At 51.2% G+C, this 288,358-nt stretch overlaps 1 protein-coding gene, 1 non-coding gene and 1 pseudogene across 5 annotated transcripts; 2 read left to right on the top strand and 1 right to left on the bottom strand.

Moving 5' to 3' along the window:
• Positions 1–86,235: 86,235 nt before the first annotated feature.
• Positions 86,236–271,934, bottom strand: Rxra (retinoid X receptor alpha). Of its 4 annotated transcripts, XM_075985562.1 has the most exons (11): positions 271,874–271,927; positions 197,473–197,554; positions 112,791–113,056; positions 109,025–109,175; positions 108,303–108,482; positions 100,542–100,711; positions 96,753–96,882; positions 94,895–95,027; positions 92,939–93,030; positions 91,458–91,563; positions 86,236–89,670 (listed from the first exon to the last, which is right to left on the bottom strand). In XM_075985562.1, exons 1-11 carry the CDS (start codon positions 271,910–271,912, stop codon positions 89,523–89,525), a joined length of 1,497 nt encoding a protein of 498 aa, XP_075841677.1. In that variant the 5' UTR covers positions 271,913–271,927; the 3' UTR covers positions 86,236–89,522. The 4 variants fall into 4 exon arrangements, with proteins under 4 accessions (XP_075841677.1, XP_075841680.1, XP_075841679.1 ...); XM_075985565.1 differs by lacking the exon at positions 197,473–197,554 and having other exon boundaries at positions 271,874–271,934; XM_075985564.1 differs by lacking the exons at positions 197,473–197,554; positions 271,874–271,927 and adding an exon at positions 174,098–174,282.
• On the top strand, positions 187,278–187,384 carry LOC142858080 (U6 spliceosomal RNA). The gene has a single exon (XR_012911961.1). It is a non-coding gene; the product is annotated as a U6 spliceosomal RNA (small nuclear RNA).
• Positions 271,935–277,689: 5,755 nt separating the features above from the next.
• Positions 277,690–278,541, top strand: LOC142856799 (large ribosomal subunit protein eL8 pseudogene; annotated as a pseudogene).
• The last annotated feature ends 9,817 nt before the right edge of the window (positions 278,542–288,358 follow it).

The raw sequence follows: 288,358 nt of genomic DNA, 5'->3' as shown, positions 1-288,358 counted from the left end.
TACTTGTCAGTGTGTACTGTGTGGACTGGTGTACTTGTCAGTGTACTGTGTGGACTGGTGTACTTGTCAGTGTGTGCTGTGTGAACTGGTGTACTTGTCAGTGTACTGTGTGGACTGGTGTACTTGTCAGTGTGTACTGTGTGAACTGGTGTACTTGTCAGTGTGTACTGTGTGAACTGGTGTACTTGTCAGTGTACTGTGTGGACTGGTGTACTTGTCAGTGTGTGCTGTGTGAACTGGTGTACTTGTCAGTGTGTGCTGTGTGAACTGTTGTACTTGTCAGTGTACTATGTGGACTGGTGTACTTGTCAGTGTGTACTGTGTGGACTGGTGTACTTGTCAGTGTGTACTGTGTGGACTGTTGTACTTGTCAGTGTGTACTGTGTGGACTGGTGTACTTGTCAGTGTGTACTGTGTGGACTGGTGTACTTGTCAGTGTGTGCTGTGTGAACTGGTGTACTTGTCAGTGTGTGCTGTGTGAACTGTTGTACTTGTCAGTGTACTATGTGGACTGGTGTACTTGTCAGTGTGTACTGTGTGAACTGGTGTACTTGTCAGTGTGTACTGTGTGGACTGGTGTACTTGTCAGTGTGTACTGTGTGGACTGTTGTACTTGTCAGTGTGTACTGTGTGGACTGGTGTACTTGTCAGTGTGTCCTGGTGTTACTGGTGTCAGTGTGAACTGGTGTACCACAGAGAGGGCACTGGATCCCTGACTCCAAACATAAAATATGAGCATTTTACTCTCATTCCACACAATATAAGCAAACATTCTGCAAACACCTCAGCTCAGATTTAAGGCTATTATATATAGGAAACCTGCATGAATTCCAGTGAGTTTTTAAAAAGTTGTTTATTTATTGTGTGTGGGGGAGTGTACATGCACATGTCAAGTTGTACATGTGGTCAGTGAACGTCTCCACAGATCATTTCTCTCCTTCCACCATGTGGGATCCAGGGATGAAACCCAGGTTATTGGGCAAAGTTTTCTGTTCTTATGGAAATGCGATGGCTCCGTCGCAGAATACAAAGACCTCTCGGATTGACTGTCCCTCACTGTGAGTACCAGTTTAGAACATCTGCAGATTCTAACGTGGTAGAATGTCTGATTCCAAATGTTCCTATCTGAATTGCTAACTTGAGTTTCATTTCTTTAAAAAAGAATAATTGAAATGAATTTTGGCATGGGATAAGAACAGAATTGCCAACAATCTCCTAAATGGCTGTAAACACACTTCTGCCATTTTTTTTTACTATAATGTTATGTGAAACAGCATTCTCAGCCTTGACGGTTGTAAAATCAAAATAATCAATCGAGTCTGCAAAGCACTGAAGATGCTCAGTCCTGTCAACTATTCAGCCAGGATTTAATCTTTATACAAAAATACAAGCATATTCACCTCGTTAGTATGCAAATTTGCTTTTGCCTTTAATAAATGGTAAAATTGTAAAACAATCCAAGGATTCTTTAATATAAATTTATGAATATTTATTATCAGTAAATATTTTGTCTTTATACTTATACAGACCTTGGGGAAAGGGTGATCATAAGTGATGCACACCTTTAATCCCAGCACTCAGAAGCAGGTGGATCTCTGTGAGTTCCAGGACAGCCTGATCTACAAAGTGAACTCCAGGAAAGCCAGGGCTACGCAGAAAGAAAAAAAAAACCCTGTCTGAAAATTTTAAAAAAAGAAAGAAACTTCCTCTACAGCATGGGTACTCTCAACCGAGTCCTCTCTGCCACAGAGGGGAGGAGCCTATGGTGGTGGCTTGAATGGGATTCATTCCCCCGTAGGCTTCTGTATTCGAACCCTCGGACCCGGTTGGTGCTGTCGTTTGGGGAGATTATGGAACCTTTCAGGTGTGGAGCCTTGCTGGAGGAAGTATGATTGGCTGTGGGCTGTGAAGGCTTTACTACTCATAGCCTGGCTCCGCTTCCAGTTTGTTCCGCTTTCCACCTGTGGTTGGACACGTGATGTCTCAGTGTCCTGCCCCAGCCACCTGCTGCCATATTTCCCTGCCATTATGGACTTCTCTTCTGGAACCATAAGGCAAAATAAATCCTTCCTTCTACAAGCTATTTTTTTTTAATTTGGTCACAGTGTTCTATCCGGGAACTAAAAGTAACTAGTAACGTATTATTACGCATGAAAGAACCACATGAGGCCAGTCCAAGAGTGGTCATGTGTGCTCCACCCAAAGGCCGCACCCCAAACAAATGTACAGTAATCAGCCACTTCATGAAGATGCAGTGAGCCAACACAGACCCTCTGAGACGCTGAGAGGCAATAGCTAAGTCTGTTGACAAGAAATGTGTGAGGTCTGCATGGAATAGACATTAAGACTTTACTAAGTCGTACAAAACAAGAACAGAAAAGAAGGAAATTCCTCATGGGAAAATACATTAAATATAAACCTGTCCTTTCTCTTATCTAAATTTAGCCCAATTTACTAAAATCCTGCTACCATTCTTCACGGTAGTAGGCACAGGCAGAACACACCATGTATGGGGGCGTGTGTGCGTGCCCTGTGCATGCGTGTGTGCGTGCCCGTGTGCATGCGTGTGTGCATGCCTGTGTGCGTGCGTGTGTGCGTGCCTGTGTGCACGCATGTGTGCATGTGTGTTTTGGGTTTTTTTGAGACGGAGTTTTTCTGTGTAGCTTTGGTGCCTGTCCTGGAACTTGCTCTGAATACCAGGCTGGCCTCGAACTCACAGAGATCCACCTGCCTCTCTCTTCTGAGTGCTGGGATTAAAGGCGTGCACCACCACCAGTCGTCCATGCCCAGCTTTTTATATGGGTCCTGGGACTCACACTCAGGTCTTCATGCCATGTGGCAAACTCTTTACACACTAGGCTATCTCCCAGGTCTGTTTAATACATGGAACTTGAAGGTTCTATACAGCTTGTATTTACAAAATCCACAGAGGGTGTGTGTGTCTATCATGGCTATCTTTAATCGTCAATGTGACACAGTATAGAATCACCTAAGAACAGTCTCAAAGGAGTCATCTAGATTAGGTTGGCTTATAGGCATGTCTGTGGAGGAGTGTCTTGATTGCACTGGGGTGAGAAGATCTAGCTCACTACGGGTGGCACTAGTCCCTGGGTTTGGATCCTAGACTGCATGAGAATGTAAAAGGTGGGCTGGGCACTGAGCTGGCATGCAGTCATTCCGCTCTTGACTGTGGATGTCCTAAGGGCATGCCACCTTGACTTGCTTGCTGTGATCGGCTATAGCCTGGAATTGTGCCCTAAAATAAACCCTTTCTCCTCTAAGTGTTTTTGGTCAAGATGCTTTATCACAGCAACAGAAATGAGACTAAGTGTAGCTTCTGCTACAAGTGTGCATCAATGTGTGTGGATCCACACCCATGCATACACATACCCAGCACTCAAGTCAGGTGGCTCACAGCTACTTATAACTCTAGCTCCAGGGGTTCCAATACCTATGGCCTCTAAGGGCTCCTGGTAAGGATGAAGTCCAACCTACAGGGAAAACAAGGCAGAAACCTGAAATCAGGAGCTGATGCAGAAGCCCTGGAAAAACACTGCTTACCCACTTGCTTCTCTTGCCTTGCTTAGCCCGTTTTCGTGTATCATCCAGGAGCAAGCTGCCCTCGCCAGGTGGGACAACACTCAGTGAGCTGTGCCCTCCCACCTCAATCATCAATCAAGAAAATGTCCTGAAGACTAGCTTACAGGCCAAACTGGTCGAGGCATTTTCTCAATTAAGGTGGTTCTTTCATCCAAAATAGTTTGTGTCCTGTTGACATAAAACTAGCCCAGAAACAAATAACTACAAATGTATGAAGAGATGAGAAACCAAAGTCTAGAGTCACCCTGGTGTAGCCAGAGCATGTGTGTGGGTCCTACTGCTGCGGATTATTTTTCCTCTTTGACTCTTTGGGAACCTGCCATCCAGCCCACAAATAAATACACGCAGAGCCTTATTCTTTTTTATGAATGCCCAGTCTTAGCTTGGCTTACTTCTAGCCAGCTTTCTTAAATTATCCTGCCTTATTTTTGCCTCTCGGCTTTTGCCGTTCTCTATTTCTGTATATCTTTCTTTACTCCTTACTCCGAGGCCTGCTGTGTACCTGGGTAGCTGGCTCCTGATGTCCTCCTCCTTTTTATGTTCCTCAAGATTTCTCTCCCCAGTTTCTCCTTCTATTTGGTCTCTCTGCCTTCCAGCTCCACCTACCCTTTCTCCTGCAATGCCATTGGTCATTCAGCTCTTTATTAGACCAATCAGGTATTTTAGACAGGCAAAGTAACACAGCTTTACAGACTTAAACAAATGTAACATAAAAGAATATTACATATCTTTGCATCATTAAATAAACAATTGTTTGTTTATTTTTGCAGCATAAACAAATGTAACACATCTTTTTATAGGATTTTTTGTTTATTTTTTAAAAAGAAACAAACTATCTTTTTTTTCATTATACATACCAATCCAAGTCCCCACTCCCTCCCTTCCTCCCATTCCCACCACATACCCTCCCATCCCACCCCCATCCAGTTCTCAGAGAGGGTAAGGCACATTGCTTTGGGGAAGGTCCTAGGCCCTCCCTACTATATCTAGGCTAAACAAAGTATACATCCAAAGAGAACAGGTTCCCAAAAAGCCAGTACATGCAGTAGGGATAAATCCTGGTGTCACTGCCAGTGGCCCCTCAGTCTGCCCCAGCCATGCAACTGTCAACCACAATCAACGGGACTAGTTTGGTCCTACGCTTGTTCCTTTCCAGTCCAGCTGGAGTTTGTGAGCTCCCATTAACTCAGGTAGACTGTTTCAGTGGGTGTACCAATCATGGTCTTGACCTCTTTGCTCATATTCTCACTCCTCCCACGCTTCAGCTGGACTTTGGGAGCTCAGCCCAGTGCTCCGATGCTGATTTCTGCCTTTGTTTCCATCAGTTGCTGAGTGAAGGTTCTATGGTGACATTTAAGATATTCATCAGTCTGAGTACAGGGCAAGTCAAGATCAGGCCCCCTCTCCTCTATTGCTTAGGGTCTTAGCTGGGGTCATCCTTGTGAATTCCTGGGAATTTCCCTAGAGCCAGGTGTTTTGCTAACTCCATAATGGCTCCCTCAATCAGGATATCTCTTGCCCTCATCCCTGTCCTACCTCCTTCTTGACTATCCCATTCCCTCAAGTTCTCCTCAACCCTCCTCTTTTCCCCTCCTCTTCCCCTTCTTCCCTCCCTTCTCCCCCCACCCCCATGCTCCTAATTTTGTCAGGCAATCTTGTCTGTTACAACTTTCCAAGTGGATCTAAATATGTTTTTCTTAAGGTTCACCTTATTACTTAGCTTCTATAGGCTCAATGTCCTTTGTTTATAGCTAGTATCCACTTATGAATGAGTACATACCATATTCATCTTTTTGGGCCTGGGTTACCTCACTCAGGATAGTATTTTCTAATTCCATCCATTTGCATGCAAAATTTAAGATGTCATTGTTTTTTACTGCCGAGTAGTACTCTAATGTGTAAATATGTCACATTTTCTTTATCTATTCTTCGGCTGAGGGGCATCTAGGTCGTTTCCTGGTTATGGCTATTACAAATAATACTGCTATGAACATAGTTGAACAAATGCCTTTGTAGTATGGTTGAACATCTTTTGGGTATATGCCCAAGAGTGGTATTGCTGGATCCTGTGGTAGGTTGATTTCCAATTTTCTGAGAAACCGCCATACTGATTTCCAAAGTGGTTGTACAAGTTTGCATTCCCACCAGCAATGGATGAGTGTTCCCCTGACTCCACATCCTCTCCAGCATAAACTATCATTGGTGTTTTTGATCTTAGCAATTCTGATGGGTGTAAGATGGTATCTCAGTGTTGTTTTGATTTGCATTTCCCTGATGGCTAAGTATGTTGAAAATTTCCTTAAGTATCTTTAGGCCATTTGAGATTCTTCTGTTGAAAATTCTGTTTAGTTCTCTACCACACTTTTAAATTGGGTTATTTAGAATTTTGATCTCTAATTTCTTGAGTTCTTTATATTTTAGAGACCAGTCCTTTGCCTGATGTGGGGCTGGTGAAGATTTTCCTATTCAGTAGGCTGCCTTTTTGTCTTATTGACTGTGTCCTTTGCTTTACAGAAGCTTCTCAGTTTCAGGTAGTCCCATTTATTTATTGTTGTTTTCAGTGTCTGCGCTACTGGGGTTGTATTTAGAAAGTGGTTTCCTGTGCCCATGCATTGAAGACTACTTCCCACTTTCTCTTCTGTCAGGTTCAGTGTAGTCAGATTTATATTGAGGTCTTTAATCCATTTGGACTTGAGTTTTGTGCATGATAATAGGTATGGATCTATTTTCATTCTTCTACAAGTTGACACCCAGTTATGCCAGCACCATTTGTTGAAGATACTTTCTTTTTTTCATTGCATAATTTTAGCTTCTTTGTCAAAAATCAGGTGTTCATAGGTGTGTGAATTAATATCCGGGTCTTCAATTGGATTCCACTGGCCAACCTCTCTGTTTTTATGCCACTACCAAGCTGTTTTCATTACTGTAGCTCTGTAATAGATCTTGATGTCAGGGATGGTGATCCCTCTGGAAGTTTCTTTATTGTACAGAATTGTTTGGGCTATCCTAAGTTTTGTTTTTCCATATGAAGTTGATTATTGTTCTTTCAAAGTCTTTGAAGAACTGTGTTGGGATTTTGATGGAGATTGCATTGAATCTATAGATTGCTTTTGATAGGATTGCCATTTTTACTATTTTGATCCTACCTATCCAAGAGCATGGGAGATCTTTCCATTTTCTGGTATCTTCTTCAATTTCTTTCTTCAAAGAGTTAAAGTTCTTGTCAAATAAGTCTTTCACTTATTTGGTTAGTATTATCCCAAGATATTTTATGTTATTTGTGGCTACTGTGAAAGGTGATGTTTCTCTGATTTCCCTCTCTGCATATAGGAGGGCTACTGCTTGTTTTGAGTTGATCTTGTGTCCTGCCATATCACCAAAGGTATTTATCGGTTGTAGAAGTTCTCTGGTAGAGTTTTTGGGGTCACTTATATATACTATTATATCATCTGCAAATAATGAAAGTTGACTTCTTCCTTTCCAATTTGAATACCCTTGATTTCTTTTTGATATCTTATTGCTATAGTCAGAACTTCAAGAACTATTTTGAATAGATACAGACAGAGTGGACAGCCTTGTCTTGTTCCTGATTTTAGTGGAGTCATTTTGAGTTTCTCTCCATTTAATTTGATGTTGGCTATCAGCTTGTTTATATTGCTTTTATCATGTTTATATATGTTCCTTGTATCCCTAATCTCTCCAATATCTTCATCATGAAGAAGTGTTGAATTTTGTTGAAAGCTTTTTCAGCATCTAATGAAATGATCAGATGGGTTTTTTCCCTTTTAGTTTATTTATATGATGGATTACTTTGATAGATTTTCATATGTTGAACCAGCCCTGCATCTCTGAGATGAAGCCAACTTGATCATGGTGAATAATTTTTTTGATGTATTCTTGGATTTAGTTTGCTAATCTTTTACTGAGCATTTTTGCATCTATGTTCATGAATAAGATTGATCTGTAGTTCTCTTTCTTGTTTGAGTCTTTGTGTGGTTTGGTATTAGATAACTTAAAAAGAGTTTGGCAATGTTCCTTCTGTTTCTATTATGTGAAACACTATGAGGAGTATAGATATTAGCACTTCTTGGAATTTCTGGAAGAATTCTTCACTAAAACCATTTGGCCCTGAGCTGTTTTGGGTTAGGAGGTTTTTGATGACAGCTTCTATTTCCTTGCAGTTTGTAGGTCTATTTAAATGGCTCACCTGGTCTTGATTTAATTTTGGTATATGGTATCTATCTAGAAAATTGTCCTTTTCTTTTTACAGTTTCCAATTTTGTGAAGTACAGGTTTTGTAGTATGACCTGATGATTCTCTAAATTTCCTCAGTATCTGTTGTTATGTCCTCTTTTCATTTCTGATTTTGCTAATTTGAGTGTTCTCTCTCTGCCTTTTGATTAGTTTGAATAAGGGTTTGTCTATCTTGTTGATTTTCTCAAAGAACCAGCTCTCTGTTTCATTGATTCTTTGTATTGTTTTCTTTGTTTCTATTTCAGCCATCAATTTGATTATTTCCTGTCTCCTACACCTCCTGGATGAGTCTGCTTCTTTTTGTTCTAGAGCTTTCAGGTGTGCTGTTAAGTCACTGATGTGAGATTTCTCTATTTTCTTATGTGGGCACTTAGTGCTATGAACTTTCCTCTTAGCACTGCTTTCATAGTGTTCCATAGATTTGGATACGTTTGTCTTCATTTTCATTGAATTCTAGGAAGTTTTTAAATTTTTTTCTTTATTTTTTCCTTGACCCAGAGTGGTTCAGTAGTTCACCGTTCAATTTCCATGATTTTGAAGGCTTTCTGAGAGTAGTAGTGTTAAATTCTAACTTTAATCATGGTGATCTGATAAAACACAAGGGGTTACTCCAATTTTTTGTATCTGTGGAGGTTTTCTTTGTTAGTGAGTATGTGATCAATTTTAGAGAAGGTTCCATGAGGTGCTGAGAAGAACATACCTTCTCAGCACCTCATGGAGTTTGGGTGGAATGTCCTATAAATGTCTGTTAAGTCCATTTGATTCATGACATCTGTTAGTTCTCTTATTTCTCTGTTAAGTTTCTGTCTGGTTGACCAGTCCATTGGCGAGAGTAGAGTGTTGAAGTCTCCTACTATTAGTGTGTAGAGTTTCATGTGCAATTTGAGTTTTAGTAATGCTTCTTTTACGTATGTGGGTGCTCTTGTATTAGGGGCATAGATGTTCAGGATTGAGACTACATCTTGATGGATTGTTCCTGTTTTGAGTATAAAGTGTTTTTATCCATCTCTTCTGATTGATTTTAGCTTAAAATCTATTTTCTTAGATATTAGGATAGCTACAGCCACTTGTTTCTTAGGTCCATTTGATTAGAAGACCTTTTCCCAACCCTTTACTATGAGGGAGTGTTTGTTTTTGAGGTTAAGGTATGTTTCTTGTATACAGCAGAAAGCAAGATCCTGTTTTTGTACCCATTCTCTTATCCTGTGTCTTTTTATAGGTGAATTGAGCACTGATATTAAGAGATCCTAATGACCAGTGGTTGTCAATTCTTGTTATTTTTCAGTAGTGGTGTTTGTATATTTCCCTTCTTTGGGTTTTACTGGTGAGGCATTATCTGTTGCCTGTTTTTGTGGGTGCCATTAGCTTCCTTGGGTTGGGATTTTTCCTTCTTGTACTTTTTATGTAGGACTGAGTTTTGTGTATGCATATTGTTTAAAACTGGTTTTTTTCATGGAATATCTTGTTTTCTACATTGATGGTGATTGAAGGTTTTGCTGAGTATAGTAGTCTGGGCTTGCATCCATGTGTTCTAGTGTCTGCAGCCCATCAGCCCCAGACCTTCTGGCTTTCATGGTTTCCATTGAAAAGTTGGGTGTAATTCTGATAGGTTTACCTTTATATGTTACTTGACCTTTTTCCTTTGCAGCTCTTAATATTTCTTTCTTTCATCTGTATGTTTTGTGTTTTGATTATTATATGTCAAGGGGACTTTTTTTGATCCAATTTATTTGGTGCTCTGTAAGCTTCTTGTATTTTCATATGTATATCCTTCTTTGGGTTGGGAAAGTTTTCTTCTATGATTTTGGTAAATATATTGTTAGTGCCTTTGAGCTGGAGTTCTCCTTCTTCTACCCCTATTATTCTTAGATTTGGTCTTTTCATGGTGACCCAGATTTCCTGGATGTTTTGTGATAAGGATTTGTTGGATGTGATGCTTTCTTTGATTGATGAGTCTATTTCTTCTACAGTATCTTCAACACCTGAGATTCTTTCTTCTATCTCTTGTATTTTGTTGGTCATATTTGTCTCTGTAGCTCCTGTTTGTTTGCCCAGATTTTCCATATCCAGAATTCCCTTGTTGTGTTTTCTTTATTACCTCTATTTTAAAAATATTACCTTTATTACTTCTATATCAAGTATTGAACTGTTGGTTTCACCTGTTTGATTGTTTTTTTTTGTTTTCTTGGGTTTCTTTGAGAGATTTATTAATTTCATCCAATTTTTTGTCTTTTCTTCTACTTCTTTAAGGGAGTTTTTCATTTCCTCTTCATAATTTACATTTAAATTCACTTTCTTCTGCTTCTTCTGGAATAGGATTATCAAGTCTTCCCATTGTGTGGCTCTGATGTAACCACGTTACTTTTTAGGTTGTTAGATGAATTCTTGCATTGGCACCTACCCATCTCTTCCTTCAAATGAAGCCAGTAGTGTCTTTGCGTCTTAGTTAAATCCTTGCAATGGATGTCTGAGTGTTTGGAAATTTTTCTTGGTCTGCTATGTACTATCAATGTCTGTGTCTCAAGAAGCCTCTGAGATCTCTCTAAGCCTGCTCTCTTGGTGCCCTCAGTGTTGTAGCAAAGTATGTTTCAGAGTTCCACCTGGGTTTCAGGAGAATAGGCAAGTTTGGAGATGGGTGGGACTAGAAGCTTGGAGGGTTGGGTGAATGGGGTTGGGTGTTGGGGAAAACTACCTGCAGGAAACCCTCCTGCTGACTGGCTAGAAAAGCCAAGGGAGTTGGAGGAAGGAGCATGGGGTTTTGTCCCACTGTGGAGGTCCTAGAGAGTGGGGTGTCCCACCGTGTGGTTGTTTACTCATCTCTTATATCTCTTCAGTAATGGAGCAAGCTGTATTTCAGAGTTTCACCGAGTTTGCAGGAGACACATCTTCAACTAATATTCTACAGCAATATTCGCAAAGTCCAAGACAGAGAGAAGAAGTAGGGTAGACATCCCAGTTCAGTCACACAACACAAGTGACCTCAGAGAGTACCTTTTTGTTTGGTTTTCCAACTGAGGGGTCAGCTGAATCAAAATTCATTCATCAGGATCTTCTGGACTATTCCGGGTGTCTGTGGACATCTCTGTGGGATACTATGGCACTGTTTACTACAGGGCCATCAGGAGATGGTAAGGTAACCAAGACTGCAGCCTGTTAGAGGGAGGAGACAGGTACCATGGAGTAGATGGGTTGGGCTAGGAGGGTGGAGTAGGGGAATGTCACAAGACTAGCAGAACGTTCAAGGGACAGACGTGCAGTGGGACCCAAATACACAAGCACTGAAAAGTAGAAAAGGAGGCGAGGGTAGTGCAGGCCACCCCTAGAAAACAGCGCATTTAAGCCTGAAATTGGGATCACTCCTGGCCACCAGTTCAGATCCCTGTGCAGTGGCCACAGAACCTCAGGGCTCCCCTCTTCTCTTCCCTCCCCCTCCCCTCTCCAACTGGAACTTTGTGTCTAATGGTAAGTGTGATGTTTCTACTACAGTAACATGGTGGGGATCCCCGAGGGCAACTAGCCAGTGTCTCCCCTCACTGGGTGCCAGTAAGCCGAGGGTATGTTCCCTGCGTCTGCTCCTAGGGGTCCTTCACTAAGGGGTGATGTCAGCTCATAGGGAAGCAGCAGTCTACACCGGGCCTTATTGCAACCCAGTCTGTCCCTGCACTGTCACACCCCTCTGAGACTCCCACACCACTGTGGTCAGTTGACGGTGCCACTGGACCACCTTAGGAGTTTCTTGTTCTCTCTGATCCTTGGTTTCGCTTTATGTAAACACAGGAGAAGCATTCAACAAATGGTTGCAAGCTCTGAAGGGAAAAAAAAACAGCCAAAGATGAAATGCTTCCACCCACTGCCGAGGCTGATGCGGTAGCTGCTATTACAATAGGAGAGCCTTGGACATTGAGCTAGCCCTCTGTGGCTGGCACATCTGGGTGACTCCCAGTCCTGTGCTCCCTCTGTCTGTCAAAAGCAGAAGAGCCTTTACAGGTTATCTCCTCAAAGGAGGTCAAGTGACTTGGGTCTGTCACCCTGCCTGCTTGAATCAAGGCCTGCAGACTCCACGGCCGGGGCTGATCCAACTTTTCTCTGGACCCTCTGGCTCCTTTAAAAGTTTACACCCAAGAACAGCTGCCTCGTAAAGGCGTTTTTCATTAGCTTTTTGGAAGACGATATTCTAATTTCCACACGTTCGGGCCTTGGAAGCGCCAGCACCCTTTTGCTGATGGTTCCCACACTCTCCTTACAGCCCCAAGCTTTGTGGGGATTCCTGCCCCTACAAAGGACAGCCAGAGCCCTGGAAGGGTGGAAGTCAGGGTGATTTCTAGAAAGGATGGGTCTTGGGATATGACTGAAACATTCATTGCAAGGGATGAGGGTGCTGCAGCCCATTAACCTGAATCTTGAACCTGAAGAATCTTGGCCATGCTGTTTGTGCAATCGGCTGTGTTAGTAGATTTGTGCTCTCCTCTCATGTCCACAAGACTCTTATAAATGCTGGGATCGTCCGGTCACTCGCAGGGTGTGGACAGGGTGTGGAGAGGATGAAGTAATAGGGCCTGGGCTGCTGGACACAAAGTTAGCTGCCCTGGGCAGCTCCCACCTGATCGGACCATGGCCATTGAGCCTAGCACTGGGAAGGGTGAGGGCTACAGTCTGGCCTTCATCTTAAGACCTCTGCTCCCGGGCAGGTGTCCACACATGACAGCATGTGGGAAGCAGACTGTGGCTGCTGTAAGGTTCGCAGCCCTGAGTTAACCCTCCCACCGCCGATCACGTGACCTCAGAAAGGCCTCTCCCTTCTGCCTCAGTTTCCTCATCTGTGAAGTGAATGTCACATGTGAAGTGTTTCCCATGGGGTTGTCATATGGCCTCAAAGATCACAACTTGGCACATGAGTGTTAAAGCCAGCAGCAGGACACAGGTTCCCCAGAAGCACTGGTTCAGTTAAGAAAACACTCAGAGAGGCAGGCTAGGGGTGGGGTTGGCCCTGCAGCAGCCAGAAGGACACGCTGACTTCATAGAGAAGGAATTCCAGACCCCGGGCCCCTCAGCCCACTGGGTTGCCAGCCTGGACCATACATCTCTGCAGAAGGGATGCAAGGCAATCCCCTGTCCCCAGCATGAAACTATTGGAAGCAGGAGGCAGGCATGGCCCCACAGCAGATTCACACTGCCTCCCAGTATCCCTGGCTTCTGCACAGAGCTGGGCCAGCTTCTGTACAGCTCTTGGGATGGCCTTTGGACTTGGTTCCAAAAAAGCTCAGAGCAGTATGTGTGCTGGCCCCACCCAGGCCAGCCTCAGCCACGTCCCCAGACTGCCCAGCTAAGGGGCTGAGCCCCACTTTTGGACCTCTGAACCTGTTCCTTGGACCAGTTCCCCCAGCATCCAGCCAGCTGGCCTTGCCTGCTCTATCCAAGGGTTCCAAACTTGTATGGCTTTCCTGTCGTTGGTTTTGGGGATCTTTGAGACATTTCTTTTAGTAGAAAGTGTTCCTATTACAGACATAAATAGTGAACAGCAGTACCTGGGGAAACAGCTCAGCAATTATGAGTACTTGCTGTTCTTGAAGAAGTACTGGGTTCAATTCCAGCATCTGGATACAGGGAAATTCACAACCATTGTAATTCCAATTCCAGGGGATCCAGTGCCCTCTTCTGGCTTCTGTTGGCACTGCACACACATGGTGTACATACATACATACATACATTCTGGCAAATACCCATATCCATAAATAAAAATAAATAAATCTTTAAAACAATAGAGAGAAGTACCACTGCCTTCCGGGACGTTTTTGAGATGTTTTATGTCCTCCACGTCTAGTTCCACAGTTACAGGTCACGTGAGGCTCTGGACAGTGTACAGCCCTGCCTCTGAAGCTCTGTCTGTTTAATAGCTGGTGTGGATGAGGTGCCTCTGTGTTGTAAAGCACCAGGTCATGGGGCAATGCTTAGACTTCATGATCTCAGCATCGCTCAGGCTTCTGTGACAGCCCTGTCTCTGGTGGATGGAGAGGATGATGACAGGAGCAGAGGGTAGCTGGTTAGCAGTGTGTATGCAGGGCTGAGTGGCAGCTCTATCTGGAGAACCTGATGCTGCACATCAGGCCTTGAGCTCCATCCCCAGCACCAAAAAGGGGGATGGTTGGAGAGATGCCCAGAGGTTAAGAATGTGAACTATTCTTACAAAGGGCTCAATTCCCAGCATCTATGACATCAGGCAACTCATAACTGCCTGCAGCTCCAGCTTCAGGGGATCCAATGCCTCTGCCCTCTTCGAGTACCCACACACTCACACACACATACATACACACAATCACACATTCACACACACTCACACTCACACATACTCACACATACACACAATCACACATTCACACACTCACACACACACGCACACATACACAAAATCACACATTCACACACTCACACACACATACTCACACACACACACACTCACTCACACACACACTAACATCCACATACATATCATTTTAAAAACAAAACCTTTTTAAAGGGGGAGGGAACAACCTCACCCAGGTGTGTCTCCGATGTACTAAAGACAAAGACTAGACAACCCCGCGTGACCAATCCTCACAGAGCACAATTCTCAGTAGCCAAAAGGTGAGACCAGTCCCGGTGCTCACCCCAGCCGAGTGGCTTAGGAGACGGTGCTGGCTCTTGGGAAATAGAGCTCAGTAAAGAAAGAAGAAAATCTGTCAGAAGTGCCATACACGAAAGGCCAGCCCTGTTAGATGTCATCTTCACGAAGGGACCAAAATCAGGAAAACGTAGAGATGGGGAGCAGAGGAGCGGTTGCCAGGGACTGGGGCTGTGGCTGGTGGGGACGCTGGCAGAGAGCAGGTGTGGGGTGTCCTCACTTCATTTCTGTTGCTGTGACTAGAACTTCGGAGTAAAAACAGCTTAGGAGAGAAGGGGTTTATAGTTCCCGGTTACAAACCATCATTGCCGAGAAATCAAGGCAGGAACCTGCGGGAGCTGGTCGCATCCACAGCCAAGAGCAGAGAGAGAAATAAACACATGTATGCTTAGTGCTTGGCTAACCACCTCTATTCTCTTTTTTTAAAAAAAAAAAAAATTGGAATTTTTGTTTGTGATTGTGTGTGCACGTGGGGGTGGAGCTTGTGCATGGGAGTGGCCCACAGAGGCCAGACGAGGACATCAGAGCCCCTGGAACTGGAGTTACATGGTTGTGTGCCACCTGGTCTGGGTTCTGGGAATCAAACTCGGGTCCTCTGCAAGAGGGATACGCACTCTTAATCACCGAGCCATCTCTCCAGACCCATCACCTACCCTACTCCTAACCGGTCCAGGACCCATTGCCTAGGAACCAGTGCCCCCCACAGTGGACTGAGTCTTCCCACATCCTTTAACACAGTCGAGGCAACCACACACACACACCCACAGAGACAGAGACATGCCCACTGGCCAACCTACACAGTCTCTCATAGAGTCTTTTCCCTGGTGACTGTGCCAAGTTGAAAATTGGAACTAACTGGTACCTACGGGTTTTATTTGGCTTGATGAAAATGGGAATCAGAGAGTGGTAGGGCCTGCAGAACACTGTGGGTTGTTCACTGTCATGGGGATGGTTCAGTTCTTTGCTTGTTTGTTTGTTTGTCTGTTTGAAAGAGATTTCTCTATGAATCCCAGGTTGGCTTGGAATTTGCTATGTAGCTGAGGCCGACTTCAAACTTGCAGCCCTTCCGCCTGAGCCTTCCTAGTGCTGGGTTTACAGGTGTGTGCCACCTCACCCAGCCTCCAGCATTGTTTTGAGTTTTAATTACTGTGCCTATGAGAACCATTAAACAAAAAAGTCTCTAACCTGTAAGTCCCTCCCCCAAGGACAGAGACTTCCTGAGATGCTGGAGGCTGTTGTTCATGTAACAAGCCACATGTTTTCACTCCCCTAAACAAGTTTGGTTGACCCAACTGCACCTGATATGCTTGATCACACGTAGGAGCGAGAAGTATATCAGGATGTACGCTTGCCCCTGATTGGAAGGTGGAAAGTACATAGCCTTGTGGATTTACCTTTATAAACACCTGGCCAATGTAGATCATGGCCATTTTCCGGGAAAGCCAGAAGGGACCTAACCAGAGTCCATCATTCTGGACAGTATTTAATTGAAACTTGCTTCAAATTTGGCTCAAAATTGTGGTAATGGTCTTATTCTTACCCAGTGGGATTAACAGTTAACATTATGCTATATGAAGAAGACTTCAAATTAGACAGTAGGGAGAGGGAGGGGGAAGGGAGAGCAGAGAAAAGAGGAAGAGAGTGAGAGAGGAAAGATGAGGGAGGCGGGGGAAGGGGCAGTTACCACAGGGGTGTAGACTCCCCAAGGGATGTTGAGGTGTAGAGGAAAGGGGCAGAGGTTCCTCCCCAGAGCAGAGCCAGGAGCTGAGATATTTGCAGGCTGTGGTGGTTTGAATCTGCAATGTCATGTCCATCGCTGCCCCAACCCCTACACACACACACACACACACACACACACACACACACACACACACACCAATGTATTTGAACACCTGTTTCCCAGCTGTTGGCACTGTCCCGGGAGGTCCCGAAGCTGTTTGAAGGAGAGGGCTGGCTGACAGAGGAGGTCACTAAGGTTGGACTTCTAAGGGTGCATAGCCCCATCCTGCTTCCGGCTCCCTTCTCTGCTTCCTGGTCCAGCTTGCGAGCAGCAGCGACTGCTCGCTTCTGCCCCAGAGCGGCCAGCCTTCCCCTCAGAGCCACAGCCAAAAATAAGCCTCGCTTCGCTCAAGCTGTTTCTGCCACAGTGACAAGGTGGGTAACTAATACACACTGGTACACCAATGTGACAGCAAGGTGTGAAGGGGACAGGGATTCTGTGGTGAAGGAACAGACACACATCTCTACCCTGTCACCCTCAACAGCCTGGGGATTTGTCCTAATCTAGCAGGGACTGTGACTTTGACACTGAAAAGAATCTCAGGACTAGCAAATCTATTGAAACACAGATGGAGGTTTTATTAGCAGTATTTTTGTTTCTAGATAGGATCTCACTATGTAGAGCTGGTTGGTGTTGAACTCACAGAGATCAACCTGCCTCTGCCTTCAGAGTGCTAGGATTAAAGGCATATGGCACCATGCCTAGGTCATTGAGGATTTTTTTCTTTTTTATTTTTGTGGGGGGATGACTGGTTGTTTTTGTTGCTGTTTTGGGAGTGGAGGGTTTCTCTGTGTAACAGCCTTGGCTGTCCTGGAACTCACTTTGTAGACCAGGCTGGCCTTGAACTAACAGAGATCTGCCTGCCTCTGCCTCCTGAGTGCTGGGATTAAAGGCAAAGATATTTTAACATAGTCTTATGCACCAGGGTTAAAAGAAAGTGAAGCACTCAGAAGAAAGCAAGACACACCCAAAGCATGGATGTGGGCTTCGCAGGGAAGAGTCACAGAGGATGGTGTTTGCTCTGGTGGAGAGTACGAGTCACTGGCTTGGCCTCAGCTGTAAATACCATTGGTGGCTCTCAAGGCTTCATCTCAAAAGGTTGCTTTGAAACCCTTTTTTCTTTCTTGTTTCTTTTGATAGGTGACATTATAGAGAGGCCCTGGATATGCCTTAGATGGAATTATAATATGATAAAACAAAACAAGAAGTCACTAGAGTTGCAAGGTTGAGTACACGTCCTTTGCCTGTAAATGGGGTTTCTGGGGGGGATTCCTAGACACTTGTAGGTTTATGTAAGCAGCTCTTAATTGTCCTGGAATTTTTGTGTCTGCTCATGGGAGGTTTCAACCAGCTTCCTGGGTGAAGGGCTCCTCTGCCATTCTTATGTCCCCCAAATTTCCCCTATATTTCTGTCTCACTTCAGAGGGGGACACTGAAGGAAACTGGGGACTGCTGTTCTTGCTTTTGAAAGAACAGTAAGATCGAAGCATCCCTGATCAGCCACTCAATCCCCTCACCTCAGGTCTCCCCAAAACCATATTTATCATGCATTCAGGTGACAGGTGTCATGATAGCTCCCAGAGATGTCCTAACCCTGGGAGCCCTTGGACATATCACATTTTGCAGCAAAGAAAATCCTAAGGATGTGTATTTATGAGCTCCAAATTAATTTGGTACTTGTTTGTTGTTTGTTTGTTTGTTTGTTTGAAGACAGGGTCTTATTGTGTAGCCCCAACTATCCTGGAACTCGCTGTGTCCAGGCTGTCCTTAAACTCACAGAAAATCTGCCTGCCTCTCTCTCAAGTGCTGGGATTAAAGAGGAGCCCACTAAACCAGGCTTCTTTAACCTGATACTCTTTAATCCAGCCAAGTGCAAATTCGCAGGACAAGAACAGACTGTAGCCAAATTCTTTGCTAGAAAGTATCAAAAACAGCCCCAGTTCTCAGTTCCTGAGGACTCCTTCTTCACCACCACCCTGCCTCACAAGCAGGGCCCCCACCGTCCACACTTCTCCTGGCATTCTGCTCTTCCAAGATCCCACCCAAATGGCCCACTGCCTCTTCTTGGCAGCGGCCTGCAGCTTGCAACTTTTCCACATTGTTCCCACAAACCAGTTCCAACAACCTCAAAAACATCTGGTCAGGTTTATCACAGCAGGTACTGGTTTTCTGAATTAGTTACTTTTCCTGCTGCTGGAATAAAACACCCGACAGGGGAGCTTAGGGGAGACAGGGTTTGTTTCGGCTCAGGATTCATCTTGCTGGGGAAAGCCAGGCAGCAGGAGCTTGTGGATGGCATCCACAGTCAGGAAGCAGAGAGAGGGGGATGCTGATGCTCAGCTCACCTTCTCTTTTGTATTCAGTTCAGGATCCCAGCACAACAGGCTGTCCACAGTTGGGGAGCCTTCCATCCTTCATCAACCTAATCTAGAACCCCTCCCCCAAACATGTCCAGAGCTTTGTCTGCTAGGTAATTCTGCATCCTGTCACCTTGGCAAGCAGAATCAACCCGCACCCCATTGTATAGCTGTGGTATGAATATGGTGTGGGGAACAGCACACAGTAGGGCTCCATCCACACAGTCAGCTAGCACACAGTGGGACTTCATCCACACAGTCAGCTAGCACACAGTGGGGTTCCATCCACACAGTCAGCTAGCACACAGTGGGGCTCCATCCACACAGTCAGCTAGCACACAGGGGGGCTCCATCCACACAGTCAGCTAGCACGCAGTGGGGCTCCATTCACATAGTCAGCTAGCACACAGTGGGGCTCCATCCACATAGTCAACCAGACACAGTGGGGCTCCATCCACATAGTCAGCTAGCACACAGTGGGGCTCATCCACATAGTCAACCAGACACAGTGGGGCTCCATCCACATAGTCAGCTAGCACACAGTGGGGCTCATCCACATAGTCAGCTAGCACACAGTGGGGCTCCATCCACATTGTCAGCACACAGTGGGGTTCCATCCACATAGTCAGCTAGCACACAGTGGGGCTCCATCCACACAGTCAGCTAGCATGCAGTGGGGCTCCATTCACATAATCAGCTAGCACACAGTGGGGCTCATCCACATAGTCAACCAGACACAGTGGGGCTCCATCTACATAGTCAGCTAGCACACAGTGGGGCACATCCACATAGTCAGCTAGCACACAGTGGGGTTCCATCCACACAGTCAGCTAGCACACAGTGGGGCTCCATCCACATAGTCAGCTAGCACACAGTGGGGCTCCATCCACACAGTCAGCTAGCACACAGGGGGGCTCCATCCACACAGTCAGCTAGCACACAGGGGGGCTCCATCCACACAGTCAGCTAGCACGCAGGGGGGCTCCATTCACATAATCAGCTAGCACACAGTGGGGCTCATCCACATAGTCAACCAGACACAGTGGGGCTCCATCCACATAGTCAGCTAGCACACAGTGGGGCTCATCCACATAGTCAGCTAGCACACAGTGGGGTTCCATCCACATAGTCAGCTAGCACACAGTGGGGCTCATCCACATAGTCAGCTAGCACACAGTGGGGCTCTATCTACATGGTCAGCAAGAGGCTGCTGAGTTTTCTCTTCCCCTTGATGCTACAGTGGACTTAGCAAACCACTGGTCTTTGTACCAGATTGGGGCCTCAGGCACTGCTCCCTCTCTCCTGTTTGATTGTTGTACTGGGGATTGAATCTAGGGTCCCATATGTACTAAGCAAGTGCCCAGCTACTGTAATACATCACCATCTCTCTTTTTGCTTTTTATTGGAGACAGGGTCCCACCAAGTTCCCACCTGAGCCCTTGAACTCACTATGGAGTTGTTCAAGGTTGGCCTTGAACTTCAAATTCTTCTGCCTCAGTTTCCCCAGTGCTGGGATGATAGGCCTGTACCCCAAAACCTGGCTTCTCTCCTCTCTTTATTCCCTACTCAAGTTTTTAGTCTCTCTGGCCCTGAGTTGCTTATTTTGTTGTTTCTTTTCTTTAAAAACAAAACAAAACACTTTATACTATTGTAGTAAAAAAGATGTATAAAAAAATCCACCCTCCTAACCACTCCAGAGCGTGTGACTCCAGGGTGTTAACAAATCCACATGTGTGTGACCATCAGCACCATCTACGCCCACAGCATCAGGTCCCCACTCCCACACTTGACTGTACCAGCCCTGGTCCCCTGGGAGTGACGGAGATGGATACCTGAGTTTAAATGATCTGATCTAAATTTAGACGATCAAATCTGAGCTGTTTCAGACACTTAACACTCCTATGCGCGGTGGAGTGTGGAGGCCCCTTGGCAAGCTCAAGGCTTCCTTCTCTCTCATTCTTGGCAGACAGGCATCTCTTTCCATAGATGCTGGGAACCTTCGCTCCTAGTCTCAGGGCCCCCTGTGGCAGCCATGACTATGGATCCTGGTTTCCCTGGGTTACACATAGAAGTGTTGTCCCCCTGGCCGTGCGGATCAGCTCTGTGTAACATGAAGGACGAGCTCCAGACGAGCCTGCCAGGGACATGTGTGTGCGCCAGCTTTGTGGAGAGGCCCGAGGATTGCCGTGAACCCACAGGCATGTTGCAGGCCGGGGTGGCCAGAGGGGACCTTCAGTAGAGTCCTCTTGAGGGCAGCTGCTCTGCCCTTTCCCCTCTGCTCCCAGGCAGCCTCCTGTCTCCTCTGCCCTTACCTTCCTGGTGCAGCCTCTGCCAGAAGCTGAATGGAAACATCTGAGCAGCTCTGGCTGCCTCTCCAGGCTGAGATTCAAACACGACAATTTCATCCTTGACCCAGATTCAGGTTGCCATTTGCCTCTGTGCCTTGGGCTATTGTTCCGAGCAGTTCTATGGTAAAAGGCCCTGAATGAAAGGCAGATCCATTCCAATCTAAACCAACAACCCATAGCAACTCAAGGTAGTTCTTGAGGAGGAGGAAGAGGAGGAGCACACGGGAAATAGACCCCCCACCCTCTGGACCCACCGCTGATGCTATCTTTTAGCTGTGACCAGTTATTACAGCACACCAAGGGGAGGCACCACCTACTGTAACTTTCACCAGAGCGGGCCACTCAGAGCTTGGGAACTGCATGGAGGAGGAGGGAGGTCTCTTACAGACCAGTGCTGGTGGACAGGGCAATGCAGCAGGTCTGGACTGCACTGGCCTCCTGCATCTCGGCAGCGCTATAGCAAGGTGACTCCAGGTTTCAATCCTCTGCTGGCCCCAGACTCAGTGTTTGGACGAACCTTGGCTCCTCTCTAGGGTTATGTGACAAAGACATGCCTGACATTTTAGGGACTTCCCTCAGGCCCCACAGCCTGAGAAGGCCCCTTCCCTCAGCTGAGGGCTGGTGGCTCCGTGACAGCTATCCCATATCCACACCTGGCTCCTCAGCCTACACCACATGTCTGTCTTCCTTGGGAGCAGGCCTGGGGGGCTGGATTTGAACCTGGTGCAACTTCGGAAATGAGAAGCAGGGGACAGAGGAACAAGGGAAAAGACATCAAGATAACAGCCCATCCTCCATCCTCCGCCCTTGGCGATCCTCAGAAAGGCCAGAGCTGTGGGTAAAGGGAAAGTGGGCAGCGGCTGGAGGAAAAGAAACCCAGCTAATACAAAATACGCCCTGTCCCAGGTGACCCACCAGAAGCCATGGTTCAGGCAACTCAGGACATCCAAACATGGGCTATGCATCACCACTGTGAGGAGGTAGGGGCCTGAGGGTGCAATTAGAAAGGGGGTTGCACCTTTTTTAGGGGGGGAAGAAAAAGGAAGTTCGAAGAAGGAGGAAGGAGAAGCACACAGAACACCAAAGGGAGGAGTAGGTGAGAAAAGAAGGGGAGGAGGGGACATGCAGACATCAGAGCCTCCAGGCCAAGGCTGCAGTCTGACTGGGCAGCTACAGAAGTCAAGTAAAGGTTCTTCTACACTTAGTATAGACAAGGGAAGTAGGCCTATAGGAAGGAGTTAGCACCGTTAGAGTATTCCTCAGGCTCAAATCTGAAGGGGAGGGGGAGGCCACCTCTAGATGCTGAGAACAGCTATGTGTATAAGGTCCCTCTAGAGTCACTGAGCTTCCTCTGCCTAGGTGCCACCTACTTGGGCACCTGGCCACTGCATGAAGAGAACCCTAAGAAACTCTTGCATCCTGACCTTATGCTAGGTTACAAAGCAAACCTCAACAGATACAAAAAGATTAGAATAACCCCATGTATCTTATCAGATCACCATGGCTTAAAATTAGAATTCAACTAATTTCAGAAAGCCCACAAACACATGGAAATTGAGCAATGCTCATTTGAATCATCAATGGGCCAAGGAAGAAATAAAGGAAGAAATTAAAGACTTCCTAAAATTCAATAAAAATGACCACACAACATACCCAAATTTATGGGACACAATGAAAGCAGTGCTAAGAGGAAAGTTTATAGCACTAAAGGCCTACATAAAGAAGCTAGAAAAAATCCCACACTAGCAAATTAACAGAACATCTGAAAACTTATAACAAAAAGAAGGAAACTCACCCAGGAGAACTAGATGGCTGGAAATACTCAAATTGAGAGCTGAAATCAACAAAACAGAAACAAAGAAAACAATACAAAGAATCAATGAGACAGTTGGTTCTTCAAGAAAATCAACAAAATAGACAAATCTTTATCCAAATTAACAAAATCAGAAACAAAAAAACATAAAAGACACAGAGGAAATCCAGAGAATCATTAGATCATATTTTGAAAACCTGTACTTCACAAAATTGAAAAACTTAAAGGAAATGGACAACTTTCTGGATAAATATCACATACCAAAATTAAATCAAGACCAAATAAGCAAATTAAATAGACCTATAACTACTAAAGAAAAAGAAACAGTAATCAAAAGTCTTCCAATGGGGGGGGGGCCAGAACCAAATGGGTTCAGCACAGAATTCTACAAAATTTTCAAAGAACTAATACCAATACTTCTCAAATTGGTCCACATAATAGAAACAGAAGGAACATTGCCAAACTCCTTTTAAGAGGCTACAATTACCCTGATATCCAAACCACACAAAGACATTACTAAGAAAGAGAATTACAGACCAATCTCACTCATGAATATTGATGCAAAAATACTCAATAAAATACTGGCAAACCAAATCCAAGAACACATCAAAAACATCATCCACCATGATCCCAGAGATACAGGGACGATTCAACATACAAAAATTTGTCAAAGTAATCCACCATATAAACAAACTGAAAAAATAAAACACATGATCATCTTATTAGATGCTGAAAAATCCTTCAACAAAATATAACATCTCTTTATAATAAAGGTCTTGGAGAGATCAAGGATACAAGGAACACACCTAAACATAATAAAGGCAATGTACAGCAAGCCAACAGCCAACATTAAATTAAATGGAGAGAAACTCAAAGCAATCCCACTGAAATCAGGAACAAGACAAGGTTGTCCACTCTCTCCATATCTATTCAATACAGTACTTGAAGTTCTAGTCAGAGCAATAAGACAACAAAAGGAGATCAAAGGGATACAAATCGGAAAAGACAAAGTCAAACTCCCACTATTTGCTGATGATATGATAGTTCATATAAGCGACCCCAAAAATTCTACCAAGGAACTTCTACAACTCATAAACACCTTCAGTAATGTAGAAGGATACAATTTAACTCAAAATGCTCAGTAGCCCTCCTGGACACAGATGTTAAAATGGTCTGAGAAAGAAATCAGAGAAACATCACCCTTCACAATAGTCACAAATAACAGAAAACATCTCAGAGTAACTCTAACCAAACAAGTTGAAGACCTGTATGACAAGAACTTTAAATTTTTGAAGAAAGAAATTGAAGAAGACACCAGAAAGTGGAAATATCTCCCATGTTCTTGGGTAGGTAGAATTAACAGAGTAAAAATGGCAATCTTACCAAAGGCAATCTACAGATTCAATGCAATGCCCATCAAAATCCCAGCAAAATTCTTCATAGACCTCAAAAGAACAACACTCAACTTTATATGGAAAAGCAAAAAACCCAGAATAGTCTAAACAATCCTGTACAGTAAAGGAACGTCTGGAGGCATCAAAATCCCTGACTTCAAACTCTACTATAAAGCTACAGTACTGAAAACAGCCTGGTATTGGCATAAGAACAGCCAGAAGGACCAATGGAACCAAATAGAAGACCCAGACATCAATCCACACATCTTCAAACATCTGATTTTCGACAAAAAAGCAAAAAATATCAAATGAAAAAAATAAAGCATATTTAACAAGTGGTGTTCGCATAACTGGATATCAACATGTAGAAAAATGAAAACAGACCCATGGCCGGGCGGTGGTGGCGCACGCCTTTAATCCCAGCACTCGGGAGGCAGAGGCAGGCGGATCTCTGTGAGTTTGAGACCAGCCTGGTCTACAAGAGCTAGTTCCAGGACAGGCTCCAAAACCACAGAGAAACCCTGTCTCAAAAAACCAAAGGAAAAAAAAAAGAAAACAGACCCATATCTATCACCATGCACAAAACTCAAGTCCAAATGGGTCAAAGAACTCAACATAAAGCCAGTCACACTGAACCACATAGAAGAGAAAGTGGGAAGTACACTTTAAAAACATTGGCACAAAGCCGGGCGGTGGTGGCGCATGCCTTTAATCCCAGCACTTGGGAGGCAGAGGCAGGCGGATCTCTGTGAGTTCGAGACCAGCCTGGTCTACAAGAGCTAGTTCTAGGACAGGCTCCAAAACCACAGAGAAACCCTGTCTCAAAAAACAAAACAAAACAAAACAAAAAAAAAACATTGGCACAGGAGACTACTTCCTAAATATAATCTCAGTAGCACAGATACTGAAAGAAACAATTAATAAATGGGACCTCCTGAAACTGAGAAGCTTTTGTAAAGCCAAGGATGTGGTCAACAAGACAAAACAGCAGCCTACAGATGGGGAAAGTTCTTCACCAACCCCACATCAGACAGAGATTTGATCTTCAAAATATAAAAAGAACTCAAGAAACCAGTCACCAAAATAATAAAGAATCAAATTAAAAAATGGGGTACAGACCTAAACAGAGAACTCTCAACAGAGGAATCTAAAATGGTTGAAAGACACTTAAGGAAATGTTCAACATCCTTAGCTATCAGAGAAATGCAACTCAAAATAACTCTGAGATTCCATCTTACACCTGTAAGAATGGCCAAGATAAAAAACACTGATGACAACTTATGTTGGAGAGGTTGTGGGGAAAAGGGAACACTCCTGCATTGCTGGTGGGAGTGCAAGCTGGTACAGCCCCTTTGGACATCAGTGTGGCAATTTCTCAGAAAATTAGGAAACAGCCTACCTCAAGACCCAGCAATACCATAAATAAAGGACATTGAGCTTATAATTCATGTTCCTAGAGAAGCTAAATAAGAAGGTGAATCCAAAGACAAACACACAGGCATCCTCCTGAATATTAACCTTCATCAGGCGATGAAAGGAGACAGAGACAGAGACCCACATTGGAGCACCGGACAGAAATCTCAAGGTCCAAATCAGGAGCAGAAGGAGACGAAGCACGAGCAAGGAACTCAGGACCGCGAGGAGTGCACCCACACACTGAGACAATGGGGATGTTCTATTGGGAACTCACCAAGGCAGCTGGCCCGGGTCTGAAAAAGCATGGGATAAATTTGGACTAGCTGAACATAGCGGACAATGAGGAAGAATGGAAACTCAAGAACAATCGCAGTGGGTTTTTGATCCTACTGCACGTACTGGCTTTGGGGGAGCCTAGGCAGTTTGGATGCTCACCTTACTAGACCTGGATAGAGGTGGGCGGTCCTTGGGCTTCCTACAGGTCAGGGAACCCTGATTGCTCTTCGAGCAGATGAGGGAGGGTGACTTGATCGGGGGAGGGGGAGGGAAATGGGAGGCGGTGGCGGGGAGGAGGAGGCAGAAATCCTTAATAAATAAATAAATTTAAAAAAAAAGACCCAGCAATACCACTTTTGGGCATATATATCCAAAGGATGCTCAATCATACCACAAGGACATGTGCTCAACTATGTTCATAGCAGCTTTGTTTGTCATAGTCAGAACCTGGAAACAACCTAAATGCCCCTTGACTATAGAATGGTTAAGGAAAATGTGGTATATTTACACAATGGAGTACTACATAGCAGAAAAAATAATGACATCTTGAAATTTGCAGGCAAATAAATGGATCTAGAAAACATCATGTTGAGTGAGGTAATCCAGACCCAGAAAGACAAATATCATATTTACTCCCTCATAAGTGGCTTTTAGACATAAAGCAAAGAAAAACCAGCCTACAATCACAATCACAGAGAACCTAGACAACAATGAGGACCCTAAGAGAGATATACATTGATCTAATCTACATGGGAAGTAGAAAAAGACAAGATCTCCTGAGTAAATTAGAAGCATGGGGACCATGGGAGAGGGCAGAAGGGGAGGGGAGAGGTTGGGAGTGGAGTACAGAAAATACTCAAGAAAACAATAAAAAGAAAAAAAGAAACTCTTTCATTCTCTGTCAAATCCAGGTCATAGTCATGCAAGAGAACCAGGCCCTGAGGATTTTAATTTTGATTTAGGATATCTGGTATTTGAAAGCTTTCTTCATAAAAAAATTGGATTTAGATCTGCTGGTTCAGAACAGCCATCACAGCTACTCAGGAATCTGAGGCAGAAGGTTGCAAGTTCAAGGGCATCCTGGGTACAGAGTGAATTCAGCCTGGCTAGCCTGGACAACCTAGAAAGACTTGTCTCAAAATTCACACAAGGAAAAGGGGACTGGAGGTATAGAATACAGTGGTAGAGTACATATTTAATGGTGGCAAGACCTTGGGTTCAGTCCTAGTACCACAAATAAATAAAAAATAAACAAACAGAAGAAGGAATGAGGAGGAAGCTTAGGAAGAAGTTTCGGGGAAAATGAACTCAGAGTCCAAGTGCCTGAGTCCCAGGAATCTATGGCTTCTGCTGGGCCTGGCCAAGCACACAGATCCCAGAGGCCCAGGCCCAGAGCTTGGGAGCCCTCCAAAGGCAGGGCCAGCAGAACTAAAATGTGAATAAAGGAGATTTTGGGGGTGGGGGGGAGAAGAAAGCATTTGGGGCAATTTCAAGCTATATTAACCATGTTGCCACTTGTTTTATGGTTTGGATCTATTTTTATTTGGAATTGCATGGGTGTGAGAGGCTCACATCTTCAGGCACAAATATGAAGCAAAAAGAGCAAAGAAGAAATGGCATGAGACTGTGAAATCTCAGAGCCTACCCCATGACTGACTTCCTCCCACAAGGCTATTCCTCTTAAACCCCACAAACATCACCACCAACTGGAGACTAAGGGCCCATACATGAGCCTGCTAGGAACATTCCTCATTGAACCACCACACCTGAACTTCCCTGTAGTAAAGGGCACCTGGGGTCACAATCTCAACTCCATCAAGAAGAGTACCTCACACTGGGCAGCACATTCACAGACCAGGAGAAAGACCAGGCAAATCAAGAAAACTAGACCAATAAAAGGGACGTTCTCTCCATCTCAAGGAAAATAAAACAAAAGTATTTCTTATTAATAAATAAAACACAAAGAAGACACTTTGAACACAGCCAGGCAGATCAGGGAGCCAGGACACACTCATGGTGTGGACAAGGGGAGAGCATTTGGAGCTCATGTCCCGAGCCAGGCAGCTAAGCAACGATGGTAATGGATCCACTCTGCTGTCAACGCAAGGCCCCCGTGGCACACTGAAGAGCATATGGAGGTGTGTGTCCCTCAGACTCTAAGGTCAGGAAACCTAGCATACAAAGAGGTGATTCACTGTGCTATTTGGAGAGAGAAAATTCAAAGTATATAAACATTCAGAGGGAGAGAGCCATCTGCCTGGGGCAGAACATCCCAGACACGGAGAAGGATGAGATCTGAGCCGTCTGTATCACCAAAGGGCCGCCTGAGAAAATAACACGAACTGAATGGCAGGTAGTGGTGTGTGCAGCAGCTTTAATAAACAAGACGTGACACCCACAGAAACAAGCCAAACACCTCAAAGGTGACACCTCCCCATCAGAGCTGTTCCGTCTACACTGAGATACACTCTTCAGAACATCCTGCAGGAATCCACATGCACCAGAGAGAGACTTCGCCGGTGTTTGTCACCAACCAGGGGACAGGTGGCTGATGCTCTATAACTGTCTGGGAAAGGGAGGACTCTGGCGACACGGGGTTGACCTCACCTTTATGCCACACTAGACTGTGGTTCCAGCAATGTTCCCAGATGGCTCCCTGGACCCAGTGCTCACTAAAGAGACAGTGTGACCCATGGGGACTTCATCTTACACCTGCTCACCCCCCAGCATCTCTTCAGAAGAGGAGACATTGACCTGGGAATATTCACCCCTCAGAGATTCATGGTACAGAAAAGGTGAGAGCCTGGGATCCCTGCCTCAGCTTGTCATCCTGAATTATAAAGCAAAATCAAGTGTCTGGCAACTCAAACCTGATCCCAGGTTAGTTGAACATGAGTTTCTGTGCCTCAGTTTCTTCATCTGTAAAGGGCCACTGTGGAGATGAAATACAGTAGCCCGTATGCATGAGTTTCCTAAAGTCCAATAGAGGCTGCCTCATAGCCCACCCGAATGTCTCCGGGTTTTGACATATATGTACACACTTCTTCCTGAGGCCTCGGGCTCCACATCATGGCTTCTACTGTTTGCCCTTGTGGGCCTAAGCTTCAGCACAGGACATAACCAGCCACAACCTGAAACCTCTCAGCAGCTGTGTGTGCCCAGCACCAGATAAGAGCTTCATCCACTCCCAGCAGGCAGCAGGAGAGTGGCTCCATGGCAGGGAGAGGATTTTCTTCTGTGGCTCCTGCTTAGCAACACCCAGCAGCGCATCCTGGAGGCAGCCAGAATCCCTAGCACGGTTGTGCACTGATGAGCTACTCGTTCCAGGCACAAGATTCTCCCAGCACAGCAGCCAAGCCCACCCTCCCACTGATCCTGCCCTCTGCCTGCACATCAGCCCCAGATTCTCCAGCTGAGGCCCCATTCTGGGCTTAGCAATGGCATTTCCATGCTGGCCAGAGCAGCCAGGGCCCCCTCCTCATTAGCTAAGGGTTCCCAGTTGAGCTGTCACTGGCAGCCAACCGCCAGCTCCCCCCAGGCCTGAGCTTCGATGACATCATCCTGGCCCTTGAAACAGTTAAGTAGAAGCAGATGTCGGCCTCTGTCCTGGGCCAGGGCACCCTAGGAAACTTATAAGAACAGCTCACGGTGATCAGCCATCCTCCACGGAGTGGACCCAGAAGTGATCAGAGGTACCAGGACGGCTGTCCCCAAAATGAAGCTTAGAGCCTGCTAGGTGCTTAGAAGTGCCTAATGAGAGGCCACTGTGCTGTCCTGGAACATGCTCTCCCCCAAGTTTTTGTCTACTTAGAACTCAGAATGAGGCCCTGCTTATAGAGAGGCCTTGCAGATGAGACAGTGAAGGACTAGGGTAAGCTCGTGCTGGACCTGCCTGAGAGGCCCTGGACCCAAGGACAACTGTTGACAGGGGAGAGGAAGACCAGAGACTCTGAAGCCTGGAGAAGATGGAAGTGGCATTTGGGGTGATGATCTACAACCCAGGCATTCCTGGGGCCCCAGAAGGGGGAGGGGCAGGACGGGAGTTTCCTCCCCAGTCCCGAGACTCTGTGAAGAGTTCAAGGCGGAGAATGAGGAGAAGGCTAGGGCACTTGATGTTAGATCTCTCCGGAACTTGAAGAAAACGCTCGGTTGTGTTATGTCAACTGATCCACCGGCATAAATCACAACCCTGGGAAGCCCACACAGTAAGCTGAAGGTGTATGTCATTACTGCTCAATGAGCCCCCAAAGGACCTAGCGATGGGGGCTGGCGTCTGCTGCCAAGCCTGAGGACCTGAGTTCAATCCCTGGGACCCACATGGTGGAAAGAGATAACCAATCCATCAAGGTAATCCTGATTTCTACATACTTGCTGTGGCAAGCTTGCATGTGTGCATATCAAATGCATACACACAGGTACCTACAAATAATTAATAAATAAATAAATGCTTAAAAATAAAATTACCTGCACTGGGTCATAACTGAGTATAAACTAATAAGATAGGAAATTTTGTTTAATGTAAAAATACATAAGTATGACCGGGCGGCGGAACGCGGCCGGGACACCGGGCGGCGGAACGCGGCCGGGACACCGGGCGGCGGAACGCGGCCGGGACACCGGGCGGCGGAACGCGGCCGGGACACCGGGCGGCGGAACGCGGCCGGGACACCGGGCGGCGGAACGCGGCCGGGACACCGGGCGGCGGAACGCGGCCGGGACACCGGGCGGCGGAACGCGGCCGGGACACCGGGCGGCGGAACGCGGCCGGGACACCGGGCGGCGGAACGCGGCCGGGACACCGGGCGGCGGAACGCGGCCGGAGGACGCCCAGCGCAGCCGGCGGGGACCCACTGGGACCAGAGCGGCAGCAGAGGTCACAGGCTGCTGGCGGCGGGAACCGTCCCAGCAGGAGAAGCAGGCTGCAGGGACCACGCGCGCAACACCAAGAACAGATCGCCCCACTACAATTAAACCAAAGAGGTAGGCCTTCGGTTGGGGAGGTCCCTGGCAAAGGAGGAGCCGGGTCCTATTCCTGAAGACCGTTCTGAGGGGTGAGAGGGATCTTGGCCCCCGGCAGGAACCAGGAAACAGAGCAAGGGCATTTTGTAAGAGGAGCCCCTGGCCAGCAGGGGAACCTGAACCAGTTTTAAAAGACCCCTTAGATAGCATCGATAGGAGGAGATGGGCAGGCGCCAAGGAAAGAATTCACCCAATAATCTGAAAAACAACATGAAAACACCAGAACCCAACGATCTTACAACAGAAGGTCTCCAACACCATAACACAGAAGAAGTGGAAAAAATTGACTTTATGAAAGCTGTAGAGTCCCTTAAACAACATGTGAAAAATGCCCTTATAGAAATGGATGAGAAGTATAACCAAAAATTTGAAGAAATGAGTAAATACGTACATAATACCCTGGGAAACCAAGAAAGAACGATCAAACAGGTAATGGAAACAGTTCAAGAATTGAAAACTGAAATGGAAGCAAGGAAGAAAACACAAACTGAGGCCCAGCTGGATATGGAAAATCTAGGTCAACGAGCAGAGCCTACAGAAACAAGCATAATCAATAGAATACAAGAAATAGAAGAGAGAATCTCAGATTCTGAGGACAACATAGAGAAAATAAACGCTCTGATCAAAGAAAACTGCAAAGCCAACAAATTCTCATCACAAAACATTCAGGAAATATGGGACACAATAAAAAGACCAAATCTAAGAATAATAGGAATAGAAGAAGGAGAAGAGTCACAGCTCAAAGGCCCAGAAAATATTTTGAACAAAATTATGGAAGAAAACTTTCCCAACATAAAGAAAGATATTCCTTTGAATATTCAAGAAGCATATAGAACACCAAACAGACTGGATCAAAGGAAAACATCCCCTCGCCATATAATAATCAAAACACAAAATATACAGGTTAAAGAAAGAATACTAAGAGCTGCAAAGGAAAAAGGCCAAGTAACTTATAAAGGTAAACCGATCAGACTTACACCTGATTTCTCTATGGAAACAATGAAAGCCAGAAGGTCCTGGATAGAAGTACTGCAGAAGCTAAGAGACCATGGATGCAAGCCCAGACTACTATACCCAGCCAAGCTTTCGTTCACTATAAATGGAGAAATCAAGACATTCCAGGATAAAAACAAATTTAAACAATACGTAGCCACGAATCCAGCCCTACAGAAAGTTATAGAAGGAAAATCGCAACCCAAGGAATCCAACATTGCCAACACTGCTTACAATAACTCAGGCATCTAGCGACCCTTCACTAGCACAACTCAAAGAAGGGAGACACACAAATTCTACTTCCAAAAACAATAAGAATATCTGGCGTAAACAACCACTGGTCATTAATATCACTTAATATTAATGGTCTCAATTCACCTATAAAAAGGCACAGGCTAAGAGATTGGATACGAAAACAGGATCCAACATTCTGCTGTTTGCAAGAAACACATCTCAACCACAAAGACAGGCATCTACTCAGAGTAAAGGGCTGGGAAAAGATCTTTCAAGCAAATGGTCCTAAGAAAAAAGCAGGTGTGGCCATATTAATTTCTAACAAAACTGACTTCAAACTAAAATCAATCCAAAGAGATCGAGATGGACACTTTATACTCATAACTGGAACAATTTGTCAGGATGAAGTCTCAATCCTGAATATTTACGCCCCTAATATAAAAGCACCCACGTATGTAAAAGAAATATTACTAAAACTCAAGGCAGACATCAAACCACACACACTAGTAGTAGGAGACTTCAATACACCTCTCTCAGCAATGGACAGGTCAATCAGACAGAAACCTAATAGAGAAGTAAGAGAACTACTGGAGGTAATGAAGCAAATGGACTTAACAGACATCTATAGAACATTCCACCCAAATAGGAAAGAATATACCTTCTTCTCTGCAGCCCATGGAACCTTCTCGAAAATTGACCACATACTCGGAAACAAAGGAAACCTCCACAGATACAAAAAAATATCAGTGTCCACCTGTGTCTTATCAGATCACCACGGATTAAAGTTAGAATTCAACAACAATCCTACCTCCAGAAAGCCGACAAACTCATGGAAACTGAACAGTCAACTACTGAACCACACCTGGGTCAAGGAAGAAATCAAGAAAGAAATTAAAGTCTTCCTTGAATTTAATGAAAATAAAGGGACAACATACTCAAACCTATGGGACACCATGAAAGCAGTGCTAAGAGGAAAGTTCATAGCACTAAGTGCCCACTTAAAGAAAACAGAGAAAGCATACATCGGAGACTTAACAGCACACCTGAAAGCTTTAGAAGAAAAAGAAGCAGATGCGCCCAGGAGGAGTAGAAGACTGGAAATAATCAAACTGAGGGCGGAAATCAACAAAATAGAAACGCAGAAAACAGTCCAAAGAATCAATGAAACAAAAAGTTGGTTCTTGGAGAAAATCAACAAGATCGACAAACCCCTATCCAAACTAATTAAACGACAGAGAGAGAACACGCAAATAAATAAGATCAGAAATGAAAAGGGGGACATAACCACAGACACAGAGGAAATTCAGAGACTCATTAGATCTTACTACAAAAGCCTGTATGCCACAAAACTAGAAAATACAAAAGAAATGGACATTTTTTTAGATAAGTACCACATACCAAAGCTAAACCAAGACCAGGTGAACGATCTAAATAGACCTGTTAGTCGCGAAGAGCTAGAAACCGTTATCAAAAATCTACCTTCCAAAAAAAGCCCAGGACCAGATGGTTTCAATGCAGAATTCTACCAGAACTTCCAAGAAGAGCTAATACCTATACTCCTTAATGTATTTCACAATATAGAAACAGAAGAGTCATTGCCAAATTCCTTTTATGAAGCTACAGTTACCCTGATACCAAAACCACACAAAGACCCAACCAAGAAAGAAAATTACAGGCCGATCTCACTCATGAATATCGATGCAAAAATTCTCAATAAAATACTGGCAAACCGAATCCAAGAACACATTAGAAAAATTATCCATTATGATCAAGTAGGCTTCATCCCAGAGATGCAGGGCTGGTTCAACATACGCAAATCTATCAATGTAATCCACCATATAAATAAACTGAAAGAAAAAAACCATATGATCATTTCATTAGATGCTGAAAAAGCATTTGACAAAATTCAACACCCCTTTATGATAAAAGTCTTGGAGAGATTAGGGATACAAGGATCATACCTAAATATAATAAAAGCTATTTACAGCAAGCCGTCAGCTAACATTAAATTAAATGGAGAAAAACTCAAAGCCATCCCACTAAAATCAGGAACACGACAAGGCTGTCCACTCTCTCCATACCTCTTCAATATAGTGCTTGAAGTTCTAGCAATAGCAATAAGACAACATAAAGGGATCAAGGGGATTCGTATCGGAAAAGAAGAAGTTAAGCTCTCGTTATTTGCAGATGATATGATAGTATACATAAGCAACCCCAAAAACTCTACCAAAGAACTCCTACAGCTGATAAACACCTTTAGTAATGTGGCAGGATACAAGATCAACTCCAAAAAATCAGTGGCCTTCCTATACACTAAGGATAAGGAAACAGAGAGGGAAATTAGAGAAGCATCACCTTTCACGATAGTCACAAATAGCATAAAATATCTTGGGGTAACTCTGACCAAGGATGTGAAAGATCTATTTGACAAGAACTTTAAGTCTTTGAAGAAAGAAATTGAAGAGGACACCAGAAAATGGAAAGATCTTCCTTGCTCCTGGATTGGGAGGATCAACATAGTAAAAATGGCAATTCTACCAAAAGCAATCTATAGATTCAATGCAATCCCCATCAAAATCCCATCAAAATTCTTCACAGATCTGGAGAAGACAATAATCAACTTTATATGGAAAAACAAAAAACCCAGGATAGCCAAAACAATCTTATACAACAAAGGATCATCTGGAGGCATTACCATCCCTGACTTCAAACTCTACTACAGAGCTACAGTATTGAAAACAGCTTGGTATTGGCATAAAAACAGAGAAGTCGACCAATGGAATCGAATAGAAGACCCTGACATTAACCCACAAACCTATGAACACCTGATTTTCGATAAAGGAGCTAAAAGTATACAATGGAAAAAAGAGAGCATCTTCAACAAATTGTGCTGGCAAAACTGGATGTCAACCTGTAGAAGAATGAAAATAGATCCATATCTATCACCATGCACAAAACTCAAGTCCAAATGGATTAAAGACCTCAATATCAGTATGAACACAGTAAACCTGATAGAAGAGAAAGTGGGAAGTACTCTACAACACATGGGCACAGGAGACCACTTCTTACGTATAACCCCAGCAGCACAGACATTAAGGACCTCATTGAATAAATGGGACCTCCTGAGATTGAGAAGCTTCTGTAAAGCAAAGGACACTGTCACTAAGACACAAAGGCAACCCACCAACTGGGAGAAGATCTTCACCAACCCCGCAACTGACAAAGGTCTGATCTCCAAAATATATAAAGAACTCAGGAAACTAGACCGTAAAAGGCTAATCAACCCAATTATAAAATGGGGCATTGAGCTGAACAGAGAATTCTCAACAGAAGAACTTCAAATGGCCAAAAGACACTTAAGGTCATGCTCAACTTCCTTAGCGATCAGGGAAATGCAAATCAAGACAACTTTAAGATACCATCTTACACCTGTCAGAATGGCTAAAATCAAAAATACCAATGATAGCCTTTGTTGGAGAGGTTGTGGAGAAAGGGGTACACTCACCCATTGCTGGTGGGAATGCAAACTTGTGCAACCACTTTGGAAGGCAGTATGGCGGTTTCTCAGGAAATTCGGGATCAACTTACCCCTGGACCCAGCAATACCACTCTTGGGAATATACCCAAGAGAGGCCTTATCATACAACAAAAGTATATGCTCTACAATGTTCATAGCAGCATTGTTTGTGATAGCCAGAACCTGGAAACAACCTAGATGCCCTTCAATGGAAGAATGGATGAAGAAAGTATGGAATTTATACATATTAGAGTACTACTCAGCAATAAAAAACAAGGACTTCATGAATTTTGCATACAAATGGATGGAAATAGAAAACACTATCCTGAGTGAGGTAAGCCAGACCCAAAAAGAGGAACATGGGATGTACTCACTCATATTTGGTTTCTAGCCATAAACCAAGGACATTGAGCTTATAATTAGTGATCCTAGAGAAGCTAAATAAGGAGAACCCAAAGAAAAACATATAGGCATCCTCCTGAATATTAACCTTCAGCAAGCGATGAAAGGAGACAGAGACAGAGACCTAAATTGGAGCACAGGACTGAAATCTCAAGGTCCAAATCAGGAGCAGAAAGAGAGAGAGCACGAGCATGGAACTCAGGACCGCGAGGGGTGCACCCACACATTGAGACAATGGGGATGTTCTATTGGGAACTCACCAAGGCCAGCTGGCCTGGGTCTGGAAAAGCCTGGGATAAAACCGGACTCTCTGAACATAGCGGACAATGAGGACTACTGAGAACTCAAGAACAATGGCAATGGGTTTCTGATCCTACTGCACGCACTGGCTTTGTGGGAGCCTAGGCAGTTTGGATGCTCAACTTACTAGACCTGGATGGAGGTGGGGGTTCCTTGGACTTCCCACAGGACAGGGAACCCTGATTGCTTTTCGGGCTGGGGGGGAGACTTAATTGGGGGAGGGGGAGGGAAATGGGAGGCGGTGGCGGGGAAGAGACAGAAATCTTTAATAAATAAATAAATTAAAAAAAAAAAGAAATGAAAAAAAAATACATAAGTATTGAAGAAAAAGAAAACCGATCTGCTAAATAGCAGATAAAATGTAGTGGTTATGACCCCTGATGTCTATGTGACTGTATTAAATTTAAAGAATAAATTCAGGCTGACAGATGTGGGGCAGGAGGGACTCATATGTCAGTTTTTACAGGAAGCACCCAAAACAGAAGGGTTGCAGACAGGAGTAGATAGGGGATTCTAAACGGAAAAGAGAGCAAAGCTAGGCACTGGGTCTCATGCCTGGAATTCCAGTGCTTGGGATGCTGTCTTGATTACTTTGTTGTTGTGAGAAAATATCCTGACAAAGGTGACTTATGGGAGAAATGGGTTTTTTGGCTCACGGTCCACGGTCAAGGGAAAGGCCCAGCGGCAGGAACAGAGACAGCTGGCCGTGTTGCATTACCGTCAACAGTGACGAGTACTTGCGTTCAGCTCCCTTTCTCCTGTCTTACAGGCTAGGAAGCCAGCCTAGGGAATGGCGCCACCCACAGTGTGCTGGGTGGCTCTTCCCACTTCAGCTAACCTAATCAACATAAGCCCCTCCGTGGCAGCCACATAGACATTGGGATTGATTATCCCAGAGGCTGAGGCAGGAAGGTGATGAGATCCAGGGCAGCCTGGGATGCCTGTAAGAGCCTAACTTTAAAGCCAAACAAAAAAGCACCATGTAAAAAGGATATCAAACAAAATATGTCTGAAGACAAAATGCAAACATACTGTGTCCTCCATGCTAAGGAGACCAAGTCACCCAGAAAAGAAATCTGTGTTAACTCCAGGCAGCCTTGAAATCAAATGTAAAAACGCAAACCCTCTATGTCTGCATTCCCAGGAGAGATCATGGAGCAGACTACGGGACAAGAAGTCTGCAGGAAATCGGGAACAGGCAGACGTCGGTGACTCTGTGGCTGTGGTTCTATCTAGTATGACCCCCAGTGGCTGTTGTTCTCAGTGACTATGGCCTCCAGTAGCTGTGGCCCTGATGGTTGTGATCTTTGGTGGCTGCAAGCTGCTTGGCTCTCTGACGTTCAAGTGGAAACTTTAGAGAAACTCTGTCCCAAGATAGAAGCAAACTCAACACATCTCACGGAACCCAAAAGAACTAGGGTGTGCTTTCTGACCACAGCTCAAGGTGAAGAGGAGGTCCCTGTACTTGGAGTTCACAAACACTGTGGGGCAGCTTGTTTTCCAGAAAACCACAGTGGGAATTCAAGCACTGTCTACTGAGGACTATGCCCAAGGATATTTGGCATGTAAAACACTTCACATCAAACCACAGGCATGACATTCTGCTGCGTCTCAGAATGCTACAGGGGAATGCAACAGATAAAAGAGAGCCCAGATCTCAAGAAGTGAGAGAAGCCCCACGGGGCAGGGGTGGGAGAGGCAGGGGGTGCAGTGCTGTATTTCCAATGCTCAGGAGGCTGAGGCAGGAGCTTCTCAACTTTAGACCTTGTCCCAAAACATGGGGTGGGCAGAAGTTGAAGAGACGGCTCAGCAGTTAAGAGCAGGTACTGCTCTTGCAGAGGGTCAGAGTTCAACCCACATGAAGTGGCTCAGATCACCTGCCATTCAAGGGCATCTAACACCTCTGGCTTCCATGGGCACCGGCACTCAGATGGTGCACACACTCACACACACAGGGGGTAAACACACACACATTCATTAAATAAATATATTTTAAAAGAAAATAAAAAGCAAAGTTAGAAGATGTAAGTATCCAAATGATCCACCTCTGACAGGACTAACGAGAAGAGAAATGATGGTGTCTATAAACCACGGAAGCCATGAAGAAGAAAAGAGAAAATCACTGTGCATGTTTTATAAGGTGACATCATGGAATGTGTGCTCATAAATTTAAATTTGCAACAAAATGGACTCATTCCTAGACTGACTCAAGAAGGAAAGATCTAGATGGTTCTATAATCGCTCGAGAAACTGAATCATCCGTCAAAAATCCTCCCAGAATTGAAACCTCAAGATGAGAAGAATCTGCGATCAACACTCATTTTTCACAAACAATCAGAAAAGAGGAACCTCGATCCACATCCCACAAGTGCAACAAGAACAAGGTGAGGGCCATTACACCTCAGGTTCACCACGGACCATAAGTGCAGATGGAATCTAATCCACTAAGACCAACCGCCTACGGGGTTAATGCACCATGACCAAGGTGGGATTAACTAAGGAATGCAGAGCTAGCTGATTTAACTTTCAGAAGAAGGCTGCTATCTGCTATGCTGACAGCCAGAGATAAGAAACCCAGGCCTGGTCCTGGGGGTCGCTCAGTGGGGAAAGCGCTTGTGCAAACACAAGGACCTGGGTTCAGTTCCCCAGCATCCATGGAAAAGCCAGGAGTGACAGCACCTGCTACCCAAGCCCCAGAGAAACCTTCTGTCCAGGTGAATAGGTGAAACCAGGTTTAGTGAGATACCTTATCCCAATCAATCAATCAATCAATCAATCAATAAAGGAGAGTGATAAAGAAATTTGATTTTGACCTCTGTGCCCCCTAATGTGAAAGCATCACATGCTTACACACACATGTACAGACCCCCTCACATACACAGAAGGGAGGGATCTTTTCTCTGTGTGAAGAGAACTATTTGGATTTAACATATATATAATGTGATTTTTTTATTTTTAGCAGTCAGTGAGGTTCTCAGCAGGTGACTTGAGCTCAATCCCCAGAACCCACAAAAAGGCAGATGGAAAGAAATTTTACAAAGCTATCCTCTGACTGGCACATGCATGCCATGGTACATGAGCGGCCCACACACATAGAATAAAAAATAAATATTTTTAAATAAAAGGTCTCTTCAATAACATACACACTCACAAGAACAGAAGGAGCTGGGCAGTGATGGTGCACACCTTTAATCCCAGTACTTGGGAGGCAGAGGCAGGTGGCTCTCTGTAAGTTCGAGGCCAGGCTGATCTACAGAGTAAATTCTAGGATAGCCAAGGCTACACAGAGACACCCTGTGGGGAGGGGGACAAAAGGAGAGCTCTTTAACCAGACAGAGGGTGCTTATCAAACCTCTTCTATTAGAACCTGCTTACTAATATATCTTCGAAACAGTCACTGAAAAGAAAAAAAAATCAAGCTATCACCAAACACGGACAACATGACACATAGATCTATGGCTGTTTAAGGAAAACAAGAAGCTTAGTAAGTAAGCAAAGTGGTCAGCTCTGCCAAATTTAACACACAATTTAACTACATTTCTGTATAATAGCAACACATATCTACGAATGAAATAAGAAAAAAGATGCTACTCATTTTAGCATCAAAAAATAGTGTATGAATGCATTGGCCAAAGATACTAGGAAGAAAATTCCTTAGGAAGAAGCTTGGACACTAAGATAAGCCTCTGAGCTGTAGCACAGGACATGTAAATATATTATATGACAAGCAAATGGCTTGGCAGACTCCATATTGCCAGCATGTCAACTGTCACCCAAAGAGGTGAATAGATGGGGAGAATGGTCCCCTGTGGAACTGGCAGATGCTCTGGTTTCATTTCTGTCGCTGTGATAAAACATGCCGACAGAAAGCAACTTGGGGCAGACACAGTTTATTTCAGCTGGTAGTGTAAGCAAAGACTGCTCCTTTGTTTCCCAGCTGCCCAGACCCAAATAATCACACAGAGACTATATTAATTACAATACTGTTTGCCCTGTTAGCTCAGGTTTCTTATTAACTAACTCTTACACCTTAAATTAACCCATTGCTATTAATCTGTGTATCGCCACGAGCCTGTGGCTTACTGGTAAGATTCTAACATGTCCTTCTCCTTTGACAGCTACATGGAGTCTCTTTGACTCCGCCTACTCTCTCTCTATCTCTTCCAGCCTGGCTATAGTCTTCCCTGGCATAGGCCGAAGCAACTTCTTTATTAACCAATGGTAATAAGACATTGTCATAACATACAGAGGGGAAACCCACATCAGGTATTTCCAGTTATAGTTGTTAGTGTAGGGAGGTCAAGGCAGGAACATCAGCGGCTTAGCCATCACACCCACAGTCAAGAGCAGAGATAAATGAATCCTACATTCTCTTGCTTGCTTGTGCTCATCTGGATTCTATCACTCTTACATAGTTCAGGAAACTGCCTAGGGAATGGTGCCACCGACAGTGGACTGGGTCTTCCCACATCAATTAAGGCAATCAAGACTTCCCCAGCAATGTGCCTGAAGGCCAACATGAGGAAAACAACCCCTTATGAAGTCCTTCCTCCCAGGTTTTATCAAGTTGGCATAACTAATCATTACAATATATTACAATATATACATAACTAATCATTACAATCACAGGTGATTGTAAGGTCAGATGTCATGCTAACGTTCCTTGAAGACATGGAAGATAAAAGGACTGCCTATGCTTCCTGGGTGCTAAGATTAAAGCTCTAACAACCACGGAGGTGTGAAACCAGAGCAAGAACAGATAGGAGACAAAATAGAGAGCTCAAAAAGAAAGACAATATTCCCCAGGCACAGCACTTGGGCCCACCAGGAAAGAGACACATCAAAACAACCCTGTTAATAACCAGCCTGTACCAGGAGGGAAAATGAAACTGGTACCCTATCTGGCACAGGATATGAAAATCTGTCCCAGGCGAGCCTGGTATTAAGATGATGACTTAGAAAATGACCTGCTTTTCTCAAGCGAGAAACTGAAACTGCTAACCATAGGACAGGGATGTCTCTATGAGTCAAAAGAACCACGAGGAAAATGAAGACATGGGCCAGGGACTGAGGGAGCTGTAGACACAGTTAGCTGAAGGCATGGCTCTAGGATCTACAGAGAGCCATCATTTTATTTTCTTGTGTGACTGTATTCACTTATTATGTATTTTTAAAGATGTATTTTATCCTTACTCATGCATATGTAGGGAGCATGGAGATGATCAATGACCACAGTGGCCCAAAGAGGAGGCTGGATCCCTGGAACCAGAGTTATAGGCCTTTGTGAGTGTTGGTGACCTGCCTATGGACCCAAACTCAGGTCCTCTAGAAGAGCAGCAAATGCTCTTAAACACTGAGCCATCATCTACCTTCTATATGTATATATATTGAGATGGGATCTCTCATGTCTCCCAGGCTGCCTTCAGACTTGCTATATAGCTGAAGCTGGCCTTGAACTCCCGTTCCTCCCACATCTGCCTCCCAAATTGCTGGGGTTACAAACCTGTGACACTATACCTGGCTTATGTGGTGCTTGGGATCGAATCCGGGGTTTTGTGCAGCTAGGCAAGGGCTCCTACCAACTAACTATTATCTCAAGCCCAAGCCAATACTTTTAAAACAAAGGAGTAGCAATATAAAAAGGAGCAAGAAATTTAACAATGACCTTGTCAAACAGAACTCTACATGACAAAACAAAACAAACAAACAAAAAAAACACTTGAGATAGGACTGTCACAATGAGTTAAGAAACCTCAAGTTAGTTCAAACTACAGGATTCTAATACCTACCACTAGGTTGGTAAAAATAAATAAATATTAGTTTGAGTTAAGATTTCAGAGCAGGGGCTGGAGAGATGGCTCAGTGGTTAAGAGCATTGCCTGTTCTTCCAAAGGTCCTGAGTTCAATTCCCGGCAACCACATGGTGGCTCACAACCATCTGTAATGAGATCTGGTGCCCTCTTCTGACCTGCAGGCATACACGGAGGCAGAATATTGTGTACATAATAAATAAATATTTAAAAAAAAGATTTCAGAGGAGTAGTAAGTCTCATTGATGGTATGAGCATAAATTTCTAAACTCACCATGGAAACAATCAGAGGTGGTCTCTCATGTTGAACATGTGGCTGTCTTACAGTCTCTCAAACCCTGGAGACACCATCCTACATCTGTAGCTGTAACTTGTATAGAGATGTCTAGGCTACGCCCAGCACTCAGGAGGCAGAGGCAGCAGTCTTTGGGGTCAGTGCAGACTGGTCTACAGAGTGAGTTCCAGGACAGCCAGGACTACACAGAGAAGTCCTGTGAAGCCAGATGAAGCCAAGGACAATCACAGAACGCACACTGCCTAGCAGAGAAAAGTAATGTGCCAGAGAGCATGAGACTGCGTGGTTGAATCCCACCAAAAATTGCCAGACAACCCTAGCGAGCACCAGGCCCCAGATGAGATGCCTCCAGGGATAAAGGAGCCTGCTGCCAAGCTTGACGATAGGAGTTTGGTCCCCAGGACTTACACGATGGAAGGAGAGACCCGGCTCCTGAAAGTTACCTTCTGACCTCCCTCCACACATCCTGTGGTATTTACACACATGTTCACACACATAATTAATTAATTAATTAAAAGCTGAACCAAGGAAGCAATAAGGGACTGGGAAAGTGGTTCACTGGGTAAAGTTCTTACCATTCAGGCATAAAGGGCTGAGTTCAGATTGCCAGAACGCACACATAAGCCAGGTCCAATAACCTGTTTGTGTCTATGACTCTGGCACTGTGGCAGAAGAGTCAGGGGACCCCAGGGTGTGCTGTACAGCCAGCCTAGCCAAAACAGTGAACTCCAGGTTCAGTGAGAGACCCTTTCTCAAAGAAGGAGGAGGAGAGTGATTGAGGAGGATGCCTGGAGCCGAACTCTAACTCTGCATGCATTCGCATGACCATCCATGTGCACATACATCTGATCACAAACATGCTCACACATGCACACACGTGCACACATATGCACCGCATATGCCACACACATTTTCTAAAAGAAGCAGTAATACACCAAAAGTTTTAGAGTCCTATTGCATACGTCCATTACCTGAATACTGGTCACGTGAAATTGTTTATGAATAAAAACCCAAAGAGAAACAAACTACAGTCTCCTCTCAAGGCAAGTCTTCAGCTGCGCTAGGCAATGACAAGGCTGTGTGTTGGGAGAGGCGGGTACACTCTGGGACAAGCAGAGCATCTCTTGGCATCTTTCTCCATCCTTTGGCTGCTGTGACTTTTTCACTTTGCAAGCCCAGGTGGTCCTCAGTTTACAACAGCGTTCCTGCAGAGCCAGAGGGGAGCTCGCATCATTTTAAGTAGAAAGCGTGTTGGTTACTCGCCGTCTCTCACACGTTGTAGCTTAGGAGCAGTGTGCTGTAGACGATAAGTCATTCTCTCCAGCAATGGTGGGGTGTCCTGCAGCTGTGGCCAGATGCTGCCACCTTGCACCCAGAGGGGCTGCACTGCAAACCGCTTTAAAGGAGGGTTCCTATGGAACTGAAAGAGGGGTCTGAGCCATGGTATAGTTGAAAGTCTAAGTCAAGCCATCACGAGTTGGAGGTCACCTGTACTTTAAATTGCGTGCATTTGTACAGTCTATTCTAAGTGTGACATGCATTGAAATTAGAATGTATTTGTCACCAATGAATTTCTTTTCTAAAAGATGAGAGTTAGGTTTGGGATGAGGTCTAAGTGGATGAAGCATTTGCTGTACACAAGCATAGTAACCTGAGTTTGGATCCCCAGAACCATACACAAGCCAGAGGTGGTGGCACATGTCTATAACTGAGCTCTGGGGTGGGAGGAGACAAGCAGGTCCCTAGAGCTGGAACTGGTGAACTCCAGATGCAGTGAGAGACTCATCAGTAAAGCATGTCTACAGCTCTTGCAAAGGACCCAGGTTCGGTTCCCAGCACTGCATCAGGCAACTCACAACTGCCTGCAACTCTAACTCCAGAGCATTCCATGGGCACACACACACATGTGATACATAAACTCAGAGAAGCACACACACACATGCATAAATAATAATAAATAAATCTTAAAAAGCAAAGGTGAAGAGCAATGGAGAAGCTCACCCGGCATCAACCTCTGCCTTCTACGCATATGCTCACACACTGGCAAGTAAACCCAAACACAGATGTGCACACACATGATCACACCACACACACACACACACGCACACACACACACGCATGCACGCACTGGCCCTCAATGATACAAAGAGAAAAATCTTCAAGGTTCCAGTTTCTTCTATCCCAGCCAGGTGTGATAGCACACACCTTTAATCTTAACAATTGGGAGGCAGAGACAGCAGGATCTCTGTGAGTTTGAGGCCAGCCTGGTCTACATAGCAAGCTCCAGGACAGATGAGACTACATGGATCTTTTCTTTAAAATACACACACACACACACACACACACACACACACACACACACACACACACACACACCAGATTCTTCTATCCCATTAGCCATTTGAGACAGCTCAGAAAAGAGTCCATCTCTACATCCCTGGCTCTCAGCTCTGCCTGGCTACCCACTGGTGGCGGCTACCCACTGACGCAGGAAATGAGTAAGAAATCGAATAGCATCTAGTCACCCACAAGCCCAGGAAGGGTAAAAAGTGACTCAGACCTTTGGCTGCTGATTAGCTGCTTGGTAACTTAAGCTATTGAGAATGGGACAGACACAGCATGGGAGGGGGGGACATGCCCTTCGGGGTCCTTTAGACACCCACTGGAGAGGTCACCCTGGACTCAAAGGTCAGGAGTTTAAGAGTTCAGGGAGATTTAAATCTGGAAGTGGCTCAGCCAGGGTCAGGCAGGAAACAGTATTCACCCCCAAGGTTCAAATCCCAGACATTCACTACCAGACTGCTTAAAGGAGAAAAGTAGTAAGGGCTAAGGAAATGGAGAAGCAAGCTTTGGAATTCCAGAGACCACAATGGTCGCCGCTGTCTCCAGCCTAGAGCTAGCAAGCCCTCCCCTACAGAAGTCAGCTCGAAGCAGATGTGGTGGATACTTGGTCTTCTGGCCTAGCAGCATGGCTTCCCACATCATAGAGAGGACACTCAGAAATCCCCAAGGCCAGTCCCACAGGTATTCTGAAGCACTGCCCAATAGCCTGGTGGGGACACATATGGGCCCATAGATTAGTTGTGGCGACGAGAGCTTGTCCAGGGATCCACTATCTGGGGATGTCAGGCAATCTCCTCTCTTTTCTGGTCCTCAGTTTCCTGGCTTGGAAGTGGGAAGCCTAATAATTTGCCTCTGCAGAGCTCTCTGAAGGTGATTCAGTAAAGATGGGATACGCCTGGTATGTCACCCGTAGGTGAACAATAGGAGCTCCCAGAATCCTTGCTATTTGATGTGGAATTGGCAGGGCAAGAATTTAAACCTGGTACTGTCTGGTTCTGTAGCCCTTGCTCCTGACAAGAGGAACAGAAGGACCCCCACCCTGTTGTCCAGAGGAAGTGTCCAGAGCAGAGAAAGTGAGACCAGTCAAGGTGGGACTGTCCTGAAGGGCCCCATGATAATGGAATAGTTATGGAAGGGAACCCACCTCTGAGGTGGGGAAAAGCAAGTTCGCAGCATTGGGGGGTGACTGGTATCTCTCTGTCACTCGCGGGGGTGAGGAAACTGAGGCAGGGAAGATCATGGAAGATTCCTTGGCATGAATTGACCAGAGAGTTTACTGCCTGCCGGACAGAGGAAAGCTATCTGAGGAAAGAAATGTGGCTAGGTGAATTTTGATTTAGAAGTGGACTTCCAGAACATGAGTCTGAGCGGCTGTCCTTCACAGGAAGCAGGAGGTTCTCGAAGCTCTGAGATGGAAGTACCCTGCATGCCTTCTAACCCAGTTGTCATAACACAATGTCCTCCAGCCCCTGTTCCATGGAAAAGACTGCCAGGACATGACCAGAATGTTCCTGCTGGCAAAAAGAAGCACTTATGGGGTGCTCCCATTGCTGCCACGATCCTCAGTTTCCCCACTCCAGGCTGTTGTAGTGGGGGAGGTGGTGATGGCCCTCCGCTGGGGGACAGCTATTATGGTTTTCCCAAGACTTTTCAATTTGTTTTAAAAAGCCCTCGGTCCTGGGAAGCCCCTCAGGCCTGGGCTGAGAGGGCAGTGGCCACCCTAGAATAGACAGTGAAGGCTGGACAGAGGTTGCCAGACTGGAGGCCCCCCGCTGTGACCTGAGGCCCTTTTTCTCCCACCCTCCCACTCTGCAATAACACAGCACCTCCCTGAAGCTCTGCAGACAGCTGCGCCCTTCTGCTCTGAGCTCTGCTAGTGATGAGTCAGCCAGCTGGGCCTCCCACAGGCTGGCCAGTCAGAGTACACATGCCACGTCCTCATCTCCAGCCCGAGGCTGCCTGAGGACCACCCCCACACACACCCATCCAAAGATGGCCTCCGCAATGGAGCCCAATCCTCAGTAGCAGCAGGAGCCAAGGAGGCTCCTGAGAGGCCAAGCCAGGACCTGAGAGGCAAGAAAGAGGTCGGTTGGGTCCCAGAGGCATGCAGCCACATCTGCGTATGCACATCTGTCCAACCCCTCTAAGGACTTGTCCACAGACATACCCACACGGAACAGTCGGCTATATGGGGGAGGCAGCCTTACTCCGAGGCAGCCCACGAAGACCTCCTGGGGTGCAGCTAACCTGCTGAGCCACTCAGAGCAGCCTGCCCCAGAGTGAGAAGACACATGTTCATGGTGGGACACACAGCTGGCCGGAGGGACTGGCTACCCCAACCCAAGGCTCCGCCCTCCACAGCCCCTCCAGGTTCTGAGTACAGAGAAGGACCTTGGCTCCTTCCCGTGCTCCCAGTGGGATGAAAGAGCATGCAGAGCTGAAGTCGGGTCATGCTGAGCAGAAGAGGCCCAGGTAGTGCCTTGTGTAGGGAGGACAGAGGTCCACGCTCTGATAAGGGCCCTTGATGTGTACTAGCTCCGTGGTGGCTTTTGTTTATTTGTAAACCGTGGATGGAATTATTTATTTACTTTATTTAGTTGGAGGAGGAGGCCATGTGTCACAGCACACATATGGGAGCCAAACAGCAACAGCTGGCGACCACTCCTATTTCATCATGCGGGTCCTGGGTATCGAACTCAAGCTGTTCTTGAACTTAGGCTTGACAGCAAGAGCCTTTACCTACTGGTTCATCTCTCCAGCACCCGTAGTAACTTAAAAACCCTGCTTCGCCTGGGGCCTTGGCAGAGCCTTTAGTTCAGTTCAGTTTAGTTTAGGTCTTTCTGGGTAGTCCCTTCAGGAGACGCCAGACAGGATGTGCTAATGAGAACTCAAGGTGTGAGACAGTCTTAACCTATACACTGCCCCCCAGCCCAGAGCTTGAACAGGTGAGATGAGAAACAGGCATGCCTCCCATCCAAGGAGCCCTAGGCTCTCTCCCCAGACCCCTTCCTGCACACTTGGGGAAAGCAGAGGCAGGAGGATAGGGGTATGAGACAGCCTTCCTTCATCCCAACTCGGGGGTCTCTAGCCAAATTCTTGTCCTACCCTGTCAGCCCTTGGTAGGTAAAAGAGAAAGAGGACATGGCGGCTCCCAGGTATGGTTGAAGAGAAGGCTTTTATTATAGATATGAGGCACAGTCAAAGGTAACTGGACAGAATATGACGAGGGGCAAGGGAGGAAGAAAAGAGGGGAGAGAGAGGGAGAGAGAGAGAGAGAGAGAGAGAGAGAGAGAGAGAGAGAGAGAGAGAGAATGGCTGAGTTGTATAGGAAAGAGAAGCTGGGGAAGGGAAGGGAAGGGAAGGGAAGCTCGGGCCTTGAGAGGTTTAGGGTAGGAGACAGGTGTGAGAAGTGAGGGGAGGAGCCAGGACTATGTAACCAGTTAGGGGTGCTGGGAGACTGGCAGCCACAGTCCCATTTGATATGTTAATAGGTATCTCAGCTATTTGAGACTTAACAGTGGGGAAAGACAGATAAAGATGGAGGCGAGAGACAGAGGTTTGAGTTTGATTAGATCAGACTCTTAAAATGCCTCAGCAAGCCTTGTCTGATGCCCTCCAAAGAGTTCCTAGATCCACAGACCCTTTCCAAGTTGCCCCTTGGGAGCAGGGGCCGGAAGCAGAATAACGAAGTGGCGTGGGGAACATGGCCTGTCTCCATGTATTCATTGTGTTCATTTGAATAGCTAGCTGTCTCAGTTTGATGCCACTCAGCTTCTGACTATAAATGTATCCATGTCACATACAAATGTCAATGGAGGAGCTGGAGAGATGGCTCAGACTGTGAAGGGCTTGCCACACAAGAATCGGGAACTGAGTCCAGATCTCCGGCTCCCACGCCAAAGGAAAGGCACAGTGGTGAGCTTCTGTCACCCCAGCGCTGGGGAGGCAGGGACAGGGGGATCCTTGGGATTTGGTGGCCAACCAGCCTAACCTGAAGAGCAAGCTCCACACTCAGCGAGAGAGCCTGTCACAAAGAAAGTAAAGTCGCAGGCTGCAGAGATGGCTCCACAGATGGGGCACATGGTTTCCTTGAAGAGGACCCGAGTGGCTTAGAAGGAAGGTCATGGACCTGGGCTGTAATGTTGGAAAGTTGGAGGTGGGAGGTTTGGGGATAGATGCTAATGAACTGAGAGGTTCGGTCCCCGGTGCCAGCCTTTGCCCAGGGACTCTGGTTGGGTGCTGACAGGACCACAGTCAAGAAGCAGGGGGCATAGCAGGTTGGGATCAGCTGGCTCCCTCCCACCTTCCTGAACCTGAACAGCGCTGCCCACAGCAGAGGGGACTCCCCAGGCTCTTCCCACCCAGTGCCAGCCAACTGGTTAAGTAGAGCCTCCCAGAAAGTCTCTTCCCTCAACAAGACCAAGGGCATCTTTAGAAACTTGAGGTTATTACATCCTTGCCGCTGGCAGGCATTTGGGCCCTCTGGGGTTGGTCAGTCTGTGTTTGTCATTACTGTCACACACTGGCTTTCCCTGATTCGGGAGAGTGTTTGCAGAGTACCCAATTGCAATCGAAGGGCCCTGCACAATGCTGCCATGACCTAGCTCCCCGTCTTACTCCTCATCACACAGAGCCTGCAGGCCGGAGAAATGACTGAAAGGCTCCTAAAGACTGAGATGTCTCAGTGGTTAAGAGGACTGGCTGTTCTTCCACAGTCGTGAGTTCAATTCCCAGCAACCACATGGTGGGTCACAACCATCTGTAATGAGATCTGGCACCCTCTTCTGGTGTGTCAGCATACATGGAGGCAGAATGTTGTATACATATGTATTACATAATAAATAAATATTTTTTAAAAAAAGATTTGCCAAAGCCTCGAGGTGAAAAGAGATCAAATATCCAGCATTTGAAGGTGATTATATAAAATAAGGTTCATCTAAGCAATGGCATGTTGGTAAACAAGGATGAGGGTGAGATTCTGACATCCGCTGCTGCAGGGTAGCATGCACATGAGTGCATGAGTGTGTGCGTGCGTGCGTGTGTGTGTGTGCGTGCGTGCGTGTGTGTGTGTGTGTGTGTGTGTGTGTGTCTGTGTAAGCCCTCCCTCCTGGTGCCCAAATAGAATCTGGCCCAGTGACCTGGCTAAACAGTCCTGAACACCCACGGTGAGCATGTTGCATGCTGGGCATGTGTGTGTTGTGTCCCTGGTCCCTGGGCTGCTGCTTTCCAGGAGTCACCCCCTTTCACTTGGGTTTTGTTTGATTTTTTTTTCTCACCGCTGTTTGCCTGTAGTGCACATTTGCCCAGTAGGAAGGGAGAGTGGATCCCTGTAGGCCTGGAGTATGGATGAAGGCACAAATAGAATCCAGCCTTTGCTGATCTGGTCCCTCCGCCAGCTTCCTGCCCAAGTATGGTGAGCAGCAAACAGAAGCAGGAAGCGTGGTTCTGCTGTGACTTTGCCTCCGAAATACCACGTTAACACAAGGAATTCTGCTGCAGACCCCAGGTGCTCTGCTTATCAGAAGAGACTACACAGACCCCTAGGAAGTACCTTCATCCTGACTCAGAGTTCTTGAGCCCTGGGGATGCTGGGCAACTGTGCTTGACACTGCTCCAGTAGCAAATGCCTTGCAGGACATCAGCCAAGAGCAAGTTAAAGCTCAGGGAAACTCTCCAGAGGCAGCTCTGGGCGCACTGGCTGCTCAGCCCACAGCTGGGGGCCTTCTTCTCTCATGGAGCCAGGAGTTCCCTTGGAGTCATTTCCCCTTTATCAACTAGCCCTCATAGCAAGGATACCAGGAAGTGGTTCAAATGTGAGCCAGAACCTTCTACGACACCCTTAGCCTTGGCCCTTTCTCCTAACTCAGAACTCACAGGAGTTTATCCAAGTAGATCATGAGTTACTCTCAACTGGAGCCTTCCGCAGGCTTGCTATGCTTATTTCACCACCAAGGGAGAGCACGGAAGGCAAGATAGTGGAGGAAGAGACTTTACTGTCACAGAGAGTGCTCATTGTGTGTGTATATGTGTGTTTGTCTGACTGTCTGTGTATCACTGTGACCAAAATCCATGACCAAAGATAGATAGATAGATAGATAGATAGATAGATAGATAGATAGGCAGATAGATAGGCAGATAGATAGGCAGATAGATAGGCAGATAGTCAGATAGATGGAAAGATTTATTTTGGTTCCTGGTTTTAAAGAGTTTGGGCCATGGTTGATTGACTTCATGGACTTGGGCAGAACATCATAGTGGTAGGGGCATAGGGGGAAGAGGATGCTCACTTTTTGGTAGACAGGAAACAAGAGAAGAGCACACAGGAAGAGAGAGGGGTAAGACACAGCCCAGGATGGGTAAAGTGCTTGCCACACAAACCTGAGGACCTGAATTCAGACTCCCAGAACTATCTACAGGCATACCACCCTGCACACATCCAATCGTGTCAGATTCCCTAAACCTGTGAAAAGAGCCATGCAGGTATGGCAGCCCTCTGTAATCTCAGGGCTCAGGAAGTAGAGGCAAGGATTCCTAAGGCAAGTGGGATAGCTGAACCAGCTGTGGTGGCTTGCAAGAAAATGGCTCCCATAGGGAGGGTGTATGGCCTTGTTGAAGGTGTGGCCTTGTTGGAGGAACTGTGTCACTGTGGGGTTGGGCTTTGAAGTCTCCTATGCTCAAACTACACCCAGTGTGGAATACTGTTTACTTCCTGTTGCCTGTGGATCAAAACATAGAACTTTCAGTTTCTTCTCTAGCGCCATGTCTGCCTGCATGATGCCATGCTTCCTGCCATATTGATAATGAACTAAATCTCTGGACTGTAAGCCAGCCCCAGGAAAATGTTCTTCTTTATAAGGGTTGCCGTGGTCGTGGTGTCTCTTCACAGCAAGAGAAATTCAAACTAAGACACTAGCCAAATTGGTGAGCTCCAAGTTCAACGAGAAAGCCTGCCTGGATAAATAAACTAGAGAGCAATCAAGGGAGACACCTGATATCAAACTCTAGTCTGCGCATGCACAGACAGACAGACATGCACACACACAGACACACATACACATGCGTACATGAAAATATGCATCCTCATACCCCACATGCACATGAAAAAAAATTAACATATAGCCTCAACGTACACCATTCAATGCCTACCAAAATTCCTATTCTGAGTTGATGTAAGCAACATCTTCCCAAACTCTTAAGGTCACAACAACCGAGACAGATTCAACCAAAGTCTACGCTGGTGCACCAATGAGTTTATTGAGCTAAGTTACAAAACATAGGTGCAGGGTTACTTACTGAGTATGGATGTTCCTCCCCCAAAAGGCTGCATAGAAAAGTCTTTACCCAGCAGGGATGAGGGCTTTCCTACAGCCACATAAATAGACTCCCTCTACTAGTCTCTGCAGGAGATATATATATATATATATATATATATATACATATATATATATATATATATATATATATATCCCTTCTGATGTGGGATTCCCCTCTATATGCTGTGAATATGTTTTATTACCATTGCTTATATAGAAGCTGCGTTGGGCCTACAGCAGCTAGGAGGATAAAATTAAACTGAATGCTGGGAGAAAGTAGACTGAGTCAGGGAGACACCATGTAGTCGCTGTAGGAGACAGATGCCAGAACTTTACCAGTAGACCACAACTTCGTGGTAAAATATAAAATAATTAGAAATGGGTTAATTGAAGATGTAAGAGCTAGTTAGAAATATGCATAAGCTAATAGGGAAAACAATATTGCAAATAATATAGTTTTCTGTGTGATTATTTTGGATCTGGGTGGCCAGGAAACAACCAAGTGGCCTCTGCCAATACCCCTCCCCAAACCCATGCAAATTTAGGATGAGATTGCATACAATGGGTGGTACGGAGTGGCTGGGTGCTCAGATGAGGACCCTGTGACCCTCCAGACCCTCTGAGGGGGGAATATAAGGAGCTGAAAAACCCAGTCAGGATGATCTTCTTCAAGAGGGCACAGCTGAACACTCAAAGATGATGATTGTTTGGCTTGGAGGACAATCCTGTTTGCCACCTAAAGAGGGGAAGTGGGATATTCACTTACTTACAGAGGGAGGCAAGAAGACAGCTCAGCTCTCCAGAATTTCCCACCCTGCACTGGGATGAGAGAGAAGAGGTGGGTGGGAGGTTCTCAAATTCAGGTCATCTGGCCAGGAAGCCAACATAAGGTAAATAAGGCAGGTAGCTGGCACCTCCTGGAGGAAGGGCTGTCACGCTGGAATGCCAAGAGCTGAACTTGTACTGGTAGTCAGTCCATGGTGAAGCCATTGTAAGACACAGCTGCCAAATAGGGAGATTTCCCAGCACACTGTAGGTGGGTGGGACTAGGGAAGTGTTGTCGAGTGCTTCCAAATCAAAGTGCTTCTGTGAGTCATGGTGCCTTGTACCCTCCCTTCAAAAATGACTTGGGGAAGCCCTGGGGGTGGAGCCTGCAGACAAAGGGAGCCCTGTTCACAGGAATAGATGGAAGAGGAACTGTCTGAAAAGGGCATCTGCCCTGAGTCCCATGGGAGGCTAGAGCTTTTTTAGAAAAGGGAACCTCAATAGGGAAAATGCCTCCTTAAGGTTGTCCTGCGGGCAAGAACAAGCATTTTCCTGGTTCATGATTGATTTTGGAGGGTCCAGTCCACTGTGGATGATAGCACCTCTGGGCCAGGAATCCTGGGTATGTACAAAAGCAGACCCAGCAAGCCATTGAGAAGCATCCTTCATGCCCTTTCCCCCATTCCTACCTCAATGATCAGCTGTGATGTGGGAGTCTAAGACAAACACACCCTTCTTCTCTAAGCTGCTGTGGCCATGGTATTTATCTCAGCCACAGAAAGCATGCTCGTAAATAGGAGACCAGCTACCCTAAGTACAGTCCTGATTCTCACAGAGGAAGAGGTCTTCAAGAGAAAGGGAGCCTGTAAGGACCAGTGTGCCTGTATCTGGTTCGGCTTTGGTTCTGAGGCAGATGGGATAGATCCACATCTCCCCGGAGCACTGAGAAGATGTTGCACACTATTTAATAGCGCTGTTAAAATCACTATTTGTTTTAATGCTGTGTTCTTTGTATTCTTGCTGTAAACACCCTCTTTTCCTGTAAGAAGCAGCGATGTTGGGGCTATGACGATTGAACTCCACAGTTGGTAACTCTTTGGCTCCTTTACTTCCCTGGTTGACTTGAAGAAAAGTTACCAGGCTTCTTGAGAAGATACACAGTTGCAGCCCCTGTTTCCATAGGTGCAGCCTCAACCAGGGCTTTTTCCACAGCTCTTCCAAGACGTTTTGATTAACACCAACCTCGGCCAGCTCTACAAGACCTGTGTATTAGTTACTTTTCTGCTGCTGCTATAAAACACCCCAAACAAAGGCAGCCTGGGGAAAAGAGCATGTATTTTAGCCTGTAGTCACGGAGGGAGGAGTCCGCCCTGGTGCAGAGGCATGGCAAAAGGCAATTCACACGGTGGCAAGAGTAGAACACTGAGAACTGCCGTCCTCAACAAAGACAAAGCTGAGAGAGCGAGCTGGAAGTAAGATGAGGCTGTGAGCTCTCAAAGCCCACTCCAAGTGAGCCACACCGTATCCTTAAACCGCCACCACCTGGGAACCAAGGGTTCAAACACGCTGAGCCTATAGGGGCCTTCTCTTTCAAGTCACCATGCCCTGCAACCATTCTCACCTAAGCCAGACCGGGAGCACTTCCCGATAGCCAGCCAAATAACTGCTATGATTGGTCCAAACACAAGCCTTAATTTTTATGCGGGTATGCTGTGATTGACCCAAACATCCCTTCCGTAGCTATGTAAGCAGGTTGTTTAAGCTCAGTTAGTGAGTCTGATGTGTGAGAATTTTTTTTCTATCAAAGGTGGCTAACCAGACAAGGGCCAATATTCCCTAAACCTCCCCCATCTTGTGATGTGCCTGTTTACCCAGCCCCTAGACGTTTCCAAGATCTGCCATCCCCTTCCCTTGCACAACCATCAGCCAATTACAACAGAGTGTGAGGACAAACTCCCACCAATGGGATGGGACCCAGCTTTCACCTCCTGCATTAGGGATAAAAGACAGAGACCACTTTGGCTACAAGTTTTGCTTGCTAGTCCAGTTTGGGTTCTGGTCCACCCTTTTTGAAAAATAAAAATTTCCTTGCCAGGTCCCTTTTTCTTTGTGCATATTTCTTTGTAGGACACTGAGGTGATTCTTTTCCAGCAAAGGAAACACTGTAGCGCTGGCTCGCCTTGTGTTGCAGCATTAGGTGCTATAAAAAGGCTCTCTCGAGGGGTCTGCCTTGCCTGCCTTCAATCGTTTGAGCTGAGCTGGTACTATGAAGAAAGCAGCAGAGAGCGGATCAGCAGCGGTAACGGAGTTGAGCAGTCAATAGAGGCCTCGCCACAAGAGCAGCAAGGCAGCCAGCTGCGTGACAGCTGATGAAACAGCTGAACAGCTGGAGAGAGATCTGAGCAGGAAGAAGAAAGAAGCAAAAGCTGAGGTGTTGGTTGTATAAGAGGGAGAGAAAGGAGATCGTGAAAACCCAAAGAAGAGAAATTTCACACCTGAGAAGATTGTCCAATCTTCCAAAGACCCTCAGGGACCTGTGGAGTTTTTAGGGCCAAGTATCTCGGACACCCAGACCAAGAACTCCAGCACTGACCGGAGTTGGGGCTAAAGAATCCCTGTTTCCTTAGACCTACATAAGAGCTGCTAAGGCTTGCAAAGCTTAGAGTTTGCATACTCAAGGCCTGCAGGAGAGCTACGCGAACACTAGAGGGCACCACTTGCTATGCACCTGCTACTGCCACCTTTCACTCCTGTCAAACACAGAGATCCAGAAGTTCCCAAACAAACACTTGCAAGCTTCTCTCTGCCCACCCACAACATCCACCCAGGTGGAGCAAGAGGACCCCAGATGGCTGACCAGTAACAGTTTCATCCGTCCAATGGAGGGAGCAGCAGGACAGCAGCGGAGCCACCATCTCAGGCTCCTAGCCTTGGAGATGCTCTACCATCCAGGGACTCCCGGAATATAAAGCAGAGCCCAGATTGGCATGCTTGAGACGCATGGCAGAGAGGACAGGGGAGGTGGCCAAGCCTGGAAAGTACATTAGACCCAGCTTCCAACTCTCCCTCTACAGAGTGGGAAAGCAGACCAGAGACCTCACCTACTCCAACTTGTCACACACAAACACACACACACACACACACACACACACACACACACAAGCACTCACCACCACTCCTATCAGTTGGAAAGAGGACCTAGGAACAGAGTGGAGATCTCCCCCACCTTAGATGGCAGACAGGGTCACCGAACCCCAAGAGCTCATGCACACCAACAGGCATGATTTGGGGCCACGTTTCATTTTGTTCCAGCTGCATGGATTGTCTACAACGAACACACCTGCTTCTGTAGACAACCTGCTATTCCAATGAGCTGGAAGGGGGTGACATTGGAAGGTGTCACCTACAAGATGCTAAAGGAAATTTGGCTCCAGCGGGGAGCCCTCCAAGGTGGTCTTTGTACTGAACACTCAGATTCAGCACCTCCCCCCAACACACACACACACATCCCAGGCCACCCAATCACACAGATGCCATCAGCCCTTTCCTGTCCATTCTGCCTCACACAAAGGGCCAGGCAAGCCTACTGCTGTGGTGAATGAGTCTCCATTCTACCTGAAAGTGACTAGAAAATGTGGGTGTAGGGTGTGCCATCCCCTCCCTGTGGCCCTCTCTGTATCTGTCCTATAAGAAGATAGTGGTGAGCCCTCTGAGGTCTCACCCAGCCCCAGGAATCTTATGATTTCATGAGCCATGGTCATTATCCCTGGATAAACTCTGTGGCTCCCAACACTGTGGACCAAGAAGTGAGTTCCAAAACCAAGAAGCCCCATGGAGACGTGATGCACACACCCACAGCGCCAGCCAGCCAGGCCTGGCATGGTGCTGTGACTGCCTGGCCTTACATGGAAAATCCACGTCTGAATACCTCCTCTGGTCATCTGGGATGGATTAGGCTCTGGCCCTGGGTCTGGGCAGAGTCTAATGAAGGCCAAAGCCAGGGAGTTTATTCCTGAAGTGATAATAAGTCTCCCAGCTTAGAGGACCAAAGCCTTGGCCAGCCAGGAGGAGATCTCTATCACTAAGAGACCAGACACTCCTTGTCACTGCCCCACCCCAGGACCAGCAGCCGAGTGTGAGGAATGAGGACCATGGACCTACAGCTGAACAGGGCTGGAATCAGAGTCTGCCTCTCACCTGTGCAGCCCTGGCTCCCTCCTAACAGCCCAGAAGTTGGGTGAATAGCTGTCCTGTCCCTTATCGCTAGCTGTCCCCAAAGCCTAAAACAGATTTTTTTTTCCTGGACTTGACTCAGCTGCCACAGAGAAGGTCAGAAGAATCAGGCAGCCAGTATTTCAGAAGCATCCTTGGTCCAGCAAGGGAAACTCATGAAGGGTAAATATCCCAGATTCCTCTGCCCATTGGATGGGATCCCAGGGAGCATTTGAATCACCATTATAATGGCCTCATATGTGCCCTGTGGGGCCTCCCATCCTCTTTCCATATCTGAGCTTCCTGGGGGGCATGGGTACACCCAAACTATGCATGTTTGCCTTCTGGACGGGAACCTAGTCTAAATTAGCCAACCCACTGCTACCGGCTTCTTCCTACCCAGTCAGAGAAGCGCAGGGAACTGCGTGCCCAGAACTACCAGAAATGCATTTCTTGGAAACCAGCTGTTTCTGGTGGCACAGACCTGTGGTCCTCGCTACTGAAGAGGCTGGAGCATGGTAATGTCAAGCTCAAGACCTGTCTGAGCTGCTGAGTGAGTTCAGGGCCAGCCTGGGCAACTGGATGAGACACTGTCTCAAGATGAAAAGTAGAAAGAGGGCTAGTGATGTCGCTCACCAGTGATGTGCTTGCCTGGGGTGTGTAAGACCTTGGGTTTGAGCCCCCACTCCATGACAGAGGGAGGTGAAGGAAGAAGGGAGGAGGAGAGGAGAAAAGCAAAGAGAAGAGTATGGGAAAGAGGAAAGGGGAAAAAGAGAACTTGAGGAAGAGAGAGGGAGAAGGAGGGAGGGGGAGAGAGAGAATATGAAAGCGATTCTAAGCTAATTTCACACACCACACTGAAACTGACCAGATATGATCCGCATACAGTTTACCCGTCCTGCCCTATACAAAGCAAAGTCTGGGTGGCTTAAGAAAGAAAATCTACCTTGGGTCATGACAAAGCCAGGGAACCTGGAGGTGGGTGGTCCAGGAATCCAGGACACAGGTCTTACTGTCTTCCCTGTGGGTCCTCTAAGGTCACCTCTAAGGTCACTGCTCACTCAGCAGACAGCGGAAAGGGGGAGGCAAGTATGGTCGTGGGCATTAGGAGTGAGGAGCATGGTGTTGTGTGCGCTTCTGTCGTGGTCCATGCAGTGGCTTAGTCTTCATTCAGCACAAGGTTTGGGGAAGGCTGTCAGCACCGGTTCCCTGCAGTGACCTCTGTCTTCTCTAAAGGTTTTCCTGAGTTATTCTGGCAGCCTTGAAAAGCTAGACTCAGCCATCTATTCTTAATAAGCCAACTGAAAAGGCCAACTTAACAGTGAAAATCAGAAAGGGGAGGTTTATTTAATGTAGCCACACTGGGAAAGGGGACAGAGTAATTCAGTGAACATACTCATATACACCCAGTCCATGTTCAGGGTCCTAGTGTGATGTTTAGGTTAAAATAGAGGGCCCAGGTTATGCATAGCTAGGTAGTCCCAGTCAAGATGTGGCCCCATTCATCCCTGACCCATCAATGTCTCGGCTCTAGTCTCTCCAGCATGGTGGTCTGATGAGATGCAAATCTCTTTCCAGGAGAGCTATTCCTCTGGGCTTCCTCCTTTTTTTTCCTCCCCAGACATGATATTCTGAGGACATGTCAATTTCTTAGTAAACATTATTTGAACTATCTAATAGGCAAAGGGAAAAATGCATGCGTCTCTTTAGAACATTCTCATTTCTGCAAGGATGGCCACAAGGGGAAGGAGAGGTTCTAACCAGAAATCAGACCCTGTGGTTGTATCTCATCAGCTCTCTCTAGATTGCCCTAGGAGTGTTCTCCCCTGAGAACTGAGGACTTCCAATAGCCATTGGAAGTTCATGTGAACGGCAGCATCTTTCTGTGTTCCTCCATGATTTGGCACATTGGTTGAATTCACGTGTATTTGTTCCTAAAGATCTCCTCCTGATGCTGTTTCGTCTCTATGAATACATCCATCTTCCTGTGGGTGCACAGCTGGGCTGTAGGTGTGAGCTGCCTTGAATATCATCCTGTGGACACATCTGTGCACAGCCCATGGGCATGAGTGTGTCTCCCTGGGAGAAGACTGCCAGGTGGCAGCAGGCGACACATTCAGTCCCAACCCCAACCCTGAACACGGTTCACTGTGCCACGGCTGTCCTACAGCTCACATCCTGCACAGAATCGATCGGCACAAAGCTGATTCACACCGCAGTACGCATGCTCCCCACCTCGCAGGTTGGAGCAGCACCCCAGCTGACCCTCATCACCCCAGGATCCCACTTGTGATGGTTACTTTTCTAGGTGCTGGGATGAAATCCTACTTTGCTCTCTGTTGTGACCCAAACCAACTTGGGGAGCAGAGCTCAAGCAGGCACTGAAGCAGAGGCCATGGAGGAAAGCTGCTTTCTTGGCATGCTCCCAGTGGCATGCTAGTCTGTCTTCTGATTCCACCCGGGAGGGCTTGCCCAGCAGTGGCCCCACCCACAGGGAGCTGGGCTTTCCCACATTGTTGACCCATGGTCATTAATCAAGGAAATGCTTCAGAGGCTTGCCTGCAGGCCACACTGATGGAGGCGTTTCTCAACTGCAGTTTCCTCTTCCCAGATGACTCGAGCTTGTGTCAAGTCCTGGGATGGGGAAGGGGGCACAAAAACAGCACAATGCCTAACAAAAGCAGCTTAAGGAAGGAAGGGTTGGTTGTGGGCCACAGTTGGAGGGTGCAGTCTATCATGATGGGGGAGACACGGCAGTAGGGGCCTGAAACAGCCAGTCGCATCACACACACATTTAAATGGTGTAAGATTTTTAAAAAGGGAGGGGACTAGAAAGACGCCTCGGTGGTAAAGAGTATCTGTTGTTCTTCCTGAGGAACAAAGCTTGGTTCCCAGCACCCGCATTGGGTGTTGGCTCACAACTATACAGAGTTCAGTTCCAGAGAACTGGACAGCCTCTTCTGACCTCCATAGGCATCTGCACAGAACACACGTGTGCGCACGCGTGCACGCACACACACACACACACACTAATGGTGATTTTCAAAAGTGTCTTGAAATCCAGCTACAAATGTACAGAAAACACTAGATCACTGTTAACGCCTGCTAGACTAACTACCACCCCACCCAAACTCCAACTATCGACACACACACACCTAAACTAAATGTTCAGATATAAAGTCACTGACAACAAACTTGCCTAAGGACCTGAAGACATGACAAGGTCACATGCCTGGCCAGCTTTAAATTAAAGAGGATGCAAAATGTAGGCGTAGAGGAATCCATGCATGGTCTTTGGGTTTTGTATTGTTTTGTTTAATATTTTTATTTTATGTCTATGGGATGTGCCTGTGTGTATGTATGTGCACCCCTTGCATGCCTGGTGTCCAAAAGGTCAGAAGAGGGCATTGGATCCCCTGAAGCTGAAGTTACAGGTACTTATGCGCTGCCATGTGGGTGCTGGGAATTGAACCCAGGTCCTCTGAAAGGGCAGCCTGCGCTCTTAACTGCTGAGCCATCTCTCCAGCCCCTGCAATGATCTCTCTTTGTTAAGAAACAAACATGACTAGCATGGGGAAAGGTAAGAGCCGGATGATACGTAAGATGTGCTTTCCTGACTACTCAGGTAATGAGGAAAAGGAGGAAGGACCTGCTGCATTCAGGGTTCAAAACTTTTCTCTACGGTCAGCCAGCACCTTCTGCTCTGGGGTGACACCAGGCTTTGCCAAGCCAGGAAACAAGCTGCCTCACTTTCCCTACTCTGGGTCTCCAGGGCTCTGACGACAGAAGGGAGTCCTTGTTTCTCACAGGCAAGAAGCAGAGAGATGAACGCTGGCACTCAGCTCCCCAGCTCCTTTTCCATGCCGTCCGGGACCCCAGCACTGAATGGTGCTGTCCACATTTAAGGTGGGCATTCCCTATCTCAACTAACCTAGATAATCCTTTGCAGACATACCTGCAAGGGGGGGTGGCTGTCTTCTCGGCAAGTCTCGATCTAGTCAAGTTGACAGTCAATATTAACCCTCACAACACTTGGAAATGAAGAACTAGGCATCTCTGTCCGACCTGTTAGCAGTCAGTTCAAAATGAAGTTGTGCCAAACCCAGCCAGACCAGCACAATCTCGTGCTTCCCTGGGGAATGTGGCAGGATCCTGTAAGATTTCCCTACATCTCCTAAGACCCAGAGTCTGACTCTCCACTCGGCCTCATACAAAGAACAACACCCAGGGCAACGAGCAAGCAGGAACAGCAGTTCTACCCCACTTACTGGTAGGTCACAGGAGTGTGGTCCTTGTCCCTCCCCTTCTGGATCAACCACAGACTCGTCACAACTCTGCCAGGGATATCCAGCCTGAGGTCTGCAAGCCAAGTGACCTTTGCTGCCCCCATCCTCTCTTAGTAGTTCCTCCCATGAGAGGAAAAAGAATGGGCCTCTGGAATCTCGAAAAGTTTTATTTGCTTCTCGGTGCATCTATTTAAGATACAGACATCAGAAATCTGGCAGGTAGAGGCTCCCAGGACAAAACCAGCACTTAGAGGGTCGCATTGGCTAGATCCAGGGACAATCTAGGATCCAGATCTAGTCAGGAGCCCCTGGACCCTCACACAGAGGGGATTGTTCTTTAGGGCCCTTAGAGTGATGTGACTGCCCATCCCTGAGACAGATCACCAGATCCCAGGACCCTGAAGCCTCCCTTTTCTAAAAGACACCTGTTGCTACCTCTTGCCCATGATTTAGGCTAAATCACACCATGGCTGGTGAGAAAATGGTAGCTGAACCCCAAAACAATAGAGGGACCTACATGACAGGGATTATAGGCAATGCAGAACTGGAACCACGGGGCTGGTCCTAACATTGTGCAGGATGAGCATGGCTTAAGTCCATAGTCCTAGGCCACGGGATTTGTGCCTGTCCAGAGAAGCATCCAAGGCCTCCTGACCCTGTGGGACTGCCACCTGCAGCAAGGGTCATATGACTGAATGAAACAGCTCTGAAAAATAAGAGCCTGGCTAAGGGACTCCAGGCACCAAGGTCAGGGTCAGACGCTCCTTGCCACAATCTCTCATATGTGTAGTACCTCCTAGTTCCTGCGTGGAGGTGGAGTGAAGAGGGCACAGGACAAGGCAGCTGCATGAGAAGATGCTCACCCTTCTGCCTTACTGAAACCCACCCTGGGGTTCAGTGGGGGCCCTCTCTCTGATGGACAAGGCCCCTTCAAGCTAGGTACTTTATGGCTGGGCTCGTCTGCAGGAAGAGTTAAAAACAAGCAGCAAGTGCCCTCTGGGTGTCATAGGGGAGGCCTTGATTGACACCCCCAGAAAAGTGGGTGCTAACCCTTGTACCCTGAACCTCAGAAGAGGGGATTTAGGTTCCATCTCCTCCCCGATTTCTTTCAGTGAAGCTCAGGGAAGAGCCCAGAACTCTCCCAGACCTTGTCCCAGGGCCCCACCTTCAACTTTTCCTTAAGCTCTGTTGCCAAGGACGGTGTTTGGCTTCTCTGAAAAGGAGCCTGCAGAACTGCATTCAAAGCATTTTTAATGCATGCAGCAACCACCATAAAACCTACACGCAGCTAATTTTGTCTGCCTGGTTTATGTATTTCCTAAATAAATCTTCACAGAGACCGAGAATTTTTTTCCCCCATTCCTAAGTGAGCTACAGAGCACATTTACCAGGGCGGAACTAGTCAGACAGTGCCAGAGGGTGGAGGGGACGAGAGACACAGAACAAGAACATGTGTCTGCCTCCAAGAGGAGGGACCAGCCTGAAGCGCAAGCTATTTCATCAGCTGCTCCTGCCCCAGATTCTGGGCTCCAGGACACCCAGACAACGCCAGGAGTGGGCGCGGTGGTTCTTCAGGCCCCAGCAGAGAAAACTGTCCAGCTACCTTCCCCCAAATGAGTCAGAGACATCCAGGCCACAGCTAGCCCTCTTGATGGCCAGGCTGGCAAGCATAACTTATCTCAGAGTGACACCAAGAAGGAAGCTTGGGTAGCAGGGGGATGTGAGGAGACATCCTTATCCATCTCCCCCCATCCCCTGCTTCAAGGAGTTCATGAGATAAGTCCTCTGTTTGACATCATATTCTTCCTGCGGGATCCTTCTAAAGGGCACCAGGGTGGACAAGAGAATAGCCACCAGCCCTTGAACAGCTAGCACAGGAAAGGCAGGAGATTCCCTCTGAATCTCAAGCACCAAGAAAGAGCATTTTCCTAAGGCTGGGAGCCAGGCCTTTGTATGTCACCCACCAAGGTCTGTGCCCTGCCTTCACCTCCAATCAGGCATCTCAGGACCGTCTCACTTACCACAGACAGACATTAGGGCTGTCCAAGCACCCCGACTGGTCCTGCTCTTGCATGAGTGGGCCAAGTACTCTGTACCCCATATGCTTCCCCAAGGCACCCCAGTCCCAAGCCATAGCAAAGACACCACAGTGTGGTTGGGGGACAGCAGAGTAAGAGAACTGCCTAGCAAGGCTGGAGTCCAGTGGAGGACCAGAGGAAAAGATGAAATGGGGAGCAGACCCCCTGCAGAGCGATTTCCCACCAGTGGGCTATTCGCACAGTCACAACCTCCCCAGGGAATGCCCAGAAAGAACGAGGCTCACCCAAGAAGAAGGAGAAGGCTCCTTCCAGACAGCAGTTTCCGGACATCCCTTCGCCTTCTGCCCAACGGTGGTCCTAAGTAGATGGGCAAGACCCTCTTTGTCTAACCTCTCACTCTACTTCCCTTCCTGCCATATTGGATATCTGCCCTGACTCCTGAAATAGAAAATTGGTGTATTCGTGACAAGAGAGGCTAGCTCCTCAGGCTAGCTCCCTGAGCCACAAAAACCTGTTGTCCTCATAGACAAGAGTCTCTCTCCCCATTAACAATGACATATGGGCTTGGTCCTATCCCATCACCTGACCACTAGGGACAAGTCCACCAGGTACAGGGCAAGGCCAGGAGGTCTCCTGGACAAACTGGTCTACTATAGGATGTGGCCCTAGTCTTCATCCATATCTTGTTAAAACCATAAAAAAAAAGATATCTAAAAGTAGCTATCATCCTGAGAGCGTCCATTTCAGACTGATAAAATGCTTTCTCTTCCCTGTCAGCGGCAGCCTGACTCTCCCAAATCAGCATCCCCTTTCCCCAAAACACATTTTGCCAGTTAAAACTACCTGAGTTGGCTTTGTAGCTCATTCAAATGACCGAGGTAGGGAGATCATGAATTGGAACCTAGCCTGGGATACAGAGTGGGTTCCAGGCTTCTGCCTGAGGGTCCACTCTCAGTTTTCATCTCTATAATCAAGGTGCGTTCCATCTCATCCCATATAATGTTTTTGAGGGGAAGGGCAGGGACCTGGTAGCATGAGAATTAAGAGTATTTGTGGGGTACCATCAGAGAAGGGCCCACCAAATGTGGTAAGGGTAAGGGTGAAGGTCTGGAGTGCACTCCCAACGGAGGGTCTCCCTGAGTCCCAGTACAAGGAACGAGGCCAGAATAATACAGTCCCCATCCAGGGCCCTGACCCCTGGGCTCTTCCTTCTGCCACCTCGCTTGTGAGAATCAAGACAGTTTAGAGCTCATACAGGGCATCCGAGTGCCAGGGTAGAATGTCCTTCTGGCTGTGTGTCCTCTAAGTATCCCAGTTGGAAGGCCTGGTTCAACAGGCTAACAGTCTTCGTGGGGACAAATGAACCTGCCAAAGCCTCCTCCAGGGGAGGAGGATAAGGGGAAAGGATAAGAGATCACCAGACTCTCCAGGGCAGACGCAGGGCCCTCCCCACCGAGGCCACATCTTCAGCCTCTTGGGTTGTTGCCAGAGCTCTGAAAGATACTCAATGTAATGGCTAACCAACGTTATCAACTTAGCGGGATGTAGAATCGCCCTGGAAACATCTTCAGGTGTGTCTAAGAGGACAGAAAAGTTTAGCTGAAGGAGAATATCCACATTGAATATGGGCAGTTGCCATCTCATGGGCTGGTGCCCCAGACCGAATGAAAAGGAGGCCAGGCACTGAGCACCAGCATCTGCCTCCCTTTGCCTCCTGATAGCTGACCAACCCATTTCCCGCCATGAACACTGCTCTGCCGTGGTGGGCGTGTACTTCTGAACTGTCAATCAGCCCCACCTTCCTGAAATTGCTTTTGTCAAGTATTTTGTCTCATCAATGAGACTATGCGACCTCAGTAAAGTGCTCTGCATGTCACAGAATGTGTCTCTGCCCTGTCTGGCTTCTTATGTTGTTGTTGTTGTTGTTTATTTTTCGAGACAGGGTTTCTCTGTAGCTTTGGAGCCTGTTCTGGAACTCGCTCTGTAGACCAGGCTGGTCTCAAACTCACAGAGATCTGCCTGCCTCTGCCTCCTAAGTGCCACCACCACCTGGCCCTGTCTGGCTTCTCTGCAGCAGTTGACATTCTTGCACTCTAAGGTGAGGGACATTCTGGGAAGCCACATGGTAGAAACCAAGAGTCTGCCCTCCAGGAACACTGGAGCATCTGCCTGGGGCCCTCAGCCCCACAGTTCTGCAGATGCCTCCATGCAAGGCTAGTGGTTAGACTCAGCTAGGGACTGTGCATGCAGGATGCTGTGGTTTGAATGGGGAATGCTCTCTATAGTCTCCTGTGTTTGAATACCTGGCCCTCAGCTGTGGGCTCTGTCTGGCAGGCTGTGAGTTCTCAGAGGCGGAGCCTCCCTGGAGGAAGTGGGTTGCTGGAGGTGGGCTTTCAGGATTTATAACCCGAATGTGCTTCCTGTCTCCTCTCTGCTATCTAATACCAAATGCAATGTGACCAGCTGCCTCCTGCTCCTGCCACCATGTCTGCCCTGCCATGATGGACTACCGTGCCCTCTCAAACCATGAGCCAAAACAGGTCCTTCCTCCTGCAAATTGCTTTAGTCTTGTATTTTGTTACAGCAACAAGGAAAGGAACTCAGGCACAGGGCCAATGGCAGTCCACGGAGTCGGCAGCTGCAAAGGAGGTGTCCCCTGCATCCCTGAGGACAGTGAGGACCTACAGTGGTCACCTCAGGATAAACCATGCCAAAGACAGCAGCAAGTCTCACTGGGTCCCTGGTTCTCCTCCCGCAAGCTCTGTTGTCACACTGGCCTCGCCTGCTCATTGCCCAAAATAAATACAAACACAGTGGCTTCATTCAAGGATTGGCTTAGGCACCCATCGTCCTATGGGTGTGAAGTCACGTTTCCAGAAAGAAAGATGCTCGTACCTGCAGGACCCCGCCTCTCCCTCCCATCCAGGTGTGAGTATGGCTGACCCTCACACCTCCATTCTGCCCTGCAGTCAGAGTGAGCCCTGTGGGCCCCTGTGCCTCCAAGAGGAAGTCCACTCCACAGCCACCAGTTCCGTATCCCATAGCTCCTACAGGACAGAGTGCGTAGGCAGAGGTCAGGGCATCAGTTGTGGCCACTGTCGGGGCAGGCTTATTGGAACAGGTGCAGATGCACCTCCCACCAGGAAAGGAGAATGGATCTAAGAGGAGGAACGTCTACTGCACTGTGTCTGTGGCACACTGCCCAGCCTGCTCGGCCTTTCCACTGCCCTACCAGCTTACTTGTGCTGCCCACCCAGTGGCTTCCCTGGCTAGGACAATGGAGAGAGCAGTCCAGGGACCCACAGACTCCACCAAGCAGCACCAAGACGAGACGGTTGTACAACCAGAGCCCTCGGGACTCAAGGCATGCAGTACTCCCAGGTAAAAATACACTCAGTTCTAGATCTAACTGACATGAAGTTGGACCTTCTAACCAGGCAGACTGATCAGCAGCAGCAGCCCATGAAACTGCATCAGCCAACAGGAGCTTAGACTGGGGAGACTCAGGGCACACAGAAGCAAGAGCCCTAAGGACATGAGGGCCTAGTGCCACCTCCACCATGGCCATTAGAACCTCCACAGTCTGTTTCCCTCCTGGTTTTCTTGTTCACCACACAACCTCTCGGGAGGAACGTGAAAGTCAGAGACCCCACCCAAATAGCCCCTTCCTAGGCCACCAAGGGCGGGACCTGACTTCAGGGGCCATACCCAGAGTGGGTAGCTTATCTCAGCCAAGTGGAATGAATGACAAACACAGCGCAAACATGTGACTCGGGTCCTATGAGTACACAGTGGGCATCAATACACAGGGCCAACATGCCACTTGGGTCCTTTGAGCATACATTAGGCATCAATACAACAGGGCCAACATGCGACTGGAGTCCTGTGAGTACACAGTAGGCATCAATACACAGGGCCAACATGCCACTTGGGTCCTTTGAGCATACATTGGGCATCAATACAACAGGGACAACATGCGACTGGAGTCCTGTGAGTACACAGTAGGCATCAATACACAAGGCCAACATGCCACTCAGGTCCTGTGAGTACACAGTGGGCATCAATCACTGTTGAAATGGGCCTAAAAAATCACAGCCAGGGTCCCGAATCAGTTCACACTCTTAACCAGTGAAGTTCAAAGGCCTATGGCCACTCCTGTTTATAAGAAAGGCCAAAAAGATGTGGGGCACAGAGGGAAAGACCAGGCCCCAACAACTGAGACTCCAGCTGCAGATGCTGGATGTGTTTTTATTTATTCTGTGTTGAGTCCCTGAGCGATAGGCACGTATCCTCCTCGAGCTGTGGATGATTGTTTGGTATCAGCCATTAGTGGACGGAGCACCCATGAGCTGCGGATGATTGATTGTTTGGTAGCAGCCATTAGTGGAGCACCCATGAACTGTGGATGATTGTTCAGTCATAATCACAGCAGTTAGTCAAACATTGGAACAGGTTTGCCCAGGATACCTCAGTCCAAACAAGTTCCAGGGTGGACTCACCATGGCTCAATCTAGACTAACTCCTTCCCCAGGGACAGGCAGGCAGAAGAGAATCCAGGAAAACACACACACACACACAGAGAGAGAGAGAGAGAGAGAGAGAGAGAGAGAGAGAGAGAGAGAGAGAGAGAGAGAGAGAGACTGAGAGCTGGGCATTAGCATAACCTTGGGGCTCACTGACAGCCCCCACAGCATCCAAGGCCATGTACAGGAGTGTGGTCTCAGAGTAAATGCAGGAGCAGCTGAAACCCCAGTCTGTGATTGTCACTGAGCCCTAAGTGCTGTTTAGAAGGTCTGTGCCAAAAGGCCCAGGTTCCAGGCTCTGAGTGCCTTTTCAGTGTTCTTGGTGAATTTTCCTTGGATTTGTGCCCTATACCTTAACTTTTTGCTGGGTTTACCAAATTCTTTCGTGGGTCCAGCACCCACTCTGGAAATGAGAACTAGCTACTCTCTGTCTAACTGTATAAAGTTAGACAGTCTAACTTTAACTGTCTATCTAGGAAGTGGAATGGGGCTCTGTTCCCAGGATGCTAAGGGTAAAGTGAGGTCAGAAGGAGACAAAACCATGCTCCCAAGTCCTGGAAAGGTGATAGGGCCCAGGAAGAGGCACAGAAGACAGGACAGGTTCACAACGGATCCTAGGCCTCCTTGGGGCCTCTTCCTTTTCCTCCCATCCCGATCCTCCCAGATCCTCACCTCCCCCAACAAGCCAGAACTGGGCCTGAATCCCATGGAAAATAGCACCACACATTTTCTGAGATGTTTTAAACCTTGTTTTGGCAACGCTGCCTCTGCTCTGTGGCTCAAGCCGCCTTGACACAGGACAAGACTGACCCAGAGTCTTGGTCCCCAGCCTGCGGGCCGGCCAGCAGCCAGAGCCTCACCCCACCTACTAGCCAGCCCGTTCCCCCAACTGCCGCCCACTCATAACCTCCCAGACTCGCTGTCCCCCAGATTCAGAACACAGAGGCAGACAGGCGAGACCAGTCACCCCTGCCAGTGGCTTTTGGAGCCTTCACAGATGCTGGGCACCATCATGTCATCACAACATGACAAGACACCCAGGTTGATGACTTCACTCTCCACTCATGTCGTGAGTCAGGAGTAAAGAGTTTTCATCATGGTGGGGACAGAGAGAACTTGCAGGGTCAAGAAGTGACCAGCTTCCTAACCACGACTCCAGCAAGCAGGTCATACTTGGCTGGGGCAGCACCAGCCTGGCACCAAGAACCCATGTCACCCTGCTTTGTCTCTTTGTGTTAAATCCATGCTGAGAAGGCAATATCACCTCGTTTCACAGAGTAGACGCTGAGGCTTGAGGAGTTCCAGGTAGTGCTAGGATTCCATGGCATTGGTGTTAGGGACGACCAGGGTGGACTTGGTAGGCAATCCCAGCAACTAATAGGCAGGCAGATGCAGACAGTTAGGGCCCAAGATGAGTATGGGCAGCCTGGCCTCGGATCCTAATAGGTAACTTGTTTTACTCCCTGGAGCCTTACCTGCCTGACCCACAAATGAGAATATCAAACATTAACTTCACTTTCTGGCCCAGGACCCCAAATCCCGGGCAGCCACAAAAGGTAGCATGCTCTGAAAATGAGACAGTGAGCGGCCATGAAGGACCTGGGGGAGCAGGGATACGTCAGGCTGACCTGCCAGAGGTAGGGACCCAAGCCCCTGGAATACAAGGAGGGAGGCCCCATCCGAGCAGGAAATGACACGGCTGGAGGACAGGCTACAGCCACTCTGGTCTTCACTCAGGGCTCTCAGCAGTGGCCTATCCCCGCAGACTAGCCTGGGAAGGAGGGTGAATGACAGAGGGAATGGTGGCCAGAAGGGGAACAGGGACCCCGCTGCCACCATTGCTACTTGCAGCTGCCTAGTGACTTCGGGGGAGGTGATCTTTAGGACAGACAGGAGAAGTCTCAGGCAGTCCTGTATATCCTAACTCCTCACTGGTACAGGAGGCTCCTGTCCGAGGTCACAGGGCTTTGTCCTGAAGTCCAAGCTGAGCCTTCTTGCTTTCCTTTAAGTTTTTTGTTGTTGCTTTGTTTTTAATCTCAGTGAAAAGAAGCCTTGAGTAGCAGGGTGTGTGACTCGCTGCTATGGAGAGGCCAGGAGCAGGGACATGTAGTCTACACTAACACAGCCCCCTCTGGAGGGTGTGGTCTGCCACCAGGTGGCCCTCGGTGACCACGCCATCTCTGTGGCCTCCTGACGATGGACACCACTCTGTTGGCTTGCGTTTTATGGTTAAGTAGCTATAAAGGTTTATTTTTACCCCACTCCAACCAAATTGATGTCCCAGCTCTCTCAAGCCATCATCTGTCTTCAGGCAGAAAAAAAAAATGACACAGCATAGAGGCAGATGACTATATAAGGGGACAGGAGGAAGGGGACAGAAGCGGCAGAGGGTCCATCAGCTCCTCTGCCCTGCTCCCTCCCCCCTGGTACTAACCAACTGCGCAAGGACACACTCTCCAAAGGCTGATGGGTCACAGTCTGGCCACTGGGATTATAAGAAACACACTGCTGGTGTTCTTGGCTAGATGTCCTTCTGATAACACACAGCTCCTGACATCCATGGCAACTTCTGTCACCCTGCCCAGCTGACAGATGAGGGGGCTGGGGACACTCAGCCAGGCTTGGGATATGCACCCCTCTTGTTGGACATTCCTCTCAAGCCGCAAGACATTCTGCAAAGGACCTTCAGGCCCATCTAGCTCTATGGGCCTGGGTGGAAGACACACGGGAAGCCTGGGCTTCAGGCCAACTCAAACACACCTGGCTCTTCCTGCCAAAGAGGGGATCCAGGCTCTCATTACATGGACCACAGCCACAAAGGCCACCTTGGAGAATGCCACTGTGTGGCTTTGCTGAGCTCAGAAAGATAATCTGAGGGGTCAGGTGACCAGCAGAACCCTTTGGGGTGACAGTGTATGACTTTCAGGGCTGACTCTTTAATTATCAGGTAGATCTGCCTTGGACAGATGGAAGCCGTGAGCCAGGAAGGATAACACCATATTGTGGGGGCACATAAGCTGCTCCATGTCGCTGTGTGAGAAGGAAGTGGCTCCCAGTTACACGGTGACCACTTGGAATTGTCCTGGTTGGCCTTCAGCTGGTGCAGGCCTTGTGGCATCTGGCTATAGCCTTCTGGAAAGTCAGATGCCAGGCCCACCTGCCAACCACACTGCTCCTGAAATGTAGCGTATGGAAGGGGCAGCTGTAAGAGGATACGAGAAAGCATCAGAGCCCTTTTGGGACTCTGAGTAGGTGTCACGTGTAGGATGAGTACTGGAACATTCTAGAAGTATTGAACATAAAGCTGCAGAAAGGATGGTTGTGAAGGACTCAGTTCCAGGTGGCCCCTTCTACACACACACACACACACACACACACACACACACACACACACTCAAATATGGTTTGTACTAATTCTACCTGGCTAAGAATCCAGAGGGAGGTCTGTCTGGGTTTGAGTCACGACTCTACCACTAACCCTCACCACTAACCACTAACCACTAACCCTCAGCTGGCACCCCCTTCCCTGGCCTCTGCACCTCACATGTTACTCAGCGGGTCTCTCAGACAGGACCCTGGGAGGTGCAGCATGCATCCTCTTCTACTCTGGGAGCCACAGCTAACACTTCTGAGATAGAGCTCATGACCTTCATGAAGGGCCAATTGGATCAGAAAAGCCGGGCATGGACAGACAAGGTCTCCTTGCTCCTAAGGGCCAAGATTAGACCCCAGCTCTGAGTTCAGACTTGATTCTGATCTATGTCCCACTTTCTGGAGGATGTCCTCTGCAGTGAGGTGAGTGGCGAGCCTGAAACCACTGCCAGAGACCCACAGTGATGGTCGTCACTGCAAGTCCACGGTGCACCTGGAGGGTGGTGCCAGGCAGAGCTTTGAAGAGTGGTGAGCTTGTGTTAACAGGACACAGATGTCACACCCTGAGGCCCACAGGCTAAATTCGGCAGTTGGGCCTGACAGGGACAGCCTGTGTGGGCTTCCTGAAGGAAGGGGTAGCCTTGGCAATAGCTGCAGAGGCCAGTTCCCCTTAAAGTTTTCCTCTCCTGTGACCATGGCTTCCATGGAGTACCTGAAGCCTGGAGCAAACTCTTAGCTCATCCTCCCCTACCAGCCTAGGAGTCACAAGGGGGTGGGAATGTCTCTCAGGCCTCCTGCTGACACCTGGTTTTTGCAGGTCCCTGCCATGGACTCGGGATCACCCGAAGTGCATGGGGGGGGGGGGGCTGGGATGCACATTGGGCTCTGGGGACCACTACTGCCTTCCAGCACACCTTGGAGACTTTTAGTGACCACTCATGGCTCCCAGCAGAGAATTGGTGGGGACACAAGACAGACAGGTGCCTCCCACAACAACGAGCAAAGGCTCTATTGGAAATTTTTCAGAGAGACTACTCCCCCCGTCCAGTAGGATCAGGCAGCAAACATCACTTCCCAGCCTCAGGAGAACAAACACAGCTGCCTAAGGCCTATCGGCCCTCCTCTCCTTGAGCAGGCGACAAGGGACACCTTCAGTCAGACTAATTCTCTTATAGGCCTGTCTAAGATGGCCGCTGCTGCCTACCCCGGAGCCTACATCAGACAGGGACCAAAAAAGGCTCCAAGAAGAGGTCCTTGCTGAGGTATGACTAGGCCCAAGTCCATCTATCTGCCACCCACTTGGTGTTCTGGCTTCAACTCAGGCTAACTAAAAGTCCAACAAAGGTGATTAGCCCCCCGTCGCCCCCCCTAATGGTGGGGAGCAGCAGAGCTCAACACCAGCCCCGCCCCTGCCCCCCAAGGCTGTGGGAGGGGCCAAGAGCTCAGGAGCCCACAGCTCTTTCCACAGGAAAAAATGCCTTCAGGCCTCCCAGGGGCTCTGTCCCAGCTGTGACTCAGGGATCTCGACTGCCAGATGGCTTCTCGTCAGACTGTTTGGGCCCTGGCTCCTGTCACAGTGAGGGCTGCTCCAAGCAGCGCCCTAAGGTCAGCTCCATAGCTTCTAAGGGCCTAAGCCCTTCATACTGGCAGAGGCCAGAGTCAGTGGGGCCCAGCCAGTTTAAGGCTAGTGACAAAGGACTTGTCCACAGGGACTTCAGCTTCCCACCTGTAAAATGCACCATCAAGCTGCAGAGTGGCTTGCAGGACCCTAGAGATCCACAATCAAGCTCAGCCCAGTGGGCCAGAACCCTGCAGGGCTGGGTCCCCAGGCATGGCCCTTGGCAGATACTCACCGTATTATCTGTGCACTGGGCATCTCCATCAGATTTAATTTTAGGCCACATTTTCAAGACCAAGGTGGGGAAGATGAGGCTGTATATTAGAACTATGTCTGCACCACGCACGAGATGTGGCAGCTGTGTCTCACACCTCCTCACAAGAGGCAGGCCTTTCTACCTGTCAGAGCCTGACTCTAACAGCAGAAGTTGACCAGGCCTACAGGGGAGGCTGTGGGCCCCCACTCCTGGAGTGCTGGGTCCTGTTGGATGTCCCGGTGTCCCTGGAAAGCCCTGGAAGTTTAGATCATGATACCTCCTCATACACTGAGGATCACACCGGCAAGGCACCCAGCTTGGAATTGTTCTGGAACAGGAGTCTCATCCCTCCCCATAGTACACAATGGCCAGGATCTGAGGACATCCTGAGAGGCACTGACACTCAGCCCCGTGAAGCCACAGGACAACTCTAAAGAGTTGCTGGAGATGAAAGAAAGCAAAAGTGGGCCATCCCGGGGCCCGCGTGCCGTGCCAGGTCCTCAGGAGGATGGAGGGATGATGGAGCTTGTGGGATAAAAGACAGGATGCTTCCATCCCCGGAACTAGCAGTGTGAGGATGGGGATGAACTCATACGCTCAGCCTCCTGTCGCATGGAAGGCGTGGATGAGAGAATCCAGGTCTCTAGAGACAGGCCCCGGGCTCTCCACTTCCGGGAAACCCATCAGCCACCCGACTCTAAGCAAGGCTAGGAGAGAGCTTGGGGTGTATTTCATGTTGTGTGTCACCAAACCATGGCGAGCTTCATATTTTCCCACTGACGTCAGCGGCGTGGTCTGAAGCGGCTGCAAAAGCCTCGGCGGCATAATTGCAGCTGTCTCCGCAAAGCGAAGTCAGATGGTTTTTCCGACCTCCAGCCCCCACTCCTCCCCCAGGCCTCCTCTCCTTTTTTATTATGTTCCTTGGGCCCTATCCAGATGTTCCCTGCAACAACAACCCTCCAAAAATTTACAAAAAGGGAGCGAGTGTGCGCAGCTTCCTGCCGGCTAGGGTGGAAGTGGCGACGTGGCAGGGTGGGGGCAGCCACGTCTGCAGGCCTGGCGGGGGGAGCGGCCACATTCAAAGAATCAGGCACATCAGACACCCTTTAAAGTCCATGTCTCATTCCACCCCATGCCTTGGGTCCATAGGACATGGCCGAGGGGCCTCTGGATTTACAGACAGCCTCTGGCCCAGATGGGGAGGGCCTGGTCAGGCTATGGCTGAGCAGAAACCAGGACACTGGTCAAGACCAGGCCCAAGGTTCAGACTGACCTGGCACCATGCCAGCTACATATGTACATAAGGTCTCCATGCTATGGAGGTGGTAGCTGGAGCTTTAATTAAGATCTGTCTTCCTCCAGAGCAGGCAAGCACAGTCCCTGACCAGGTGCTAGAGTGGAACGAAGGGGGTGAACTCTACAGCTCCGGGGGACAGCACCTGAGCCTCCGAGGCAGGTTCAGGCCACATGGATGCAGGTGGAAGCAGGCCCTTCTGTGCAGAAGAGGAAGCTGTCCCCAAGGCTCAGGGCTGTACCTGGAACTGCTAGGCCACAGGCAGAGCTGTCCGCAGGGCCACAATCTATGTCCCACCATTCTTGGATGCCAATGAAGCCTTGCTGGGTGCAGTGGCCAATCTCTATTGTCCCCCCAAAACAGAGAGCCCCCATGCTATCTTAGGGGATTCCGGCCCTATTCAAGTACAACCTGTCCCAGAGTGCTGACCCAGAAGGCAGAGTGGAGAGATCCAGATGAGGCCAGAGAGGGGTCAGCAAATTGTCAAAGGGTTTGGAAACTGTAATACAGGGTCTGTGAAACCCAGGCTACGACAGACGATCCCTGTGACACTGTCTCCTGCCTTCTGACCAGTCACTGAAACACGAGCCCTGGAGCTTGGAGTCTCCAAGATTACCTCAGACCCAGGGACATGCCAAGGGCCTTGGACCACCCGGAAGTTCCCATAATTCTTGGGGCTTACTTAGGGACAGGATACATACTGCACCAGCAGAGGGACAGCTCAGAGCCCAGGGAGATCTCTCATGTGCTCCCCTCCAGAGGAGGCATGTTAACTGCACTGTCTTCTGCATGTGTGGGAGAAAGGCCTATGTAGCATCCATGCCGGGGTTCTGATTGAAAGCGGCCACACTAACATACCTGACCACCTTACAGAACAGCAGTCTCAACCCTACTGAGATCAAGTGGCATAGCATGGCTCCAGGCCCCACCATAAATCACGCCGTCAGTATGGACCACTGAGGCGACCCGAGACCACCAGGCAAACACAGACACTCTATCAGGCCAGACTCTCCAAGTGGGTTGAGGTCAGAGGTCACCTACCAGGAATTGGATCAGAGTCATGCCTTTGGGGACTGTGCAGGGTGTGGCCAAACCAAGCCTTCCAAGTTAACCCTTGACTAGATAGTGACAGTGATCCCAAGGCAAGGCGGGCAGGGAGGCCATCAGCTCACCTCCTATGAGGCCTGTGGGGGCATCAGGAGAGGAAGATGGTAGAGCCTAGAGAAAATCTGCAGAGATATAGGAGGCAGGTGGGATTGCCATGGTAGAGGTCATGACATGTCCAGGGTCCAAGACCACCTATGGCAGAATCTAGATCTAACTGATCTCCCACTGCACACTCCTCCCACCCCCAGCAGCCTCTGGAGCAGGGAGCAGCCACCCAGTATGGCTGCAGGAGGTGTGGCCCCTCAAGGGAAGGATCTCAACTTCTTTCCTTCACTTAAGGTGGCCTTTGGACTTGAATATTAGTGCTACCGCACCCATAGGGTGCCACTCATTCCCTCCCAGGGCCCCCAGGCAGATGGAGATGGGCCAGATGACAGAGTAAGTGACCTAGTTAGAAGAACTCAAGACTCCTTCCAACACCCAGAAAGGAAGGGCTATATCTGCCCCATCAACCACATTGGGCGACTCTGCAGAGTCTCAAGAGCACCACCTACAGGAGAAAGAAGAGTGAGTCTCTGCTCCACCCAGATGTCAGGGGCATGGGCAGAGCCAGTCAGGACAGGCCATCGGGTCTCCCAGCACCAACCAGGAGAGGTGGTTAAACAGGGTCTTCTGACTCCGTGCCCCACAGTGTGGGCATGGAGCTTAGCCAGGACAGGAGGACTGCCCTTCATGGCTCCTTCACAGCATGGGTCCTTCTGCTGGTGGAAAGGTCACTGAACACCCCTGATTCCTTCAGGCTCTTGGTGATCTTGAGACCTAACCAGAAACGGCATTGGAAGGTTTTCTTTTTCCGTTTTGTCCTTGAAGAACATCTATTCATCCTTCAGTGCCAACCACAAATGCCATCTCCTTACCCACTCAGTTAGTGCCTTTTTCCAGAATTCAGACCGTGAGAGCACTCCAGACCCTCGTCAGACAATCGTGTGGTCTTGAGAGCTTGAGCTATGGCAGGACCAAATGGAGACACGCTGGCATGGTAAAGTATACACCAGGTCACGAGGACCTAACACCAAAATGTGGGTCTCATACTGAGTGCATGTGGAAATGGGAAATGTTTCCTATATTGGGTTAAAGAAAATACAAAGTTCATTTCACCTGGTTTTAATGTGACTAGCAGGAAGTTTTCCATTTTTAATTGCATATTCGGTTCATATGAGTTTTCTGCTGAACAAAAACACTACTCTCTCCTGGAATCACGCACATGGCCTGGCCACATGGCCCCAACAGTGTTTGCTCAGTGAATAAATGGATGGGTGGATGAGCAAATGGAGGATGGATTGGACGAATGGATGGGATGGATTGGTGGGATGGATGGGATGGATGGATGGATGAACGGACGGACGGACGGACGGACGGATGAAGGATAAGTGGATATGGGAATGGGTGGGTGGGTGGATGGACTATGGATGGGTGCTACATGGATAGATGGGGGATTGGGTACAGGGTGAGTGGATGGACAGATGGTTGAGTATCTGGATGAGTGGATGGGCAGATGGGCAGGTGGATGCTTGAGTGGGTGGGTGGGCGGATGGAGGTGTGCGTGGATGCATGGGTGGACGAACAGATGGATATACAGACAAATGGTGCCTGGGGCCAAATGTCTCCCATTGCCTGAGGCCCTGACCTGACCAACTGTAACTCAACTATACCCTGGCCAAGAAGAGACATCTAGTCAAGCCCACTGGGACAGCAAGGGGCCATTAGTATTTGTAAGCACATTTCCAACCATGCTGACGGACAGTGCTCTAGGGCACAGGGAAAGGTCTGCTAATGCCACCCAGCCCTGCACCCCTGCCTCTCTCACCCTTCACCCTGCATACCACCAAGGGGCAGGCAGGGGCTCTGCTGGCCTCCAATGCCATTCCCAGGCAGGGCCTTGCCCCCATCCCACCCTCGAGCCTGGGGCAGCATAGGTGAACTCAGCTGGGCCTTGAAAGCAGGAGGCTTTGGGGGTGGCTACTAGAAGACACAGGCTATGATTGATCCGCACTTAGTAAGGTGATGCTGCCCTCTGGTGGTCGGTAAGGGTGCCAACAGCTGGTATACAGGTACCTCAGGTTACTATTCTTTAGTTCCCAAGTGCACTAAAAAAAAAAAAAAAAAAAAAAAAACCCAGCTCACAAGGAACTCTTTGGGACAGAAGCTGAACAGAACAGGGTTGTGGCGAGTTTAGGAAGTATTCTGCCCATAGTGACATCAGGGGAAACAAAAGCTGGTTGCAGGATATAAAGAATCTGTGAAGTTCCTCTTCAATTCAAAACAATTTCATTAAGTGCAATAATCCACAGAAATCTTCCCTTAATAGCAGTCTGAAGTCCAGCTTGAAGTGAAAGACAGCACAACCTGCTGTTGACTCCAAGAATTGCACCCCAGCTTGACAGGCCATTAAAATTCTACAGACAGAAGAGCCAGTCTCTGCCCTGGAAAGGGGCAGGGTAAGGACTTGTGGATTTCTACAGCTTCCCAATGGGCTGATATGATCAACAGGAAGCAGCCACCTGAGGCAGAGTTGTGGAAGAGTCAGATCTGAAGCCCGGAGTGCCTAGGCGCTGCTGTCGGCTCCCCTCATATCGGCACTCAGCCCTTCACAGGCAGCTGCTGGTTGTACTCTATGGACGGCCAGGCACACCCTCCACACTCCTGAAGCTGCAGCAGAACCAGTCATCTGCCTTCCATCTCCTGGGTGCGGGCAGGGTCTCTGATGGTCCTTCCCAACATGGCAGCACTGCGGCTGACTGAAGTAGCGGCAACTCAAGAGTAGCCTTTCCCCACAGTGTATTTGCCCATCACTTGCTTGCTGCAAGAGGTCTTCTCTTGCGAGTTAGGAAACCATGTGTGCTTTTATTCAGAGCTCACCTGATCTGCATTTACTGTCAGACCCTTCGTCCTTTCCCACTGATTTGTCCCTACCCAGAGTCCCTGGAAGATCCCAGTCCTCCACTACATCCTGACCAGCAACCCTCTAAGAAGTCACCACCTGCTCAACCCAGGACCCTTGAACCTCAGAGAGCCAATTCCCACTCCATCTCCCCCCCTGTCCTGCTCTGCTCTGCAGTCCTGTATGCCCCACACCACGGACACCTCCTGGCCCCTTGCCACAGCACTTTGATTCTCAACACTCTCAGGTCCATAATGGGCTCTGCATGTGCCAACTATGTACCCAGAAAAAGGACCGAGTTATCAGGTGGTGGGACAGCCCCCATGGCCACCTGCAAGCCACCCAATCACTTAATAAATCAGCTGCTGTTCCAGTACACCTGAGCAAAGGAGTCATTTAGACCCTAAGCTGAGAAGGGGAGACAGAGCAGAAGAGAAAGGAGAGAAGATATTAGCTATCCCAGGAAACTCACTCCTATCCAACACCACAGGGTGTTATGTTCTACTCCCTTCCTCCCTCATCTCCCTCTTGGATAGGAACAAAGCCACAGGTACTTTTAGAAAAGCCATGTCCTCACTTCCAGTAGGCAGGGTATCTCACAGGTGGCCTCCTGTCAACAGGCTGCTCTTCACAAGGAAGTCTGCAGGCAGCGATTTCTCTGGAACTCACCATGTAGACCAGGCTGGCCCCAACACATAGATCTCTGCCTGTCTGTCTCTTGAGTTCTGGAATTAAAAGTGTGTGCCACCACACCTGGCTGTAACCCATTTTTATATAGATTTAATATTTGCTAATAAAACCATTAAATAAAAACCATCTGGCCTGGCATGCGCCCTAGTTTCTCTGTGGCTCCAACAGGGCATGCAGGTGTTGTGTAATGACCACACCCCATAAGGCATTTTAAACTTTAGGATGATTTTAAGTTTGTTGAGGTTACAGGCAGCAAAGATTCCGCAGCTCCATAGTTTCCTCTGCCTTCCCTCCCTCCCTTCCTCCTCTCTCCATCCCTCCTTTCCTCTTCTAGTCTCTTCCTTCTCCTCCATCTTCATCACATGCCTTAGCTGAGATGATACTGATAGCTCATGATTGTGTCACTGAGCTGCATTTAGTCACCGTATCTCCTTGGGCTTCTCATGACCTCCTTTTTGATGGCCTTAAGGTGTCTGGATTGCATGTGGGGTTCATCTGGTGTACTCCTCTTGGTCAGTTTCTGCTATGCTGGAAGCATGTTGTTTCCTTTCGGATTCTACAGGGGCCCATACTGAGGGAGCCTTGAGCTGAATCCTTTTTAAGGGTTGTTGATGTGGGAGTCCCCTCTGTATGTTGCTTGTATTGGTTAATGAATAAAGAAACTGCCTTGGCCTGATAGGGCAGAACTTAGGTAAGCAGAGAAGACAGAACTGAATTCTGGGAGGAAGAAAGCAGAGTCAGAGAGATGCCATGGATCCACGGGAGATAGAGGCTGGGAATTTTACCTGGTAAGCCACTGCCATGTGGTGATACACAGATTGATAGAAATGGGTTAAATTAAGATGTAAGAATTAGCCAATAAGAAGGTAGAGCTAATGAGCCAAGCAGTGATTTGATGAATACAGTTTCTGTGTGATTATTTCTGGTGTAAGCTAGCCGGGTGGCCGGGAAAAACAAGCAGCATCCTCCTTGCAAAAGGTCATGGTATATACAGCTCAGCCTGGCCTCAAAATCGTGATGCTCCTGCCTCAGCCTCCTGAGTGTTAGAATTACAGGAGTATTCCACCATGCCCAGCTTGGAATTTGACTTTTGAGCAATGCTGGACCTCTTCAGACTTCCAAGACTGGTAGAGATGGACTTACATGAGCCTTTGAGTGGAATGCCTTAGCTTATATATAAAGTATATCCCCCAAAGGCTCCTATGTTAAAGGTTTGGTTCTCCACTAGTGACACTGCCAAGGGGTGGATTGATGCTGAGGCCACTAACTTTGTGAATGGATTGACTCACTAGATGGGCAGTCAAGAGCTGGTAACCAGCTGGAGCAAATAGCTCACAGGGGACCTGAGTTGAAGGGCATGGCTTGCACTGGACCCTTCCTCTCTACCTGCTTCCTACCTGCCATGAGCTATGCGGCTCTGCTACACAGCATCTTCTGCCCCCCTCCCCACGTCCACCCCTGTGATGTGTTACCCTGAGAGGGCCCAGAAACAGCACAGCCAAGGGATGATTGCAAATGGCCAAAGTGAGCCCAAGTGATTCTTCCCTTTCTATGTGCTTCTCTCAGGCATTGGTCACGTGAGAAAGGCTAATACACAGGTAATTGGAGATGTGATTCCACAGTGTGGCCCTCGGTGACAACGTCACTTTCCTCTCCCTTGCACTCCAGGCACTCCAGGGAAATCACTGGGCTGAGCCCACACTCAGGCGCCAACGGAAGCTTCCACTCCATATCTGCTGTGGGCGGCAAAGTTTGTTTGGAATTCCCCTTCCTCTTCCCCACTCTTGGTTTATTTATTCAATCATTTATTTACATGAGCACAGCCTTGTGGATTTCAAACTTTTAGCTACAATCCAATTACTGCATTATTCATGCTGTCCCAATGGGCACTGCTTCTGCTCTGGACACCGGGGACTCTTGGTGGGCTCCTGTATCCCTTTGATATGGACTGGGGTTTTTTTTGGGGGGGTCATCTTTTAGCCTTTAATGTCTTTAATGCTTTTTTACTTTTATCTGCCATCCCTGTAAAATATTCCAGGCTCAGTTTGCGCAGTCTCTGCTTCACCCCAAGACCCAGCTATTTCTCCCAGGACCCCCAAACCTGAAGAACAAAAATAACACCAGACGTCTGGGTGCTTGGACCCATTGCTCCCGGGACATTCGCTACGGGTGTCTCTCAGCTGAAAGTGAGAATGTGGGGTGTCACCTACCCTGTGTGTGCACAAATCTAATCCCCACACGTAAGTCATGTGAGTGCCCAGTCACATCTCCGCTGAGCCAGCACTGCATCCTTGGCTCCACCTCCCCTTGTTTGTCCCTCCATGATGCGGTTTCAGTGGGAACTGTCCCCGACAAGCCCATGGGTTTTAACACATGGTCTCCAGTTGATGGTGCTGTCTGGGGCAAGGGTAGAATATTCAGGTTGTGGGGGATGATTATGGAGACAGATTGCTGGGGGCGGAACTTGAAAGGTATACCCTTCCTGCTCCAGCCACCATGGAGCCACGGTGGAGCCGCTCCAGCATGGCCCCACTGCCCTCTACTGGTTCAGCATCCACAGCTCTGTGCTGCCCTTCTATGACACAGCCTAACCCTGCACACTGGGAGTCCCTGAAGTCCTGTGGACAGTAAGATTGCTCACGATGTAGAATGTTCTGAAGTTTGCCAAGTGTCCTCTGACCCTGGATGGCCCAGAATAACTTTACTACCCTATAAAAGACTCCTTAGTTTCACCAACTCTGCCTTCCTCCCAGCAGAGCCCCAAGCACACGAATGGAGTTCCTCGATCGGGGCTTCTCCTTGATTTTACCATCACGATGCATTTAGGACGTTTCCACGTGTGTCCAGGGCTAGGCAGCCCCACCCCCGCCCGCTTATTACTGAGCAGCAGGCCGTGGTATGAGTGCATAATCAAAGGACATCTTGGTCACTTCCAGAGTGGAGTGATTAGGGAAAGGTGTTATTAATGTTCCCTGGCGGGGTTTGGGGTGGATTCAAGTTTTCAGACCTGTAGGGCGCATACCTTGGATGGTGACTGTTGGGTGATAGGTCTGATACTGTGAGCCCTATGAGACCCACACTATAAAGTCAACTCCCGACGTCCCAGGTGCTGAGAGATGAGGGAGCTTTGTCCTCTGGGTCAGCTGCCTGGAGCATCACCTTCTGTCTTCCTGTTGTCAGCAGCTGTCAGTGTGTGGTCCAGCTTGTCTTGGGGGCAGTGGGTCTGGAAGTCAGGTGTGGGGCTCGAGTCTATCTCAGGGAAAGCAGGCAATGCTCTTTCCTGGCTTCAGCTTCCCATGTGTGAGCAGTGTTAGGACTGCCACAGTTACTGTGTTCTAAAGGCTCAGGAGGGCCACACAGCGTGAACTCTGACCAAAGAGTAGGGGAGCATCCTCACAAGGATGGTTAGCCCACAGTTCAGGCTAGAAATTAATTGTCCAGGGGAGAAGGTCACTACTCTGGGTCAGCTGAGCAGGCCTCGGCTCCCAGGTAGGTGCTCTGGGGTGAGAGCAGGCTCAGGCCTGCCATAGAGGACCTCACAGCTGTGGGGGTGGAGCTACACAATCAGGGCCTGCAGCCTCAAGCTGACTCTGCTCAGAGAAAAACCTGGAAGGAGAGCCAGCTGAGAGGCCCTTGGGTGGGCCTCACCTTCCTTCTGTTGCTACAGGCCTGGTGTGTGTGTGGGGTACACGCTCCAGATTCCCAAGATGCACCTGGAGCCTCACCTTCCTTCAGTTGCTGCAGGCCTGGTGTGTGTGTGTGTGTGTGTGTGTGTGTGTGCGCGCGCGCGCGTATTACACACTCTAGATTCCCAAGATGCATCTGAGGGTTCAGAAAGAAGAGAGGCTGCTGCATCCATCCAGAGGTTTCCCATAGTCCCACTTGCTGCAGCTATCAGCAAGCAGGTTTTGAAAAGGCTTAGATAGAAAGACTAAAGTGCCCCCAGAACAGGCCCTGGGCCTATGAAATGTCAGATGGATGGCCAATAGCTGGGGAGATGGAAAGATGGATGGACAGATGTGTGGATGGGTGAGTGGACATATGGGAGAGTAGAAGGATAAATGGGCAGAAGGTGAGTAAGCGGCTGTACAGACAGGAGGACAGACACACGGGAAGGTAGAGGGAAGGATGCATGAAATGAATGAGAGAAAGAAGAGATCGGGGAAGAGATGTGAGGGGAGGATGAGGAGGGAAAGGTGAGTGAAAGCTAGAGGGAGAGATAGAAGGGGAAGAAAAGGGAGGGAAAGGGGAAGGAAGGGATGGGTAGAGAGGGGAGCTGTCAAGCTTCTCCACAGTCCCCAAGTTTTCCCTCACTTGACCACCCCAGGCAGCTCTTAGATTTCCAAGACTCGCTGTTTACCTTTGAGGGTGCCATGGCGCCTCATCTTCAGGATCCTTCTCCCAGCAGGAGAGCAATGGTGTCCTCTCCTGAGACCTGGCCCACAGCCCTAATCTTCTCCAAGATCTCAAGACTGGTATCTGAGTCCAATCTGCCCCAACTCCAGTGCCAGCTTCAGAGCCTTCTCTAGCAGGAGAGCAAGTTGTAGCTGAAGACCATCTCCCAGGTGACCAGGACCCAGGGCATGGGGACCCTGTCCATATCAGAGCTAAGGAAATAGGTCCAAGATGGGCCATGCTGCCAATCAAGCACTGATCCACGGTGAGCACACAGCCCGCTCGCCAGCATCCTGTTGAACACTGCAGATGCTACAAGCCTGCCAAACCCTGCTCTTGTCTGTATGGTGAACTGTCTGCCTCAGGACCAGCTAGCGCCCAGAGAATTCTCATAATGGGGGGGTGGGGGTAGAGTGCATTGCATAGCACAAGGCCCTAGGAGGACCAGAGGGCCCTGGAGGGAGTCAGCCTTATCCAGACATTTCCAGCAGGGGGCAGTGCTGCCTCACATTTGTGAACTAGTCACGAAGCTGTCAGTCCTAGGCCACCCAGCATATCCTCAGCAAACTCCGGCTTTTAATCCACCTTGGCATAGCCTCCAGGCAGCCTCTTTGCCCTCGGGGGTTCTTCAGGAACTGGCAGACTAAGTCCTCAGCTGTGCCTCTCAGAGCCTCTCCTGGCGTTTCTCTAGGGCTCTCCATTAAATAACCACCCACTCCTTCACTCTCTAAACTGAGGGGACTGTCACCAGGACACACTCCCCTCTGGGAATCTCCACAGTCCTCTGGCTCCCTCGCTGCTCTGATCCCTGCCTGCCCAGCTTTTCCAATACCTTAGCGCTGCTGAAGTCCTCAGGCCTGGAGACAAGGCTAGCCCCATTTGCTCTAAGATGTGTCACCACTACCACCACTCTTTTTGCCACTATTGCTTGCTGATGGGAAAGTCTGTTCTTTCCTGTCCCTTGGCTCCTGGTACCATGCACAGAAGCAGAGAAAGAATAGGGGCTTGGTGATAGCCCAACCAAACATCATGTGTCCCCAGACCTGAGGCCCTGCCCCCACCCTGGCCTCTCATGTTACACAGGCCTAGAGGCTGGCTCAGCTTGCCACTGCCTGATTCTGCTGCTGATAAACTTATCAAGCCAGGCATCTCTGGTCCAGAGGGACTGCCCTGAGCAGGCATTGCCATGGCAACCAGAGGCAGGAAGGAGGCCTTACACCAGGTTGCCAAGTGATGCCGGCAGGCAGCCTGGGTCTGTTCAGGTGGCAGTCCATTCTTCAGTACTGTCCCTGAAGGTGGTCAGTCCCGTGTACCACCCCAGGGAGACCCGAGCTAGGGCCAATCCTGCACTACCTGGACTCATCCGCCTCATCCCGCCACCCACTGGTCACCAAGGGTCCCGAGAACTGTCCCTCCTGCAGGTGTGTTGCCTTTACCAGCTGTCACCTTGCTCCCTGCCCCAACCTGAAGCCTCTTGCAGGGTCCCTTGTCCTTTCTGAGGACAGACTTCTGGGGAAAGGTATGGCCAACAGAGACTGACCCCACTTCTAATCCATCGTGAGGTCAGTAAAGAGAGAGCATGAAGCTAAGACAAGTTCCCACTTCTCAGAGGCGACCCTCTTTCCAGACCAAAGAACGGGCCAGCATGAGCCTTGGGCACATGAATTTATCAGAGGACAGGAGTGGGCTGGCAGAAGGGTTGTATTGGCCCTAGGCATCGTATGGGCAGCTCAGTGGTTCAGGGACCCTCCAGGTCCCCTACCTCTAGACTGCCAAAGGTTCTTGTTGCTCCTGGGGATGGCACTGGCTCTACCACGGGGAAGACCTGGCTCAGGACAAAGTCTCTCTAGCCAGCAGCACCTCCCAGTCAAGAGGAAAATGCATCTTGCAAAGTCTTGCTGACTCATTAGGGACCTGGGGGAGGCTACCTCTGGGGACAGCAGCTTTTGTTCGCATGCCTGAGGAAGTGGGAACGGCACTGTGAAGGTCTTGAATCCCAGCATGCTGGGCCCAGCTTCCCACTGCCCTCCATAGTCAAGTGGGAAATAGTTGGGGTGTTGAAGCACGAGTATGTGAAAGGGTACACTTGATGGTGTGCTTCTAGGCGGCGACTTCGAGGAGCCTGGTTCTGCAGCCTGCTAGCCAGCAGCTAGAGACAGGTGTCCAATTCCTCAAGGTCCCTTAGGTCCCGCTCCCAGCCTATAGGTACGCAGGGCCTCCCAGGAGTAAACTCATTCAGAGAGAGGGGCATTGGGAGATGACAGGACAGTGTCACCAAACTTGGGGGCAGATGCAGTCCAAGCTGCAGACAGCATGGAGACAAAGGGCATTTATCACATTAGATGGCACAGATGGGGTATTGCTAACCTGTAATTAATGGGGCAGTTAGATGACAGCATGTACCTGGGCCCTCCGTGTGAACCTCTTGCCCACCCCAGCCAGCACAGAAAGGTGCACGAGGGCCAGGCTGGGCAGATAGCAGCACACGGTCCTTGCGAGTGTCCACAAGCCGGTGCCCATTGGAGAGGGGTCCCAGGGGAGTGAGTGCATCACAGCACCACAGGCCCTCCCACTCCCATCACCCCACATGCCTGCAACTCCCAAGACAGGACAGATGAGAACCGAATGGAGATATATTTTGAAACGCTCATATTTGTCTCTCCTCTCACGTTTTTCTGTGTTTCTTTTCTACAATCCTGAGACTGCTGTTCATCAACCCCCAGCGTCTGCGCCACAATGTCCCGGAGAGCAGTTACGCAGGGAAGTCATTTCACAGTCAGACGGGTGGCGGCCAGGCCGGCAGGCAGGCAGGCACCGAGGACAGAGCAAGGCTGTTCAAATCACCAAGAAGGGGAAGGAAACCCTGCCGGTTGCGGCCCTCCCTCCCATCAAAGGAAGTGTCTCTCTGTGCTGTTCTCACGAGTCTTCAGCCTCCTCGGAAGGGCCCTCCTCTGCCATCTCAGCGTCCTGGTGTCCCCACGCTTCTCAACACTCCAAAGCAGAGACAAAACAGGTGCCCCGCCATGCCATCCAGTTTACATGAGGGATAAAATTACATTTGTACAAAAATAGATTCATTTACCCTTCCCGGTGCGTTAAACATTCCTCTATCTTTACTCCCTGCGGCCGCGGCATCCTCCCCACAGTGGCCGCGCATTCCAGCTAAGGCATGGCTAGAGATCAGGGCACTCCAGCCCTGCAGCATCTGAAAATAGATGCATCCCCTGCCTCCAGAGTCACCAGAGCCTGACTTCCCCACAGAAGGGGACCTCAGGTCCTTGCTCACAAGAAGCAAATGTACAGGAAAATGGGAAAGTCTTGATTAAAAAGAACACAAAACATTGGGAACTGTGCCGCATCTCCTGCCACTGCGGCCTCTGCAGTCTCTGGACAGCACATACGTGTTCACAACACACAGACACCTGTGTGTACGGGGACCAGGTCACACACCCTGATTCTGTGATGGGGACAGCAAATGATTCACCATTGGTTGCCTGCTCCAGCCAGGTCTTCTGGAATCCCAGGGGAGGGGGCGCAGGCGTCCCTTGGCACCGTCAAACTGCCTAGTATCCACAGGGATGCGGTCATTTGGAAAACTGAGGGTGTGGGGCCAAATTCCCTCAGTGACTGTGGTTTCAGGGTGATATGGGCCAGAAGTTGCCACAGGCTCTGTGGTCATCATCACTTCTCAGCCATAGGAGCCCCAAGTGAATCTCCAAGCAGGGAGGTGACACAGATGAAGAATATGGCCCAGAAGCAGCAGTGTGGATGTCACATGACCATCGGTGGCAGTCATCCAACAAGGCTGAGGTTGGGATGGGTGCAGGGTGGCTAATGAGCTGGCATTAGTGCTATCTTTAGAAAATTAAAGATTGTCCCACCAAAATAATAATAACAATAATAATTACAATCACCTTAATTGAACCAGATTGGTAACCGACTAAATGTCTGGTTAAATGAACCCAATTCTTTCCTTAGTGACACCACGCCCACAACTCCCCTGCAAATAACAGCACTGTATACACAATAATGGTGACAATGAGGCCAAAGAACAGGAAGCCCACGAGGGAGTCTGTGGTAACAAGCAGTGACAGGTAAGGCTATGTGGACCACCGGCACTAGGGGCCATGGCCTCAGTTCCTGAAAGCCAGCCAAGCCCAGACACGGCAGCATCCCAGAGTCAGCCCCAGGACTTTCTCTGCTGGAGCCAAGGACCATCCTTGGTGGCTCAGAAGAACACAGGGCACAGCATATAATGGGGCCAGCATGAAAAAGGGGAGCCGTAGTCTGCTGAAGGCACAGCGCTAGGTGTGAACCAGGGAATCTGTACCCCTCTGCTTGGTGCTACCGTTCCTCAAAGGCTACACGGGGTTTCCAGGAAAGCCTAGAAGCTGGCTGGTCCTGGGAACTGCGAGGCCTCCCACACACATCTCTCATGCCACCTCATGGAGAAAGCAGCTACAGAGAAGATGTTTCTGGAACCTTCTATAGATGCCTCAGCTGGCTCTTGTTAGGGTCTTTGAAAAGTTGGAAAATAAATGTGTCCTTCCTCATAGAGCCTATGAAACTGGCTCCTCCTACCCACTACCTCCAGGCCCAACCCCCTAGATGTCTGGTTTCCTGAGGGTCTTCCTCTCTTACCCCTTTGCACCAATGGGAGTCCAGCTGTTGGGGAAGCAATGTGGTCATCCCCACTAAGGCCCCTGCTCCTGATCAACCTGGGCCCCTCGGTCTGGGACTAGATCATGAAGACTGGGATCAAGGGAGGCCTTACAGTGCAACCAATGTTGTTCAACCAGAAAGGCACACTCAGAGCCTGAGGTGAAGCCACATGGACAAACTGAAGCCTGAGTCCACAACCTACCACCTGAGCAGGTGTGAAAAAGCCCTTGCTTGAGTAAGATTCTGGACACTGTCTACAAACAACATCATACCAAGAGGAATCCCAGAAAGGCCCATCAGCATTCCTAACAGAAGTGGCCAGTCCAGTAAGGGGTCCATGCGAGAGTCCCTCACCAGGACACAGTCACCTTTCATATCTGCCTGGTCCATCCCCAAGTCCCTCCGGCCCCCTTTCAGGAAACCAGACAACAACCCTCTTCCTTCCCTGAGCCTCAGGATGTCCGGTGTCCTACAAGAGGCCAGCAAAATGACAGTCCATGTGTTGCCCACAGGACCACTGGGTTAGAAAGCCAGGGGCAGCCTTCCAGGATGGTCCTTGGCACCACCTTGCAGACCACAAAGGAAGATGTGGACCAGGGAAAAGACAGGTCACCACAGCTGGCTAACCTGGGTTGATGAGACATATGGTGGGGGACAATGACACAAAAAGGAACTGGGAGGACATGACAGAGAACCTCCAGCCCATGCAGCCTCACGGGGGTCCCAGGATCCCGCATGGTGGCTGTGGTGACATCTCAGGATATCTTTGGAAACAGGCTTTACAGGTTAGCTATGGCCCACAGGGATAGGACCTGTTCCCTCTTCACCCCAGGTGGGTTCCCACCCTGGCTGGGTACCAGGACTCTGAACAGGCAAAGATAGGCCACTCCAAACATAGGTGCCACGTGGGCGTGTCGAAAACCAGCGACAGCAAACAGCGACTAGAACAAGCCCTTCTCCCAGCTCCAGAAGCACCCCAAGCCCCTCAGGGTGACAGCAAGGTAGCCCAAGAGCCTGACGTGGGGGAGGGGGCTGGCTGGGTCTCAACCAGCTCTGGCTATGACCCTGGGCCAAAGGCAAGCAGTCATAAAGATGACAAGGATGGTGATGCATCTTTCGATACCATAGGGACACTGCACCCCAAAGGTCCACACGGGCCAGCAGAAAGAGCAGGGACAGGGCTGGAGCTGAGCAGCTGTGTCCAGGCAGGGCGCAGGTCCGGCGCACAAGTGGCAGGGGCCTAGGTGGTTTGATGTGGGGCCTCCAGCATCTCCATAAGGAAGGTGTCAATGGGTGTGTCCCCGATGAGCTTGAAAAAGAACAGGTGCTCCAGGCACTTGAGCCCGATGGAGCGCAGTGCGGGCAGGCGAAGCAGCAGCTTGGCGAACCTGCAGGATAGTAGAGAATAAGGATTGGCAAGGAGATGAGGCGGTGCTTCCCCTCTCTAGTGACCTGTCACTTCCCTAGAGACCAGCTGAGACCAGTGGCCTGGGACCTGAGTCTGGCCTGCAGAGGAAGCTGCCTGAGTTGACCGACGGTCAGGAAGATGGAGCAAGGAACCGGAGGCTCCTTAGAGACGAAAGAGCACAAAGGGTAGGGCTAGGGTAGGGTGAGGTGCACCAAGATCCATAGGGCCCTGGAATGGAAGCGGGAAGACTACTGTCAGCCAGGACAGGCCCAACAGGATTTGGGAGAGAAGTTACAAGTGTGGGCTTGCTCCACGGGCAACGGGGAGCCACAGCAAAAATTTAAGCAGGTAAGAGCATGAATGGATTTGTGCACGAGAGAGGCCTCTGCAAGAGCAGTTACCTTTTAGAGGCAGGAGGACCTGTCCTAGGAAGAGGCAACAGAAAGATCTGTGGGTAGCCTCAAGGGTAACATACCCAGTACTCAATGGGTGACTGAAAAGCCACAGGGTGGGGGACCCCATTGGAGGTGGAGCCAGCAGTGAGCTGGAGAATTCTGTGCTCCAGCAGGAATGTCAGCCTCTCACGGGCATCCCCAACATGGTGCAGGCCCCTCCTCAGAAAGGACTCTGCTGGGCTACTTACTAGGTGCTGGGAAGGACCCTGGGTCCCTCTATCCCTGGAGTATTTCCTGGACAAAAGAGTGATAGGTACGGGAAAGGAGTCTAACGGCTCATGGAAGACAGACATCCAAGCCAATCAGCCACGGCAGACACGAGGATAGTGTGGTGTGGGGACAGGACCTGGGTCTCACATGTGACCTCTGCGTCTGATGGGGGTCCTCCTATACACTGGAGGGGGCTCTGAGCCTCATTAATTATTAACCATGTCTTTCACTTCCAGGGAGGAAGCCCTGTGGCTGGCTGCCCCACCGTCCTCAGTTTAAAGGCATAAGCATAACTTGGAGGCTGGAGAGGCGCCAGAGAACAGGCTGTTTTCTGCTGAGCTGGCGAGATGGGCTAAGGCAGGAAGCCAGGAAAAACAAGCCGTTGCCACCCTCCTGTCCTCCTCCGGGAAGTTTCACTTTAAACCAAACCAGATGAGGACTAAGCAGCAGTGTGGACAGTTAACTATGTACATGCCAGGCAACAAGATGGGTTAGTGTGCCCATCTGCCCAGTCCTCCCCACCCCCTCACACCAGTCTGTAGGCTGAGAGGCTGAGAGGGAGGCGCCCCACAAGAGGAGGAGCAGAACGAAACATCAGACTGAGTCCCGGGAATGCACCATTTCTCCTTCTGAACACCTACTGTGTGCCTAGCACTACAGACCGTCCACCCAGCAGTGTGGACCTGAACATGACCCTAGACACCAGTCTTCTTTAGGCATACTGAGAAAATGTGTGTTCCGGCTTCAGCCATCTCCTCTGCACAGCTGTAAAGCACCTACATGGTGCTGGTATTTCCAGCCCTCTTAACAGGTTCAATTTACAAGTGAAGAACAAAAGGCTTCGTATTCACGAACAATGGCAAGCGCCTACTGTGCACCAAGAACTGGACCAATGCTCACAATGGGGTATAGAGGAAGGTGTGTTGTCCTCAGAGCCTGTGAGCCAGAGGGTGGCCTAGTTCCTGCTCAGAGCCTTCAGAGCATTCCACACTGGACCTGTGGTGGACACCACTGACTTTGTGGCACACAAAGGACTTCAGAGATGGGTGGCTGGGCCCAGGGGTACAGGCAGGGGCCTGTCTGGGGTGAAGGTGCAGCTCACCTGCCTGGCTGCTCCGGATACTTGTGTTTGCAATATGCCTCTAGTGATGCATACACCTTCTCCCTCAGCGCCTCCACCTCGGCAGGGTTTGAAAGCCCCTTGGAGTCTGTAGGAAGAAGTGGCCTCAGGTCAGAGTCCCCAGATTGTCTCCAAGCCACACGTAAACACAGCAGAGAGTATACGTCGCTGCCCTGCAGACTCACAGCTCACAGCCCAGGGGGAGGGATGTCCAGAGTCATGCCTTCACTCTGCCACTTGAAAGCCAAGGGACCGCCAACCAACGCCTTGACTTTCAAGGACTTAGTTTTCCCATATTTTTCCAGGTGCCCATGAGAGATAATCAATGCTTTCAATGCTTGGACCCCAATCAACAAGAAGAAAACTGCAAGCCCATCACCGAGGAGCTCCCTAAACCACACCACGAGCAGATGCCCCGGAAGCCCCTCCTCAGAGCCTAGACGTTGGCCACAATCCAGGATGCGTCTATGCCACAACCACATCACCAACATCATCAAGGCACAGTGTCTCCTGCAAATACTGAGGGTCTGGGGGCTCCCTGGACTTTGTCAGACTTTCAACTAACCTAGTTCCTGATCCCCATACTCCCTGGCCAAGGCCTTCCTGGTTCCCCATGCCTCCAGCCAGGTCACACAGACCTAACCTGGCCCAGGAATTACAAACTGGTGAGCTATCATGGGTAGAAGCCTATGCCCCTGCGCCTCTATACCTTCCACCCACCATGGGCAGGGTTGATGAGCTAAGCCTCCAACCTACATACAATCCCCTCCCCAGCAGACAAGGATGAACTTTCAAACACAAAAGCCCTGCATACTCTGCTGGACCAAGGGCCCCAGCCTTAGCAGCTCCCTAGGGCCTAGTTAGATCCACCCCCAACCCTGTGGGCCATCCCCCCGAATCCTTGACTCTCTTCCCAAGGATCCCACACTCTCAACTATACTATGCTTCCATCATCACATGGAGTGGCCACTAATGGCATCTGTCACCAACCCAGAGCTGTGAGCACAGGCCTGGCCCACTCCTCATACTGCAGCTCCCATGGCACAGTGCTGCACAGAAGACAGGGTCCCAGCCTTTGTGACAGCAACAGCTTGGAGGCTCCAAAGTCCCAGGAAGGACCTGCTATCCTCGGGAAGCTGCTCTCCACAACCCCAAACACCCTTGAAGCCAAAGTTCAAGACAGTATTGGCTGCCCTCGGGATACCTAACAGGACGACATGATCACCAACCCCATCCTGGGAGCTCACTGTGACAGAAGACCACTGTGGACAGCAGAGCCCACTAGTGCCAAGTGGTCATACAGAGTGCCACTTGGGCCTCTTGGTTAAGTCTCCATACAAGTGGAGGCACAAGATTGCCATCTATTGTGATGGGGACACCGGGCCCTGAAAGTCAAGGCGTGAGGCAGAGCAGCTAAGAAGACACAAGTGCCCTTGGCCGCACGGGAGGCAGGAGGGCCATACCAGGGTTGAAGAGGACAATGGCACGCAGGCAGCCCAGCTCCGTCTTGTCCATCTGCATATCACGCATCTTAGACACCAGCTCCGTTAGCACCCTGCAGAAAAAAAACAGGTGTCAGGGTCCACGTTAGACACAGCCTTCCTAGAGCGCCACCAAGGGAGACCCACTGGACTCCTGGGATGGCCAGGGTAGACTGAGTGTCGCTGGAGGCACTGGGACTGGTCAGGGCCATAAAAAGAAAGCATCACCACGAGCCCATGGTTCTTTGCAGGGTGGGATCCTCCACCACCCCATGGCTGTCTGGGAATCTGGGCCCAGGAGGAACCCCAAGACTGCTGAGTCGAGAAGAGCTGAGACAAGATGGCTGTCTGGTCATTCCTGGTGGCCCTGCACTCATGCCTGTATCCCTTAGCTCCAGGTTAGACTTCCTCTGGGACAAGCCTCTCAACACACGTCACACAGCCTCCTCAGCAAGACAGGAACCTCTCCAAGGGCCTGCAAGTGTCTTTAGTCCACTCAACATGAAGGCAACTTGGAAGAATCCTAGACCCCACTCCCATGTCAGCCAGTCTCTCTGACCTCAGCAGCAAGGAGGAGTCCTGTCACCAGGGGTCAGACTCCATACACCACTCTCTTTGGCAGTGAGGATAAGCTAGGACCTCTCCAGGCAGTGCTTGGGATCCCCAGAAAATCTAAGTATAAGGCCCCCAGCACTGTCACTTCACTGCTAACCAGGCATGTGGGTAGGGCGACATTCCCCAAAACCAGACTCCAGAGGGCTAAGCCCCCATCCCAGCCCCTGTGGAGTGGCCGCATATGTGAGCTTGTTAAAGGCCCCCATTGGGCAGCACAGAGCCCGGCACTGACTGAGGTAGCATTTGCCCCATCTGTGGCCACAAACCTTTCTGTACTAATAATGCACTCTGTGTTTTCTAACCAGTCTTTCCCTGGGAAGAGCTCCGTCTGTACTGTCTCTTCTGTGGCATAGAGTACAGGTGGGTGGCTTTGCCCACCTCCAGCTTCAAGGCTCTGAAGCGCAGGGACTCACCTGCCCCACCCCAGCCCTGCTCCCTCCTAAGGACCTGTTCATTCCTACTCATTTCCTTACACCCCTGTGCCATCCCAGCCTCTCAACTTCAGCTGACACTGAGGTCTGGCATGGGCCCTCAGCTTGTACATAGTGCTGGCCAGGCAGACGAAAGGACAAGCAGCCACAGTACCTCACCTGTTGGGCATAAGCAAGTCAGGCAATTCAGGAGAGGAACTGGGTGGAGCCAGGCGGCCACTGGACGCAGCGGCACTCCAGCCGGCCTGCTCCTTTGAGCATGTCTCTGAGAAGCATCTGGGCAGTGCAGAGGCACGCATCCATGCCCCTTGTGGGTGTGAGGCCCAGCAGATCAGAAACACCAGCCACTCGGTGCTAGTTCAGGGCACAAGTTACCCTGGGGCTACAACATCACTGCTTCTGTCTGGGACGTGCCAAATGTTGACACTTACAAAGCCATACCAGAAACATAATCTGTTTCTGTTAACCAAGTGCAGCTGTCCTTGTAGATACACAGATCACAAAGAAGGAAGGCTGCCTATGGCCTCAACTCCCCTAGACTCCACAGACGACAGTCTCCTCATGTCTGGCCTGCATTTTCCACACTAATGTCTTTCCTAAGTAGAGGCTGTGCCCAACAGGGCAGGAAGAGACCAAGGGGCCTGTAGTCCACAAAGACAGCCCCACCCTGCCTACCTGTTGAAGACGGCCCACCTACTGAAGAGGGCAACTACCCCACCTACCTGCTGAATACAATGCATACTTAGACAACTGGTCAAAAATGGTCCCCAACCCCTCTACCCAATCAAAGGTGATGCTATACCACTCATGTGATACAGATGGCATCCATTCTACCTACTCAAAGATCAGACCTACCTTCCCCGCCTACCAAAGACAATGCTACCCGGCTCACCTGTCAAAGATGGCGCCCACCCCAGCACTGTGAGCGCTATTCCGGTGTACGTGCAGGCCAGTGGCAAGGAGGATCCCATCTTTCACAGCTATGGAACGGTGGGAGAAGGAGGCAATAAGCAGCTCGTTCCAGCCTGGGGGAGGGAGGGAAAAAAGCATATGGTCACTCCGCTGTTCCTGTGACCCCCATCACTGTCCCTTCCCCTCATCTCTGAAGCAGCATGTTCCGGACCCATTTCTTTCCACACCCAAGTCAAGGGTCCCAAAGAGCAACTCCAGCAAGTGTCGCCCAGAGCACCTAAGTGTGAGCAATGCCTGTTCCTTCTACCAAGTACACTGGCAATGTGTCATCCCTGAGGATCCTGCACCAACACACCCCTAACAAATTCAGGGCAAAATGGAAGCTTCTTTCTGTACTTGAGGAGTTGGGAGGACTCCCAAAGACTTCCCTTGGGATGGCTACGGAATAACTGCTGATAGTCTGGGCCGTGTGGAGCACTGAGAAGGAAAGCCACCTTGGAGCCATGCATCCCAGGGTCCAGTACTAAGCAACCAAGGTTGCTGTGCAAGCACTAAGAAGGGATGTGGGGGAGGGGGATAAGGAGAGGACTCTGCACAAACAGCCAGGGGCTCCTCAACAGGGCAGTGCATAAGCCTGCTCAGCACCTGTGTCTCATGGCTGCCAGCCTACATGGACATACTTATCCATCTTACACGGGAGAAATTGAGGCAGCCATCACTTGAGAGGTAGGGTCTGTTATGCTTCTTGCCACAGGTCGAAGCAACCTGGATACTAGAGATCACTCCCAGAACCATGACCTCAGGGACCCCACAAAAGCACATGGGGCAAACTGTGCCCCATCTCGTATCTAGGCAACTGAGCCCTACACTGACCGGGTCACATGAGGCCCCAACCTAAGGCTGTCTCTTTCACATGGGTTTCCATGCCTCAGTGGCTAGGGCAAAGACCTGGACAGTTGTATACCTGCTGGACAGCATGCTTCCCAGAGCCTCGAATGAATCGCTGCTCACAAAGTGGGCCACAAACCATCCCAACGTGGAACAAGTCCACCCAGGCAGAGGCAAACATGGCAGGATCCATTTTGCTCATCTCGACAACCCATGCCCACCAACAGATGGTTTCAAGCGGAAGGCAGAAAGACTGGGGTCTATGTGAGCCTCACCCCAAGCAAACAGTTTCCAAAACATTCCATGATATACAGGGATCCATCTGTATGGCTCATTTTATCTACTGGGGTGGGCTGAGCTGAGGCCCTTGGTACAGGCAGAAAAAACAAAAGCAGTTGAGGTGCTCAGGCGCTTCAAGAAAGCACAGCCTCCAGGGCCCTTCATGGAAAGTGAGGTGAGTGTCAACTGTCATCACAGCTCCACAGTGAGCAAGAGCTGCAGGCGCCATTCCCAACACATCCCATCTCTCCACAGCAGGAACCTGAGCTAAGGATCCTAACCTTGGCACCCTACTGGTCACTGGTGGAATCCAATCAATGTTAAGGATTCTTCCTTATTATGCGTTAATAGGGAAGAGTCGGGACAACCTGCAGAGCTAGCCCCATGCCAAGTTCCAAGGCTACTCTCCTACCACGCAGAGCCCCCTCCACTGAGTATGAGAGACACTGCTTATGCTCCACACACTTGCACCAAGACCTCTGCTCAGAAAAGGACCCGCAGCTCCCAGAGGACAAGGTCGCAGAGGACACAGAGACCTGGTGGACAACCTGATGAGACCCTTTACTGACACACTCTTGGCTGGCAGAGAGAAGTAGCTCTAGAAAAAAGGATTAACGCCCACGCAACACTCGCAGCCTCCCGTCCTAGCCTCACCCAGTCTGGCTACTCACCTGCCCGTAGTAGGATGACCTGGTCGTCCAGAGGCAGCTCAGAGAAGTGCGGGATCCTCTTGGCCCACTCCACAAGAGTGAAGAGCTGCTTGTCTGCTGCTTGGCAGATGTTGGTAACAGGGTCATTTGGCTGGAGTGGAGGAAGGACACCAATCAAGCCTCACACTGCTGATATCCCGACAGAACACCACCCCACACATTAAAACACCCATGGGGCAGAGTCCCAGAACCCACATACCAACCCCCGGCATCTGAGACCTGACACAGTGAAAGGACTTTGAAGAAGAGACCCAATCATAATACTGAGGATGGAGAATGACCCTGGTTTAATGGAGCTAGCCTAGGATCATGCCAGAGGTCATCAGAAGAAGTAGGAGGCTCAGAGTCTGAAGGAATGTATCAAGAAAAGCAGATTAGGCCACATGGCTGACTCGAGGCTGGCAGGAGCCCCAAGCCAGGGAGCTAGAGACCTCCAAATGCAGGAAAGGCAGGAGGACTCAGTCCTACCAATGTCCTGACTGGTGCCCAACAAGACAACATAGAATCACACAGATCAATGAGAGAAGATAGCGGACTTTGTACCAAGGAAGACAATGGATTTGTGGCAGTTTGTTGGGGCAGCCCACACCCCTGAAGAAGAGGAACAGATATGGGAGAGAAGCCATGTAAGAGGCAGGTGAGGGAGCTGAGCTGGGGCAAGACCCCATCTTGAAAGTAAGAGGAGCCCATCCAGGGGAGACATTCTAACAGACAAGGATCTGGAAACTCGGGGCCAGTCTATGCTTGGTCCAGATTCCAGGTCACACACAGAGAGAGAGGGCATGTCATTAGAAGCCTTCCAGAAAGTTCTGCCCAGAAGAGGAACACCCAGTCCTTCTGGAAGCCTATCTCAGTGCCTGGCAGGTGGGCTATGGTCATGGCCCTCTGATCTCAAAGTGTGGAAGGTAACGGTGCCCCAGAACTCCTGGCTTTGAAAACAGAAGAGGATGAGCACCAGAAGAGAGAATCGCCTGCCTTAGAAGGGCTTCAACTGACAGAAACCATCTGGTCGGCAGTGACGTTCAGTCTAAACAGCCAGGCCAGTATGAAGGGCCTGAAAGGGTTCAGTGAAAGGCAGCTGACAACTCGGCTTCACACCAACGGCCTGGCAGGACTGGAGGCAGGGGAAGCCTAGAGCTGCAAGGGCAGGAGATGTCAGTACAAGATCCCCAGGACAGAGTCAAAAGGGGTGCTGATGTCTCCCAGCCATGCAGAGTACCAGGGACTCTGCTTAGCGTTCAGGCTTGTCTGCTGCCTGGCCCTGCCTGTTAGCCAAAGCAGGGTCACTCCACGGTTGTTTTCCTTGCCTGCCACCTGCCAAGGTGGGAGACAATGAGTGTGAGCCCTAATCCAGCTGAGGGAATACACGGACCAGACAAGTCTCGCACTCACATTCTGTGATCTTTGCCTTGCCACACGAAATAGTTTTCTCTCTGGCTGCCCTGCTGAATCCTATATTGCCACAATGCCACTGTGGCTGGGGAAAAGAGCTCAAAGCTATTCCTGGGCTGACTGTGACCTCTGCGGCCACGTGCACATGTGCCTTCTGTCAGGACTGGGCAGAAGGCTAGAGCAGAGGACCAGAGAAGGAAGGAGGCAGGCGCCGCACAGGTGTGAGGGCCAAGCACAGCAGGAACTATCTATCTGGAGGGCTGTTTGGGAAGGAGGGGCTGGGTGGGCTCTGGTTCGGACCTCCTCCATCTGACTGTACAGCTGCACTCTGGGACCTCCTCCATCTGACTGTACAGCTGCACTCTGGGACCTCCTCCATCTGACTGTACAGCTGTACTCTGGGACCTCCTCCATCTGACTGTACAGCTGCACTCTGGGACCTCCTCCATCTGACTGTACAGCTTCCCTCCTCTGAGCTGGCTCCACAGCAGACATTTAACGAGCTACTGCCTGCCAGGGAGGTGTGGTCACAAGACCACCCAGGCAGGGCCCAGAGGAACCAGCAGCCCATCTGTGAGGCTAGGTGCTGCCTATCTGGCCTCTTTAGCTTGCAGCCGAGGGAAGAAACACCCGGTCCATGTACAGCTCAGATCAATGCCAGTCACAGGAAGCTAGGAGGACAATGGCCTGCTACTGGGTAACTCTGAAGACCTGCCCCCCTCCCGGGAGGATGGCAAAGGCCCTGTCAGAGGACATTACCAACAACAGCCTTACTTGACCTCAGTCAGCCTCCACAGCCCAGGCGACCCCCCGTAGGATCCTATTCCACAAGGTAGAGTCCTGATGCTGCCCTCCCCTCCTTCCCAGGATTGGCAAGAGGAGTTGGAGGACAGGACCCCAGCCAGAGCAATGGGCAGGTTCAAGTGGGCAAGGTGTCCTGTGGTCTCCATGGTGGGGAGGTGTCATAACACAGCCAGGATTGGGTTCCCAAAAGAAGACTACCTATAAGGCTCTGCACCTTCTCCCCAGTAAGGCATCCCCAGGCCTTAGACACAGGAGAGGTGGGTAATGGGGGTGGTGTGGGACAGTGCTTCTGTCACAGCACCTTGCAAGTATGCAAGAGGGGATTTCCACTCATAGACTACAGAGGGGAAAGAGACATGTCTGAGCCCCTGGGATAGCTCAGACACCACCCCACTGACTCCTAGGATAGCCTGTGCTACTGCCCTGTGCCTAGAGCTGAAGGGAAAGAGCCAGTGTTCTGTGTCCAGCTCGCAGCAAAAGGCTGAGGCTAGGCCCCAAGGAGCAAGAGAAGACAAACATCACCCTGACTATAAACCATAGGGCCTTCCCTGAGGTCTGCGGGGACTGGGTGTCCAATGGTTAGCCACAGGGCTCTGACCCCAGCCCAGAGGCCCACACAGAACACAAATGGGAGTTTGGACATCACGCTGAAAGCACAGGTGGGCAGAGGGGCCAAGAGCTTGAGACAACATGAAGCCTGCGGGTCTGTCCAAGGTTCTGTTCTTGGATCCGCACAAGAAATGCCCCAATCTGGGACATGGCTGCAGCCACCTCCTCACTGGGCCTTGGGCAAATGGAGTCTCCCACCCAAACAAGCCCATCTTGGCCAATGGCCTCTGAAGTGATGGCAGGGGGTGAGGCAGGAAGGGTCAGGGGAAGAATACAGGTTAGAGTCCAGGAACAGGCACGGAAGCCAGAAAGTTCTGAAACCAAGACCCTGAAGGCAGCCAGGCAGAGAGCCAGCAGTGGTTTTGTCTGGGGGCTGCAGCAGTTAGAGGTGGCAGATGGTATAGGAAGACTGGGGAAGTGGCTGTCTAGGCCATTCCTACAGGTGGCCAGTTCAAGGGTGACCAACTAGAGGAACAAGAGGCAGCTGCCACCCACGAGCACTTCCCTGCTGGCTCTTCCACCTCCTCACAGCAGCGAGTGGGACAGAGGCTACAAAGTCACCCTGAGGCCACACACTCGTGACAGCCTTAGAGCCTAGCAGCTGCCACCGAGCTTTCTGCCCAGGCTCAGTTCCCTGTAGCTTCTCTGGAGAATTCTCTTGCCCTGAGATCAAGACTCACCATGCACATGAGCCAAGACTCCACAGTGACAGCTGGCCCTGGCCCTGAGTCTGCTGAGCATTTGGATAGGGCAGACACGGCACCCCAGGTATATCCTAGGCAGAGTAGGGCACTCACAGGGTCACCCAGCAGAACAGAGGGCCCACTGTTGGGGATAAGAGACCATAGCAGCCACAGGACTCTGTTTCATTGGCTGTTCAAGCAGGAGGGTAAGTGAGTTAGTAACCAGGGGTAAACTAAGGCGGATGAACGTCTTGAGACTCACTGAGCTGGGGTTCAGCCCCATGTTTGCCTCCACGTATGTCTCAGTCTTGGGCTCAACAGCAAGCTCGGCTTCCAGAATCTTCTCCACAGGCATGTCTTCATTGGCACTGCTGGTGGACTCCACCTCATTCTCATTCCGGTCCTTGCCTCTCTGCCGCTCCTCCTGCACGGCTATATACAGGAGACAGTCACCCGGGCTGTCCACAGTTCCTGGAACACTCCCCCATGTTCAGAGCCAGGAAGAGCTAGCTCCAAGCCAGTGCATCCACAATCCTGGAGGCCCCTCCAGGGCCTGCTGAGGGAGACACACTCAGAGCCCAGCCTGTATCTGCCTGTACCTGGCCACTGGGTGGCTGCATACCCTGGACGCACGCTGCTGGTATTTGTACCAGGAGCCCATCTGAGGTCAAGGCAGATGGCCTTTCCTGGAGCTGATGGGCCACAAGAATACTAAAGCAGGTAAAAGACTTTGATGGTCTGAAGGTGCAGAGAAACCTAAGAAGGCTTCCTGAAAGAAGTGGGAATGGGCCTGAAGAAGGAAATAAAATGAGGAAGATAATACAGCAGAAGAAACAACATATAAACCACCCCCAGAGGAGTGCAGGGCATGCTCCTGACAGGACAGGAAGCGATGACCACTGAAGTGATATACGCCAGAACAAGGGACATGCTGGGCACATGTGAAGCATGCATCTACTGCTCCTGTGTTCTCCATGCTTAGCTCTGCAGCCAGGAGAGGCACCCCAGCCTCACACAGACCACACAGCTTTGCCCCCTTCCTCCATGATGGCACAGGCCTTGGGACTGCCCATCTACCAGACAACAGCTCCCAGACAGCTGTGAGCAGACCAGCTCTCAGGAATGGTGGGGGCAGCATGGCAAGAAAGAACTACAGCGGCAGGGCAAGCTCACTCAACATCTGCCTGGCCAACAACCCCGCTGGAGCGCAGTCCAGTGAGGAGCCTCGGGCGGGAGCCAGAGTGTGCTTTTCCCGCTAATGGCTCCCCTGAATCCATTCTGTCTCCACCACACTCAGACACCAGTAAGGTTCAAACCCCTCCCTCCACGCTGTGTTCCTGCAGCAGGCTAGGTGTTGACCTGATTCTCTCTCTAGAAAGATACCTAGGGTAATGCCTCTCTAGAGGCCCAAGAGTGTGACCAGGGAGATCTAAGGCTGCCATCTCAGGACCTTGGTCAGAGCTCAATCAAACCTTGTCTCACATTCCCTAGGTGACAGCGTCAGGATCGCAAGGACAGGTCCGCGGCCTCCTCTTCTCCAGCCAGACTCACCTCCTGACCCCAGGCTCTCACCCACAACCCCCGTAAATGGCTTTGGAAATACAGCACAAAGGTCAACAGGAGGGATGAAGGGAGAAGGGGTTCTCACACTGCAGGGGCCTCTCTGCCTAACACCCAGGGAGCAGGCTTCTCTCACGCTCACCGCCCCTCACTCCTCCATGGCTCCCACTGTAATACTCGGCCCAGCGGTTTTCTTTCTGCATACATCTTGTGACAGTCCCAAGTGACCTTTATTCAGCTTATTTATTTATTTTTGTTTTTGTTTGTTTTTTGTTTTTAGACAGGGTTTCTCTCTCCAACAGTCCTGACTGTTCTGGAACTTACTTTGTAGACCAGGTTGGTCTTGAACTCACTGAGATCCGCCTGCCTCTGCCTCCCAGGTGCTGGGATTAAAGGCGTGCCGCCCCACAACCCAGCAAGTGACCATTTTTTTTAATTCCCCCGGCTACTGCTCCTTGCTGGGTCCACCAACACCATTCAGTTGAGGGTCAGACTGAACCAATACATAGCTCTCCCATGTTGGGGCTATGATCCCAGAGACTCAATGGCCTGGCTGAGGCAGAGACTTTCTAGCCATGAAAGAGGCAAGAATGGGAGGCTGCTCTGATGTCTGCAGAACACACCAGCTGGGCTGAGGAGCTGGGCAAAGGCTGGTGTTTTGCAAGCTTGGCTCTTTTGGAAAATCTGACAGCAGGTCGGGGCTGGTGTAGAGTTGAGTGCTATGGGCAGATGGTGCCCAGCCTACAGAGGCTACAGAAGGTTGCCAGCTCCATCCCTCCCCAGCTGGGCTTCTAGGGCCCTTCATGGGGCTGCTGAGCATCTGGGTTAGGGTCACTCCACAAGTCAAAGGACTGTGGCCCAGAGCCTGGAGAAATCAGCCCGGCAACTAAGCAGCCCCGCTGACCAACATCTGAATAGACCAATCACAGGCAAAGTTACAGTCAGGAAGTCTACATCCCAAGGCCCAAAGACAGAACTCTTCAGCCTCAGGCTAGGACGATGTCAACTCAACAACCTCACCTTCCCAGATGGAAGAACGACTCAGAGAGCCAAGTGCCACAGTAAACTATGGGCCCTGGAAGGAGATGGTCTCCCTTGAGCAGCTGCGGTGCTTCGGGCAATTGCTTTAGCATCTCTGTACCCCACCTCCTGTAAAATGTCAAGGCAGAGTCTGCCTTCCAGAGGACCCTAAAGGAAACACCTGAAGAGGCCCACCCCACCCTGTTGGCCCAGTTTCACTCCGCAGGAAGGGACTTCCTTGCTCTCAGAGACAGCCTTGGGATTTTCGAAGCCCAGGGGAAGGCAACCCTGAGTGCAGGCCCTCCCGGCAGCAGCCAGCTATCCCTGCGAGCTTGTCCCTGGGTGGATGAGGGGCTCTTCACACCTGCCTCCTGTGCGGGGGCAGCCGAGAATTAATTAGCAAATGTTTTGTGAGGCACTTTGAAGCCTCCAAGGGCCCCGGCAGCTCAGGGCGGCATCGTTATAAATATTATCGTTTTATTTATAGACAGTGGAGGGGGCAGAGGGAGCGGGGGATTTATGTTTTGCCAGCTCAATCACCTTTTAGACGCACTCATGTTTGACTTATGCTCCACTGGCGCCGGGAAGCCTCGGGCGGGAGGCGTCTGTAAATACAGGGCCTCGTTATCCTTCCAAGCCTGCGCAGGCCTTGCGGGGGAGGTGGTTGCCTCAGAGCCTAAGGTTCCCTCATCTGCCTGTGGCCTGTGGTTCAGTCCTCCCAGGATCCAGATGCAGGCTGAGCAGGGGATGACCCTCCTCCTGCACACCTGGGTCCACACGTAGGACATACAAAGTGGAGTGTGTCGGGACTGATCAGAAACTGGGCCCAAGCAGAACTGAGGGGCCCCTAGGAGGTAGGGTGTCAGAGTACAAGAGTCTCCCAGATCTTAATGCCTTCCCTGTTTAGGGGTTTGCCAGAAACTGTAGCCTTCTTCCACCCCTCCACAGCCCAGGGCTGGGCCCTGAGGTAGGCAGGACCAGGTTCTACCAACATGCACTGGTCCAACTGCCCCTTCTTTAGGCCCAGGCAGTGGAGGGCTAGAGCCAGTGGCTTCTTCCCAGAGGCCACATAGTACGTCAAGGCCCCTGCAGCTAGGGGGAATGGCCTTCCCTCCCTCAAGAACAAGTCTGGGACAAGTCACAAGAAAAGTGAAAACACAGACAGTCATGCATACATGCACAAACACAGACACAAGCACAAACACACACTGTGGCCACTATGCTCCAACCCCACTATCAGCTGGGCTTGAGCTGTCTTCTGCTCTGTTCCACCAACAAACCTCAGGGGACCCTTGCTGAATCCCCATAGTTCAGATGGGGACACTAGGCTCAGAGAAGCAAAGTCATAAACCTAGAGAAACAACTAAGACAGGGCCATTTCCGTACAGCGGAAATGGTGGGCTCATCCTTGTCTGTGTACATACATGCACGCGTGCACGCAAGCACATGCACATACCACACACACACACACACACACACACACACACACACAGAGCAGAAATTGCCATTTCCGCACGCAAGTGCTCCAGAGCCAGAGGACAGGGTGCAGGAAGCTAAGAGAGTCAGGAAGGAAATGCAAAGAGGCCTCAGGGGAAGGGAGCTGAGGATGGGGTGTGCAGTATGCAGCCTTTCTTTCCAGCCTGCAGATCAACGCACCTGCACGCCCCCAGCCCTACCACCACCTGCACCAGCCAACAGGCCCAGGCTCAGCCCATAAAGGGCACTGCCTATCCCCCGGCTGGGGAATGCTGCCAAACAAGTCCCCGTGGCTGCTTGCACACGCAGGCCCCTGCTATTGCCCAACATAGATGCTATCAGCCTGCAGTATCCTTCATCAGCCTGAAGCCATGGTGCCTCTCCCAAGGCAGGGCCACCCTACAGGGAAACATAGTCTTCTTGTGGTCAGCTCCTTCCTCACAACACTTCTGTTCAAGTGTTTTCAGGGCTATGTGGGATGAAGCCTGGAAGAGGGAGACTATGAGATTCAGACTCCAAAGCTTACTGTTAGTGGCAGGGTCTGGGTACTTCGGGGGCTGAGCCAGCACTGGAGTCGGTGGTGCACATCCTGCCTTCTCAGGGCCAAAGGCCCTGGGCTGGCAACCTGGCCTCACAGCTTCTCCAAAGGCTGTCGGGCTATCCAGCTCACGCAGCCAACCGCCCCACCCACTACCCACAGAACTCTTTCTAGCGGTTAGCCCAGGAGAGCAGTGGGAATCAAATATGAATTCACTCTGGGGACTGGTCCAGACCCAGTGGGGAGAGGGGCAGTGTCCACTACCTAAATGCAGGTAGAGGTGGGGACAGGCCCTTGGGGATCCTCCCAGAGATCCCTGCACGGTGAGATCCCAGGCCACCACCTTGAAAATAAAGCTTTGGACTAGGGGCCACAGGCTCTGTGAAATGCAATGGGTCTCGGTGGCCAAGACAAAGTCCCTTTCCCCTGCCCAGGAGCAGCCAATGGGTGGCAGTGCCCACCAAGCCTGAAGGCCTCAAGATGTCTTACAGCTGCCACACAGATACCCTGTACAACCCAAGGGGCCAAACTCCATGTTTGTTCATGTCTGGAACAAGAGAACGCACCACGGGGCTTGAACTAAACACTTAGGGCTCATAAACCCCGCAGGAACAAAGAGGCATGGGCTGGGGCTGGGGTACATCTCTCCACAGGAAAGAGTAAAGCATTTCTCAGGACCCAAAACACTGCCAGAGTGGCCCAAGGAACAGAGCAGGCCGCAGGGCTCTGCACAGGCAGACAGCCTGGAGCCCTCTTCTCTGAACTCCACTTCCTCTTTGTGCAGGGTGGGCAGCATTAGCACAGGCATGGGGGGTGAGCATTCTATGTGCAAGGACTGGACAGGGGGTGCTCTGTGCCCTAACCCATAGGAAGCACAAAGTAAGACCCACACTGCTGACTCCAGCCTCTCCATCTCAAGACATTGGGATTCGAGAGCACCGTCCACACTGCCCACACCTCTGGAAGGCCAGGCAGCTGGTGTCCAGACACCAAGCACCTAAGGGCAACTATGCGGGCAGTGGAGGAAGAGGTCACGGGAGCTGGAGGGTGAGAATTGTAGTGTCTGTCACATGCCAGGTCTACTGCCGGCCTTGGCTTTCACAGACACCACTCCCTGCAGCTGGTACACGGCACCTGATCTGCCCACAATCAGGTGTTAGCCTGGGCATACCCCTGCACAGAGTCACGCTCAGCTCCCAAGTCTGGGTCAAGTACCAGTTCCCAAGCTCTTGCTGACCAAACCCAGGGACTTAAAGCCACCTACTTATCTGGTGGTCATTTTTAAGGGCTAGGAACTCATACCCAAAGCCTAAACAGTGTCCATTACCGGAACAATATAGCACTGAGAAAGAGAAGGCTCGGGCTGAGCTCAGCTCTTGAGAGGCTCACACAGCCCCAATTCCACCTCTGGCCATGGCGCACCCAGGTCTATCCATCCACTCAAGCACCTGCCCTCTAGAGGATGTGTTGTATTGGTTATTCCCAATAAGTGTTCCCTTACGGCATGTGGTACCCCAAAACAATGTACCCCCATCCTTGGTAGGGCACTCCCTCTTCCTCCCTCTGTCCTCTCATTATAGAAAAGGGGAGGGGACAGAAGCTGGGGTCTAGCTTAGCTAGACAAATGTGTTAAGATTTGGCCCCTCATGGCAATGGAAATCTCCCAGCATAGTCAAGGTCAGACACATTCCAGCCCACAGCACACAGTTCTTCGTATGCTGCCCTACATCAGCACTGGGAATGAGGTACAGGTACTCCCTCCACCCCTGCTGACCTCACAGCCCGGAAGGACCCCACAGGAGCATGGGGTTCTCGTGAAGAAGAGGATCAGAATGTACTGAAAGAAGAACAATGTGAAGAGAGGAGCAAACCCCAGCACCGGACCTAGCCAGGCTGGTGCCGGACAGGGACAATGAAGAGCTCGTGAGAAGATGAAAGGACACACAACTGGCTCTGGGGTAGCCCCAGGGGCAGTTCTGGAGACAGAGTGGTAGATCCTGCCTCAGAAAGTGCCCAGCCCTGTGAGGCCTAGGCCTAGGACTGATGGAAGAACCCCGCCCAGGCACCCATCCAGAGACACACACACTCACCCAGGCACCTATACAGACACACACACACTCACCCAGGCATTCATACAGACACACACACACTCACCCAGGCACCCATACAGACACACACACACTCACCCAGGCATTCATATAGACACACACACAGTCACCCAGGCATTCATACAGACACACACACACACGTGCACGTACACACACATGCACGCACACACACACACACACATGTGCACACACACACATGCACACTCACCCAGGTACTCATACAGAGACACACACACTCACCCAGGCACCCATACAGAGAGACATATACACACGCGTGCACCACACATGCACACACGTGTGTACACATACACACTCATCCAGGCACCCATACAGAGACATATACTACACGTACAAGCACGCACATACACACACACACACACACACACACACATTTCTAACGAGAGAACTAACTGTTCTAAATGCAGGTTTAGGAGACAATGTAGCTGGTGAACCTAAGGGTCTAACTACACACCTGACATCTGGGACCTCTGGGGAGTCTCCTGGCCTGTCATATAACCTCCCTACCCCTTACATACATATCTTTCTAATAAAGAGGCTCAGAGTCCTGCTGCTCAGAGGTCTGTGGGCTAACAGGTGACCCTGCCAGACAGAGATGAAACTGGAAGTGGTCAAGTGGCCTTGAGAAGATGGAAAGCTCAAGATAACCCTCACATTCAACAGGCTCTGGGGGATATTTTGGTGGTCTCTAGTGGCCCCCTCCATCACTCCAACCCAAATGTGCCTCATACCACGGGCCTCTTTGGGCATCCCCTCACTGGGCAGATGGAGAGACACCCTCTCTCTCGTCACCTTCCTTACAGCCTCCTCTACCAGTCAGTGCTTGGTCTCCACAGACCATCTAGCCCAGGCAGTGTTGGCTCAGCCCCGCCATACCTCAAGAGGGGACGATTTGCTCAGCTCCTGTTCTTGGGGTCAAGCTGCCAGTGGGATGGTCCTGGTCTGTCTTGTCTATTGTAAAATACCGAGGTCTAGCCATATAGCAAGCACTCAGTAAAACTCTGGGTGGGGGAAGAGCTGGCATGAAGGCAGTCAGTCCCTCAGTAGACGAGCTCTACAGACAGCAGCTTTAACGGCACAGACCAGGGGCTCCACTGAGCTCTGAAGAGAGGGAGTACCCGGTCATTGAAGGCATAAAAAGGAAGCCATCAGGCTAGACTAAAGTCTGGCAAACTACAAAATCCAGGCCTGGACTCTGCTCAAATCTCTCCACACTAAAAGTGCTGGGGGAAAGGAACAACAGAGGCCTCCTGGGTCTGATGACAAGAGGATGCTGGGCAGGAGGACGGCGTTCAAGGCCTACCTTCCCGCTTCATGCCCATGGCCAGGCACTTCTGGTAGCGGCAATACTGACACCGGTTTCTCTGCCTCTTGTCGATCAGGCAGTCCTTGTTGTCACGGCAGGTGTAGGTCAGGTCTTTGCGTACTGTCCTCTTGAAGAAGCCCTTGCAGCCCTCGCAACTGTACACCCCATAGTGCTTGCCTGTGGGGTATAGACAGAGGGATGAATGACAAGACCTGCATCCATGTGTCTTCTTGTTGGCCAGGGCTCTGCCTTCAGGTTTCAGACTCCCTGTCTGGGCTCAGGCTAGACCCTGCCTGGTCCTCCCTGGTCATCAGAGACCAGGTCCACCTTCTCTCTATATGCTAGGGCTACGGGTCACACTACCCCTGAGGATCAACATCACCAACTCTGCTACTATTGTGCTCTCTATACCTGAGCTATTATTGCTCCCTAGAAGAGGACGGTCACTGTTCATGGCTCTCAGGCTACTGGGGTTCAGTAGCACAATGCAGGGGGGCCCTTCAACAGGCTTGGCCCAAAGAGGAGGCTAGCTATCACCGCACCTCAGCCATCAATGCTTGCGTCTTCTCTTGGCACGCCTCCAAACCACCCTTCTCTAGGGCAGAGGAGGTGCCCCTGGGTTCCCGTCTCCCTGTACCCAGCCCAGTGGAAAATGCTAGGGCGGCTCTGTGAGCTCTGTCTAGGTATCGTGCACCTGCCCAGCAGGCAGTCGGTCCTACCTGAGGAGCGGTCCCCACAGATAGCACAGATGTGCTTCGTGAAGGATGCCATATTTCCTGAGGGATGGGCAGGAACCTTGAGGACGCCATTGAGGCCCAGCGGGGGTTTGATGTCCTCGCTGCTGCTCACGGGGTTCATGGGTGAGTTGAGCTGCAAGAGGACGAGTCAGGATAGGTCAGCCTTAGGAAGCCGGGGATGGGCACTAGTGAGTGGTGGGCTTCCCGCGATTCCGCTCTACACAGCCTCACACTCAGGCCACAGAGCTAAGGGACAGCAGGACCATCATCCTTAGAACAGGGTTCAGCTCTACACACAGCCCTCGGAGGACCCCCTCCCAGCAAACTCAGGCCACTGCAGGGTACCAGAGACCTCACATAAGCAGGGATCTCATGTCTCAGTGCCATACAGGAGGCCACTTACACTTCGCCACCCACCTAGGAGCCCCTGTCACTTAACACCTGCCGTGGGCTCTGGACATATGAGAGCACAGGTGCTCTGGGCTCCCCCACTACCCAGGTGAGGCCCAGAGGCCCAGGCTCGGGGAGGAGATAGGACTGGGCTCTTCCAGAGTCACACAGATCCCCACCACCTTCCATGGCAGCAGAATCTGGGACAGGACAAGAGAGGAGAGCAAGTGGACACCACAGACATCAAGCCACAGGGTCAACATGGCCATCCTGCCCTCGGCACACCCCTTGCCTCGCCCCGCCCTCTGGCCGCCAGGGGCAAGCGTGGGAAACTCACCCTGTCACCCAGGCAACAGCTGCGGCGTCGCAATGACACAGCAGTTTTGGTTCCGCAGCCTCCAGCCCAGCTCTGCAGTAAGCACAGGGCCTAGAGGCGCTTCCCTCTGCCTGCCTATCTGCCAGGGCGCCAGAGCCCAGCTGGGCAATCCCCCCACTTCTGAAAACTCCTGACAAAGGCAAAAAGCCAGCTGTACAGCTGCACTGCCCTTGCATAGCCCTTACTGCCCCCTGCAAGGGGAACCTCACCTCCTTCCTCAGGGCCTCCTGCCCCATCCCCCTCTTTCTCACGGGACAGGAATAGCACAGAGGCACCAGAGAGGCTTTCTATGGGGGACCTAGCTCTCCTAAGAATTCTGCAGCCCTAGCTGGCCAGGGTTGTGAGATAGGCAAGGAGGCTGTCTGCAAGCATGCCTCACTCTGGTCAGCCTGGGCCCACATAAAACCCTGAGTGTCAGGACACGGAAGTCCTTGATGGCAGGCAGGGCTTCCTACAGCAGAAGAGATCAGTTCATATGCTAACGAGTTGAAGGTCCTAGGTGGGAATCCTGGGGAAGGTGGGTGACACCACTGCCTTTTGCTAGCAAGACTGCACACACCCGCTCTGCTCACTATTTGGGAAGCCTAGCCCTGAGATTCGTGGAGGTCTTAGCTCTGTAGCATAAACAGCTCAGGGCCAGTGAAGCCCTGATGTCACAAAGCAAAGGCTGGGCTGCAGCACCCAACCTCACCACAGACCCACGGACACTCACAGGGATCCTCAGTGCTCCACTAGTGGTCAGTCCTGGGATCCCGTGGCTTTTTTACTCTTTCCAGATCTGAGCTGATGAATCAGGGCAGTTTCTAGTCTCCCCTTGCTCAACCTCCCCCATGGATCCTAAGCCCCACCCACCTGGGACTTCTGTGTTCCCTATACAACCCTCAAGAGACCCAGGACTAGACAGCCCTCTGTTGGAGCCCACAGCCTCCCTGGGTGGGGTCATCCCATTTCCCCTTTCATATCCATGGCATTTATTTCGGTTCTGCATCACTGGTGCCCCACCTGGGTCCCCGCCTACCTCTCAGGCATCCTCTCTTCTGCCCCTACCTCATCCTATCCTCCCAGGTCCAGGCCAGCCCTCAACTAGCCCCCCTTGGATGGGCTATCCAGATCTTGGACTTCCATCTCAGGCTCTGCAAGCTCCCCACAGCTCTATTCCCCACCTGGCTGGCTGGCTGCAGGCAACATAAAACATCCTGTTTATGCAGGGCGGTGGTGGCGTCCACCTTTAATCCCAGTGCTTTGGAGGCAGAGGCAGGCAGATTAATGTGAATTCAAGGCCAGCCTGGTCTAGTTCCAGGACAGGCTCCAAAGCTACAGAGAAACCCTGTCTTGACAAAACAAAACAAAACAAAACAAAACAAAACACCAAAGTCTCTAAGGCCCCCACAGTGGGAGATCCTCCTGTAAACCAGGAGGATCAGAGGCCTCAAGGCCTCACTGGCTCCACACTGAGGCACTCAGAAGTGCTTCACCTGGAAGTCAGCATGGCCAGACAGGCAGGACTGGGAAGTAGTGGTGAACATCCCCTTGGGTCCTGTCCTAGTAGAGTCCTAGGATCACATAAGACACAGGGGTGGCTTGGGCACAGGTGGCCATGGCCTGATAGTTATATCCAGACCCAGCAAGGTGCCTCATGGAGCTGAGAACCAAGAGGCGCCAACACTGAAGCCAGGGAACTGTGGCGGTCAGGTCTTCATCTACCCTCTCTGTGCGTGGCATTTCGAGCTAGCAAGGGTATAGAGCACCTATGATAAAAATAATATGGCCAGGCTGGGGAGGTAGCTGGGTGGTCAGGCTTGCTTCACACCAGCAGTCCCTCACTCAGGCCTTCTGCCTGCTTCTGGACAGCAAGGTGAGGAGTCGGGGGCAGGGTGACAGGCTGTTCATGAACAGGAACCCCAGCTCTTCTATGCACATATGCATACAGGTACTTGTGGAAACAAACGCGCGCGCGCGCGCGCGCGCGCGCGCACACACACACACACACGTATTCTGGGGCAAAGGGGCTTAGATGGGATCAGCCCAGAAAAACTAGCCAGATTGTCTGGAGCAGACATTTAAGAGGCTCAAGCCAGTCCCAACAGGCTCCCTGGTCAGGCAGTGAGAGGTCCCCAGCATACCCAGCACCAGGAAGGGGGCACAGGAGATGGCATGGTTCAAGGCACAAGGCTGTGGGAACCGAAGGGGCACATAGGTGCTGTAGCTGTGGTTCTAGGGAGGAGTCCCAGGTGTGCCACTGTGAGATGGCACAACAAAGCTACTTGTGCTGAGACAGAACCCAAACTAAGAAAAGTCAAAGGAGAAAGGATATCCCTGACCTGTTTCAGGGACAGTTGAAGGAAACGTGAAGGGCAGGCTCTCCAGAGATCTGTATGTTTACCAAAGTCAAAACTCCTGGTAGAAACCCACCAGAAGCCTCGAGGAAACCGAGGCAGAGCACAGCTCTATCCAACAGGCATTCGGGGGCTTGAGAAGAAGAGGCTGAATAAGGAAGGAACCCAGGGTACCCACAGCAGGACGAGGGCCCTGCTAGGCCCACAAAAAGGAAGTCAAGTCTTGTGGATAGCCAATATTCACAGAGAGCCACTAAAAGCCAGAGCCACCAGGGCCTCAGTGGGACCCAAGAAGCTGCATCCCTGGGCCCAGGGACATTGAGCCCAGTGGCCTGGGTAAGAGGACCTATGAGGTCTCGGGATCCCTGGAAGATGGACCCTAAGCCTGAGAAAGCAGGTACCCCAGAGTTCTACAATCATGAGGCCAGGCTCCAGGGGGACTTGAAGACCAACTGTGAGAAATTTCAAGTGACAGAGCTATGGAGGCCAGTCTGGGTCAGCCACCAGCATGGCGCTCTGAGGCTACTGTTTGCTGTGCAGCCCACTTTCATAAAGAAAAAGTCGAAATGACAGCTCTGACCCACAGCCAACAGATGAAGTTCCCACTTACTGTTCCATTTCCCCCAAAGCTCAGCCCAGCACTCACCTGGGGGCTACCAGTCCCAAAGCCCAGTGTGGGTGTGGTGGGTACCGACATGGAGTGCGGGCCCATAGGGGAGCTGATGACAGAGAAGGGTGGGCCCATGCCATTGATGGGAGAGCTCAGGGTGCTGATAGGTGAGTGCAGTTGCCCGGGGGAGCCCAGTGGAGATCCGATTCCTGGACCCAAGGAGGGGTGCAGCGAGGGGGCAGCCATGGAGCCTCGACCCGTTGGAGAGCTGAGGGATGAAGAGTTCACCTGGGTGGAGAAGTCTGCAAAACAAGAATTGGCAAGGAGGGTCAGAGCAGCCTCTAGGACCCATCCACTGCCCACTCCCACCCACTCAAGTCACAGGCAAACCTTCATGACCAAGGTCAGGCCAGGATGCCAGGACTCATCTCGCATACTCCAAGAGCTAGACCATCTCTGGAGGACCCCAGTACACACTCTCTGGGGTTCTCATAGCTGAGCAGGCAGAGCCAGGCCCAGTACTGCAAGCTGAAGGCTCTGAAGTCTGTGACCCTGCCCTCTGGACCACATGACCTGAACTTCTGGGTACACAGCAAGGCAGCCCACTCCAGAGGAAAGAAAGGCACTGGCACTTCCCCCGTCGGTGAGGAGCTTCCAGGTGACCTTGAGGAAGGCCTGGGAGTGTGCCAAGCATGAGACTGGCAAGCCACAGAGCAGGGCTGGGTCTGGGACCTCCCACATGTCAACCTTTCATGCAAGGTTTCAAACATGTAAAAAGTCTTATTAATCAGGCCTTCCCAGCTCCAGAGGCCGAGGAGGTTCCCGGGTGTTGGACCTGCTGCCCACAGACCCGGAAGGCCATGGAGAAGACAGTGAGGAATCTTGCCTGCCTCTCCAAGGCTGATGCTCTGAGAAAGCCCCCATCCCCCTACCCTCCATCCTTTCCTCTCTCCCTCTCATCTGGAGAATATCCTGACCTTTCCTGCCACCTTGCTGCCATGGCATTTGCTTCTGATAAGACAAGAACAACTACGGGCATGTGAAGTGATGGGAAGTGAGTGACTAGCACACCCCAGGCGGGGGACACAGGCTGGTTACACTACTCAGCATCCTGGAAAGACCTCGCCATTCTGAGCCTACCTCATCCTGGTCATGTCCTGGCACGTGAGCTTAGCAGGCAGAAGCCCAGAGCAGACATAGGAGGACACCACACATCTTAAGACAACACTGGTACTCTGGATGGGACTCTTAGACCAGACTTGACCCTGGCCAAAGCCCATGCTCCTGTTCTGAACCTGATGAGCAGCACAGTACAGGGAAATCTCAGTAGCTGTACCAATGCCAGTTCCAAGCCAGGAGTGGTACAGAGGCCATGGCAGCAAGAACAGATCTTCAGAGAGAAACCTAACCAATATCCATCCCAAAGACTCTGGGAACTTCCTCCCTGTTTCCCCTCAAGAGGAGGATGCAGTAAGGAGGCCCCACTGTGACCAGGTCCACTATGGGGAGGCCAACCTGGCTACCATGACTACCCCAACTGACAGAAAGAACCAATTCCATCAGCAAATGAGCTTCATTTGATTTGCCAGAAACCCTGGCCATTCATAAAACTGAGAACAAACCAGTCTGCTGATTAACAACAAAAAGCCAATTTAAGAAATCTAAAACTAAGCCGGGCGGTGGTGGCGCACGCCTTTAATCCCAGCACTCGGGAGGCAGAGGCAGGCGGATCTCTGTGAGTTCGAGACCAGCCTGGTCTACAAGAGCTAGTTCCAGGACAGGCTCCAAAAACCACAGAGAAACCCTGTCTCAAAAAACAAACAAACAAACAAAAAAAGAAATCTAAAACTAGCCGGGCGGTGGTGGTGGCCTTTAATCCCACCACTCGGGAGGCAGAAGCAGGTGGATCTCTATGAGTTCGAGGCCAGCCTGGTCTACAAGAGCTAGTTCCAGGACGGGCTCCAAAGCTACAGAGAAACCCTGTCTCAAAAATAAAAAAATCTAAAACTAACTGTGTAAGGTGGTAATATGTCTTTAATTCCAGGACTAGGCAGGCACAGGCAGGAGGATCTCTGTGAGCTCAAGACAAGCATGATCTACAAAGTGAGATCTTAAAACAAAGGGCTACAAAGTTTGTCTTAAAACAAAGGGCTGGCCGGGCGGTGGTGGCACACGCCTTTAATCCCAGCACTCAGGAGGCAGAGGCAGGCGGATCTCTGTGAGTTCGAGACCAGCCTGGTCTACAGAGCTAGTTCCAGGACAGGCTCCAAAGCCACAGAGAAACCCTGTCTCGAAAAAACCAAAAAACAAAAAAAAAACAAAGGGCTAACGAGGCGGCTCAGTGCTACTACTCTTCCCAGCACCCACACGGTTTCAGGGAATCTGATGCGTTCTACTGGCCTCCACAGGGACCGCATGCACACAGTACACTTACACACATACAGGTATGTAGCACGATTAATAAAAACCCAGAGACAGGAATTGGGGTTCAACCTGAAGACCAGAAAAGCAAAGCAGCTGGCCACAGGCTCTTACCTCTACCTCCGTCCGAAAATGGTGACCCTGCCTCCAGGAATCCTCAGAATGATACTGAGCCTGAAGCCTGCCTCCTCTCGCTTTATATTCCTCTCTAGTGCTGGGATTAAAGGTGTGCACCACTACCACCCGGTTTCTATTGCAAACTAATGTGGCTTCTGGAATTTAAGGTGTGTGTCACTACTGCCTGGTCTGTAAGGCTGATCAGTGCAGCTGTTTTACTCTCTGATCTCCAGGTAAGTTTTATTTATTAAAATACAAATGAAGCTGGGCGGGCGATGGTGGCGCACGCCTTTAATCCCAGCACTCAGGAGGCAGAGGTAGGCGGATCTCTGTGAGTTCGAGACCAGCCTGGTCTACAGAGCTAGTTCCAGGACAGGCTCCAAAGCCACAGAGAATCCCTGTCTCGAAATACCAAAAAAAAAGAAAAAAAGAAAAAAAATACAAATGAAATATCACTACACAGGTAAAACATCCAATACACATAAATAAAAACAAAAGGAAAAAAACGTTAATTCTAGAACCAAGAGGTGGTAGCACCTACTGGCCAAAACAGGAACTACAGACCAGCTCTATAGGCCACTAAACTACTTATGGAACTGGGGGAAGGAATCCACAGGGAAGGAGGTGGGAGACAGGAGAATGTGTCCAAAAAGAACAAATACAAATCCAATTGCTTACATGAACCTGGAATGCCTTTGTTCCTTTGACGTCAATTGAATTCTTGTGACCCTGTCAGAAAAGCTACCACCTCCAACCTAGGACAGAAGAATCTGAAAAGGTTCGTGGATAAGAACTGCCCAAAGGCAAATTTAGCAATCTGCAGCTGCCCCTAGGCCAGGCAAACAGAACCACTTCCACACTGCTGGGATACCTGGAGGCTATACTGGGCTGACCAATCACAACCCCGCCCTCCTCTCCGCCTCCAGATAAGGAAAGTGAGACAGCTTCTTCCCTGTGGCCTGCTTTGTCTTCTGAGGTCTGTAGACTAAGACCCAGCATACCAGCTAAGCCCTCATTGGATTCCCCTTTTAGCCCATTTGAGAGCTACATCTTGCTGAATTTGAGCACATCTACCTTCTGCAGGCATCCCAGAAGAAGACAGGATAATGCCATGGGCACCCAGGGGGGAGCTGGACTGGACCTAGAGAAGGCCCGCTTTTCCTGGCCTTTGAGAACAAGATGAGGGCATGACCAGAAGAGAAATCCCTCAGATTCCCCCAGGCTCTTTGCACCCCCACAGGAAGATTTGGGCAATAGGAGAGACACAAGGCCTAGAGGCAGCTTGTCACACTACCCTAAGCGTGGCTCTCATGGGCTGGCTGTCCCCAAACACCAGGAAAAACCAGCCATGTTCACTACATGAGAGTGTTTCTGCCCAGGAGAGTCAAGGAAGGATCCTTGCAGACACAGGGAACAGCTGGGGTAGGAGGCTTGGGCTACAACCAGGTCTCTATAAAATGCCAGGGCCTGCACTGCTCCCCTCACTGTGGGCTTTGCTGTGGGAGTGGCAGAACAAAGTTTCAGCAGGAAGAAGGGAATGAAGGAAGGAGGGAAACAGGGAGGCAGGCTGTAAGGCTGCCAGATACCGGCTGGACCCCAAGCTTCTCCAATCCTTCAAGATACCGCCCATACCTGGCTCAAGTCAGAAACTGCCAAGGAGAGAAGCCACACCAACAGAGGAGAAAACCGGCCAAGGTGGCATATGGACAGACTTCAGGAAGAAGGGGAGACAGCAGCAGCAAGAGCCAAGTCTCCAGTCTGGGAATGTGGCTGTCCCTGTGAAGGTTCCCTTAGGCACCCTCCCCCAGTCCTCCACCCTGCCTGAAGCCTGATGGTAGGCGTCCAAGCAGACTCTAAGTCCCTACAGCTCCAGTGTAGAAGGGGCTGCCACCAGAGCAATGCCTACCTTGGCAAGTCCCCACTGCCCCAGGCCCCCACCCCAGGCCTTCCTGTTTACAAAGAATATTCACTGCAGACACCTTCCCGGAGCCTGGGTGACAATGGGCTGGGTGTGTTTTCTGGGTCCTTCAAGAAGGAGAAACTTTCTAACCAGGAAGAGAATGAGCAAGAAACGCCCTTTCATCCTTGTATGTGTGCAAGCCATGTGCACGTACACCATGTATGTGTATGTATATTCGTGTATGCTATGTCATGCTCTGCTTTCTCGGGCACTTAGCTGTCACCACCCTGATAAGCCATGTCCCCTATAAGGCACAATTCCAGCAGCCTCCCTTTGGCTTTGCAGGGGTGTTAACACCAGCCAACACCACTGCTTAGGAAAATCTCCACACCCCTCCAGCATCAGAGCTTGTAGGGCGGGGCCTAGGGTTGCGATGTGTCAGCTTCAGACCTGGGGATTACAAGACACATGGTACTCCCTGCCCAAGAAGTCACAGAGAAGATCAGGAACATGACTGAGAGGAAACTGAACCACAGAACCCCAAGACCTCAAATTCTGAGGCACAAAGACCCCAAACATAATCTCACATCCCAAATACCTCTGTGGGACCACCACCAACATAGCCAGGGACCCCGGGGAAGGAGTGTGGCCAAAGAGCACGCATGTGCCTGAAGGACAGACACAGAGCAGGACGCCCATCTCTGCAGGGAAGATGCCCATCATCTCACACGCATCATGGGCAGCTGGCACTGCAGCCCAGGAAGGGGATGTGGAAGAAGGAGCACGCAGCACTCCCTGGGTACGAAACTGACCACAGTATGAATGCTCGGCGGTTTAAACACAGAGCAGAGATGGATTGTCCCCAGCCCAGATCCCAAGGCAGTTCCCAGACCTCAGAGGGAGAGCGTGAGAAGCTGGGTGACATTAATAAAGCTGAAATACTGAATGCCTGGCAACAGCTCTGGTGACTCCAAGATGCCAGGCTCTACTGAGGTCATAGGCAAGAGAGGAATACCACTCCCACCAGAGTTCCTATGCCATATGGTGTCTACAGATGCCTGCCAACAGCAGGACCCCACAGCAGGAAGCCCAGGGAACTCCCACCAACTCCCTTCAAGCCTCTGCTTGGCAGGCAGGGTGCAGGAAGTGGCACTGCAGCTCACTGCAACTCACTACAGCTGGGGTGGGGTAAGCCCCACAGCCCTCCAAGGTAGCCAGCGAACCCCAGCTCCTAGAGGGGGAACTCAATCATCCACAGCCCTTTGGCACAGTAGGGTCTAAGCAGGTCATGTGTCTGGGTAAACAGAAGTGGACCGTGCGGCTGCTCCATCTAGAGCCAGGGAGGGAGGACAGATGGATCCAGAGGACAGCACATGAGAAGTTGATGCTCTAGGGCCACCAAGCAGGACCCGAGGGGGGCAGTCAGCATGCAGGCAACATGCAGCCACACAGTGAACTAGTACCAGGATGGCTGTCACGTTCTAAGCCCTTATCCCCGCCTGGGGACACCCCTGCCCCCTCAGGAACTGAAACTTTGCAGTAGGTAGCTCATGGATCCTCAAAGTTTCCTGGGCTGCCCACCTCCAGCCTCCACCTTCTGGAAGTACCACTTCCCCTGAAGACCTGGGAGGGAGAAGTGGTGGCCCTGGAGAAGCAATGGGAATGTGGCAGGGACCATGGCACCAGGGTTTGAGGGAGGCCAAAGGTGGTCAGAGGAGGAGAGAGGAAGAAGACAGGCCACAGGCCACAGGCCCCAAGGGTGGGAGGGGGCGGATTCAGGCACTGGGAGGACAGGAAGATAAACGACCCACTGGCCAATGCTAACCATGGTAAGAAAGGACTGCTGCCCACACTTGAGGCCAAAGGGACCCCTCAATATTGAGTCTCAGTTCCCTTCTCTGTAAAATGGGCTGAGGCTCTGTGTCTGCACAAAGAACAGCCCCCAGCAGGCCTGTTTGCCCAGCTCTACCACAAGTCTGACTCCTACTCCCTGAGGAGGGACTCCTCGGGGGTCCCCTCCAGCTGTGGGTGTGGCTCATTCACTGTCTCCTCTCGCATCAGCTTACTGCTCTAGGGGCCTGTTCTGGGGTCACCCTGCCCTTCCCTCTAAAGCCCCAGTCAATAGCTCAGCCTCCTACGTGGTCAGAAAAAGCAAGACTGACTCCAACCCAACTCCGAGATCCCAGAGGGCCCAAGTACAGGCAGGCCACCGCAGGGGCCTCTCAAGTAGAGAACTCAATTGTCAGGAGCAACCCAATAGTCTCAGAGATCCAGACCCAGAAAGTCTGTCAGCCCAAGGCCCTACTATCCTGACCAAACTCTCAACTCTTAGTGTACAATGTACCACTGCAATGGTCTTCACAGAGATGGGATCACCAAAGTCTAAAGGGTGTAAGCATGGGAAGCAATATCCACTGTGAGGGCCTCAAGAAGCACCAATGGTTGCCACCTTAGTATCATCACCATCATCAAAATTACCATCACCACCATCATCACTATCAGTTCATCACCATTAATATAGTCAAACATCACCACCACCACCACCATCACAATCAGCATCATCACCATCAATATCACCACCAACATTAACAGCATCACTACATCACCACCACCATTACTATGATCAACAATACCATCACCATCATCACTACCAACACTGCCATGAATGTCATCAATTATCATCAATACTGTCATCATAATCATCACTATTACTACCAACACTTCCATCGTCATCACTATCAGCATCAAATAATCACCATTACCACCATCAATATCATCACTACACCATCACCATCAGCATCTATCACCTGATGGAAACAGACACCTTAATTCACACCTTGCTCTATTCTATTGTACAGATGGAGGCTAGAGCCCAAAGGGGCTGATGAATTCTGCAAATGGCAAAGATAGAGTACTTTGGGTTCTCTTGACCATACTCAGCCAGCTTGGGGCTTCCTAGGGAGGGGCACAGGAGGAACAGAAAATAGTGCCTAGGCTAGTAGCTACCTCCCGTACAGTCCTGGGTGGTACTATGATTGGACCCGATGGTGACAGGTGTGGCTAGAGCCAACCACAGTAAAGGAAATGGGAAGCATAGCCAGGAGGACAAAGGAGGTAAGGAGGAGCTCCCACCTTGACGCCCAGCCTATGACTGTGCCAGGCAGCATTCAATTAGGAGTTGAGAAGTGAAGATGCCAGTACACTCAGGCATAAGAGCCAAGGTGCTGACAAGAGGTTATCCTCCATGCCAACTCTTCCTGAAGCCCACAGTCCACAGGGCTGTTGCACAAGGCTTCCCACCTCAATTCTTGCCAGTCAGTATCATCGCCCTCTGGGCCAACTGTGGTGGTCACTGTCTGGGATGCCTAGCTGCTGAGGTGCACATCACCCAGGGCAGTCCTGCCCAAACAGCCAGGTCCGTCTCCATTCCCAAACTCCCAATGGCTCAGGGATGTGCTCATCCACCCTCCATGGGATAGTGGAGAGGTGTGTGGGGTACACTCTGACCAGGCAGCTGGATGAGTCGGTCTGGACCCCTCCAGCCCCTGCTACATGGGACTTTCCCTTTGCCTGAGTACAACTAGGGGGCAGCAGAGAGAAGAATCCTAAGCTGCTCAAGCCTTAGACTCAGGTACCAGGGCCTGCTTCAGACATCTTTGCCAGGCTCCAACCTGAGCGTACTACACAGACATCCCCAATTTCTGGCTCCTTTGCTGTCACCTCCTTTTGTGAGCCCAAAGTGTCTCAGTTGAAGGCAAGGCAATTTCTTTGGAAAAGCTAAATAAGGACCTTGTAGAGGTGATCTCTAATGAGGGCCTTCTGGCAGTCTTGTCCTTAGAGGCTTGGGGTGGGCTGTTCCAGGGTGAAGAATACCATCCCAGGGTGCTTTATCTGACACCAGGCTCCTGCTCTGGGTATTATCCTCTCACAAACCCAGGATAGAAGAAGCCTTAATAGATGCTTGTCCCCAGTCTGCAGGTCACATAGCTATTACACAGGATACCTATAGAATGAACTGAATCTATCAGCCAGGCCCAGGACCCCAGACTGGAACTTGGGTCCTTTCTGAGGCACCTTATGGTACTGAAAAGCACCCTTAATTCTCTATCCCAGAGACAGCTGCGGGGCAATAGTCAGGTGGCCTGATTGCACCAGCCAGCGCTGAAAGTCAGAACAGAAGAACAGGTAACATTCAGCTCCAGGGCCCTAAAAAAGCCTGTGAATTGGCTTCCAAGCCCTAACAAGGGACCCAGACATGCCCAGTCCATCCCTGAGCACAGCAGCCAGACTATCCCAGCCTGCTGCCCAAGAGCCGGGCCAAGTCTCCTGTCTGTAGCCTGAGAGGTGCTGCCAGGGGCAGGACTAGACAAAGGGAGGAAGTCACACCCACTCGTCCCTAGGCTGCTTGAATGAGAGAAAAGCCACAGGAGAGTGTGACCAGAGGGACAGGACAACTGAAGAGCTGGTAGCGAAGACTGACAGTTGTATGATGCCCTCCCCACCCTGTACCATGTGAGAAACCGATAACAGAAGTGCCTTCACATTCACACAGGGCAGGTAACTGTCAGCACCTCAGAAGCAGACTGAAGAGCGATGGAGACACTTTTGGCGACAGTCACCAGCAGTTTGGGTCCCCATTCTGCAGCCTCTCTAAGCTGGCATGGTACCATGTGGGCTAGTGGAAACATCGGGCCATGAAGGACCTGCTGCTCTGTCCTGTGGCAAGGCCTCAGCTCTGGGAGGATGAGGGCTTGCCAAGCCCAGAACAGGAGCTGCCAGCCAGTCTGCATTCAGTTTTCTCACAACCGTCCCTGCCACAACTCAGCCCCACAGAAACTACCCTCGGCTTTGACCCTGGACAACCCATCATAACATCCTGGGCTGGGGGTCGGAGGTGACATGCCAGCCTGGGAGCCTGGAAGGATGCTTACCTCGCTAAGACCAGGCAGGGGCTTCTTTCTGAACACTGAAGCCTCCCCTCCCGGTTGTTCCCTTGAGCTGTTTGTCTGTCTGTTTCCAACACTCTGTGGTGCCTGCCCACACTTCAGAGGAGGGGAGGCGGGAGGGGAGGTGGGCGGGGAGGAGGGGGACTTCAAGAAAAACCCCACCTGCCCCACAGCGGCGGGGGCAAGGGGGCCCCGAGGCGGCAGACTCTCGAAGGCAGTTTCTATTTAACAGGAAGAGAAATGATTGTTTCAATTTGAGCCACGTCGCCCCTGGTGGCTCAGAGGTCCCATCACCCACCTGCCCGCAGCTCTGTCGTGGAACCCACGGAACCCCGGTTAGGCTTCCTGTCCTCCCCCACAGGCCTCATCTTCATTTACATTCCTTAATGTAATTAAAGTCTTAAACCACACTTAGAGGGGACCTAGGCCATACCCACCCAGGTCACGCCACCTACCGTGAAGGGAACTGGGCTCTAGGGGACAGGGACACTGGAGACTCTGGATCAGGACAAAGGGGATACTCCAAGACAAAGAGCGCCTCTCTTGGGACATCCCCAAATCCTCCCACGCCCATTGAGCATCACTATTTTCCAGACATAAGTACGATGTGGTACAGTGGGTGGCTGTCCAGGACCACATGATAGAAACAGAGCTGAGCCTGGAGGGTGGAGCCTCCGCGGGGCACCAGGGTCGGAAGTCAAGCTCCCCAAAGCCTCTCCAGAAGCCCTAGTCCACACCAGTACACACACCCTCCCCTCAACAGCTCACCCATGCCCTCGTGACTCCTCAGCATACCCTAACAGCGCGTTTATCTTCCCCTCAGCAGGGGCTTGCCCATGCCCTCGTGACTGGCCAGAGTATACAATGCAAGCACCCAACAAACCCAGAGGTCTGGCTGCTGGAGCCTCTGCCAATGGGGCAGGATTTCATCTGTGAGACAGGGTGGGAATGGAACCTCCCAATCACCACCCACAGCCGGGGACCCTCCCAATCCCTGACTCCACATGGACAGAGCCTGCACTGCAGCTCATGGAAATCAGCAGAGACCCTCCACAAAGTCCATCCACAGTTTGACAGGGCTGTCTCCATGGGACTCAACTCTATGTCCTTCCTACTGCCTGACACCATGCCAAGTGTGTAAACACTCTGAGATATGCCACTCACAGCCTGGGGCCCCAGGCTAAACCCCAGAAACTTCCCTTGCCACTGAGATCCCTATTCTTACTTAGCTGGGGTCTATGATGTCTGTAAGCCTGAACCCTATCAAGAATATCAACACAGTGGATCTCTGCACACAGACTATAGATCAGGCAGTCTGTATTTCTTCCTCAGCCCCCAGCAAGTGGGAGAGACCGGTGTCTAGGGGATGACAGGCAAGTGAGGGGACAGGATCTCCCACCCAGTCATCATTCACAAACTCCTTAAAGCTGAGAAAAGAGACCCTCACTAGCCTTGTGTCCCAACCTTGCCAACTTGCACCTATCAGGGCTGCAATGGCACAAGAATGGGCAGGAGATTGGCAGCACTGTGTGCTGTAGCCCATGACACAGAACCTGTGAGGGGTGTGCAGTCAGCCACCAGCTCTGTCTCAGGGACAGGGGATGGAATGATTGACAGGCTGCACGACAGCCTCTCTGCCCTCTGGGGACCAAAACCTTCATCCAGATGGCACCAAGGATAGCTGTCTATCCCTTCAGTAGAGATGAGAGCCAGTATTGACCAAACAACAGATGCAGCCCTTGCTAGGCTAAGCCCAGCTCAGCATGCCTTCTCTGCCACCCCTCCATAGACAGGATGGCAGGGGTCTCTTCTGCTGCACCAGAGGAACCCATGATGCTCCACAAGCCCCCAACACCAAAGCCTCTGAGAAAGGGGCCTGAGTCTGCCTCATCTTCTCTGCTGGGCCTGCCTACCCCTTTCTAGTCTGCTCCCCAAGCAGCCCTCAGGGCAACTGAGGCCGGAGCCAGTGTCAGGGGGAGGGGGACTGGAAGAAATGGCATTTCTGCCACAAAGCATGGATACCATGTGGTAAGAGTACCCAGAGGGAAAGGGAGGGGAGCAGGCTGGACCAAGCACAATAGGACCAGGGCACCGGCACAGCACTCCCAAAGATGGGGCACCAAGACATTGGATGACCAAGTATCTCTGGAGGGCTGAGCTTGGTAAGGAAAACTCAGCTTTACAAGATAAAGAAGGAAGCCACAGCCACAGCCTGGGAGCCAAAAGGCCAGGCAGGAGGCACCATCAGGCCCCACTTGGGCAGAAGAGGGAACACCATGTTAGCACCTGGCAGGAAGGGAAAGGGTCCTGGAAACTGCCTTCCAAGGTTTCAAGCCCACTCCTCCCCAGGAAGCCCTCAGCATCACCTAGTGAATGTGACAAAGGACACTGAGGTTTAATCTCACTAGGCCAGAGGTGACAAGTCCAAGCCCTTCACCTGGGTAGCCAGATGCAGGGGAACAACATAAATGAGTCCAGAACGCCAGACTCGGAGAAACCGCACACACTGGGCCTAATTGAGAGACCCCGGCTCAGAGCCTACCGACTCCCCTTCATACACAATGTTAAGGTGCCACACTGGTCAGCTTCCTAGAAAACAAACAACCGACAAGAGGTTAGGAACAAGCCAGAAATCCACAGAGAGCTAGAGAGAAAGCTCGGCAGTTATGATGCTTACTGTTCTATAGAGAGCTGGGGTTTGGTTCCCAGCATCCACAGCAGGTGACTCACAACTGTTATTTTAGCTCCAGGGGATCCCATGCCTTCTGGCCTCTGTGGGCACCTGCATGCATGTGGTAACCCGGGTTTGGTTCCCGGCACCCATATGGCATAACCATCTACAAATCCAATTCCAGAGGATCCGGCCTCACCTGGCCTCTGCAGGCACTGGGCATGCACATGGAACACTTACATACTTTAAGGCAAACACTCATACACATAAAATTAAAAGAAATCTTTAAAAAGAAAGGCAGCAGGAAGTGAGGCAAAGATGAAAATGCAAATCCCAGCAGGCCAGGGCAGCAGACACAGGAACACAAGGGGACTGGGCTCATCTCTGCGTGGAGCCCATACCATGCTCCTGGGCTGTCTCAACCTCACATCACAAACACAAAGGAGACTGCAAACCCCAGAGAGACATCACGGTTCAGTGTGAACACTGATGTCCATATCGGAGCCTCCCACTGGCATTGGAAAAGTGACCCCATCTCTCTGAGCCTCAGTTTCCCCTCAAATGTGGACAGAAGAGTATGTCTCCAGGATATCTACGAAGACCTGTGAACATTAAATGCAGCCCAGGGCGTACCATACAAAGGATATCATTGCTGCTGGAAAGAGGAAAGACTCAAAGCCAGTGAACCAGCCACCAAGACAGCAGCTCTGGAGACTTAAGACAGTCCTACGGACCCTCAGAACTCCCACCACCTCAAGTGGCAGTCACAGGCAGACAGGACAGAGATCCAGGTTAGCTAGGGTTGAGGCCAACTCTGCCACCCCATCAAGGGTATCTCAATGCCAGGCCCAGGAAGAGAGGGCCAGCCCTCCACATTCCTCTAGTCAGACAAACTCCACTGTTCTCCCGACCCAGAAGAGGGAGATCCCACCTACAGCCTCAAGATAAGGAAAGCAACACCCCGGACTTAGTGAGAGTCTAAAGCCTGGACCTTTTCCCTAAAACCTTCCTGGGGAAGAGATCTCCTGTTTCTGATACCCAGGTGAAACCCAAATATGCGGGGCATGGCACTCTTGGGATAAGCCTCATTTGCTCTTCGTGGGCTGAGTTGAGCAGCCTGGATAGGCCCAGCCATGATAGGCTGGCATAACCAGGCATCACTCAGGAATATACCATTAAAAGGTCCATACCCAGGCCCCTGAACCCTGACAGACTCCCTTCCCCTGTGGTCCCCAGGCCCTCTCCTTCTCCCTTGGCACAACTCCTGAACCCTGCAATAAGATCCTCTATACCATACCAAACCCTACCCTCACCTGCCAGCCACCTGTGGTCACCTGCCTGCCAGGCCAGGCCACCTCCTGAGAGAGAGGCAAGAAGGCGCAGCCTCATGGTGAGGGCAGGTGATAGGTCCCACCATGGTGGTGGCCCCATCAGTCCCCGGCCAGCTGGCTCGGGGTCCCACAGCCTCAGGCGATGCAGCTTGGTCAATGAACAGGAGCCTGGAAGGGAAAGGCAGCAAGCGGGGTGAGCCTCTGGAGGCAGCTGGGCTCTCAGGAACAAGTGGTGCTGGCACTAGCCCTGTAGCCCAGTTCCCCTTTCCCAGGGCCCGCCCTGCCCTCCACCCTCAGCCAGACACCTGTGACCACAGGCAGCTCCTGATGGCCGAAACCAAGGGCTTCTTGGAAGCAGACTGGGAAGCAGCCTCATTTCCTCAATCTGAAACAGACAGTACTTGGTGCAAACAGACTCCCACCTGACCCAGATGCAATGACCCAAGTTCAAACCCACCTCCGAGTCCAGCCACCTGCCTGACTTGAAGCAGATCAGGTCACCTGGCTGGGCCTGCTCCCCATCTGTATGCTGGTGGGACAACAGAAGCCAGCGCCAGCTGGCACTCAGGTGTGCTCCGTGGTCTGACAATGTGCCTATCCTCATCCTAGCCTGGACCCTGGGGAGCCTGCCCTTTGCCTATACCCTCACATTACACTATGCCTCCCTCCACTCCCCAGCCTGCAGCACACTCAATACCAAGTCAGGCTTTCAAGTCCTGGTAAGTCCTACAGAGCAGATGCAAGGCTAGGTCCAGAGGCCGGGAAACGCTGGTGCTAGGAACTGGTGTAAGAATGCAGTAAGGCCAAAGCTGGAGAGACCAGGCCTGAGCAGCCAGACCTGTGGAAGTGCCATGAGGGTGCTGCCTCTACTGCTGGAGGAGGACGGTACGTCAAGAAAGACGGCAGTAAAGAGGATTTTGTACTCCCAACCGCCTCCTACCTATACCAGGGCTTGTTCTTCAGGGTACAGGGTGCCTTCTGTGGCTTTCCAGTCAAGGGCCAAACTCAGGCCCAGTGATGGGAGCTGGGCATGGGGACACAGCAGTCTTCCACCCCACCATCACCTAAGGCTTTGTCATACTGGGCTGCCCTACTCGAGCCATGGGGTCTGCAGTATGGAGTCAACCTGCCGGGGCAGCTCTGAGTGACAAGCACTGGCTGCTGGCACACACACTATGTCCACTGTCATGTCCACCCTTGACCCGCAAGGATGAGGCGACACCCGGAGCTCTTCCTGCTAGCAGTTTATTCAGGGCCTTGTTACAGAATGTCTCTCTCCCTCTCTCCTTCTCTTTCTCTTCCCCTCTCTCCTTGGGCAAACCTCTCCCAGCCCTTAAAAAGGCATGGGCTACCAACCCCGGATTGCCAGGTGGGCACTGCTCATAGGTTCACGCATATGCAAGCAGCTGACAATCATTTCGTGATAATAGCATAAGTCAGGTCTTAGCCAATATTCGGAGCTGATTATCACAGAGGGTGCTCGCTTTGGGGATCATGGAGGGCGGGAGCCAGTACCATCAGGTGCGGCTCCACGCAGCTCTCTACATTGCCATCAGGTGTGGCTCCACGCAGCTTGCTACAGTCCACCACAGCAGCACCGGGAACAGACTACCAAGATGTCATCAAGGCCAGAGGGGCACTGAAAGTCGTCCGTGGTACACCCATGTGCAAACGCCCATCTGAAAACTCTTCTGTTGGGGTTTGGGGCTGGAGGAGGGGCTGGTCGGGACAGAAGGGGAGAACTGGCTTGGCTAAGCATGTGCAAACCCCACTGACTACAACCTCCTGGGATACCCGGGTGCAAGAGGGTTCCCTTCTTCTTGGTTTGATAGCCAGAGGCAGTCCTACCCTCCCTCATCACTCACTATCCCCAACTGGACTAAGCTAATACTATCTGGGAACCGCACCTACTGCAGGGTTACAGCAGCTTACCCACCCCACCACATAAAGGTCCACACTCTGGAATGCACTGGACTGTCTGCACAACATCCCCGCTCCGTCCTACACTGCAAGTGACTCCCATCACAGGTAGCTGACCTCTGTTCCCAGACCCAGCTACCTAGATCAGGAGCCCAGGGGTTGCACTTTGCAGTAGAGGGTTCCTAGGATCTTGGATCTAAGTCAGAGAAAACACAGCCTATTTTTTGTGCTTTCCTTTGGCTTGGGTTTTGGGCTCAAAATGACACAACACCCCCGACAGACAGACCCAAACTACTGTCCTGAGTGCTAGCAAGCCCCCTGATAATTTGGTTCAAGACAGGCTTCATCTAGATCAGCTACAGTCAACAGACCAAGTTGTCCTGTCTGGAGAGACTACCATAGCCAGCCTGCCCGACCCTTCTCCTACTCTGACCAAGAGGGGAGCCATGTCACCTTGGCTGTGCCTGGTGGACATTTATGAAACCCTTGATCCTTCTGCCTTGGGTCTGGCAGGTAAATAAGGTCTATCTCCCCAAGAGAGAGTAGGGATGAGGTGGGGAGCCCTTTATAGAATCATCCTGGCCATCTGTGAGAAAACTGTCTCTTGCCATCTTAGCAACCAAGGATGGCAACGCTCAATGTCATTCTTTCTACCTGTCCCCCAAGGCTCAACCTAGGCCCCAGAGCAGGTGGGGCCTAGGACTGCAGGGCACCTCTCAAAGCTAACAGCCTTGCCTCCAGCCTCAGTATGGCTCCATGCTAAGCTCTGAACGCATCCCATCCACACTCCACACAACAACCTTATTGTCTTCTGCACTGCCGGAGCCTGTTGACAATACCATGCAGAGCAAGGCAGATGACTAGTCACAGACCCTGTTCACTCACTGAGGGTCCTCACGTGAGGCACAGGCCTTTCTATGGCCCACCTGAATGTGTCAACTGCTGGAGAAGTCTCTAACAGGAATAGTTACTAAGTTATATTCTCACCTCCATGATGCACACAGCATGTCAGTGTAGATCATACATGGCCTGAGATCTAACCAGTACCTACACCCATGGCACAGCCAGGGGGCACATGGCCCACAGCAGCCCAGCCCTACCATGCCTCTCAGCTGGGGTCTTATTTGTCAGGTGCTGCCTAGGCCAGGCCATAGGTCCTCTGACACTGGCAGTGTAACACTGTGGCAGATTTGTGAGCACTAAACTTGCCACTGTGAGCAAGCAGAATAGCAGGACCAGTTCTTCCATGGTCACTTCTTCCTAACACAATGACATCAACATCACCTAGGTGGCTTGGGGTCAGCCATGGTGGTGTTCACACCAAGAGAACTAGAAAAAGCCGAGATCAGCACCCATCACCATTCAAGTAGGCTGCTATACACTGACTAGAGCAACACAGCCATCACTGGGGTGGACACGTGATCAAAAGGGGCTACCTCTCATCCCTCAGACAGACCCAGTGAAGCATAGGGGTCCACTTGATCTCACTCCTGCCTCCCATCTTCCTTTCAGCCCAATAATCCAAGATGACACTGAGGCTCACCCCTGGGTGTTGGACCTTCCCGTATCCAGCTCGTAGCCCCAGAGAGGCCCTGTAAGAAGCCCCACTACCCCCACCCCGGCTTCACCCCTCTTAGTCTGGACACAGGCAGCCAGAGCCTGGGCCCAGACAGGAGCCTCTGTGCCCCTCAGAACGAACAACCCCACACAGACCTCAGCTTCCTTCCTTCCAAAGGCAGCCAGACCGAGCACAAGCAGACAGAGTGGTAGGAGGGCAGAAGACAGACCTAGCTCCTGTGGTCTAAATTTAGCCCTGGTGGTGTGGTCACTAAGACTGTGTCCCTCTTCCTTCACCTGACACAGACAGGCTCCTCAGCACAGACACCAAAGGCTATCAAAAGGCCTAGCTAGCTAGCTCGCCTGGGTCTCAGGGCAGACAGACGACCCCCTTGGAGGCACCCGCTAAATACCAAATCTGACATCTGACAATTTCCTGGCTCCCTGGAAAGAGTCACTTCTACCTGAGTAGTGCCTACCTAAGGAAGGGGGCAGATTCAATGTCCCCGTGGGCCCCACATACAGAAAGTCCCATGACTAAGGGAGGGGTAGATTCAATGTCTCCGTAAGCCCCACATATAGAGGGTCCCATGACCATCAGCAATCAGGCCCCATTCTGGCTCAGCCTGGTCATTCTCTCTGAGTCTTCCCACCAAGGGTACCTCTTCTACGAAGCCCTCCTTGCTCCTCTTGGAAGATCCAGCTGGTCTCTAGACTGAAGGCCATTTGGCAATCTGGGCCCAGTCATCAGTGAGGGTCTGGCCTTGTAGACAGTGCCCCAAAGGAGGCTCCTTACTTCCTAGGACCACTCTAGCCCTGACCTAGTCCCAGGCAGGTCCCCTCCAGGCTCCATCAGGTAACTATAAACAAGCCTTAGCCTGTCAGCCTCAGCCTCTCAGCTGCAGCCAGCCCTGCCACCCCCACTCCCCAGGATCTAAATGACTCACAGGGCCAGCACGCTGCCACCTCCGGCCCACACCGCAGGCATCCATGAACACTCACCTGCCCAGGCTTGCTGCCGGCAGGCAACAGCAGTGCCAAAGTCAAGTTTGATCCACTGGGAGGCAAGATAGGCCATGGGAACCAGGGTATCCTGAACTCCACCAGGCCAGCCAGTCACACAGTCAAGAAAGGTCTTCAGGAAAGGGTTCCTGAAGGTCATGATCAGGTGAGGGGAGAAGGAGGAGACACAGACAACACACACACACACACACACACACACACACACACACACACACACACACACACACCAACAGAACTGTAGTCCTCACCCTGAAGCTGAAGAGTCCATGAGAGACCCAGACCTTCTTGTCCCCAAGAGACACAGCCCTGGAGTCAGATGGAGGCTACTCTGCAGGCCTGTGGGCCCAGGGAAACCTCCGACATTACATCAAGGGGGATGCCAGCCCTCCCCCAGTAAGAGTCCTGCAAGTTTTGAGCCTGGGGAAGCTCATATTGATTGCCACCGTAGAGCAAGGCTGGCCTGCAGGCAGGGAGCGCCCAGCCAGAGTTCTACTTCTGACGAGACAGGACCTGGTGTCTTTTCATTGAGAAACCAGGGTGTCCTGTACATATTCCAGGAATGCGGGAGGCTAAGAACATACGGCAAGGCCCTGGAGCTGCCAGAAGCTGTGGAAATACCATCTGTAACCCAGACACTGGCTCAGACCAGCTCAATGTCCAGTGGGGGCTGCTCCCAGCCCAGGTCCCAAACACAGACCCCCCCCCATGGACAGCAGAGTGAAACAGGCCCTCGCACAGTACCCCGAGAACACCTCAGGCCTGGCCTGACTGCTTCCCCTCACCTCCACCATTCCTCACAGCCACATTTTATCCTCCAACACCAGGCTTAAGGCAACTGTACTTTTGTCCGGAGCCATGCTCACGTACAGTTAAGGGGGTAGGTTCAGGCTCCTGCTCTCTGGGAGTCCCCAGGACAGGGAACAGAATCCTGAGATGTGAGAGCTACTCTCATCCAAGAGAAGTCAAAAGGGACACAGCCAGGCAAAGACCAAGAAGGCCTAACAGGGAACAACATGACATGGGTCCTGCTGTGCAGAGGTGTGGCCAGGGTGGGCTGAGGAATCTGGATGTGAGCCACAGAACTAAGCCAGAGGCAGGTGACCTGGCTGAGTTATATCTGCTAAGCAGGGACAGATGCAGAAAAGACAGACGAGGGACTCTGCCCTCACCTAAAGACAAAGCAGGGCCTCTCTCTGGGCAGGGCATGGACAGATGACTTGAGGAACCCAAACAAAATCACGGCCAGGCTAACAAGGTGTAAAAAGACAGCGTGGAGCCTGTGGCTTGTGGAAGCCTACTTCTCAAATGCTGCATGGAGTCAACACCTGCTCTCCACCCCAGCCATCTCCTGGACCTAGTGGCCTACCATCTGAAGACAAACTAGAATGCTAAGGGCTGCTCACTTGGCTCTTGCTCCAGGACTGTTCCACAAGGACAGAGCCCCGCTTCTTGGATATGGGGGCCAAGGTCCATGCTCTTCGGGACATTGGAGTTTAGCTCTTAAGAAGCTAGCAAGCATTCATGTACCCTAAAAGCCATGGAGCCACAGGGCCAGGCCACTTCTCCCTGCTCCACTTGTGAGCATAGGAAGTGTGGGTGGAGGGTCCTGGAGCACCACAACACCACAGTTGTCTGGGCTTTCAGATACTGGGCTCGCGGAACAGGATGTGTCACTCTCCCTGAGACGACAGCACTCATCCCCAAACAAGTCCCCAGTGCTCCCTGGGATGGTCAGGAGCTCTGGGCCTCCCAAGCTCCCCTCCCCGGCCTGGCCCTGAACCAGGTTGTCAGCTTCCTGCTGGGCTTGCTTCTAATCCCATCAATGTCACTGAAAGCCTGCTTACTGCCCTCAGCCCCGCCCTGGCCCGTGCAGCCACCCCTCAGGAGGACAGCAGCCTGCAGACACCTAGCTTGTACCAATGCCAAGCTGCACACCAGAGCTTCAGCCTAGCTGGGTGGTCAGTGCCACCTCTAGCTCAAATCAACCTGGCACAGGAAGGCTCTCAGCTGGAGAATCTGTCAAAGTGAGGCACATTTGTGCACCACCCTGACAGCCTCCGCCTTGCTCCGTCTGGGAGGGCAGGACAGGTCTAACAGTGACAACACAGAGGGCAGAGGTGAGAATCAGACAAGGACGGAACTTCTGGGTTTCCCTCACCCTCTGAAATCCAACAGGTCACAAAAGTCTCGTGCTCAGCTGTCAGCACGAGGTCTTGGTACTAGTACTAGGACTGGTGGCACTCACTGTGTAGGGTTCATCAGTGGACACAGGAGCATCCCGACAAAGGGGTGTGGCTTGTCACCTCCAGGGAAAACAGCACCAAACACATTCCAGCAACCCTAACTCAGAGCCAGGTATTCAGAGGGCGTGCATCACGGCATGGGTCCTGACAGCCCAAGGCCCACAGCAGCTGGAAGGACAATGAACTGGGCACATTCACACAAGAAACATAAAACAAGAATGAAATCCGAGGAAACAGAGGCAGCTTCCGGTTACAAAAGGACTAAAGCCACACTGCAGGGAAGAGCTCTAATGGAATTGTGGGAAAGGCGCTACGATGGGAGCCAATGGGGGACTTAGGGGACCCTCTAGCAGCCTCACTGGGGAAAACATCACCAAGTTATGTGGGAAAGATGTGACCCAGTGGCTCCTTCTGCGCACAAATCAGCTTTGTCTCTATACAACCAGGACACTCTCAAAACCCAAACCCCAGCCAGGACCCACCCTCAGGTTCCACATCTTGCTCTGCAGAATTCAACCATGCTCCAGACACATGCTGCCCTGGTATCACCTACTCCTTACCAGGAAGGATGACAAGACTATCACCCTCCTCCAACTGGGGGACAGTGCACTGGGATGTGCGGGAGGCACCCAGCTTAGCCGGTTCAACACAGCTTCCCTCAATACTGCCCAGAGTCACCAGAGGGTGAGGACTCTGGGAAGTCAAGGCTCATCCTGGTTGCCTATCTCTGAGGCAGGGAAACTGGAGCTCTGTCCTCCCCACCCCCACCCCCAGGTCTCAACACCTGAGCCTCCAGAGGTTGGGCAACCATCTGGAGTCGCTGTGTCCCAGTGGCAGTCCTGAGGCCAGTCTGGGTAGGAGTCAGTCATAGCAGCAGAGAACACGCCTGCACAGAGGGCACAGCGCCAGGACAAAGGCTGGATGACACACTGCCCAGACCTTCTGGCCTGCCCACCTGGCCAGCTGCCCAGGGAAGTAGATGCTTCCACCTCACTGGATGCTTCCTTCCCCAGACCCTGTCTGTGTTCACCTGCGCCACATAAGACTAGTTTTTCAGAGCCTAGATTCCTCACTGGACTCAGCTCCAAGGGGCCAGGAGGGACGCCCAACATCCGCTTTCTACCTGCAGGAGTGGCCAGGAAAGGCTGTTGTCCACACAACCTGATTATCCAATGTGCTCTGTGTGGGGCAGCTGACAACTGGGACCTCTCCAGCTCTCTCACACCTCCAGCAAGTCTGCCCTCTTTTCGCAGGAAGAATAAAGAGGCTCAGAAGTAAAGTACAACCTGCCCAAGGCCATGCTGCTGGCCAGAGGCTAGCTGGTCAGGAGCCCAAGGCCACCTGAGTACACAGAGCAGGGGGTCAGAGGGGGGAGGCAGGAGGGAAGGAGTAGGGACAGAACTACAGGAGGACTGGGCAGGAGGGACACAGGAAAAGAGAGAGGTTCTGCTGGGGAAGTGGGAGAGGGACAAACCGATGGTCAGGCAGCTGTGGAAGGGGACCAGGCAGAGGAAGGGTGGCCATCTCTGGTCAGAAGAGACACAGTTGAGCTAAGGCAGGAGCATGGACAGGCCCTGCCCCCCAGAGGGATAAGAAGATACATTACACATTGGCCTCCTAGGGATCCAGGGCTTCTAGAAGCCCACACAAAGCAGGGTCACTGGGTGGAAAACTATGCAGGTACATACCCTGCCCCCAAATCAGAAGGCATCCATCTGGGGCCTGGGACCCCTCTTACACTGCTCCCAACACTGGTGTGGGGGGCTGCCTCCCACTGAAGCTTCCAGCGCTGCTAGACACCACACTGAGTTCTTTTAGTGCTCTCACGCTGGACATAACAGGCAAGTCACCGTCCACAGGCAGAGCCAAAGGCACCAAGTAGCTCTGCCCAGGAGAAATAGGGGAGATGGAGGGTCTGCTTTCTCTCTGGCTTGGATGACAGTCTTGGGGTGGCTGGAACTTGTTTGATTCTATTGAACACAGACATCTGACGCATACCCTTATACCACAGGGACCCTGGCTGCCTGTAACTACTCTAAAGCTTGATGGCCCCACAGACCTGGGCTGGTGTCCTATCCCCAGAACCCATCCTGGGAATCCCAGCCACCATCTGCCCCCAGTCCGGTTCAGTCCTAACTCTAAGTTAGGCCCATCACTGAGATGACCCTGGGATGAACAAGTTGTCCTCTGGGCCAAGATCTGCCTGGAGCCAGCCTTTCTAGTCCACCTTGGGGATGGGGGACCAAGCTCCAAGAAAGGGTACAGGCTCAGCACTTAGCAACCTCTCCAAGGCTCATGGTCTCCCACTGAGGGTCTGGAGCCCATTTCCCCAGGGGCCAGTCAACACTGGCCACCACACAGGACAGTTCCACCCCTGACATATACACACACACACACAATCAATCAATCATCAAACACTCCCCCATCCCTGCCACCTCCTCAGCCCAGTTACTCTAGTGTCTCTGGAGTCCTACTCTAGCTTTGAACATGCTGTTCCTTGGGCCTGAAACTGGCCCTGGGTGACTCCTACATAGCAACACAGCGCCCCCTGCAGGAACCCCCTACCCCGCCCCTGAAAAGCATTTGCTAGAGCAGCAGTGGTCAGCCAGCTCTCCCACTGCTCTGATCAGGTCATCAAGCCTGGCCCACGGAGACTGCCAAATAGACGTTTGCTGGAGAATGGGAAAACAGAGCCCGGCACATTGATCAGTGCCAGCTTCAGACCCACCAGGAACTTAGGAACCAGACAACTAAGGCCCAGACTGTAAACCAAGGTACCGATGGCTATGTGACCCCACACAGGCTGTCCAAACCCTCTGGGACTTATTTCCTCTTCTGCAAAGATTGCAGGCTAAGGAAGTGGCCTTGCAATGTCTCCCTCCTATGCCCCCACTTGCACAGCCTCTGAGGCAGCTGCTCTTCTGGCGCCATCCCCTCTGGACCTGCTCCGAAGGCTACATATGTGGGGCAGAGGCACACCCATCACCACTGCCACCCTCAGGACAGGACCCCAGGGCCTGCCCACCCACAGGAGGGCAGCCTGCTAGTCACTTGCTCTCTGTCACTCTAATGCAGACAGCCTGGAGCCTCACTGGGGAAGTGGACTTGCGGCCACTGCAGAGCTGGCTTTGCACAGTGCTGAGAACCAACTGGTGGCTCAGTTCTACCTAGGCACCTACCATCACAAGTCTGGGCTCAAGTTCTGATTGTACCACCCACAGACAACAAGAGCTGTGGGCATCTGACTCAGTTCTCTGTGTCCACAGGTCCTGGTCCTCAGGAACAGTACCACCAGGAATATGCACCCCATATACAGATGAGCACCACAGAGCACTTGGTAATGGGACATCTTCACTCCTAACTGCCTATGTCAGGAAGAGACAGAATGGCAAGGTGGGCCCTGTTAGGGACTCCCATCCAGTTAGACGGAAGCTTTGTCCAGAGACCCAGCTCACCTAGCAGGGCTGCAGCCGGAAGCGGGTATCACAGAAGGCTTCCTGACAGAAGTATTGCTCATCTCCCTCCAGCTACAGTACAGGACACTCCCACACTCCCAAGCCTGTCCTGGGCCATCTGCACAGCTGCCGGGGTGGACAGAACAAACCTGCATACACACCACTATGAGAAGACCCCAGCACAGTCCCAGGGCCAGCAGACAGATGCTGGGGGTCCCAGAAACAGGACACGGAAGGCCTCGGTCCAAGGCCAGAAAGTGATGTCAACCCTCTGGGCTGTCATATTCTCACTGAAAGGGTAGCCAGAAAAACCTGGAACTCAAGGCTACAGAGCATGAGGTGACAGACTTGATATGCCATAGCACAAGGCACAGATCCCCATATGCAGCAGGTGCCCTGCAACTGGTGGAACCCCTGTGTTCACTGCTCTGCCCAGCGTCATGTCTGCATCAAAACCACACACACCTTCCTTCCCAGTCCTGGGCATCACAAATTCCTCTTTCGGGAAAGCAAGCTTCCAACTCCCCGCTACTGCAGCCCTGGTAATACAGTTACCATGCTGTGTGGCAGGCATGGGTTCCTTGCCCTCTCTGAGGGCCTGCTTCCTCATCCGTAAGGCACCTCCCTACTGATGAGTACAGGGCGGGTCTCTCTCTCACACACACACACACCTGGGAGGATGGTCTCAAGCACTCTTGCTCCCCGCCACTTCACTCACAGAGCCAGAGTGCTGGTCCTCAACCCTGGCCAGATCAGATAAAGAGCCATCTGCCTGGGGCCACTGAGCCCACCAGGTCAGAGCCAGCAACTGCCCCAAGGGTGTGTGAATCACCCCCAAATTAATGACTAGATCTTCATGCCCCAGTCCCTGGCCATCTGATGATCTGCTCACAGGGCAGTATGTGAACCAGGATGGCCATGGAGGCTCCCTGAGCCCGTCTGCTCTCTAAACATAAACACAGGAACCTCCTGGGAGGTGGGGAAACCTTCCAGACCCAGTGCCTCCACCACAGTGATGGTCATGGGGTTAGTCAGCCTGCCTGGCCGCAGGGTACTGCAGAGCAGTGCTGGACAGAAGGACACCACTGGGTGCTGCATAGGTTCCTGCAGCCCACAACCTCCTGTGTCCATCAACATAGAAAGCAGGCCACGAAGTCAGTCCAGCCTTCTCTCAGGAGGGCCCTAGCGGTGTGCTGAGGTTTTCACACACACACGCCCACCGTGCTACTAAGGCACCCCGCCTCACTCTGCCATCTACTCGCCTAGGCCGCTCTGGTCAGGCGCGGGTTCAGAAGCCTGACATCAAATCCCAAAGCTCTGCTTTTCCTCAGTTTCCCCCCCTCATAAAATGGGGAAATTATCAGGATTTCTTGAGCCTTGAGTATTGCCACCCTGCCCTGACAGCACAACCTCAGCTGGTATCCTCTGCAGAAGAGGGGGGCGAGTGGCCTCTCCTCTCAGGAGGAAAATGAGTGAGGCCTAGGCACCCCAGGAGGGAGACACAGGCCAGGCCTGGCACCAGGCACCTGACACCCAGTCCTGTGACGAGCTGGCAGGATATTGGGAAACTTACAAGAACTTATTTCAACATCTTGGTCACGTCAGAGATGGGTTTCAACACGCACAGCACCCAGGAAGAACGGTGGCCATCTTGCGCTGTTGGCCTGCCCGATATACACGGAAGATTGTGCTCCCCATGACTGCCTTTGCTCCCCACAACACCGGGACAGGCAGAGTCACAAGAGGGCCATGCCCAAGAGGCAAAGCTGTGTCCCCCACAGTCCATTCCCCAGCACCAAGCTACACACAGACCCCAGCCACTCTGCTCTACCCTAAGTCTCAGGTGACCTGCCCAGAAACAGGAGACTGCAATCTGCCAAGACTGAGGCTTCAGAAGACCACAATCTACAAAAAGCAACCCTGTGGCCCCCAACTTGAACACCAAGAGCACCCAGTACCAAGGCCAGAGAGCTCCCTCCCTAGGTTATCTCCCTGTATGAAATGGCCCTGCCCACACCCAGCTCACAGCCAGAGATACTATGGGCTCTGGGCAGCCTGAAGGCCTTAGCTGAATTCTGAACAAAGGCACGGCACCCTCAAGACAGCAGGAGCCACTCAAGGCCACCCCTTGGGTCCACATGACTACCACAGCAGACAAGAAGGGAAACTAAGGCCTAGTGAGTTGGAGGAACTTTTCCCAGGACACAGACCTAGTAGGAACCAAGCCTGACACCCAGAGGGACGGAAGACTTATAACGGGATGGGAGTTAGATGATTGACTTTGGACCGAAGTCTCTTACTGGAGAACTCTACAGTGTTGAGTTCCCAAGAGCAGGGACAGGGCCCCACCAACAACTGACACCCTGTGGCAGCCAACCTCACCCATGTTCCATCTTCAGCTCCAGAAGTGACATCTCAGCATTAAGACCTGACAAGTTTTCAGGCCTGCCACCTTCCAAGATATCAGAAGTGGTGTCTCCTCTACTGTCAAACCCCCATCCCAGAAGGCAACAGCACTCTGTAACGGGGCATCCAGCTCCACTATGTCCCACACTACCACCCACCCAGTCTTTGAGGCCCAAAGGTGTTTATGGCTTGGTGGCAGCATGCTACAGTCCTGCACTGCCACAAGCTCCACGTGCAAGCACTTCTATCCAGGTGTCTCAATTCCAGAATCCAACAAGCACAGGGAGAATTCTCAGGAGGTAATGAGGTGGTCACTTCTTATCAGCTCTCTGAAGGCCTCTGCACAACCAGACTATATCGAGAAGCACAGAATATCACACAAGGATATGACCAGCTCTCCATCTCAAGTGGATCTGTCTGGAGACATGGAAGAGATCTGAGAAGGCTCAGTTCTTGCCCTGTGGAGACTGTGGGGAGGAAGTACCACCCAGAAAGATACAGAGGGACCAGCATTTAAGAAGAGAGCCGGGGACATAAGGATCAGAGAAGGAGGTTCAATCTGGACCCTGAAGCCAGGAAAGACCTGGCAGAGACCAGGAGAGTAAACCACTGCTGATTTTCTGCTAGCTGCATGAAGACAAGAATCCCCAGCAAATAGAGAGCCTGTCCCACCCACTGTTACCCAAAGTCACATAGCCAGTTGGAGGTGGAACAGGGCTCATCTCAGGAAAACACCAAAGCCTGGACTGCTGTGGGAGATTGTGGCTGCCACCCTACATGCCCCTCTGGGTGCCTCCAGAACCTCTTTCCATGGTTTCCTACTGTGTCCCAAGGAATCATGCAATCTGGTACTCTCTCCATGCCCTGGGTCTTGTTCAGCCACCCCAGGGATCCCCGCGATGGGGAAGAATACAGCCTCATGTTTTGGTATACAGAATCCTGCAATCTGGCCAAGTTCACACATGTTCAAACATCCACATGTCAAAATGGGTAAAGGACATCCCTTTTAAGCTTTCGGTAAATCAGGCCTTCAACTAGACAGCTAAGTCCCCCACCCAACTGCTCCTCTCACACCTCCAAAACATGGTGTTGAAGGAAGGGGAACCCAGAAAACATTGGGGTAGATGTCCTGAGACATCTACAAAGGTAGGGACTGTCTGTATCCTAGTTTCTTGGCCAGAGAAGAACCAGCCACCCTGGCACTGGCCTGAATCCAAGGAGATCACAAGATCTAGGTCCATAGATATGGAGGAGACAGGAGGTCCAAGGTCCTGGGGAACTCACCTGGTTCTGGATGTGGCACATAAGAGACCTTCACAAGCACAGGGACCAATGTGTACATGTAGTTACACACACACTTTCAATATAAACATACTACAAACAGACACATACATACATATATACATTAACTATCATACGCTACCACACAGGCACATACGCCCATCCTCACACAAAGTCACATGCTTGGTTTCTCACAAAGAGCAGGACACCAAGCTCTCCAGAAACCCTCAGCCCACACGTCATCACCTTCGCCATAGCTGGCTGGTCTAGGAGGGAACCTTGGTTGGTGGAGAAGTCTGGTATCACTAGAGCAATCAGACAACCAGAACAACAGCAGTCACACTTGTACCTGGAAGGGACTGTGGGTCCAGACAGCTAGCACTCCTCATAGGTACCTGATGATACCCACCAAGGAATCTCATAGGGGACTAGGCAGGACCTAACTTTCCTCACTGCAGGACCACTGCAGGGAGAGCAGGACAGAGGACATGACACTCGATACTACAGCGAATATAAGCATAACAGGTACCCTTCTCACCCACTGGGGAAACCTTATCCCATCAGAAGTCATTCTGGGGGTAGCTAGTGAGAGCCACGATGCCACTCACAGGTGAACGCTATGGACCTGGGAGCCAGGTACCCTTTGCAGCTCATGCCAGCTGACTCTTGTGCAAGCTGACCCCTCCAGACAGGAGCCTGTCCTCATCAGCTGTATGTATCTACAGCAAGGCCAGCACCATAGGCCAAGACCTGGAGCTCTGAGAGCTGGTACAGCATCTACAAGGTCAGTAAACGCTACTAATTAAGCCAAGTCTTCATGCAAGAGGGCCCACTGAGGCACTGCCCACAGCTCCCTCTAAGGGAAAGCCCAAAACCAAAAGGTGCCTCCACACCGCCTGTTGAGCTGATGACCTCTGAATGACCATCCACAAAGCCTCCTATCCCCCAATGTCTGTACTCTGAGCGGCGTTTTGGAGGTTCCTTCCAATAACTCCAGCAGATAGAAGAGGAAAGGATTCTGTGGGCAGCCTGTGGGGCCCTTCTTACCCCTTACTGCCTTTGTAGGACTAGCTCTGGAAGCAGGAAGCCAACTAAGGGGGATGGCTTCTCCAGCCCCACCCAGAGGAGCCCCAGAGTTCCCTCTGCCCCACCCCTCTGTGCCCTGCCAGGCTATTCCTGCTAGCTGCTCACTAGGGAGGATGCTTCTAGTGGTGCTGATTAGGGGCAGAGCCAATAGGGAGGTCCATGCATGCCATGAAGGGACCACTCTACAGCTGACACCCTACATAACTCATTCCAGACGTGGGGGGTGGGGGGAAGAAACAGGAGCAACAGGCGCCCTGCTGAGGAAGCTGGGAACAGACAATCACATGCGATTCCTGGGTCCATGCCAAGGTTTGATAGACCTGGAGGGGGTGAGGGGAAGAGGTAGGGCAGCCAGCAGCAACAGAGGAAAAGGTGTCTCCCTCCCCGTCTTCTCCTCAGCAATACTACGTCCAGACACAGCAAACAAGCCTGGAGGGGCCCTGAAGCCTAATCCCGGGAACTGTGTCTCCCAGGGTCCACGTACTGCACTGGCCTGAGAGATGCTAATCAAATGCTGGTCCTGACCCCCAAGAAGAAAGGGGTGAAAGTGACTGGCAGATTAACACCCAACCTGCACAGTTCTGAAAGACAAGCACCAAGGGTCATGCCCTTTGATCCCTGACCCAAGAGAACACGCAGCAGGGCTGGCCTGCCTTTTAGGTTCACACTTCACCCTGCTCCGGTGGGCCTGTTCCAGGCGGCCTTGGACAGTGGATAATCTTCCCCAGCCTCAGAAATCATGTATAGTGATCACAAAGCCAAGGCAGGGTCTGGCCAGCCAGAGTGGCCAGTGGGTCTCTCTTCCACAACCACCAAGGCTCTGGGGGCCTATGCTGCTTGCTCCAAGCCATAGCTGTCACGTACTGGCCCTGTCCTAGGAGTGAGTGAGGGGCTAGAACTGTTCCACCTGTGCCCATACCTCTAACGGGAAGTCCAGAGAATCTGCAGGAAGAAGGACTAGTCCAGGCAGGCAAACAGAGCTCCAGTGAGGGCTCAGTCTGGCAGTCTGGGCCTCAGTTTCTGTAGCTACAAAAGTCCCAGGGCTGAGCTTCAAGGAGCTGCTCTTACATCCAGTAAAGTAGATGGCCAAGAAGGGGCTACTGAAATTATCTCACTGAAGACACGAGCCAGGCCCTGCCTGAAGTCTGTTTCACAAGGCTACCCAGCCCATCCAGCAACAGCGCTCCCTTCAGATGCCAACATCCACTTTCCACAAGGCCAATCGTCTGTGTGGCTGCCCTTCGTCGCAAACACCAGTCATGTTCTCAGCCGTTTTCCCTACAGCACACTTACAGTCAAAACAGTGAGGCCTTGACTGCTTGGCTGAAAGGTGAGCTACTATAATTTCCCTAGAAACGTACAAGAACTGTCGTCACCACTATGGAAAAATCTAGAAAAATGGACAGAACTGGAAAATCCACGTGGATGTGCAAGGTAAGCTCCTAGCCCCCATGCCCTCCACAGTCCCCTTTTCTTTCTTTCTCCTTTGCCAGTTGTGAAGGTCATAAGTGAGGATTCCCTGAAAAATCCTAAAAACACAAGTTCACAAAATATAAGCGCCCCAGGCTCTCATTAGGAGGTCCATCAGGCACTCACATCCTAGACAGTCTTCAGGGCCCCAAGCTTCAGGACTGTGAAGGAGTCCTTCTGATGACCGCTACCTGAGGATGTTGGGTATCCCTGGACGCTTAGGCCACAGGCTGTGCCTGGGTAGACAGCAGCTGATACTGAACCAGTCATGGCAAAACCTGCACTTGGTCCCTAGCATAGCACAGGGACGAGGGTACCAGGTCATCCTTACCACCACCATGATCGCAGCCCTCCATAGGCACCAGAGGGGGACTCCCTGAAGGACAGTGTTGGAGAGGCACTACCTGGCCCATGGGAAGAGCTTAGGGTCCAATGAGGCCAAGGAGGGCTGGTACTCAGACAAGAATCAGCCAGGGGTGAAGTTGACTATCCACATAGACACCTCCCATCAGAGGGGGATGAGCGGGTGGGCAGCTCCCTCAGAAGGGAGTGTATCTTAGAAGCCCCAAGCAGCCCTGTAGTCCAACAGGCTGGGAAGGAACAGAGAGTGACATTTCCTGCCAACCTGGTCTATGACCATTACTTAGGCTACAGTCATTTTTTGGGTCACAGTGGCCCCAGAAAGGTCCCCATTGTTCAGGGAGGACAGTGAAAGGCAGAGGGCTCACCTCCCCAGCCCCAGCTCCTAGGCTGAGCCTACAGCTCTAGACTTAGCTCTGAGCCTTTCTAGAAGGATGAGCAAGATGGGAAGGCAGCTTTGCAGACCTTCCGCATTCTCTAATGTACAGAAGGATCTGCACGGGGCAGACTGCACGGCACACAGTGGAGTCGGGATGACTGCTCTCACTGGGTACTTCGGGAGGGAGGGAGGCTGCCACAGGTTCAGATGTGAGGCCTCCACCTAAAAACCTGCCCTGCACTCGCAGCAGCTAGAAGCAAGCCAGGAGCCAGGCATGGCAAGTGGAAGTGGGAGGGAGTATACACAAAGGGGCTCCGCTACATCAGCGGGCAGCACAGACTGAGCCAGGTGGCAGTGCCAAGCCAGAGGGTGAGTGCAGAAAGACAGAGAGCCAAGCTCGCAAGACAAGAAGCAGAGAGCTCAGGCTCTGAAGGGGACAACGCCCCCAACCCCGCCGCCGCCCTTGTTCTACAGACAGGACACTGAGGACAAGCACAAATGGAAAACCGAAGCATTCACGCTAGGTCACCATTCTGGAAACTTCCACCTGTGCCTGGTCACTTGGGCAGGCAGTATGCAGCCTTGGAATCCACATCCTGTTCCCAAATAAGGAGTCCCTTTGATTTTAATCAGAACCATTAGGCACTTGTTCGGTAATTAGGAGACACAAATTACAGTGTGAAAAAGCTCATTACCAACAAATGATGGGCGACAGCCACACAGAGGAGGACTTCACAGGCCCTGACGAATCCCTAAGACTGGAAGCATCTGGTCTCTAGAATCACACTTGGGCGACAGCCCACGGCCTCCTGTGTCACCTGTTATCTCCCTGCCACTGCTCTTGCTGGTCAGGACACTGGTCAGGCTGGACCCTGGAAGGAAGAGGTGTATCTCGGAGAGAGATGGGCAGGTCCTCTATGCAGACCTCACAAGGCAAGATGCTCCCAGTATGGTGGGTGGGGGCACACAGGAGGAGAATGGCAGGTCCAACCATATGGGAGGCCTCAGTTTACCCATCTGTGACATGAGAAGACTAAAGTACATCTCTAGGGTCCAGAGAGACAGCTCAGCAGTTAAGAGCACTGGCTGCTCTTCCAGACAACCCAGGTTCAATTCCCAGCATCTACATGGCAGTTCACAACTATCTGTAACACCCTCTCTTTTGGCCTCCATGAGCACATGGTACACATATATACAGACAATTCATCATACACACAAAATCTTAATCCAGGCATGGGGCGCACACCTGTAATCCTAGTATTCCAGAGGCTAAGTCAAGAGGATCACTAAGTTCAGGGACAAAGTGAGTTAAAATAAGATACTACCTCAGAAAACAAAACAAGAACAATAAAATACCTCCAAGGGGTAGGGTATGGCCCAGAGGTAGACAACTTGCTTAGAGTGTGCCAGGCCCTGTGTTCCAGCTCCATAACTGGGGGTGGGGGTGGGATCTTCGCAAACTTCCTTCCGGGTCTCAGGCCTAGCATCAACATACTAGCTGATGAATAAATTAGCAATATAGCCACCATTTTAATTAGGCGTCAGGTGGTAGGGCTCATGAAAAAGTCCAATCTGAAGGCAAGGCAGGGTTGGTGAGGCAGTCAGACAAGCACAGGGCGCTGCCCCTTGTGGGCTTCCTGACTACCCAGGAACCCCAGACCCAAACTTCAGGGGAAAATGGGACTCCTGCCCTCGTTAGGCTTTCCAACCCTGCTGGCAAGCCTCAAGGGCTCTGCCTGCTCCAGAGCCCAGCACCTGCAGGTCCAGCCTGACTACAGCCTACAACCACCCTCCAGTCCACATAGAACTCCAGTCTTAGCTACCTGAGGGACACACACACCCACACCACACTCACACACACCATATACACATATACACCGCACACGTGAGACACACACACATATACACATACACACCCACACATGATACACACACACATATAAACGTACACACCACACACATATACACATAGCATACCACACACACATACCACACCACAAATACACATATACTCCTCCCACACCCACACCCCCCTAACACAGGGGGACACACATACATACACACACACAAATTGCAGACTTAGAATAAGCTGTTAGGATTCTTATGTTCCAGCCACTGTTCCTCTATAACGTCAGATCCTAAACTGACCTCTGAGCCAGGGAATTTTCATGGCAGTGTCCCCCATGACAGGCTCACATCAAGGCCTCAAAGTCTGGGACAGCACCTCTGCCTTGACAAAAACACCCTGAGCTGAGGACAGCCAGTAATCACAGCAGGAACAGTGATGGGATGGGTGCCAGATGAAGAGCCCACACGGCCAGGACTAGCTGCCCACCATTCTCCAACACCAGCCTCTCAGAAAGGAGAACTGGGGCTCAGGGTGGAGCAGGGCTAGACTGCTTCTGTGGTAGAGAGAGAATATGAACCTACATCTCCACCACCTATCAGTCTCTGGCAGCCTGAGCCAGTGCTAGGAAGAGCGGGATATGGGGGGGATGGACAGGGGAGAGAAATACGGCAGCCATTCCCTCAGTCTCCCAACAAGCAGTCATCTGCAGCCTGTCACCTGTCACCCCCCGGCCTCCACCTGGAGTACACCAAAACAGCTGACAGCTCTAATGTCCCACTCAGGGACTCTGGGTCACCCTAGCTAAGACAACGCAAACGCAGAGCCTCGTATAAGGACTTGGGTACTCCTGAGACAACATGCCACTTCGAGGCTACCACTCAGCTCCAGAACCTTCCAATGACTCCCAGTGAAGTCCTAGTGGCCAGGCCTCACCACACCCACCATGGCCACAAGAACAGAGAGGTTAACATTGAGAGCCCAGCCCACAGCGAGGTAGACAGGGGTATCGCTTTCAGGATCTGGCAGACTGGACAGGGTCAGGGTAGCCCAAGACCTGACACAGCCCACACATGCCCTAGCCAGAGTGTGGTTTCACTCTGGTCCTCAGGATCATGGGTCCCTGCTCTAACTGCAAGGCCTCCATGATGCCAAGGCTTGTTTTACTTACTGAGTAAAGCGACAGTACCCTAGACCACTAATGGAGGCAGACAGCCGTCAGGGCCTCTGTAGGCCAGCATCTCAACTCCTGGAGAGACAATGCCACAGTCAACATCCCCTGAGAGGCCAGGATCCTGGAGAATTTGTAGGATCTATTTCCCGTGGGGTTTAGCAGCACAGGGCTACATTTGCTGGGCGATGAAGACTGAGAAGCCAGACACGCGGTGCAGCCCTCCAATCCCACACTTGGGAGATGGAGGCAGAAGGATCGGGAGTTTAGAGCCATCCTGCACTGCATAACATGTCTGAGACCAGTCTGAGCTACATGAGACCTTGTGGGAGGGAGCAGGGAGAAAAGGCCTGCATAGGAGGAGGAAGAAGCTCAGGCCCTCACACCTGTAACGATCGATTACTTATTAACAGATTACTTATTACCAGAGTGAACTCTGAGGTATCACACATGTACACACACACACATGTACACACACACATGTACACACACACACACACACACACGTGCACATCTGAAGTGGAGGGTTAAATACCACCCTACTGGAATAGCATCCAAATAGCAGTCTGGGAAACAGGTCACCCAAATGTCTGGAGATTCCAGAACTGATCCCTGTTGCCCCCACAGCTCCCCAACACCACAAAGCCAAGGTTAGACTCACATAGTATCTCTGGGAACTTCTCAGCCTCTGGGCTATATTTCCATGGCTTCTCTTACACGTTGGGACCTATGTACAAGCTGTTCCCATCTGTTCTCTGGTCTGGACCTGCATGGTGTCATTTCCTCCAAGAAGCCCTCCTTCCAGCCCCATTCCATTCCAGCTTAAGGGAGGCCCTATGCCCTGGACAGCAACTACAACACCCTCTCCTCATCCCAGCTCTATCACTGGGGTCCCCATCCACCAACTGTTTCAGGGGCTGGTAACAGCTGACCAGTCCAGTGTCCAGCTCACACCCACCAGCCATGACATTCACTCTACAGGTGAGGATGCTGTGACCTAAGCAGGCAGTTGCTCCTGGCCCTTCCCCAGCTGGGGACATGCCCACTGGTAGCCCTCTCACACCGAAGGAACTGGTGTCAAATAGGAAAACCATTAGGACCTGTCTGTGACCTGAGCTGCCACACCCCAAAAGAACTGTCTCCACCCAGAACTCAATCCCAGCCACTTCCCTGTGTTCTTGGGGACACTATAGGTAGCTAGCTGTGTGTCCTCAGCCCTGTACTCCAGACCACAAGCCGAACTCTGCACCTCCTCACCATGACTTCTCCCTCTGCCAGGATCAGCCACAAACTTTCCATCTACTCCAAGAACAAGTCAGGTTATAGGCTGCTATGGGTAAAGGGATAAACAGGCCCTTTAAGAAGCCATGATGCATACAACAACATAGGCTCTACCCTAAGGGGCTCTTTCTGTCCTAAAGGGCCCACTTCTGGGGTCCACTGTTGTTCTGGATGATTCTGGCTAACAGAATCTGACTTTTGGTTAGGGAGGGCATGCATTCCCAACCTCAAAGCTGACCTTCCTGGTCAGAAATAGCACAGACAGGCTACTACCTGGGACCCCACCCTAACACAACCCTACAGCTCACTTCCTTAGGGACACTACATTAGGGTCAGTCCTTGTGAACACACAAGGCTCTGTTAACACATCAAACATTACTGATGTCCATGTGGGGCAGATGAGGAAACTGAGGCCCAGGAAGGGACTGATTGACCCAGTCCTAGACTCCAAAGCTACCTTTCCCAGGATCCAGGGTCTGGGCAGCAGGTAGAGGCTGTGGCCGCCTCAGGCTGCGGCCGCCTGCACACTGCACAGTGAACTCTGGCCAGGTTTCTCCCTGGCTCTGGAATGGCTCTCACCGCAGGCAGGTACCAAACCTGTCCAACCACCCTGACACCCAGCGGCTATCTGCTCATCGCATTTCTCAACCAGAGCAGGCTATTGCCACAGGCCTGCAGACGGCAGATAAGGAGCAGCAGGGGCTGGTGTGGGCTGGGGGTGGGGGTGTGCTCGGGTGTGGCTAGCTCAGCTTTGCTTTGTTTCTACTCTGGCTGTGCCTTCATACTTCTCTGCCCACTTGGTGCCTCAAGCTTCCCGAGGGTGCTGTGCTCAGGGCAGAGAAGGAGGCAGGGTGAGAAGGCCCTGAGGAGATAGCCTATCAGAGTCATCAAGGATGGTGGTGGCTAGGTAGGACCCCAGACAGGGTGAGACTGGGCAGGGCTGCCCCTACCTGGGAAAACCACCCTTTCCCAACCTCAAGGGCCACCAACCAGGCCAGTCAGATTCCCACCCTCCCCATATGACATGGCTAACACACCATCAGAGCCCACTAAGCAAGACCACCCCGGTGAAGGCACAGTCTGATTAAGTCACGGTTCTCACATCCTCCAGCGTCAATTAGCAGTGGTGGCTCTGGCTGTGTTGCCCAGAGGCCCACACAATGCAGCTCCAGGACCTGGCTAGCAAGCCAGCTCCCACCCAATCACAGCCATGGTCCCATACATTTAAGATGTGAACTAGTCAGTAAGGCCCTTCTTACAAAACCCAACTGGGTGAGAACGCTCTGCCTACCAGCTCACTATTGAGAGATGGCTCAAGTGGTGAAGCTCCCTCCACCACCTAAGAGCCTGACACTGACCCCTCCCTGCAGGGTGGGGACTAGGATGCCAAGGAGGTGGGGCCAGAGGAAGCAAGGCTTAGGCTTCCTGCTTTTCCAGGTCACCAGGGCAAGGAGGCAGAGCTGACCCAGGTTCCCATATGGGCAGCCCTACAGTGCAGCTTTGGATTCTACAGAAGAGGTTGGGGCCCCAGCATCATCCAAGGGCAAGAGCTACCCCACCCTTGCCCGCGAGCAGCCCCCAGCCTCCTCTAAGCCTCTGCTCCACTGGAAGGTGTTGCCAGGATGGTTTCCAAAGAACGCAGACTCCAGGGCAGGGTGAGCCTAGCCTGGGAGGAGCTCCCCTGCCCAGCAGCAGGTTGCACAACGAGGGGGCAGGCTGCCTCCCTCTCCAGTCCTGCTAGGCTGGGGAATACTTAGGGAGAGGAGCTCCTCACCTTCAGTGGGGTCCCACAGTTCCTCAGCTCCACAGTCTTTGAGCCTTGGGAACCTTTGAGCAACCACCATGTCATCAATTTGGTCCCTGCTGCCCCTGTATTTTGAACCAAGCCAGCCTTATCCTTCCCACCTCAGTTCTGCAAAGTGGAGCCCAAAGGAGAAAAAAAATTGAACAAAAATAATAGCGGAGAGGCCAAGCTGGGCAATCTCCCAGTGAACATCATGTGGCTTTAAATTCACCTCCCAGCTCTCCAGAGGGCACAGCATATCAAGAACCTGGGGCTGGGAGGCCATACCTCCCTGGTCTGCTATGATTGACCAAGACGCAGCTGGAGCTCGACTTCCCGACTTCCCGACTTCCCTCAAAAACCATTCTACCAGCAGACCCGCTGTGGGGGACCAGCCAGTGAGTGAGTTCGAACACACAAGGCTGCTTGAAGCTGGCCCTGGAACACAGGGCAGTACTGGTGGATGGACGACCCATAATACAGATTCTATACACTTGGGCCTGCATCTCCCCAAGTGGCTAGGGACCTGTGGGGGAAAGATGGAGACAGAGACAAATCTCTCACAACACAGTCCCTCTTTCCTGCCTTCCAGTACGCCCTGCTCTGTGCACCCACATGGTGCCCATGAGATGTAGAGGGATGCTGGGGTCCCGCCTGCAGGCACAGAGTGGCCCACCTGCTCTGCATCCCAATGTCTGTCTGTAATCTCAGCCCTGAGAACCAGAGCAGAGTCCTTTGAATTCCAGAATTCCAAGGCAAGACCCCTGACTCCAATAAAGGCTTCTGACAGCCTCTCGGCTCCTCTGTCCCCTACATTCATCTTGAGCTGGAAGCCTAGGGGTACCTAGGCATGTGGAATGGCAACCACTGTGGTCTGAGCATTGTGAGGGGAGACTTGACCCAGATTTGGACCCCATGAGCAGCAATGGAGCAAGGTGTGCTTATGGCTGATCTCAGTCCAGGGTTACCCCTCACTACACAGCAGAAGCACTATTAAGGGGAAAAGGCTTGGTGCCAGGCCCTGCTCCAAGACTACTGCCCAGATAGGCTAAACAGTGACCTGGGTGCCAGAAGCCACAGCCCTTGAGGCATGGCCATCATCTACTCAACACTGCTTAACTACTCAATAGCATAGTGGCCTATGAACAGACATCCCCGAGAGCTGCAAACGGGGTGAAGAAAGTTGTCGTCCCTGAAGTGGAAGACACTGGGAGAGCCACTGAAACAGACTGCAGCCTGGGCCCCTGCTTGAGCAGCTCTTCCACAGTCGACAAACCGATGCAGCCTTCCGCGACCACTGCTGAGCCCAGTGAACAGATCTCCTGCAGGCTGGTCCACAGTTCTCAGGAGCAGCACCTCTCACACGCCCAGGTCCCAATCTATAGCATCTCCGAGACACTTTCCAAGTTTGCTCCCAGGGAGGCTCACATAGGTATTCTGAGCTGTCTTGAGTCTCTTGGCTTCCCACATAGATGTGGCTTCAGACAAGAATAAATCACATCTCAAAGGTACCAATGGGTGGTGTATACACACACACACACACACACACACACACACACACACACACACACAGGGGAGAGGAGAGGAGAGGAGAGGAGAGGAGAGGAGAGGAGAGGAGAGGAGAGGAGAGGAGAGGAGAGGAGAGGAGAGGAGAGGAGAGGAGAGGAGAGGAGAGGAGAGGAGAGAGATACCTAGCAACCCTATGCTGAAACATTTCAGTCCTCCTGTCCTGGGGCAGAACAGAAAGGTACAAACAAGTCTTATTACACTCTTCTATAGCTGGAAAAAGAAGGTTACACAGACTACCACATTCAGAACAATCTCTGTGGTCCTGCTGGGCACATGTACACATGTCCCAAGCACCTTTTAGAAGCAACTAAGGGTCTGGAGTGAGGAGCACCTGTGACAGGGCCACCCAAGGCAAGAGCTTACGGTACACAGAGTGTGGTATACACACACACACACACACACACACACACACACACAGTCTGTCACCTAGATCTTATCTCTCCTTCTCACCTGCCCACGGGGCTTCCACACCCCTAAGAGCCATCAGAAATTCAAGTTGTACTTTGGGAAGAGCTCTGAGCAGGACTCGGCAGTTCTCCACATCCTCCCCAGCCTCGCTGTTCAATGTTGTGTCTGTTCTCACAAGACTTAAATGCTGTCTTTTTCTTCAAGCCAGAAACCTCAGCCATGGGCCTGCCCCTCCCAGTCACATGAGGACCCCGTGCCCCAACTCTCCAGACACAGAGAAGATCTAAGCTGCTCGTCGGTCCTCCACCTGTACTGCAGGAGCCAGTCGGATAGAGAACCTAAACAGGCGTCAACGGCTTGCCACCCTGAGCAGACATCAGAGGGGCTGAACATCCCCAAAGGGAAAGCATGACTGAGGGCTGACCTCTTCTTGCCGAGGAAGGTGGAAGGCAGAGCCAAGGTATCAAAGCCAACCCACCTCCACCCAGAGAGAAGCTTAGAGTCCTTCCTGTCCCTGAAGGGAGCCAGGCTTGTGAGTTCCCAGCTGACCACACAGCAACATGGGGACAAAAAGGGCTAGCCAGCAGCCACAAGGCCAAGGCCACATTGTGCGCTGTCGGGTCTAGCCCACATACTCTCCCTCTCAGTCAGTCCTGGCAACCATCTACAGTATCACCAGGGAAGCTGACTCTAGAGTCAAGCCCCAAGTCCTGGGAGCTGCAGGATGCAGCCAGGGTGCGCCTGGCCCCGCCAAAGCAAAACAAGCAGTGGCCAGCACACAGCAGTGCTGAGCACAGAGCTGCAGGAGACCTGGAGGCCCAGACACTTCCCCTCGCACTGCCTGCTGCCTTGGCAGGTGGCCACTCTGCCTGCTGCTGGACAGGGCTAAGCAAGGAAGACAAGGCAGTCCAGCCAGGTCCTGTGCCGCCATCTGGGGGCCTGGAGAGGAGCCCCTCCCCTTCACGGCGCTTTACAAACCCCCAGGAAGCCAATGCAGCCCTTCCCCATTCTTATTCTTCAGAGCCTAACCAGTCACCTAGAGACCCACACCTCTCTGGCCCCCTCTGTGATCTCCTACACACCTTCCCCCAAGGTTTTCCACACACCTATGTAAACTGAAGCTTCTGAGAGCCAGAGTCATCTTGCCCTCCCCACTGGACTTATCAGTCTCTGTCTCAACAGCACTTCTTACAACCCCAGGCAGCCCCAAGGCAGCCATATTGTCCTGTCCACCCCCTCAGACCCAGAACACCTTCCCCTACTGTGCCCCAGCCCTGCTCATCATCTGGAACCCTCTAGCCTTGGCAGCATCGGCCCTTCCCACAGGGCTGCAGCCGATCAGGACTGTGCACCCCACAGGCTGCAAACTAACAGGGTCACACACACATGCACACTAGTGCAGCCCGCACCAGGCCACGGCCTCTATCCATCACCCAGGGCTCTGCACCCACTCCACGTCATCACCTCTCATTCTGATGTTTAAAATTTCATTCACGGCAACAGATTGGTTATTCCATCTCGGCCTTAATTAAAGAGGGCCCCAGAACGACATTTTAAACAGCAATGTCATTTTCTAATTGACATGGCTCCATTACCAAGAAAAATACGCAAACCCGCCCGAGACAGAGTACAAGCCCCTCCCCCGCCCTCCCCGAGGAGAGAGGGACGGCATAGCTTCAATTTTTAATCTGCTGATGAAATATTCAGGGGCCACGAAAGGATTGCATTTCTCCAAGGCATGGGATCATTGCCCTCTCCAGGCTCCCCATGTCAGTAAGATACCAAGTCAGGGTGATGGGTCAGGGCAAACTGGAAGATAGTGAGCCCACATGCATAGGAGCTAGAAACTGGCCTGCTCAGCTACCACTACACACGCGTCCCCAGCCCCATGATGCTGTCCCACTGCTAGCTCAGCTCTTCCTGTGTCCCCCAACAACACCCACTTTGTGCAAGTAGAATACTTCAGCCAGAGGGACTAAGTGTCTGTCCAAGGCCCCAGTGATACTCACCAGGTCTATTGGCCCATCTTGGTGCCGGTCTGAGCTACATATGTTAAGACCTACAGGCAACAATCAGGCCCCTAGCATGCTAATTTCCCAAGCAAAGAGCTGAGGGCTCAGGGCCTGGCGCACCAGTGCCAACCCTGCTTAACAGCCGGTCACTTTACACTTAACACTTAAGGCTACACAAGCCTGCACAAAGTCCGGCAAGGTGGGTGCTGCAGAGCAGAGGAAGTTCTGTCTGTCTTGCTAGATTCGGGGGCCTGATTAGACACATGTGCACAGCATGCGGTCCCCAGCAGTGCCAGCCAAGCCAAATCCAGCCCAAGGCCATTGTCAGCTTGGCTGGACACAGACTCAGAGAGTCCCCAGAGTCAAAGTACAGAGAGGGCCAAGGCTCTCACCAGGACAGGGACAGGTCCCAGCTTATTCCTCAGCCTCGCCACTGCATCTCCTCATGTAGCGCACGGCTAGAAAAGCAGAGCCTACTCGTAACTGCCCCCACTTCTGCCTCTCAACCAAGAATGAAAACGTTCTGACGAGAAGACTTCAGAAAAAGGGATCACCTGGCCAGGGAGCCCCACTCAGCAGGTGCCTTCACCCCCACGCAGGTTTACTAGTGAGCTCAGGTGGAGCACACAGGCTACACCCCACCCTCCACGCGGCACTGGCCGGACCACTAGGTCCACTCAGGGGAAAACACTATGATAAACCATAGGAAGAACTCTGGCATCCCCACAGGACCTAGTCATTAAAACACTTTCAGGGCTGCTGCCATACACTGTGTCAGACTCGAGGCTACCACCTCCAAAAAAATAGTCATTCTCCCCTTGCAGGGGAAACTGAGGCTCAAGGAGGTCAAGGGGTCGGCTAAAAGACACAGCTGGGGGGGGGGCAGGGAGTAAAGCCAATGCTATACTAGGTACATTGCTCTGCTGCACCAGCCTAAGGGCTCCCTGAGGCCGGATCTTCCCTCCTCTGTGGTTTCCGCACCCAGTGTAGAGTGGGGGCTGATGTTGCCCAGCTGCCCAGCCAGCTCCAGACAGGCCAGTTAATCAAACACTCTCTAAATGATGCAGCCTAATGCTGCTGGCCCAATGTGCCGGCCCAGCCATCTGGTAGACCAGCTTTCTCTGACCCCAGAGCTGATCAAGCTGTGAACAGAAGCAATGAGTCTGGGGTCCAGGGAAGAAAGAACAGGACCCAGCTGGGGTCAGGAGGTACTGAAGGCACAATGAGTAGCACTCACTGCCCATGCTGCTTCCACTCCAGAAGGACCTGCATATGCTCTACCCACCTCCCCAACCAGCCAGGCTGTGCCTCCTCTGTGCACTCTCCCAGAGGGACATAACATTGCAGACTCAGCACTAGGGGATGGAGACACAGAGCTGCAATTCTGAGGAAAGGAAGCATGCATGTAAGACTCAAGATCTCAAACACTATGAGACAAGTTGGCAGATACCTAGAACGCCCAGACCAAAACTAGATGTCACTACACAGGGGAGCCACCGAGGGAAGTCACCATGCCAAGGCAGCCCTGCTCCCTAACCCCAAGATGATGGGCCCATATCCACACAATAGTGAGCAACTCAGTCATCAACCTTCCCTGTCACCACTGAAGCCACTGAGGTCTTAACCAAGGGTGCAGGTCACTGTATCCCACAGGAAGGGACTATCAGCCTTGCCAAAGGTGCTGACCAGGATCAGCAGCTGGGCCCTCTTCCTTCCCAACCTCTACTCAGGCTTCCCAACACCCAGCATCTGCCTATCTACTCCTCCAGGTCCCTTTGGATGCTAGTTTCCCTTTTAACAACTCCAGCCAAGCCTTCCATCCGGATCAAAGTATTCTTCCCCAAAGCTACCCAAGGCTGAACCGTTAGCATTAGCAACATACAAGAGTCAAGGCAAAGGCAAGGGCAGCTGGAGACAGTAGTTCTAGATCAGCTGGGGAACTGGTATTTTCATGACCAGTCAGATCTTCTCCTGGAAGGGGCTAAAAGTGTGTTGAGTGGAACAGGGTGGCCTAAGTCCCTTCCTGGGCAATGATAAGCAGCTCCACCCAGCCAATATCCTCAGCAAAGCCTGCCTTCTCTGTTAGGGGACACAACTAAGTGGCATCTGCTCCTTCCAGAGCTTCACATAAAAACAATGGACAGCTAGGGTTCCATGGAAGCCTACTGACTACAGGCTGGGCAGGATTCCAGGGCTGGGAGGCTGGGCAGGGTCCATCTATGCATGAAACTCAGGTCTCATTGGGACTCTCACCCAGGCCCCACAGCCCAAGTCTCAACATCCAGCATCTTTTCTTTCACCCTGAGACAGGGTTTCTCTGTGTAGCCCTGGCTGTCCTGGAACTCGCTCTGTAGAACAGGCTGTCCTTGAACTCAGAGATCCTCCTGCCTCTGCCTCCTGAGTGCTGGAATTAATTAATTAATTAGCATGTGCCACCAGGCCCAGCATGCACCCAGCACAGGGGTACCTGGCGACATCCCATGCCTCTGATAGGATGAGCAGATGTAGATAGATAAGTCAGGCAGGAGCTAGAGAGCCACCTCAGTAGACAGGAGGTGGCCACTTGGGCACAGCTGAACACAGCTAAAACCTCACCTGTGTGTCAGTCACCACACTGGCCTTCTAAGTAACACGGTCCTCAGATTTGCAACCGGCACAAGTGATCAGTGTCACAGTCCCCAGGAACCTTTGCAGGCAACTGCCCTGTGCTCGCTGGGAACAGGCACCTAGCATTCACAGCCCCATATCCAAGACACATCATAGTACAACACCAGTGCCCACTTTAATCTCCCAGTAAGGTCGTCAAAATGTCCCACCTGACCACAGACACCCTAGTTCTGCCTCCTAGGAAACTTCAAAGTCTCCCTAAACCTGTCAAAACTGCATCCTTCTGCTCAGAGCAGCCATGCTCCAGCACACACCCTCAGCATCTTCCCATCCATGTCCCCACAAAGGCACCATCAGACCCCAACAGTGTGGTCACTCCAAGTCTACAGCCCAAGTCCAAGACCTCAGACATCACTGCGATCCACCAGCCCAGAACACATAGCTGCCACGCCCCCACAGCCTCTGGATTCACTCCTGCACTGGGCCCTTTCTCACCAGGCCCCACCAGATTCTACAGACAGAACCTATTTGACACACTGCATCACCCGATCTGGTGCCTCCCCTCCCCTCATTCTTTCCCCAGGAGCAGTGAGCCCCCACCTCAGGGCCTTTGCAGACACTCATGCAACTCAACCCGGAAGGCATTTCCTCTCCATCTCCACGTGCCTACTTCTCATTCTGTACCTTCTGTTCAAATGTCACCCTGAGAAAGACTTTCTGGCCCCAGTGGCCAGGGACCCCTCTACATACCAGGACTTGACCAAGCTCAATGCATCCTAGATCAGTCACCGCTCTTCCGGGAGGTGAAGGACAGGTGATACAAAGGCTGGTCTGTCTAGCCAGGCTGTCCAGAGCCCTTCTGCAGCCCTCCTCAACAGATGCCCAGGTGTTCCAGCTGCCCATTCGGCCAGGGAGGTGGAGGGAGGAGAGCGTCTGACCCTCAGTGTCCAGCCTCCTGGACAGCAGGAAGCACCAGTCTGCTGGGAGTGCAGAGACAAAGGCAGGCTGACCACGGAGCACATGCAATCCATCTCGGTCAACACTGTGGCGGTGCGGCCGTCCACCCAGCGATTTACATTTTTATTAAATCACATGGGGAAATTAGAGACATTATTACTTGCCTGAGCTTCTTAACCCTTCCTATGCCCATTCCCCATGCTACTGACGCGCACTGTTGTGGGTGTAGGCTAAAGATCCCCAGCATCCACCTGGCAGTTCCACAGTGGTGTGTGGCCCCCCTGGAGGCCATGAGTGCAGCCTGGGCCACACAGTCCGTTCTCATAACACCTCAGCTGCCCTTCTGACCACTAGGCTAAAATCAGGCAAACAGGAAGGGGCCGGCAGAAAGGTCTTAGCTAGGCCCAGCTGCCCCCTCCCCTGCCTCCCCAGACTCCTAAGGACTCAATGAGAACCCTCCCCAGGCAGGTTCCACAAGCGCCTAAGGATGAACGTTGCCCACTACTGAACGAACAAAAGGGAGAGAGGCTAGGCAGCTGCCAGGTCAGTGGAACCAACCCAGCAAACCCTTGTCCAGCTCCATGCAGGCCCAGAGCTGGGTGCAAAGTGAAGGCAGCCGGTCAGACCCATTGCTGCCAGCCACCAAGGGAGCATAAACCCTACACAGCTGGACTTTCAGTTACTGGCCTCCTCCCAGCAATGCTCAGGATCACTGGAGAACTGTCCTCCCAAGCCACTGTCACCTCACTAGCGACCTGTCTCCAGAAGATGTCAGACTGTGCCAGCATCTGCCAGCCGAGGACACTAAAGCCCCACTAAGGTTACAGCCACTGGGCACACTCACTGTCTTCTCAAGCACCACTGGTCTAGAGCTCACCAGGAAGCAGTTCGAGAACAAGCCATCCAGGCAGCTACAGCCCAGAACACCAACTTCAACTCTCTCTAGGCACCTCTGTCCAGTCAAGATGTAACCACAAAGCCCAGACTCCCAGGAAGCAAAGACCACAAGTAGGAGTGTCTTTTCCTCCGCCTCCACCTCCACGTCCCCTCCCTCTTATAGTCGGGTGCGTGGCCCAGCACTGAGTCCCTGAAAGCACAGGAGTCATGGGGACGGTGGGAGGAGCCTAACCCAGCAGGGCTGCTTGGTGGAGGTGGTGTACACGTGGACACCTGTCAGAGACAGAGGCTGGAGGGCATCAAGGACAGTGGCAGAGTCTGGCAGGCATCCACAGGGACCCAGGAGGAGTCTAAAACCTGGGATTTAGCCCTACCCTGTTCTTCTAGGAACTGAGGACTCCACACCCACCTTCACAAGAGGAATCTGAGCTGTGGGAGGGTGCCTGGGTTGGGGTTAGACAAGAAACCTCCGGTTTCCCCCACCCTGTGGCTGCTGAGTCAGGCACATGGGGCGGACCCCAATCACAGCCCCTTCCGGAGGGTGGCGGACGTTGAGGCAGGAAGCTGAACCCTAAGAGAGAGCATGAAGTCTAGTTGGTACCAGTCCACACAGTCTGTAAAAGCTAGCTCCCCTCCCCCACACACGCAGGACAGACACTCACACACAGAAAGGGATAGGAAAACTGAGGCCTGGAGGTGGGTAGGGGAGTGGGTTTGTCCGTGTTTATGTTGCAGATTCCAGACAGGTAGGTCCCCACTAACCCACATCTGATAAACTTATGAGGGTAGAGATGGGGCTCAGGCCAGGGCAACTACTAAAGATACTGAATCTAAGCACCCAGGGATAAGAGCAAGAAGCACAAGGGACAAGGAGACCACCAACCAGAGGGAAGACATGATCATAGGCCCAGAGATGGGAAAGCACAGAGCACAGACATTGGGTACCGTGGGCTCAGCAGACCACAGCACAAAGGCAGTCCGATGTCTGTATGTCATACATTGGTAAGACACAACGGCCAGACAGCTTGAGGCACCAGACACATCTGCTGGGCACACTCCTGGCTGCTCCGAGGGAGGAAGCACTCTTTTCCACAGTTACAAAAACCTTGCACAGAGGAGAAAGAAACCCAGCATCGAACACACAGGCTCAAGGCTGCACTCACTACAGTACTAGTGAGGATGGGTCCTGAGGCATGGGGACCCTGCTGGACAAGTGTCTCCTCTGGTCACTAGAAAGACCAGTGGAGCTGGGACAATGGATCTATTCCCAAGTCCCTGTTGGGGTACAACCAATAACAGCCTCCCTTTCTGGCCCTGGAAACTCCTGCACTACCGGATGGTTCTAGAAGTAGCCATCCCAGATGCCCCTTCCAGAGAAATACTTCTCCCCCAGTGGCAGATCTGCGCACCTGATCACCCTCCCCATAGTGAATGTTCCCATCCCAGGCTGCAGGCCCATGAGCAACTCTTCCCCCTGCCCCTGGGACTAGGACTCTGCAGTTCTGAGAGACCCTCAGCCATCACTCCCTACTTCAGGACCAGAACCAAGCAATAAGCCCTACTTCAGTACCTCTTATGACCACTCTAGAGGTGAGAGCTATGGCCCCACACACACAGAGATGAGAGAGCAAAGACTCAAAGACGGAAACGTGCTAGACACATCTGCTGCCCAGGGTTCCCATGCTGCTGATGGCTCCCACGATGTCCAGCGTTCACACACCAACCAGGACACACACACTGCCTAAGGATAAAGTTGCCCAGCCCTGCAGCCCACTGATGACTTACATAGCTCTGAGACAGGAGTGCCCTCATTTCCCACAGGCCAAATGCCTGAGCCCAGGGTACCTCCAATGGGCAGCCACATGAAAATCTGTAAGGTGATGGACTTCTCCAAGAAAGACCACACACACACACACACACACACATACACACACACACACACACACACACACACACACACACACTGTGAGGTTGTCTTTCATGGTCTCTAATCAAAGGATTACCTGAAAACCCCAGCATGCACACATGCAGGTTCCGTGAGCACTACCTCTGCCTTATCTCCCATGAGGTTCACACCGAAGAGAAGCCACTACAACCACCTGGGCCAGCACCAAGCCAGCCAGGGCAAGAAGGACTAGGAGGGAAGTCAGAGGAGTCCTGTTCCTGCCAGCCAAATCCCCCAAACCTGATGGGTGGCCTAGTGCACAGAGACAGACGGCTCCAGCCACCTCTTCATGGAGGCCACCACCCTGTTTCAGGGTCGATGACACCTCTCTGAGCCTGGTCCTCCTGTGAATGGTGCAACTCTCTCCCAGTACTCTTAAAAGGTGGAAAGGCTTAACAGGCTGACATTGAGAGAACTCAGTGAACCCAGATGTCCATGAAAACACAGCCCTGCCCAGGCCTGGAGGTCACGGCAGCCTGAGCTGAGTTTAGGATCCCACGTCCACCAGTCACCAGTACAAGTCCTGGCTATGCTGAAATGGCAGCCAACAGGTAAGAACCCCCAACCCAGGATGAGCTCTGCAGACCCCTAACACCCCTAACATAGCATACACACTGTGTGCTGGGACAGGGCCAGGAAACAAATCCACACAAGCCACAGCGCAGCTCGGTACTGCCCTCACTACACCCTGTCCTGCCGGGTCTCAGCTGGGCACACTGCCAATAGATTTACCCAAAGTCTATGCCCCACCCTGCCAAGAGCACACACCTCTACCAAGAACCAGAGAGATGAGCAGGGAAACTGAGTCAGACACTAAGGTATACACCTGCCACCACCCACTGCCCCAGGGCTGCTCCCAGAGTGAGAAGGGAAGGAGTCACCCCTCCACACCAGCGCAAGGAGTGGACAAGCCAGAAACAGGGTCCTGTTCCCAGGCCACACAGACATCCATGTGAGCTCCTGTCCAGAGTTTGAGGCTTGGGCCAGGAAGCCGGGTGGAGACTGGAGGGTGGGGCCCATCTAACCCAGAGTTGCTGAAAAGAGCCCACGAGGAAGTAAAAATAGGAAATAAAAATAAAATTGCTCTGACCGGCCCCAGTTGTTTGTGAAGGAAACAGGGTATCTCCTTGCCTAGCAAGGCAGGCTGGCTCCAGTACCTCCCAGATGCAAGGCGTCCCCACCCCTGCTGACACCATAAGGCTAACCAGGCGCCTGAGCCCCAGCAGGAAGTGTTGAAGAGGGGAGTCCTGAGGTCCTGGATTCAAATTCTAGCTCAGCAGCTAACCAGCCACATGACTTCTCTGTATCTCCCTGTGGCTTCAGGCACGGGGAGGGAAAAGAGGGGAGCTATACCACACTGTATCCCACCCTGCTGAAGCCCCCTGTGACAGGAGCTGCAGTGTCCAGTGAGCCCTGCTCTGTCCCCCCACCACCACCACCATCTGCAAATCCGCTCACTTTGCCTGAAGTGGACAGTAGAAAACAAGGCATTAGAGAGCAGTCTTCCACAGGCAGCCTAGCCCTTGGCTCCCCCACCCGCACAGCCTGCCTGCAGCTCTCAGACCTGATTTCCTCATCACACAATGAGAGGAAGCCTTCCTTCCTACCCTTCCCTGCTGAGCCTTGCCAGCATTCACGCCAGGCTCCTTTACACTAAAGTGTGAGCAACTGACCCTGGCTTTGGGCCCTACTAACTACATCCCCTGGGGCATAGACCTCCCTTGGAGCCACAGTTAGAAAGCAGGGACAGGCCACTGGACCTTAGCTGGCACACTGCCCTCTCCCTGACAGCACCAGGCACCTTCTGGGTCAATACTCAGGCTAGTAGGGAGTGGCGAGGGTGCCTCAGAAAGGAAGTTGAGGTGCTGTAGACAACTAGCAATACCTGTTGTAGTCTAGGCCTGGAGAAACTGGAATATAACACACGACAAGCCCCTGTGCATGGACACAGGTGTGCATACAGACATACAGATACACACAGACAATGCACAAACCTCATGCATGAACAGTTTGTTACACATGAATACACAAACACTCAAGTATAGTCATGCACACTCACGTGGGCACTACACAGAATCTCAAACACGGATGTGGGTGTGCACTTAGACATGCTCACATAGGGCCATGTATACAGGCAATACATGAACTTCATGTATGGACACATAACCATCCAGACTCACACATGGCCAACAGAGCAAACCTCTTGTATAACACAGGTATGCACATAGACATAAGCTTACATATGGCCATGCATACTCCACACGTGGACAATACACAAGGTCTCCTACTTGAACAAGTGTGCACACTTGTTACAGGTAGCTAGCACACGAAGCTCATGCACAGACACAGTATGCAGACATGTGCACATAAGCATGCTCATTCACAGGTAAACAATACACAGAATTTCATGCACAGACACAAAGTGCACAAAGATACATGCTCACACATAGCTGCGAACACTTTATGTGAACAATACTCAGAACCTCCTACGTGGACACACATATGCAGACATGATACACATGAGGCTATGCACAACTTGCATGTGTATAATACACAGAACCTCATACATGAATACAAGTGTACATACAGATATACATACATAGCCATGCACACTCACATGTGAATGATACACAGAACTCCATTAATAGACACAAGCACACACACAGAGACACACGTGCATAGCCACATATACTCAACGTAGCTAATACATATGAACACAGGCATACCTACACATGGTCATACTCATATGTGGACGATATGCAGCACCTCACACACAAAAATGATGCACACACAGAGGGTCAGACATAGGCACAAGTCCATCCACCTACACAGGTACGTACACAAAGAACAAAGACTTCCTCACTCACACTTTGCCTCGCACCCAGTTGCACAAACAAGCAGGAGGGCCCCGTGCTCATAGTGTTTGGACTCTAAAAGTCCAGGGAAAGTCTGAGGTGGCCAGCATGGCCTAGATCCAAGCAGGAAGCCTAGAAGAGAGGATCACACATTACAAACCAGGTCCAGGCTTTCTGCCAAGTGGGCTGCAGGCTGTAGACCCTATAAGCTAACCAGGAGACTGGTAGGTCCAGGTCCCCATAGGTGAGATAACAAGTGGGGACTGAGGACAAAAGAACAAAAGGACCTTCAGCCCTCTAGTCCTCCAGGCATAAAGGACTAGCCCCATATGCTTACTGCCAACCCTGTTCAGAAGCCCACTGGTCAACAACGCAGGTCCCTCAGTCCCCAGGTTCCCACACCAAGTGAGGAGGCCACAGCAGGAGGCGGATGGTAAAAGTGACAACAGTCACAGTGTTGTTCTCAGAAAGGCAGCCAGGGAAACCTGAGGGAGGGAGAGGGTGACCTGCAGGCCTGCCGCCAGGAGGGGTGGAGGGGTCTCAGAGAGAGGCCCCTTCAAGAGTCCTGGTAGAACCTGAGCCCTGGAGGGGAGAAGGACCCCCCCAAACCTGCTCCCACACCACTTCACCCACAAGTCCCAGAAGGTGCAGAGCCCCCCAGAGTCTCCACCATGCAAGGCTGGAATCATGGCCAAGGGTAAGAGCAGCACAGCCCCCTCTGATAATGACTTCACAGCTTATCAGGCATGTCCAGGGCCACGTGGGCCCAGCAGCCGTCCTCTCCTCTGCCCCATGAGTGACTGTGTGTCCAGTCGCCTGGCACGGGAGACACAATAACTATCCACAAGTAGATAAGTTCCCAAGCCACTGCAGGCAGGGAGGCCATGACATCAGCAAAGCAATACCAGCTGGCCAGCCGCAGCTTCAAGAGCCAGCTGCCCAAAGGGTACACACCACCCACCAGTGGGCTATCCAAGGGTGGCTCAGTGACCTGTCCCATGACCCTATGACCAGGAGCCAGAAGTGGTTTTCATGTCCTGCAGCCAGGTGGACAGAGAGTATGTCTGACACAAGAAGGCCCTGCAACACTACAAAATTCTAACTTATAAACCACAACACATCAGTCATGGGAGCTAGAACGAGCCAACCGGGTCAGCTGCCTGGCTGTAGCTACACCCCAAACATCTGCCCAGAAAGGCCTTGCAGAGAGCACTGGCCAGGACGGCCAAGGAAGTTGCCAGTGCCCACAGCTCTGCCTCCCAGACCAAAGAGGCCTCATGACGCATGGAGCAGGCCAGTCCTCCTCACCTGGGCCGTCAGGGGCAGGAAGAATATGCAATTAAAGAGGACATCCTGAGTCAAAAAGCTGTCTGTAGATGGTAATGTCATGTGCACGCCCCACCCAGGTCAGTCAAACTTCTCCAAAGATCACAGGTAGTCCTGTGTGGGTGAAGGAGCCAGAACCACAGGGGTCCAGGCACCCATCCCAAGACAAAGCCGGGACCACCTCCCCTCTTACTCACGCCAGACCTGGGGCCCACCCTACTAGTGGTGGCTTAGCCTTGGTCCAAGCACTGCCTTGAGCTATACAGCACCATCAAGACAGAGTCCATGACGCCCAGAAGGGAGTGTAGGCCTAGGATACAGATGGGCTAGAGTCCATCCAGAATCTGGGCCATAGCAGCATCCTCTAGACATCTGGGAAGGACCTCATCCCTCCTCAGACCTTCCCTGGACCTCCCGACTTCTTGCCTAGGAACCACCATCCATCTGCTACTTCCTGCCTTGACTTTTGCTACTACACCCCCTGTACAGCAGCAGAGCCTTCACCACGCATCACCTCCACAGGCTCTATTCTCCAAGAGAAGCCGAACATCCAGACCCCAGTTCCTCTGACCTACCTCTGGCCATCTGCCCTCACTAAGACCTAACCCATGCTTTCTCTGGCCAATGCCCCTAGACAGGTCTGTGACCATGCCGCTTGCCACTGGCCTCTCCAAAGCTCCTCCTGAGCATATATTCTCCCACTCTGCATCTCTGCATCCTATGGAATCCCAGCCTTCCTCAGGATGCCATGCCTGCCCCTGCATATCTCCCCATAGTCATAGCTAGAGGGAGGTCTTGCCTGTGCACCCTAGGGAGCTCCTCTGTGGGCAAGGTACTCACGGCCCTGCCTCAGCTCCCTCGTCCCTTGCAAGACTGGCACTCAGCAGGCAGAGCAACAAGAAACCAGCACATCTGACTTCTCTTTGGGGTTGAAGTTCTGAAACTGCACCCACTCGTGCTGTGGTCAGGAAAATAACTGCTGGAGGCCACAGCCAAGGGACACCCAGAAGTCTTAAAGCAGATCACAACAGCGGAAAGAGCATGGCTGTCAAGCTCAGGGACGACAACATCAAAGAAATCTGCCCCAGAAGCCAGGGAAGACACCTGCTGATTCTGAGGTAGGGGCTCTGCAGAGGGCATTTTCCATAAACACCCTACAGGGTTTTAACACACAGCACAGGGGATTCCACAGCAAAAGGCCCAGGTGTCACCTACCCTGAAGGACAGGATACTCAGAGCCAGCCTATCCAGAGAGACTCAGGTACTGGGCCCTGGGGGAAAAGACTGAAGCCAATTCTGCCATAAACTGCCAAGGATCTGGAGGGCAACACAAACATACACCCCCCACCTCCAAAGTCGGGTGTCCATCCTTTCTGCTTGCCATCAAGGAAAACAAGAGAGGAAGATTTATACAGCTTGAGTCAGCAAGTGCATGCAGCAGGGAGTGAGGGATAGCAGTTCCTAAGAAGCTGCTGGGCCTGGAGACCACATCACCCAGCCTTTTTAGGCCAGGTCTCCAGGGTCCCAACACCAAGTGGTGGCAGATGCCCTGTCATCATACCCAGGGAGTCCAAGAGGGAAAGAAGCTCTGCCCATCTTGGCCCTGGTATCCAATGACTAAGGTCCCCACCTCCCCAACCCTCCTCAACCTTGATCCTAGGCGGAAAGTCCAGAGCAGGTAAGTGGGGGTGGCTCTGCCACCTCCCCTGGACTCTGGTCCCAATCAGAGCTGTCCCACAGCCAGCAAAGAGGGACAGGGCCAGTACTTCTTGTAGTCTCTGTGGCAGATAATACCAAAAATGACCTTAGGAATAGAAATGGGGATGGACCCAAAACGTGAAGATTGACTGACTATGCGGAGAAGCCTATTGTTCCATCCAAAATGGGCCTGAATAGGGCCACCTATGCTAAAGAGAGCATCTCCAGTGGGCAATGACCCATAAGGGGCCAGCGGGGTCACATTCCACACCTTGAGAACCAAAGGAGAGACTGGAAATCGGGTCATCAGGGGAGCAGCTAAGAGGGGATCTGTGGCCACCACATCCCCACCAGGTCTGGGCTCAGCCTCAGCTCCACACAGAGTTAATCATTCCCACATAAGCCAGCCACATGCCCCCACATCACACACACACGCACACACTCACATGGTTCCCACAGCACACACCTGTGACCCAGCTAGCAAGAAGAAGGCCAGAGAAGCCTGGCTTGGGCATCCCATCCCTAGAGTCTCCCTGGGGCCACTGCTCTCTGGAGAAGGTCTGCTTTAACTACACAGCCTACCTAGCAAACTTGTACTCATGATTCAAAACCTAACTGTCACACTTCCATGAAGTGTCCTCCATTTCCCAGGCACCTTAAACTTAGGTGGTGGCTGGCAAGGGGTTGACCCACTCATCTGTAGGCCCCATGCCCCTGTCCCTCCCCACCCCTTTCTTAAAAACCACAGTATTTGCAATACATGTCCCTTGCCCTCAAAGGGTCTTCTCTAATACTCCCAGTTGAAATCCAGAGCCACGTCCGGTTCTACCACCAATGGCTGGCTAAGAGCCCATGGCATCCTGGGTCTCAGGGGCACTCCAGTCTGATTCTTGTCCCCCTAAGCCAGGGAATAGAACACAGTCATTCTTAAGGAGCTGGTCCCCAGATGTGTCACAAGACTGAATGGCCACCAACCCACAACAAAGCTAAGATGCCAGAAAGGAAATACAGAGGCCTCCAGCTGCCAGGGGCCCTAGGGAGGCCAAGGCCCAGAGGGAGAAGAAGAGTTACTTAGGGACACATAGACATCTAGGGAGAGAGAACCTGGGCAGGGCAGAATCAGAGGCTCAGGTGGACCCCTCTCCTCCAAACTAAGAGTAGCTGTAACAACATCTCTAAAAGCCCATTCTGCAGAGCGAGCTGACAAAAGGCATGTCCAGACATCAGAAGTCTGAAGGAGGGACATCTACCAGGGTCCCTGAGCTGAAGGAATGGCTTATGCTGTCGCTAACACAGGCTGCATGGTGCCCAGTGCTGTCTGAGGGGCACCTGTCTGGTAAAGTGTCTAGACACCAGGCCTTGGCTTTCCAAAGAATGAGGTTACATGGCCCTGCCAGCCCTTTCCAGAGCACTGGGCTTCTTCCAGCTCCAGCAAAGCCAGAGGCCGATTCCATCAGCTCAAGTTGGGCAATACATGCTTGGCCCTGCCCTCGGGAAGTCTCGGAAAGAGACACGGGATCAAAGCCGGCCACTCGGGACTCACTCCGGCTAAGCATGCCCTCTACCAGCCAGGCCTGGAATCCAATCTCATAAGCCCCATAAGGAAGCAGAGTGACAGTAGGCAGAGAACCAACTGGTTTGAAGACAAAATTGAAACCCAGACAGCCTGATGCTACCTTTTGCATGGTCCAAGGCAAAAGCACAGAGGGATAGCCCATGTGGAAAGCCAGCTAGCCTGTAGACAATGGGGAGGGGAGGCCACCAAGCTCCTGAAGGCCAGGTCAGTCTCCTAGGGCTCCATTCCAGAGGTCCTGGACAAATGAAGCACCTTCTGAGCCTGCAAGCAGCTACTCCAGCCACCTGGATTGTCACCGCCTGACCTCTGCCCGGGGCCAGCACGGACACTTAAGCTAAATTGGTCAATTATGGGATACTTAGATCCCTCATGGGGCTTCCCAGCCTCCCTGCACTCTGGGCCGCAGCACCAGGAAGCCAGTTGAATCAGTAACCTCATTACAGCCTGCGCACACCCAGTGGCTTTGAACTCCTCAGGGCTTATCCACAGGCGCTGCAGGATTTACACACACACACACACACACACACACACACACACACACAGAGCCTAGCCTACACCCAGCCTAGCATGCTCCCATCCCCTCCTACTCAGGATGCTATAGCTTCCACTAATAGCCCTGAGCTCCGGGATGCTGTCTGGGGAGATGGCCAATGGGCCAGCAGAGACACAGGGAGGCTAAGACAGGATCTGATCTCCATGGAAAAATAGACATAGCTCCCCTGAGTTTCAAGACCAACTGACAGAACTTGCCTCTGAAACAGGACTGCTCATCATGAAGGAGACTTGAACTTGAGCCTCAGTGCTGACCTCTCCCTGAAGAAATCCAGGGTCCCAGTGCCAAGCCCCAAAGCCTTTTCTTCACCACGGCCCTCAGGGTACCTACTCTGAGCCCACAGAGCAGGTTCCCCCAAAGCCAACCTGGTCCCTAGCACCATCCAGTACACCGGGCCTCCCTGTCCTTCCAGGCCAGGGCATAAATTTATGGCCACCATACTCACCTATCTGGGAAACCCTGAAGACACTCCCTGACATCATAAGCCCCAGGGCTTGGGATATATAAGTCAATGGGTTAAGAGATTTTCCCAAGAACAGGCCAAAGGCATAAATGGAGGAAGTGGATAAACTACAAAGGATGGGCAAGATAGGGTCCTCTCCTCAATCTCACAAGCAGGACCACTGGCCAGGAAAGGTGAAGACCGTACAGGTCAGGCAGGGGCCAGCCTAAGAGGAAGCCCCTGGGAGCCCCGTCCCCAGTAGAGACACTGAGGAAGAGATACTTCCACCTTAGCCCCCGTCCGCAGCCTCCAGCCCACCCCTGCAATCGCAGGGGTCCTGAGCTGACTCCACCTGTCACCATGCTTGCTCCAGCCTAGCCTCATACAGTGCCACCTCTCACCCCATGACTGCTGCGTCCAGGCCTGCCTTTGGTCTGGCTACCCTTGCCATGCACCCCCTCCTCTGCCAGTCTCTCCATGGGCTGAAAGAGGCTGAGCCCAGCAGGTACTCCCCACATACATGGGGACAGAGGTCACCAGCAGGCCCAGGGCCTCCTTAGGAAGGACTTGGCACAATGTTGCTGGATTCCTAAAGGACAGGTCACAGTGCACATGATGTGTGCATGCACATGTGCATTCATATATGTGTGCATTCAGCCTAGGGGTGGAAGCAGAGATAGCAGCAGTGGTCCTGGGAAACCAGACTGGGCACGGACCCCACTCTTAGAGGCAGCTTCTTGAGATGCTGACGGAACAGGACCCAAACGAGTTCAAGAACAAGTTTTGGCTCAGCTGAAGATCAGGACTGGGCCTGTCTGGGAAATCAATTTGCAGAGCAGAGAACCTCACGGAGACATGACAGTGAAGTACCAAGGCAAACAAACCCTACCATGGAGCTTCCAGCACTAAGTGAGGTTGCTCCTGGGTCACACATGAGGTCCTGAATTAAGTCCCAGTACATAGCGGACACCCAATGGATACACATCAGCACCCTCTCCAGGTGGGCGGGTCCTGAGCAGGATAGGAGAGATTTCAAAGAACAGGGCTGCGAGAAGCAGCCAAGCCCACAGATCCATGTGAAGTCTAGGAGATCCTGAGAGGCCTGCAGCACTGGCCTGCTGCCTCATGGTGGGGTGGAAGGCAGCACCAGGTAAGTGGGGGGGGGGGTGTGTCTGTGCACACCCAGGCCGCTCCCCACACGTCCTGGGCCAATTTTATTTAGCTGCTTTCTGCTCCGTTTCACGCTCATTCAGCTGCTGAGCTAGACAATTGCTTTGTAACTCTAGGGTGCAATTTCCCTGTCTGTGAGGCGCTGGGGCACGACTGCTCAGAACATCTCGCACCAGACTCGGGTGGGAGTGCTCACGCGCAGTTCTTTGCTCCACCAGACTCGCTGAGCCTTGGGGAGAGGCATGCAGCAGCTGGGGTCTGTCAAGGGAGCCCAGCAAGGGACTGGAAACCTAGGCAGGGGACACGCAGCCAAGGGGCCAGGGGGTTGCAGCTGTGTTCTCTTGATACCCACTTTCCACCTCTGCTCCCATACCCAACCGCACGGGGGAGTCTCAGGATGGTTTGGGCTCAACACTGGTGACCTGGCCCTGTCCGGACACAAGGCAGAGGACCAGAGAGGACCTGGTTACAGATCTCACCTTGGGAAAGAAAGAGGCACACCCCACAAAGAGCTCTGTGAACTTCCAACCAGCCAAAACAGGCTACAGGCCCAACAGCCTTGAAAAACAAGGAATGCGTCCATTTTACAGATGCAGGTGGCTGAAATCAATTGTCCAAATGTGTTTGTCCTTCGGGGCCCTCTGTAGCCATGGAAGAGAGTCTGAATGGAAGGGAGAAAGGACAGGGAAGGAACAAGTACACCTTAGGACAGACTGCAGGCCCATGAGCAGGTGGACAGACTATCTCCCCCAACCCTTCCCCAGCACCAAAACTAGCCCATTTCAAAAGCACTGGGGGCTGGTGAGATGACTTAGTAGGTAAGGTACTTGCTTACCATGGTCTGAGTTAGATCCCTAAGACCCACACGGTGGTGGAAGGAGAAGAAACCCCCAAAAGCTGTCCTCTGACCTCCACACAAATGCATGTGTATCTGCAAGTACACACACACAACACACACGCATATATACACACACACACAACACACACACATATATATACACACACACAACACACACGCATATATACACACACACACAAGTAAAAGTAATTTTAAACATTCTTTAAAAGAGCATTGGGACAAAGGGTTGGAAGGTGAGCCTGCAAACGGACACACTCCAAGCCACAAACCGGACACCTACACTCTGGAGAGCTAGGACTCCAGACCTCATCTCTGGCCCAGCTGATGGCCAGTTCCCATGAAAATTCAGCAGCCAATCTGATACCTCAAGGCCTTCCCGGGCCCACAAGCTTTAGGAATAAGGAGCACGGAAGGAAAGCAGGTCTTGGCTTGTCCTGGCCCTAGGCCATGCACAAGGCCTACGTCTTGAGACAGCTGAGCCAGGTCCACCAGCCAATTCTCCGCAGAGCCAGGCCTCACTCACCGCAGAGACCCTGGCCCTAACATGTTCTAACGTAGTGAAACCCCGTATCACTAAAGATAGGAAGCCAGGGGCAACCTCACTGACCAGTGGGTCAACACTCTCTCATAGCACATTCTGTGCAGGTTGGGTCTGTTCACACATGTGGATATTAGAGCCCCTTTGATATGCACAGCTAGCCCTTGGGTGGAGGGACGCAGGCCGCAGGCCGGAGCACCCCTACAGCGACCACAGAGCGGCAAACCCTCTGAGCCTCTTCCTTTCCTAAAGGAAGGCATGAGGGTGGGGCAGGGTCCTACTCTTATGCTCAGCCTCCAGGACAGTCGTGGCGCGGATGAACAGGACACTAGCCTGGCAATCAGAGGGACCTCCCGGAGGAGGTGCACCTAGCCCAGGCCCTGAAGGACATGCACAGCTGGAAGAGCTGCCTGGGCACTGGCAGACCTAGCCCTGGGAGCCAGCCCACGGCAGTTGCCCCACGTGACCAAGCTGTGGACTCAGCTCTGCACCCCACACATCCCACAGACTCTGAGCAGGGCAGACCTGTGCTGTGTAGAGGGCTCCCCACCCTCAGCCAGTCCTTCCTGTGGGCCTAGCTCTCTGAGCCCACATCTGAGCAGATGCTTGTGCCCAACACAACAGTCAGTGCCAGCCCAAAGAAGAATACAGGCAGGCAAGGCCACTGCCACAGTCAGACCACCACCAGGGGGTCACTTTCTCGCCCTAACACCTCCTCAGTCAACAACAGAGTCCCCTCCAGAGTTTCCCAAAACAAATGCCCAAATGAGTAGGCAGCTGGGGGCCTAACCGTGAACTGAACTGCCTCGTCAGGCCCAAGCTGGACTCCAAGCCCAGCCTCCTGAGTCATGTGACCCTGTTATTTCGGGACGCCCGGAATGTGCTCTATTTTGGGTCACAAGGGCTCTGATGCTACTAAAAAGCCCCCTCATGCAGGCCCCAAGTTCACTAGGTCCCCAAGTACCCCACAAGAGAGTGGTTGGAGGCCTGGAACCCTGCTTCTGGGAACCTGTTACCCTCGCAAACAAACGGGCCACTAACAACTAAGAGGGTCAGTGCAGTCTTGGGACCTTTGGACTCTGCAGGCTCAGCCTTCCAGTCCCACCATCTAGGCTGAGGCCAGCCCTTACCCCACTCCCCGACAGGCATGGAGGAAGGCCAGCCCTGGGCAGCAAGGCCAGGAAACAGGGGCTGCCTGGGGCAAATTCCCCAGCCTCCCTTTCTGTCCCATACGGATCAACTCAGTGGACAGAGGCTCAGAGGCTACCTGAACTGCCAAATACCACACGGTGCAGGCTGGGAAGAGCCCTTAGTCCCAGACCCCAAAAGTAGCAGGGTAGTGAAGAAGGGATAGCCAAACCTTCCTAGCCAATTCAAGTCAGACCCAAGCAGCCAGTGGAGACCCTGGATGAGCAGGCTCCTCTGACACTCAGCCCCCAGGAGGGATTAGGCTGTGTTGACAGAAGGGCTTAGGCAAGTAGCCACTTAAATGGACCTTCAACTGCACTGGACTTCAGAGCTGGTCACAAGCTTAGGAAAAAATAAAATGTAATCAGAGCCCAGGACTCAGCCCTGGGGCATGGGCTGCCTGAGAGGCCACAAGCTGGTCCTGAGAGCCACTCTGGGTCTCCTAGTGGGGAGGGACAGCAGCTCCGAGACACGACTCCTCTTCTTGGAGTCTCCAGTCCACCCACCCTGCAATCTCATTCCCAGTTCTGTGTGTACCAGCTTCTAGAATAGGCTCTGTCCCTCCTGTGGTGTTGCTTACCATCCCAAGACCCTAGCCATGTTCCGGGTCTCTGACTGGGCAAAGCATTCCTGCCCTAAGGACCCAGCTCTGTGCACATGAAGGCTTGGCTGGAAGAGAAAGAGGTATCTCAGGAGCCCAACCAACCCGACATCAGGCCCTGCAGCAACAAGCCACAGCAACACAGCTTTCTTGTTTGCGGATTTTGGCAGGGGGCTTCAATGCCAAATCCACCACTTAGTCTCTAAGTGTGGCCTCTACCAGCCAGTTACTCAACTGCAACATGGACAGGAGTTTACAGCCTGGGAGGCAGACCCACAAGCTCAGCTGAGCTCCCATGGGCTCCATCGCTACTCCTAAGGACGGAGTGTCTGAAGCTTTGACAAACTTGGAACACTCTACCCAAGTCACTCTGCAGCAGACTGACTGTAAGAAGGTTGGGGCCAAAGGGAGGCCACCTCCCCAAATCACCAAAAGTCTTAAAAGCCATGCTAGGTTCTGATCATCCCAGGGTAGCCAAACTGCACCCCAAGCTTCATAGGGGATGGGTAAGCAAAGAGGCAATGATCATCATGGAGCCTCGTCCATAATCAGCTGTCCTGATTGCCATTCAGCACAAATTCTTCACCAGCCTGACAGCCTGGCTGCTGTCCTCACCACCAAATTAATATCCTTCCCAGAGCTCATTTATAAAGTCTCTCTACACTGCTTCCCTCTGGTTCCCAAAACCCCAGCAAGAGTAATGGTTGGGGGGTTCCGACCCTGCTTGGTTCTACTCCCGGAGTTGGCAGGCTGTCTGCGGCTGAGAACTGCTGGCGGGAGGGCAACAGGACAAGAAAACGGACTTTTCTGCCGATGGGCTATCCTCCCCCTAAATACCAGGGAGAACAACTAGGGGTCCCAGAGTGTGGGGTCCCGGTTCTGGGTTTGATGTTCCTGATCACAGGCCCCTGAGTGACCATGCCCACCTAGGTTTGGGCTGCTGTCGGGGAATGGCAAGATCGCAGACTCCGTCCTGGGCGAACAGACACCCAGGGGCCAGCGGCCTGCTCCAAATAGCATCCCGACGAGCCCGGAGGAGCAGTGGCCTCTGGAGCACAGCGCGTCGCCCCCATCCCAGTGCCAGGGAGGCCTGGAGCCCTCCAGCGAGCGCAGAAGTTGCTCCTCTGGCGTGGCCCGGTTCCTAGGCGGCTGGGGCTCGGCGCCCCGGGGTTCTGCGGACGCGCTAGGCGCACCGTGAAGGACCCTCTCCACGTCCCGAGCGAACCTGCCGCTCGCCCCAGCCCCGCCGCCCACTCCTGCTCCCCGACAAGTCAAGAGGCCCGGCGCCTTCGCCCTCTCCCGCCGCGCGCTCGGGCCCGGGAAAAGTTGCCCTGTGCCCACTCGCCTCCCCCGGGCCCGGTGCGCCAACTCTCGGTACAGCCACGGCGCGGGGCCCAGCGGGCCCGGCCGGACCCCCCACGCGCGCTGCGCACGCGCCCCCGCCCCGCCGGCCCCGGCCCCCTCCCTCGCCCGCGCCGCCGCGGCCGGCACTTACCGAGCGGCAGGAAATGTTTGGTGTCCATGTCTGCGACTAACTCATGCCCGGCCGGCGGCAGAGCAGCGGGGCGGCAGCGCGGCGGCCCCCGGCGCGGCCGGCCCGGGCCCGGGCGGCGGGGAGCCGGCGGCGGCAGCGGCGGCGGCGGCGCGCGGAGGCCGCGGCGCGGCGAGTTGTTGCAAAAGTCGCCCAACAATGTAAACTACTTGTGCCTGCGCGCGCCTCGCGCGCGCGCCCGCCACCCGCGCCTCCGCCGCGCGCCCGCGACCCGCTCCGGCCCGGCCTGCAGCGGGGGGAGCGGCGGGGGGCCCGCGACGGGCGCGGACTCGGCGCAGCGCCGCCGCCGACACTCGCCCCGCCCGCAGCCGGTGCGCGCCCCGCCCGCCGCTGCCGCCGCCGCCGCCGCCGCCCCGCGCTCGCCTCCAGACCCCGAGTTCTGAGCGTCCTGCAAACTTGCAAGTTTGCGTCTGCCAGGGGATCCCGGGAGCCCGTGGGGCGGCGGCGTGGGAGGAGGGCGGGGCGGCGGATTGAAGAAGCCTTCCCTCCCCAGCTGCCCAAAATCCCCGCGGCCCGCGGTGGTGGAGGAGGAGAGCGGGGCCGGGAGGAGAGCTCAGCGGCCGGGCCATTGTCTGCGCGGACACACAAAGAGGCCGGCCGTGGCCGCTCGGGGACCCTGGTCCGGCAGGGTTCCCTATAAGAGAGCCAAGGCCCCTGTATACCCAGACGGACACATGGGGAAACTGAGGCCGGGGATGGGCGGTGAGACAGAGGCAAACAGTTGAGCAGGGGGATGCTGCCCTTCCGATGCCCCAGTCCCTCCCACTCACACGCGGGAGGCCCCAAAAGGGCCACGGTATCTGACCGAAGGCCAGACTGGTAGGGGTGGGGGGCGCTTCGAGTACCGGTGTTACCCCGACGGCTCCTACCCTCCTCTGAGGTGCGGGGTTCGAGAGGCACTGTGCCGGCTTCGGACATTGCCCAGTGGCCCCAGGCTATTTTTATACCTTGGGCAGCTCTCTGCCCTGACTTTTAAATTCATGATTTGTTTGTTTAAAAACGAAAGGAAGCACTCCTACCCAGGGAGAGCCTGGGCCTCCTCCGCAACGCGCTCACAGCTCGCCGTCTTGGGCGGCTGGAATTCGGATTTGGGTGTGAGCTACCTGAGCAGAGCCAAGCCAGCTCCCTAAGCGCACTGTGTCCCTGAGCCAAGCTAGGCAACCGGCAGTCCCGCCTCCCTCCACTCCCAGCTGGTGCCTGCCAGACCAACATCCAGCGTGGAGGCCCTGGCAGAGGGGCTTACCAAAGTCCACAGGCCACACAGAGTGGGTGCTGCCCAAAGAGAGCACCTCCCCTCCAGACATAAAGAAAAGCCCTGCCTGGGTGCACTACTGCCACCTTTCAGAACTGCACTTTTTCTTCTCTGTAGAGGAAAGTTATGGAACCCTCCTTAAGGTGCTTCTTCGCAGCATCCCAGAAGGCCCACAAACCTGTCCCAGAGGAAGGTCATCCCTGGTGCTCCTATGGCCTGTCCATACAGGGCAGGAGAAAAGAAAGAGCAAAACAGGGGTACTAAACGCCCTGGGTTGTGCTACAAACCAGGCCCCCTTTCCCAGGCCTGTCCCATCACCTGGATGGTTCCCTTAGTGTGGCACCCAATTTACAGTGCTTCTGCTGGTGCACCTAGTCAAAGGGAAAAGCACCCAGACTCCCTTCCTTGACAGGGCCATTTTGAGAATCCTCTGGCAGGCCTTGAGTGGGTAGAACGAACTCCCTGTGTCCACAGCAAGGCCAGAGAGGTGTTCTTAGAACCTCCAGGCCCCCCTCCCAGTGCATGGCCAATACAATGCAATCTGTGGGCTGCAGACAGCCTGCCCACAACAAGTCTCAGAACAGAGAGGATGAGGAAGGTTGGGGGGAGGGGCGATGAACAGAGAAACTTCAATGATCTCTATTCTCCAATCAGCAGTCCATAGTGAAGACTCAACCCTAGGTGCTCAGGGAAGATGTGGTCAAGACAGGCGAGGAAAGGGCAGACCCCAGCTCTGCCTCTCAGCTGTCTAGTGACCTAGCAGAGCCTCCCCACTCTTGCCCTTGGCTCCCTGATCTGTAAAGTGCAGATAATCCCACCCTCATTACTGGGTCATTGGAATGACTAACCAGGCAATATAGAGACTGTTAGGCCAGGAGGAGGGCTTGGCAGGTGGCGGTTATTTTCTCACAAGATAGGGAAGACACAAGCAAGAGTGGCCACACCACGACTACAGAAGCCATGGTTCAGGATGAAGTCGTGCAGGCGGAACCAAAGCACCATGACCAGAGACAGGAGGACAAGGCCCAGGCAGGGGCTCTGGTGACTTCCTGATGGCTGGTCCTTGAGCTGTGCCATGAAGAACGGACATGTTTGTCCGGTTGAGTCAGGATGCCACACCCAGGTAGAAGGGTTGGCATGGCAGTGGCCTAGAGGTAGGAAGAAGCTGAAAGCCAGCCTGGCCGTCAGACCACAACACTTGGGTCTACTGTGGGAAAGCTCAGCCCAAAGGTCCCCAGGGCTGGCAGTGGAATCTGAGGTCACCTCCTGATGATGGACGGACAGCCCGACGTTCTGGTGTCCAGCACCCTCCCCATCCCAACTCTCCTCCAGCCTTGTCACTTGTATGGAAAGCTGTAACTGTTGGGAGGCAGAGAGGCCTAGGAAAGCCTTTAGTTGGGGACAGGGACAGCCTGGCCACTCTAGGATATAGATGGATAGTGGGGGACATAAGGGGTCCAGACCCTACTAACCCAATCCAGTCTCAAGTCCAGCCTCAGCAATCACCTTGTCTTTCTAACACAGGACAGGGACACAGACAGGTACCCAGGACAAAGGGCAGATAGGGTACCAGAAGGAGGCCTTACCTCAAGCCCTCCAGCTCTGGGATGGAAAATATAGCAGACTGCCTATTATTTCTGCAGCCACCATGTTCCACCTGCCCCTCAACTTCGGGCTCTTTGGTGGGAGTGAACCCATGTGAAACTGCCAGAGACAGTAGCTGTCCCAGGACCAAGCTGACCATGGGGAAAACCTCCCTGTACCATGTACTTCGGCAGCTAAAAGCTTCTGTGATAATATCTCTCTGCTTATGCCTACAGTCTGAGAGCCATTTGGTTTGTTTGTTTGGGTTTGGTTTTTTTTTTTTTTTAACTCCGTGAAGGATGCTTTTTAAGGTACCTTGGCTCTTTTCTCACACTGCTCCAACTCAGCCTTGTAAACAGTCTAGGGATTGACTAGTGAATGGAGTTTTTAAAGGCCAGTGTTGCTGGGCACCCTGAGGCTACATCAGACAGACATCTGGGGCCCAGCAGTTCCTGGGACTCCAGGGGGACTGAGCTGTTCCCAATTCATTTCTAGTGGAATATTCTTGACCAGGAAATTCAAATCCTGAACTAGTGTAGATAACAGGGAGCTGGAATGTCTAACCCTCGACAAGGCTCTCTTCAGAACTCCAGCACCTAACCCACAGAGTCCCTTGGTCACCCCCCCCCCCCAGTGGCTCAGTCTGGAGTAACCGTGAGCCAAGCTGGATGATGGAAGGCGAAGCTCAGAGAGGCAAGGCCGCGTGGAGCTGTGACTAGCCCAACTGTCCAGACTCAGCCCCCTTCTCCATGCCTGTCTTTCCAGAGGGTAAGAGGAAAAGTTGTTTGTACTCCTGTCTGTCCCAATTGGTAGCCACAAAGGACAGTAGTGCCTATGGATCAGGACCTTGGGGGTCTTCAATCCCAAGAGATCCTTCTGTCTGTCACCAGCAGTGGAGAAGCATGGGATGGGGTGGGACAGATGTGCTTACAATTAGGACCTCTATGAGAGAGGGAACAGGATTAGGGAGCAACTCTGTGCAAGAACCTGTGCGTTTCAGAGGGCCCTAGCAGTTCCAGGGGTGCCGGGGAAAGTGGAGGGACAGGAGAGATGGTTCCCAAGAGAAGGATGTTTGTGTATCGCAGGTGCCAGGTCTGCAGCATACTTCAGGCCTCCACCAGTGCCTTCCCAGCCAGGAAGACCCTACTCCCTATTCCATAGATAGAGACACTGATTGAGGCTGGTGCAGCTGAGATTGACTCTGGGTCCCACAGTAGACCCAGCACCATGGGCACCAGCCAGTGGCCAGATTTCCCAAAAAGCCCCCAGAAGACTGCCAATCTCACACGCCTCCATCCAGCGAGCCACTGCACCTGCCTCCTCACAGGGCAGGAGATGGCCGGGAAGTCTGGAGACTGGAGAGAAAGGAAAGCTGATGGCTTTGGAGAAAGGGGTGTTGTGGGAGGTACCAGGAGGAAGAGGCCAAAACGGCCAACTCTACCCCTCGGACAAAGGCCCTCCGCGGACATCAGTCTCTTCCTCTGTAAGATAAGAGGACATGATCAATGAATCACAGAGGGCTGTTGGGCTTAAAACAAGATGACCGTGGAAAGTAGATACTAACACATCACAGGAGCTAAGAACACTAAGGGAATCTCCCAGCCTAGGACAGGATCCCAACCTCACCTGAGTTCAGGCAGCATAACTCTTGCCGCCTCCTGCACCCTGCCCCTCTCCACACGTAGCCCATCAAGCGAAGAGATAATGTGTTTTATCGGGGCATTTATTATCGACAATTGCTCCATAAATTTCCTGTTCACATACATATACATACGAACTGAATAAATATTCAGAGAAAAGACTCCCTGCCCAATCCCCTGATGTCACCAACTTGCCCCCATAAAGATAACGGGAAATGATTCATAATATTTATTTGACAGACATGATATGAACCGTAATAGTCTGTTGGGATTAAAAATATCCGTCTGTCTCTGTCATCCACCAATGTGGTTTAAATATTATGTATGTGGCCACTGCGGCAGCAGGAGAGGCGAGCGGTTATTGATAGCGCCATAAAGAGGCGTCATTTTTGCATTGAAGAATGGGTAAAGTAACCCTGGAGTTTGCCGAGTGCTTCTCCTCGGGGCTTGCAGCAAGAGAAACTGTACTTAAAGTGCTGCTCTCCCTTGCCCAGCCCTCCAGTCAACGAAAGAGGCAGAGGCACACCCTGGCACACATCATCCAGCCAGCGTTGGCTCACGTGGCCCATGAGAGGAGTCCTGGCTAGGCTCCAGGCTGCAGCTCAGCCTAGGGAGGCTGCCATCCTACCTCTGGAGGTCTGGAGCCGACTGCAGGCCTTGGGAATGAAGACCCCCCCCAAAGGCCCACACTTTACTTCCTACTGGTCAGGCTGTTGCCAACAGCCGCCCAACCCAGAGCAGGCAGTACTTCTACCCCCACCCAGTTTGCCCAGCTCTAACCCCTTTTCCAGCTCCCTTTGCCCTGGGGATGAAGTCCAGACTCCTAGCAAAACTCACGAGGCCTGCACTCTCCCTCCCTCCCTGAGTCATCTTCCTCCTGTACACCAGCCCTACCCACAGCCACCCCTCCTCAGGCTAGCTGAGGAGGAATGGCTGCCCCGTGCCTCGTCTACACTGGCCACTCCACATTTTACCTGAAGACCCAGCTTCCATGTGATACCCACACTTACCAATATACACATGCCTTTGCACACGCACATGTACACACACACACACGCATCTTCTTTCACTCACTGTAGGCAGACTTGCAATCCATAGCTCTCCATGTCCCCACTGGACAACGTCCCAGCACTTTTAAGTGCTAATGAAGGGACCCGGTGGTGGTAGCACATGCCCTTAATCTCAACACTTGGGAGGCAGAGGCAGGTGGATCTCTGTGAGTTCGAAGCCAGCCTGGTCAACAAGAGCTAGTTCCAGGACAGGCTTGGACAGGCTCCAAAGCTACAGAGAAACCCAGTCTCAAATAACAAAGCAAACCACAAAAGCTAATGGAGGGACACAGGGACCTTGTTTTGAAGGGGCCTGAGGGAGGCATTTCCAATCCCAACATCAGAGTCCTTTTCCACTTATACAGCACCCCCCCAAAACCTTCCACCCTAGGGCCTCAACTTATTTATCAGTGTAGTCGTGCCCCCTACCCCAACCCCTGCCTCAAGATTTAGGTCCCTCTGAGGAAAAGGCTCATTTACTAATAAAGACTTTAAGGGTTTGCTTTGGAGAGCAGCCAATGTCCATCACTGAGTCAATCTCTGACAGGGGTGGGTTTATCCCCCACCCTGCCTCATCCTGGGCCCCTAATCAAGCCCCCCATCTTGAGTCCCAGAAGACAAGACAGTCACAATACCCGGGGGAGCCCAGTCCCTAAGCTGATGAATTACCAGCTCATGGTGACAATTGGCCTTTGTTTGTCCCTCTAATAAGGGTCCCCTCCCCCCAAAAGAGCCTCTTCTGAACTGAGACACAAGAAGGGGCTGTCCTGGAAATGAGGTCACCCGGAGGAGGCCAGACAGATGCCTGCAGTCAGCAGGCCTGAGAGCATAGACCCAGGCCTCAGAGCCTCCCTGAAACAAGGGAAATACCCCAAGACAGGTCTGTACTGCCTAGAGCCTCACTAAGAAGCTGAGGGGAAGCCCCGAGTATTATCCTATGCCACACATGTGGCCCCTCACTATACCCTACCTGGTTAAGTCTGTCCTCCTAGGACACCTGCTTCTCGTATGCCCAGCCTCCTACTTTGAAGCATTCACATGTGGGGCTCTTATAAGGTACCTGCTCTCAATATGTCCTCACAACTTGGAAGTTTCCTACTGCCCTAAACTGGAGCTTCCCTTGGGCAGAACACCCCTAGGCTGCAGGAGCTCTCTGCTTCCTTCACAACCTATTGGAGCCCTTACCCAGAGTGATGGAATCCCAGAAAAGGCAAAGATAGACTTAGAAGGGAAACTGCCTTAGGCCGGTGGGCTGTGCAGGGGCTCAGCAATCAACACTATGACTGTCCTTGGTATGGAAGGCAGCAGTCAGGTAGAGAGTCACATCCTGCTTGAAGCCGCCTAGGGACCCCAGACCTTGGTTAGTCTGTACTTGTCACTGAGTCACCTGATGGACTCCCCTGTAGTAGCAGATCTAGAAGGAATCCTGACGCCTCAGCTTCTTGTCCTATGGCTTTAACAACTGGAAGGCTATGGACGTTTAGGAATGGAAGCCAAGGCTCCCGTCCCCCTTCCATAGCAGCAGGGCAGAGAAAGAGCCTGGCTCTGCCAGTTCTGTCATCCCGGAAGTCCTCCTCACCTGGCCACGCACTGTTAGTGGTGTTTGGAATTTTGTTGTTATTGCGGGGATGGTGAGCTTTTGAGACAGTGTGGATGCTATTTTGTTGTTGTTGTTGTTGTTGTTGTTGTTTTCGGAGTGTCTTAGTCACTGTTCTGTTGCTGCCAAGAGACAACATGACCAGAGAAAACATTTAATTGGGGGATTGCTTACAGTTTCATAGGGTTAGTCCATTATCATCATGGTGGAGGCATGGCAGAAGCATGGTGCCACTTACGGCACTAGAGCAGTAGTTGAGAGTTACCTCCTGATCTGCAGAGATGCCAAGAGGGGGTAGGGGCCTGGGTCTGGAATCAGCTTCTGACACCTTAAAGCCAACCTCCAACGACACACTTCCTCCAACAAGAACACACCTTCTAATCCTTCTCAAACAGTGCCACTCCCTGATGGCTAAGCATTCAAATATATGACCCTCTAGGGGCCGCTCTTATCCAAACCACCACACCGAGTTAATCATATAGGGTTCAGGGTCAGATCTATCTGAGCATGTAGCCCTCTCTGCTGACTGGTCAGGTTTCAGGTATCAGTGTCCATGTCGGAGAGGACTGACCATGTAGAATTCTCTCCATCAAATGACACAATGTCTCTGAGCCTGGTCTGAGAAAATTCTCTCTCTACACATGGTATGAGCAGCAGGATCCCGAGTTCAGCATCAGGGAATTCTCTATGGTGCAAGGGCTGGCAGTTTGGTGACAGACAAACTGGTTGGGGGCAGGCCACAACTAAATCATTTGGCTGGAAGCTTCAAGATGGCTCCAGTGATGGTACCCTTGCCCCAAACTTCATGGCACCAAGGCTGCCAGACAATGCAGGTCATGTGAGCTGAGTCTGACCAAGGATGTAACCGTTAAGGTTCGAGCCGTGCTAGGAGGCCTCCCCATAGCCTGTCTGGCCTCTGGTCTCAACTTTCAAGAATTTCCATACTTGGAAAACCAAGGGAGAACCAAGAGCCTCTCAGCAGATCTGGGAACCACTCAGAGATGCTGAATGGCTAGGAAGGACACAGGTCCCTGCTGTCAGGCAGCCACAGGACAAAAGCAGAGAGGTGAACTCTGCCTTGCCAATCATATACAGCTTCACAGCTCAGCTTGGAATGAGTGTACATACCCGGGATAGCTGACTACCTATTGCTGCACCATGTAGACTGCCCCTGTGGTCAGCAGTGCAGAGGAGCTGGCCAGCCACGGGGCCCTGAGTATCCCCATACGAGCCTGTGCTAGAATTGCTACGTTGCAATGCAAGGGGAAGCGAGAAGCAGCTTGATGCATAGATGGTGGGAGCCCAATCCCCAATATGTATGGTAAAGTTTGGAAAGAAATGCATCTTACCTTACTCACTGATGATAGTGAGGCTCTACAGAGAGCCTGGGCTTGCACAGCCTCCCCTGTGCTTTTCATCATCTTTCCCAATGAATTTTATTACCTTCATGATCAGATATAGTCTCGGACCCCCGCCCTCCACAAATGAGATCCAGCAGGATAGTACCCTGCCCCACCTCAGCTACATTGCCCTTTGCCCCAAGTCATCCATGTAACATCCAGAAACAGGGTTCAAACCCCAAGGATATTCTCCTCTTGATAAGCCCCAGCGCCACAGGCCTTCCTCAGCCCTGGTCAGCCCTCCCCAAGGGTCAGCTCCCCTCCAAGAGCCTGCAGAAACACCAGCATCTTCCTTCTACGATAAGAAGGCATTCATCCTTCCCTCTCTGTGCTGCCAGGAGATTTATCTGATCTGCCTACCCTGTCACTGGGCCAGGCAAGATTAATAATGCTCTTAATTTCCTAAGCACAGAAGGTTGCATCTAAATGGCCAAAATATTTGGACCACAGCACGACAAGTGAGCTCATTTCAGTGGTTTTAAAAGCTGACGCAGACATGGTTTGGCTTGGTTCACAGTTGTCTCGTGCCAACACAAGTGAATGGCTCGCTCCTCCAGGAGGAGGGTACTCTGGACCCCAGTGCTCCAGACTCTAGCACTGAAGCCCAATACCCTCAACACCAGCATGTTGGATACAAGGATGCCATATCCTAACACCCCAAATCTAAACAATCTAGGCTCTGGTACCCCAAACCCCAACATGCTGGATCCAAGATCACCAGATACCAGCACCCTCAATGCCATTAACCCAGATCCCAGCAACTCTTACCACAGCACCCTAGACATTAAAATCCACAGTCCTAGACTCCAGCAGTATGAACTCCAGTACCTCAGATGCCAGCATCCTGAACTCAGTACCGCCCCCATGCCAGCACTCCGCAAACAAATCTCAGGAGAAAGTGGAGGGTCACAGGTGAACGCAGCAAGGAGCGGCCACTGTAAGCCACATCCCAGCTGACACACTGGTACTGGACACATGTTCTGTGGGCCAGGTCTATCTAGGACAGAGAAGGAACCCAAAGTACAAGGAGATGAAGTGGAAGTGACACCCAAGGGGGAATCTGAGGCCCCCTGCCCGAGCAAGACTTAGGATATCCCACAAGCACCCAAGCCCTTTGGCGGTCTGCTCTCCCTCACCCTCCAGTTTTACACATTGGGACTGAGGCCCAAAGGATAAGGGGCTTTCCCAAGGCTATCCAGGGAGTAGGGCCCCCCCGACTAGGACCCAGCAGCCCCAGCTGTGGCCCCTCCTTTGGGTACCCTGTGTTGTTGCTGCCTCCAGGAAGCCTTTGTGCTTTGTCTGGGACCACTGGACACATGCCCTGCAGAGACACAAGCAGAGCACTAACAGGATTTGTGGCTCAGCCATTTCTGTGCTTTTCTGAGAATGAAGAGGAATTAGCACAGACCCCAGCCCCCTACACCACTCCACAGGCGTTTTTCTATCTTAGTCACCCTTTCTCCAGGCTAAGCTGCACACCCAGCAGTTAGGCAAAGACTCTAGCTGGTTGGTGGTTCTCCTGTGAGTTCCCAGCCCTCTGCCCTATTATCAGGAGGTCTAGCCTGGCAGGGGCAGAGATAACTGGGCTTTCCTGATGCTCTGTGGTTAAAATCGCAAGTCCTATGGCTGCAAGGCCAAGGCCAGCATCTTGGTTCTCAGACCCTTCTCTATGCCATCAGCAGATTATGAAAGCGCTCTGTGAAGGCTGTCATCCATCAGGAAAGGTAGTTCCAGAGGTCATGGGTGCTGAGAGTGTGAAGAACCCTCAGGGCACACTCCAAGATGGAAGGTACTACGGAGAGTAACTGAGCCCGACATCTTATATAAGTGGACTCCTCATGGACAATGGCACTAGCTTTCCTTGGTCCCCTCGTAAGAGGTATCCATTGTGCTATAACTGTCCCCAGGGTTCATCTGCGGCTACTGAGAAATTCTAGGTTGTGACTATCTCAGGGGCTTTCTGGCTGGCTCCTACCAGCCCCTGTATCTGGATCACCACCTCAAGATAAGTTAGCACTCACACAAGTGAGGGGTCTGTGGCTTTAACCTGTGAGGACTGACAGACCAGGACTCCACCACTCTTGCCTGAATGCCCTAGGACACAGCCTCAGTTTCCTCTCTTGTGCAGTAGAATTTAATAGTAGACAAGACACATAGCACAATGTCCATTAAGAGCAAATAATACCCAGCTTTTGTCATATTTTGTTTTGTTTCTGCATGTCAGGCAAGGCATTGAACCTAGTGAGTGTCTCGTGTTTGCCAGCCAAGCCTCTACTGCTGAGCCACATACATCCCCAAACAAAAACATACTTAATTTAAAAACAAAATAGAATTTGATTGTGAGAAGAAACACTCAAAAAAAAAACTCAGTTAATTCCTTGTGCATGGCAAAGGAAGGAGGTGACACACCCCATCCTGATGGGCAGCCTCCCTGGCCTCCAGCTTTAGGATCTCATGAAAAGGAGATGCCCCCTTTGACAGTAGAGGGTGTGGCCCCTCCCCAGCTGGAGCAAGAGAGCATCAGGCTGTATCTGCATCTATGGCAGTCAGAAGTTGGTGATGTGGAATTCCCCTCTGTATGCTGTAAATATGTTTTATTACCACTGGCTAATAAAAAAAGCTGCTTTGGCCTATGGCAAGGCAGAATAGAGGCGGGAAACTAAACTGAATGCAGGGAGAAAGAAGACGGAGTAGGGGAGATACCATGTGGCTGCAGAAGGCACTAAAGAGACGGCTTGGTGGTTAAGAGCCTGTGACGCTCTTGCAGAGGACCTGAGCTCTGTTCCCAACCCCTGTGTCAGGTGGCTCACAGCCACTGTAACTCCAGCACTTGGAGATTCAGTGCCCTCTTCTGTTCAAGGTCAGCCTGGTCTACACAGTAAGACTCTGTTTCAAAAAAAAAAAAGAAAAAAAAGAAAAATCACTGAGGGAGTAAAAAAGGCTGTATATAAATGATATACCAAGCTGGGCCGTGGTGGCGCACGCCTTTAATCCCAGCACTCGGGAGGCAGAGGCAGGCGGATCTCTGTGAGTTTGAGGCCAGCCTGGTCTACAAGAGCTAGTTCCGGAACAGGCTCCAAAGTTACAGAGAACCCAGTCTCAATAAATAAATAAATAAATAAATAAAATGTCATATTCATGGATTAGAGCTCTTGATGTGAGACTTTGGGTTTCCTAAACTGATGCTACACAGTCCCATTGAAAATCCCTATACGATTTTTGGACAGAAGTTGACAACTCATCTGTAGAAATGCCAGTAAATTACCTAGAACAGTCAAAGCAATTTTTGAAAGAAAAATGAAATTGAATAATTTTCTTGATTTTAAGTGTGTCTACAAAAACTAACACAAAGTGGTTTGATGTTCATTTAAAAGAAATGAGTGGAGGCCAGAAAGGTGGCTCAGCAGTTAAGAGCACACTGCTCTTGCAGAGGACCTGGGTTCAGTTTCCAACACCCACATCAGCCTTTGAGTCTGCGGCACCTGCACTCTCGTGTGTATGTGCACACTCACACACATGTGCGTGAACACACACACAACTTTAAAATGAAATACTGGACAAGTGAAAGATGCTATGTATATTTTAGAACCTGCAATAAGACCTCATGATAATTGACACAGGAGCCTAGACAATGCAGTAGAGAACTTGTTACAAAAAGGCTCTCAAGAGCTGTATCCACTAGATACCATATAAAAAATTAAACATCAACCCCAACATCAAACACAGATGTTAACTTGAACTAGATCACAGAGAACTAAAGGGAATTAACTCAATTAACTAAACTAAATTAACAAACATTAAAAGGGCCCTGAAAAAAAAATTGATGAAATCTTTGAAAACTTATAGTAACAATGGCACACAAAAATCTTGAAATCTTTTTTAAAGGTAAATTGGACTTTACCAAAATTAAAAGCCTTCATTCTGCAAAACATGTCATTAAAATCCAAGACATATATTGATAGAGAATATGTGCAATGCACAGATCACAAAGATGTGTGTATGCGCGTGTGTATGTGTGCGTGTGCGTGTGCGTGTGCGTGTGTGTGTGTGTGTGTGTGTGTGTGTAAAGAGAGGCATTCAGGTTGTCACAGTGAGGTAGGAGACAGAAGGTAGCTTTGGAGGCCCTGGTGATCCAAACCCGCTCCTGCTATGCGCTAGCTACATGACTTCAGTCCCTCAACCTACTACTTCCTCAGCAACAAGAGGGAGAGAAGAGAAGAGCTGTCACAGGGGGTACAACAGCTTCACCTCCATGAGCAGCAGGCTCCATGTGGGAGAGCGGGGTCTCAGTGGGTACACACTGCAGATCCTTATGGTCATAATGTCCATCCATGGCAAGTGTGAGCCCTGTGTGTCCACGGCATGCATACCTAAGTGTGGGCATGGGCTCACAGTGTACCTGCCCATAGTGTGGTGTCTATTTTGTGGGTACCATTGGAATACATAGGAGGTGAAAACAGGGTCAATGATCAGCAGCCAGACAGAGGGACAGGGACACCCAGGAGGGAAAGGATGTGTATCAGATCTCAAACCTCAGAGGATACAGTGACTGCAGAAAGAGCTGTCCGATTGGGACGTCTGGGGCAGAAATAGTAGATACCGTGCTCACTTCAGCAGTGCATATACTAAAATTGAAACGACACAGAGAAGATTAGCATGGTCCCTGTGCAAGGATGACACGCAAATCTGTGAAGCGTTCCATATTATTTTTTAGAGCTTCCCTTGTGTCTGTACATAGTGGGCTGCCTGTGGCCTCAGGTGGATCAGTCATTAAAATAAAACAAGCCTAAAAAAAAAAGTAGATACCCAGAGCTTAGAATGCTGTGGTAGGCATCCCTTGGTGGTGAAGGAGCCTTGTGTCGAAGCCACTTGGGGCCTAGGTTTGTAACTCAGTTGATAAAGTGCATGCCTAGGTGTGCATGAGACCCCGAGTTCAATTTCTAACATCACACAGACCAGGTATGGTGGCCCACGCCTGTAATCCCAGCAGCCAGGAGGTGGGTGTGAGAGAATGTGGAGGACTTCAGGATCCTGCCCTGCTACACAGTGAGTTCAAAGCCAGGCTGAACTCTTGAGACAGGTTCAAAACCCTGTCTCAAAAGCAAAAGGAAAAAGAGCTACAAGAGCTAGTTCCAGGACAGGCTCCGAAGCTACAGAAAAACCCTGTTCCCCCCCACACACACAAAAAAAAAAAAAAAGAAAAGAAAAAGAAAAAAAAAGAAAAGAAAAAGAAGTGTGACACACATCCTTACCCTCCTGGGTGTGACTGTGGAGCTACCCTGTCCCTCTATCTGGCTGCTTATCCCAGACCCAGTGTCTGCAGGTCCTTGATGTCCCCTGAGCCCTGGCTCCATATTTTACCCCACAGTATCTGAAACCCTCGGCACAAGGGCATATAAAAGATGGTCCTAACCTTGCAGGATACAACGAGCAAAGAGCTTTCTCCTGGTCCCCACTTCCACAGCTTAGCATTTTACTGCATTCTCCTTCAAGCCCCCAAATAAAACATAAGATCTATTGCACTGGGTGTGTTCAATTGGAGGAGACTTTGAGCTTTGCCCTGTTGGGAGGGGTTACCCTCTTCAGGGGAGGAACCTGCTCCAAGGAAAACATACGTTCCTCTAAGGAAAGGAAGCTTCTCAGAAAGATGCCCCTTATCCTTAACTAAAACTCACTCGATTTCTACAGTGTGGTCCCATGAGATGACAAGAAGACAGTCTCAGGGGTCCTGCAGATCTCATATCAAATTCCAGCCCTAGCACTGACCCTTTGGTCCAGTCCCTGAAGCTTAAAGACTCCAAGTTCTCATTTGTGTCACGCCCCTTCTCCCAGGTAAGTTCTGAGGGCTCTGAGAAATCAGGATGGTAAGCCAGTGCTGACACACTTCCCCTCTGACTGGTACAAAAGGGAGCAGGTGCTGCTCCCCTACCCCCTCAGGGTAGCTGTGGGCAACAAGCCAGAGCCTCCAAGGGCTCCTTATCCTCAAGGATCAGCAGGGCAAAACTCTAGTCAACATCAGGACCCTAGAACTGTATGGGAGACACCCTCATTCCTGTCCCTTCCTTGTGAATGCCCTGCTTGGTGCCACTAAGGTGCCCTGGTTAAATCTCCTTGCTCACACTGGCTTTTTCTACGGGGATGTTTTATAGTTCTGTTAGTGCTGGCCTCAAAGTGTATTACCTTCTCACATGGAGGAACCAAGTCTCAAAGCATTCTTTACAAAAGAGCCCCCATGGCAAGACAAGGCTAGGCCGGGCTTAGGCCTGAGATACTGAGCTGAACCGCCACCCACAGATGCCATGCCCATCCAGAACATGCCTCAGAACCTGAAGCAGGCAAACATATTGCCTCAATGTCGGTTGCAGTGTACCATGGGGCCCCTACACCTGGGGGATCAAAGACAGTCAACTATATTCCAAGACTGTGGGGGTCAGGAGTGATACAGGCCTCCAGCTAATATAGTGTTCGGGATGTTCATGGGCATTCAGATAGCAGCGAGCTGCTCTGGACAGTCGACCGTGGCTTTCTTTGCAGCATGATCAGACGACCCAGCTCAGTGAGTACCATCCCCTGGCACAGCCTGGTCAGTACCTTCTCAGGGAAAGTGGACTTCTGAGGTCTCAGCTCGGGGCTCACAGAATGTCTTGAAAGGCTCACGCAGGGAGCTTCAAGGCTTCCTCTCACCTAGCCTTGGAAGTCTGGTGACTTCATTTCTATTGTAGATTATTGGTTCAGCAAGCCGAAGAGCCACTCAGAATTAATGGAAAAGTTTAGACCCCAACTCTGAAGCAGAGGAATGTCTGTGAAAGGGCTCCGTGCAAGGCCATTTCCTTCATTGGCTGTACAGGTGAACCAAAAGAGAGGTGTTTTAACTTGTTACCACCAAAATCATCATTTTCTTCAGCAGTTTCCCTACCATCATTGGTACCATCAGCATCATCATCACAAGACCATCTACACCTAGGCAGTATCACCACCACTATTGTCAATACCCTCAGCGCCATCAAACACCACCATTGTCTGCATCATTAGCACCATCACTATTCGCATCCTCAAAGCTGTCAGCATCACTATCACGTTACCATCCACACTTCAGCCGTACCACCACCACCACAGTGTCAGCATCATCACCGTCAGCATCATCAGCACCATCTGTGTCATCAACACTATTAGCATCCTCACTGTTCTCAACATCGGTATTGCATTATCACCCGCATCTCATCAGTTCCAGCCATTACCATTCACACTGTCAGCAGCACCACCACCATCAACATCACAATTAAATCACTAGCTACTCCATAGCATTACCAATAATCACCATCAGCATCTTCACCACTACCACCTCCAGCATCCTCTTCTTTAGCATCAGTATCACCATCATTATCATCATCACCAGTAAGTATCACCATCAACATCACATAGCCATCACTCACCATCATCACCACCGACACTATCCAAACCATTACCATCATTATTATCATAGCCATCAACACTATCATCATCATTGTCATCACCACTAACACTACCATAATCATCACCATCAACTCCATCATATCATCACCATCAATATCATGACCACCAACAAAGAACACAAGCAACATCAATAATAATACGACCACCACCAAAACATAGCCATCATCATCGTCATTATTTCCACCATCAGCAATAACTCCCATGGCTATCGTGGTGGCCATTCTCCTTGTGCAATACCAGCCTGGTTTTTTGTACTCTGGGATCATGAAAACAGAGGCACAAACTTGCTGTATTTTGTACACACATGCTGCCCTAGGAGAAGCTCCTGGCTGCAGGTTTGTCTGTATCATGTGCTTCCTCAAGTGCTTTTCATTCATGTGCCTGCTCCTCTGGTCTCCTCAGAGGCTCCCACCTGGGTTAGCCTATGAATCGTAATAGACTGACTTATCATGGGCACAGGTTATCTCCAAACAAAAGTCAGAGCAGTCAGGCGCTGAGAGGGGCAGGCTGGAGTCTCTGAAGGCCCAGCCTCTCCCTTCCAGTGTCCTCTCTGCCGAGCAGCTGATAGAGCACACGATGTGGGAGGCAGGGGATGCAGAGCAGACATTGTTAGTGCAGTCTACACTAATCACATTAATTGGATAATTGCCACTTCATGGTGTTTGGTGTTAACACAACCTTGAACTTGGCTTTCTTTCAGAAGCTTTTATCCAAGCCTCTAGAGGAAGCAGCTCTGATTGGTAAAATGAGCTTCCTGCTCCCCAAAGCCAGGGGCCCCAAAGTCTCCTTTTCTAACTGAGGGACATGTAGTAGCAGAGAAAGGCTAAATGACCCTCCCGGGTCACCAAATGACCCGTGGATGAGGTGACACAGGAGCCAGGTGACTGCCCACTGCCTTAGGCTCTGACAAGTAAATCACCCCCAAAGAGACCAATGTGATTTCATTTCTATTCTATCTACAGGAGGGGGAAAAAAATCAATGTTTGCTAAATGAAAAGGAAAAAGATCGGCAGGAGGAAAATACATTTTCAACTCTTAATAGGATATCATCAACAGTGACGAGTCAGAAGTGGAGTGACAAAGCCGATTGGCTGGGCTGGGGGCAGGGGGTGAGTTGACAGTAAGGGGAGGGACATGATCTCATGGGCTAGGAACAATGAGGAGAAAGCTTAGGCTGAAGCCAGTAGACACCCCCTGCCTAGCTGGGGTGGCCAACACCTCCAGGCAGGTCCCAAATGGCTGTTCCCAGTGAACAGAAGAGGCCCCAGAGGGTCTGGAGAGATGGTACAATAGTTAAGTTATGGTGTGTGTACTTGTTCACACAGAAGACCCAGATTCAATTCCCAGCATCCATGTGGTGGCTCACAACTGCCCATAATTCCAGTTCCAAGGGATCCAACATCTTCTGGCCTCCAGGGCACACCGCATTCATGTGGTGCACAGCCATGCATACACACAAAACATCCATACACAAAACAATTAAAAAAGTGGGGGGGGGTGAACCAGGACATCCACAAAAGGAAGGAAGAAAGCAGGAAGGATCTAGGTTCCCTGGTAAACGGAAGGATGACTCCAGGCTGTGCACCTTCCTGTGCTCTTAGTATATTTCCAAGGACAACCTCAGTCTACAATGTATGTGGGGGTTATTCTCCCTTCCCCGGGTGTCCAAAACAGACTTCTTCCTGCCCTGGAGCAGTAGGTGAGTCGTGACTGATAAGTGTCTACTTCAATTTCAGATCCCTTTTTCCTTCGAGAAAAGGTCCTGACTTTTGGGGTCGGAGAGTGACAAGAGAGGAATCAAGTCTGGACTAGGCAGTCAGAAGAGGCCTCCAGAGGGAGGAGGCACCATGAGCCCCTGGAGGGCCAAGGAAAGAAGGAGAGGTTGCCACTGAAGAGAGCCACAGATATGAAGGGTGGGAGCCCAGAGAGTCTAGGAAGGCAGAAGATGAATGCGGCTTTCTTCAGGCTCATTCTGAGGCAGGAGGGAAGCAGGGACTGAGGGATTCTGTGTGGACTTGACTGCTACAATGATACATGACTTTCTCAACACATGGCAGCCCCTCCCCTTGCTCGCACCCTCAGCTCCTCATCAAATCTCTCTGACGTTCTTGCCCTCACACACCTCTGGATCACAATCACGAGAAATCATTTTACCATCCTTGACCCTGACATCAGAACATCTAGCTTTTCCTTGTTGACTTCATTGCAAGTGTAAGAATGTGTGTGTGTGTGTGTGTGTGTGTGTGTGTGTGTGTGTGTGTACAGGTGTGCATGTGCACGTATGAGCACATGTACACTTGGAGGTCAACCTCAGTTGTCAATCCTCAACACTCTCCACTTTATTTCTTGAGGCAGGGTCTCTCTCTGGGGCCTGGGATTCATACACTGGGCCTGGCTGGCTGGGCAGCAAACCCCAGGGATCCGCTTATCTTCCCATGCCAGAACTGAACTACTGATCCATCAGCACTCTGCTTTTTCACAGGGATGCTGGGAACCTAGCTTGGGTCCTTCTGCCTACATTGGGAACACTTCATCAACTGAGACACCCCCCCCCCCTTTATCCACCAACCCCAGTCTTTGGCCTCATCTTGATCTCTCCATTTTGATCCAGCTTCTTTTTCTTTCCAGGTTTGGTGTTTGCTTGTTTCATCCTGACTCCAGGTGCCCAAGAATCAACATTTCTTGGTGACCTGAGAGGGTTCTATTGTCTCCCCAGCTGCCACTCTGCTTAGAAGAGCCCAGGGCCTTTAAGGTGATACACTCTCCTTGACCTCGCGTGAATGTCCCTTGCAGAGCTAGAACTCAAGAGAACAGTTGGGGGAGGCTGAGCCTTGAAGAGGCGTCTGACACTTGTGAGGGGAAAACCTGACCCAGGTGAAGGAAGGGGGTTGTCCAGGTTCAGAGTAACCCTGAGGCAGGAACAGATGCCCAACTGTCTCGAACCTGTTTCCACATTTCCCACCAAGACACCTTTATAAGCTGTAAAGCAGTGTTTTTCATCCTGTGGGTAGTGACCTCTTGGGAAGTGGGTCAAATGATCTTATCAAAGGGGTTACTAAGACCATCAAAAAACAGATATTTACATCACAATTCCTAACAGCAAAACTACAGTTGTAAAGTAGCTTATGGAGGAGTTACTTTCATTGGTTAATAAAGAAACTGCCTTGGCCCATTTGATAGGTCAGCCCTTAGGTGGGTGGAGTAAACAGAACAAAATGCTGGGAGGAAGTGAGGGAATCGCCATGCCTCTTCTCTCTGGGTCAGAGACGCGATGAAGCTCCGACCCAAGATGGACATAGGCTAGAATCTTCCTGGTAAGTCACCACCTTGTGGTGCTACACATATTAATAGAAATGGGTTAATCAAGATGTGAAAGCTAGCCAGTAAGAGGCTAGAGCTAATGGGCCAAGCAGTGTTTAAATGAATACAATTTGTGTGTTGTTATTTCGGGGCATAAGCTAGCTAGGCACCCGGGAGCCAGGCGGGAACGCAGCCCGCAGCTCCTTCTACAAGTAGCAATGAAAGTAATTTTATGGTTGGGGTCACCACAACCTGAAGAACTATATTGAAGTGTTAGAAGGTTGAAAACCACTGCTGTAAAGTGTTGTGCATGGGCATGCTAGGGGTTGTCATGGGCACGCTAGGGGCTGTCATGGGCACGCTAGGGGTTGTCAGCATGCCATGACCTTAAAGATGAGCCCTAAAAGAGGCCACAGTGATTGCAGAGTGGAGCTGGGGAAATCAGCCCTTGACCACACTTTGCTAACTTCTGGTACTGGAGGGCAGGGAACCGTCAGCTCTGCTCTCAGGACCAGCCTCTGAAAACCCTGAGCCTTCTGCACGTTCACTCTCATTGCCAGTGTCCCACGTGAGCCGTGCACAGGGGCTTTTCCACCACCAGCACTCAAGTTTGTCAGCCTTCTGGCCCACTGAGCAGACAGTATTAGGCAGCTTTAAAAACATTTCCTCTGGCACGGGGACGCTCCTGAGTTCAGCGCAGCATGGGTAATCATGGCGAATTACCATCAATCTATCCCAAAGTTCTAGAGACCACGGTGTCAAGGGCTTGAAGGGGCATCACACATCAACTCTGAAAAGTCTGGCTTTCGGTGTCAACGTCAAGAGTTTCTGCCTGCGAAACTGCAAATGCCAGGTCGTCCCTAGTACAGTTTACATCAATAATGTTACCCCAAAGATTCAAGTGTCGAAAGTTTGGTACTGATTGCAGCAGTGTTCAGAGGTGACTGGATGCTCTGACTTCATCCACAGATGGGTTTCTAACTGAATGGACCAATGGGAAACTGTAGGATGAAGGCCCTATCTGGAAGGAGTGGCTCACTGGGCACATGTTTTTGATGAATAGGTCCAGGGCTACTGCTCTCTCTCTTTCAGCATTTGCTCTACAGAACACAGGGTGTCATGGCACGAGGACACTGGAGTTCCATGGGGAGGTGACGGCATGGAGGAACATAGGTCTCTCATCCACAGCCCACTCCAGCCACCCAGCCATGTGGGTGAGCCCTGAAATGAGGGCCTTCCATCTGTCAAGCCATGGGAATCCAGCTGGCATCTTACTAACTGTTCCTTAGTGGCTAAATTAGACCTATGCAGTTACACTGTCCCCAGACTCCTGACCCATGGAGACTTGGAGAGAATGAAGAGCCCCTGCTGTTGGAGGCACTGTGTGGAAAGGAATTATTTCTATACCATAATAGATAGCTACCGTAAGGCTTAACGGTGCAGCTTGAGACCAAGGGTTAACATCCAGATTCTGGGTATTAAGGCAAACCCATTAGAAGCACATCCCAACTCAGGGGCTGCCCATGAAGCTTCTATGATTCAATCCCTGAGAATAAACTCAACTGAATGTGAGAATGTGAGAAATTTCCAACTCTCCACAGGAGTTGAGATCCATCCTTTATGAGGATCCATTCTTGAGAGAACTAGTTTAGACCTGTAGACCTCTTTCCATCCAGAGAGATATCATCAGTTCCTTCTGAGGCTGGAACCCCAAGGATCTGAAATCAGCTTTCACTTGAGCCCACTTGGTTATGGTCCCACTTCCTAATGGACCACACATCCAACATACAAGCCTTTGGGTGGGGAACATCCAAACCACATTACCCTTCCTTCACTTCTTTGTTCTGTTCAGGCCCTGGCATTGCATGATGTCACCCCATGTGGGTGGACACTGGTGTATTTATTAGACAGTGGCTTATCCATTCAAATGTTAGTCTCATCCAGAAATGATATTTTACTGGGTTACCGGACAACCCAGCTGAACAGACACATAAAAATGGTCATGGCATCCCAGTTAGGGCATTTTAAAGAAATGGAGATATCATACACACACACACACGTGCACACACACACAAACACACACAGACAAACACACACACACACACACACACACTACAGAGTCCATCGTTCAAAAAGCAACTTGGGGCAGGGGTGTCCAGAATATTCACAGAATTGTGCAACCGTCTTCGCTACCGAATTCAAGAACAGCTTTACCACCCCCAAAAAAGGAGCCCCCTATATTTGGCCACTGCTCCCATCCTACCAGTTCCCCATCTCTGAGAATCGTTCCTCCACTCTGCGGATCTGCTTGCCCTGAATGCTTCCTCAGAACAGAGCACCATTGTGAACAGGCTTGAAGTTTGTGCCCTTTTTACAGCTGAACACAGCTCGCCACGCCACATGTTGGCCATTGGTTGTTGTTACCAGAGGTGTCCCACCCCCGGGGCTAGAGAAGCTGCAGAACCACCATCCAGTCAAGATATTATGGACGTAAATTTCTATTTCAATCGAGTTTAATCTGAGAGCTGTGGCTGGGGAGGGGAGGTGCGCCCTGTGGGCGTTTTAAAGGCTCTGGCTTATTGAGTAAGACAGAATGGGTTCAGAGGCTTGAGTCTGTTTCTTGATGTTAAATACCCCTGTTAGCTTGGGATGGAGTGACACCAAGAGGTCAGGGGTCAGGAAGGGCCCTTGCCAAGACAAAGCTTCTCTTGACCCCAGCACTTGACCCAGTCACTGAGCCCCAGAGCCCCAGGGACCAGGCAGGGTACATCCCTGCTTCTGCTAGGCAGAGGCTCAGGGCTGTGATTCAGGCTCCAACTTTTCCCAGTTTGTCTCTGCTGCCTGGTCTGTGTGCGATACAAGGTAGCTTCAGCTTTATGTCTCCAACACAGATATGAACAAAGGGCCCACAAGGAGTCTGGTACAACCTGCCAAGTACGGGGTGCTGGGGACTGAACCTAAGGACTTGTGCATGCTGCTGATCCCAGCCCCAAGTGATACGATGAAGGAGGAGGAACGAAAGCCTCACTGGGTGCATTCCACCCAGGTGGGGGTTGGATGGGTGTCATCTCTGTCCTACCTCCTCCTCCTCCCCCATACACAAAAGCTAGGCATGCACAGGATGGGCCCCTCCCTCCACAAATGCCCTTCTGTTGGAGCAGGAGGAAGCAGAAAACAGAGGGACTTGGAATAACTAGAGAACGATAGGCCAGGTCCTGGGGAAGGAGTACCCAGGAGACCAGTCAGCAGGCACCCTGCTGTCAGTCCTTATGGACCTCATCCATTCGGCTCTGCAGAGCACACCAGAGCTCCAAAACAGAGCTGGGTAGAGGCAAGGCCTTTCCCATCCCAGCATAGGCCATCTATCTTGGTCGGTTCCTATTAAAATACATAATAAAAGGAAGAAAAGGCTGGGCCAGAGGGTGAAGGGGAGAAAAATGATGTGGCTTCTGGGCCTTTGTTTGTCCCTTCCCCCCAAGACCTCGTGCAGGGAGGAGAGGAGGAGAGAAGGGGCCCTAGGCTGCTGCAATCTGGGCAGGGAGGTGGAGCTCTGGGCTGACCCTGTGGGGAAAAGAAGCTCCCGGTGGGGGGGGGGGCACAGGCTGCTTCTGCCTGGGCCAGCCCCACCACCAGCAGCCTCGCACACACAGCTGCCTGGATCCCCAGATGAGGACTTGCTCCGTCCCTCCACAGAAGCAGCTGTGTAGCCTCAAGCCAGTCATTCCGAAGACCCAGGGCAAGCCACAAGCTCTGACAGCCTCCGTAGGGCATGGAAACTACACACTGGTTTGCTAAAAAAAAAAAAAAAAAAAAAAAAAAAGGTTTTGTAAAAAATGTTCCTCCTGCCCCCAGGGGTTCCATTCCAGCTCCCACTGTGGACCATGAAGAGCCTATGGGTGACATTCACCCGCCTGTACATCCTGCCACAGGGTGGTAGCTCCAGGAGGTGGGGTGGGTGTTTAACTGGAGGAAGTAGGTTACTAAGGGCGGACCTTTGAAGGTCCTCCACAGTTCACTTCTTACCTACTGTGAAGTGAGCCTGCCGCAGGCCCAACCCACTAAGTTGCTGTGTCATGCCTTCCAGGCCATGGAGGATGAACACCCTCTGAAACCAAAACAAAACAAGCCGCCTTTAAGTCCTTCGGTCAGAGGTGACAAAAGTAACCAACAGCCCTAAAGATGAGGGTTCCGAGACACCCATGGCACTGCCCACGATGCCCAGGAGTTGTGACACATGACCTGTGGGAAAGTCAAGTCCCCTGACAGACCCAGGTCCCCCACCCCCACCCTCAGCTCCTGCTTGTAATAAGCATTTCTTCTGGGCACCTCAAAATTATCATTATATCTCCAAGTGAGACACCCAAGTCCCAAACCTAAGATTCCAGGCTGTGACATTATTTAGCACAGGGGTAATTGCAGGCATAATCGATTGAGATGAGATGATAATGGCTAAGCTGGGTCGACTCAGACTAGAGAGACTACTCCACGGATAAGGCACTTGCCATGCAAGCATGAGCATCAGAGTCCAGAGTTTGGATACCTAGCACCCACTAGAAGCCAGGCAGTTATGGTACCTGTCTATAACCCAAGCATTAGCAGGCACAGACAGGGTATGCCTAGGACAAGTTAGCAAGCTAGATTAGAATTAGTAAGCCCTAGCTTCAGCAAGAGACTGTGCCTCAATAAATAAAATGGAGAGGGATTGTCAACCTCAGGCCCCCCCATATGTGTGTGCACACAAGCACCCCCACAAATGCAGCACACATACATACACATTTTAAAAAAATGAGTGGATTCCCAATCCAGAATGACTAGTGATCTTTTTTTAAATTTATTTATTTATTGTGTATACAACATTCTGCCTCCATGTATGCCCACACACTAGAAGAGGGTACCAGATCTCATTACAGATGGTTGTGAGCCACCATGTGGTTGCTGGGAATTGAACTCATGACCTCTGGAAGAGCAGCCGGTGCTCTTAACCACTGAGCCATCTCTCCAGCCCTGACCAGTGATCTTTTTTTTTTTTTTTTTTGATTTTTCGAGACAGGGTTTCTCTGTAGCTTTTGGTTCCTGTCCTGGAACTAGCTCTTGTAGACCAGGCTGGCCTCGAACTCCCAGAGATCCGCCTGCCTCTGCCTCCCGAGTGCTGGGATTAAAGGCGTGCGCCACCACCGCCCGGCTGACCAGTGATCTTATAAGAAGAATGTGTGTATGAAGAGAGAGAGGGGAAAGGAGGACATGCACACATAGAGTTAGAGGCTGGAGAGAGGCAACCATAAACCAACAGTCCAAGGATTATCAATCCCACCGGAAGCTGGGAGGAACGGGAAGAGCCCTCCTTCAGTGTCTAGACACAGAGCACCCTGTGCTACCTGGCTTCTGACCTGCCTTCTGGTCTCTGGAACTGGGAGATGGGATGTTTCTGCTGTTTTGTTGTTGGTTATGTGTCTGCGTGTGTGCATGTATGTTCAGCTATAGGGGGTGTGTACATGTGTGCACATGTGCATGAGAGAGAGAGAGAGAGTCACCCACAGTGTGGTGGTTTAAATGCATCTATCCAGCAAGCATTAGGGATTTTCCTGTCTCTGCCTGTTAGGTGCTGGGATTATAAGCATACAGCACTATGCTTGGCTCTCTTATATAGGCTCCAAGGTTTGAACTCTGGTCTTCACATCTGTTCTGCAAGGGCCTTACTGACTGATCCATCTCCTCAGTCCTGTATCTGCTGTTTTAGGATGCCTGGCTTTTGGACCTTGTTGGCAACATGATAAACCCATGTACCCAGAACCTAGAACCCTGAGGATCCCAGGACCTCCAAGGCTGGTTCTGGCAAGTCAGGGTTTGCCCACCCTGAGCTACTCTGCAGAGATCAGAGGGGTTCAGGTGCACAGGCATATGGGGACTCTCACTCAGGAGGAGGAAAGGTGACCCTGACTCATTCCCATGCCCTGAGTATGGCAGTGGTAAGAGGTTTTCACATAGCAGGACGGGTTAAGGCTCAATGCAAGAGTGACCCACTGGAGCTTGCAAAGAATGCACAAGTTGACTCTCCCACTCCTACGCTGGCCAGCCTTTGTGTAGTCAGCTTGGGGTTGGTGGCTAGGTGGGTACTGTAAGGCCTTCCATATGTTGCTCCTCCAGAAAAAGCCAACTTTCACTTGCTGGTTCAGGACTATAAGCTGCCAACAGTCTCAACCTCTGGGCGGGACCAGCTGGGGAGCAGGAGGCAGAGACAAAGATTTGAGATGATGAGTCCCTCCTTACATAAAGCAACTGTCTGATTAGCACTATGTCAAGTTTGTTGGCCCTCCTGCTCTGAAGATATAATCACACAATTTGGAGACCGAGGTTTGCTACAGCATAAAGGCCACAGTGACAACCCACACTGCCTCATAAGGCACCAACGGAGCCCCTTCTCTATTCCGTTGTCTGTGTCTGCAAAGCTTTTACTCTGGCTTGGAGTTGGCATGGTTTGTAGCTGTGCACACCAAAGCCTGAAAAGCTGAGCATCTCAGCTGCACCCATCTGTGAAGGTCAGGCCCTCAGGGATCAGGTGTCTATGAAAGCTATCCCTGAGAATCATCTAGAAATTCCATGTTTAGCAGGGTAGGGTTCCTGAGGTTGACCCAAGTTTGTTATCAATACCACGTATCGAATAAACCCCTATCCCTCCTACCTCACCTCTGAGGGGTCAGGGTTCTCTGTGGGGTCTGCTTGTCTACTCAGCTGATTCCCATGGTGAGCTCAGGGGAATGAGCTTAAGTTGTGGCAACAGAGATAATGAGACAAGCCGTCCACTTTTGCGGAATCTACCAGGAAGCAGTCCTGGCTGCCTCTCACGTTTGTGATGGTGTCACAGTCCTGGGACCAGGTCTGGGATGAAGTCACCAGGGCAATTAGAATAGCAATAGAGAGATATCAGTGTCAGGCCTTACCTGTCACCTGTGCCCATCAGCTCAGGTGAGATCCAAGGCACACAGCTGATGTGGGAGTGATTTCTTATTAATAAAGAAACTGCTTAGGCCCATTTGATAGGCCAACCCTTAGGTAGGCGGAGAAAACAGAATGGAATGCTGGGAGAAAGAAGCTGAATCAGGAGTCGCCATGATTCTCCTACCGGACACAGACACAGGTTAAGATCTTCCCTGGTAAGACACCTCGTGGTGTTACAGGGATATTAGAAATGGGTTAGATCGATATGTAAGAGCTAGCCAATAAGAGGCTAAAACTAATGGGCCAGGCAGTGTTTAAAAGAATACAGTTTCCGTGTAATTATTTCGGGTATAAAGCTAGCCGTGCGGGCGGGTGGGTGGCGGGACACCGCCCCGCTGCTTTTATTTCAACACACAGCAGCCACCCGGGCCCCATAAGGCGTATGTCTACATCAATATACTTCCAGCTCCCAGCCCACATCCCCTGACAGAGGGGCCTTGGCCGGGAGTCCTCCATACCCATTGCCTTCGCATCTGCTAACGTGGGAGTCAGCTCACTGGGCAGGGGAAACCAGCGAGGAATCTGAGCTTCCACTGGATCCTGGGCAGAGACAGCCTCTGCCCCTGTTGGAAATAAGACGATCATAACAAATTCAAGAGAATCGTGAACATGGAGGAGTTTTGAATGTACAGCTAACTCTGCAGAGCGGGACACCAACATGGAGAAAAGGCGCAGACGGTGGAGGTGCTAATTCGGTGCAAGACAAGTGTTTATTTTTGTTTTGTTTAGCTCTTGCTTTTAGACACATTTATTGTATATGTATGAATGTTTTTGCCTGTGTGTGCTTATGTGGCTGGTGCCTTTGGAGGTCTGTTCCCCCGGAACTGGAATTACAGGACAGTATGAGCCACCATGTGGGTGCTGTGCAAAAGCAGCAAATGCTCTTAACCACTGAGCATCTCTCCAAGCCGAGACAGATTTTAAATTCCTCACATCTTGAGAAATCCCTGTTCTCGCTCCCCCTAGGCCAGGACTTGTCCCCCTTCCCAAATTCCTTATCTCATTATCCAAGGACAGAGTCTTATCTAATGAATAAATTGGGTCTTGAGATTGCTGGGGTTTTTCTGCTCGTGGGCTCAGTCCCATGGCAGACTGCCTATACCTTTCCAACTCTCAAGAGTTCTGAGACAAACAGAGGCCAGCTGCCAGCTAGGGGAGAGAGGGGCCTGGCGCCTTCAGCTTCTCTGTAACTCTGGCTCACTCCAAGTATACCTCATATTGAAAAATGGACAGTCTACTTTTTTACAGCTTGTGCCAGAAATAGCACCCACGCCCCACACCCAGGCCACAGGATACACTATCAAGAAAAGAACCTTCCAGAACTGGAGCCATGGATGGGTGGTGGGTGAAATGCTTACTGGGCAAGCCTGAGAGCTTAGCTTCAGATCCTCAGCACTGCATAAAAATCAGTGTGGCAACATGCTTGTAAGCCCAGAGCTGGGGGCCGAGAGGAGTGGATCTCTGGGGTTTATTGGCCAGCCTGTCTAGCCAGCCAATCAGTGAGCTCCAGGTTCAGTGAGAGACCCTGTCTCCAAAAATAAGATAGAGAGAGATTGAGGAAAATGCCAACATCAACCTCTGGCCCGAACACACTCGTGAACATAGACAGACACATACACCACATGTGGACAGAAGAAAGGAAAAAGTCCCCCTGCTCCCCTGCCGCATCACCAAGGAAAGATTCCTCTGTCCCCTCCCATACTCCACCAAGGAACAGCCCTCTGTCCCCTCCCTGGCTTGCTTCTCTCCCAGCTGCAAAACTCCCCAGGGCTCACTGGAGTGCCAACGACTTCGCTCGTTTGAAATGGAAATTCCCCTCCGCTTACTCTTATTGTCCCTCATCTTTTTCTCTCTGGAAGCAGGATGTGGACTTGATGGCAGCTCACAGTAGCTGGGGCACAGAGGAACTCGCACAGCTGTTCCCACTTGGGATCTGGGTCGGAACGGGAGTATGGGCTTCAATCTGATCCCAAGTGGAGATGGGAAATGAGCCAGCCAGCAGAGCCCAAGTCAGGGCTCTCTGTCAGACAGCTGTGCAAAGTCTGGGTCCCAAGAACCTCTACCCCTTCCTGTGACCTTGAAGACCACTAGACTCTCTGTGCCTTTGCCCTGTACACCCCTACCCAGGAGTGAGCCCCCTGCATTCAGGGTCTACCATATCCTGGCCATGAGTGCCCCAGTCTTCCAATCCTAACTCGATTATTTCTGCTCCAGAAACGACACTGGCCAGTGCTCATAGGACGAGTGGCAACGGGGCTTGCATGCTCCAGGCTGAGCAAGACCTGGGGTTACACAGCTTTGAACTACCTGTTCCATAGCCTGCTCTCTTGCTATGCCACCTCCTGAGCTAGGTGACGTGGTGATGATAACAAAAGTGACCTTCAAGATGGTCCACCACAGGAGTCCCCACCCTCCCGAAAGGACAAGGCTGCCTTGGTTAGATGTGACAGAAGTGAATGGAGTAGCCATTAGCACCCCGTTGAAGCCATGACCCCTGAGCTCAACTCTAGGGTCTATGCAGCATCACCGACCACAAAGAGGTCAGGCCACAAGCAAACCTTCACAATACAGAGCAGGTATCACTCATAGTGACATCCAGAGGTCAGTAGAGACTTGGCATGTCTGCATTGGGGCCCACATGTGAGCAGGCCTTGCATACATAGCCCTGCACGCAGGCATGGGCCTACAAGCACAATATGCAAACATGTCCCCCCAGAGCAGATCACAGACTCTCATAAACATGTACAAACACATAAGCATCAGCATGCAGACCATGTAGTAGAATATGCATCCATCCCCCAGGGAAACTGAGAAATTCATTCTGTCCTACAAAGAGTAAGACCACACAAGCAGATCAGATTTGTGCACAAGGCATGGGATGCCTGGACAGCAGGTTAAGGACCCTTTCTTTGTGAGTGAGGATAGATTCTGAGGAAACACAAATTGGCTCTGTAGACTACATGAAAGCTACAGAGAAGTTGGTCTCATGAAACCATGGGTGTTGGGGGATAGAACAAAAGACCAGAGAAAATGGACCCTCTCTCTCTGCCTGCCTGATGGAACGGGGATATGGTCTTCTTGGAGGCAATGGCTACCCTGGGTCTAGGGTCTCCAGCTCCCAACTCAACTGTCCTCCAGAGTCCCCTGGAAGCCAGAGAAGAAGCCGAGACTCGGGCGCTCCATCGTCATGTGAGCCAGGTTGTACATAAAGTCCTATTGGCCCCATCTCCCTGGAGAACTCAGGTCGAGATGCTATCCCAGCAAACAGCTCCCAAGCAACAACACTCTTCAGACAGTCACACAGTGACCACACAGGCTTGGAGCACGGGGAACTCTATGTATAACTTTCTACTGCAGGGCTCAGCTCCCTCTCAACACGCATGTGGCATCGCTCTGCCTTCTTCTAGGCCTTCAGATGAGTAGAAGCTCACCCAGCCAGCAGTAAAGGGTGGAAGTGGGTCCCCTGTACAACTCCATCTGTTCCTGTCCCCCATTCTCCAAGTCTATGCCACACATGCAAAGCCTCTAACCCAGGGAGCCTGGAACTTCCTGGAGGCCTGAGTGTGTAGGCACAGGACACAGAACGCACCTCACATCTATGGAGGGAAGGCTGTAGCACAGGCCAGCGTGCCTACAAATCCATGCATGAACCCCACGTACCTTAGGGCTGAATCACAGTATTGCTCCACCCCCACATAACAACTGTCCAACCCCTACCCGGAATGGGTAGAAGAAGAGACCCATCCATTCCCTCCCTGTCCCCAAAGCAATGACATCGCCCTCTCCTTCCATTATCTGAGGCTGATGGATTGACCCCTGTGATGATTCAGCAGTCCCTGGCCAGCCTATGAAATCACAGTCATCCTGCCAGGGCTGCAGGGTGGCCCCAGCACAGTCCATTAAACACTGGCAGCTGTGGCCACTCCCCAGCCTTTGACAGAGGGAGAAGGGGATGCCCAAACTGACTCCACTGTAGATCCTGAGTCACTAGCCAGGACCAGGCAGGAGGACCAAGACCCTGTGTCAAAGCCCCTCCAAGTCCCACATTCTCTACCACAGTGAAGGACCCAGGCAGAGAAGATCTGTGCCAAGAGAGGGCCCAGCAAAGATCAGGAGAGTCCATGGGCCTGACGCCACCTGGAATCATGAGGGTCACATCGCTCACCAAGGACCCCAGCCAAAGCACTCACTAAAGCACTCATGGGTCATGTTATTGGAGGATAGGAAGCCACCACCACTGCTCCACCAGCTGTAGAGCCACACTAGAATATTACATAGAGGAGAGGAGCAAAGAAAATCATTTCAAGACAGGCAGAGGTGGCACATTTCAGAAAAGAGCAGACAGGTTGGAGAGATGACTCAGTAGTTAGAAGTAGTGGCTCCTCTTCCAGAGGACCAGGGTTCAATTCCCGTCATGCACGTGACAGCTCACATCTGTCTGTCACTACAGTTCTGGAGTATCTGATGCCTTCTTCTGACTTTCACATGGTACACAGATATATGCAGGCAAACTATCCATACACAGAAAATAAAACAAATAAATCTTGAAGAAGAAGAAGAAGAAGAAGAAGAAGAAGAAGAAGAAGAAGAAGAAGAAGAAGAAGAAGAAGAAGAAGAAGAAGAAGAAGAAGAAGAAGAAGTAGTAGTAGTAGCTGGGCAGTGGTGGTGGTGCATGCCTTTAATCCCAGCACTTGAGAGGCAGAGAGAGACAGGTGGATCTCTGTGAGTTCAAGGTCAGACTGGTCTACAGAGTGAGTTCCAGGACAGCCAGAGCCACACAGAGAAACCCTGTCTGGCAGGGAGGGGGGGAGCAGTAAAAGAAAGAGAGGTGATTTTAGATCTTTCTTCTCTGATGGATCTGCTGTGCTCTGGGGGTGGAGCCCACTCACCCCCACTTCGTACTTGGCTCCATTCCACAGACCAAAAGGTCATCGAGGTTCCAAACTCCAGCCCCTAAGCCAGACACTATTGCTCCATGGCTGACCATGACAGGAGGTACTCTGTTACGGGGAAGAGAAGGTCTGTCTCTGGGAGTCTGGCCAAAGCCAGCTTGCTGCTCCTGAGTTTCCTAGGTCAGCCTGTATGGACCTGTGTGACCACTGCCCCATTCTGATGAATCCATCCTCCTGTAGAGAGGCGCCTTTGTACCCCAACCTGGCAGAGGGGAGGGAACAGCTTGGGTCTTGCTCTGGGCAGGGGCAGGAGAGGTCTCTACTTTATAAATCCCCTGGGGTGAGCTCTGCCTAAGCTCAGCCTATCTCTGGCAGCCAGGGCCTCGATCCCAGGTGTGAGACTGTCACCAAGATAAAAGAGACGTAATTAAATTCCAATCAGCTGAGTGATTTGTTATCATAATGTAATATTTCCCTCCAGCCCCTAACTCCCACAGATCAGTCTCCGTCAGGCCTTCCAGGTGGGGGGTCCCTGCCTGTTAGCTTGGGCCCAGCTGCTGGAGGAGCCCCTGGAGGTGATGTCCACCCGCTTGCTCCTCCCAGCCACACACGTGTCCCTCCCCCAGTGCCAGGCCCTGAAGGTGATAATGAAGTCATTTTTCTGAGGAACAGTAACCTGGAAGACAGCCTCGTCTGGCTAATCGAGCTGGGAAGGCAGGCCCAAGGGAGAAAAGAGCCGGGGAAAGAAGGGTGAGCACAGAGGCCAAGGTGAGCAAGGTAGGTGGGGGCTGCAAGCTTTCCCTGCGGCACAGGGGGTGACTTATGCAGGAGCCTCTGCCTCCACACCCCCCTCGGCCTGATGCAGCAGTGGCCAGCGGCACTGCCATGAGAAAAGAGCCTGTGGGAGTGGAATGCCGTCTTTGGGAACTGTGAGAACCTAGGGAACCACCTTGGAAAGTCTCACTTGAGGCTCCTGACAACATTTACTCCCAGATCCCGCAAGGACCCTTGAGGAAGACCTGCCTGCTGTCCTCACTTTGTAAGCGGCAAGACTGCGATCCAGACCACACTTGACTTTTCCTTGTGGTCTCACAGACACCCCAGAGCACAAACACAAGGGACTATGTGGTTTCTTAACATGGAGACCCCTGCAGAAAATCTAAGGCGCCCCCTCCCCCAGTCATTCACACTGTCACTGGTCTAGCACTTTGGTTTCCTCTTGCGTGCCTGGATAGCTGGGATCAGAGGCCATGGTATAGTATCTGCACCCCTCGGCTGGTCACCTGCCTGGGTCCTCAGTTTCCTCACCTATGAAGTGACTGTCATTGTTATAGGTTGTCTGAGGACAGAGGTCCTGGTGTGTCTGGCACAAAGCTGGCTCTGCGCGGCACTCACTCTCATTGACTGTGAGCCGCCCTGGTGGGAAGGAACGATCTGGAAGGAGCAGAGGTGGGAACAGCAGCTTGTTTACACCTTCCTGCTTCTGTGGCTTCTCCGTGTGCTAAAACGGGTCTGTTGACTCTTCAGGGGTGGGAGGTGCAGGCTGTGTGTGGCCAGCTTGGCAGGCAAGGGTGGTGAGTGGGCAGCCCGAGGCAGTGAGCCCAGTCTCCCCTGTAGGCAAGCCTGCTCTGGGCCTTGCTCTCACACATGCAGGGAGGAGCTGATGGCAGAGGGCACCACTGGGACCCATCCCAGACCTGAACTGTGCGGGTGTGGCCTGCTGCCAACCCAAGCTCTCACTTCTCCAAGTCAGAGTGTCTCTACATGGTGAGGCACACGGACGAAGAGCCTAGGACTCTTCCCAGACTCTGAGGGAAAGAGGTCCCAAGGGTTGTGGGAAGTTTCTAAAGTCACACAATTCCAAGGGCTAAGCACTGGGACTCAGACACAGTGTACAAGTCAGAGAGATCTTCTAGCTAACTAGGGGGCTTCTGGCTGGGCCAGGTCAAACCCCAGCATGTGATGGGTCATGGATGCTGGAGCTACACCACTTCTGAAGAAACAGAGGGAAAATTCATATTCGGAGTCATGAAAGGCCGCGGAGACTGCTCGTGACTTTCCTTCACCCACATATTTTTTTTCTTTTTTTTGAGACAGGTTCTCATGTGCCCCCAGGCTGGCCTCAAACTCACTACATAACCAAGGACAACTTTGAGTTGATCCTCCCTCCTGTCCTGCCTCCACCTCCCGCACACTGTGATGCTGTGATAATAAGCACATGCGGCCGCCATACCTGGTCTATTTGGTGCTACAGATGGACGCCAAAGCTTCCGGTATGCTTCTTATCGAGTTACTTCCCCAGCCCCACAGGTGACATTTTTTAAAACAGGCAATAAAAGGCAAAACGTGCAGGTGTTTAGGGTGTTGCTATCAGAGCTTCCTAGCCAGGGAGAGATCAGTATCTACAAGCATTTTACCTACTTCCGCCTTAAGAAGATTCTGAGATGGGACTGGGATGTGCACGAATGAGTATGTACACACACACACACACACATACATATGCACACACACACACACCACAGCATAAGGTCCAAGCACATGCAGACAGGTGCAAATTCTTAAAAGGACAGAAGCAGGTGGAACCCTCAGGAGGATGGGGCTTCCAGAAGGGGTTATTAAAATCCAGTCACTGAGCCAGGTGGTGGTGGTGCACGCCTTTAATCCCAGCACGCGGGAGGCAGAGGCAGGCGGATTTCTGTGAGTTCAAGGTCAGCCTGGTCTACAAGAGCTGGTTCAGGGAAGGCAACAAAGAGACACAAGAAACCCTGTCTCGAAAAACCAAAAAAAAAAAAAAAAAAGTCCAGTCACTGGACAGGCAACTGCCCAGAGGCCATGACATGCCCTCCCTGAAACGTATCTGAAAACCAATGAAGCTCTGACCATCAGGTAGGGACACCCACCATAAGCTGGAGGAGACAGGGAGGATTCTGGGCTATGAATCTGTGGCCAGATCATCTCTCCATGAGCTGAGCCTTTGAAGGGCAAAAGCAACCAGCCAGCCATACAGACCAGCATACTCAGAGCTGTGCCCCAGACCCTGCTAGGAAAAATGCAATTCCAGGCCTGTCTTGGCCACTAGCATAACCCAGGCAAATCCGAGTCCCTCTTCTGGTGCATATAACCCCAGCGTGAGGTCCAGGTGCAGGTGAACTCCTATACAAGCCTAGTGCTTTAAACCTGGCCCCTAGAGATCTGTCCTGTCAGTAAAGCAGGCAACTATGGAGGGGACCCTTGAAGGAGATCAGGGAAACTTGGGTCTCCATTAGTAACAGTCGCGGTAGTGACAGAGCGTGACTCTCATGGGCCACCAGAAATCTATTGCTCTTGGCTTACTGGGAAAGTTGGAAACCAGTTCAGTCTGTGGGAGAATGGCCCTGGTTGATTAGTCATGTCTGCCACAGGTGCAGAAAAGGGCCCGACAGCTGGAGAACTGGCTTGCCATGTAGAAGACTAACTATATCCCAACATTGATTCTTCCTACATTCTGGCATGTGGGCTCAAAGCAGCCCTCCTCTCCCATTAGAAGTGTCTATATCTCCCCCTGAGGCCCCTATGACTCAGCCCGGCACCCCTAAGCCAGCCACACACCTGTTGGCCTGATGTCCACCTCATGTCTGGCCATCCATCTGTCCCTTCATCAGCTGGCTGGGTCATTTAGGAAGCTCTAGGAGAGATCTACAGGGCAAAGGGGCTAGAAGGCGACCAGCGGCCTCCAGGTGTGCCCTGCTCTTAGGGATGTTCAAGTCCGTGGCTGAAAGCAACACCCTAGAGCTGGTGGGATGGGCTAAATCCTCAGATGGTCCCAGATGACCAGTCAGGACTTGGTTCTCTGAGGATCCTGAGTCCTGTGTAGGAGCTTCAGCAGGGAAGAGTCTTCTTCCTGGAGGAAACCCTTTTTGGGGAGGACAGCAGAGAGGAGGAGTATATATAGAAGGTACTCAGAACCAGTGTGTGTGGAGAAGGGCCTTGGGGATGGTCTTGTTCCAGAACTCTGGTCTCCAATCAGCCTGGCCTAGGTCAAGCTCACCTCCCTCCTGCCACCTCAGGGCCACTGCTAACCACCTCTAGGCCTCAGCTTCCTCGTTTGAGAAATAGGGAATCAATCATCCTCACTTTGTGGAAGCAAGAAGGCCCTGGGTGGGACACAGCACTGGGCAAGAGGTCAGAGTCCCTGTCCTGAACAGACTCCCCGTAGTAAGAGGTTGAAACTGATACCCTGGGAGGCTTCCAGCACCTCCGAGGAGTCATCCTGCCCGCTCCTGTCTACAAATGAACGAACGAGTCAGGAAAGGACTCAAAGCCTCGCAAGAGGGAAGGAACTCGCTGGGGAGAGGGAAGAGGCAGCTTGTGCCAAGATGGTTATAACAACCCAGTTCATGCTGTGAGGGACTGGAAAGCACCCAGGCGCCCAACAATAGCGCATGGGGTGTGGGGAACCAGCGGCCACAGAGGCAGCTGCACGGACCCTGTGGGCACAAAGCGTTTGGCAGAATCTGCATGAGGGTGGAGTTGGTAGGCTGGGCGGAGGTGAAGGCACACTGTAGAGGGTCTGGGTGAGCACACATGGTGTGGGGGACAGTGCTTTGGCTGTCCTGTGCCCCTGGCTGAGACCCTAAGACTTGCTGCCCTCCTTACGGTCTAGGGAAGGGACTTTAGTATCTGGTAGATGAGGACCAGTCCAGCCTGTCATTACCAAAAGTGTCATTCCCCTGCCTTCTCCTTGCTATGCCTCAGTTTCCTCCGCTTCAAATTGGGTGGCCATAGCTCCTCGTAGCATGAGAATGGGAGGATGGCTCCTGGATCTTCCATAAGGGACAGCTGCTTCTTCTTTGGATAGAACTTGCCAGAGACGGGGCTCTTGTGGACCCACATAACGTCAGTACTTACTCCTCATTCACCCACACACAGAGATGCTCATAGTCACCCAAGGCTGAGTCTGCAGACCTATAGCATATTCCCCAGACTGGACCTCCATCAGCAGAGAAGCAGTGGATGGGAGGGAGGGGGCCCATGCTTCCCCAACCCCAGCACTGGTCAGAGCCCAGACCTCGACACCACAGGACCTGACTAACCCCATGAGGACTCCCCTAGCCGAGGCACAGTCAGGAATCTAAAGGTGCAGACAGGATTGGGACTACAGCAGTCATGTGGTCAGACTGAGGAATAGCCATGTCTCTGCTCCAGCCTTCCCCACTGGGGCTGCTGCAGTCGCCTTGGCCCTAGAGGAGCAGGCACGTGGGAGGAACAGGAACTTTGGGAAGCCAAAGGAGAGCCTCCAGAATTGTTAGGAGATCCGTAGATCCTAGGGAACCCAGGCAAGAGCTATGCACTTGAACCTCAGACATAGCTGGGGCTCAACCCTAATGCTGGTCTTTCCTGGATCCTTCAAGGAATACCCAGGCATGTTCAAGACCAACGCTTTACAAAGGCTATTCTTGCTATCATTTTAGTTAGCTCATAACTATCATTAACATTTTGATTTTTATATACGTTCTATTTAGCGTGCATGTGCGTGTGTGTGTGCGTGCACGGGTGTGCAAGTGGGGGTGAGGGAGCAACTGTTGGAGTCAGATCCCTCCTCCCACTGTGTAGATCCAAGAGACTGAACTCAGTTCGTCAGGCTTAGCAGCAGGTGTCTTTGCTGGCCGAACTATCTCGCCAAACCTATCACTATCATTTTATAAATTAGAAACGGAGCCTCTACACAATGGCAGATTCAGAATTCAAACACAGTCCCAGGCTGGTTATTATCTCTCAGTGAATCACTTTGTCCCTGCCTTCTGAGAGGGAAGGGTAGTTGCCCTCTCTGTGTTCCCGTGCCCCGCTGCCCTGCACTGGGACAGGACATGGCACCCACTTGCCCACCATCCCTGTGTCCTGCTGCGGGCTTGGGTGGGGAGGACACAGCTGCCGTGTCTCTCCCTCTCTCCTCTGGCCTGGTGGCTGGACCTGGGGCGGCTCCTCTGGAAGCCACCGGAGAGCTGAGCACGTACCAGCTATTTTCTCAGATGAGTTATAATTTTCCTTCATTTCCCCTTCAAAACACGCTAATTAAACGGACATTGTTGAAACAGCCGATTGAGATTCAAAAGCGCATCCCTTTTCTAAAGCACGTCCTTTCTCTAAAGAACATCCTCATTTCTGCAGAGGCAATTGCATGCATTGTGAGAGTTGGGCAGGGACACACACGTGCACACACACGTGCACTGGTGTGCGAGGCTGTGCACGTTCTCTCTCTCTCTCTCTCTCTCTCTCTCTCTCTCTCTCTCTCTCTCTCTCTCTCTCCACACACACACACAAGCACAAGAAGCCCAATGCAGGCACACTCGGCTCACCTTGCATCCCAAGCCTTTTTTTCCCTGTACATATATTGATTTGGTGTGTGCTAGGGTGCACATGTGCTCCTCACACTTACAATCCTTCTGACTCATGGCCAGTGCAGAATGGTCTGCCCATCTTCCTACCCTCCTTCCTTCATCCCTCCCTCCCTCTCTTACTCTGTCCCTTCCTTCTGTCTTTCTCCCTTCCCACCCTGGTCCACCAGCATCTCCAACTGGCTCCAAGAGTCATGACCTTGAATGTTGTGAGCCTAGGGACCAGACAGCCCCACCTTCTACCTGTAGGCCCTCAATCCTCCAATGTTGGAGACCTACTTGGTGGCTTGAGTTCCTCCTCAGGTCTGAGCTGGCAAACAACCCAGGAACAGTCAGGCTGACCCTTTAACTCCCCTCTCTGCAGCAGGAGCAAAAGAGAGGTTAGGGTGATCACCTAAGGGCAATCGGAGGCTCTGTAGTTTGGATCAGCCTTGGTCAAAAGCCCCGCCTTCCTCCAAGCCAGAGGTCAAGCAGCAGCACCTCCACACCTCCAGAGATGGGCATCTCACTTCTGCTGTGGCCGTGGGTAGTGAGCTCCTCATTTGACCTGCGCAGAACCTGGGGTCCTACTTCTGCCTCCACAGGGCAGATCCTCAGCAAACCAAAGCACAGTCGGGCACATTTCTTAAGTACCTGCTGGATTCCATATGTGGCCGATAGTCCACCACATCTCGCAGATAACTGCCCAATTCCCCAACCCTAAGAGCTCGGAGGAGCTCAGGCAAGAGCTGAAGACTGCATGGGGCCTTGGTGGCCCTGCCTACCCCACTTCCCTTGTCAATAGCAGGGGGCCACTCCCACAGCTGGTTACAGCCTTGAGCCGGAGCAGTCACCTGCCCACACCCCACACCCTGGGGTGATGTGGGGAGATGGAGAGACAGGGAGAGGAAAAGGGACTGAGAGTGAGAGGGGTGGGGGACAGGGGGTGGTAGAGGCCATCTTCTGTAGCAGACTTGTCTCCTTAGCACCACTTAGCCCAGCTGTTGAAGATCAGAGGTGGCCAGGCTCGGGGGAAGCCATAAATCTCAATTAGCCATCAGTCCCACTTTGTGGGCCTCCTTGAGTCAACAGCCATAATTTCATTGGTTGGTCCCAGACTCCCAGAGGGCACACTGATAAAAAGCCACTTCTTCTAGTCATCAAGCCAAGTTCCTCGGCCTCCCTACTACCTGGGGTCAGATTTCTGAGAGGCAGGGCCTGTGTCGGGGCAGCAGGGCACAACCTGGGAGGGCCTTTTGAGCTTAGGGGCAGGCAGTCTTTGAGACCAGAGGGTCAACACTATGACTGAGGACTCTAAAGTCACTCTGTGGCCCTTTGCCTGTGACCTGACACCCCTGAGAGAGATTGCACAGGTTCCCCCCATGCTGAGAGCTTCCTCCTCCAAGAGTGCTCTGAGGATCCTCATGAGCCCTGCTCAACTGCCCAGGAGCACACAGAGAAAACAGAGCCCAAGTAGGGATTGAGCACAGGGCTATCTGGACTCTAGGCCTGGATTAGAAGCAGTGCATTCCACCACAAAGACCTTCCTTTATGGAAGCAGACGAGCCCTTGGTGCTCACTAGTGTCCCACCCCCCCACCTCCCCTGCAGTAGATTGGAGCCACATGGCCAAGTGCAACATGTGGCTCCAACCTACTGAGAGTCACCCTTAGTGACTCTGGGTCCAAGCAGCCTTCACCCTCTTTGGTCTCGCCTGCAATCCAATCTGCATAAAGAAGTTCCCAGCAGTTCCAGGGCAACTGGAAGCCTCCCCAGGGAGGATGGGGACATCTATGCTCTCTCCAGCTTCTGTGCCCACTTAAGGATGACCCCCTCAATATCCCTGCCCACTGCTTTGGCTCCCCCAACAGTGGTTGGAAGTGCCTTCCTATCCTCGGAGCCCTCTCTTCCATATGCTGAGAGCTGGCACCTCTTCCTCCGAGGAGCCTACCCAGCAACATCCCTTTTTAGTCGCCCTGCAATTGGCTTGCTCTATAACCTCTGGGTCCCATGCTGTGCACTTCCTGCTGCCATCCAAGTTTCCGGGACTCACTAGCCCAGGGCCCATCCTTTTGGTCCAGCTGCCTACAGTGCCCAATACAGGCACTACTTCATGGTAATCAGGCTGGCAAAGGCGGCCACTTTGTACTGAGGCTCCAGTGGGCAGCTGGCTGGGAACATTGTTGAGGCTTATCCTGATGCACAGCCCAGTTCAGCAGGAAATCCACAGAGCTGCACCCCCACCCCAAGCTGGACTGGGGAGTAGAGAGCCGCACCATGCTGCTTCCACCTGGGGCTCCCGCTCTGACGTTTGCTGATTCGCAAACTCACTGCTGTAACAGATGGTTTAGAGCTGGATTGATGCAGGTGGGCTCGTGTTAGGCCTTTGCCCACAGCTGTCCAGTTCTACCTGAAAGAAGCAGTATACAATCCAGGCAGCCACAGCCTTCAGGAGGTCTGGATATACATGGTATAAAAGTATAAGCTCAGAACCTGAAACTTAAAAGCCCCATGCTTGATTTCCCCCTCCTGCAGGCCAGGAGCCCAGGTATGGTTTGGTTGGGTCTGGGTTCTGTGTCTCCCACCACCCATCAGATGGGCAAAGGCAGAGTGATTAGCCACATCCACAGCAGGCTCCCTCAGGAGGGGAGGGAGAACATTCATTTTCTTGTATTTATAGAACTGAAGGATGCTTGCTTCATTAAAGTCAATGGGAAAGAGGAGGGAGGGAAGAATGGGGGGCATGACAAGGAGAAAGTTGTGGGGAGAATAGAAGGATGAGGTTGGGGAGAGGGAGGAAAAGGAGGAGGAAGAAGAAGAGAAGAACAGGGAGGAGGTGGGGGAGTCTGTTACTACTTTAAATCTCTGATTTCCAGACTCTTTAAAAAAGCTTGCCAAATTAGAGCAAGCCCTCCTGAAATCTCCCTTTTGATCATTTAAATTCAGTAGACTAGAAACTATCTGTTAATCACAGATTTGCTAACACTGGAAGAGATGTTACCTTATTGTGTAGGTTACGGGAGTGAGGGGTTGCCTTAGAGTCTGCCACCAAATCTTGCTTGCACAGCCCCTTGTGTGCTGGCGGGTTTATGAAGTTTAATACATTTCTTTTATGGCAAAGCTAGGGGCCCAAGAGTCCCGTGTAACTGCTCAGGCTGGTCACCCTCCCCAAGCCACTCTTCCGGTCCCAGGGAGAGTCTTTGTATTCCTCCCATACTTGACACTGTTTCTGCCTCAGGGCCTTTGCACAAGTTGGTCTTGTCTTTTAGAACACACCCTCAATCGTTTCTGCACAACCTTACTTTCTCAACTCTCGGGACTCATCTTGAATGTCACTCTCCTGGTTATGACAGGCCTGGCAGACCACGTGAGGACTGTCCCCACCCCACTGCCACAGCTCCAAGCACTCTGCTCTTCATTTTACATGCATGGATCCCTTTTACCCTGCGATCTTCCACACCAAGCCATACAAGAGGGCTATGTGATCTGTGTCCAGAAAGACTTTCCTGTCCGTTGTCACTCAAGTTCTGTGGCTGCCACACAGAAGGCAGAGTTCCAAAGGAACACCTGACTCTGTTCCCAGATGTGGGGAGTCTGCCAGAAGCCAGCCAGGCCTCACAGACACACAGAGGGCAGTGGACGGGACAGAGGGCCCTAAGCAACTGGCACTGAGAGCGTAAGGTAGCTGAGCTCCACATGATGTGCTGGAGGAAGGCACGGGCAAACCAAGAGAACACTGGCAAGGCAGAAGCGGTCCTGGGCAGGAGGCCCGCAAGGAGGGGCCCCACTGAGTCACAGAGCAAAGATGTCATCTTGTCACCTTCTGCCAGGAAGCAGCTCCCTCCCAACCTGAGCATCCAGGTGAGAACCCAGCCCAGTCAACACCCTGAAGTCACCTGCTGAGACACCTCCTGAACCAGAGACCTCCAGGACTGAGGTGGTATTGTTGCTTTGTTTATTTTTGGTTTTATTTTTTATTTATTTATTTATTTTATTTTATTTATTTATTTTTATTTTTTTTTATTTTTTATTTTTTTGTAGAAACAGGGTCTCATTCTGTAGCCTAAACTGGCCTGGAACTCACTTTGTAGCCCAGGCTGGCCTCTAACTTTCAACAGTCTCCTGCCTGGGTCTCTCAAACTCTAGGGAGGGGATGAACCACCACACCCGGTGATGAGTTCTTTTAAGCCTCTGACTTTGTGGAAACTTGCAACCCAGCCACGCCCCCTCAACTCACCCTCACCCCGAGCCAGAATCCAATTCAGCTGACTTAGGAATTTCCTCTTCACAGTTGAGAAATTAAAGCTCTGAGATGCTGGTAACCTGCCTAGGGTCACACAGCCAGTCAGTATTCCAAGCCAGAACCTTCTGCTAATAACCATCACCATGTCAGAGCCAAAGGAGCTACCTAGCAGCATGGTACTGGGTGGTCAGTGGAGCATCTCAAATGTGTGCCAACTTCTTGGCACCCACCCATCTACCCTGCATGTCACATGACATAAAAACTGAACTAGGAGCAAATAAAGCACACCTTTAATCCCAGCAGAGGCAGGAGGATTTCGGAGTTTGAGATTAGTCTGCCCTATGTGTCCAGTTCAAGCCCAGACAAAGTTACACAATGAGACCCTGACTCAAAACAGGTGTCTACTACCAAGCCTGACCACCTGAGTTGCATCCATCCTAGAGACCCATGTGGGGGAGGGAGAGAACTGCCTCTCGTAAGATGTCTTCTGACCTCTACATGTGTGTCTACATACATAAACATGCACATAACACCAGACACCCAGCAAACCTGCCTAAGGAGGCTCCGCCATCTCTGCTTTTTGGATGAAGCTGTGGACGCCAACTGTCTTCATAGGGACAGTGAATGGCAGGGAAGCCCTTAGAAGTTGTCTGGCCTGATGTCAGTTGGTGAGCACCCCAGGAGCCTGAAAGATACCTGCCTCAGAGGGATGGCCACCGAGGGAGAGGAAGATCCTGGGGCAGAGGAGATGCTGTCCTGTAAGACAGAGCAGGATGGCTCACATCCAGGAAGAACCTTGCCAGGCCTCCACACAGCACCTGCTACCCAAGGTCAGGACCCCTCCCTGGACCACACACCGTCCTCCTTGATGGTCTCCACTTCTGGGAGGCGGCCTTCTTTTGGCTCTCCAAAGTTCTACCAACAAAAACATGGATGCTGTGCTAAGTATGTGTGTTGGCTGTTTTCTCTTTCTGCTGTTTTGCTTTTTTTTATTATGTATTTGTTTGGCCCACAGGTATATATGTGTGAGGATATCGAGTCTTGGAGTTACAGACAGTTATGAGCTGACTGGTGGGTGCTAGGAATCAAACCCAGATCCTCTGGATGAGCAGTCAATGCTCTTAACCACCGAGCCATCTCTTAGCCCCATGCTGGCTGGTTTTGTGTCAACTTGAGACCAGCTAGAGTCATCAGAGAGGAATGAGCCTCAGTTGAGGAAATACCTCCATGAGATCCAGGTATAAAGGCATTTTCTCGTTTAGTGGTCAACGGGGAGATCCCAGCCATGGTGGGCAGTGCCTTCCCTGGGTTGCTGGTCCTGGGTTCTATAAGAAGGTTAGAGAGCCAGTCAGTGGTGGCACACACCTTTAATCCCAGCACTCGGAAGGCAGAGGCAGGTGGATCTCTAAGTTTGAGGCCAACCTGGTCTACAAGAGCTAGTTCCAGGACAGGCTCCAAAGCTACAGAGAAACCCTGTTTCAAAAAACAAAAACAAAAGAAAGAAAAAAGGAAGGAAGGAAGGAAGGAAGGAAGGAAGGAAGAAAGGAAGGAAGGAAGGTGGGCTGAGCAAGCCAATGAGCAGTGCCTCTCCATGGACTCTTCATCAACTTCTGCCTCCAGTTCCTGACCTGCTTGAGCTGCTGTCCTAACTTCCTTTGGTGATGAACAGTGCTGTGGAAGTATAAGCCAGATAAACCCTTTCCTTTCCAGCTTGCTTTTTGGTCATGGTGTTTCATCACAGCAACAGAAACCCTGACTAAGACAGTATAGAAGGCGGGCACACCAGGGAGTTGCTCCCACTAGCCTGAAACCTGAGGGATGGTTAAGGCCAGCTTTGTATCTCTCTCTTTCTCTCTCTCCCTCTTCTCTCTCTCTCTCTCTCTCTCTCTCTCTCTCTCTCTCTCTCTCTCTCTCTGTGTGTGTGTGTGTGTGTGTGTGTGTGTGTGTGTGTGTGTGCGCGCGCGCTCTCCATCATTAAACTCCTCAAAAAAGGATTCTTAGAGCGCCTCCATGTCCTCCTTCACACCTGCTTTCAAAAAACTGCATTCTGGCCAGGCAGTGGTGGCGCATGCTTTTAATCCCAACCCTCGGGAGGCAGAAGCAGGTGGATCTGTGATCTGTGTGAGTTCAAGGCCAGCCTGGTTTACAGCCTGAGTTCCAGGACAGCCAGGGATACATAGAGAAACCCTCTCTCGAATAACAAAAAAAAAAAAAAAAAAACCAAAAAAAAAACAAAACAAAACAAAAAAAAACCACAAAACAAACAGAAAAACCCAGCTACACTCTTAGAAGTGGTCCCTCCTTCCAGTGAGGAGGACCTGTGGACCGCAGCACCACGCCTAACACCACCAGAGACTTTAATATTTGCTTCAGATCAGGCAGAGCATCTCCACCCTCGGAGAGGTTCAGTGACTCCTATGAAAGTCTAAAATGCCAGATCTAAGCTAAACTCACTCATTCATTTGGCTCTCCACCCTCTCTTCAATCACCTGCTCTACCATCCAGTCTCCCTCTCCTCCATCCATCCATCCATCCATCCATTACCCACCAGTCCATCTACCCATGGACACACTCATCCAGCAAGCTATCTGAGGTCCATTCACCTAACCTACTACACATCCACACATACATCCATCCACCCTTCTATACTGCCATCCATGCATCTACCATCCACCTTTCATCCATCTGTCTACCCATCCATCCACCTCCCCACCTGTCATCTATCCATTCATCCATCTATCCACTTCTCATCTATCCCTCCATCTACCTTTCCTTCCTTCCTCCCATCCATCCACCTGTCCTCCACCCATCTATCCAGCTGTTACCTATCCACCCATCCATTCACCTATCTCCCATCACCCCATAGGATACACTCAGCACCTATCACTGTTCTTAGCCTTGGCCAGTCTCAGAACTCCCAAATTCATTCCCTGGTTACTGCCCTTGAGGACAGACATGGGCCCAAAGGAAAACATGTAAAACATGTCCAGGAACATCCGGACATTGTCATGGTCATCGGTCAATGCACTGTCATGGTGTCATCTCATCTGGGGCTTCTTATTGAGCCTTCCCAGAATTCCCTGGGACTAAAGTTTGTGTTTAGAATATGAAAGGAATGACCAAAGACTCTTCAGGATTGCTGCCAGGGTCCTCCTGGTCCTCTCTGGTGGGAGGCCTGGTACCTGCTTGTGGATGATTACTAAGTCATGCTGTCCTAGGCCCACTGGGTCCCTGCACCTAGATGAGTTGAATCCTTGGGAAAGAAGGCTTTCCACTCTGCCTCCAGGCCCCTGAGCACCCAATCCTGCTCCACAACCAAGAGTGCTTCAGAGTTTCTACAAGACTGGCCCATTTCTGGAGTTTCCGGATTTTTGTTGGTGGTGGTGGTGGTGGTGGGTTTTTTGTGTTTTTTTGTTTTGGTTTTTTGTTTTGTTTTACTTTTTTTTTTTTGTCTTTTCATGATAGTCACTTAGAAAGTCTGTGTCCTAGAGAAGCCCCAGCCAAGGCCGAGGGCCACAGCCTTGACCATCAGCCCTGGCACAAGAGAACACAATTTCCCAGCACATAGTGCTTAATGTTTAACCTCCTGTGGGGCTTCCAACTGCTAATGACATGACATTAACTCTGCACAAATAAGACGGTTCAGAGGAGCCAACCCCAGTCCACAGGGCATAGACCAAACACTACCCCCTCTAGCCTTTGAATTCCTCAAGCCAGGACTGGGAACAGGGGTCTTGGTTTACTACATCATGCAGTAGAGGTCTCAGATGCAGTGGGGGCCTCAGGGAATACAGTGAGACTCATAAGGAATGCAGTGGGGAGGGCCACAGAGAATGCAATGGGGGATTAGGGGCTGCAGTGGGGCTATCGGGGTATACAGTGGGGTTCTCAGGACCAACTTCCTCCCTGTGTTCAAGTCTATTAAAAAAACTGCCCCTGCCATCTCCTCTGCTGAGCTCAGTCAGAGCTGGGCCACGGCTGGCTTTCCTGTCTTCTGTGTACTCCTGTGGGCCTAGGAAATAAACCATAAACTGTCTTATGCTGGACAAGGAGTAGGTGCTGAGGCAATACCCGGAAACACGTTGTTGGTGTAGGGGAAGGCTGGAAGGGGAAGACAGCCAGTGCTCTCCCCAGTGGGCTTCTGCTACAGCAGGGATGGCTGCCCTCTTGCACCGTCATGGGGCAGGGCAGACCAACTAGGCCCTTGTTGAGGGTTATTCTTGAGGTATTGACTCCCCTCCCAAAGACAGGGAGCCAAGGACAGGGCTTGGGGGTGTTCTCACCCCTAAAGGAGCATCATGAGACATGAGCATGTGGATCATGATACACACACACACACACACACACACACACACACACACCTCTGGAAGCTTCTTCATGGTGTTTTGGGTTTCCTGTCCCCAGCACTAACGGTTAACACTCACTCAGGGGACTGCTTCAGACTTCACCCTGGATCCAGACCTCACTCCAAATCTTTCTCCAACTCAGCACCTAACTTGCCCCCTAGACAGTTTACAAAAAAGAAAGATGGGGCAGAAGGGCAAGGGCCCTTCGACTACCTAACACTCCGAGAGCATCCTCTGAGCCTCCAGCTTGGCACAGTTTCTGTCTACACCTGCAGTGAAGGCAGCGGTGAGATGGACTGAGTGTGTGGGGAGTTGCAGGAAGGAGGAAGCTTGGGCTGGACACCAAGCCTCATGGGTATTTAAATTTTCTGTCCTGTGTGAGGTGGCAATTCCCTGATGACAGGTAGCCTCTCCTCTGTTCTCACCATACCATGAGCAAACTCCTCCCATTTGCCCCAAACCCACCTAGAGCAGGTTCTCCACCCAGGGGTTGTCTCCAGTGTTAAACACTTCCAGGCCCTGTCAACTGTGAATCTCTTCTTAGATTCTGAGGCCAACCGGGGCTTGCTCTGAAGAGCTTAGACCCCAGAGCTGATGGTGGAAACCAAAATCCTAACCCCACAGTTCCACAAAAGATATCCCTTCAATGGGAAGCCTGGCCCCCCTGAACCCACGAATTCCAGAAACCAGGTGTCAGATCTCCAGCCACTTGGTGGTTCGGGCCTGGGTGTGGCAGGGGGAGACAGATAATCATTTGAGGACAGTAAATAAAGCCACAGGGTAGGTGAGGTGAGAGCCCCTTCACCTTTGGCATCCATTAGCTGAGTCTTATCTGCTCTCTCTCTGCTTGTCCTGTCCTCTGTCTATTTGCTTAGGTGGGGACAGATGGACATCAGAGTAAACAGGGCCCCAATGGGGAGCCGGCCAAAGGGACACAGTCAGGAGACAGCCTTAGCAGAAGCCAGGTCAGAGCCTGGATCAGAGGGAGTCTAAGGCACAGTCACACTGAGCTGACTGCGGCTACAACCAAGGAGTTACACATACTCCCAGGCTAGCCCCACTGTCCCAGGCTAAACCACAGTCCCCAGTAATCATACCACAGATGTAACACTGAGACCCAGAAACAGAGACACTCCCTTGTAGATCATGTGACACCTCATCCAACCAGTCAGGAGCAGAGTCATGGCCTGGCTTCAAGTCTCCTACCCTCAGGATTCCAGCATGTGTTCAGGTGGTCCCAAGGCATGAGGAGGTCCTGGAAAGTAGAGTGCCCTGCTGTCCTCTGTGCCCCACCAACCTGTCTCAGCCACGCAGCTCAGAGACAAGCTGTGTTTGAGGATATGGTTCAGTTCCATAGCCTGTTGGCTGTGAATTTTTCTCTCTACCAAGCCTCCAGAAATTTCTGAGAAAACTCCTAGGACGGACCCTCTGGTCACTGCGGTGCATGAGTGTCAGAGTAGGAGAGACATGGCTCACAAATGGCTCTCTCAAAGGACATGGATATGGCTTGTGGTCGGGGTTCAAAGGCAACTCCAGTGCTAGGAGCCCCGGCTTCCTCCCGCAGCACACCCATAATCCTCTCCATGGCCCACCTGCTCGAAATGGAACTCTAGTCAGTGTGAGCCACCATGTGTGAGGGGGGGAGAGCCAGAAGAGCCCAAGTCCACCTGCCTGCCAGACAGTGTTTATAACAGGATCAGAGCTGTAACCATAGGTCTGCGGCCCACCTGTCACCTCAGCTGGGCATAGTTGCTTACTGTCTCTGCTCTACACAGTCCTACTCCCTGCCTGGCAGGAGCTCCGCCTTCCAACCTTGGCTAAGAACCTGCCTGGGGACATAGCCCTGCTCTTAGTCATCCTGATCCCCACCCTAGAGCACCCCCAGTGGGGTTGCGGCCCCTACCCTCACCCCTGTGATTGCTAGAAAAGTCAGGGGACAACCCACATTCTCGGATGCATGAATTCACGTGACGGGGGCAGTCAGGGTACCTGATGCTCTGGTCGCTAGGTTGGCTTGAGGGTGTTATGGAAAGCAAGGTGACGGGTCCCACCCCATAGAGCCTGCTCAGTGGGGGGACTCCACCCAGGATTCACTGTCAGAAGGGTTTGTGTCTGCTCAGCCAACTCTGAACTCAGCCAGCCGCCTTGTGAGCTTCAGCCGAGGGCCCGTGAGGAAAACACCCAACAGAAGACTCTCTTATTTTTTTTCTTTTTTCTTTTCTTTTCTTTTTATTTTATTTTATTTTTAATTTATTTATTATGTATACAATATTCTGTCTGTGTGTTTGCCTGCAGGCCAGAAGAGGGCACCAGACCCCATTACAGATGATTGTGAGCCACCATGTGGTTGCTGGGAATTGAACTCAGGACCTTTGGAAGAGCAGCCAGTGCTCTTAACCTCTGAGCCATCTCTCCAGCCCCCCAAATACCAAGCCAGACACAGAGTGCTGGGCAGAACTGGGTGCCCACTTCCTGATGGATAGTCTCCCTGGCCCAGTCCCTGTTCCTGCCCTAGCTCACTGCCCACATTTGCCCCTGGCCAAACCCAACACCTAGACTTTGCTGGCCCAAGGGCATCACAACCTCCTTCCCCATACCTGCTCTTGGGAAGCTGAGGTTGCAAACACAGAGCTACAGCCCAATGCCAGGTCTCCAGCACTTGTGCATCTGGGGATCGAGGTGGGAAACCAGACCTTGGAATCAAAAGAAAAGAAAAGAAAAGAAAAAGCTCACCCAAGTGGGAGGAGAAAGCCATGTAGCCAGGTGTAGGCAGGCAAAACTGCCAGTGTGCACCCCCAGCCCTGTGAGGCTTCAGGGCTGCCCCTGTCCTCCTTCTTCCCCCCAACCCCCCCCCACTAGTCTCAGAAACAATCCCTGCCCAGCAGCATAGAGCAATGTAGCAGGGTCATCAGTATTAATATTAGTTATTGCTATTGATTTCAGCTTTAGGAAATTGATTTTCAGTCCAGGCCCTTTTATCAGGCTCTCTGCAGAAGACACAATGGGCACAGAGTCTAGAAGCTGCCTGCATACAGTCAGAGTTGCCAAACTCACCCCAGGGGACATGTGGGCCAGGAGCAGCCCAGAAGGATGGACACTGCAAAACAAACCTCTCTGACTCAGGTCAAGCACTGGGGAGGTCCTGGTTCACCGCAAGCCTCAACAGCCTCCCTCCAATGGCTCCAGTACAGAACAGGCTGCTGGGCCCAGAACGACAGGCCTCACTCCGGCTCTCAGATCTCTGCTGCTTCTCCTTAACTCCTCTGCATGCCCCTGTATCCTCACCCTGGCTCTAGAGCCCTAGGTTCGATACAGCTCCGATCTCTGGGACTTGTACTCATTCTAAGCTAACTGGGGCCACTGACAGCCCAGTCAGTAACCTACTCCCCATGCAGGCACAAGACCTTGAATTTGACCTTTAGAAACCACATTTTAAAAAGCCAGGAATGGCGGTGAGCATTTATACTCCTAGTAGTGGGGAGGCAGAGGCAGGAGGATTGGTGGAGCTCACTGGCCACCCAGCCTAGGCTAATCTGCAAGTTCCAGGCGAGGGACAGACCTTGTCTCAGAAAACAAGGTGGGGGGCTGGTGAGATGGCTCCGTGGATAAAGGTAGTTGCTACAGAACCTGGTGGCCTGAGTTTGATCCCTGGGACCCGCATGGTAAAGGGAGATAAGTAACTCCCACAGGGTGTCCTCAAGGATGGTGGCACACATGTATATACATACACACACTAAAATGTATATTTTTTTTAAGTAGACAGCACCTGAGGAATGACACCCCAGGTCCTCTGGCTTCCACACGTATTTATACACACGAATAGGCACATATACACAATACACACGAATAGGCACATATACGCACTTTTGAGTACACACAGTCAATTCCCTCTTCCGCACCCACCCTCCTGGATTCCACTTAATGAACGTGTCCAGTATTAGCCTTAGGATAAGAGAGAAGGAGAAGATGATGAGGATGATATAATGATGATCTCAGCCCAGCAGCTCCCGCCCTCTGGTCCCTCAGCCTTCCGAGTATCCGGCTTCACACTGCTCTGGTGCAGTAAGGAACCACTGAGCTTCCCTCTGCCTCCTACGGGCAAGACTGGTGTGTCCCTTGTCTCCACTGCCCGAGAGCCACTAGAAAAAGTCCAGTGCATCTGGCAACAAGTAAAGGGCCCAGGAACTGGGAGTGCCGGCAGGCTGTGGAACGGGTCTTCCCAGAGTTACATCCTAGAGCTCCCCTTAAAAGTGACATTGGGCCAAATTACTTTAAATATTGTTTTAGCCAATTACCAGCCTACAAATTAATTGTTCACAGCAGGCGGAAGGCAGGGTAAGGGGGTGGCTGGGGGACTGCTGAGGAGTAATTACACAGCAGCCGAAGAGGCGGGCTTTACTCTTAGATTTTAATTAAAGCTAGAGAATTCCCTTCCACCCCATGCACAAACACAATCCACGGCAATGTCCCTGAGCTCTGCACTCTAACTGATTTATTATCTGCCACGGAATGAAGCGGAGGCCCCCAGCCCCACCGTCAGTGTGACACAGCAGACATGGAACGGGCCTACAAGAACCCTGGTGGCCGTCCCCAACCCAGCTCTGTGACTACGGAGAAGTGAAGAAGAATGAGCCTCCAACACAGGGGTCCCTGGAGTCAGAAGCCAGAGTGAGGTATTGGGACAGTCCCATGCAATGCTAGCGCTAACAGAAGCCCCCTTCATCTCCCCAGCAGGTGACACTCTGGGCTGGGTGGGGCTGGAGGTGGTGTCCAGCCACACTCAGATAAAGGACACACTTGTGTCCCTAAGGAGCTAGAATCTTCTACTTTAATCGATTAATTTATTTGAAAGTAAGGATGCCAGGGACTGAGGAGATGGCTCAGTGGTTATGAGCACATGTTCTTACAGAGGACCTGGGTTCAGTTCCCAGTCACCCGCACAGAAGCTCACAACCATCCATAACCCCAGGAAATACGATGCCTTCTTCCGACCTCCATAGGCACCAGGCATACAAATAGTGCACAGACACACATGCACACACATTTGTGCACAGAAAAATAAACCTAAAATGAAGATTTTTTTTATTGTTTTAGTTTTTCAAAATAGAATTTCCCTGTGTAACAGCCCTGGCTGTCCTGAAACCCAGAGATCCATCTGCCTCTGCTTCCCGAGTGTTGGGACTAAAGGCGTGTACCAATAAGAGCAATCAAGAAAGATGCCAAGGGATCACGCCTGACTTAGAGACAGACATACTAATGATTCCACAGTCACAGTCCAAGAGGGCAGGAAGGGTTCTGCCTGGCCCTGCTCCCTTCTTCCCAGAACTCTCTTTTATTCTCTCCCTAGATTCCACAACAGACTGAGAGGTGGAAGGCGAAACAAGCACCAGCCTCAACCTCCAACCAGATCACTGCTCACTGCCTCTCACCACACAGGGCAGTGCACCCCAAAGCCCACTGACTCAGCCAGCCTTCGCCAACCCAGATCAATAGACAAGCCCAGTCCCAGGGCCACTGTCCTCCATCAGGTCCCCCCTTAGATGAGACTGGGTCTAAGGATCAATACATGGGGTTATCATGTGTGTGCTTGCTGGGGTTGCACTGCTCTGCAGTCATCTGGCGTGAGGTGAACCCACACTGCCAGCCACTCCAGCAGTCTAGCAGGGCTCAGGCAGACGCATGCAGTCCCACATCTGTGCCACCAGAGTTGGAAGGCAGAGCTCCTAGTTCCCGCCACAGAGAAGGAGACCCTCGGGTCTCCCCTAGCCGATCTAGGCCACAGTTCCGTCGTGTCTTCACATCGATGGACAGCGGGAGGCCAGACCTCTGGGAATATACATTTCCAGCTTTATAAACAATGCTAACCAGTTTTTCAAGGCAACCAGTCAGGTGAGTGTTCTCAGCATCCAAGAAACAAGGTTGCCCTGTCTCCTCAGAATGCCAAGCCCTGCCAGAGTCTAAAGCCTTCCCAGAGAAGCCATGATGTGCCCCTGGGGCTCAAGTGGCCATACCCTCACAGCTCCCTCGACAGAACAAAGATCCCAATACTTACTTTAATATCTTATTTGTAAAGTCCCCAGGTGAGGTGTCTGTTCACTTCCTGCCGGTTAGCTGTTATCAGCTTGCAGAGGGCCCTTACAGATATATCACCATGGCAGATGTCCAGACACCAACGACATCCTGAGGACTTCATCTCTTCTGACACCTCCGAGCTGGGATAAATATTTCATGAAACCTGGTGCACGGCTGCCAACTATTTCCCCACAATCTGACCTACACAGAATGTTCATGCTTCATGCGGTCCTTTCAAGGTTTTGCGCTGATGGTAGGTGTCCAGGCCAGTAGCACTGATTCCCCGTGCCCTCCTCCAGCCATCCCCCGTCTGGACTCCTCTCCTAACCTAGCTCTTTCCACTGGCCCAATCAGCTTCCTGATGGCCGGGCCATTGCCTGCCTTAGGTTGGGAGCCCTGAGTTGCTGTGGACTCCTCTGGCCGTGGCTGCTGTTTTACCTACAGTGATTGTCACCTGGACAGGACTTGGAATCATCTAGGCGTCACACACCTCCGGGGGTGTCTTTAGGGTGTTTCTAGAGAGCCTGAGCTGAGGAGGGAAGATCCACCCTAGGCCTGAGTGACATCATTCAGGGGTCTGGGATCCTGAAATGAGTAAGAAGAGAGATAGATTTGAACCCCAGCAACGGTGTGACGAACTACTTTACCTTCCTGCCACTGTGGTGAACTATACTCTCAATCTGTGAGCCAAAACAAACTGTTCCTTCTTAAGCTCCTTTGGTTGGGTACGCTGTCCCAGGGACAAGGAAAATAATGTCATTGCCGACATCACAGCTGGACGGGTACACAGCAAGCGATGCCTCCACGGGCCACCTGGTACTAAAGCTATTTTTTCTACCAAGCAGGGTGACATCAACCACCTGATGTCTTTGGCTGAGGGTCCCTCCCAGGATGGCTACATGGGCTGACATTCAGTGGGACTCTTGTGCTGTCCCCTGAAGAACAAGATTCCCTGTGGTGACATGGTGCCTGGACCACTGAGCCAGGAGCTGTGAAGAATAAAATACAAATGCCCATTTCCACCTCGGCTTCTGTGCTGAGGACTGCCCACAGGGAACAGCATCTCCTCACACTGTCCTAGGGAAGATGGTCCAGCTTTAAGCAACATTGCCACTGTGGCCAGTAGCTGGGCCTCCTCTGCTTGGCTGTCTCTCCCTTGCAAAACCTGAAGCTGCCGGGCATGCATGTGACATACCCACTAACAGTGTCTTTGTTACAGGTTCCTTTTCTTTTTCTAGTTCATTACGATGAGTAGTTAGGAGATGGGTATGTTCTATGCGTCTGATGTGTGCGCACATGCGTGTGCAGGCTCATGTACCCACGCACACATGTGCAGAGGTGAACATAAGCCATCCTGCTGTATCACTGTCCACCTTATGCCCTTGGCACAGGGTCTCTCACTGAACCTGGAGCCAGGCTGAGTGGCCAGCAAGTCCCAGAGATCCTCCTGTCTCCACCCCAACTCCATAGCACTGGTTATACCACTGTGCCACCACTACGGGCTTTGACCTGAGTGCTGGAGATTTAAATTGAGGTCCCCATGGTTGGGGACCTTTCCACCCGGGAGCCAGTGCCCTGGCTCCATCTTTCCTTCTCAAGGCAGACCGTGCATCAGAGCACTGCCTTTTCTGCATCCTTGGAGGTTTGGGTTGCGCATCTTTGTCTCCGTTCTCCTCAAATCATTTTCTTATTGCCCCCCGGTTTCTTAAGGGGGCATTTCATTTCCGCAGATCTACTGCAGATCTACGAATTTTCCAAAGTAACTCGGGGCTATTAGATCCTGACATAGCCGTAAGTATATCTCACTATGATCAGAGAAGAGACCTTTACGATTCCAGTCTTTTTGGAAGCACTGAGACTTGGTCTATGCCCAAACGTCTGTCTGTCCTAAAACTGTTCCATGTGCAGGAAAAGAACGTGAGCTCTCAGCCGGGCGGTGGTGGCGCACGCCTTTAATCCCAGCACTCGGGAGGCAGAGGCAGGCGGATCTCTGTGAGTTCGAGACCAGCCTGGTCTACAAGAGCTAGTTCCAGGACAGGCTCCAAAACCACAGAGAAACCCTGTCTCGAAAAACCAAAAAAAAAAAAAAAAAAAAAAAAAAAGAACGTGAGCTCTCCTGTGGGTACAGCAATGGGCTGCTTAATTTGTTGACTTGACACAAGCTGGAGTTACCTGAAGAGGAAACCGTAAGAGAAAATACCCCCACTAGCACGGCCTTTGGGCAAATCTATGGGCCATTTTCTTAATTCAATGATGTAAGAGGACCCAGCCCACTGTGGGCTGTGCCATTCCTGGGCTGGTGGTCCTGAGTGCTACAAGAAAGCAAGCTGAGCAAGCCAGTAAGCAGGGTTTGTCCATGGCCTCCTATGCAGTAAGCAGTGTTTGTCTATGGCCTCTGATGCACTTCCTGCCCTGATCTCCCTGATGATGGACCGTAACGTGGAAGTATAAACCCAACAACCCCTATCCTCTCTAGGCTTTTGGCCAGTGTTATCACAGCAGCAGAGAAAAAGCTGGGATGAGCATTCTGTGGAATTTGAAAGACGGTGGAGAGAGATTTTTATTTCCTCGCCAGTTTTCTTTCCAGTTGTTACAGCTGTTTTGCTATTGAAAGTGGGGAATGTAAGTTTCCTCCTGCTCTAATAGAGTTATCTGTTTCTTCTCTGGTTTTGACTCATTATTATAGGGCTCTGTTATCAGGTGCACACGTGTTTATGCTAAGTTTTCATTCACAGGGGATCGATCCTCTTATCATTATGTATTCCCCTTCCTTATCTATAGTTATAACTTTTCTACGAAAGTCTATTTTGACCATTTAGTGTTCCCACACCATCTCTCTATTGGAGGATGTTCGCACTGTCTTTTTGTAAATATTTATTTATTTATTTATTTATTGTGCTTTATATGTATGATGCATGAGCGCCCGAGTATATGCATGTGGATCACGAGCATGTAGGAACCAGAGATCTGTCAGAGCCCCTGAACTTGAATTACAGATGGTTGTGAGTCAACAGATGAGAGCCAGCAACCAAACCCAGCTCCTCTACAAGAGCAGTAAGAGTCCTCTTAACCACTGACGCATCTCTCCAGCCCCAGAAATATCCATGCCCCCCCCCATTTTGTTGCCAGGTAGGCTTCAGACAGGTTAGGTAGCCCAGGCTGGCCTGAAATGGGCAAGCATCTTACTCAGACTCCCAAGTGCTGGGATTTCAGGTGCGCACCACCACACCTGGCAGGAGTATGTTTTTCTGTTCGGTTACCTTCAACCTATTTAAGCCTATGGCTGTAAAATGAGTCAGCCTCGCAGGCAGCTTATAATTGTGCCATGTTGTTTCCATCGGTCTGCTAGTCCCAGCCTTTTAATTGAAGGTTTAATCTGTTTACATTAATGTAGTTCCTCATAAAAAAAAGAACAAACTCCTATCGCGTTTTTACTACTTGTTGTCTACAGACCTTTGTTGCTCCTGGGATCCTTCACTATTTCACACTTTGCACAAAGTAGGTGCTTCTCATGTACCATTTGAGTTTCACTGTAATCTCTCCTATAAGTGTTTTGGTTCTTTCTTGGGCTGCTTTGGGGGTCACACTTCACATTCTGTAACCACGCAGGCGCAATTAACACCAACCTAATTTAAGCAGTATCCGCAGTCTCTGCTCCTGGACCTCCCGAATCACATCTTTATACAACTTGTAATTTTAAAAATGTCTTTTCAATAAGACACATGAGAGAGAGATTCCCAACTGAGAGGCATCCGTGCTGTCTCGTCTACTTCCCCGTGTTGGGACCGTTTCCTGAATTCCTTACCTCCTCACTAGCGCTGACTTTCAGCCTCAGGTTTTTACTTTCTGAAATTTTTGTTCTCAGAACAGGTCTGGAAACGGCAAATGATCTCCATCATTTTTCTTAATGCTATGTGTGTGTGCGAGAGAGAGAGAGAGAGAGAGAGAGAGAAACAGACAGACAGAGGGAGAGGTGCAGATGCATGTGGACATGTGCAGGCTGAAGGAGGAGCAGGATGTCCTGTTCCATCACTCTCCTCTTGTCCCCTTGCTGGACAAGACACTGAAGCTGGACACTGAAACTGGACTTAGACAGCCCAGCAAGCCCAGGGGACCTCGCTGTGTCTCCTCCTCCACAGATCTGAGGCTCCTGGCATACACAGTCACAGCCAACTTCTTACTTGGGTTCTGGGGGTTTGAACTTTGCTACCTGCTGATCCATCTCTCCAACCTCTATATCTTATCAAAGAAAAAATCTTGCCGGGCGGTGGTGGCGCACGCCTTTAATCCCAGCACTTGGGAGGCAGAGGCAGGCGGATCTCTGTGAGTTCGAGACCAGCCTGGTCTACAAGAGCTAGTTCCAGGACAGGCTCCAAAACCACAGAGAAACCCTGTCTCGAAAAACCAAAAAAAGAAAAAAAAAGAAAAAAATCTTAAATTCTTCATTTTTGTTTTGCTTTGTATTTTTTGTTTGTTTGCTTCTGTTTGAGACTGGGTCTCACTGTGTAGCCCAAGCTGGCCAGAAACTCATAGAGACCCACAACAACCTGGCTTTAAATTCTTCATTTTGTTTTGTTTTGTTTTTTGAGACAGGGTTTCTCTGTACAGCAGTCCTAGCTGTCCTGAAACTAGCTCTTGTAGACCAGGCTAGCCTTGAACTCAAGGAGATCTGCCTGCCTCTGCCTCCTAAGTACAGGTATTAAAGGTGTGTGCCACCACCACCCAGCTAAATTCTTCATTTTTGAAGTATGGTTTTTGTTAGATGTTCTTGCTCGGCGGGACTTGCTTTTACCCTTTGACAATATCATCTGCCTGCAGACACCCATGGTTTCTACTGAGAAGCTGTCTGTGGTTATGCTGAGGGTCTCCAGCAACATATATGTCTTGTTGTTTCTCTCACTACTTGAAAAAAATTTTTTTTGAGCTAGAAAAACGGCTCAGTGGTTAAGAGTACTTCCTGCTCTTCCACAGGACCCAACTTGGTTCCTAAAAAGCCAGATGGGGAAGCTCAGAATGGCCTATAACTCCAACTCCAGGCAATCAGCCCTTTTCTGTTCTCCACAGGCACCCAAACACACACACACACACACACACAGCAACACACAAATAAATTAAATTAGAACAATTCTGTTACGTTTTATATTGAGAGGGGCATAAGTCCGTGAATGTATCTGGAGGTCAGAGAACAATTGATGGAGGGCGGTTCTCTCCTACCCTGTAGGTCCCAGGAATCGAACTCAGGCTGTGAGGCTTGACAGCAAGCATCTTTACCTCCCGAGCTATTTTGCCACCTCTCTTTAACCACCTTCAAGAATTTTTGTTTTGTTTTGTTTTTTTTGGTTTGGTTTGGTTTTGGTTTCTCAAGACAAGGTTTCTTTATATAGTCCTGGCTGTCCTAGAACTCACTCTGTAGACCAGGCTGCCTCTGCCTCCCAAGTGCTGGGATTAAAAGTGTATACCACCACTGCCCCTGTCATTTTCAAGATTCCTTGCCTTGGGGCTTAGAAGTTAAAAAGCACTTACTGTTTGCTTCATCAGTGGACCAGAGTTCAGATCACAGTACCCATACTGGGTGTAACTTCAAGGGACCAATGCTCACTTCTGGCTTCCATGGGCAGCTGCCCACCCACACACACACAAATAACTATTTGAAGTATATCCTATGCTTGCTTCAATCTGATTACAGTGTGTCCCGAGTAGGTCTATTGAGTTAATCACTCTTGGGCTTTCATAACTGGTCTCCCATCCTCTGATGACAGTGGCAGCAGCCGTCCACTTATTCTACACAAACTCTAAAATACACAAGCAATTGTACCCACTGCTAGTCGCTTCCAACGGTGTGTGGTACGCATGCATACATACAGGCAAAACACTCAGGCACTAAAATTTAAATAATAATAAAGAAATGATATTCTTGGGGTTGGAGAGCTAGATGACTTAGTGGTGAAGAGCACTTGCTGCTCTTGTAGAGAACCCAGCACCCAGGAGACAGAGATAGGTTGAACCCTGCAAATTCAAGGCTATCCTTGTCTAAGTAGCACATTCTAGGTCAGTCAGAGCTACATAGTGAAAACCTACCTAAAAGAAAATGTGTGGCTGGGCAGTGGTGGCGCACACCTTTAAAGCCAGCACTCGGGAGGCAGAGGCAGGTGGATCTCTGTGAGTTCAAGGCCAGTCTGGTCTACAAGAGCTAGTTCCAGGACGACTAAGGCTGCTACACAGAGAAACCCTGTCTCGAAAAAAATCAAAAAAAAAAAACAAGAAAGAAAGAAAAGAAAAAAGAGAGGGAGGGGAGGGCCTGGGGGAGGGGGAGGAAAATGGGAAGAGGGGAGGAGGTGGAAATTTTTAATAATAATGATAATAATAATAATAAGAAGAAGAAGAAGAAGAAGAGAAGAGGAAGAAGAAGAAGAAGAAGAAGAAGAAGAAGAAGAAGAAGAAGAAGAAGAAGAAGAAGAAGAAGAAGAAGAAGAAATAAAAAATGATTGTACAAAAAAAGAAAAAAGAAAATGTGTGGAAACTAGAAAGATGGCTCAATGGTTAAGAGCTCTCTTCGAGGACCCAGGTTCAATTCCCAGCACCTACATGGCAGCTCTCATATGGTTTGCCTTAGATCTAAGACAATTCCTCCTCCTCCTCAGTAACTCCAGTTCCAAGAGTTCTGAAACCCTAACACAGACATATATGTAAGCAGAACAACAATACACATAAAATAAAAATAAATCATTAAAAAAAGAAAGCCACCCCTCACTACAGATGAGAATGAACCGACCCTGAGGGCATGGGTGTAGGGGAGCTGACCCCACCCTCTTGGCTGAAACCTGTGGCCGCAGGGACCCAGACTGACCAGCTCAGCTACCACCCAGGCCCACAAGCCGGGCCTTGTGTTGGCCCAACCTAACATCTACCCCCATCTAGGACCTGCTGGAGTGCGCAAAGGGACTGGTCCTGTAGAGCGATACCTGCAGGATCTCCGTGACTCAGGGTGGCCCTGGGATATCCCAGAGGAGTTCCGGTGAGGATCCAGTGAGGATGGTGTGCCAGAAGCCAGAGGTCTTGAGTCAGACCAGTGACTCACGGCAGTGAGTGTTGGCTAGGGAAGCTGATAGGACAGAAGGGTATTCGGTGTGACATGGAGGCTCCCAGTGCCACCAGGTCGAGTGAGGGGGCGTTGGAGAGGCAGGGAAAGCGTGAGAAGCAAAGAGGTGAGAGGGCAGGTTTGTTTGTTTGTTTTTGTTTTCTTCTTGTTTTGTTTGCTTGCTTTGTTTGGTTTGGTTTGATATTTTAATTTTTTTGTGGAGGGCACTGTAGGGGTGAGGGGAAGATATCGGGGCCCAGGAGGTGAGTGGAAATGGGGTGCATGATGTGAAACTCCCAAAGAATCAGTAAATAAGTTAAATTTTTTTAAAAATGTGTGCTCGCATGTGTGCATGTGCACACTCGTGCCTCTTGCCCATCATCTCACCTCCTCTTCCCTCATCTCGACTGCCCATGCTAGCCATGCTTGTTAGTTCCCTGAATCCTCTCCTCTCTCCACATCCCATCCAGCGCTGCTGCTGCTGCTGCACACAGCCCGTGCGGTTCTGTTGCCCCCAGCACACCTCCCACATTTCCACTCTACTAGAATGTTCTCCGGCCTGCTAGTCAGCTTGTTCAGATGTTCATTTCGGGACTCATATTTATCAATTGCAAACTTTCTCCTTGTAGATTCCAGGCATCCCCTGGAATTCTCTGCTGCATCACGTGTTCACTGACGTGGTTCCTTTACGGGTCCCTCTGTGGTAGCTGCCACAGCTGCACAGCTGGCAGGTCTGTTCGCTGCCGTCCTGATCCTCCCCTTGGTATATCTTGCAATAGTTTTGAGGTCTGGTTATACCTGTTCCCACTTTCTGATGAATCCCCTCAGGCGCTCCAGCACAGAACACAGCAAGCCCTGACCTAGCTTCCTGCTCAAGGGAAATGTTCACTTTCCTTCTTGCCAGAATTTCTGATGTTCCATTTGGGCCACCCCCATGGATCTAAAGCTCGGTTTTAACCTGCATTGGTTACTCTCCTTGTTGCTTCAACAAAATACCTGACCAAAGCAAGTTAAGGAAAGAAACTTTCATCCTGATTTACACTTGGGTATCATACTGTTACAGTAACCTTGTTCAGCGTGGCTTTCTTTTCTCCTCCTCTTCTCCACCGTCCTCCTCCGAGCAGCAACAAGGTTTACAGATTATCTGCCTTGCTGTGCTTTTTCTTTTAAACTCTACTAGACTGTTCTGCTGCTTCTCTTGGAGTCTGGGCCTACATTCTTTTAAGGCCAGGAGCCCAAATGAGGGACCCCAATTTCCCTAGAAATTCATGGTGCCCAACATGGGGCTCCCCTAAATTTCCAGTAACAGTTCTGTCCCGACATGGAAGGCACAGTAGCAACCCAGGAAGATACCATCCCAGAATCGGGAGACTGAATACATGGTCTCAGCAGTCAGAAAGCAGAGACTAAATGGGGAGTGAGGCCCCGCTATCAAACATCAAGGCCAGTCCCCAGTGACTCACTCCTTCAAGCAAGGCTTCACCTCCCAAAGGTTCTACTTCCTTTCCAAACAACACCACCAACCGAGGGCCAAGTGTCCAAACATACAGCCATCTGGGGGCCAGTTCACAGTCTAGCCATGACACAGTGCCATGAAATTCAACCCTTGTGACATCTTGTCTGTTTGTATGAGACAGGGTTATGTAGCTCCAGCTGGCCTCGAACTCACAGAGATCTGCTTGCCTCTGCCTCCTGAGGGATGGGATTAAAGATGTGGGCCACCACATCTAGCCAGGTGACATCTTTCAGACCTCTCTATCTCTAGCATCTCTAGCATTGATCTGCAGCTTCCTGTCTGAGTCTGAAAGCTTCCCCATCATCACATCAAGCAGTAGTCACCAACTGGTGCTGTATTTTATCTACAATATCTTTTATTTATTCTTGTTGGCTTATAGAGTTTTTGTTTGTTTGTTTGTTTGTTTTTGGTTTTTCGAGACAGGGTTTCTCTGTGGTTTTGGAGCCTGTCCTGGAACTAGCTCTTGTAGACCAGGCTGGTCTCGAACTCACAGAGATCCGCCTGCCTCTGCCTCCCAAGTGCTGGGATTAAAGGCATGTGCCACCACCGCCTGGCTTGGCCTATAGTTTTAAGGATTTGTTTATTTATTTATTTATTTATTTATTTATTTATTTATTTATTTATTTGGGGGTTTGGTTTTTGTTTTTGAGACAGGGTTTCTCTGAGTGGCCCTGGCTGTCCTGGAAGTCTCTCTCTGTAGACCTCAGAATTCAGGGATCCTCCTGACAGGATTAAAGGTGTGTGCCGCCACTGCCCAGAATTATTTTTATATGTGTAAATATTTGCCTGAATGTATCTATCTATACCACATACATACCTAGTACCCACAGAGGCCAAAAGAGGGCATCCAATCCCCTTAAATAGGAGTTAAAGACAACTGTGAACGGTCACATGGGTGCTGGGAATCAAAACCAGGTCCTCTGCAAGACCGGTATGCACTTTCAACAGCTGAGCCGTCTCTCCAGCCCCCACCCACACACACGTACTTTAAATCAACTCTAGATTACACATAACATCAAAGCAGCTGAGTGCAGTGTGAATAATTGCCAGGCTGCACTGTTTAGGGAATGACAACATGAGACCAAGTCTCTGCATGTCCAGCACACATGCAGTTTTTTTTCAAATCTATCCGATCGGTGGTCACTTCGGTCCTCAGCAAGAATCTACCAGTGCAGAGAAATGGCTTCGTTCGTGTGTCTGCTTATTTTTGCAGGAAGACCTGTGGCTTTCATTAGATTCTCAAAGGGGTCTGTGACCAAGAACAAGAATAACAAAGTCAGATTCTTTAGGCTAGAGAAGGCATGGTCACTGGGCTAAAATCTCAGGTCTATCTCTAATGGGCCATGTGACTTTGATTTTTCTTTCCTGCTCTTAGCCTCAATGTCCACTGTGTCCTACGGGGACCCTGGTGGCTGAGCATGCCTGTAAGATGTCGTATCTGTTTGCACCCTTTTCCCACTCTGCTTTGGTGTCATGGGGTCCCCACTTCCAGGTCCTGGTTACACTCTGTCACAAGGCCTGGGGGAAAGGTGGGAGGAGGGAGGAAGCAGGTTTTTCCCCAGTTCCTCTCTGCTGTGGGCTTCTTCTCCGATTCCACTCTGGCAGGTGGCACTTCTTCCCAGAGTACAGTACACCCTGAGCTGTAATTTCCCTCAGACTCTTTCCTGGCCTTCCTACTCTCCCATCATCTCTGGCACCTGCCACCAGCACAGAGCCTGTCAGCTGAACACCCAGCACAAGCTTTGATGTCCCTTCTGCATCCTCTGATGAATAGACCATCCCTAAGTCCCTGGACACTGTCATTCTCTCGAGTGTTCCCACTGAGTTTACAACGAGCTAGAGATTCAAGCCAAGGATGCTTGCTGACCAGTCCGATGTCTGGGTCTAGCTCTGGCTGGACCCCTGAGTAAGGACACCAAAGCAGCTTCCTGGTATCAGTGGGCCGTCTGGTGAAAATTGAAGATTCCTGGGGCAGGACAGTTCTGAATGGCCAGCTTCTGGGAGAGCAAACTCACAGAATTAGTGCAGTTGTCCCACTGAGTGGACGTTAAGGACGGAACTTCTCCTGCCCCCCATTCCCAAACACCCTCTTAGGCACACACCAGGAGGACAAGGATGCCCTTCTGGACAGAACTTCCAGGAAACAGGTCATGACATTTTTGAGCACGGGGAGGGGGGGGGCATCTCCGTGGGATCCCCAAGGGCTCTGTCTCCTCCACTACCTTGGGCCAACACAGGCCTTCCTTTCTCTTCCTATGGCAGGCCCTTTCTGATGATAGAGGAAAAGTGTGGTTTTGGTTTTTGTTTTGTTTTGTTTTTCAAGACAGGGTTTCACTGTAGCTTTGGAGCCTGTCCTGGAACTAGCTCTCTTAGACCAGGCTGGCCTCGAACTCACAGATATCTGCCTGCCTCTGCCTCCCGAGTGCTGGAATTAAAGGCATGCACCACCACCACCCAGCTTAGAGGAAAAGTGTGAAATCAAGACCCAAAACTGTACCTGGGCACGTGAGCTAATTGACTTTCCCATCACGGTGATAAAACACACAAGAAGCAAGTGCAGGGTGGAAGGGTTTATTTGACTCCACCATAGCAGGAGTAGTATGGCAGCTCACATCTGGGCAGATCAGAAGGCAGAGAAAGGAACTGTGGCTTTTAGCTGGCTTTTGTAATGATACAATGTCAGAATCCAGCTGCTGGGGCAACAACGCCAGCAGCAGCCATTCTCCTCCCACCCTGAGAAAGCCTCTGTGAGTCCCCAGCTCACAGACTCCCTGGTGCCAGGGTCTCTCACCTAGGAAGTGAGTTTGCACCTAAGGGGTTATTAGTGGCTACATATCCCACTCCTGCCAGGGAATCAGAGAGCCTGGCTGCAGACAGGGAACCTCCCCATCCTCAGAGAGGTGGAAGAAGAGACTCTACTCTGCCCTGTGGGCTCCGATTCCTCTCCTCAGAGCCCCCACCATTGTGTCTGTCTCCAGCGCTGGGGCCTGACTCGCCTAGGAGTCCCCACCATGCTGTTGCCCCGGTGCCTGTCTGTCCACGGCACTGAGACCTCTTTTTTAAAAATTCCTTCATCTCCAGTAATCTATCTCAGGATCTGTCTCGGGTACCAAACCCCACACCAAACCTTTCAGTTCCCTCCCTTTTCTTAGGGGTTGTTTAACTCTATTATGTGTCTTTGTACATGGATGTGCGAGTGAATCTGGAACTGGAGTAGCAGAGAGCTTTGAGCTGTCATGTGGGTGCTGGGAGCTGAACTGTGTTCCTCTGCAGGAGCGGGAAGCTCTCTTACCACTGAGCCATCTCTCTCCAGCCCTCTAGATTTCGTCTTTTTCCGCATTATTCATCCCAGGATTGCAGGGGCTGGGGAGGTCTTGTCCACATTCAGGGAGGGCCTTCCTTCCTCCGCTAACCCGATCTAGATGCCCAGATGTGTGCCCTGTTAGTGCCGTAGGTGCTTTTTAATCCCATCTAGTTGGTGATGGAAATTAATCACCACATCCCAGAACCCCTTTTTTGCTCATAAACTTAATATTATCTAATTGTTTAAGATGATATCAAAATAGTACTGACAGATGGACACACAACCCCCCTTCCCAGCAGCCTCCGTCCAGACAGTCTCATTGCTCACTTATCACAGTGACCCATCCGTGTGGCCAGGAGCTGAAGTCTGCCCTGGATTCCGATGGCATTGGTTTTTACCAGTGTCGGTGTCTTGCCTTGGCACAGCTGTCTGTCTGATCCTGTGGGCTCCCCGCTTGGCTGTGAAGTTTCTCAAACTTTCCATTTCTGGGATGACCTTGGCTATTTGAGCCAGGTGCTTTGTAGAACATTCTCTCTTCATCTGCCACGTCTCTGGCTAACCCAGAGTGATGGGCTCTTGGGAAGAAGACCAAAGAGGAGACACCTCCTTCTTGTCCTGTCACATCAGGGGTGCGCGTCATGGGTGGCTGACCTCTGTGCTAGCCAGGAGCTTTCGTGGTGAATGCCTCCTCTCTCTGCTCCCCTTCTATCGGGTCCCCAGGGAAGCCTAGGACCTGGGCACTTCAGAAACACCAAGTCAGTTCAAGCTGAATGCACAGCGGATGCCTAATCCATGTTCTCCACACTGTAGGGCCTGGTTAACCTCTCTGTGTTAACCAGAGGATACTGTGGAATTCAGACCCTGCGGCATGCCTCAATCAGAAGCTGAATTTCCCTGGGGAATTCCCTCCCTGTCCACTGACTCCAGCTTCTGCCAACCCTGAGGGAGCACATGGGAACCCGAACAAATCTCCACCAATGACTTCCCCAGCAAAGGGATCTCTATTGCCTCACCAAACACTCTGCTTCCACCAACACAAATGTCGGAACCACAGTGCAGGAAAATCCATAGACACTTGGATAGACAGTGTCTTAAAACCAGGTATGTCCACGGAGACAGATGTTCCTCTAAGGCTCCACCCCCCACACAAGCATGAATGACTATCCACACCCCCATTATAAGAGGTAACCTATCATACCCTGAGGTGACAGAGGAAGGCACAAAGCCCAAGCTGAGAAAACACCCTTGGGTCAGGTGGGCCACTGACAGTGAAGGGCAGACAGGGCCGGGGAGCCATTCATGGCCTCACAGCCTGACTCAGGCTGGCTACCAACACCTGGGTTATCCTGAAGAGGAAGTATCCTGCCTCATAGATGCCCCCTCCTCCACACCCACACAGGCTCTGTTTTCTCCCTGCCTTGTTTTAAGACAGTGATTCTCAATCTGTGGGTCACAACTCGTTTGGGGGGGTCCCCTATCAGACCTTTACATGACGATTCATAACAGTGGCCAAATTACAGTTATGAAGTAGCAACAAAAATACTTTTATGGTTGGGGACCACCATTGCATGAGGAACTGTATTAAAGGGTCATAGTATTAGGAGGGCCGAGAACCACTGTTTTAGGGAAGAAAGGGAGAGGACTGCCTTCTCTGCCTTGCCTTGGGTCCCCCAAACTAGGAAAAGGCAGGGTCCTTTCTCTTCTGGTCCCTTTGATTCACCTCCACCTCCAGAGAAGGGGGCAGGAAGTGCCGGCATAGCTTCGGCTTCACACCTGAGGGTCAAAGCCACAGAGCAGCCTCCAAGTCCTGGAGGGAGGGAGGACAGCTCACCATTTGCAGTTCCAGAGAAAGCTGCGCCCCCTCCCACACACACACCCTGGGGCTGGAGCATGAGGCCTGGACAAGAGTGTCCTGGCCTGCCCTAGGCTGCTCTGCTGGCTGTGTGTCCCTAGCAATAGCTTCTCTCAACCATTTCCTCCTGATTTGAGACAACAAGAAGTCAGAGTGGGATTCCTACTTACCGTCTTAGAAATGCACAACAGGAGAGCTTGTTGTGTGAGTTCCCGGTGCCTTCCAGTCCCAAGCTCGGGTGGCCTTGTGGTGGCTAGAGTGGGAATCTAAGGGCTGGGAGGTTCCCTTGGCTTCCTCTGGCTTGATGTTCAGCTTCCTGTCTTTTGGAAAGACTTGAGAGGCTCATCGGGCCTGGACCAAGCCCATCACTGACTTTTGTGATCAATTAGAAAAGTATTGAAGAAGGCTGGGGATGTGGCTCAGTTGGGAGAGTGCTCACCCGATGTGCACAAAACCTAGGTTCCACCTCCAGCACCTCATTCACTGGGTGTAGGGATGTAGGTCTGTGACCCCAGCACTTGGGATGTGGAGATAAGGGGATCACAGGTCCCAGGTCATCTTTAGCTACACAGCTCACAGCCTGAAATACCCCAGACTCTGTCTCAAAGAGAAGAGAGAAAAGAAGGGAGGCAAGGAAAGAAGAGGGGAATGGAGGGGAGGAGAAGAAAGGAGGGAGGGGAGGAGAGAGGGGAAGGGGAGGAAGGGAAAATAGAAGAGAGAAAAAGACAGGGGAGGGGAGGGAAAAGGAGAGGAGGGGGGAAAAGGGAAGGGGAGGGGAGAAACACTGCCTGCTGCCTTCTCTCAGAATATGGAAATTCAGAGGAAATGTGCTGAGGGAAAGAAACATAGGCGCCAACTCCAGTTCCCAGACAGAGCTCCGAGGGGACCCCCAGGCCCTGAATGTGTTCTGGATATCTGACAGCCTCCAGGCAGAGCCACAGCCAGGAAGTGTGCAGCCAAGTTGGCCGAAGGTGCTGGAAAGTGACTCAGCTCCAGAGCCTGCGCCCTCTCCTGGGTCTGTTGGGGCCTCTGATCTTCCCTCTGTCCTGCCTTCCTGGTCTTGGTTTACCTACCTATCCAATGGCCCCTAAAACCTTCTTACCCAAGGTCGAAACATGAAGCCAGCCTTAAGGTGGGGATGCATCAGAATGTTAGTAAAGTCACAAGGGTCCTTTGTCCTTGATGGCCTCAACCCAATCACCAAACTGTCCTATCACAGAGACCTGGTGCCTCAGAGGCCAAATAAGCTGGAAGCTGTCTCTGCTGTCATCACAAAGATACCCCTCAGACCTTCAGACATCTGCTCTCACACTACTGTACCCCTGGGGAGAACCAAAGCCAGAGAGAAGGCTCACAGCCTCCTTGAGACTGGCTAAGACTACTGCCCAGCTCTTGTCAGGGTTAGTCCCACTACACTGGTGGGCAGACTTCATAGGAGGTTCCAGAGCTCTAGGCAGTGTTTTGGGGTGGGGGGCTGAGGTTAGCTGCATTCATTTCTACAGCTGGGATAGAAATTCCCTGACAAGAGCATCTTGGGCGGGAGGGATTGTTATAGCACACATTCCAGGTTACACAGCAGGGAAGTCACAGGCTCAGGAGCTGGAGAGAACTGGTTGCTCCCATCATATCCAGATTGGTCAAGAGCCACAAGCTGGGATTCGAGCATGCATGCTGTACTCAGCTCCCTCCCTCCACATTTAAACAGTTGACCTAGGGAATGTTGCCGCCCACTGTAGCCAGCTCTTCCAACTTCAGTTAACTTAAGATATTCCCCAACAGAGCAACAGGCCAATCTGATCTGGAAAATCCCTCACTAGGACTTGCTTCCCAGTTGATTCTAGATTGTGTCAAGTTGACAGAACTCTCCTGAGGAGGGAGTGCTTCCAACACCCCAGACAAGTGCTGGGAATGGGGCAAGTTCTAGAGCTGTGATGGGGGGAGCTCAGAGTTATAGTCAAACACTTGAAGGGGGCTTTCAGAAACCACGCAGGGACAGCATGATGTTAGGGAGACTCAGGCTGTCAGCCAGGTGGTGGAGATAGAGAAAGAACAGTGCTTGCAGTGTTTCCTTGGGAAATTTGGGCAGCCCCTGACTCCGGCCCAAGCCTATGTACAAACGAGGGGGGTGGGGCAATGCCCCAGAGAGGAAAGTTACAACTCAGGAGTGGGGAGCCAAGGCTGCCAGGGAGCACCCCACCCATGGCACTGCCATAGGAACAGAAACAAACAGGCCTGAAAAGGCCATTGAGCAGGCCCTGGGTAATCCCCAGACACTGGAAAGACGGGCATCCATCCTGGCCACAGCGTGGTCACAGTGCCAGGCATGACGACCAGTCCCAAGAGTCGTGTGACCGCAGACCTGCTAAGGCCCAGACTTAAGAGGTCACAGCACAAAGGAGGGACAAAAGCTGGATCCCAAGCCCGTGCCTAGAGGAAGGACGGCCACCCCTCTGAGGATAGGACTGGGGGATTCTGGGGCCATGATACCTGAGCTGGTGGTGAAGGCAGAGTAGGCTGAGCAGGAAGGAAACAGGAACACGGGCAGGGCAGGCATTAGTTACAGGGCTCAAGGCCTTGGTAACCAAGCTTCCAGGGCCCATTTGGAGCAAGCGTGCCAGGTACCAGGGTAGAGGGGTGAGGAAGAGGCCTGCATAGTTAGTTCAGGAGTCTCACATTATCTAGGAGTGTGGGGAGGTGAGGAAGACTGCCCAGCATCTGTCTCTCGATGCTATGAGATCAGTAGAGTAAGGAGACTAGAAAAGGGACAGCCAGGGGTGGGTAATCCAAGGAAGCCAAGAAGGACAGGGAGGTGGCTCTGTGAAGCGGTCTGAAGCGGTCAGTATCCTACCACTGCCTCCCAGTCCATCCTCCGGGGAACCAGCACCTTGCCCCATGGCCCCTGGGCACTCTCATAGGGCCAAGCCAAACCAGGCAAGACTCTAAACAGCCCTTGCCTTGGACATTACCCCATTTCTCACAGGGACCATAGAGCAGAATGGGAGCCTCTTCTTCCTCCTCTGCTTCCCTCCAGGATCCACAAGAGCTTCACTTGCCAGCTCTGAAGCTTGGCCTCTATTCAGGACCCTGTGTCCTAGGAAGGTGCTTGGATAGCGCTAGAGACAAGCCCTGGGCAGGGGGCAGCAAAAGGGCTTCTAAACAGTGTAGGAGTGAAGACCGTTGAGGAGAAGTGATCTGTGTGGGTTAGCATTGTCCCATCAGGGGCCCCCTGGTACAGCAGCTCCTGTCCCTCCCAGGATGCCAGGAGTCAGACTGTTCCCTTGGGGAAACAGAGGTAGACACTTCCCTCTCAGGTGCCTGTCCATCTCTCTCCCCCTCCTGTGGACAGAGATAGTCACCGGTTCCTCTATCCACAAATAAGAACCGTGATGGCAGTTATCAAGGGTGCCCTAGCATTTATGTATGACCATCGCCCTGGGAGCCTCTGCCTCCATTTTCATAGGATAAGAAAGAGATCATAAGTCTAACTTCACACAGTCACTGACTCATAGCTAGTGGCTCATCTGTGTCCACGCTGTGCTATGCCCATGGCCAAAGCCAGATAGATCAGCAGCCCCATCATTGGCAGGCGCATAGGAACAGGAGAGGAGGGTATCCACAGGAGAGGAGGGTATCCACGGGAGAGGAGAGTATCCAGGTCAGTCCCCAAAGACCTTGGCCCCTCATGCCAGAATTCCACCATGAAGCCAAATTTGATTTTTCTGTTTTGTTTTGTTTTGTTTTGAGACAAGGTCTCACGAAGCCCAAGCTGTTCTCAGATTTGCTACGTAACCAGGAATGACCTTGAACTTCCTAGCCTCTGTTTCCACCTCCTGTGCTGGAACTGATTACAGACACTTGCAGCCACCCAGGTTTGTTTGTTTGTTTTGTTTTTGTTATGTTTTGGTTTTTGGTTTTTCGAGACAGGGTTTCTCTGTAGTTTTAGAGCCTATCCTGGAACTTGCTTTGTAAACCAGGCTTCCCTCGAACTCACAGAGATACACCTGCCTCTGCCTTCCCAATGCTGGGATTAAAGGCATGCACCACCACAGCCCAGCTCACCGCCACTCGGTTGTATGTGGTGCTGGACATCAAAGTCCAGAGTTTTGAGCTAGGTAAGCACCCTACCTCCTACCACATCCCCAGCTTCTACCCTGAAGAACGAACATTGAAGGCTCCAAGATAAGGGTCTCAGGCTGGACAGGCAAGGCATGGAGGCCAGAGAGAACTGGCCCATGCTGGAGGTCGGGGCTAGGTCAGTGAATGTAGATAGAGCCTTGGCAGGATTGCCTAAAACCAGAGGAAGCTAGAGGATCAATTCAGCCCAGACCTTGGCCTGAACCTGGGGTGATAAGAAGGGTTTGGATGTCCTGAGCTTGTCTAGCCTATATGATACCCGACTGCTGCAGACAGATATCCTTGGAGGAGCCACAGGGCCATGGAATAAAGGGAAAACATACCCAAGCTCTGTGTGTGAAGGGAGGGCAGATGATATAGGAACCAAGGCCTGCTGGCCATGTGAGAGGCTCAGAACATTGGGGCTGGAAGTGCTAGGACGAAGGGGGCAAGAAACACTGCTTTTTAGAGCCCCTTTCTGAGGTCCTGCATGGAAAGAGTAGGGTCTTTGTCCCTAAGGCCATGGCCAGCATCTCTATGACACAGGGAGTCTACCAGGCTGATGGCTGTAGGCAGGACTCACCAGGGCAGAGGCCATGATTCAACTGCCAGGGTGAGCTGCTGTGTTACAGGCATGGATTAGAGTTCAGAGGGCACCTGCTGGACCTCCACTGAGATTTCCAGGACGTTTTGTCCCAGAACAAAGGATTGGACCAGGGATATGTGGATAGTGGCAGAAACAGACAGTTTATTACACAAGAGAAAGGTGTTCTTGAGAATAAAAGTGAGCTGAAGAGCTGGATAAAGTCTGAGGTTCAAAAGGTCCTGACCACGGGTGTCTTCCGTGACACCCACCTCCTCCAGGATTAGAGAGTGTGGGCCATTCTTGAACATCTTCTGTCTATCACATGCAGCCTTGGTGAGGTGGTTTGGAATATTAGTTTAAGATGTGTTGCTTTTGTTTATACTGTGGGGTATTTGTTTAATAATGCAAGATGTGTTGCATTCTTTCATGTTGCATTTGTTTAACTCTGGGAAGCTGTGTTACTGTGCCTGTCTAAACCACCTGATTGGGCTAATAAAGAACAGAATGGCCAATAGCTAGGCAGGAGAGAGAAATAGGCAGGGCTGCCAGGCAGAGAGAATAAATAGGAGGAGAACGAGAAAAGGAGGAGAGGACACCAAGGGCCAGCCATGCAATAAGAAGGGAAGAAAAATAGAATAAAGAAAGGTAAAAAGCCCAGAGGCAAAACATAGTTAAAGAGAAAGGAGATAATTTAGTTATAAAAGCTGGCTAGAAACAAGCCAAGCTAAGGCCGGGCATTCATAAATAAGAATAACTCTCTGTGTATTTATTTGGGAGCTGGGTGGCAAGCCCCAAAGAGAAAAACACAGTGAGGTGTCTCCTGTTTTTTAGCCCACTGACCACTGACCTTTTCTAGACTTTATCAGTCTTGATGCTTCTGGAACCTTCTTTCACCTCACTGAGGTTCCTATATAATGAGCATGGCCTCCCCGCTCCCAAGTTTGGCCACAATCCAAACAATCCTAGTCCAGCATCTAGGCCTTGCATCCAGGTAGAAACTGAGCAGGAGGCAGTTAGGACACCAGCTCCCACCAGTTGCCTTGTGTTTCTGTCACAGAACCAAGTCTCTCTATAACCCATCAGGTCAGTCAGCCTGTGTAGAGGAGGAGCTTTGGGAGAGGAGGCCCTTGGACAGGCTAGGCCCCCATCTCAAGTCCAATGTGCTCCTATGTAAGTGGAGCACCAAAGCATCTCCCACAACCACAGACATGAAGCTGTAAAGCCCAGACACCACTTCCAGTCCCAACTGACTTTTAGAAACTGTGAGCCAGTCTCTACCTCCTAACTCACTGCATAACTCAAAAGCTCACACTTTTCTCTTCTTCCTTCTCAGAGGGGCCAGACTTAGAAGCATTTCCATAACCTGGAAGCAGGGCTGGGTAGGACCCAGGGTTCTAGAATGAAGGCAAGACTGTCCTCTTCCCAGAGGCTGAGTTGCAGGACTCTGACACAGACTCCATGGCCCATGAGCAGGCCCTACCCACCTTCAGAGAGCGCACCTTGGGGGGATGAGTATTCAGGGTTCCTGTAGTGCCCCACAAAGCCACAGGAACGCCTTCAAGCTGCTCACATATCCAGGTCCAAGCCTCTGAGCGCACCCACAGCACACTCCCAGGCTCTGAGGCTTCAGGGACCGTAGGGCCATCTGCCTGAAATCGGTCACAGTCTCCAACCCTCCCTCTGCCTCAGTGGTGCCCCACAGCCTCCTCCTCAGAACAGCAGGTCCTCAGCAGGTCGCTCACGTGCATGCTTTAGGCAAGTGTTCTTCTGGCAGGAGTCTCAGCTGCTTTTTACCCTGCAAGAACCCTCTCGCACATAACATCAAAGACAGGAAGAATCTCACCTTCGTTGCATTTCCCTTATTGTTCTGGCTACCAGGCCACTCAGCCTCACAGTGGGGCCCAGCCTAGAGTCACTCTACATGCTTCCCCACTCGACCTCGACCTCCCTGGAGCTGGCTCTGCTTCCCTGTCCCCCAGCTATGTCCCCGGCATACCCCGAGCTGAAAAGGCTTTGCTTGCTTCATGTCCTGTATCCAAAGAGGCTGAGGTCATGAGCTAGGCAAATGGCTGACTAGGCAAGAAAAGAGAGTGGAGGGGACAGAAAGGGTTGGAGTCTTTCATGAACCTTACCACGGGGAGCATTGTATAGCTAAGAGCAGTGCCTATCATGGCTCGAACCTGGAGGGGCGGCTGGGCAGAGGGTGAGGCTTGGAAAGAGTTCATAAGGGAAACAAGGCAAAGATCATTGCCCAGAAACACTTCACAGGGTGGCCAGGCTTCCCAGCAAATGCCTGGCCCCCACTGCCAGGTTGGCATGGCCAGGCCATCCTCTGTGATACTCCATCTCCCACCATCTCCAGAGCCTGTAAGGCATAACTGGCATACGTCTCTGGCACAGTCCATTCCTCACACCAGCAGGAGCATGACTCTTGCCTTGTGCCACAATAACCTGACAATGATCGCCTCCACAGTCCACCCCCATGAACCACTCCCGGGCTGGTTCCTAGGCTCTGGCCCTTTAAAGCTTCATCACAAGGGACCTGGCGTGAGGAGCCAGTAGCCATTGAGATGGCAAGAGCTGGCCAGCTGGTCTCTGTCCAAGCCCCACTGTCCTTCTCTGAGGTGCGCCCAGCTGGCCCTTTAAGAGGCCAGGGGCACTGTTGGCAACTGCACAGCTGGCCCAGCGCTGGGCCGGGCACGTTCCTGCTCCTTGTGGAAGGCTTAGCTGGAGAAGAGACAAAATGTTCTTGCACAGCTTGGTAAACAAGCCTGGAGTGTTTGGAAAGCTTCTGCCTATACAAAGGACTGCGCTGGGAATGCAAGAGTTGCAAAAGAAGACTTCTGGGCTGCAGAAGGGGGCTGCGCCGCAACAGGACTGCCCTGGGTGTGCATGTATGCACATGCCAGACAGCTGTAGCCTCTGCCTGTGTTGAGGAGGGGTGTGCGCACACCTGTGTACCACTGTTGGATCTACCTGTGTGGGTGGAGGGAGGGGTATGTGTACACGTGGAAATGTCAGCTGGCGAGGCACGCGTACAATCCCCCTTGGGTTCGCACACACACAGTAGGTGAAAAGCTATGGCTGTATATGAGCACGGAGTGGTTGGGAACATGTAAACACGAGCTCATATGTGTAAGAACAGCTCCACACAGCTTCCCCTGGAGCCCAGATGTCTTCGTTAGGGTTACTATTGCTGGGATGAAACACCATGAGCAAAGCAAGTTGGGGAGGAAAGGGTTTAGCTGGCTTCCACAGAACTGTTCATCACTGAAGGAAGACAGGACAGGAACTCAAGCAGGACAGGAACTAGAGGCAGGAGCTGATGTAGTAACCATAGAGGGGCACTACTCACTGGCTTGCTCCCCATGGCTTGCTCATCCTGCTTTCTTCTAGAACCCAGGCCCACCAGCCCAGGGATGGCGCCACCCGCAATGGGCTGGGCCCTCCCACATCAATCACTAATTAAGAAAATGCCTTACAGCTGGATCTTATGGAGGCATTTCCTTAGTTGAGGTTCTCTGCATTCAGATGACTCTAGCTTGTGTCAAGTTGACGTAAGACCAGCCAGAAGAGAAGATGGATCTCTGAGTCTACAGAATGAGTTCCAGGACAGCCGGAGTTACACAGAGAAACCTTGTCTTGAAAAACCAAGGAGAAAGAAAGAAAAAGACTACGCAGGATACCAGCCCTACGGAGCAAGGGCTACGGTTGTCCTTTGCCTGGGCTTCAGGGTCCCTCGCCTAGGATGGGAAGAATGCCAGGAGCCTTGCTCCCCTGACAGCTAATTAGGGTCAGGAGCATGGCGACCTGGCGAGTGAAGGCAAGGAGTCTGAAGAGCCACGAAGCCAAAGAAACCAGGTGAGCAGCCCTCAGGGGCAAGAACTTGTCAGAGGGCCAGGCTCAGCTCATCCGGGACTGATCTTGGTTGTAATGATGGTGCCAAGGGCTCTGACACCCCATTGGGAGCTTGCCTAGGGCTAGCAGATACCAGAGGCTGGCCTTAACTACGTCCTCACACCAGCTTGGCTACGTGGACCATGTCAATCCTAGGCATGTCAGAGCATGCCCTCCAAGGCCGCCTTGCTATGTGGAATGGGCAGATAGCAGTATGCAATTGGATTAGAGCCAAACAAGGTGCCTGGCACTAGGAATCAGCCCTCATGGCCCACATCTGTGTCAGTGACGGGAGCTGGCCAGGTCCACAGCTTGTCCTCTGGCTGTAGCCATTCTACAGAGGAGGCAGAGTTTCCTCTGAGTCATCCCACATGGAGCCTGCAGACACCCCTCAAGATCCTCTATGCAAAACCTTAGGGAGAGGGTGAGGCACTGGGAATATCAACACAGGACAGCCTTTGCCCTAGGACAAGCAAAAAAGGAGGACCTCCCTGTGTGCCAGTCTGGGAGAGAGACACAGAGCAGTAGGAGCACAGCGAGGTATAGACCCAGTCTAGGGCGTAAAGACAGGGGAGGCTCTATAGAGAGGACGCTTGAGAAAGGTCTGAAGGAAGAAGGCTGGGCCCGTCAGAAGTGAGACCAGAACAGGACTGGGTCTATAGTGGTTAATCAATGCTTGTCCAGCGTGTGGCTGAACCCAGTGAGACAGAACCCTAAAATGCAGAGAGGACGTAAAAGTGGCAGAGCCCTGCCATCCTGGTGCCAACCTGACCTGAGCTCGACTCCACTTGGCCCTGGCAGAGAGAAGGTTGGTAGGTTGGTGTTCACAAGGACCCACTCCTTCCCACACAATGCTGATATTTCCCAGAGCCAGGGGTGGACTCTGTCCTTAGAATGGCTGGAGAGCCAGGTGGAATGGAATAGTCGAGTCCCTGGCCACCTGCCCAGCCCACTGGGGGCGGTCTTGGGAGGTACATCCACCTCTTGGCTACTGCAGGAGGCAGCATAGCCAGGAGAACCATTTGGGAAATGCGTATTATTAGAGCTTGCAGCAGAGCCAGCCAATGCCAGGACAGCCATGGTGTCCACCCCTTCAGCTTTCACAGTAAGGGTAGAGGTGGGGTCTCCTGACAGGGCTGAGTCTCTGGCTACCTGTGAAGCAAAGCCACTCAAAACACAGCGACTATGAATCCTCCCGAAGTATCCCATGAGAGGGAGGAAGGTGGAGATCCAACAGCCCCCCACCAGCAAAAAGCATGAGAAGGCCGTCGGCAGGAAGTAGGGACGATATGTCTTAAGCTGCCCCCCAAATCCTCAGCCAGGCAGACACATGGTGTGGATGCTTCTTGTGTGCCCTGTGATGGATGGCCCTGGTCCTGTAAGGCCAGCTTATGGATGATGCCCTTCCCAGTCAAGTAGAGAGGCCCTAAGGCCTGCAGGAGTAAGGGAAGGAGCATAGGAGGCCACTACAACAGCTGTGGCCATTTGAGGCCAGGCCTGTATATCCCCCATGGTCTAGTGTCCAGGTAGTGCTGGGACCTGTGTAAATGTGCCACCATGTCAAAGGAGGTCAGACAGAAGAGCCCAAGGTCACATGGTCAAAGAAAGAAAAGGCCTTCAGCCCAGAATCCACTTCTGAATATAGGGGGTGAAGATAGACTGAGGGAGGACAGGGACAGGAGTCCAGTCTGGAGGGTGGACCCGGGGAGGTGGGCCGAGAGACTGTCTAAGGAGGCGGGGCCCTTCCTCCCAGTGGGCCACAGTGTGGGAACCAGTGGCGCTGGCCCAGGACTGGAGGAGGGAGAGAAAAGGTACCCAGATCTGCCCCCAGTTCCTTCTACAAGTCCAGGCCCCGAGATGCAAGGGCAGGGAGAGAGGGGAAGTCTGGGTAAGTCAGTCCTTCAGCAAAGCAGAGAGAACCATGCTCTACTCTCCAAAGGTCCAGATATGGGGGAATCTTCTGCCTCCCAGGACCAGAAAGACAGGAATGTCCCCCATGAGATTAGATCGGAATCTCCCACCTAGGGACACAGCCACAGTAAAGGCATATTAAAGAAAAACTATTTCATGTGGTCAAGAGGATGATGGGATCTCTGACCTGGGTGGAGCCAGATTGATCTGGCTAGGAAGTCACCTCGAGAAAGTCAGGCTCCCATTAGCCATGCTACAGAAATGGGTGGAATAATTATCCCTTTAATGAGAGACTGTACTTCTTTCTCAGGGTCCCACCCTGGAGTGTGGTGGCTTGCAGGGACACAGCCACAAATCCTAAGCCTACCCACTTTTCTGAATCGCTCAGAAAAACGTAAAATTTCCTTTTTGAATGTCTTTGTTCTAAGCATGACTCATCTTATACTTTAGGCTTCCCTGCTCTTTTCCTAAAGCGCCCCTCCCTGCCACGTGGTTGCTTGTCTGTCATGTGGCTGGCTTACCTCTGTGCCAGCGTAATTCACTCTGGTCCACCCTGGGGTTTTTCTTATAAACTCTAATAAAATTATCCTGGAGCTTCTGTTTGAGTCCATTCTTGAATTCCTTTATTAATGAGACTAAAAACAAGAGAGGACCTCAGTTCCCATAATATCACCAGAGAAGTCCCTTGTCTCCGGCTATATACTGGGATGGACCTGCAGGGTAGAAGGTGCTCAGATACCAGGACCTATGACAATACAGTGCATGGGGACCCTCCAAGGGTTTATGGGAGAGAGAAAGGAAGAAAGCCACCGAAGGGGGTGACAGAGAGGTGGCAGTGACATCAGAAGGGTCCTCCCTTCCCTCTAGAGCAGAAGTGCGCAGGGATTCCTAGGCCACAAAAGCATAAAGTCTAGAGAGAAGACAGATATAGAAGGGGCTACAGCGGTCTAGAAGAGACTGGCTGCTTTGGGCCAGGGGCACACTCTGAGCCTGAGCACCACCATCTGTGGGATAAGCAAGCTCCTGGCCCACCTCACAAGACCACCATGCGAATACATGTGGGCATTCAGCCTAAAGGGATCAACCAACTAGCATCCCTTCTAAAATCCAGGGATGATGGTGGTAGCCACATCTCTGCTGCCCAGTTTGCAAGCATAGGTGGGCCACCCCACGGAAGTCTACATGAGGTTCTACTCACAGTAGAATCCTGGGTCATCCTCCTCTCCAGAAAGAACTTCATTCATTCAGCAGGTTTGAGGGACAGTGGGAACAGGCCGAGTTGAGAGGTCCCTTAGTAAAGATGGTAGAACTTGGCTCCCAGTATGTTCCACAGGAACCTCTGAGGGTCAGCATCCCACCGAGCTATCACCCAGGATCTCTGGAAGGTTGCTGAAGTCCCCGTTATCCAGGAATGGAGGTTCTGAGGCTGCCTTCATCATTCTTCTTCACAGATTCCATCACCCACTCTGCCACCTTTTCCCAACATGGCTCACCAAATTGAGGTCACACCTCCTCCTCCTGGCACACCTTCCCGGGGATCCCAGCTATGCAGCCCCTGTACCCATAATCAGCTCATCCCAGCTCTGCTCCTCCACACTGCATATACAAGAAAGCCTGGGTGGTTTTTCTCTGGACTCGTACCCCGACTTAAACAGAGCTTAGACGCAGCTCCTGCAGTCAGAGGTGTGACCCTGTGTATATTAGAGCATAAACACCCTGCAGAGGGTACTGTGTTAAACTCAGCCTTGGAATTCAGTTCTTAACTCCATATTCCAATTTCCTCTCTGTTACTGTGACAAATGACACGACCAAAAACAGCCTAGGGGAGGAAAGTGTTTGTTTACACTTACAGGTTATAGAGCATCATTGAGGAAAGCAGGGTAGGTCCGTGAAGCAGAAAGCGTGAGTTGTTCAGAGAGACCCATGTTCGGCTAGCTTTCTTATACCACCTAAGTCCATCTGTCTAGGGATAGTGCTGCCCATAGCAGACCAGGCCCTCCTACATCAGTTAACAATCAAGACAATTCCCCCACAAACAAGTCCAAAGGCCAATCCTTCAATTGGGACTCCCTTCTCAGGTGGATCAGGGCTGTGTCAAGTGGACAGTGAAAGCCAATTAGGATACTGTCTCCCCCTCCCTTCTCAGAAGGGGACATGGGTGACCGGAGACAGGGCTGGGATGAGAGCCAGGGATCTAGAATGAAGGCCATCCCTGCCGCTTCCCAAAGGCTAAGGTTGAGAAAGGACCACCAACACCCTGAAGTGCCCCCTGGGTTATCCGACTCTGGAGTAAAGAGGGGCCTGGAGGGTGGATCACACAGCCTACAGCCAGGCAGACAGAGGCTTGTGTCACACAGGCTAACTGGCGTCGGACACACCAGGCTCCACACAGCAGGATGACACCCCAAGTGCCCCCCAAATCCAAACTGACCTGTCCCTACCCTGTTAGGCACTAGGCAGCCTGGAGCCACACGCCCAGGGGAAAGAGGGCCCAGTGTTATGGGGAAGCCAGCCAGGGGGACACACACGCTCCAGGAGCTTGGGAGATTAAAGCCAGCCACATAAACATGACCAGGAAGTGTCCCCACTGCCGTGCTCCCCGCAGACAGCGTCCCCACAGGAATTGCCCAATGGATCTGTTGCAATGGTTTTAAATTCCGGCGCCAGGCCTGCAGACACATGGCTGTCAGATCCTGGCCTCCCAGGCCCCCGCCACCCTGGCTGCTCCATGTGCAAGCCAGAGAGAACTCCTCGGGTTTGGGCCTAGAATGGTCGTGGAACAGGCTGTGATAGGAGGGAGATTGGTAGTCAGGATCGGCTCCAAACTGAATCTGTCATCCCTTCAGGACAGTACCAGGGTGTCACTGGCCTGTCCCAAGGAAAGGGGGAGCCCCAAACTCACACTGCTCTTCACTCCCAGGGTCCTGTGGGCAGTTGGACTCCTCACTTTTGTTACCTGGAAGCCAGTCCTGGGCAGGAGGGTCTAACCTGTCCCTCACATGCAGATCTAATCTAAGGACCTTTCCTCTGTCTCTGCACCAAGCCTGATTGGCCTTGGATGTCCTGGCCCCTCTTGGTGCTTTCTTCTGCCCCAGAAGGAAAAGCCACCACCGCAAGCCATGTGTCAATTGCCACACCTCCCCACTAAGGGTTTTCTGTGATTTATATTTCCCCATCACACACTTCTTGTTGAATACAAACTTCCAGAAGAGCCTCAGCACACCTCTGTCCTGGATCCTGCCTAGAAATGGGTCCTGTCACTCATTTTACACGAGAGAAAACTCACGGTGAGTATGCAGAGGCCCAGCCAGGACCACACCCCAAATCTCAGATGTGCTCCCTCTCATGTCCATCCCCCTTGGTCTGGACAAGAGCCAAACTCTTCCCCCATGTTCCCCACAATCCAGTAGGGTATCGTCTACTACCTCAAATGTATCCTGACCTGCCCAGCCCAAGCTGCCCAGCTCCCATGGGACCAGCCCTGGAGTCCTAGGTCCAGCTACCTGGACCTCCCCAGCCTCTTCAGAACAGGAGACCCTTGGAAAACTGAGACTGTCAAAATGTCGAGAAACTACCTTCCAAAGGAGGACTCTCTCTCAGCAGTCCTCTGGCTAGAGTCTGCCTCAGAGAGGGACCCCCCCACTCCTAAGGACCCCCGATAGACCATTCTCTGCTGTCTCCCACCCTGGGATCCCTTGGCCCCACGTCTCAAAACACTTCAACTCAGAACAGATCAAGTTAGCCAAACACCCACCTGGCCCAGATGGGACATGACAGCTGACCCTGGTTGACCAAGCTCCTCTCAAGTTTGTGCCTGTTACACTGGTGAGGATTTCACCCCCCTTCATGGGCAGCCAAGCTCAGATATGAAGAAGATCGCAACTCCTTCTAGGAGTCTCCCCAGCCTGCCTCTCAGAGCCAGTCCTGATTTCTCCCTTCTCCTTTGCCCCTTGGGGGCATGTGGACCTCTCGCCATGGTGCTGGTGGGCAGCGCTGGCCTGGGCTCTACTTTCACCTTGCTGCCGTGAAACCATGACGGGAAGCAGATGCTTCTGCAAGGTTCAGAGGTGAGCCACTGTTCAGCCACAGGCAAAGCCAGGCTATGGCCAAGACAGTGCCTCCCCATCGGCCACCAAAGCAAGTTCAAAGTTTCACTGACTGAACACGTCGGGGGTGGAATATGAGCCTTCTCCCACGGAACCTACTTTTCTTAATGGGTAATCACAGACACTCCGGTTTATATGTTAAAGGAGGTTTAGGACCATTTAATAGCTCATAAAATTTTATAGTCCCAGCTAAAACCAGTGATAACTGGCCTGTGCCGTGGCTATCCCCTCCCCCAACACCCCACCCCATTTATTGAAAAGTACACATTTTCTCGGCATGGGGCAACAAAAAAGAGAAATGATTCCTCTTTCCTGAAGGGGTGTCCGACCGTGCCCTCCCCTCCGCACGCATGTTCCTTTGTGTAGCTCACTGAGCTGTACCGTAGGCACCACTGCCCACCCCCCAGCTGCGGACCCTGTTCCCTCCGAGTCACCGCCCAAACTTGGGATCCACTAGAACCTGGTGAATGCCACATACATCAAGAGTGATCATCCATACATCCTACTGTGTACCCTGTTGGGGCCACAGGGAATGAGGACACATGCCAAGCAAGGTGTTTTTTATTTAATGTTTTATTAGTATACATTAATTATACATAATACAGGGTTTCAGCCATATGTGGTGGGGCATGTCTCTAATCCCAGGCCTCATAAAGCAAAGGCAGGCGGCCCTCTGGAAGTTGGAGGCCAGTCTGGTCGACATAGTGAGTTCTAGGACAGCCAGGGCTACAGAGTGAGATACTGTCTCAAACAACAGCAGCAGCAACAACAAAAACGTAATAATGGGTTTTATTACAGCATTTTCCTTTTTAAAAAATATTTATTTTTACATGCATGAGCATTTTGCATGTGTCTGGTGCCCGGGGAGGCCGGAAGAGGGCTGGAACTGGCATTAGGGATGTCTGTGTGTCATCACGTGGGTGCTGGAAACTGAACCTAAGGCCTCTGCAATAAGTTCTCTTACCCACTGAGACATTGCTCCAACTCTGTCACATTTTCAGATGTGTACATGATGTGGTTTTGTTTATGTTTAAAAGGTAAGTATAGCAGTCCACGCCTTTGATGGCTGCACACTGGAGAGGCAGAGGCAGGCAGATCTCTGTGAGTTCAATTCCAGCCTCAAAATGCTGGGATTCCGGAAATATTTCACTACACCTGGCCTAAGCCCAGGGTCTTCAAAGAGTTGGCACACCAGGTTAGAGTTCTGTGTCCAGAAAACGGCCCTTCTGAAGGCTTTTGGAAGGAATGGAACAGGTCTTAGGGCTTCAGGAACAGACAAGCTTAGTGTAAGATGAAAGGGTAGAAGAGCCTATGTCCTGGTGGGAACAGTCATCAGCTTCTTACCTGGCCTCAGAAGCCTCAGTTTCTTCAACAGAAACCACCACGTCAACATCAGCATTACTGGTCAGTGTGTGGGTAAAATGTATTAAAGCATCCATCAGCAGATGAAAAGCAGTATGGTCTACCCTCAGCCACCAAAGTGGAATATTACCCAGCCACAAAAGGTTATGTGGTGGTTTGAATAATAATAACCCCCATAGATTCATTCATAGATTTGAATGCTTGGTCACCAGAGAGTGGTACCATTTGAAAGGATCAGGAGGTGTGGCCTTGTTGGAGAAAGTGTGCCCCTGGGAGTGGGTTTTGAGGTTAAAGTCCAAATCAGGCACAATGGCTCTCTCTCTCTTCCTGCTCCCTGCTGGTCCAGATATAGAACTCTCAGTTCCTTCTCCAGCACCATGTCTGCCTGCAGGCCACCATCTCCTCCCCACCATGATGGTAATGGACTAAACCTCTGAAAACGTAAGCAAGCCCAATTAAATGCTTTATTTTATAAGAGCTGCCATGGCCATGGCGTCTCTTCACAGCAATAGAACACTAAGACAAGTAGGGACGCTCTAATATCTACCACAGCATGGGGGTAAACCTTCAAACTGCAGTGTTTAGTGATATGATCCAGACACAAGAGGCCACCCTGTGTTTTACATGGGAAAAACAGAATAAGCTAATCCACACAGACAGCACGGTGAGGGACTCCAGGCCCTGAGAGAAGACACACAACAGTGACTGGATTCGTGAGCATGGCTTTCTTTCATTCTTTCTTTTGCTTTGGTTTTTGCCCTTGTTCCTTTTTCGATAGGGTGTCTTGTAGCCCAGGATAGCCTCAAACTTCATGTATAGTCTAAAATGACCTCCCCTGATCCTCCTACCTCTGTGTCTGGAGTGCTGGGATTACAACTACGTACCCAACTGATATGATATTGGGTAAGGAACCCGGGTTTTGTGGATGCTAGGAAACCATCTGCTAACTGAGCCACATCCCTGCGCCAGATACGACTTTCTTTCAGAGTGTTGAAAATGCACTGGAACTAGACAGAGGTGCTGGCCACACCACCCTGTGCACCTACTGTGTGCTACTGATTCCCACTGAACTACACCTACTGTGTGCTACTGAGTCCCACTGAACTGTACCTACTGTGTGCTACTGATTCCCACTGAACTGCACCTACTGTGTGCTACTGATTCCCACTGAACTGTACCTACTGTGTGCTACTGATTCCCACTGAACTGCACCTACTGTGTGCTACTGATTCCCACTGAACTACACCTACTGTCTGCTACTGATTCCCACTGAACTGCACCTACTGTCTGCTACTGATTCCCACTGAACTGCACCTACTGTGTGCTGCTGATTCCCACTGAACTACACCTACTGTGTGCTGCTGATTCCCACTGAACTACACCTACTGTGTGCTACTGATTCCCACTGAACTACACCTACTGTGTTCTACCGATTCCCACTAAACTGCACACTTAATGACAACTCATTTTGGGTGGCACAGATTCCATCAGAGCAGACTTTAATGAAGAAAGTACATTCAAACATGGATCTAGAACTCCACAGACCCTGGCCTTCTTACCTTCCATGGCCACGGCATGATTGGTTCTGAACCTGAGGCTCCAGAGTAAGTGGGTACAGCAGGTGTGAGTGGGGGATGGAGGGTGGCAGCTTGGTACTCTGGGAAGTGGCTGGTGCTTCCTCCCTCCTAGGCTATGGGTTAAATTCAGTCAAATTAAGGTCATTCATTTGTAGGGGGACAAGTTCTAAAGAGCTACGGTCAGCTTGGAGTTTAAGCTCTCAGGCATGCTGGCTGTGGGTATCAGACAGTAACTTCTCCAGGTAATCCAACCCATGAGGGGAGGGTACAGCAGAGGAACCCCCTCCCCTCCAGCCACTCCCCTGCCTTTCCTAGACACCCCTGGACTTCCAATCCCTCGTCCCCACCCAGAGAACGGAAGACCTGCACAGCGAGTTGACACCACAGAGATGACTGTCACACACGAGATCGGCTTCTAGTTTCCTTTCTCGGCATCTCTCATGCCCACTCCCAAGTTCCCCTGACCAGTTGTATGCCGGCCTAGCTTCCTGGGCTTTTGTCCATCAGGGGAAAAGATTGTTTTAAAAGCCGCAGAACCTTCGTCTCCTACTACACGGACACACCCGTGCCTGCAAAGTGAGGCTGAATGCCAACATCAGCCTCAGATACCAGGGAGCAAAACAAGAGAGAAGCCAGTTAGTCAGACAATGGGGCACCGACTTATCAGGGGTCCTAGGCTCAGAGGAGCCGCACCATGCTGGGCTCCCGTGCCCATGTCTCAGAACTCCCATGTCTTTGGGACCTGCAGAGGTTAGAACCCACACATGGCTCGCAGGAAGCACGCATCCCTGGAGTCTGAGCTTCAGACCGTAGTGCAGCCAACGCAGAAATGTGAAGACACACATCCCAGCAGGGATGCTGCCACCCCACTGCGCTCACACTAGAAGAAGGGGTCTGCCGGGTGCCCTCCTCCCATTTCCCCAGAGAAAGCATAGGGAGGTTTTTGTTTTGTTTTGATCTGTTGGGTCCACAGCAACACTGAGAGGGAGGTACTGAGACACCCATGTGCTGCGAGGGGCCAGCCTTCCTGAGGGTGAAGGGCAGGTGCTAAATAAAGGCCACTTCACCGCAGTAGGGCCATAGGAGCCACACGCCATCCAGCTCCTGGCAGTCAGTGCCAAACCACAGCTCAAAGCCTGAAACAGGCATTTGTTTCCTGCTGCCTGTCATTTCAGAAGCCAATGAGCAGAGACGGAAATCAACTCTTTAAACTGTTCTTTATTCTGAGAGCGAGTGATCTGAGCAGACAGCTAGATGGCTCAGCAGGTAAGAGCTTGCCACCCAGCTTGATCACCTGACTTCAGTGCGTGGGACTGGTGCGGCAGAAGGAGAGAACTGACTTCCACTGGTTGTCTTCTGGTCTCTACACAGACACACTGTGGCAGATGCAGCCACTCACAGTCAATCAATCAAGGAAATGTTTTTTTTTTAAAATCTGTCTTCCATCTTTAGGCAGTAGGCAAAGGGGATGTGGGTCCAGTCTATTGTTCCAGGGTTCACCCTAGCCCCTCTGATCTGGTGGCCAGTCACGTTTCAGTATTGCTGTGGACCCTGACGGCTTTGCTTCTCTCCTTATCACCCCCCCTCCTTATCTTGTGGTTATCTAGGCACTAGTACTGCTTATTTCGTTGTTGTTGTTGTTGTTGTTGTTTGTTTGTTTTGTCTCACTGTTTGTTTTGAGGCAGGGTCTCACTGTGTAACTCAGATTGGCCAGGAATGCACTAGATAGACAAAGACTGCTAGGAACTCACTATGTAGAGTAGACTGGCTTCAAATTTACAGAGTTGGCTTGCCTGTGCCTCTTCAGTTCTGGGATTAAAGGCGTGGGCTGTTATCAACCAACCTTGAACTCCTCCGGGGTATCTGGACAGGAAGGATTAATTCAGAACAAACTAAGCATTACCCATACTCTGTGGTGTGTGTGTGTGTGTGTGTGTGTGTGTGTGTGTGTGTGTGTGTGTGTGTTGTTAAACTGGGAATCAAACCCTTCCACCAAAACAGAATTTAGGTATGCCTTTAGAATACCAGAATATGAAAGTGAGTCTATCCACCCCTCTGCCTCCACCCAAGCTGTTCTGTCCTTGGGAAAACTTTAGGTTCCAATGGTTAAGCTTATTTCCACCTACATAGGTCCCTCACCATCCTCCTCAATGCCACCAACTACCCACAGCAGGGTCCCCAAACCTCTTTCCTCAAAGCCCTTGGTAGCATTTAAGTAGTGTGTTCTTCGATTTTTTTTTATTTCTTTCTCTTTTGGTCTCTCTCCACCAGAGCTCTGCTCCAGGCTCCAACTTCTTGTTGCCCACTAGATCTCTGTGCCACAAGTGTCTATGGATGGTGACCAGATGTTGGATCATAAACTCAGATCTGAGTGTGAGTCTCAATCCTGCTGCTGAGTTGCTTGTGACCCTGCAGGCTAACCCAAGTGCTCTCTCCCACCTCCACCCTAGTTCTCACTACTCGCCCACTAGGCAGCGAGGCCTCGGATGCCCCTGGGCTCTCTTGGGGGAGGCTCGGGTGTTGCACAAGTGCGTTGTAGGCCCTGAAATAATCCAATTTCAGAGGAGGAGAGGGGGAAGCCGAGGAGAGAGAGAGGAGATGGCAGAGGGCCAGAGGGAGCTTTCCTCAAGACGGTCATTTCATCCTTCTCCCTCCTTTTTATATTCTAAGAGGTCCCCAAAATAAAATAGGTCTATTATTTTCTGTCCCATAGATATTATCATCATAGCATGTTGTAGCTAGATGACGCAGGCGTGGGACGGCTCTGAGGCGCGGAGAATTCTGCAAGTCAGGCTCCCTCTCCCAGCAGCAGGGCTTTGGTCGTGGTCTCCTGCAACGGCGTTCTTGCCATGGGACCACAAGCCCTGCTCTCCTCCGGCCCAGTCTCTTAGGCCCTGAAGGTTGGCAGGCACCCATGTCCCCCCAACCCTCTTCCATCACGGTTAGGCACTACGCGACTTTTCATTTCCAAGTCTGGTTACCAGAGATGCAGAGTGAAAAATGACCCAATAACCCAGTAAATCCAAGCATCTCGGCACGAAACACAATAACCAAGGCTGGGACTGCCGGTTTCAGCCAGATAGATTAGGCCGGCTTCAGTGGCCCTGCGTGACTAGGAAAGGACACTGGGAAGGGCTTACCCTGTCAGTCACCAAGCAAGTCCCTTGGTCTGGGGTCTGTGAAGCCAGGGATCCACGAAGCCTGGCAAAAGGTACAGGCAGAACCATCCACGTGGCCCCTTGTTTCCTGCAACACACATTTGTCTGCCGCTCTTGAATGTCAGCCTTGGGGGAGACTCATGGAGGTGAGGAAGGCATGGTGTATGGAATAGGAGCATAGGGATCTCAAAGGTGACATCGCATGAACCCAGAGGTGCACAGGGCCAGCCCCAGTGGCTCCCGATCCTGCTGCACAGAAGAGTCAAAGAAAGCTTCAGGGTACCGGGCTCACCTGCCCCCAGACACTTGGGCTTCCCAGTCTACATGGAACTTGGACCAGGGACTCTGAACTGGGCTAAGACCCATCTCTGAGACACCTGATGCTTATGTCTTATCATGCATCCCAGCTGGGCTCCTAACTTCCTGGACCCCTTGGAGAGGACTTGAATCTACAAAGGGGCCAGGAAAATCAGCCACCAGTACCTCAAGAGGGTCCCAAAGCCAGAACTGGACAGTTGTTTCCAAGGAGTCATGACCGCCCCTGCTGAGACACACACACACACATCTCCCTGTGTGAATGAGGTCAGGTTAGTCCTTCTGCAACTAACACCACCCTCGACAAGGCTTCTGGGCTCTGGGTCTGCCAGACACTGATACCACAGGTAACCTGGAAGGGCCACCCCTTAACCAGGGTAAGGGGGTCATGACAGTCTTGGAGTGTCTGACGCTCGGCATCCTTCAGCCAGAAGAATCCAGCAGTTGTTTGGTTCGTGAGGCTGGTTATCTTAGCTGGTCTTCAGCATGTGCCGAAGTCCAGTGAAAGATTGGAATGGCTAGCCAGAGAAGGCAACAAAGAGCAAAAGCTTTCTTCTTTCAAGTCCTTATATATGCTGCTACCAGCATTGTGGCCCAGACTAAAGGTTGCTTTCCACCTCAAAAGATCCAGACTAAGGTGGGTCTTCCCACTTGGATGATTTACTTTTTTAAAAAAATCCCTCACAGATGTACCCAGCCGCTTGGAGTTTAGTTATTTCCAGATGTAGTCAAGTTGACAAAAATGGCCATCAGACAGGGACTTCAGAGAGGCCCCACCCGACCCACAGAGCCTGAGAATTATGAGGAAGCCTCCTAATTTGCAGTCATTTTCACTCCGCTTTGTAAAAGGTCCATATACAAGTAACTCGAAAATCATCTCTCTTGACTATGGACCCGTTTGGATCTGGGACATCTCGGTCCAGTAGGAGATCTTAATGGATGTACCCTCAACCCTACCCATCCCCCAAGCCTTGAAGCACGGCTAGCCTTAAACTTTACACGATGTCCCGCCCAGGCCCCCAAACAGTCTCCCTGCGGGCTCTGTGTGTCCCCTAGAGTATGGATTATTACCTATCACCAAGAAACACTAGGATGGTTCTGCCCTTAATGTCTTCACTCCAAGGGACATTTTTGGAAATCAGCAAAGGTAGTTCTGGGTTTTTATGATGATGAAGCAGTCCCCATAGACAACAGCACCAGCCCTATCTAAGTGAGCAGTAAGATGCTCTGACTTCTTGAGCTAAGACTTTACAAAACAACCATGGCTTCTTTTTTATTTTTTAATATATTTTTTAATCTTTTAACTCGTGTGTGTGTGTGTGTGTGTGTGTGTGTGTGTATGTTGGGGGTATGTGCACATAAGCGCAATGCCTTTGGAGGCCTGAAGAGGGAGCCATATCTCAAGGAGTTGGATTGCAGACTGTTGTGGACACCCAGCAAGGGTCCTAGAACAGAATTCAGAGCCTCTAAACAAGTAGTAAATACCTTTAAACGCCATCTCATCTCTCCAGCAATCCATGCCCTGCAAGCTTCTTTCAGACTCATCTACGAAGGTTCTGGGCTCCTGCAGGAAGCAGGCCAGGCATTTGCACATAGAAATCCATGTGAGTTTATCACCAGGAATCCTCTTTAATTCCTCCTTCCTGTTAAAGTCAGGATGCCCTACTGACTTTCTTCAGGGTCTTGTGAGCTCAGAGGATGGACTATAGTTTCCATTCCAGACACAGAGGAAGCACCGAGCCTGAGGGATGAGAACCTCAAGTCAGCCAGAAAGACCCCAAAATCACCACAAGGTCACAGAATTCCAGTACCAAGCTATGCCTAGGGTGCTGGTATGCCTGATCCAGGTTGCTGAGTGGGGTGGGTCAAGTGCATGGTCAAAAGCTTCTAACAGGACATGTCAAACCTGATTGGTTTGGTTGTAGAAATGACGCCATTCCTCGGTTTCCTCAGCAGGAAAGCAAGAACATTCCCTTGGAGAGCCCATCCCCTTTGGGGAAAACGTTGCAATTAGAGGCAGCTAGTCTAGCTTAGGTGATCGGATGAGACACTTCGAAGACATGGTCTATGCTGTTGTATATCTTATAGTCATGGAAAGGCTCAGGGTTCATTGGTAAAGGGGAGAGCTACGCATAAGGAAGGAAGGAAGGAAGGAAGGAAGGAAGGAAGGAAGGAAGGAAGGAAGGAAGGAAGGAAGGAAGAAGTCTCACTGCACGCATATCACTACAGAGAGCTTCCAGCAGTGAGGCAGTGGGAAACGTGGGGGAGGTCCCTGCCTCCCAGCTCTCCCAAAGACTCCAGTACTGCCGTGCTGGGGCTTGGGACCCTGCCCCTAGAGACCCTGGTCTTCATCGGCCCCTTCTCCTCTGAGCACCCGCTGCCCATAAGAAAGAAAGCCATGCTGCATGGCTCCGCAGTCCCCGCTCCAGCCCAAGCCAGTGTCCCCCACCACTATCCCCTATGGTGTAATCCCCGGTGTTGGTTTGTTTACAGTGTAATGGGAAGTCCCAGGGGACCATGTGGTGAGGGCAGCGCTCTCCTAACAGAGCCCTGCCTTCCAGCTGGAGCAGAAAGCCAAGGCCCACAGGCTGCTCTCCAGAGCCAGAGAAAACTGGAAGGTGGCCTCGCGCAATGAGGACCCCCATGTTGCACACTGGCAGCCAAACCCGTGGATTTCTGCCCCAAGGTCCCTGCCTGGGCTTCAGGACCAGGAGCAAGTCCAGGCCTAGCAAAGGGACACATGGCTTGAGGTCCTATTCTGGCTTACGGCAGAATCTCAGCCAGTGGTGGGAATCTGTGCCCACTGCCCATGAAGCAGCCCTGTGGCACTGTCCCAGGCAGAGCTTTCCTTTTCCATGTACAGATCAGAGTTTGTAAACATACACTCCAGATAAGTAGGCCCACTCTGCCCACGCCCTCCTACCTACCCCTATTGCTTCCGATGCCAGCACCCCGTGAGCACTGTCTGTCTGTCTAGGCTCTATTCCAGCACTATGGACCTGAGCGTAGCCATAGTTGCTTTCAAATCGGCACAGGGCAGCTAAGGGTCCCCCTACTACATTCTCCCCCGTGGCTTGCTGAGGACTCCTTGTCCAGGGATGGGCCACTGCCTGTCTCTTCCTTCCCCCAGTAGAGACATTTTTGCCATTTTTGTTGAGACAGATTCCAGTAAAATGTTTCCCGGCCCAGAGCCAGTTTCGCAGCCGCCACATCCCTGGGCCATATGTGGCATGTGGACCGTCACTAAAACTTCTAAGGGGTAAGGATCAGAGACTCAGAGTTATCAACTCACTCTCTGCCCTGAGCCATCTCAACCCAGATCCTGCCCTTAGCAGTGGGGTGTCAGCATAGGGCTCAGCGGTAGTCAATACCCCAGGACCACAGCAGGCCTTCCGTGCAGGAATGAAGGGTGACAGAGGTCTGGGGCCCTGAGAGTCCCTGAGGGTAGCTTCTGTCCCCCTCCCTACGCGGCCAGTGTAACTCCTCACCCACACATCCCATGCGGCTAGCCCAGTGAGAGCCTAGCATCCCAGCCCTTCCAGCCATCCAGACTGATAGGCTGGTGCTGCTGGACGGCCTGCAGCTGAACTGAGCCTGAACTCTTACAGGGCAAGGGTGAAGCGCGGGGAGACAGCCCGCCAGCCATTTCTCAGCCAATGGTCTCAGCTGGTGCCTCCCTTTGTTCCCAAGGGAGAGAGGATGGGTGGACTCCGAAGGTGGCCGAGTAAGGGGACAGCCAGCCTGCTGCCACAGCATCTCCACTGCCCGGCGGCAAGGAGATCACTCAGGCCCTGATACGATCACCTCAGGACAGGCGGAAATTGGAGTGTCCCGGGTGCTTGATCGAGGCAGCTAGCGAGCTGAGGCTGCGGGGACATTAGAGGCTGGTGTAATGGCCTCATTCTGCTCCCCTTGCAGCTCTGTGACCTTGGGCAGCTCGGAGTCTGTGTGCTGCTGTAATGAAAAATCAGGAGTCAGGGAAATGGCCCCCGTGGAAGAGGGTAGGGCTGGCTGCCCGAGGTGCTGAAAGCCCTGCATCCCCCTCTCTATCAACATTGGCTACAGACCATTTGCCCCACCACAGGCCCCTTGCAGCCGGGCCTGGAGACCCCTGAGGAGACACTCCCAGCTCCAAACTGTATTGAGAGGAGGCGAAAGACCTCGGAGAGGGCATCAGAGGAAAAGAGATAAAGGTAACAACTGTGGGGACGGAGGCTTATGGGAAGGAAAAAAGGACACGGTACCAAAGCTCTGTTGAGGTCAGAGTGAGTGGCTGCATTCCTAGGTAAAGGCCAGCTTGGCCACCCCTTCATGGGCCTCAGTTTCCCATCCTTGGCCTCCCCCAGGAGGAACTGAGGACATCAATGGAGCACTGACTTTACACCACTTATCCTCAACATGGACATCTGGGCCGTTTGCAGAGGGCTAAAGCCATAGGCCCAGGCTGTGCAGAAGGAAGGCCTCTTCCTGGCCCTGGCATACCATCTCCCAAGCCTCCAGGGTCACAAGCACTCTGTCAAGACTTTGTCCAGGTATGTGTGATGGTACACACCCGTGTCCCCCACGGTGACCCTCACCTGCCAGGGCAGGAGCTGAGGGTTTGATGAATCAGAGCAGAGGACAAGCTGGTGACTCTGGGCTCCTGATCCTCATTTGACAGTTTTCTCGATGGCCCCTGTGTCACACACAGGGCCTATTTGCCAGGGGCTGGGATAGCCGGAGGTGGAGGCACGAGGTTCTAAACCTGGGCCCTTGCTGAACTCCTCTGCCCAGCCAAGCAGAGACTCCTTCCTGAAACTTCCTTTTTCCTTTCTCTTCCCTCTTGTGCCTATTAACCAATCACATCAGACTGTGAGGTCAGACCAATGGAGAAGACACAATCACCAATCACCACCTGCATCAGGGATGGAAGACTGAAGCCGTGTTGGCCCCGGGTACTGCTGCCCAGCTTGGGCTCTGGACCACCTCTTTGGCAGAAAGATTTTGCTTGACAAGATACTGTCACTTTGTTTCTGTGTTCCCATGTGGGACACTGATATTACACCAGCTCCTGCCCTGCCCCCCGCCGAGACCTGCAGCACAAACCCAGAGGCAGGCAGCTCTGATGGACGGAGAAGAAGCCCGTCCATCACAAACCAAAATCAAGGGCAAGTACATCTCTCTGCTGGGGCCCTGTCTTCCTTCATTCCTGGGGCCTGATAGGAAGGTCAAGTAGGGGTTCTGTGACTGGTGAAAGCCTGGCCATGCAGACCTCCCTTGCATGCATGCAAAGTCAGCAGCCCTAGCCTGACCTCAGCCTTCAACCAGGCACCTGGTCCTCACTGCCCCACTGCAACCTGGCGGGTGCAAATCAGATACACACCACAACAGGCCTGGGGCAAGGCCTCCTCCAACCTCCCACCCTCCGCAGGGTGTGGCAGGCATCACTGGTGAAATGAGGGCCAGGGGTTAGGATAGGGAGGGTGAGCCGTGGGGTCTCTGGAATCCTACCCCCCCCCAGTTCCCATCCAGCTTCCCTGAGTTGAGGCTCCTCCCTGGAGGTCCTCCTCCCCAGTGGAGCCCTCCTCCTGAGTGGCTGGTGCCCAAGTGAGCTTCCCATAAGAAACAACCTCAAACGGCTGGTCACTGCTTTGTCCTCTGCTCCCTCCTCCTTGCCTTTCTTGGAGCTCAAGAAGAGTGTGCTGACAGTGTGATCTTCACCACAGCCCAGGATGCGGGGCCTGTTGTCATGCCCATTTCCCACAGTAGATCACGGAGGCACAGAGAAGTGGATAACTTTCCCAAAGGCACACAGCTACCAGCAAGTAGAGTCCAGATGCCAACCCAGAATCCGTACATAACCGAATCCAGATGATGGAACAGCTGCCACGTCCTGGTTTCCTAGAACCCCCACTCCTTTTAGAAAACTATGAGAAGTCCCCTTCTCCCACTGGGGATACTGAGGCAGGGGAGCCATGTCCGAGAACTTCCCCTGCACACCTACTCCTTGCATCTCACGTCCCTGCAGAGATCTTAGCCAGATGGATGTGGCTCCCACTTCCACACAAAGGCCGGAAGGATTCTGCCTCTGCCTCCAAGAGGGCAGCCAGGAGCCATTGTCTTCGTTTCTCTCCCATCTCACACTCCCAGCGCATAGAGCACAGCATTCTGCATGTGGCTTTAAAATGCTCCTGCCAGATCCCTTCTGGAGTCACAGCAAGACCATCCCTACACTGAAGAAGCAACCTGGTGCACACAGTTTAGCAGGGCCTGGAGGAGAAGAACTGGGGAGACAAGGCATCAGCATGCGCCCTTGGCTCTGCTCTCAACATACGGTCATCTGTGTGTCACACGGTTCCCGTTCACAGATCAGAAAAGCAAGACTCCTAGGTACCATTATTAGGACAAGGTCCCATTTGAGCACAGACAAAGCTGAATTTGAATGTGGGTCTTGACACTACCCTACCCTGGCTCCAGTATATATAAAATAGGGGCTTAGCAAACACCCCAAGCAATTTAGACTGCTCTCGCTGCCCAAGGTCATGTTTTCCACCAATCTACCAGGACCTTCTCACTCATTACTACAGATGGAGACTTGAAGCCCACTGGGGTTTTTAATAACTTTGTATTACTGAGCATCTCGGGCATTCTTTATACAATGGGTCCTTGATGTCCATGTTTCCCTCCACAACAACTGGGGATGTTGGCAGCATCACTGGGCTGTGCTGGGTCTCAGATGAATCAGCCGCCCTGCTTCTTGCCACTGGGCATCCACGGACATCACAGATGCAGCCATCACCTTTACGGGATGAGATGTCACACCCTTCCTGGGGAAACTTGAGCCACATCAGGGCCTGGGAGTAGTGGGGCTGAGGACTTCAGGAGAAAAAGAAAAGCCAAGCTGTTTCTGCTGGATAGGACAGCTGTCCCCAGGCACTAGTCGCCTACCCCAAAACCACCTACCAGCGGCTCATGGGTAGGAAACCAAAGAGGGCTGAGCAAGGAAGAGTGAGTCTATGTGAGGCAGTAGTTCCCCCATTTGTGAGCAGAAGACAAGGGCAGGAACCCTGTCTCTGGTTCACTTCCTGATTTCTGTATCCCTACGTGAGGAGTGGACCCAGAGGCCGGCTCTCGGGTGATGATGTCTATCCAAGCCGCAGCATCTTCATCTCTACAGCATCTGCCTGTGCCGCAGGGCACGCTGTGTCTTTTGTGAGGAGGGACAGCAGAGCAAGAAGCTCAGAGTCGGGCAGGAGGCGCCCCAAGAGGAGCTGTGGCTAGTTAACATGTGCCGGTAGCCATGCCCACTCAGGGCCTCAACCCTGACCAGCTACCACCTCTGGGCACAGAGCATGGAGGACTCTTTCTGAACAAGCATGTGTAGCAGAGGTTTGTGTGTGATGCATGCGTGTGAGTGCGTGTGTACACATGTGGACAACAGAGCAGGACACGGGCTGTCATCCTTCATTGCTTGCTGCCTCGTTGTCTTGAGTCAGGATCTCTCATGGAACTGGAAGTTCACCTCCTCTGCTAGACTGACCGACCACTGAACTCTGGGGGTCTGCCAGTCTCCTTCTTCTCAATACCCGGATTAGAAGCATGCACAACCTTGCCCAGCTTTTTACACAGGTGCCAAGGATTCAATGCAGGTCCCTATGCTTACAGATAAGCACTCTTCTCCACCGAGTTGTTTTCCCAACCCCATTAAAACTTTTGGTTTTTTTTAGACAAAATCTCCTGTAGTCCAGGTTAGCCTCAAATTCACTATGTATTCAAAGCCGACTTGAACTCCTGATCTTCTCACCTCCATTTCTTGAGCGTTGGGATTATAGGTCTGTTGCTACCATGCCCTGTTAGCATTCCAGAATTTTCCAGGTTTCTCTCTTGTCTTCCAACTTGAGTTTCAATACCTCCCTTGGCCCTGAAGGCCTGCTAAGCATCAGCTCCAGCAAGTCATTTTCATTCAACTACGGGGCCCCAAAGACCCAGTATACTGAGGAGCATGCACACTCGAAGCCAGCCTCCATGGGCTATGACCTACTTGGCCACATATTGGCTACGTGGTTGAGTTGGCTTGTGGCAGAAAGGAGGAGGGTCCAGGTCACAGGATGGACCTGGAATCCTCCAAAAAAAAAAATTAGCATGAATTGGCTCAGATGTGGTGAGTATGGACTTGGCAGGGACCCCTAGCTGCTAGAAACAAAAGCTTGTGTGTCAGAGGGTCTGGGCTGAGGCGCGTTGGCAGTGGCTGCAAATCTGGGAGTTGAGGCCGGGAGGATCTTTGCCCTGCTTCCAGCCAGCGTGTGCCAAGTTCTCCCTGCCAGAGCATTTCACAAGCAGGTTCTGGGAGCAAGCTGGCACCATTCAGGCTCCACAAGAGGGAGAGGAAGGCAAGTGGAGAGTCAGCATTCCCGGGCTTTGCTCTCGACCCCTGTAGAGCATCCCTGCCCCGCGAATGGAATTGGAAAGCACTCGTGGCTAACATGATGAAGCTGGGCCTCAGTTTCCAAATCTAGCAGGTATGCTAGATCTCGCAGAAAGGAGAGCTGGCAGAATGTCATTATCACACAGGGCCGTGGGAAATATGAAACTGGCCATGCCCAGCCCTCAGGCCCTTGTCTGGGGTCAGCCTGGGACCTATTATCTCCCAGAGTTCCTGCCAGGACCTCACGGGCCCCCATCCCCTGACTGAGGGTGATGGGACTTTAGTTGAGTTCCCATTGTTGTCATTCTTAGCATATGAATGTCATGTCTGGTGAGATCCTGGTAGCAGTAGATGGCAGTTGACTTCGTGTATAAGAAGTGTGCAGCTCATGTCAGCCCCATGGCCCTCTCCACTCTCTCTGGCCTGAGTGCTGAGAACTCACTTGGACTGTTGGAAACTTAGACTCACCAAGACAGTGGGGAGACAGAGCACTCTCTCCACCTGTGGTACCCATGAGTCTACAGCCTTAGAGTCAGTAGTGGCTACCATCTAAAGCTCACTGCATAGTATACACACACACACACACACACACACACACACACACACACACACACTCCAGGCCAGGGTATTCCCACTCCTTCTGCCTTGTCCCAACTTTGTCTTTACTATGTAAAGCACTTTATCTGAAGGTATGACCCTAAGCCTGCCTCTCTCTCTCTCTCTCTCTCTCTCTCTCTCTCTCTCTCTCTCTCTCTCAGAAGTTGGGACCTGGACTGCATGCTTAGCCCTGAAGAAACAACCAAATATAAGTGTGGTCCTAAATTATGACAAAGAGCCCTGGGTACTTGTGCAAGGTAGGCAAATCAGTCAGAGGGGGACAGAACTTCCATTAGTGTGGCCCAGAGGTCCCTCTATTATCTGCCTCAAAACTCACCTCTTCAGGGTCACTTTCTGAAAGATCCTAGAAGCCCTCTACTCCCCATCCCAAGCCTGCAGCCTTGCACCAGCCCCAGCCCCATAAGCCAACCATACATCCCACCCCAAAGAAAGCATATACACTCAGACAATCCTCAATCTCCATGCTGAACTCTCGGCCCAAAGCTGTAGTATTCTTTTCCCTGAAGGACACCCCCAAATCTGTAGTCTTGGGGACCCTCAGGCAGCCTTGTGGTGACTCTCCCCTTCCAGCTATGCTCAGCAAGTTTTATAGACAGTGACCAACATCACAAGTTTCTAGAGATAAGAGCCAGGCCTAGTATGCCTGTGTTCTTCCCTCTCCTGTTCCCTTGTGATGCCACAGACAGACACCACACCAAGGAAAGAGAACCATTGAGTCACACATGGCCCTGGGCTACCTCTCAGGAACTGGAGACAGAGGGCCATTGTCCTGCTTAGAGCTGAGGACAGTGCTGGGGAGACGTCCATTCCCCTCATTCCTGAAGCCATCTGAGTGTCTACCTGTTGTCGGCGCCAATGTGTGTTACTAAACTGACAACTCCATGCTGAACATGGACAAGGAGACGGAACTTTCCACTGCTTTCCTGGGCTCCAAGTTAGTGACGGAACTCAGCAAACTCATAAGCAGAGGTTTCTGACGTCTGTGTCTGTGTCACACAGTGAATCAAGATAGGGGTGGATGGAGCTGGTGCAGGCCTGACCCTCAGGATGGATACTGGGACCTGAGAGCCCTGCATGTCAGAGAGTGGGCTGGAGAGCCGGAGAGCATCTAAGGAGGATTCAGGGGGTGGTGAGTGCAAAAACTGTGGGGTGGGAGTGAGCTACCTGGTCAGGCAGATAGAACCCCAGAGAGGAGTTTCACACAGTACCCAGGATGGTATCACAGGATCAGCAGGGTCAAGTGGAGAGGGAGGGGCTAAAGAAGCGGCAGATGAGAGTCTACCAAAGACAGGTGAGTCAGGCAAACCTCCGACCTCCCACCCTCCTTTCCTCTCTGCTCTGGCCACACAGCTTCCCTTTGGTTGCCTCCTGTAACATAACTCGGCACCACTGCTGGTCCTGTGCTTTGATGGGTCACGTTCCAGGTGAAACAAGAGTCAGACCCTAGTGGTACAGGACAGGGGACTTTCCACAGCTCATAGTTCCTTTGCCAGTGGCCCATTCGTGGGTAGGGAGAGGGTGGGCTCCCCTGAGCAGGTTTCCAGACCCCCTCATCTAGGCACAACCCTCCCAAGTGCACACATTGGTATCACCAAGGGGAGCACCCGTGGCACCCCCAGTGCGTCACGCAGGTATTTCCAAACCCTTCCTCTTTGGCCCTCAGAGGCTCGCCAGCCATTTGTACCCATCACTCAGGGGGAAATAATGCCATTTCTATAACACTCACCCTCTCCACAGAAGTGCTGTAACCATGCAGAGATGACATTGCGGGCAGCTCGGCTTGTGTGAGTGATGTCATCTCGGGGCGTTGCCTAGCAACCCCAACAACGTTTGGGAGCCTCTGATTCTTGAGTGGGGTAAAGTCACATTTACACAGCTCAGTTAATCAGCTTCCTGGCAACTCCGCCAGAATGATCTCATTTTATTCATGATTATTTTATGTGAAACGCGCTTTTAGCTCTAAGAGAACACAAAGATTTAATTCAGCGCCCGCGATTGCTCTGTGTTTCCAGGGTGTCGTTAACACGGCGTCCATGCAGATAACCATGGCAACACATGGGTAATTAGTGTATATGACGGGAGGTATTAATACAGAGCCGGCAGGCTCCCAATCAGCCCGATTACCACGTGTCATTGCTGCAGTAATTACCTGCACTAACACGCAAATTGAACTAAATGGTCAATTGAAGTAAAGTGAATGGCTTTTTATTCTAGTCCCTAAATAATGCGTCTGCTTGGCTGAGTAGTTCAAGGTAAATAAAACTCTTAAATTGATGGCCTTGCCGCCACCCCTCCCTGGGTGGGAGAACTAGGCCCCGAGGGTCCCCAAGGGTCCTCACTGTTTAGCGGGAGGTAACGCTCCCTTCCCCACTCTCTGTACCACCTCCCCATGAGAGGAAAACCGCCGCCTCCGCTGTCCGTGCAGAGCTCTGGTCCTCATTAACTATCCTCAGCTATCCCGCAAGGGTATCTCAGTCACCCCCAGGGGAGGGCATGGAACTTTCCAGAATGAGGGTGGAGGGCAAAAGGCAATGGCCTTCCTCCCAGGGATGTTTCCTTGCTCCCCTCGGGTAGGTGGGGCAGAAGCGAATCTCTGGCTTCCTGTTACAGGATGTTGGGGGGGAAAGGTCAAAGGTCACCCTGCCTTTATTAACAGAGCGTTTCTGAAATTCCATAAACTTAGAAGATCTTCAAACAGGAAGTCACACTGGACCTCTAAGAGAAGCACGCACATTCCAAGTCTGAACGCTGATCCCTTCAGAGGGGACAGAGGAGAGGGGGTAGGGACATCAGCCGGGGCCCTGGTGAGGAGACAATAAAGTTAACCTTGCTCCCCTTGTGACACAGCAATAGTGTCTGAACATGGTAGTTTAGTGAAAAGCATGGAGTCATTAGGTTTCTTCCCATAGGCCTGTCCCTGAAGCCACCTTCAGGGCTGGCCTAGAGGCCTGGGCAAAAGGATACCTCGAAGGCAAGGATACAGGCCTCTCTGAGGGACCCTGCTTAAGCTGTAACAAGGATGAGGGTGGATAAAGAGCAGGAGAGGGCTAGAGGAATGAGGTCTCCATCCGGGGAGGACAGTGACCAGGTGTCCTGACGTACAGAGTTTGCAAACTCTACCACAAGCCTGAGGCGTCCCAGGGTTGCTGTGTGGAGGTCATTAGGGAAGGTACTGTCTCTCTACAAAACACACTAAGGCCCTCAGCTCCCAGGTTGAGGGCGCATTTGTCAATACTGGAGCGACAGAGGACGGAAAGGGGTCTGCTACCCGTGCTGCACAAGTCACAGTGCACACACAGAGAGTGACACCCGTGCCATCCTCCCCACAGACCAGGAGCAGAAGACCTCCCACGACGGGTAGGGACATCAGCCTACAGGCTCCAGGTTAAGGAGCAGGTGAGGCTGGACTTAGGACATGCCCTACCATCAGTGGGGCCTGTAACCAGTGACACACAGCCAAAACTTGGGAAAGAAGAGAACAGAAAGGCCAGCAGCTCTGGCTCTACATGTGACATCTGGGGGGCACTACAGCATGAGTGGGTAGCCACACAGAGGCAGAAGACTGACGCCCTCTCCAAGCGAGAGGCCTCCGCCCACGGGACAGGTCTTCTCTGTGCCCAGAATCACAGCCCTGCACAACACAGCGGTTGCTGATGCCAGATGAGGGGCCCAGGAGCTAGGCTGATGCTACCAAACATGAAGTGTTCCCCACAGGCCTGTGTGTGGAACATCTTGGGTCCCCAGATGGTGGCACTGTTTGGGGAACTTTCTCCAGCAAAGGTGGGGCCTTGCTGGGGACAGAAGGTCACTAGCAGGTATCCTGTCCCTGGCCCCTCCCTGTCTCTCAGCTTTCTGGCAGTGGAACTGAATGTTCCAAGTGACCAGAGACTAAACCCCCAAAACTGTCAGTCCAAATAAACCCTCGCCCCTTTGGTTGTTTCTAACAGGGGTTTAGGTCACATGACCTGAAAGTCAATTAATAGCAATCAGGGAACGCCAACCTAGCTAGGGCTAAGCAGGGCAGGACAAATAAAGCCGGTGGAGCCAGCCCCAACATCCTCCAAGCCAGAAAGAGAAAGAAAGGTTTTAAAACTCAAGAAGAAACACCAAGAGCTGGGCAGATGGCTCGCTTGTGAAAGCGACCGCCACAGAGCTTGAGGGCCTGAGCTTGGAGCCCCTGTAGCATGTGAAAGTCGGCCATGGCGGATCTCTAGATCCAGTTCTGGGGCATAGGGATAGGCAGATGCCTGGCGCTCATTGACCAACCAGCCTCGCCAAAGTGACGAGCTCTTAAAAAATAAGGTAGAAAGATTCAGAAAGAGCTCAGCAGTTAAGGGCACTGACTGCTCTTTTACAAAGGACCTGGGTTCACTTCCCACATGGAAGGTCGCAACCACCTTATCTCCAGTTCCACGAGATCTAATATCATCTTCTGGCCTCGGTGAGCAACGGCACACACATGGCGCACACATATACACATAACATTTCTAAAAATAAATCTTTTCTAAAAAATAAATTAAGGGGGCTAGAAAGATGGCTCAGTAGTTGAGAGCACTGGCTATTCTTCCAGAGGACTCAAGTTCAATTCCCAGCACCCACAAGGCAGCTTGCAATCATCTGTAACTCCAGTTCAAGGGACTCAGACACCCTCTTCTGACCTCCTAAGACACTACACATGTGTGGTGCATACATAGACATGCAAGCAAAACAACACAGAGAGAGAGAGAGAGAAAGAATCCTTAACACAGGACCTGAGGGCCATAGCACTCACATATAAACTCTGCTTGTGGAAGGCTGGCCATTATTCTAATCCTGCCCTGACTTTTCCAGAAAACAGAACAGACATGCTCATTGACTGTATTGAGAATGACATGATGTTAAAATCAATCTAAAAATAAATGAGAAAGTTAAAGCCAGAAGGTAAACAAGGAGTCAGCGACTCAGCATTTAGGGATGGGGTCAGGAACAGAGCAGAGACAACATACACTTTGTGCCCCAGAGACTTCATATTCCCAGCCCTAGAAAAGGAGTACCTCACATACAGAGATGTGAACTTATATGTCAAAAGACTAGAGTGGGGGCTGGAGAGATGGCTCAGAGGTTAAGAGCATTGCCTGCTCTTCCAAAGGTCCTGAGTTCAATTCCCAGCAACCACATGGTGGCTCACAACCATCTGTAATGCGGTCTGGTGCCCTCTTCTGGCCTGCAGGCATACACACAGACAGTTCTATACATAATAAATAAATAAATATTCTAAAAAAAAAAAAAAGACTAGGCCGGCGGTGGTGGCGCACGCCTTTAATCCCAGCACTCGGGAGGCAGAGGCAGGCGGATCTCTGTGAGTTCGAGACCAGCCTGGTCTACAAGAGCTAGTTCCAGGACAGGCTCCAAAACCACAGAGAAACCCTGTCTCGAAAAACCAAAAAAAAAAAAAAAAAAAAAAAAAAAAGACTAGAGTGGAATTCAGCTGTGAAAAGGACAGCCATAGAGAACTGGTTTTATATTAGAGGCACAGATATTTTTAAAGATTTGTTTATTTATGTATTTTATGTGTATGAGTCTTCTGTCTTCATGCATACCAAAAGAAGGAGTATGATACCACAGATGGTTGTGAGCCATCATATGGTTGCTGGGACTTGAACTCAGGACCTCTGGAAGAACAGTCAAGTGCTCTTAACTACTGAGCCATCTCTCCAGCCCAAGGCACAGATTTTATTATTATTAAGGAAGAGATCAGCGTAAAGAGCAAAAATCTTATTTCAAAGGCCCCGTGGTGCATGCCTTTGATTCTAGCACTCAGGAAGCAGAAATAGGCAGATCTCTGTGAGTTCAATGCCAACCTGGTCTACAGAGTGAGACCCTGTTGTTGCTGTTGTTGTTGTTGATGATGATGATGATGATGAGGAGGAGGAGGAGGAGGGTGATAATGATGATGTTTTTAAGTTAAGATTTAGAGGATGGGGAAGAATGACATGAAGTGCAGAACTCCCTGCGGTTGTGTTTAAACCTACACAAGATGAAGCCAATAGGATCAGTCAACATTTCAACAGGCAGCACTAATTGGACTCTGTGGGGAAAAACAAAAACAAGAAGAGGACATGAAGAGAGGAGGGAGACATGGAGGGTCCAGATGTTTAGGAGGAGTAAGGGGAGGGACCAATTAATGCCCACTGTTTCCATGTGTAAACTTCTCAGGGCTGAGGAACAGCTGAGTGGTAAGAGCACTTACACTGCTCTTTCTTTTTTCTGGTTTTCCAAGACAGGGTTTCTCTGTAGCTTTGGAGCCTGTTCTGGAACTAGCTCTGTAGACCAGGCTGGTCTCAAACTCACAAAGATCCGCCTGCCTCTGCCTCCCAAGTGCTAGGATTAAAAGCATGTACCACCACTACCTGACTTGCTACTCTTTCAGAGGACCTGGGTTCTGTTTTCAGCACCCTCAGGGCAGCTGACAACCATACCTAACTCTAGTACCTGGTTACTCAGCTGGGACCAGGCACTCACGCAGTACACTTACATACATGCAGGCAAAAGATGCACATAAACAATATTTTTATATTTTTAAAGAATAAATAAAAGATGGTCTATTGGGACTGGAGAGATGGCTCAGTGGTTAAAAGCACTGACTGCTCTTCCAGAGGTCCTGAGTTCAATTCCCAGCAACCACATGGTGGCTCACAACCATCTGTAATAAGATCTGGCGCCCTCTTCTGGCATGCGGGCATACATGGACGTAGAATGTTGTATACGTAATTAATAAATAATAAATCTTTAAAAAAAAAAAAGATGCTCTACTTAAAAGGAAAGAAATCTGAAGAAGCAGTCTTGGGTGGAAGGATTCGAATGCTTCCCCTTTGAGCCCAGAAGGGAAGTATTTCACCTCACACCATGTCTCTTCAGCACCACAGAAACAGCTGTGGCCAATGCAATATGATAAGAAAAACAAACAAAAGGTGGAAAGACTCCCAGAAAGGCAGGGACAAAACTGTCATTTTTCACAGGTGACAGGATTGTACACAAAGACCTGAAATGACCTACTGACCGGTTGCCGGAAATACTGAGTAGAACAGAATGTTGAATACGAATCAACACACAGTCACTGCCGTATTTTCACACAATAGGACTAAACCCAGGGCAGAGAGAAGACTGGGCAGCCAAGAGTACTGCTGCTCTTTCAGAGGGCTGACATTTGGTCCTCGGCACCACACCATGTCGGGTGGCTCACAGCCACCTGTAACGCCAGCTCCATGGGATCTGATGCCCCATTCTGGCCTCCAAGAGTGCTTACACGCAGGCAACATACACTCACACAGACAAACATTGATATAAATAAATAATAAAATAAGTCTTTAAAATATAGAACTAGCCGCGCGGTGGTAACGCACGCCTTTAATCCCAGCACTCGGGAGGCAGAGGCAGGTGGATCTCTGTGAGTTCGAGGCCAGTCTGGTCTACAGAGCTAGTTCCAGGACAGTCTCCAAAGCTACAGAGAAACCCTGTCTCAAAAAACAAAAAAAAAAATCCTCTCTCCTCCAGCCTGGCAAGATGCCCAAGGGGAAGAAGGTGGCCCCGGCCCCTGCCGTTGTGAAGAAGCAGGAGGCGAAGAAGGTGGTGAATCCTTTGTTTGAGAAGAGGCCTAAGAACTTCGGCATTGGGCAGGACATCCAGCCCAAGAGAGATCTCACGCGCTTCATCAAATGGCCCCGCTACATTAGGCTGCAGCAGCAGAGGGCCATCCTCTATAAGCGGCTCAAAGTTCCTCTTGCCATTAACCAGTTCACCCAGGCCCTGGACCGGCAAACAGCTACCCAGTTGATTAAACTTGCCCACAAGTACAGGCCAGAGACCAAGCAGGAAAAGAAGCAGAGGCTGCTGGCCCGTGCTGAGAAGAAAGCTGCCGGCAAAGGGGATGTCCCGACTAAGAGACCACCTGTCCTTCGAGCGGGCGTCAGTACAGTCACCACTTTGGTAGAGAATAAGAAGGCTCAGCTGGTGGTGATTGCCCACGACGTAGACCCCATTGAGCTGGTAGTCTTCCTGCCTGCTCTGTGTCGCAAGATGGGGGACCCCTACTGCATCATCAAGGGAAAGGCCAGGCTGGGGCGGCTGGTCCTTAGGAAGACGTGCACCACTGTTGCCTTCACACAGGTTAACTCGGAAGACAAGGGTGCTCTGGCCAAGCTGGTGGAAGCTATTAGGACCAATTACAACGACAGATATGACGAGATCCGCCGCCACTGGGGAGGCAACGTCCTGGGTCCTAAATCTGTGGCTCGAATTGCCAAGCTGGAAAAGGCAAAGGCCAAAGAACTCGCCACTAAACTGGGTTAAATGTACTGCTGAGTTTTCTGTACATAAATATAATTATAAAACTTCAAAAAAAACAAAAAAAATAAAATAAAATATAGAACTAAACAAATAGATTTTTTTCAAGCACCGGGCTAGGGATGTCAGTGAGGGAATTGATTATTAGCAGACTTGGATCGCTGGATTTGATCCTCGACATAAATACATATATACTTACTACAATATCAATATATCTCAGCTTCCTAGAAATAAATCTGATTGAAGACTTAGGAAACTGCATGCAACTTTAGTGACCAATGCCAATGAACCTGTGAGTAAATGGGGAACATGTATCATAGTCAGAGTGCAAGAAGTTAAACACCACGTACATGGTTTATTTTTATTTTTGTAAGGTTTTCTTCTTTATTATTATTTCATGTGTATAGTTGTTTTGCCTGCATGTATGTCTGTGCATGATGTGCATGCCAGGTGCCCAAGAAGGCCAACAGAGAGGGCATCAGATCTCCTGGAACTGGAGTTACAATCATGAGCCACCGTGTGGGTGCTGAGAATCAAACCCAGGTCCTTTGGAAGAGCAGCCAGTGCTTTTAATTCCTGAGCCATCTCTCCTGCCTTTTTCATGTATTTATTTATTTTTGAGACAAGGACTTATGTAGCCCAAGGTGGCCTCAAAAATCACTATGTGACTGAGGACGACCTTGAACTTCTTTACTTTAGTATGAGGTGAGGGGAGGTATGGACATCACTGTGTATCTGTGAAGGTCAGAGGACATCCGTCAGGGATAGGGTCTTCTTCCACAGAGGCCTCTGGGGATTAAACCTCAGTGTGCTCAGCCATATCGCTGGCCCATCCTTGAACGTCTGACTCTCCTACCTTCACCTCTCAGGTGCTGGAATTACAGGCCTGCACCACTGGACCAATTTACAAGATGCTGGAGAAAGAACGGGGGGCTTTGTGTGTGCACAGTTGCTGCTCTGTCCACTTAGCTACAGCCCCAACTCAATTAACACCCTCTTCCTCCCTTCTTCCGGTGGCCATTAAGATTGTTGGTCTCTTTTTCATACAATAATTTTCTCCTATGAACTTTCCTTCATTTATTTTTTTTGTGGCACCAAAACATCACACATTTTTCTGAGTGTGGAGTGTTTTGTCAAGTTTCTTGGTCTTCACCATTTCCCTGTACCAGCTGTGTGGTCTTAGGCAGATAGGATGGAGGAAGTTGCTTCTGGAGGGGCATCTGGGATTGTGAAGCTTCAAGCCCAGGATTCTGACTGAAAGTGCACACAGCCCTGAACCAGTCAGCTCAGAGGAAAGCCGAATGCCACTTCATCAGGCCACCCTGATGTCCTCTTCAGCTCAGTCCTTCTCAAAACACCTTACCAAGTGTGACAGTAGGACCCCAACCTTGCTGTTTCTGAACACCTCTTAGTTAACAAGAGCCCACAGAAAGGAACTTTTCATTTTTGTGTTTGTGTCTACTGGCCCCACCCCCAAAATAGTGACCATGGTAGGAAGCTTTGAATGTCTATCTGTGACCATGGGCTAGGACTTCCAGTTACCCCCAGCCCACATTAGCCGAGATCACTCAGACAAAGAGGTCATGGGTGAGAGTGGATGTGCAGGGGTTGTGTGCCTGGTTGACTCACAGAGGTGCCCAGAGCTTAGGGAATGCTTGTTGAAGGAGGAAGGGAAACTGGGGGCAGGGGTACCTAGGGGTGGGGTGAGCTGCGGCTCTGGGGCATAGCTCAGAACCACCTCCCTGCAGATTCCCTGCCCAGTTCCTTTCACCTAGGATGAAGGTGGGGTTTATGCTACTGAACCAAATGCAGGGATGCTTTTAAAGGGGAATGTCGAGTCCTGACTCTCTGCTGCTGTGGCCTGGCCAAGGGGAATGCCTCTGTCTTTCTGCTCCCAGGGCCTCCTGCTCTTCCCAGTGCAAGGGGTGTAAATGCCAAGGGACAAGCAAACATGGCGGACTTAGAGCTCATGAGGACCATGGCTGGACACAGTCCCAGCACTTGACCTCTACCCAGGCCCATTGCTCTCATTAAGCTAGGACTGAGTTTTCCTTTCCCATTAACCGCTGTGGGCTGCAGGTCCCATGCCAGGGTCCAGTTCAGGAAGTGCCTGGCAGATCCCCATCCCTTCCATGCCCACACCAAGCCCTCTGTCCACTACTCTCTCCTGCCCCTCTTCCCGCTACAAGAAAGAGGCCTTGTGCTGTCGCTTATTGTCTCCAAAATGCAAAATTACTGGTGGCATCGTGTTCTTGTACCAAATTAGCCACACTTAACTCAAGTGCCTGCCGCCGGCAGCTTCTGCGAGTCTGGGCACGCCTGAGCGCACTGCAGAAGCTGAATCACTTGATTCCACTTGAAACCCCAGCCAACAGCAGCATCTAGTCTCGGCTCTGCCCTGGCCCATCCCTGGCCCATCAGCCCCAGCTCCAAGCTCTGCAGTGTCTCACAGGGGCAGCATCTAAGAATAAAGGAGTCTAAACACATCAGCAGGGCTCTGGGATCTCCAGCTCTGGTCTCTTAAATGCCAGATAACCCAGTACCAACAAAAAAGACACAGGATCCCCAAGGAAGGGGTAGGCAAGCACTCAGACTGTCGTTGAGAGCAGGGCTGCAAGCAAGGAGAAAGAAGGGAGAAGAGCCTTCCCTAGGGAGGGGCAACCCTGGCCTCTGTAGCTCACTTTGTCAGAAACTTGGTTTTGGTGACATGGTAACATGCGAAAGGGGAAGGACAAGGGGGCTTTCTCCAGGGATGTCCAGGAAAGGAGAGCACCAGCCTCACTGCTTCCACTGGCCATCCCTTTGCCTCCAAGTATCTCCGTAGCTCACCTGTCTTCCACCTCTAGATCATTCAGGCTCTGGCCTGCGAGACTTCCCACCCAGAGAATCTGGCCACCATGGGAATCTCTCTAAAATCTGTCTGAGCAGAACTCTCTGGTTCCTGCTACTCCCGGGAATCTTTGAGTCTCTGGGCTGGCATCTGTACTCTCTCCATCCGCAGGGCTACCTCCCTCGGAAGCAAATCTGGATGCCTGACACCAAGAGGCCCCTAAGTATACTTCGTCAGTTCTGCCAGGCCTCTCTCACTCACTCACACCTTGCTAGGTTTTCTCATCTCTCTGGCAGGGGACGTACTTATCCCCTTGGCTCAGGACATGGCTGGTCAGTGAGTGTATTACAGTGCAGCTCCCCACATCTTGGACAGCCCTGCTAAAGAGCCCTGCTAAAGATGTGGAAGCATCTGGGACGCAGGAAGCAAGCTGGGAGCGAGCCAGGGCTTAGCCATATGCTCTGAAGGGTACTCCACGATGAGGAGCCTCTCCTGCTGAATGCCAGGCTTGCACATCCCTGAGCTCAGCAAAGGCCCTGCCTCTAGAAGGAAGGCAGGACCCTGGACTGCAAGCTTGGGAGACATGACCCTGCTGGCCATGCCTGGCACCCAACACACACTAAGTCCTTGGCAAGCACTTGCCCTGTTAGACACCACATCCGGAGGGACTGGAGTCAGCCTTGGGGAGGGAACCAGAGAAGCCTTGAAGGCATCACCAAGGCTCAGATGCAAGGTCATGAAGGGAGCATGATGCAAGTTTCAGGGAGCCCAGGACAAGCCCTGGTAGCTTGAGTCTGGGGGTGCTGGGGAGCAATGGAAGGCTTGGCACGGGGGATGGGGGTGGGGTAAAGGTCAAGCCAGACAGCTTCTGCAAACCCACTTCTCACCACCATCATCGTCAGTACAGAGGCACCCTTACCCAGATAGTCCAGGTCTAGCTGATCCAGCAGGCGGTTTCAGGGTCAGCAATGGCTCTGATTCTAGACACTCTCAGAACTGCGCAAGCCCACGCCACGTTTAAAACCAGCCTGTCCCTCCAGAACTCAGCTCCACTCGGACTGCCCAATACGAGTCCACAAAGGGACCCAGGATTCTGCCCAGAGCTGAGGTGGTGATGAAGATGATGATAATTTCTCATTGCCTGGTTGCCTGAGTCCAAAGTTGGAGTCTGCTGACCTCTCTAGTTGAAGTACAGGATAAAAAAATATGAAGCTTAAAACTCATTAGCATTGTGGATTCTTCCTCTTCTTGGAGTCGCCGGCAGTCCCAACTGCGCCAGCACCTGAAATAAGTAAGAACCTTTTCCAGCCCGGCTACAGTGGCACACACCTTTAGTCTAGCACCGGGAGGCAGGCAGGTGGATCTCTGTGAGTTCAAGGCCAGCCTGCTCTACAGAGCAAGTTCCAGGACAGCCGGGACTGTTACATAGAGACACCCTGTCTTGAAAAGCCAAAAACTGGGGGCTGAAGAGATGGCTCAGAGGTTAAGAGCACTGGCAGCTCTACCAGAGGTCCTGAGTTCAATTCCCAGCAACCGCATGGTGGCTCACAGCCATCTGTAATGAGATTTGGTGCCTTCCTCTGGCATGCAGGTGCACATGCAAGCAGAACGCTGTATACATAATAAATAAATGGATCTTTAAAAAAAAAGCCAAAAACTGGTGTGGCAGATGTGCCATCAAAACTGAACAAATGCTGAGCCTGGCGAGGCCTGGGCCTTGACCACCCATACGGAGCCTGGTAGCAGAGCCATGCCACGTGCCATTCAGCCTCAGGCACCAACAGGGACCAGCCATGTGTAGAAGCTGTAGTGTCAGACTTGACAGGAACACCCTGCAGAAGGTGGTCCCTCTCTGTCGCGGGCTAGGGTGGCCACAGCAGGGAATTCTAGCGGCTTGGACTTTATTAGTGACCCCGGTCTCACCCATTTCTCTTTTGTTTCTTGTGAGACTTCTCAGCGGTTCCCATGCCCTAGGCTGGGTCTGTGAGGATCACTGTTATCTCTCAGTTTGTAGGAATCTAGAATCACCCAGGAGATGGGCCTCTGAGTACGCTTTGGGGGATTATCTTGATTACATTAATCCATATGGGAAGGACTTTTTTTAACCATAGGTGGTGCCATTCCCTAGGCCAGGGTTCAGAAAAAAGGGCCCGGAGAGGCAGCATGCATTCATCACTGTCTGCTTTCTGATTGTGAATTCAACACGACCAGCTGCAGTAAGTTCCTACAGCTTTGCCTTCCCCACCCAATGGACCGGACCTTGAACTGTGATCTGAATTACACACATTCTCCCTTAAGTGGCTTTTGTCAGAGAGTTTTAATACAGTAACGGGAAAAAAAAATATTTTTTTAAGGCCCAGCTGAGAAGTTTAGGGGTATGGAGGTATCTGGACCTCAGCATAAGGAGACAGAGAGCAATGCTCAGGGACATATCTGAAGGCACAAAATCAAGCAGGGCAGGATGTGGCCTCAGGGAAGGCCTCACTCACTGTCCTCAGGACCATGGTCAGTCCTGTGTGAACCTCCACCTAGACAAACTCTCCTTGCATTCTTCTGGGCCCTGGGCCCACCACGAGGTACCTGGTCAGGGCCTGCTTCGTCATGCCTTGCTTTGTGCTGGAGAGGGAGAGGGAGGGGCAAAGCCAAAGGAGCCTCATCCAGCCTCAGGGCCGGAAGCCAAGCTACCCCGCAGCTGCTGCAGGACCAGTGGTGACACCTGCCGCTCTGCAGACACCCTCCAGACAGCCAGAGACAATAAAGAGCCAATTAGCACACGTCTTCCAGAGATCCTGCTATAGATCAGCTGTGTGTGTAGTTCTGACTTCTCACACCCCCTGGCTCTTGTCCACCTCTCTGTCCGCCTTGGCAGGGGGTACAGGGATGCCACAGATGCTCCCCTCTCTTCCTCTGCCCTCTGTCTCCCTCTTGCCTGGCTATTGGCACCAGCTGAGAGGGCAGCCACAGCACACAGTCACAAATCTTCCATGTTATTCCCTCTCCTTTATTTACACCGGGCGCACAGTAGCAATTCAATCTGAAAAAAGCACCGTGTTTTCAGAGGCGTGCAGCCCAAGAAATTGATGTTTGCGTTAATCAATCTTGTAGGAGCCTGCAGGGCTCGGAGAGGTGCCACACGAAAGATTTCCTCTCTTGATTGATTGGAGCTCAAGTAGGGAGGGAAGGGGAGAAATCGACGCTCCCGGAGCCTGAACGCTAGAGAACTAGGTCAGAGCACTCTGGAGTTCTGCCACACTCCGGGAGCCCCGTAGTGTCTCCTCATCGAAAGTTAGGGCAGGCTGGCTGATGGGACTCCTGGCTCCAAAGGTAGGTCTCTATGTCACCTGTTTCCCATCCAGGAGGCCTGGGGACATCCCTACCGTGTGTCATAATCCTCCCACTGTCCACCCGGGTGGCTCTTTGGCTCCCCAGGTTCCAGAGCTAAAAGTTCTGAAAGAACTCTGCACCCAGACAGCAGGAGATTGGGCTGTGGACAGAACAGCTCCCGGGCCTCGGTTGGGCTCCTCCACCAGGGAAAGTCCCTGGGCACTGGCCTGGAGCAGACTATCTGCTGGCTCAGCTGGAAGTGGGGGTGGCACGCAGGCAATGAAGCCAGCTGGTCATCTCTGCACTAGCAGCAAACCCAGAGACCTGGTCCCTTGCAGCAGGAGGCCCAGACAGGGACTCCAGGGTTAGCAGTGGGAGATTTTAATGACTCCTTCCTGGGTCCTGGGAAAAACAAAGGGAAGAGAAGGGGGACAAAGAGAGGTGACTGTGGCCCAGAAAGGCCAGACTGTGCACCCATGCCAAATACTCTGAAATGGGGAGGGAGGGATAAGCTATGAGTGACCACAAAATCTAGCTATACTTCATGATGTCCCCTGGCTTATGAGAGGACCCCACTGTGCTCCCTTGATCCGTGTTAGGGAGAGGAGCCCTGAGTTCCCATAGGTGACCACTCACCTGCAGAAGGGCAGATTCAGGGCCTAAACCTAGGGCTTAGAGCCCAGGGCCAACACGTTTGTTTCCTAACACTGGGTTGGTGCCTGGACACTGAGCAGGTAAACAGGCCAGCAGTCTGACCACTTCTCAGACAGCCAGAGAATTACGCCTTGTGGAGGTTGGAGGGAGACCAGTTTCCAGAGTTTACAAGAAGTCCTCCCCTAGCTAGGACATCTGTTTCACCTCCCCAGCCCCAGGACACTGTGACAATCACAGCATACAAATGGGGCTCATGTCCACCGTAATCCTGGTCTTCGTTGACTACACACCTCCTGTGTGCCAGGGACTGAGTTCTCAGTAGCTAATATAATATAGGAAGCAAGGACCATGTTCAGGAGCCACGTCCCATCTTACAGGGCAAAAGCTGGACACCAGAATGGCCATGTCTCCTCTGTGGGAAGCTAGGTCCACAGGAGGGACACCCTCTTTAGGACCCTGTGGCTAGAGCTCTGACAGCTGCCCTAGAACTCTGTTGTCTGACTGTGAGGCACTCTGGGCCCGGAAAGGCACTGGCAGGGTGATCTTGGGTGATTAGCTCCAGTCTGCCTTGCTACTCTACCCAGAATGCTAAAGCAGAGGATCACTTGGGCTCTGGGAGTTTGAGACCAACCTGGGCATAGACCCCAGTGAAAAACAAAAACCTACATGTACAGGGCTGGAGAGATGGCTCAGTGGTTAAGAACATTGCTTGCTCTTCCAAAGGTCCTGAGTTCAATTCCCAGCAACCACATGGTGGCTCACAACCATCTGTAATGAGGTTTGGTGCCCTCTACTGGCCTTCAGGCACACAAGCAGAAAGAATATTGTATACATAATAAATAAATAAATATTTAAAAAAAACCTACATGTACAGATGAAGTAGGAACTTGGATACCTGCTAGCTGCCTAAGCCAATCCCTCACACTGTGGGCCCTTCCCGTCGGCCCCTCAGGACGCCTGTGGGCTGAGCACTCAGCAAAGGCACTCCGCCACTCAGCAGATACGAGAGGAAATAGATTCTTGGGAATGGTCAAAGGCTACATTGAGCCTACTAATTGGGTGACTTTTGCCCCATTTCCTCACACACACACATATACACATGGTCATATCTTGTTGATTTTCCAGCAAACAAACACGATTTCTGGTTCTGTAACAGAATGTCCTGTTTAGGTCCGCAGGAGCCAAAGGGGTGACCCTGAACCATCCACCACAGGACTCACATCCAGGAAGAGTTCACTAGACCCAGCGGGAGCCCCAGAGCACAGAGCCTGTCTCAAAGGCCAGCGGCATGGCCTGCAGTGCAATCGCTGTGCCTTGCCCAGGTCTCCGCCTCCAGCCTAAGCCACACACAGCACAACCACCGGGCAAGAAAGAAGCCTTGACTGTGTAAATATAAAGATTGCCGTGTGGAGCTGGAAAGATGGGCTGAGTAGGGAGTGAGCACTGCTCGTGCAGGTTGTGGGAGGACACACCTTTAATCCTGACAGGCAGAAGGCAAAGACAAGTGAGTTCCGGGCCAGTCTCATCTACATAGTGAGTTCCAAGACAGCCAGGACTACAATATAGTGACGCCTTTCTCCACAACCTCTCCAGCAAAGGCTATCATTGGTGGAGAAAGGAGTACACTCATCCATTGCTGGTGGGAATGCAAACTTGTACAACCACTTTGGAAAGCAGTGTGGCAATTTCTCAGGAAATTCGGGATCAACCTGGACCCAGCAATACCACTCTTGGGAATATACCCAAGAGATACCCTATCATACAACAAAAGTATGTGCTCAACTATGTTCATAGCAGCATTGTTTGTAATAGCCAGAACCTGAAAACAACCTAGATGCCCTTCAATGAAAGAATGGATGAAGAAAGTATGGAATATATACATATTAGAGTACTACTCAGCAGTAAAAATCAATGACTTCTTGAATTTTGCATGCAAATGGACAGAAATAGAAAACACTATCCTGAGTGAGGTAAGCCAGACCCAAAAAGAGGAACATGGGATGTACTCACTCATATTTGGTTTCTAGCCATAAATAAAGGACATTGAGCCTATAATTCGTGATCCTAGAGAAGCTAAATAAGAAGGTGAACCCAAAGAAAAACATATAGGCATCCTCCTGAATATTAACCTTCATCAGGCGATGAAAGGGGAAAGAGACAGAAACCCACATTGGAGCACCGGACTGAAATCTCAAGGTCCAAATCAGGAGCAGAAGGAGAGCACGAGCAAGGAACTCAGGACCGCAAGGGGTGCACCCACACACTGAGACAATGGGGATGTTCTATCGGGATTTCACCAAGGCCAGCTGGCGTGGGTCTGAAAAAGCATGGGATAAATCCGGACTCGCTGAACATAGCGGACAATGAGGACTACTGAGAACTCAAGAACAATGGCAATGGGTTTTTGATCCTACTGCACGTACTGGCTTTGTGGGAGCCTAGGCAGTTTGGATGCTCACCTTACTAGACCTGGATGGAGGTGGGTGGTCCTTGGACTTCCCACAGGGCAGGGAACTCTGATTGGTCTTCGGGCTGACGAGGGAGGGGGACTTGATGGGGGAGGGGGAGGGGGAGGGAAATGGGAGGCGGTGGCGGGGAGGAGGCAGAAATCTTAAATAAATAAATAAATAAATAAATAAATACATACATACATACATATATACATACATACATACATAGTGACGCCTTGTTTCAAAAGACAGAAACAAACAAAAGAATGAGGAATGCTCTTGGAGAAGATCCAAGTTAAGTTCCCAGGTTATAGACACTAGGAGGCTTCACTACTGTCTATAACTCTAGGGGACCCAACACACTCTTATGGGTTCCACAGGCACCTGCACTTAGGACACATACACACACAGTATACACATAATTGAAAACAAATCTTAAAAAGAAAACTTAACTGGGCAGTGATGGCACACGCCTTTAATCAGTGAGCTTGGGAGGCAGAGGCAGGCATATCCCTGTGTGTTCAAGGTTAGCTTGGTCTACACATGGTACACACACATACAAACAAAACACTCGAACATGTGAAATACGATAAATCTTTTTTATTTTAATATGGGTTTCAGTTGTCAAGAG

The sequence above is a fragment of the Microtus pennsylvanicus genome, chromosome 9, assembly GCF_037038515.1.
Source record: "Microtus pennsylvanicus isolate mMicPen1 chromosome 9, mMicPen1.hap1, whole genome shotgun sequence".
Taxonomy (NCBI): Eukaryota; Metazoa; Chordata; class Mammalia; order Rodentia; family Cricetidae; genus Microtus; species Microtus pennsylvanicus.
Note: the sequence above shows the minus strand (reverse complement) of the source record. Positions and strands in the feature narration are given on the sequence as shown.

Bases quoted from the DNA above. Each gene is read 5' to 3' on its own strand.
- Rxra (XM_075985562.1), bottom strand. From the start codon at position 271,912: ATGTCATCTCTGCATGGTTACAGCACTTCTGTGGAGAGG. The intron at 113,057-197,472 runs GTAAGAAGTGAA...CTTGTTTTGCAG, and splicing joins GCAGGCTCACTTCACAGTAG to ACTTCTCCACCCAGGTGAAC. The intron at 89,671-91,457 runs GTGAGCTGCACC...ACTATCCTGCAG, and splicing joins TATCCGGAGCAGCCAGGCAG to GTTCGCCAAGCTGCTGCTTC.